This window comes from Felis catus, chromosome A3 (assembly GCF_018350175.1).
Source record: "Felis catus isolate Fca126 chromosome A3, F.catus_Fca126_mat1.0, whole genome shotgun sequence".
Lineage (NCBI taxonomy): Eukaryota > Metazoa > Chordata > Mammalia > Carnivora > Felidae > Felis > Felis catus.
In genome coordinates, this window is record NC_058370.1 from 26,622,652 (window position 1) to 26,869,986 (window position 247,335).

At 48.6% G+C, this 247,335-nt stretch overlaps 6 protein-coding genes, 2 long non-coding RNA genes and 1 other non-coding gene across 16 annotated transcripts; 3 read left to right on the top strand and 6 right to left on the bottom strand.

Moving 5' to 3' along the window:
• Nucleotides 1-7,039: 7,039 nt before the first annotated feature.
• Nucleotides 7,040-59,778, bottom strand: TM9SF4 (transmembrane 9 superfamily member 4). 4 transcript variants are annotated; one of them, XM_003983630.6, is made up of 18 exons: nt 59,615-59,778; nt 38,317-38,430; nt 33,004-33,103; nt 28,031-28,199; nt 27,801-27,930; nt 26,536-26,659; nt 25,108-25,226; nt 24,867-24,978; nt 23,448-23,518; nt 20,794-20,926; nt 19,667-19,748; nt 19,496-19,571; nt 16,609-16,692; nt 14,889-15,064; nt 14,311-14,374; nt 12,901-13,020; nt 11,967-12,056; nt 7,040-8,995 (listed from the first exon to the last, which is right to left on the bottom strand). In XM_003983630.6, the coding sequence occupies exons 1-18, from the start codon at nt 59,627-59,629 to the stop codon at nt 8,846-8,848; spliced, it is 1,929 nt and encodes a 642-aa protein (XP_003983679.2). In that variant the 5' UTR covers nt 59,630-59,778; the 3' UTR covers nt 7,040-8,845. The 4 variants fall into 4 exon arrangements, with proteins under 4 accessions (XP_003983679.2, XP_044909704.1, XP_019682226.2 ...); XM_045053769.1 differs by lacking the exon at nt 59,615-59,778 and adding an exon at nt 58,239-58,261; XM_019826667.2 differs by lacking the exon at nt 59,615-59,778 and adding an exon at nt 38,527-38,588.
• LOC123384332 lies at nt 19,211-20,869 on the top strand. The gene is made up of 3 exons (XR_006595253.1): nt 19,211-19,351; nt 19,915-20,090; nt 20,733-20,869. It is a non-coding gene; the product is annotated as an uncharacterized LOC123384332 (long non-coding RNA).
• A 105-nt stretch (nt 59,779-59,883) lies between the features above and the next one.
• LOC109498036 lies at nt 59,884-81,785 on the top strand. The gene is made up of 3 exons (XR_002154581.3): nt 59,884-60,041; nt 60,274-60,399; nt 80,810-81,785. It is a non-coding gene; the product is annotated as an uncharacterized LOC109498036 (long non-coding RNA).
• On the bottom strand, nt 64,183-105,818 carry HCK (HCK proto-oncogene, Src family tyrosine kinase). Its single transcript, XM_006929858.5, has 13 exons — nt 105,528-105,818; nt 89,726-89,840; nt 86,616-86,658; nt 86,163-86,262; nt 84,816-84,914; nt 81,302-81,405; nt 78,237-78,386; nt 77,549-77,701; nt 75,896-76,075; nt 75,024-75,100; nt 68,858-69,011; nt 67,898-68,029; nt 64,183-64,706 (listed from the first exon to the last, which is right to left on the bottom strand). The coding sequence occupies exons 2-13, from the start codon at nt 89,837-89,839 to the stop codon at nt 64,507-64,509; spliced, it is 1,506 nt and encodes a 501-aa protein (XP_006929920.1). The 5' UTR covers nt 89,840; nt 105,528-105,818; the 3' UTR covers nt 64,183-64,506.
• Nucleotides 105,819-123,962: 18,144 nt separating this feature from the next.
• CCM2L (CCM2 like scaffold protein) lies at nt 123,963-140,988 on the bottom strand. 2 transcript variants are annotated; one of them, XM_045053770.1, is made up of 10 exons: nt 140,894-140,988; nt 137,930-138,097; nt 136,299-136,382; nt 136,017-136,200; nt 134,751-135,220; nt 131,767-131,857; nt 129,443-129,506; nt 126,758-126,887; nt 126,044-126,182; nt 123,963-125,124 (listed from the first exon to the last, which is right to left on the bottom strand). In XM_045053770.1, exons 1-10 carry the CDS (start codon nt 140,921-140,923, stop codon nt 124,814-124,816), a joined length of 1,671 nt encoding a protein of 556 aa, XP_044909705.1. In that variant the 5' UTR covers nt 140,924-140,988; the 3' UTR covers nt 123,963-124,813. The 2 variants fall into 2 exon arrangements, with proteins under 2 accessions (XP_044909705.1, XP_023107120.2); XM_023251352.2 differs by having other exon boundaries at nt 131,767-131,902.
• Nucleotides 140,989-146,706: 5,718 nt separating this feature from the next.
• Nucleotides 146,707-176,615, bottom strand: XKR7 (XK related 7). The gene is made up of 3 exons (XM_023251353.2): nt 176,029-176,615; nt 154,915-155,117; nt 146,707-153,655 (listed from the first exon to the last, which is right to left on the bottom strand). The coding sequence occupies exons 1-3, from the start codon at nt 176,613-176,615 to the stop codon at nt 152,700-152,702; spliced, it is 1,746 nt and encodes a 581-aa protein (XP_023107121.2). The 3' UTR covers nt 146,707-152,699.
• Nucleotides 176,616-190,812: 14,197 nt separating this feature from the next.
• On the top strand, nt 190,813-197,221 carry PDRG1 (p53 and DNA damage regulated 1). Its single transcript, XM_003983632.5, has 5 exons — nt 190,813-191,005; nt 192,618-192,693; nt 193,652-193,726; nt 195,617-195,697; nt 196,296-197,221. The coding sequence occupies exons 1-5, from the start codon at nt 190,919-190,921 to the stop codon at nt 196,376-196,378; spliced, it is 402 nt and encodes a 133-aa protein (XP_003983681.1). The 5' UTR covers nt 190,813-190,918; the 3' UTR covers nt 196,379-197,221.
• A 1,727-nt stretch (nt 197,222-198,948) lies between these two features.
• On the bottom strand, nt 198,949-240,365 carry TTLL9 (tubulin tyrosine ligase like 9). Of its 4 annotated transcripts, none has more exons than XM_019826670.2 (17): nt 240,284-240,350; nt 237,906-238,162; nt 236,861-236,904; nt 229,740-229,832; nt 227,829-227,912; nt 227,533-227,644; nt 226,576-226,761; nt 217,333-217,401; nt 216,661-216,735; nt 215,188-215,278; nt 214,227-214,267; nt 213,285-213,372; nt 208,114-208,172; nt 206,832-207,028; nt 204,987-205,100; nt 203,453-203,577; nt 198,949-199,344 (listed from the first exon to the last, which is right to left on the bottom strand). In XM_019826670.2, the coding sequence occupies exons 2-17, from the start codon at nt 237,933-237,935 to the stop codon at nt 199,268-199,270; spliced, it is 1,485 nt and encodes a 494-aa protein (XP_019682229.2). In that variant the 5' UTR covers nt 237,936-238,162; nt 240,284-240,350; the 3' UTR covers nt 198,949-199,267. The 4 variants fall into 4 exon arrangements, with proteins under 4 accessions (XP_019682229.2, XP_044909706.1, XP_006929921.1 ...); XM_045053771.1 differs by lacking the exons at nt 237,906-238,162; nt 240,284-240,350 and adding exons at nt 228,244-228,295; nt 228,815-228,973 and having other exon boundaries at nt 236,861-236,906; XM_006929859.4 differs by lacking the exon at nt 237,906-238,162 and having other exon boundaries at nt 240,284-240,365.
• On the bottom strand, nt 230,660-230,732 carry TRNAK-CUU. The gene has a single exon. It is a non-coding gene; the product is annotated as a tRNA-Lys (tRNA).
• Nucleotides 240,366-247,335: the final 6,970 nt, after the last annotated feature.

Genomic DNA, 247,335 nt, shown 5'->3' on the forward strand with positions numbered 1-247,335 from the left:
CCTGCTCATGCTCTGTCTCTGTCTCAAAAGTGAATGAAAACATTAAAAAATATTTTTTCAAAGTTACGCAAAATAAGAGATTAATAATAACAACTAAAAATAAAACAGAACAATTATAACAATATATGGTAATAAAAGTTATGTGATTGTAGCCTCTCTCTCTCTCTCAAAATATCTTTTTGTACCATACTCACCTTTCTATGTGAAATGATAAAATGTCTACATATCGATATGAAGTGAGGTGAATAATGTAGGCATTGTGATGTAGTGTTAGGCTACCATTGACCTTCTGATGATATGTTAGAAAGAAGATTATCTGCTTCCAGACCATGGTTGACTGCAGGTAACTGAAACTGGAGAAAGCAAAGCCACAAATGCGGGGGGGGGGGGGGGGGGGGGGGGTAACTACTGTACTTGATTTACCCAAAAGAGGGCAGAAAAAGAGGAAAAAGGAAACAATAGTTAGGGCAAATGGGAAACAACTGGCAAGATTATAGACTTAAACCTAGCCAAATCAACAATCACCTTAAATGTAAATAGTCTAAACACTCCAATTAAAAAGCAAAGATTGGGGCGCCTGGGTGGCGCAGTCGGTTGAGCGTCCGACTTCAGCCAGGTCACGATCTCGCGGTCCGGGAGTTCGAGCCCCACGTCAGGCTCTGGGCTGATGGCTCAGAGCCTGGAGCCTGTTCCCGATTCTGTGTCTCCCTCCCTGCCCCTCCCCCATTCATGCTCTGTCTCTCTCTGTCCCAAAAATAAATAAACGTTGAAAAAAATTAAAAAAAAAAAAAAAAAAAAAGCAAAGATTATAAGGTTGAAAAAAAAGCAAGACCAAACTATATGCTGCCTTTAAAAACAGTTTAAATATAAAATGCAAATGGGTTAAAAGCAAAAGGATAGGCCAACATACACATGAAAAGATGCTCAACATCACTCATCATCAGGGAAATGCAAATCAAAACCACAATGAGGTATCACCTCATACCTGTTGTAATGGCTAAAATAAAAAAACACGAGGAACAACAAGTGTTGGTGAGGATGTGGAGAAACAGGAAACCTCATGCACTGTTGGTGGGAATGCAAACTGGTGCCAGTAGGCAAAATGGAGCTTCTTCAAAAAATTAAAAATAGAAGTACCTATGATCTAGTAATCCCACTTACTGGGTATTTACCCAAAGAATATCAAAATGTCAGTTCAAAGGGACATAGGCACCCTATCTTTACTGCAGGATTATTTACAAGAGCCAAATTACGGAAGCAACCTAAGTGTCCATCGATAGAAGAATGGATAAAGGAGATGCAGTTATATATTATTCAGCCATAAAAAAGAATGAAACCCTGCCATTTGCAACAACATGAATGGATCTACTGACTATTAAGATAAGTGAAATAAGCCAGTTAGAGAAAGACAAATATCATATGATTTCACTCATATGTGGAATTTAAGAAATAAAACAAACGAACAAAGGAAAAAGAGAGATGAACCAAAACCAAAACAAAGGAAAACAAACAAACCAGACTTTTACCTATAGAGAATAAACAGATGGTTATCAGAGGGGAGGTGGGTGAGGGGATGGGTAAAATAGGTGAAGGAGATTAAAAGTACACTTATCTTGGGGCACCTGGGTGGCTCTGTCGGTTAAACGTCCGACTTCAGCTCAGGTCATGATCTCGTGGTCCGTGAGTTCGAGCCCCGCGTCGGGCTCTGGGCTGATGGCTCAGAGCCTGGAGCCTGCTTCCGATTCTGTGTCTCCCTCTCTCTCTGCCCCTCCCCTGTTCATGCTCTGTCTCTGTCTCAAAAATAAATAAAACGTTAGAAAAAAAATTTAAAAAAAAGTACACTTATCTTGATGAGCATGGAGTAATATACAGAATTGTTGAATCACTATATTGTACACCAGAAATGAATATAGCACTGTGTGTTAACTACACTGGAATTAAAAATAAAAGTTAAAAGGGGCGCCTGGGTGGCTCAGTTGGTTAAGCGGCCGACTTCGGCTCAGGTCATGATCTCGCGGTCCGTGAGTTCGAGCCCCGCGTCGGGCTCTGGGCTGACAGCTCAGAGCCTGGAGCCTGTTTCAGATTCTGTGTCTCCCTCTCTCTGACCCTTCCCCGTTCATGCTCTGTCTCTCTCTGTCTCAAAAATAAATAAACGTTAAAAAAAATTAAAAAATAAAATAAAATAAAAGTTAAAAAAAATAAAGTAAAAGGATAGAAAAAGATGTGCTGTGCTAATCAGTCAGAAGAAAGTAGGATTGGCTGGACGCCCGGGTGGCTCAGTTGGTTAAGCACCGACTTCAGCTTAGGTCATGATCTCACAGTTCATGAGTTCAAGCCCCATGCTGGGCTCTGTGCTAACAGCTCAGAGCCTGGAGCCTGCTTCGGATCCTGTGTCTCCCTCTCTCTCTGCCCCTACCCTGCTTGTGCTTTGTCTTTCTCTCTCTCAAAAATAAAATAAACATTAAAAAAAATTTTTTTTTTTAAAGTGGGATTGGCTAAACATCAAAGTAGATTTCAAAGCAAAGACTATTACCAGAAACAAATTCATCCAGAGGACAATATGCACCTAAAAGAGTTTCAAAAAACATACAGCAAAAACAGACCTGCAAGGAAAAATATACACATCTAAATTACAGTAAAAAATTTCAATACCCTTCCCTCAATCACTGATGCAACAAGCAGGCAGAAAGTCAACAAGGGTACCATAGACTTGAACAACACTACCAACCAACTTGTCCTGACATTTATAGGACACTCTGCCCAAGAACAGCAGAATACCCATTCTTTTCAAATGTACACAGACCAAGATAGAGCATATTTTGGGCCATAAACAAATCTCAGTAAATTCAAAAGGATTCAAGTCATACACAGTGTTTGTCCATTATGGTCTCTGCCAATAACAGCATTAAATTCAAAATCGGGGTGCACCTGGGTGGCTGAGTCGGTTAAGCGACCAACTTCAGCTCAGGTCATGATCTCATGGTTCATGGGTTCGAGCCCTGCATCAGGTTCCGTGCTGACAGCTCAGAGCCTGGAGCCCATTTCGGATTCTGTGTCTCCCTCTCTCTCTGCCCCTCCCCCACTCATACTCTGTCTCTCTCTCCTTCAGAAATAAACATTAAAATAAAATAAAATAAAATAAAATAAAATAAAATAAAATAAAATAAAACAAAATAAAATAAAATAAAAATCAGTAATAGAAAGATCCTTGGAAAAAAATCTCCCAATATTTATAGACTAAATAATAACACTTCTCTGTCTCAATAATGAATCAAAACAGAAGCCAAACAGAAATTTAAAAGTTATCTTGAATGGAATGACAATAAAAACACAACATATCAGAATTTCTGGGATGTCACTAAAGTAGTACTTAAGAAGAAATTTAGAGCACTGAACACCCATAATAGAGACACACATACACAAAAAGGGCCTCAAATAAATGACTCAGCTTCTCTCTTAAGAAAGTAGAATATGGGGTGCCTGGGTAGCTCTGTCAGTTGAGTGTCTGACTCATGGCTTAGGTCATGATCTCACAGCCGTGGGATCGAGCTCTGCATCAGGCTCTGTGCTGAGCATGCAGCCTGCTTATGATTCTCTCTCTCTGCCCTTTCCCCACTTGCACATGTGCTCTCTCAAGACAAATAAATAAGCATTAAAAAGAAAAAGTAGAGGGGCATCTGGGTGGCTCAGTTGGTTAAGTGTCTAACTTTGGCTCAGGTCATGATCTCACAGTTTGTGGGTTCGAGCCCCATGTCTGGCTCTGTGCTGACAGCTCAGAGTCTGGAGCCTGCTTCGGATTCTGTGTCTCCCGCTCTCTCTGCCCCTCCCCTGCTTGTGCTCTGTCTCTGTCTCTCAAAAATAAAAAAACATTCAAAATTTTAGAAAGAAGTAAAACTGTCTTTATTCACAGACAACATGAGTATCTGTAGAAATCTGATGGAATCTACAAAAAAGGCTACTAGAACTAGTAAATGAATTTATTGGCAAGGTTGTCAGGCTATAAGATCAATATATAAAACTCAATTTGTATTCAATTGTATAATGAAAAATCAGAAATAAAAAATACCATTTATAATGCCATCAAAAATATGAAATATTTAGGAAAAGTCCAACAAAAAGATGTGAAAGACCCAAACACTGAAGAGTATAAAATATGGCTGAGAGGGGCGCCTGGGTGGCACAGTCGGTTAAGCGTCCGACTTCAGCCAGGTCACGATCTCGCAGTCCGTGAGTTCGAGCCCCGCGTCAGGCTCTGGGCTGATGGCTCGGAGCCTGGAGCCTGTTTCCGATTCTGTGTCTCCCTCTCTCTCTGCCCCTCCCCCGTTCATTCTCTGTCTCTCTCTGTCCCAAAAATAAATAAAAACGTTGAAAAAAAAATTAAAATATGGCTGAGAGAAAATTAAAAACCTAAATAAATGGGAGAGATATATCTTGTTCATGGGTCAGAAGACTCATTATTAAGATGCCAATTATTCCCAAATTGATCCATATTAATCCTGACTGAAATTCCAGCATGTTTTTATAGAAATTGTTAAGATAATTTGAAAATTCATATGGAAATCAAAGGGCCTACAAACCCTGTAAAAGAACAAAATTGGAGGACTAAAAACACCAGATTCTAAGAATTATAAAGCTACAGTAACAAAAAGTATGGTATTGGTATAAAAATAGATCAATAGAACAGAATGGAAATCCCACAAATAAATCTAAAAATATATGGGCAACTGACTTTTGTCAAAGGCACAAAAAGAGAAAAGATGACCTTTTCAACAAATGATAAGAAAAACGAACTTGGATCCATACTTTGCACCATATACAAAAATTACCTAATGGATCATAGACCTAAACACAAAACCGAAAACTATGGAAGTTCTAAAAGAAAAAAGAGGAGGAAAATCATTGTGATCTTGTGTTAGACCAAGATGTCTTAGATATGACACCAAAAGCTAAATCCAGAAAAGAACAATGGATAAACCAGACTTCTTCACAATTAAAATTTTCTGCTCTTCTCTAAAGGACACCGCTAAAAGAATGGAAACACAAGCCAAAGACTGGGAGAAAATCCTTGCAAAGCGTAGATCTGGTGAAGGACTTGTATGCAGAATATATAAAGAACTCCCAAAAGTTAGTAATAATAATAATTTTAAAAACCCAAGCAACTCAATGAAAAAAAAAAAAAGGCAAAAGATTTGGACACTTCACCAAAGAAGATATACGAGTGACATATAAACACATGAGAAGATTCAACATAATTTGTCACTTAGGGATATGTAAATTAAAATCACAGTGTGATATTATGCACCTGTTAGAATGGCTAAAATTAAAAAGATTACTCACAGCAGGTATTAGCAACCGGAACTCTCATATACTGGGATGGGAATGAAAAGCGACACGATCATCTTGGAAGAGCTTCCACGTTTAACTGACACACACCTATCACACGGTCTAGGCACTTCCCTTCTCCACTTATTCACAGCAACTTTCTTGGTAGTAGACCCAAGCTAGAAACAACCCAAACATCCATCAGGAGATAAGCAAATAAATTCTGGTATATCCATACAAAGGAATGATGCCTGGAAATAAAAAAGAATGAACTGCTGACACACGACACCATGGATGAGTCTCAAAAGACTTCTGCTGAATGAGAAAGATGGGAGAAAAAGCATACTGTATTTATATAGAGCCCTAGGAAATGCAAACTCCTCTATAGTGACCGAAAGTAGATTGGTGTTTTCTTGGGGATGGTTAGAGGCTGTTGGGCAGAATTCCAAACGACATAGGAAACTCGGGTCGATGGACAGATTCACGGTCTTGATTGTGGTGTTTCACGGTGTATATACCATGGTTCCAGTTTACAAATGTATCTGTACACACAGATGTATGGTTCTTTTAAAAGGCAGCTATGGTAGTGGTTAGAAGAACATGTTTGGGAGTTTTCAGCTGAAAAATACTCTGGTACACACCTGCCAGGGGACCCCCAGCAGGCTACCTCAACCACGGGATACCTCAGTTACCTCCTCTGTAAAAAGGGGCTAATAACAGAACATGCCTCAGAGGATCATATTCAAGAATGAATAGCTAATATGTGGAAAGTGGAACAGCATCTGGAACACTGCAAGTATTCCATGAGTGGCACCCAGCCCCCTTCTCACCGCAGGAGAGGAAACCAAGGCACGAGTGGAGGGAGTAGGGTATGAGGTAATTGTTGTTTTTGTTTGCTTTGCATCCCTTGCTGTGGTTAATTATTCTTTCTACCCCTTCCAAGGGATTCTGGTGGGGCTAAAACTCAGTGTCCAATACCCTTGGAGCATGCAGCCTATAACAGAACCCTGTCTTCCTGGATAGAGTGATGCTCTAAGTATGTGCAAACAGTAATCCAGGCCCATCAGAAACCTTTTCTGGGATTGATCTAAATTGAATATACTGAGGCAAGGAAGGGGAGGTCTTTTTCCTCTAGGCTTTCCAAACTGGCTAACGTAAGCCTAGAGTGATCTGTGGCATGCCCTTACCGCCTCCCTCATAGGAAAGATTTCTGACAATGGGACAGAATGGGATTGAGGGAAGCAAATGGAGAAAGGGAGAATCCTAAGGCTAGCCTTTGAACCCCTGGACCTATCCATACCTGAAGCCGAACCACTCCTTTCGTTGATGACTTACGAACCAGTCAATTCCCCTTGGGACACAAGACAGTTTGACCTATGTTTCTATTTGAAGGAGTCTTAGAGGACAGAGAGGTGAAGTGAGTTGGCAGTAAAATATTGGAGCTGGGAATCCAAAACCAGGTCTCACTGCTACCCAAGCTCAAACTTGATTGCCACTTCCTACCTGTGGGACCAGGGCAGATGCCTGCGATTCAGGATGGAGGGACCGAGCCAATGGGAAACGCTATGGGCTTGTACCACACAGGGGAACAGGGGCCTGAGCTCCCGAAAGCCTGACATGAGACTGAGCTTTGAGGGAAACCACTCAGCTCAACCCATGTAGGGACGATGTCTCACCTAAGGCTCCTAACCCCTTGAAGAGATTCAAGAGACAGGACAACAGGTCAATGGCATATTTATTTACAATCGGACCAAAAAAAGGCATACAGGCATCTTTTAATTAAAAATAATAATGATGATGATTAAAAAAGTCAGAAAAATTGATGATGTTTGAACCTTTTATGAGGAGTCCATTTCCTAATTCCCCCCACCCCCAAAAAAGAGAATCTCTTAGGGAAAAAATCCGAGATTTGAATGAACAAAAGCCTCCATTATCATTCTCTACTGCTTGGGTTCCCTTTTCTCCAACCTGATTCTTGGTGGACACCGTTTGGCGCTACGGAGTCACTGTAAGCAAGGTTGAGAAGTCCACTGGTTTGACTGGTGGAGCTGGTAGGGGCTGCTGGGAGAACCTGGAGTCGGGGTGCAGGGTGTCATGGGGGTGGGGTGTGTTCTGAGCTTAGCCAGCATCCTGAGCTTTGTCTTGTGGTGGGAGTCCCAAAGGGGCTGATGCAAGGGTGAGCGGCTGTTACTTAAACGCTAACCCCAGGGTGGGTTTGGCCTCTTGCAACTTAAGAACAAATGTTTGGTTTGGGACATGCACAGGGTGCACAGGGGGTTGGGTGCTGACAGAGGAGCCAGGCTCGCAAAGCTAGCTCCCTCTAACTTGGCTCTTTGCCTATTCCTGGGAATCGGGGAAAGAGCGACAGAACTGACCTTCCGTCTTCCTTCCCACAAGCAGGTGTCACCCAAGGGGGCAAGAATCAGACGGGAGATGGAGGTGGAGGTGGAGGGGATGGGTCTGGCTGAAAGAGCTGAGCATGAGCACTGAGGCTGGGGGATGTCAGGGATAGAACGCCTCTCTCCCCAGCCACCTAAAGGAGGGCATCTGAGGTCTCCCGGCCTTGTTCTGTGCTGGTAGGGAGAGTGGAGAGGGCCCGCCACCAGCACACTTCGCAAAGAGCAGCAACCCCCCGGGGAAAGAACTGGGGAGCAATCCTGAGGGATGAGGACCCTTGTCCCAGACAGACACGTGGATGCTTGGCTTGACTCTGTAAATACTTGGCCCTGGATCCAGGGTTTCTTGGCACGCACAGTTCACTGCAAGTCTCTTCTCTGGTCCAGCAAACTCCCGCTGCTCTGAGCAGGGGTGAGTCCTGCTGTCCTGGGGCGCTTGGCCCCAAGTACTTCCCGGGGTTTTTCTTGTAGCAATAAGACTTGGTCACCCTGGAGGCCTGGCTGGAAGCCCTGCTTTGGGCAGCCCTGGGAGGAGGCTGGGGGGAGAGAAGAGTGAGGGAGAGGGCTGGTAGAGGCTGGTCGGCACTGAGGATGCACGTCCGGGCTAGAGCTGGGCTTTGTCGCGGCATCAGAGGTGAGGATGGGCCGTGAGAGGCTCAGAAACCTCACCGAAGCCCCAGAAGGCCAGGCGTTTCCTCTTCCAGTTAGTTGTGGGGTGGCCAACAGCCTGAGGAACTGAGGTGGAGACAGTGACCAAACCCAGTGTCTTGGTGATTTATCCATCCTGGATCCTTACGTTAAAAAAACTAAGGAAAAAACCCCCAACCAAAAATAAACCTGAATAAACAGGTCTGAGAGTTCCTGCTGGAGGGAACTTTCGTAGCACTGAAGAAAAAACAACCCACAAAAACCTCATCCCCCACAGAACTGGAATAAATTGATGAAGAAAAGTCCAAGATTTATCTACAGGCCCTCCCGCCCCCCACGCAGCCCCGGGATCCAGGAACACTGTGCCAGGAGTTACATTCCAAACGAGCAGGAGTTATTTTATTTGCGTGCCTGCAGTTCCCCACGCAGAGTGGCTTCCTGTCCGTGGACAGAGTGGGCCCGGCCATGGTCCACCCCCATCAGTCTATCTTCACAGCAGCGTAGATCTTGCGGACAAACATGTAGGCTGCATAGAAGCCAATGGTGCCCGTGAGAAGCCAGAAGGACAGGACCATGAGGGCCGTGTAGCCAAAGTACAGGAGAGAGGGGATGAACTCGACGATGTCCAGCTGGGGCGAGTGGAGAGAGAAGAGAGGGGTGGACACTTAGTGTCAGCCTGCCATGGCCAACCTGGACACCACCCCCCGCCCCCGCCCTTCTCACTGATCTTGTGGTGAAGCGGAGGCCTGGTAGGGGAAGGGGCTTGCTCCGAGTTGGCAGGGAGGGGCAGGCGGAGCTCACAGCCATGGCGAGCCCTCATCGGCAGCAGGGCCTGGATACCGCCTTGAGTGCTCATGACCACCATGGCAGGTTTTTAACCAGCCACAGATGGGGGACAGAGGGGTCCAACACCACCCATGGTTCCACAGCTAGGAAGCAGGAGGAGGTAGAATTTAAGCCTTGGGCTGGAGGGCTGGGGGTGTCCAAGGCCCAATTCCACTATCCTAGGCCATTTCTTGTGCGGGGGGGGGGGGGGGGGGGGGGGGGGGGGGGCGGGCGGGTAGGGGTAGGAATCTTCCTGGAGAAGGGCCTGAGAGCTCATTGGGAGAGAGAGAGGAGCCAGGGCCAGCATGCCTTAGGAATGGCCACAGCTGTGTCACTTCTTCACCCTCCACAGTCCCCAGAACAGCATGGCAACAATCCTGGATGGCTGGAGCAGCAGCCGGGAGGTGGTGGGAGACAGGATTAAAGAGCAGGAGCCACCATTAAGCCAGCCTACAATCCTCTCCTAAGAATGCTTCTGTCACTTTTGTTAACATCTCACAGGGAATTCATCTTGGAGCACGCTGGACTCTCCTGCAGAGTTTAGGGGCCTGGCAGAGATGCCAGAGACCTGTTTGTGGTGGTGTTTGCTGGGCTGGGCAGAGCTAATCTGGAACCTTGGTATCAAGACCTACTCGGCACACCAGGGCCTGAGTGGGGCCTGTGCTGGGGCTCATGGGCAGACACATGGTCACAAATGCCAGGAGCTCGGAAGAAATCAATATATCCTCTAACTGGGGGGTGAAGGCCATGTTTTCAGGCTTAACCCTCCCCAGGTTCATACTTTCTTGTGTCTGGAGATGGGGTGAGGGAGGTAGGGGACAGGACAGTGGTAGGTAAACCCAGTGGCAAAACCAGGAAAGGTCCAAGGCAAATAGGCAAAGCTGGAAAGGCCCCTAGAATTCAGGCCGGCCAAGGCTGTCATTTTACAGACAGGATCTGGGGCTGGGGTGGAGGTTTTTAGAGCAGAGAAGACAGACTGGGGCACAGGGAAGAAGAAAAGGAGATCATGATATGACCCCGGGGGCAGTCTAGGAGGCCCTGTAGCTAGGTTTCATTTGCCCAACACTGTCTCCCATCTTCCATCTTCCCAGTGTTTTGGGGTACCCACTCCTTTACTCTGTGGCCCTGCTGGGGCTGTCAGTTTTAACACAGAACCTAAGCAGGTCGATCAGAGGACGCCATCCCATGGGACCTGAGGAGCAGTGAGGGATGGCATGTAACCCAGGCCAATGAGCATCTTCCCTGGGACTGGTAACTTGACGGTAGAGGAAAGATGTTTTTAGCTCTAGGGCTGCCACTGGCATCTTTCCACTTTGAGGCAAGATCCTGCATGCAGATTAAAGCCAAGAATACACACAGAGCTGAGGAATGGATGTGGAGCACCATTTGAAATGCTGGATCTAACCATGCCTGAAGCTAGAACTCCAGCTTCTCAAATTTCCCACGCTATACCAGTCAATACATTCTCTTTTTGCTTAAGCCAGTTGGAAATGAGTTTTGGTCACTTTCCGCTCAAAAGTTCTGATGAATACGGGCTATAGAGGAGGGAAATTAGATTTCTTCTGGATGATTCTAGGAATAAGAGGATGGCCTGAAGATGGAAGTTACAGGGTGATGGATTCCAGTGGGAATCAAGGAAGACTTTGATAATGACAGGAGCTAACCAAAGAGACTGAGAATGCCAGGAGGGAATGTCTTCTGTCACTGGAGGTGCTAGAGCAGGGGTCAGCAAGCTTTTTCCTCAAAAGCCAGATAATACATAGTTTAGGTTTCGCAGGCCATGTGGCCTCTGTCACAACTACTCAACACTGCCACTATAGTGTGAAAGCAGCCATAGACAATACGTAAGTGAACGAGCATGGCTGTGTTCCAATAAAACTTTATTTACAGAAACAGGCTCACTGGTGCACGCACTATAGTTTGCTGACCCCTGAACTACATGGTTACTTGCTGGGATCTCTGGAAAAGAGGGGCACAGTCGGCAAACCGGAAGCGGGGGTGGAGTACCACAGGATGATCCACACAGTTCTTTCCAACCTGACGATTTGGCCAAAGGGCATGTAAGCCTCCACCAACTGACCTGTGACTCTGGTTTGGGAGGACACCCTGGTCGCAAGCAGAGAGGACTCTGCCTGTTTTTGGATTTTGGAGACCTGAGGCACAGCGGGTGAGGCCGTCTTCGGTGGTAGCCTTGGAAGGGAGGGGTCCACTACAGTAAGCCCAAACTCCTCTCAGTGGGCCATCCATCTGGCTCATGTGTCATGCACAGACCTACCAAAACCACTGTGGCAAATGGGGATCTGCTTGTGTCCTTCCATGCCACTACTGGGTGAACCTGAGTTCCTAAATTTGGGCGCCAAAGCCTATTTCGGAATTTTCTGCTTTTATCCTCATTAACTCTTCTCATCTACCTTCTTTGTTCTTTCATGTTCTTGCTCTTTCTTTCTTAGTTTGAGCTGAGTACCTCATTATCAGTGAATCCAATTTCCTGTGAATAGTGCTGTAGGGTGAGAGATTTCCTTTAAGTTCTGCTTTGGCTGTATCTCACAGGTTTCGCATGCAATATTGTGCCACTTATCCTGAAGGCTTTTGTCTCCCAAACACACAGAACACAGATGCTCTCTGTCCTAAAAGGCAGCATGTTCTAGAACACAATGACTTTGGTTCTTCCCACTGTTGGTGGGAAAGACTCAGACACTTGGGTGTTCCCCCAGCACCCTCGTCTCCACCAACCTGCCCTGAAAGGGCTGGGGGCTCCCTCACACAGGACAGTACCTTGTTAACAAAATAAAAGATGGCATAGACAAGGACGTAGAACGCAGATCCCCCGGAGACCAGGAAATTCCTCCACCACCAGCGGTAATCCTGAGGAGGAAACAGAGCAGAGTTAGTGTCTCTAGGCACAATCTCTCTTCCCCAAGTTTCATGGTTGCCTGAGGGGCTAAAGACCCTAGATAAGAACAGTAATATTTGGGGTAATGGGAATGTTTTCTATTTTGACTGTGATCATGGTTACACAACCATATGCATTTCTAAAAATTCACTGAACTGTAGACTAAAATCGGTGAACTTTATTCTGCATACGTGATACCTCAATTAAAAAAAAAAATCAACAAGGACCACAGCAAAAGAGCAGTAATAACAACTAACATTTCTTGAGCAAATGCTCGCTGCAGGCCAGACACCATTCTAAGTGTTATACATGAATCAGCTCATCTACTCCTTGTAGTAGCTGAGTCAGGCCCTCTTGCTATCCTGTCACATGATGAGGAACAGAAGACACAGAGAGGTTAACCAACTGCCCAACCAGGGCTTCTAATGGAGGAGCCAGGGATTCAGCTCAGGCTGTTTGTCCCAGAGCCCTTCCCAAGGGGCTCCACCAAGAGCTAGTCTGCAGAGGGAGGGAAGGTCGTCCCATCTGCCTCAGCTACTGGAGAAACCACTACTGGAGTGGACTCTGTACTGACAAATCTAAGTGTCCTTCTGTCAAGTCGCAGTGACTACTCCATGTGACTATGCTGTGAGGTAGGGATTCTTAAATCCAGTCTACAGCTGAATAAATGGGGGTTCAGCTAAGTGAAGTGATGTACTTGCCTAAGACCTCATAGCCGAGGAGGGGGGCCCACATGGGAAACCCAGACAGCTTCATGACCCATCCAGTCCAGACCCAGCTTTACTCACCCCCAACTCTTGGCCCCATTCCCCTCACCTCTGCACAGAGCTGGAAGTACACCATGACGATGCTGATTTGCGAACACGACACCACCAGGATGATGAAGACAAGGAACAGGAAGCCAAAAAGGTAATAGAACTGATTCTCCCAGATTGCCTGTGGACACATCACAGCTGGCCTTCAGCTAGCCTGCCTCCACCCAGCGACCCCTTCCCTTGGCACATACTGCCTGTTCTCGAAAAGCCACCCCTCAGTTCCAACTGGCACACCACCTGCCATCAGGACAGGAATGGAGACACCATCATGATACCATTGGGGCCTGTAGGCCTCGCATGTGGGTCTGACTGGCCCTTCCTCCCTGGAGCACAGGGGGAGCCAGGCTGTTCTCAGGGAGGAGCTGTGGCATGGCTGATCCTGCAATGGGTGGGCCCCAGCCTGAACTTGACAACTTGTGGAAAATAATGAATCCCACCCAAATCAAAATTACACAGCAGCCACCACCTCTTACGGGCAGCCTACTGTGTGCCAGACAAGGTGCTACATGCTTTATGTGCATCTCCAGATATAAGCCTATGAAAGCGTGGCCATTCATGGATGAGGAAGTCAAGGCTCAGAGAGGCTGGCGATTGGCCCAGGGTCACACAAAAAGAGTAAGGTACCCCCTCTGGGGGGCAGCCAACCCATCCTCTGACCCTTTTCCTAGGCAGGGCTAGGTGGGCAAGGGGGTCTCAGCAGGGAGGGGCTGGACCATTCCAGAGCAGCAGATGCTGGGCCAGTATATCAGCAGGGAGGGGCTGGACCACTCCAGGGCAGCGGATGCTGGCCCAGTATAGATTTGGTGCAAGGCACTCTAGGTACAGAGTGCCGAGCTGGCTCAGCCAGGTGCAGATGGCTCTAAAGAGCCCTTCTGCCAACTTCCATCTTGGCAAGCCTGGGCAGGAGTCACATCATCCCAACAGCTACTACTTAACAAGCTCTGCTTGAGTGCCAAGCCCTGTGCCTTTTATAGACATTGTCACATTCTAGCCTCACAACAATCCTGAGAATTAGGAATCACTCCCCCGCTTTCCTGAGAGTTCAGAGTGTAACAGGTAAAAAGATGTATAGGGACCTGGAAATCAAATCAGATGCCATGATGTTAGTCATGGTGGAGACTGGCTGCCATATTACTGACACAGCGTCTATTTACTGAGCACTTCCCACACACCAGACCCCATATACGATGGCCTATCTCATTTATCCTTCCAAGCCATCTGAGGGGCAGGAGTGGACACCCTGAGAGCATAAATGGGCCTGTCTGAAATCTCTCAGGTGGTAAGAGGCAGAGCACATAAGTGGAGGGACAGGGACGAGGCTAGTAGGGGTGAAGGTTGTGTGTGGAGGGGCGGGGGAGCACCCTACCAACCTCCTGGGGCTGACCTAGCCCTGGGGAGAAGCAGTACTCACACTGAAAATGAAGAAGAGCTCGATGAACATGGCGCCGAAGGGCAGGATCCCAGCCATGAGAATGCTACGGTAGAAGGGGAGGGTTAACACCGCTAGGAGAGCCGGGCCACTGGGCATCCAGGCTCCTCCCAGGTAGCATGAGGGATGGTGCTCACACAGGTGTGGTGGTTCTAATTCTCTGGCATACTTTTTGGACCATGACAGCCTCCTGAGAGAGAGGCAAGCTGGGCATCAATCTTCTCATTTTATAGATGGGGAAAGTGAGGTATAGAGAGGTGGCATAACTTGCCTAGATCTAAGTGATGGTCTTCCCCTGTCTCATCTGCACTTTTCCATCCCTCCCTTCCCTATCCTGGGGGTTCTTAGGCCAACACCAAGTCTGGTTACAACTTGGTCTCCTTAATGTGGCGTCGATTTAAGCTTTCACGAAGTCTACGAGAGCCTGTTGGAGCTGCAAAATGCCAGGCACAACATCCCAGGGGAGGGTACCCTGTTCCACGTTCTAAGGAAATGGCTCAGGGCAGTGTCCGCCTTGCCCACTCTAGAATTCCCTGGCCTCACCCCTGCCAGAGACTCACCCAACAAATCGGTTCATGTACCACCGCTGTTCGGGGATCTGCCGGGGAATCTGGTTGGTGCGCACAGGGTTGTCATATGGCTGCTTGCGGAAGCCGAAGTAGTAGCCCAGGTAGACAAGGGGCAGGGAGATCCCGAACCACATGCACAGCAGGGCCACCATGGTAGGGAAGGGTACCTGCGGGCACAGCACTGTGAGGCCCCACAAGGCCCTGAAGCTCAGGCCAGGGGCTATGCAGGGAGGAGGGGGACCTAATGGGTCCCACGGAAGGAAGGCCACCACGACGGAGAAGATCCTGCAGACACATCCCCCACAAGGCTCCTGGCCAGAACCTCCTGGGGCTGATCCAGCCCTGAGGAAACATGGAGGGCAGCTTGAGGACCTTAAAGAAGGAGCCCCGGCATCCCAGAGGGGCTCGTCATCCAGGGAGGAGGCAGGAAGCAAGAACATAATGGGGTGGTGAAGAGGCCAGGATGAAGAATTACATGGTATGTTAACCGAAGACAAAAGGGGAAAAAAAAAAGTGCACAAATTGTGTGTTCCCAATTTTGTTAAAATGAAACACCGTTAATACACTATGAAGCCAAAAAAGCAGGTTATAAAACTGTATGTATAGGACTCCATTTTAATAGAAACATCCCAGTACTTATATGTATATGTGCCTACAGAGGCCTATGCTGAAAAGTTGAGTACTTCCTCAGATGGGATGTAGGGATTATAAGTGATTTTTCATTTTCTTCTTTATCCTGTTCTACACAGTATTATGTTGTTACAAGAGTCATGCAAACTGGAAGAAGTGAATTAATATACACAAAGTGTTGAGAACAGTACTTATCCCAATGTAAGCACAATATAAATGCCTGCTGTTACATTGCAATTTTAAAGTTATATCATTCTATTTTAAATATAGCTGAAAAAACTGCAAAAATATACTACAACTTCTCTGTACTTTCCAAAATTTCTACAATGAGTATTTATAATGAGCAGTTGGTAACTAACTGGGAGGAAAATGTTGAAAGAGAGAAGGAACACAGGTATAAAAGAGGAAGTGAGAGGATGAACATGACTCTGTCTTTCCTGAGGGCGGCTTCCCCAACCGCTGCAGAGAAGCCAGTCCACCGGCACCCCGGACTCCCAGCCTCACCCAAGGACCTCTGATCAATGGGCACCTGCAGGTGGAGGGGAGGCGGCTCTCACCACTGAGGCCAGGATGGCAAATGCCTGCCCTCCCCCTCCACTGCAATCCTGCCACAGGATCAAAACCCACCCCCAGCTGAGTCTGCAATCCTACTCCATGAGTCCCGCGCAAGTTACTACCAATGGCCGGGGCTGGCAGGGTCCCCGCTCTGAGGGCAGGACAACCCGCGGGGGCTGGTGTTGCGGGACAGGGACAGGTGGAGAGCCTTGTTTGGGATACTGACCTAATAAACCCACAGCAGGCAACGTTCCCTTGGCCGAGGCAACGGGAGATTCCCCAGCTGGCCCCTGGACTGTGGAAATCTCCCTTTAGAGAAGTGAGCTCTGGCCAGCTGTCTGCAAGAGCCCACAAGAAGGCCAGGGCTGGAGTATGGGCAGCCGGATGGGCAGGGCTGGGGAAACCCCAGCTCGTCCACAGCCCCTGGGACTGGGAACAGAATGCTGGGGACTCAGAAAAGGGAAGGGAACAGCAGGAAGTGACCTGTGGGAGTGGGACCGAGCATAGCCGGCCCTCCCTTACTTACTGCTCCTGATGAGTGCTTTCCCCAGATGAAGCAATTCAAAACGAAGCAGATGCCAAAAACCACACCAGGGTACAGCGTTGCCGTCTGGAAGCAAGGGAGACCAAGTTGGGGGTTGCAACTAGGGGCTGCCACCCGTTCCAGTGGGGTCCCCAGACTAGAGGCCCTCAACCCTCCTTGTCCCTCAGGACCCAGCTCAAGGACCATTCCTTCCAGAAAACATTCCCTCAACTGCCCTTCCCCTGCCCTCATCCCAGTCTGTGAATATGTATTGTTACCTGGTCAATGTCTGCCTATCCCCGAGACTGGAAGCTCCTCAGGAGCTCCCCCTGCCCACTGAGCTGCTCCCAATCCTTAGAACACAGTAGCTGCTCAATACACATTTGCTGAACAGGAATGGCAGCTCCCTAGTTGCAATGAATGCAACTCCCTAGGAATGAATGAATAAAACTTCTATAAAACACCTATGTCCGGGCCTCACCCAAACAGCCTAGAGTGGTGGATAAGCTTTGAATCTTAGGGGCGGTGGGTGCTGGCCTCACAACACATCCTCTCACCTACTCCTCACCACATGCCTGCCTCGATGGATAATTAGCATTACCCTTTTTAAAGAAGAGGGCACTGAGGCCCAGCAATGTTAAATACACACCCTGACTCCACACAGCTAAGGGTGGATCAGAGGCTCAAACACAAGCAGTATAACCTGAGTCCCAGCTCCTGACCCACTGCGTTGTAGACCATCCACTCAGATCTCTTGGACTGGGGCCCAGGCAAACAGAACCAAAGCCCTGGGCCTACAGGAGCCTTCTTCACTGCTGTGGCCGCCCAAGTACCCAGAAGGGCCACTGACCACATTGCCTGAGGCCCCCTGCAATCCGGCACTCAACCTCCAATGCCAATTTCATCTTAGGCCCATAGCCTCACTTCCCCGCCCTCCACAACGGGTCACTGCCCTTGTGCTGTTATGCAAGCAGAGTTATCAACATCTCAGGGTATCTGCCTCCTGAGTGCTAATGCCGTGCCAAGGGCCTTCCATTCAGTTTCTCTATCCACACAACAACTCTGAGGGGTAGGTGCAACCATCCGCCACCGGAGATGGGGAAAGAGAAAGGACAGAGCCAGGACTGGGAACTAGGAGATTCCAGAACCCCAGACCACCCTGCTGGCTGCTTCCGCCCATCTGAAACCTTCCTCAAGGCCCACTTCAAATGCCATTTCCTCCCTTGTTGCGTGTTCCTGCTTCATACCACTGTGCAGCAGGGCATTCATCTGCCCTCCTGGCCGAAATTTACAGAATGGGCACTGTGCTAGGTACCAGGGGCGAGAACAGGAAGGTTCCAGCGAGGCAGACAGACCCGTAAATGGAGAACTAGCTCCATGGCACTATTTGTAGGCATGAGGCTCTGCCCAGGCTCCTCTGGGGTGTCAAGGAGGACACAGAGGTCAGAATGGAGGAGGAGGCTTCTAGAGGGTGACACTGGAGCTAGACCTTATGGATGAGGTGGGAGGAGAGAGGGGGTGGTTGGCCAGGCACAGGGGAAGACAGGCTGGAGAAGGGCAGATGAGTATCTGCACTGCTGTGGGCCACAGCACATGTTCACCTGTGGGCAGAGGCAGAGCCCCAGGGAAGGGTCATCTCTTGCAGGGACACCAGGAGCGCCTAAGATAGTCAAGGGTCCGGGCGTGAGGTAAAGATGTCCTAAACCTGGGCAAGAGTTCTAGAGCCAGAGCTGGAGCTGGGAGGGAATTCACAGACTGTCTGGCAGGAAAACTCTCAACACTTGTTGCCCGAGAGAAGGTGGGCAGGAGGCAGCAGGAGGCTGGGAAGCAACGCAACAGTCTGGCCTGGGGATTCAGGTGAATGATGGTGCCCTCAGACGCAAGGCCCAGGTGTGGAGCAGAGAGGCTGGGTTTGGTGTGGGACTGGCTAAGGGAGGTCCTGGGGGTGCTGTGGGAGGAAGAGCCGCACCAGGGGAGGTGGGGTGGGGTTCCACGCCTCCATAGGTCCTAAGTTCTTGGCACACCGTGGCCTGAGAAAAATACTCAATGCATCAAGAATTTAGGACCTTTCTTTGATCCTTCTAGAACAGTCCCCTTCACAGCTCTTCTACAGGGAGGGCTTAATTTGTGCCAGGGGTGTCGCAGCTAGAGCTCCCCTGGGGCTTGAGAGAGAGAGAGAGAGAGAGAGAGAGAGAGAGAAGGGTTTCAGAAAGCTGGGACCACAAGCTTCTCTGAGTTTGGCACCAGGGAGTTCCTGGGTCCTGGAGGGCCTCACTTGTCTGGGAGAGGGGGCTCAGGGCTCCCTGAGAGGTAGGGTCAAGTCCCAGGCATCCTCCTGGGTTTCTATGGTCTTTTCTGTTGCCAAGAACTGTCCTCACCACCAGGAAGACAGAGAAGGGCAGGACCTGTTCTCCCCGAAGAGGAAATGGAGACAACAAAGTCCAGAAGATAGGCTGGAAGCACCACGGCCAGGCCTCTTTTACCCCTGGCGGGTACTTGTCTTTGCTCCATGGCGCAGGATGTTCTCTCAGCAGCCCTGGTGGTCAGTTTCTGGCCTTAAACTTTGACACCTAGGCTTGGTGCCCAAATCCTGTTATTCTGAATTTTCTATTTCTTCTCTTGTTTGAGCCATCAGACAGTGTAAGCTAAAAATCACCTCAATTCAATCCTCTCTTACAGATGCAGAAAAAGGCCCTTGGAGGCCTCAAGGTGCCTGTGGTGACAGCCCAGTGTTCCTGACCCTCAGGTGAGTACCCCCCGCCCCAACTCTATCACTCTGCTGCTCTGCCTCTGGTCCTAACCCCCACCACAGACTGCCTACACTGCTGAGGAGCCTAGGAAGAAGCTTCTTGGCTCCACACCAACACTGGCAGGAGGTTAGGACACTTACACAGAAGGCTCCTTTCTTCCACCGATGGCCTTTTAGAGTGCGGTACAGACGGCCAGCAGAAAATCCACCAAACACCCTGCAGGGAAATGGGAGGGATACACACCAATGGGATTTGCTGGCTGAAGGGCAGGCAGCCTATGCCAGCCCCAGAGCCTGCTCAGACACACCTACCCCATGAACATGAAGAGGAAGCAGGCCGTGGTCATGAGAGCTCCCCGGCTGGAGGGCGACAGCATCCCGAGCATGGCCACGACTGTGGAGGGAGTGGGGGAAGAGAGAGAGTCAGGGTGGCTGATGGCCATGGTCCCAGGCCCCAGCCCCCATCCCAGGATAGCACACAGGGCCCGGGGCAGATGAGGCTAAATGAGTCTCCCTTCTCCCTTGGCCTTCCTGACAGCATACTCCCTTCCTCTCTGCAGGGCTTGAAGACCGGTCTCAGCTGCGATGCAGAGGGGCACAGTGGCACTGGACCTTGGCTGGACACATCTTAACTGTGGCTTCCAGCCCACAGAGCACTTGCAACCAGCCAGGCACTGAGCTGACAGACAGCATTATGAACGCCAGCTCACTGAATCTACCCTATCAGCCCTCCAAGGTAGAGGCTGGTTATCCATTTCTCAAATGAGAAAACACGTTCGCAGAGGTTAAGTGACTTATCCAAAGTTACAAAGATTAAAGGCATGAGGCTGAGATACAAATTTAGGCAGATCAGTTGCTGAGAGATTAGATCTTAAAAGTTCTCATCAAAGAAAAAAAATTATGTACCTACGTGGGGTGATGAACATTAACAAAATGTACTGTCGTGATCATTTCACAATCTATACATATATCAAGTTGTTGTGTTGTCTAACTTAAACTTACACAGTGTTATACGTCAAAAAATAGTTAAAATGGAAAAAAAAATTTAGGCAGACTGACTTAAGAACCGTCTATAATTACCATATATTAGGGTTTTTTGGGCTGTTCTCTGAGAAAAGACCTGATTTCGTTCCCAATGCCATTGCTGACTTGTGTTAGTCACTAAGGCCTGACTATAGAGAGAGGCCGATGTCACAGCACTGATGTGCGGCTTCACTGATGGAGTGGGCGTGGTAGGCTATCAATAGTGCTGGAAAACTCTGAGGGGCATCACACCACCAGAGCCTGGTGCTGAGAGGACCCAGCCTTCCCACTGGGATGGCTGACTCTGTCTGGCCCTGTGTTGCTGACATGCCCCCCTTCTCCACTCCTCTCTCAGACTCAGGCCTGTGCTCCTCTGGTGACAGGACCCCACACCCAGCCCCACCAGGCCCACTCACAGATGACTATGAGGATCATACAGAAGAGCTGAATGCCTGAGCCCAGGAGGGAGCTGAGGATCATGGGGTACTGGGGGGGCCTGAAGACATCACCATGAACCAGCTTCCACCCAGACTCTTCCATGGTGTCTTCCTGCAGGAAAGGGTAAGAGAATGAGGCTGCTTCCTGGGCTTCAGAGGAGGCAGCTCCTGCAGGGACCATCCCCAAGGACCCATGCCACCTGACTAGGGCTGAGGGTCCCTCAGGTATCAACCAGCCTCCACTCTGACAGGGGTGTAAGCAAATGAAATAGCGCTTCCCAGAGAACTGTCACATGGAAAAGGAGGGCACAAATATGAGGCTGACAGCTACATAAAAGGCAAACCTCCTCTCCAAATTCCACATGCCTGGGGCATGAAAAAATAATTTAAACATCAACACAATGAAATGTTAACTCTGAGGGGTTTTGGGTGGTGAGATTTAGAAGCAATTTTTTTTTTTAGCTTTTTTTTAATGTTTATTTTTGAGAGAGAGTGTGTGAGCGGGGGGTGGGGGTGGGGGTTTCAGGGAGAGAGAGGGAGACACAGAATCCGAAGCAGGCTTTAGGCTCTGAGCTGTCAACACAGAGCCTGATGCGGGGCTTGAACCCATGAACCGTGAGATCATAACTGGAGCCGAAGTCAGATGCTTAACTGACTGAGCCACCCAGGTGCCCCACCCCCCCACCGCCAGCTTTTTTTACCTGATTATAAAATAAGTATGTGTGGGGCGCCTGAATGGCTCAGTTGGTTAAGTATCCAACTCTTGATTTCGGCTCAGGTCATGATCTCACAGTTCACTGAGTTAAGCCCCACATCGGGCTCTGCACTAATAATGTAGAGAGCCTGCTTGGGATTCTCATTCTCTCTCTCTCTCTCTCTCCCTCTCCCTCTCCCTCCCTCCCTCCCTCCTCAGCTGACACATGCGCATGCTGTCTCTCACTCACTCACAAAATACACTTAAAAAAATTATGTGTTCTTGTGTAATAAAAAAGTGAAAAAATATTTTTTTGGCATATGGCATGATATTCAAATGGACAAAAAGTAGAAAATTTTTTAAAAATCCAGAAAGACTACACAAAAGATATAAAACTCATAAGTAAACAAAGTTTTTAAAAACCCAGAAAGACATAAAACAATGCCATTGTTTTGATACATTTCCTTCAGTCCTTTATATATGTATATGTGCATATGTATATATAATTTTTAAACAATGGAATTGGAATCATACTGTATTTACTGCGTACTTTGTTATTTTCAGTTGATGTTTGATCATGAGCATTTCATCATTTCCAATAAATATTCCTTGCATTACTATTTTAATGTCTGCACAATTTTTCATTGTGTAATTGTACCATAACATAACCAATCCATTATTATGGAATATCAGGCTACATCCAGTTTATTCAAGTTATAAATATAGCTATAATAAATATTTCTAGACCAAGCCTTTGTGTTTTTGTTTTCCTTAGGAAAATTCTAGAAGAATTACTGGGTCAAAGCAAGCAAATCATTTTATAGCTCATGGTATATAGACTGATTAGTTACTTTTCAGAAAACTACCAATTTATACTTGCTTGGGTGGTGTGCAAAGGTGTTTAGCTCAGGTCAACCGTGCCAATGGTAAGTATTATACTAAAAAACACTTGAGCTGATTTGAAGGTCCAAACTTTTTTTTTTTTTTTTTAATGTTTATTTATTCTTGAAAGAGAGCAACCGAGCACAAGTAGGGGGAGGGGAAGAGAGAGACAGGGAGACAAAGAATTTGAAACAGACTCCAGGCTCTGAGCTGTCAGCACAGAGCCCGATGAGAGGCTTGAACTCACAAACTGTGAGATAATGACCCAAGCCGAAGTTGGATGCTTAACCACCTGAGCCACCCAAGTGCCTCACTGTCTTCTCATTATTGTTGGACTCTGTATTGGGGGGGGGGGGGGGGGGGGCAGTTATCCCTGAGGTAAAAATGGTTATTCACAAGTTTACTAGCCATGTATAATCTATACATTTTTTGTTCCTTCTCACATTAGAAATTCTGGGGCTTTTTAATTCCTTTAACTGTATCATCTTTTTTCAAGTTTGTTGCAAATACTGTCTCCCACTTTTCTGTTTTGTGTGTGTATGTATTCTGACATGCAGAACAGTTTTTAGATTTTTTGTTTTAAGTAGGCTCCACAGCAAATGCGAGGCTTGAATTTACAGCCCTGATATTAAGAGTTGCATGCTCTACCAACTGAGCCAGGCAGGTGCCCCCAGTTTTTAGATTTTTAATGTCATATCCATTAAGTTTTCTTTCTGTGATTTCTCCCAATCCTTTTGTGCTTGGAAATCAGAAAGCCTATCCCCATCATTTTGGGATTCAACATTTATTTTCCCTTTCAAACTACTCTATGAAACACACACACACACACACACACACACACACACACACACACACACACACACACACACACAGAGTCTGATAGGCCCAGAGCCCTACTGCTAGTCTGCCACACACACACACACACACACACACACACACACACACACACACACACACACACACACACACACACACACAGAGTCTGATAGGCCCAGAGCCCTACTGCTAGTCTGCCCTCCCTCTCCAAGTCCATCCCTCCCCAGCCAAGACCTCGTACAATGTCATCCTCCTTGTTATAGTTGGCGATGTCCTTCCGGAGGGTCCGAATGATGATCATGCTCAGGATGCCTGAAACAAACGGGTGGGGAGAAGAGTTGTGAGTACTGCCAATACGGTCTCCTGGGCCGCATGCCCTCCTAGGCTTGGTGTTTTGCTGAGTGATGGCAGGGAACTTCCTCCAGTGGGAACTGGCTATGCAGCTGCCTCTCCTGAGCAGAGCTCTACCCCAGCTATCCAGACAAGGGCACACGGAGGATCGCTCCCCTGGTAGGGGCAGGAAAGAGGGCAGGGGACAGGCGTGGGCAGCCAAAGCACAGTGCTTTTTATTCCAGGGAGAACAGCACCCAGCTGCTCTGTGGCTTGGTCTTACTGACTTCTGTAGCCTCACCTCTTACTGTGCCCTGCTTGCCTGCTCCTTTTGTCATCCGTTCACAGCCTCCTCTACTCTCACCTCACGCCTCTACCGGGGCTATTCCTTGCTCCCTTTGCCTGCAACGCTCCACTTTGCCCTGACTCCCACCCCCGCTGCAAGACTCACTCTAGGCATCTTTGCCTTTCAACACACCAAATGGTTTGGAGGTCCCCTCACTTGTACCTCCACAGTAGCTCGTTTGCCTCTCTGGGCAGCACACGACAGTGGTTAAGAGAACGTGTTGTATGACCTCAAGCTAACTTAACATTTTAGGCTTAGCTCATGGAATCTGAAGGAATGAGAGGTTTGTAAAGTGCTTATTAACACAGCAGCTGGCCCTCATTAAGTGTGAAATACAGAGCAGCGGGCATTATCTTTACTTCCCATATGATACTGAAATGACCAGTTTTACTCTACCTCTGCCCACTACCCTCCCCCTGCTCGCCAGCCTCTCACCAAGCCTGTCCTACTGCAGGGCCGTGGCCTTGCTGGACCAGTCCTTCCCCGGGTCTCTGAATGGTGGCTCCTCATTCAGAGAGGGTTTCTCTAAAGCAGCCTTCCACAGCTGGGCGTCTGGTCACCCTGTATCTGCTCCACAGCACTTATCACCCTCAGGTCTCAACCATGTTTTTGCCTTTTTGTCTCTCCTACCACCAGAACAGACTCTGTGGGGGCAGAGACTGGGTTGGACCCGCTCAATGCCACATCCCCGACCTGTGGCACAGTGCCTGCACAGCATGGGCAACAACAAAATCTTGTCGAATGAATCAAGGAAGGTGTGCACGAAGAGATGTATCTGTCTCTCCCTAGGGAGCTCTCCAAGGTAGAGACTGAATCTTCTTCACCTCTGCACACCTGATGCCTAGCACAGAGTCCTGATGTCTGTTTTGACCCACACTTGGCCCCCTGGAACACCCTAGAAGTCCCCCTTAAGTAATGTGATGCCTCAGACCTTCCTCCCTCACCCTCTTGTCCTCTCTACCTTCCATCCCACAGATCTCTCACCTGATAGGAAGAAGACCACCACGACGGAGTTAATGATAGAAAACCAGTGGATTTGCACATCACTCATGGTCAGGTAAGTGTCCCAGCGAGAGGCCCATTTGATGTCACTTTCCTGGAGGGTGGCAGGGGGAGGGGGAAGATAGGGTGGAAAAGAAGCACTTAAGAGTCAGGTCTCTTGTTAGACAATTCCTGCCCAGACCAGAACCCGCCTCCCCTGTCATGAGCTCCAGCCCCTTCTCACCTCCCAGTGTACAGAGTAGGTGAAGTACAGCTGATTCTCCTTGGTGGGGTCAATTTCCTGGGGCGAGGAGCTGGTGCCCTCAGGCAGGGTGCAAGAACTCTTCTCGTCTGCTTTGATGTCTGTGAGAGATAGAGACTCAGTCTGTTCCTGTGGGGGCCAGTGACACTACCCATGGGCTGTTCTGTGGGGGTGGGGGTGGGGCCTCAGAGGCCTGCTGCTGGGACCCAGGGTCTGAGCAGAAGCAAGACAGTTGTAAAACTCTGCATCCCAGAGCCCTGACCTTCCTAAGGGCCATTGGGGATGCAGAGAGGCATGTGCTGGGTGTGCAAGAGGGGGTCTGAGACCCTCATTTAATGTCTTCCTTCACTCAATTCAAACATTCACGTATTCACTCAGTCACCCTCACCAAACAGGAAAAATACCACCGATTCATGCTATCATGTTCTCTCATTCACTGTCTCCAAAGGCCCAACACTTCAGTACTGCAATCACTCAGATGCTTCATTCTTCATCTTCTCATCTGTTCATCCTGTTATCTGTCCACCAATTTAACACATAGTAAGAACCTACTACGTGCCCAGTACTGTGCTGGAAACAAAACGGGGAGAAAAGGAGACAGAGTCTCTAAACTCAAGGAAACAGTTGAGGGGAGAGATGATGTCAAAAAATCCCACGGCAAACGTAAAGCTGTGCTCACGACACTCACCAGAAGGAGGGGCAGCACAGTGCTCTGAAAGCACAGGATGTATGTCTAACATGAGATTTCTGGGTATGACTGAAAACGAGGTTCCATAGCTTAAAAAGAAAAACAAAGAAAAAAAAAAAGCCAGAAACCCACTACCACCTGGACCAAGGCCAGGCCTGCTAAATCCAAGTATGTCCCATGGTGAGCAAAGGCTGACAGATGAGAAGCTGGACCAGGTCCTATCAGGCCTATAGGGGTAGGGTTGGGCTCTCAGATTCCTGCACAGCTGTTGACCTGGGCCAATTCTAGTCTACGCCAGTCACTCACACAGAGGAAGAGAAGCACAGAAACCAGGTGCCCGACCGCTCTGCCTGCCCCTTTGTTCTTCAACTGAGGGTAAGCCGGCTGGTTCTTATGAGAGGCCTAGCCAAGTCCAGTGGCTGTGTGTTCTTGGCCAGGTCACCAATCTCTCTGAGTCTCTGGTTCCTCATCTATGATCACCACATACCTCCAGGAGTTGCCGGGAGGTGGTAAACTGGGAAGGTGCCAGGCCAGGACACAACAGATGGCAGCTCTCCCCTTGCTCGTCACCTTTTCTGATGGGAATGCAGTGACCCTACCTTGGCCGGGCCCATATAACACAGTGGCCTATCAGCCGTCTCAGAAACAAGTGTGAGAAGACCCTGGGTGTGGAAGCCCAGGCCCATCCAGCCCTGCCCCTCTGGTCACACCTCCCCACTCACCCTCCAGCCTGATGCTCTGGGGAATCACCTCGAAGCGGACGACGCGGTACGTGTGCTCCTGGTCCTCTTCCAGGTCCTCCCGGTGGTAGTAAAGGATGAACGAGAGGTGATTGTGCAGGTAGATCTAAAACAGCGATGGAGAAACAAAATACCAGCAGTCAAGAAATAGCCAGAGAATCACCCCAGGTAGCAGGTCCCTCCCCTCGTCCAGCATGCCGAGCTATTTCAACCTGCCAGAAACACTGCTCTCACAGCACTCCCCACTCGGAAACCCTCTAGGGGTGCCTGGGGTTTAGGCCCACCATTCAAAGCCTTCTATCATCTTCTCAGACATCTAGCTCCCCCGCAGTCTCCCCTGACATCTCCCTGCCCCGTGCACAGTCCCCACTCCGCAGCTATGTTCTCACATCTGCTGCAGCTAGGACACCACCCGACTCCACTCAGCTCGAGCCTACCTAGTTTTCAAGGCCCACCTCCTCCATGACAACCTGAACGCACAACAAGCTCTTCTGAACTCCGCTGGCATCAGTCGTCATGGCGCCAGCACCATCAGTGAGCAGCAACTAGGACTTAAGATGCAGGGTCTACATGGTCAGCCCTCTTCCTAATTGGGACCAGAAGCCCTTTGAGGACAGGGATTATGCCTCAAAAGAAATGGTTTTGCCTTTTATTCCCCACGCGGTAGGAGTTCCGTTTAGAAAATTAGAAAGATAGGAGAATCACTATTACAACCATTGCCATTATCAGCATATTTCTCAGAGGCTGTGCTATGAAGCAGACACACAAATTATCTGATTTACACTGCATAACAACCCCAAAGGGCGGGTATGGCCATTACATACATTTCACCGACGAGGAATCGAGGGCACAGTGAGGAAATAGGTAGGCTCAAGGTCACTCAACAACTAGTAGGTGGTGGAAGTGAGATCTAAAACCCAGGAAGCCAGCATGCTCTAGACCACTACAAAGGTCTCTTTCCTACATACTGACGGAATTCTGCGTTTTTTCTTTTGTTTTAGTCTTATAAATGTGGAATCTAACTTTTTAGGGACTGTGCCTTCCGCTTCCTATGTAGCATCTGCCAGAGCCTTGCCCAAAGCACTCAGACTCTGACAGGCCATGCCTAGGGGCACTAAGAGAAAGCTGCCCTGGCCATCCTACCTTTGTGATAAACCTCTAGCTAAATATATCCTTCCCTGGGGCCCCAAGAGCTCGTGCCTTAAAGGGTGACTCCCACAGCCCTTCAGCCCGCCGAGACACCCTACCTTGTTGACATCCGTGAAGCCAAGCCGGTAGCCATGCTCAAACTGCACATCCTTTTCCTTCTTCTTGTCATCGCCTTCGCGGTTGGAGTAGAGCTCCAGCCGGGTGGCCACAGGCAGGTTATCGGCAATGCTGGAAACCGAAGGCCCGCTCAGTCCCTCTGGGCCGCCTCTCCCGTCAGTGCCCTCCCATCCACCAAGGCGAGGCTTGCAGGGAGCAGAGGACAACTTACAGGTGGACATAGTAGTCTTCCGTGATCCGCTCGGCCACAAGCCGGCTCTGTTCCACGGTCAGGGTCACTGGTTTGTTGGACTGGCTACACAGAACTTCACACTTCTTTTCGCTGTTCATTAGCACCTGGAAAGGGGTGTTGACAATCCGGTCCCCTCTCAGCACCTCTCCTGCCGTAAGAGAGACAGACGGATCTCAGAGTTTCAGCCCTGAGGTTGCTGAGGCCAGCAGAGCCACGGAGACACCGGGGTGACTTGCAGGGCCTCTGGCAGTTCTGCACCTGGCACTCAATGCTCTGCCCTGTCTGTAGATAGCTTGCCCATCCTACTCCCACCTGTACGTTCCACCCCCGTTCTGCTCTACCACCCCCAGACTCTCCAGGGCACATCAAATATGCCATGTCATTCCATGCCTCTGGGCCTCATGTCATTTCCTTTGCCCAGAGTGCTACCTCTTGCCCCATGTTCCTGGGAAATTCCTCCTCACTCTTCAAGCTGTTTCTATTTCACCCTCTGGGAAGTGCTTTCTGAGTTCTTCAGGGCTGAGCCCGTCACCCTCTTCCCTGATTTGCCTCTGTATACAGGCAGTCTTGTACAGTGGCGAAGACAGGACTGGCCATTGAACCTTGGCTCTGCCACTCACTATCTTAGCAGTCTTGGTTAAATTACTTAATCTCAACAAGCTTCAATTTCCTTACCTGTAAAATGGGGATTATAATAGTAACCATCTCACAGGGTTACAATGAAAAATAAAGTACTAGGCACAGAGCAGGCAGACAACAAATACTATTTTTATCATCAGCATCACCTTTGCACCTTTCCGTGTCAATGATGCGACTTTGCACAATGTGTTAATATGTTAAATTTCTGCGACCTCTGAGTTCTTTTAAGGGCCGACAATGTGTCCTATTCATTTCTGTGTCTTCAGATCCTAGCTCAGGCAGGGAGAGGAAGCGGACTGAAATCCAGCACCTGAGATTTTTTAGCCAAAACATGTTTTTACTTAACGAACTGGCACACCCTTTGCATGCCTGTTGCTTCAGAGGGGCCTCCGGATGTCATGCTAGCAGGCACTGAGCAGTTAGGGACTGTCAACTAAGACCGATGGCACTTTCATTCTGAACTCTACTAACAGTTCTTCTGGGACATTGTGAAACTGGGGCAAGCTGAAGACCCACCAAAGCCAACAGGCAGGACTAGCTCCTGCACGAACACTTGGTCTAACACGTGCTTCCCAGCATGGACCTGCTTGGATACGGCACTCTCTGCCTAGTCAGTCATTCCTTCAGTTGTTTGTTTGCTCATTCATTTGTTCATTCATTCATTCATTTGTTCATTTGTTCCTAACTAGTATTGGTTACGTGCTGGGCCCTGAAGATGCAATGTTGAACAGACATACTCATGGATCTTACAGTGTAATGGGAAGACAGACTTTGGTTAAGTCATCAGGATAACAAGACTACATCATATAACAAGAGGAACTTGCTCTAGACATGGGGGAGCAGGTCTAGGAAAGTTTCTCTGAGGAAGTGATGTTTGAAGTGAGCTCTAAAAGAAGAGAGGCGTTAACTATGTAACGAGACAGAGGAAGAACATTCTAGACAGAAGGAACAGTACATGCAAAAGCTCCTGAGGGTGGGAGAAGTGTGGTGAGTCTGAGACACCTGTGTGGTTGCAGTGCAGAGGGCACGTGGGAAAGTGACTTAAGGTGAGCTCAAGAGATGGGCCAGAGCTGGACCTGAGGGCCTGGGGGCTGTGCTGGAAGTCCGATCTTTATCCAGGGAGCAAGAAACACCAGTGAAGGGTTGCTAACAGCTGAAGGAAGACAGTATCTGATTCCGATGACAGAAAGATCACTCTGGCTGTTTTGTCAAGGAAACACAGAAGAGGCAAGGGCGATGCCTGTCAGTCATGCACATAAGCGATGACGGTGGCTGGTCAGGGCTATGCTGAGGCTGGAAGCACGTACACAGATTCAGGAGCTACCGAGCAGGCAAAACTAGGGGACCTGATGCTGACTGATAAAAGGGATGAGTGAGGAGTGGTGCACATCAGGTAGACTGAGGTTTCCACAGCCGAGTGCTAGGGGGAAAACAGAAGAAGAGCAAATTTAGACCGAAGGCGTTTTTTCAGTTTGGAGACGTCAGGCGGGTATGTCAAGCAGGAGGTGAGATATCCAAATTTAGGGCTCAAAGGCCAGGTCAGGGCTGTGGATAGAAGCTGTGAGTTGCTGGCCTGTAAACCGTGCGGCAGGGCACGAGCTGCGCCACCTCAGGGAGTACGACACAGCCATGCAAAGTAGCAGCCGTGACGAGTGTGGACGAGGCCACTCAGGAGAGGGACTCCCCTTCTCCCCCTTTTAGAAGCCTAGTAACGGCAGCTGAGTCCATTAAACCCAGGGAGCGACTGGCCAGTGGAGAACAAGGATGCCAATAAGACACGTGCACGGTCCACTGTCGAAATGATTCGGGTCATCCTCTTCATTTCACAGACGGCCATGCTAGAACCAGACAGGGACAGTGACTAACTAGCCCATGATCATTCAAGGGGACTGTGGTAGTGCTAAGCTCTTGGGCCCCTTCCTCTATACCATGCCCTAATGCCCACTTCTTTTTAGTTTACAAGGAGCTCACTTGAGAAAAGGAAGGACATACACAGAGAGAAACCAATCTGCAGACCAAGCCAGCAGGTATCATTTCTTGATATTTAGAAATTAAATTTAAACCAAGAAAGAGGACATGCTGGTTTGGAACGGCTCATTTCTAATACAGAAGTATTCCTTTCAACCTTTAACAGCTGGAGCAGAGAGCCAGCCAGGCTGAATGAGCTACAAGCTATGAACGTGGACCCTCTAAGAGAGCCTGACATTGTACTCCAGTGCATCTGCCACAGACACTCCCTCGCACGCCATGATATGAACCTCCATCAGTGCGATCACCATGAGCACAGCCCTCAGAGAGCCCAAATGAACCTTTCTGGGGAAGGCAGCCAGGACAACAGAAAAAATCGTCTTTAGAGTTAAAAAACAAACAAGAAAAAAACCTGGGCTAATATCTCAGTTTCTCCACCTATTGGCAAGTCTTAAACCCCTGAAGCTGCTGTTCCCTCTACTATGAAATGGGGGTAACCCTATTGGTGAATGACTGGGGCACATGACTTTACCTCCTTTTGTCTCACTTCCCTTAGCTATGTTAAGGGGATAGTAAGGGTAGCTACCTTCATAGGGCTGTTGTGAGAATTAACTAAGTTAAAGCAGAGAAGGGCCTAGAACAATGCCCAGCTCCTAGAAGAGCCCTGTAAATACTAACGGTGGTGATGATGATAATGCTAAGTACAAGGCTTGCCATCCAACAGGTATATAATGAAGGACGTTCTGCTCCATTCAGGTAGGACACTAACATTGACTGAATCCTCCAGTGGATTCTTACACTGGGTCAGAAGTGGGAGAGAGAGGAATGGAAGGCATGATCCCTCCACTCTAAGAGCCCCTAGACCATGAAGGGAGCCACTCCTTGAAGACAGAATGATACAATACAGCAGGATAACTTTTGTACACAGAGGTTTCTATTTCTTTTAAAAAAAATTTTTTTAAAATGTCTATCCATTATTTGACACACACACACACACACACACACACACACACACACACACACACACACAGTGCAAGTGGGGGAGGGGCAGAGAGAGAGAGGGAGACACAGAATCTGAAGCAGGCTCCAGGCTCTAAGCTGTCAGCACAGAGCCCGACACGGGGCTTGAACCCACAGACCATGAGATCATGACCTGAGCTGAAGTTGGAAGCTCAGCTGACCGAGCCACCCAGGTGCCCCAAGAGGTTTCCATTTCTATGAGGCAGGAACATCCCCCAGCTTCATAGAAGATATGGCAGAGGCTCAGAGAGGTTAAGATCACCCAGTGTCACACCGAGGTGCTGAGCCACGGGCTGCCAACGAATCCACACCAGCTCATGGGAAGGGAGGAGCTGCTCTCAAGGGTCCGGGTAGCAAGGGGCCTGGAAGACAAAGCAGGTCACGTTTCTCAGACAGAGACAGGTGGTTGGGCGTGGCATGGTGTGGTGTGGAAAGAGAAAAGAAGCATAAGTGACAGGCAGAAGGGGCAGCCCAGACAGTCAGTGGAAATCAGCCCTGAGGCAACAGTACGAGGCAAGACTGAGGGCTGGGAGGTGCTGCCTGGTTCTGGTTAAGCTGACTAAAACATCTGAGCCATGGGTAGCCCTGACAGAGAAGGCAGCCCTTTCAGAGGCCTGCTCAAGAAAGTTCTCTCCTTTCTCCCTCCTCAGCTAAAAGAGGAAAGTCTCCTAAGTTCCTTGAGGTCAGGGACAGCATCCTTCCAAAACCAAGATGGGCACAGAGTAAGTACTAATAATTGTGTCAGGAACAGAGGCTTCTGAATGAGTGTCTTTTGCTTTAAGTCTAAAATTCTACCAAATGAAGAATTATTTGAATTAGAATAAAATGGCTACTATTTATGGAACACATATGTCAGACACTGCGCTGGGTGCTTCACACATTATTTGAGGCAAGTCTTGCACAACCACTTAGCAAGAACTATGGTGATGTTTCTGCTTCCTTTAGGGCCAGAGGTAGTCACTCATTCTTTTAATTAAAAGCAGAGTAGGTTACAGAAGCCAAGAGAGACAGAAGGGAGTATCTAGAAATCAAGGGAGAGCCAGTCTGAGCAGTAGCCTGCAACTCTGAAGTCCAAACACATGGACTCCAAGCCCAGCTTAGCCATGAACAACATAACCAGAGGCAAGTCACTTAACCTGCAAAATAGGCATAAAAACAGCAACTACCTCCCCGGGGATGTTACGAGGATTGAATGAGCTGATATGTACGTAAACCACGTAGAATGGTGTCCAGCACATGGTAAAGTCAGGGTTCACGGCTATCATCATTACGCAAAGATCTGGCTTCCCATCTGCGACAGGCTGACAGTGAGAGAAAAAACTTACCGAGATTCTCTGCCTTGTAGGTTATTTTGCTGGGCTGGCAGAAGGGCAGCGAGTAGTATTCATAAGGTAGCTGGGTTCGAGAGCTGGTGAGCTTCACAGCCTAGTGGGAGAAGAGAGGCTGTTTGTTGTTCCTCAATCCAGAAACCAAGACAGCTGTTTCAACAGTTCTACCTGTACCCACACATTGTTGGTATAGTCGGCAACATTATCAAATAAGCAAACTAAGTGCAGCAGATGCAACTGTAGCATACTACACACGAGAAAGTCTACAATTCTGGTTTCATGTGTCATCAGCTTTAGACTACATCACAGATTTTGTTTAAAATCATAACCAAATTCAAATACGCTGAGAGTCTGATGTCCTTTGACCCTATAATTTCACTTCCGGGCATCTTTCCTAAGGAATAACTCCAAATGAGGATAAACTTTAGGAACAAAGAGGTCCACTCCTTGCTCATAACCACAGCGTGGTTACAGTGCCTACAGTTCCTCGAGCCCATCAGGCTCTGCGCCCGCTGCTCCTCTTGGTCCGACCCCGTGCCTGTCTGGCTCCTTCTCACATTTAGGTCCCAGCTTAAGGCCCCTCGTCTGGAAGTCTCTCCCCAAATATTTCATCTAAGGGAATTCCTTCATTTGCTGTACTCCAACATGTGTAGTTTCCCAGGTAACAGGTCTGATACAACATAATTATTTTGTTTACCTGTTTTAAAAAATCAGTTTCCCCCACCAGAATTTAAGATTTAAGCTTCATGAGGGCAAGGACCTACAGAGCCAGGCACACAGTAATGCTCATTAAATGTTTGCTGCATGACAGAAGAGAGGAAAAACGGGAAAACAAGTATAAGCCCCCACACTGGTCAGTAAGCCATGATATACTCATCCAATTAAATATCATGCAACCATTAAAAATGAGGTTTAAGAAGACCATGAAGGAGAATGTTTAGGAACTGACACATGCACACAGACTATAGCTCTGAAAACAGTGACAGTCATAGACAACACCAAACCGTAGGTAAACAGAACAAAATGTTGCAAAAAAAAAATTCTAGTCTACGTGTAAATAAAATTATCTTTGCTATTTAGAAACTATCAACCATTCCTCATGCATCATCTATAAAAGGACAAGTAATTTTTAGAATCCAGGTCCACAATCCTTTTTTAAAATTCATGCTTTGATACGGAGGTTCCTTAAAAAATGAAAAAATAGAACTACCCAACGACCAAGCAATTGCACTACTAGATATTTATCCAAAGGATATAGGTGTGCTGTTTCCAAGGGGCACATGCATCCTTATGTTTACCTCAGCACTATCAATAATAGCCAAAGTATGGAAAGAGCCCAAATGTCCACTGACAGATGAATTGATAAAGATGTGGTGTATATATGTGTATATATACATATACACAATGGAATATTTCTTTTTTAAAAAATTTTTTAATGTTTATTTACTTTTGAGAGAGACAGAGAGACAGAGCACAAGTGGGGGAGGGGCAGAGACAGGAGGGACGGAGAGGGAGGGAGACACAGAATCCAAAGCAAACTTCAGGCTCTGAGCTGTTAGCACAGAGCCTGATGGGGCTTGAACCCACACACAAACTATGAGATTGTGACCTGAGCCAAAGTGAGACATTTAACTGACTGTGCCACCCAGGTGCCCCTATATACAATGGAATATTACTCGGCAATCAAAAAGAATGAAATCTTGCCATTTGCAACAACATGGATGGAAGTAGAGTGTATGATGCTAAGCAAAATAAGTCAGTCAGAGAAAGAGAAATATAATTTCACTAATATGTGGAATTTAAGATATAAAACAGATGAACATAAGGAAAGGAAGCAAAAATAATATAGAAACAGAGAGGGAGACAAATCATAAGAGACTCTAAAATACAGGGAACAAACTGAGGGTTGTTGGAGGGGTGTTGGGCTAAATGGGCAAGGGGCATTAAGGAGGACACTTGCTGGGATGAGCTTCGTGTGTTGCAAGTAAGTGATGAATCACTAAATCCTATTTCTGAAATCATTATTATACCATATGTTAACAAACTTGGATTTAAATTTAAAAAAATCTCATGCTTTGAAATTAGGAATTTATTTTAAAAACATTTTAACGTTTATTTTTGACAGAGAGAGAGAGACAGAGCATGAGTGGGGAGGGGCAGACAGAGAAGGAGGCACAGAATCAGAAGCAGGCTCTCTCTGAGCTGTCAGCACAGAGCCCGATGCAGGGCTCAAACCCATGAACCACGAGATCATGACCTGAGCCGCCACCTGACTGAGCCACCCAGGAGCCACAAAAATTTTTATTTTAAAAGGGCAGGGTGGACAATGCCCTCCAGCTGAGTCTGGAGCAGTACCCCATATTTAATGACTATCTGTGTAAAGAAATGCAAAAATGTTCATACTAAGTGGGATAAATAAAGTCAAACACTTCAGGCCAAGTCTTGTCTATAAGGAACTCACAAAAACTGGGTTTCAGAGCTTTTTAGATGTCGGACTAAGAGACAGAGGACATCTATTAAGCGTTTCATGAATTGCTTGAGACAAAATGGCCAAAAAGTTACTGTCTATTAGAACAGCCTGCTATTTTGTGTTTCTTCCATTCTCTCTTTCTGGATAATCAAAAAAGAATCCACATTGCAAAGAAACTGAGCCCCACCTTTATGTTCCCTCCCACCCTCCCTCCCCCAACCCAAAGTGTGCCCTCTTCCATCCCCAGCCTGGCAGGACTGGAAGCCAGAGCCACCCTCTCCTCCCTGTGCCACAAGCTTTGCTCTGGAGGCAGCTTTTGACAAAAGCACTGAGAGGAAGGGCACTGCAGTAGTTAAGAGATGGAGCAGTTAAGAACTAATCCTACTTCTTTGTCTCCATATGACCTTGGGCAAGTTGGCTTACTTCCCTGGGCCTTGGTTTCCTTATCTATAAGATATACGGTAAATCTGTAAAATATACAGTATCTGCCTCAGAGGGTTCCTGGGCTGGGGGGGGGGGGGCAGAGAGGGAGGAATCGTGAGTTAAATCAGGCATAATGCCTGGCATGTACATAACCCTCAATAAATGTTACTTTAATTACTGTTCCTGAAAGTAACAGTCTGACCTCCGAGGAATAGAGATGCTCACAATAATGCAACACACCTAACGTTGCATCTACTCATTAATTACTGCTTAGTTCTAAATGCAGATGCTTTTTAACATATTTATATGCTTTCAGACATACTTATACACCCTGCCAGGCTATGTATTAGGAGCTGGTAACACAGCAGTGATTGAGACAGATAAGATCCCAGCTCTTTTACAACTTGATTCATAGCAGTTTTCGTTTTTTTTAAAAAAAACAAATGTATTATTTATATATTTATTTTCACTGATTAACAACTCCTGGACAATCACAAACTGCTTGTATGTGATGCCCCAAATAAGCACGACACATAGCAGTCTGTCATTTTGCTAATACCTAAAATGTGGTGTCAAACAAAGGGGCCCATACATGGTGGCACATCAGGTAGACGGCCCTTTGTGACCTTCTTGTCTTCTGTTTCTCCTTTTGGACACTGTGACGCTCAGGAAAGGATACAAACTTGATTTTCATGCAATCTTACTGAGTTGCTTCTGCACAGACCAGTGAAGATGTGGTTCACATCACCACGATAACGAGGCAGGAAATGTACGTTTATTTTAGGAGCAGGATTTATTTTTGGAACTAAGTTTTGTTAGCCCTTTTTACAAAATCACTAAGGATGTGAAGGACTACTCAAAACTTTCAACTACTCGTTACTTTGCCAAGGGAGGAACAGTGTAGTAGTCAAGTAACTAGGGATTTACAGAGGCAAGAGGATGCCAAGTGCCCTACACGGTCAACACCGTACAGGAAAAAAAAAGACCCAGAAAAATACCAAAGTATTAAGAGTGGTTATATTTGGGTGAGGACAGAGGAGAGACCCTTTGCCTGGGAGCCCTCACACAAGATTACGCCCCTTCCCCGCCCTCCCTGGTGGCAGTCCATATCCAATGACTGGTTCATTGAGGGATACAAAGAACCAGTCCTCTTGCCTCAACTTGGAACAACTCTGAAGGGTCGGCCATTCCAGTTCCAGAGCTTCCCGCAGGCCTCAGTGAATCCCTCTGCCCAGTCCTGCTTCCCTCACTCCCTCCCGAGCGCTGACCCTGAGAGACTACCCAATAAATCTGTACCATATCTCTACCTCGGAGTTTGTACGGATCCAAAAAGATCCACCACCAACCCCTAGCCCTACTTGGGGCTCTGAGAATGCCACCACCAGTACACTGTTAAAGAGCCACTAATCAAAGTGCCAGCCTGCCCACTGCCCCTGACCAACCATATTTTAAGAGACGCGTTCCCCACCCTGGCTAGTTGACTGACCGACAGGTGGACATCTAGCTTGAAAAGCAAAGATGTCTGGTGGGATGGCTTCTCTTTACACTTGAATTGTTCATGCACCAATTTGCCTTATCTATTTACCATTGATTCCACTATTTATTTGCATCTGATTCATTTTTTAAGGAAATACATTTATTTAAGAAGCTAATACTATTATCACTATTAAAAATGGAAAACCAAGAGCAGCCATAAAATCATGAGTTGAAGTAGTAGCTATATTTCTTAATACACATTAAAAGAAAATTGCTATTAAAATAAATCGTATTTGTCAACTACTTGAAATCACCTCATATACCCCCACTCAGATAGGTAGTACACAGTTTAGAAAAACCGAACTGGGGAATCCAGCTGTGACAAAATCTGCAAGCAAAAACACAGAGCCGTATACGATAGGCTGTGTATGTGCGGACAATGTGGGTTATGCAAGAGAAACTGGTGACTGAGAAGAGAAGGGGAACTGATGAAAGAGGGAGGCAGAGGTGCCACAGAGGAGGCAGCCGGTTGAGAGAGACAGACAGACAGACAGACAGACAGACAGACACACACACACACACACACACACACACACACTCACAACTAGGAACAGGGACACACGTGAGGATGAAAGTGAGAGAGAAACACAGTCCTGGCCAGAGCCAGAACCAAAGAGAAAGCCGGAAAGGGACACAGAGAGAACACACTCCCACAAGCAGAGTTGCAGACAGGGAAAGAGAGAGAGATGAAGAGGCAGAGTGCCCGGAACGGTGGACTCCGGACAGCACTCCCCTTCCAGCCAAGCAGCACGCAGCGGACTCGCTTTTTCCCAGGACGACTGGCACGGGCTTTTGTTCTCTGCAAGCTTGGGCCCATCTCACCAGGGCCCTCCAGCCAGGCTGCCAGCACAGAGGCTCCAACAGTCCAGAAACGCACCTACCTTGATTTCTACAGGGTCGTTCTGGTGGAAGTTGATTGGTGCAACCCCAGGGACGTAGAAGGCATGAGAATCACACGTGAGCGAGAGAAGCAACAGGGACCATGGCAACCAATCCTGCTTGGAAGAAGAGAGGCTGTAGTCAGAATGGGGGAAAGAAGCAAACATCTCCCTGGGGCAGGTCAAGTCATAGCACCTTCACGTCTGCTTTACCTGACCCAGTGTCATCCCTACTCTGTAAGTGCTGCCTTCCACATGCCCCCAAGAGTCCCACACGGCACCGATCTTGCACTTCTGGAAACGAGTCACAAAATGAGTGAAGTAATTAACATGGGGACAAAAGGGAAGACTGTCATACAGGAGCCACACTTCCCCACTTCCGGATCAATGTTCTTTCCACCATGTCATGTTGTATCACTCTTCAGTATAGCTAGCAGGAAGCTAAGCTCCACAATGTTCCACAAATTCCCTTTTTTCTATGTAGCAATGGGCTTACTTTGTCAGGAAGGTCCCATATCACCAATACAGCTTCGTACACGCCTTCTCCAAACTGTATGGGCCTCATCCCCTGCCACTCTCCTCCTCACTCAGTTCCAGCTATGTTGGCTTTCTTGTCTCTTGATAGCAGGCCCTTCTCTACCCCTCAGGGCCATCCCCTTTACTGCTCAGAATGTCCTTTCCACAGACACACGCATGGCTAATCTCATTCCTTATTTCATTCAGGTCTCTCTCAGACGTCACGTCCTCACAGAAGCCTTCACTGACAATCTGATCTAAAATAAGCACCCCCACGGTTCCCATTACCCATTCTCCAGCCCCCTTGCTTCATGTCTCTTCATGGACTTATGTACTTGATATGTACAATATGCATGTGTTTATTAGTGCAGTCTGTCCCCTTCCACTTGAATGTGATCTCCGTGTGTCCCCAGTGCCTGGCACAGAGCAGGCACTCAGTAAATGACCTACATGCAGGATAGTCACCTGGGAAAAGACAAGAGTGACCAATTACTGGCCTCAAGAAATGCACTCCATCGAAACATCTCTTTCCCTTAACAACATGCTTCACCCCCTCAAAGAACTAGAAGAGTTTCCCGATTCTCTCTCTCCATTTGGTCTAGACAAGGGACTCTTGTCCAGACACCTGGATCACAGACTCACTAGTGTTCCTGCATCTGCCCTGTCTCTCTGCCCCCTGTACTGTCACAGCATTTCAGACCCTTGTTTCCTCTCACTGGACACAGCCTTCTGATCACCTTGCCTCCACAGCCCCTCCATCCTTCAAGTTACCAGCACACGCGCGCACGCGCACACACACACGCACACACACACTCAGATGGTTCTTTGGGAACTCAGTTTTATATGGAGTCAGAATTGCTCAGGGGGCTTGCCAAAAATGTGGCCTCATCTGCATTCTTACCAGGAGCACAAGCTGAGAAAAAGTGGCTTTAATAGTTTAAGGTTCTGAGCTTGGTGCACTTTTTGTAGATGCATAGCTTGGTTAAAGCCTTAAAAAGAATATATTCAGAGTGTTCCCCCCCTCCCAATTTGCTGTAAATGTTTGTTAAGTATCTGCCAGCTTGTTCATTATGAAATTACGAAGGAACAGTGTGACCCCAATAAAAACAGTGAAAGATAACTATGACAGCTGTACTGTACTTAGTAATCAATGGGGTCAGGGGTTAACAGCAGGATATTTAAAAGAAATGACCAGACTAGAAGGTAGAAAATTATCAATGGGGTAGGATTCTGTATAGGAAAACAATACTTTCCCCTTGCTGTCCCTTAAAAATTTTTTTAATTTTATTTTTTTAATTTTATTTATTTTGAGAGAGAGTGTGTGTGTAAGAGGAGGAGGGTCAGAGAGGGGGGGAGACAGAGAGAGAATCTCAAGCAGGCTCTGCACTGTTAGCACAGAGCCCGATATGGGGCTTGAACTCAAGAACCGTGAGATCATGACCTGAGCTGAAACCAAGAGCAGGATGCTTAACCAACTGAGCCACCTAGGCACCCCAGAAACTTTCAATTTTAAAGTAAATTTAGATTTATAAAAGAGTTGTAAAAATACTATGAGAGTTCCATGTACTCTTCACCCAGTTTCCTCTAATGTTAACATTTTACATAACCACAAGAAGGCAAGGCTTTTAAAAATAACTAGCTTAAAAATGTTTTGAAAAAGTAGCACATACACAGTAAATAATTCACACAGTACAAATGGATATACCGTGAAAAAGAAATCTTCCTCCCACTTGGCTCCCTATAGACAACTGCTATCGCCAGTTCCTTGAAAATCCCTCTAGAGACATTTTACGCACTCACAAAGGGAAGGGTTTGGTAGTATGAGTTTGTCTTGAGTACAACAACAACAAATAGGATTTATTCTCTTTTTTGTGATGGAAAGCCTACGGACCCAGGCTGGCTACAGCATCTGATTTCCTCTCCATCAGACAATTTCCTCTAATTGACCTGTTGTGAGAAGATTATGGCCCTTCCTCTTTGGAGCCCTGTGCTAGGCCTCATTGGTCAGTCTTTAGGAATGTGAGTGCTTTGAGTCAAAGAAACAAATCAGGTCCTCTTTCCCCTAATTCCTCTTTCTACTTGAATTCCAGTTCACTAAATGCAAGGAGAGAACAAATCCTGCAGTTCTGGCACAAACTGCCACACAAATGTTTAAAAAACAAAAACAAAAAAAACCACCTGTGAATTTTTGAAAAACGAGGCAGAAGACAGACCATCCTCACGCAAAGATACTATCAACATACCACACATCAATGGATCTTAGAGGAAGGATCAACCGATGAAAAATGGCAAAGGCTATTTCCTTAACGTGCTATCATCTTTGAATAATACAAGTTGGCAACCAAAAGCAATTCAGAAGTTCAGTTGAGAATTAAGGGCTGCATCAAAATGACACTGTCAGTTTTAGATATTAAAATGTCACTGTTTTGATATTCTCATATGGCTGGAGGGATAATTAACTAGAACCCTTCTGGATGGGGGGGGGGGGGCAATCTGGCACTCCATCAAAAGCATTCCCCCTCCCCCCCAAGCACATACTCTTTGACCCTGCAATTCTACTTTGAGACATGTTAAGAAAAATATGGCAGGGGCACCTGGGTGGTTCAGTTGGTTAAGTGTCCAACTCTTGATTTTCGGCTCAGGTCATGATCTCATGGTTCGTGGGATAGAGCCCCATGTTTGGCTCTGTACTGACAGCTCAGAGCCAGGAGCCTGCTTTGGATTCTGTGCCTCCCTCTGTCTGCTCCTCCCTACTTGTTTTCTCTCTCTCACTCTCTCTTTCTCAAAATAAAAAGGAAAAATTATTTAACAAAAGAAAAATATGGCAAATATGCCAAAATGTACACAAAAGGATGTTCAATATGGTGTTATTTAAAATTGTGAAATTTTCACTAAAATAGCCAATATTAGTGGAATAGGTTAAATTATAATGTATCCACTTACCTATTTATATACTCACTAAAAAGGAAATATTTCTTGAGTGGGAACATTTAAGCTTTAGATCTAAGTAGAACAAGCAGGGGATAGAACACTGCATAGCAGGATTCTCCCCCTTTTAAAAAAGTTACCTTTGAGAAAATGTGTAGCAGGCAAAACGGGCTCTGGGTGTAATGGACTTTCTTCCTTTTTTATATCTCTATTTCTAACTTTTCTTAGGGGATTATAAAGCATTTATATCAATTAAGAAAAATAATAAAATAAATTACACAGAAAAAAAAAATCACCCTTCTGAACACCTAGGGTAGAGTAATTCTAGGTCGGTATGGAAGGACTTGCACCTGCTGGCCCAAGATACCTTTCCATCAGCACCTTCCACCTTTGTTTCTAAGCCTTCAGGAAAATCCCAAGATTGTCTTGGCCCTTAGTGAGCAAACTTGGTCAGGTGAGGCTGCCTTTAAGCCTCTGCTCAAGCTGTTTTTCACACCTGCTCTCACCTTATTCAAGTCTACCTACACTTGAAGGTCCAGTTGAAATGTTCTCCAAGACCCTCAGATCTCCACAAATATGTCAAAATGTACATAAAAGGATGCTCACCATGGCATTATTTAAAATCGTGAAATTCTGGAATATACACAATTTCCTTTTTAATTACCTAGTTATATACTACTTTAATAAGTATATAACTGGGTAAGTGGATACATTATAATTTAACCTATTCCACTAATACTGGCTATTTAAAATTTTTTTTTAACGTTTATTTATTTTTGAGACAGGGAGAGACAGAGCATGAATGGGGGAGGGTCAGAGAGAGAGGGAGACACAGAATCTGAAACAGGCTACAGGCTCTGAGCCGTCAGCACAGAGCCTGACGCGGGGCTTGAACTCACGGACTGTGAGATCATGACCTGAGCTGAAGTCGGACGCTTAACCGACTGAGCCACCCAGGCGCCCCAATACTGGCTATTTTAGTGAACAACTTCACGATTTCAAATAATGCTGTGAACATCCTTTTATGTACATATTTTGTGGAATTATTCTTTCCCTTTCTTTTCAAGGTACCTTGTAAGTATCTCTATGAGGTCACTAGAGGCAAGAGAATGGAAACTACCCAGTACCCAACTTTCACATCTATACATGTTCAAGGATTAGTGTTTATGTTATTTGGCCAATACTTAAATCTGCGCTTGCCTAAGGCACTACTATAGTACATTTCATGCTGAATTGTGGTCATTTAAGCTTCTGACATCTGTCCACCTGCACTAATTACTTGTCTAGCCATGTTATGGGAGTACTCAAACTAATAATAAGCGTCAACCAACCTCTGATCTATAAAAATATAAAACCATCCACTCACATAAGATTGAATGCTATGGGTTTTGTTTTGTTTTTTAGTAAGCTTTATGCCTAACATCGGTCTCGAACTCACAACCCTGAGAACAAGAGTCGCATGCTCCATGGACTGAGCCAGCCAGGCACCCTGGAATATTATGGTTCTTAATCTCTGCTGTATCCTTAAGAATCTTTTTTTTTTTTTTTTTAATTCTTAAATTTAAGGAGTTCTTGATACTTCCTACCTTTCCGCCTGTCCAAGGATCTAGTTTGAGACTCCTGGAGAATATCTATTACCTCTATACCCTATCTGTACATCTAGGATAGTGGTTCTCAACCCTGATGCACATCAGAATAAGCTGGGAGTAAATGGATTAAATTCCCAATCAAAAGGCACAGGTTGGCTGCATGGATAAAAAAAAAAAATAAGATCCAGCAATATGCTGTCTACAAGAGACTCGCTTCAGATCTAAAGACTCACGAGGGCTGAAAATGAAGGGATAGAAAAACATATTCCACATAACAAAAAGAAAGCAGGGGTAGATATACTTCTATCAGACACTACAGACTTACAGTTTAAAATTGTGTCTAGAAACAGAGAAGGTCACTGTATGAGAAAAGGGTCTATTCAACCAGAAGATATAACAGTTATATCTAAGTTAGAAACATATACACACCCAACATCAGAGCACCTAAATGTATAAAGCAAATACTGACAAATCTGATGGAAGAAACTGACAGCAATACAGTAATAGTAGGGGACTTCAATATCTCGCTTAAAATAATGGCCAGAACACCCGGACAGAAAATCAATAAACAGCTGACTCAAAAAACACTATAGACCAAATGGACTTAACAGACACATATGGAACCTTCCACCCAACAGAAGAAAACACGTTCTTCTCAGCTGTACACAGAACACTCTCCAGGACAGTTCACATGTTAGGTTCACAAAACAAGTCTTAACAAATTTAAGAGAAATCATTCCACATATCTTTTCTGATCATAATGCAATGAAACTAGAAATCATTAACAAAAAAATGGGAAATAAGCAAATATGTGAAAACTAAACAACACACTCTTGAACAACCATGGAGTCAAAGAGGAAATCCGATGAGAATTGAAAAGTACCTCAGCCAAAAGAAAATAAAAAGACAACCTACCAAAACTTATGGAATGCAACAAAACTAGTACTAGGAGGAAGTTTACAGGGGTAAACAACTACATTATACATTTATATATCTCAAAAAGCCTAACTTTACATTTCAAGGAACCAGAAAAAGAACAAATGAAGCCCAAAGTTAGCAGAAGAAAGGAAATAATAAAGATTAGAACCAGAAATAAATAAAAAGGAGGATTTTAAAAATAGTAAAAAACAAAAACAACCAAAAAAAAAAAAAAAAAAACCCACCCACAACAGAACTGTGTTGGCTTTTTGAAAAGCTAAAAATTGACAAATGAAACTAAACAAAATTTAGCAGCACCAATGAGAGAAAAAAAGAGGGAATGCTCAAATACAATCAGAAATGAAAGAGGAGACATTATAAAAGGTGACTCAGAAATAAAAAGGATCATAAGGGACTATTATAAACAATTATACACCAACAAATTGGGTAACTTAGGAGAAATAGGTAAATTCCTAGAAACACATAACCTCCCAAAACTGAATCAAGAAAAAACAGAAAACTAAAACAGACCAATAAAAAAAGGGGGGCAGGAGGTTCAACCAGTAATCAAAGCGCTCCCTTCACAGGTGAATTCTCCCAGACATTCAATAAGTAATACATACTAATCCTTCTTAAACTCTTCAAAAATAAAAGAGGGCAGAATTCTGAACTCATTTTATGGGGACACCATCACCCCGATACCGAAACCAGACAAAGATACCACAAGAAAACCACAGGCCGATAGCCTTGATTAACATAGATGCAAAAATTCTCAGTAAAATACTAGCAAGCTGAATCTAATAGCACATTAAAAGGAGCATACACCAGGGGCACCTGGGTGCCTCAGTCGGCTAAGTGTCCGATCTCAGTCTAAGTGTCTCTCGGCTCAGGTCATGATCTCACAGTTTGTGGGTTTGAGCCCCGCGTCAGGCTCTGTGCTGACAGCTCAGAGGCTGGAACCTGCTTCAGATTCTGTGTCTCCCTCGCTCTCTGCCCCTCCCCCACTCCTGCACGCACGCTCGTGCTCTCTCTCTCAAAAATAAATAAACATTAAAAAAAAAAAAAAAAAAGGAGCATACACCAAAATCAAGTGGGATTTATCCCTGGGATGCAAAGATGGTTCAACTTAAGCAAATCAATGTGATACACCACATTAATCAAATGAAAGCAAAAAAAAAACAAAACCACATGATCATCTCAAGACACAGCAAAAGAATACGACCAAATTCAACATCCATTCACAATTTAAATTCTCAACATAAAAGATATAAAAGGAACTTACCTCAACACAATAAAGGCCATATATGAAAAGCCCACAGTTAACATCAGTATTTCTTGCTAATCAAAAATATATGTGTTCTGAATTTCCCCTCTCAGAAAGCCAGATACCGGACCTTTTTGCCTTACCTAATATGTGATTTGAAGCCAGGGCAGAGGATTACAACCTTCTGTAGTCATCAAGCCAATTAAATCTAAGAAGTTACTACAGTTCTACCTTCTTGTGAAACAGAGATACTGCCCTGGACAACTAAGGGGCTCCCTGAGAGCTTAAGGCTACAGAGAAATGAAAAGCAAATCCTGAAAGGCTTCAATACGCTTCTGTTCCAAAGTCTCGAACCCATAGCACAAGTACATACACTCAAACCAAAACCAAACAAAAAGACACAACAACGACAATACTCACCCTGGTGGAAAACTCAACACGTAAAAGCAACAAGCCACAGAGCCACTGGGCACCTACCAAGTAAGTACAAGGCACTGTGGCACACAGTCCTTTCCACTTTACAAATACTGACTGGTGCCATTCTCACAACGACAACTGCCTGGGGATTTCTGTCACCATCTCACAGACGACTGCCAGTTAACCCGAGACTCAGAGATTAAATAACTTGACCCAGCTGAGAAGGCAGAGGAACAGGGATGCTCTTTTCAGGCAGGTGAGCTGCATTAAGAGATGACGAGCATGTAAGGATGACACTGATCACAACGGCAGCTAACACTGACTGAATGCTGGTTACGTTCTATGAAATACTAAAATACAGAGCCCTCCAAACTGGTACTGGAGAAGGCAAAAAAGACTTAAACAGACAAAATGAAACGGAAGTGTTAGAAGCAAATATAGATATACTTTTAAACAATCTTGACATGGAAAGTTTTCTAAGAATGAAACAAAATCCAGAAGCTAGAAAGAAAAGGGATATATATAGGAAAAAGGAAGGAAAATGTACAATTACATACATTATAGACCAAGAAAAAGACAATTTGGGTAAAAATATTACCATACACCCAACAGAGGATGAATTCCTTCAGTATACCAAGCGCTCTTACAAACCACTGAAGGACAAATAACCGAAAAGAATATGCATGGGCGGTTAAAAAAAAAAATTCAAAAGGCCAAACAGAAATTTAAAAATAATTTTAAAAATGCAAGTCAAAATAACAACATCTGACTTTTTACCTATCGGAGTCACAAAGCTTTAAAAATCTGCATACACTAGATATAGGTAAACTGGTACAGTCTTTAGGGAAGGCAATTTAGTAATATATACTTAAACGGAAGGTAGAACTATTTTTGAAGGACTGCCCACATAAGTTATGAAGTGTAAAAAAATATAATGCACAGCAGTGTGTGTATAGCATAATCTCATTTATCTAAAAAAATTTTTTTAAAGCATGCCAAAGACATCAGAAAACTACAAATCGTCCTCATGAACACAGATGGAAAAAATTCTTAACAAAACATTAGCAAATCATATCCAGCATATATAAAAAGGTCTACATGGGGAACCTGGGTGGCTCAGTTGGTTGAGTGTCCAACTCTTGATTTCAGCTCAGGTCATGATCCCAGGGTTGTGGGATCAAGCCCCATACTGGGCTCCACACTGAGCGTGGAATCTGTTTAAGATTCTCTCCTTTCCTCTGCCCCTCTCCCCTGCTCCTGCATGCTCCCTCCCTCTCTCTCTCTCTCTCTCTCTCTAAAAAAAAAATTATACATCTTAACCAAGTGGGGTTTATCCTAGGAATACAGGAGGGTTGGCTTAATATCAGAAACTCAATGTAATACCCCATATAAATAAAGGACAAAAACCACACAATCTTCACAAAGAAAAAGCACTTGACAAAATCCAACACTCATGATAAAACCTCTCAACAAACTAGGAATAGAAAGGAACTTCCTATTCCTATTCTAAGAGCAGCTATGAAAAACCCACAGCCAACATCATTCTTAATGGTGAAAGACCGAATGATTCCTCCCAAAATGATTGATAAGGCAAGAATGTCCACTTTTGCCACTTCTATTCAACACTGTGCCATAAATGCAGACAGTGTGCACTGAAGCAAATAATTAAAGACACCCATAGTGAAAAGTAAAGGAGCTTTCATTTGTAGATCACATATTATATATCTAGAAAATCCTAAGGAACCCACAAAACAACTATTAGAACTAATAAAGTGAGCAAGGTCAGAGACTACAAGGTAAACATAAAAATTAATTGTATTTCCACATACTAGCAATAACCCCAAAATTAAATTAAGAAAATAGTTCCATCTGTAATACCTTCAAAAAGAATTAAATATTTAGGAATAAATTTTTAAAAAAGACTTGTATACTGAATATTACAAAACATTCTAAGTAATTGGAGAGATGTTCCATATTCATGGATTGGAAGACTCAATATTGTTAGGGTAGCAATGCTTCCCAAACTGATCTATATATTCAATGCAATCCCTATCAAATTCCCAGCAGCCTTTTTTTTTTTTTTTTAATGTTTACTTATTTTTAAGAGACAGAGAGAGAGTATGAGCGGGGGAGGGGCAGAGACAGAAAGACCCAGAATCTGAAGAGGCTCCAGGCTCTGAGCTGTGAGCACAGAGCCCAACATGGGGCTCGAACTCACAAGCCATGAGATCATAACCTGAGCCGAAGTCGGACGTTTAACCGATTGAGCCACCCAGGCGCCCCCCAGCAGCCTTTTTTGTAGAAATTGAAAAGTCGATCCTAAAATTTATATGGAAACACAAAGGGCGCAGAACATCCAAAACAACTTATAAAAGAACAAATTCTAAGCTTATTATAAAGCTATAATAATCAAGACAGTGTGGTAAGGATATACATAAAGACCAAAGGACCAGAACTCAAAGTCCAGAAATAAAGCTATATGTTTAAATTGATTTTCAACAAGGTTGAGAAGGCAATTCAATAGGGAAAGGATAGTCTTTTCAACAAATGGTTCTTGGACAACTGGGCAGCTATCTGCAAAAGGAGCCTCACACCATACACAAAAATTACCTCAAAATGTATCTTAGACCTGAATACAAACTTCTAGAAGAACAGTAAGGAGATAATCTTTGTGACCTTGAGTTAGGCCAAGATGTCTTAGATACAACACCAAAAGCACAATCTATATTTAAAATTTTGATAAAATGGATTTCATAAAAATTTAAAACGTTTACACTTCAAAAGATATCATTAAGGAAATGAAAGATATGGGCCAAGAGGGTACTAAGCTAAGTGAAATAAATCAGACAATGATAAATACCATATGATTTAACTTGTATGTGGAATCTAAAAAACAAAACAAATGAACAAAACAGAACCAGACTCATAAACACAGAGAACAAATCAATGGTTGCCACAGGATATGGGATGAGGGGGATGGGCAAAATAGGCAAAGAAGATTAAGAACTATAAACTTCCAGCTATAAAACAAATAAGTCATGGGGATGTAAAGCACAGCATAGGGAATACAGTCAATAGTACTGTAATAACTTTGTATGGTGACAAACGTAACTACACTTATAGTGGTGAGCATTTCATTATGTATATAAAATATCACCATTCTGTACAATTGAAATGAATACACTGTAGGTCAACTATACTTCAAATTTGAAAAATTTGGAAAAAAAAAAGAAAACGAAAGGTCACAGACAAGAAGAAAAATCTTTCTAAATCACATATCTGATAGAAGACTTGTATCTAGAATATATAAGGAATTCTTATAACTTAATGATAAGACAAACAACCCAATTTAAAAATAGGCAATAGGGGGCGCCTGGGTGGCTCAGTCGGTTAGGCGGCCGACTTCGGCTCAGGTCATGATCTCTCGGTCCGTGAGTTTGAGCCCCGCGTCGGGCTCTGTGCTGACAGCTCAGAGCCTGGAGCCTGTTTCAGATTCTGTGTCTCCCTCTCTCTGACCCTCCCCTGTTCATGCTCTGTCTCTCCCTGTCTCAAAAATAAAAATAAAAACATTAAAAAAAAAATTAAAAAATAAATAAATAAAAATAGGCAACAGATCTGTATATACATTTCACCAAAGATGTATGAAAGGCTAATAAGTACATGAGAAGATGTTCAATATCATTTGTCATTAGGGAAATGCAAACCAAAACCACAATGAGGTAGACCACACATCCCTAAGAATGGCTAACCTCAAAAACAGACAGTAACAAGTGTGGACGAAGATGGGGAGAAACTGGAACTCTCATATACTGATAAGAGTGTAAAATGGTACAGCCATGGGAAAGTTTGGCAGTGTCTTTAAAAAGCTAAACATAAACCTAGTATACTATTCAGCAGCTCCAATCCTAGGCATTTACCCAAGAGAAGAGGAAACAGTAGTCATGCAAAGGCGTACCCGGGTGGCTCAGTCAGTTAAGCCTCCAACTCTTGATTTCGGCTCAAGTCACTATCTCATGACTTGTGAGATGGAGCCCTCTGTCAGGCTCTGCACTGGCAGGGCAAAGCCTGCTTGGGATTCTCTCTCTCTGCCCCTCCCCCACTCATGCTCTTTCTCTTTCAAAATAAGTAAACATTAAAAAAAAAAAAAAGACTTGTACATGAATGTTCTAACAGCTTCAATCACAAAGTCCAAAGCTGACAATCCAAACACCATCAATTAGTGAATGGAGAAATAAAATGTAGTAGTCACTCAATGGAATACCATTCAGTAACAGAAATGAGGGAACTACCAATTCATGTTGCAACATTGATGAACTCCATAAACATTACACTAGGTTAATGAAGCCAAATGCAAGTCTATATGGTATAGGATTCCCTTATGTGAAATGCCCAAGAAAGGCAAACCTAGAGACAGAAATATCAGTGGCGGGCTGGTGTTCAAGCAGGGGTGGTCTCCAAGTGTCATCCCCTTGGCTGGAAGGGAGCCTGCTGGGGTGACAGAAATGTTCCAAAACTTTGTGTCATTGTGATGACGATTGCACAAGTCTATACATTCGCTAAAACTTACTGAATTCTACACTTAACATCAGTCATTTTATGGTGTTAAATGACACCCTTATAAACCTTATAAACCTGAAGAAAAAAAGTAACCAGCTCAAGGGAGGCACAGAGGAAACAAGTCTGGCAATAGAATGGTAGTTGTTGAAGCTGAGGGATGGGATATGGGGGCTCCTTATGCTGTGTCTTCTTCTTTTGTACATGTTGAACACTTGTTATGATAAAAAGTTGTCTTAGAGATTTTTACGTGTACAAAAATGTTCTAGAGGATCTTTTCTTTTTTCATCAAAGACTATGTACCCCTGGCGAATGGACTAGGAGGGTAGCTGCGTGACTTTTTCATTGATAACTTATTTACCCTGTTTTCCAGGTACATGGATCACCCATATTCAAAAGAAATATTTACATTTTAAGAAGGGGAAGGAAATGGGTTGCCTCTGAAAATACTTGGGCAAATTCCTCTGAAGATGTACAGAAAACGGGAGCTAGAAGGCAAGGACGGTGCAGAGGGGATTCTGGCAACAGAGGTAGGAATAACCAGTGCTGGCTTCAGCAGCGCATGTACTAATTAGAACTGGAACGATAACGGCGGTTAGCATGGCCCCTGTGCAAAGATGTGTGCGAAACCAAACAAGATCAGTAATCTTTAACCTTGCGGAGAGTACTGCAGACCCCTCTGAAACTCTTTTAAGTCACTGGGATGAAAGGTACAGCATAGAGAAGGCAGTCAATGATACTGGAACAGTGTGGTATGGTGACAGATGGCGAGCGGAGCATAACGACTAGAGTTAACAATCACAGTGTTGTGTGCCTGAAACGAATACAACACGTGTGTCAACTATACTTCAATTAAAAAAAAAAAAAAAAGAAGGATCTAGAACCTGTTCCCAGAAAACACACTCCAAAACACAATCTGATATATGACTCCAGGAGGATCATGGACCTAGAAGTTCACCGGTCCCAGAGATAAGACCCTTGTACTTGTTACCATTCCAACTTTCTTTGATTTCATTGTCGCTGCAGCCCAGACAACCTGATAGAGGATGTTTGATCTACAGTTCATTTCTGTAAGGAAATTAGGAAGTAGCAAAATACCTGCTTTTTAGGAAATTCCTTTGTACCTTCCTGTAACTTTTAATTATCATCATAGCAACTTCCACGTGTGGTTCAGTATGAAAAGCCAATTAAGTAGTTAGCAAATGTCTGTTCAGAGCCAAGAAAGGAGTGGGAGTCCTAACATGTGAACCAGCCCATTCAACATTATTTTGCTTTACTCGGTTTCCAAGTCACGAGGCAGCAAAGGTAGCATGTCAAGAAACAAGGCGATAGCAATCTAGAAGCCCTTCATGCTGTAATCTAACACGCCATCACTGGCAAAGATATGGGTGACCTGGAAAGTTATAAAGCTCAAGAGACCCAAGAATCAAGGTCTTGCCCTCCCTACCTATTTTATTCTTGGGGGGCTGGGCAGGCAGAAAAATCTCTCCCAAGAGCCCAATGAAGAACTGGTAGGACTAAAAAGTACCCCTTTCCTCCTAAAATTTGCTCCACCCAGTTTGAAAGGTGTGAACAATTAACTTCTTCCAAGGAAAATAAGTTTCTCCCCCCTACGAACTAAAAATTAGTTCATTCACTCATACTTCTCTGTAGCCATAAGTTAACATTTTCTCTTCTGGAGCCCCCTGCCTTGCAGTCTTCTTTCCCATAAATAGCATCACCCCAGTGATCGAGTCTGGCCTGTCTGAACAGCTTTTCTGGTTCTTATTCCACACCTCTCCTGCTGCAAAAGCAGCGCCTTCCTGAACAGTAAGCTAGATTCTTTCATTTCCTTCTCAAAGATACAGTCACCATTTTAAGATCATGTAGTAACTGCTCCCCAGATTAAGAAAAAAAAAATAAAGAAAAAGAAAATAGCTTTGGGGCACAGTTTGCCAACAATTAACTGAAATCAATTACCCAATCAGTTAAAGCTCCCTAAGAATTCAACCACACATGCAAGATGGCTAATGACAGCTTAGGACCACTTACCAAGCAGCCCCCATGGAGCTAAAGAACTAATAGAGGAAAAAGAAAAAGGGAGGAGGGAGAACCAAATTAGCCACAGGAGGCTCTGAAAATGTAGCCTTTATTTCAGAGCTCATAGATACAGAGTTGCTGTTGAGCAGATACATAAAAGACTCAAAGCTGTTCTTTGGGAGTTGGGAAAACCCACAGCCAGCTGTGCAAGAGTCCAAGTGAAAATAATAACTACCCTCACCAAGCAACAGACAACCAGGCCTAAACCTACTGGCCATAAAGTGCAGAAATAAAACACAAGAAATGCACTCACCTTCCCTCTCCCCTTTGGGCATTTATAAAAGAACGCTCAGTTAGTTGAACCAACAGGCTTAAATGGTTCCCCTCTGGAAGACTTCAAACCTTGGAACTGAAAAATTACAGAGAGCTCTTTTTGTGCTAGGCACTCTCATCTCATAGTCTATTTAATCATTACATCAATCCTTTGAGGACAGTATCATTCTCGTTTTAAAAATCAGGAAACTGGGGGCACCTGGGTGGCTCAGTTGGTTAAGCATCCGACTTTGGCTCAGGTCATGATCTCACAGTTCGTGGATTTGAGCCCCACACCGGGCTCAGCGCTGACAGCTCGGAGCCTGGAGCCTGCTTTGGATTCTGTGTTTCCCTCTCTCTCTACACCTACCCCTGCTCGTGCTCTCTCTCTCTCTCTCTCTCAAAAATAAACATTAAAAAAAAAATTTTTTTTTTAAATCAGGAAACTGATTCAGTATGGGATGATATCAAGTTCTGAAGATGGATGGTGGTGAGTGTTGCACAACAATGTGAATGTAATTGATGCCACTGAACTGTATACTTTATTTTTTTTTTCAACGTTTATTTATTTTTGGGACAGAGAGAGACAGAGCATGAACGGGGGAGGGGCAGAGAGAGAGGAAGACACAGAATCGGAAACAGGCTCCAGGCTCTGAGCCATCAGCCCAGAGCCTGACGCGGGGCTCGAACTCCCGGACCGCGAGATCGTGACCTGGCTGAAGTCGGACGCTTAACCGACTGCGCCACCCAGGCGCCCCTTAACTGTATACTTTAAAAAAATTACAATGATAGGATCTCCTGAGCCCCTCATCCCCTCACATCCCCTCATCGGGTTCTCTGCTGTCAGTGCAGAGCCTGCTTCAGATCCTGTCCCCTTTCTCTGCCCCTCCCCTGCTCGTTCTCTCTCAAAAAATAAACATTAAATTTTTTTTTTAAAGTTACAATGATAAATGTATATATATATATATGTATTTTTTTTTAAACACACACACAAAAATTTTAAAAATGGCAACTGAGGTTTAAAAAACAGCTTGCCCAAAGTTATGAAATCAATCACAGTGTCAGATTCTAGCCCAGGTCCTTAGACCAAGGCTTAGTTTCTTCACCTGTAAAATGGACTTTTGTAAGGATTATATGGAATACTGGATGGGCATATGGTTTATCAACTGAAATGTATCATGTGAGTAGATATTTTTCTCTTAAAGTCAGGGCACATAGGTGGTTACTACAAACCTTTGATAGTTTTTGAATCAGAATGTCAGAGTAGGACACACTTTATAAAGAGACCAACTTATTCGGGGCTTGCAAATTTAAACACTTAGTGGGACCATGCACATGACCTAAACGGTGAGGCTGCTCAAGAGTAACACAGGAGGGCACCGAGGATTGGTGAGCTGGGCCCCATATGGAGAACGCCCTTGACAGGGAATCTGGGCCCAAATTCTCAAGAGAAAATGAAAACCTAGAAGCTTTTAAATGTGAAATCTCCCAATTATGAAATGTTTTGGCAACCAACTCAAAAAATTTTAAGCCTGTGCCAGTCAAAACAAAACAAAACAAATTTAAAAAACCCCACCCCAAATCAACTCCACGTGAAGATGTGGCCCATGGACTGCGAAATTTATAGCATCTAATGTACCACGAGTAGAAAGTAAGGCCCGAAGATGTTAAGTGACTTGCCAGGGCACCCACACTTCCTTCTAAACCGGCTTAAGAATTCAGTTCCAACTTATGATTTGATTTTGTTTCTTAAGAACTGTTAGTAGCACTAAGCATATCCTCTGAATACAAAACCTCAGGATTTCAAACCGTGGGAGGCCTGTCAGTTTAATGCTCAGGCATAGGTGAGAAATCATGTTAGGAAGGCAGAGAAGGAAGCAATGAAGAGGACGGAGATGGAACTGAGAAGTCCTGGGTGTCCCCAACAGTGCCCCATTTGGGAAACACTAGTGTCAGCAAATGGTTCAGGGATCAAAGCAGGTTGGGGGGTGGTAGGTGGCTATCATTCGTCCGTGGCCAGATGGCCCTGCTCATCCTGGGTCCTTCCCACCTTCCTGCCAGTGCCCAGAGATCAAAACTCAACCTTCTCCGGCATTCTGTGACCTGTTTCTTTAATGCCAAGATCAAAGGAGAACTTTTGTCCAAGTTGTAAAAAAGAAACCAAGAGGTAACTTAATGTTGTCTCAGTCTCCTCTGTACTTCCTGAGAGGATTAAGGTGCTCCTTTAAAGGGACTCCTCAGAGAAACACATCGGAACCAGGGCCTGGGGTCGGCACCTTAACTCCAAGGACACAGCGGCTCCTGTGGAATCCAATCCATACCAGGTAGGGCAACTGGAGAGATCAAAGAGGCAGCACACCCAGTAGACAGCAGCTGGGAAAGACTACAGACACTATGATCATGGGGGGAAAAAAACACTTAAATTTGAGTATTCTGAAGTACAGAATTTTCAACCTGAAATTTTGAAACCATTAAGTCCAAACTTTAATCTCATATATGACACTTGTGGAAACAAACCAAAAAAACACCAAAGTGACTTGCCTCAGGCCACAAAGTGGATCGCTGTCAGTGCTGGGACTAAGCCCAGACTGCTGACTCGGGCTCCAGGGCTCTGTTCTCAATGAGCAGATACCAAGCCACACGCAAGGCCCGGACAAAACAGCAACTTTCCCACACATGGGACTGCTGGCAGAGTCCAGGCCTCCTGCACTCCAGCCCTCTACCATCCAGATTTAGCCATTAAAAACAGTTCCTGTGCTTCTGACTGGAACTGCTGGGATGGGGGTAGTTGGCTACACTGCCTCCATCTGTCCAAATGAAGCTTGTGGTCATTCGGCCCATTCCCCTGCTTCTGGACTGGATCAAACCCAAATAACTTCAAAACACTGTGACCTGAGCTAGCAATTCCACTCCTAGGTGCACACCCAAAAAACTGAAAATATGTGTTTGCACAAAAAAACCTATATGCACATAAATGTTCACTGCCACGTTCTTCACAACAGCCAAAAGTCCCAGCATCCATCAACAGATGAAAGGATAAACAAATGCGGTCTATCCACACAGTGGAACATTATTCAGCCACAAAAAGGAATGAGGTATTGATACATGCTACAACATGGATGATCTTTGAAAACATTATACTATGTTAAAAAAAAAAAAAAAAAAGCCACATATTCTATGACTCCAGTTATAGGAATTGTCCAGAGTAGGCAAATCTTATACAGATAAAAAGTAGATTAGTGGTTGACAGGGACAGAGGAGAGTGGGAAATAACTACTAAAGCATTTCTTTTTGGGGTGATGAAATGTTCTAGAAGTCAATGGTCGTGAGGATTGCACAAGTTTGTGAATATATGAAAAACCACTAAACTGCCACTTCAAAAGGGTGAATTTAATGGTATATGAATTATATCCAATAAAGAAAGGAAAACGATAAAATCCAGATCGTATGAACCATGATACACGTGAGAGAAGTACAGTTTTATTCTCCAAGTGGAGGTCTCCACACTCCTGAGGTGACTACAAATGTACTCAATGGATTTTCCAAGTGCCACCAAAATATTTCCCAAAACATATTTCACATGCTCAGTAATTCCAGCAAGAATGAGATATGGGCCTGCCTCTCACCCAAGACCCAGGTAGAACAACTCCGTATCCTGTTACTTTATAAAGTCATCTAAATCCAGGGTACGAGTAAAGCAGGAAACTGACAGAACTTCCATTTACATCAGCCATCCACTGCTATGGTGGGAGAAGTCTTGCCCTGCAGCTTTAGGAAACACCCACTGTGCAAACACAGACCCGAGAGGTGGCAGCCCAACCCCTGAGGAAGAAGAGCCATTCACCAAGAAAAGGGAGGGAGGGAAAATTCCATAAAACATCTCTAGCAGCTTGCACCCATAACCCTAACTTTCAAAACAAAAGGACAAACCCAAAACCCAGCCTGTTCCCATGGTCACTGAATCCACTAGCTTGGTTCCTCTTTAGTTGTGTGACTTACCACGGAAACCCATATACCCCCAGAGCACATCCACACACCTCCATCCCCACTGGTTGTGAAACATTAATTATACAAGGGTGTGGGGCCTGTTCTGACTTCCGTGTAATAAATGCTTGACACAGACCAAACTCAAGTCTATCTGTGACCCCACTCTGCCCTGTTACGCACGTCCCTCTGTAATACACTTGCTTCCACTCATTTTCACTATTGCATCAAACATGAAGTTTCTCATGTGTACCCTTTAAACTGGCCTCTGTGAGTCACTGCATACGTTACAACTTCAGCTTAAAATCAGTTACTCTATACACCATGAAAGCACAGGACGGTACTCCCAAGTGATGTGACAAACACCAAATCACTGACCGTGCTTTTCACCGAACTTAGAATAAAATCCCAACTCCTTTTCATGGTTTCCCTGCAGGCTGAAAACAAGCCGGCTCCCCAAATGGAATGTTCTGGAGGGGTGGGAAAGGGAAGCACCCTAAGAGAACAGTCTATTTCAAAATGCAGCCCACAGACTACAAACTGTAGACTACAATCCACTGCAATGATAGGCGTGCTTCTAGAAACACAGCTGCTCTTGCCTCTCCAGTTTCATTTTGCATCATTCTCTCCCACCCCCACCCCTCACCATGCTTCAGCCCCTCCAGCCTTCTGTGTTCCTCAAATATACCAAGCTCTTTCCCACGCTGGTCCTTTATGCTTGCCATTTTCTTTGCCTGGAACATTCTTTGCATTATGCTGGTTCCTTCTTGTCAGTCAGGTCTCAACTCACATCACCTCTGAAAAGACTTCTCTGACCGTTTACTCCAAAGTGGTTGCATCACCCCATCGCCCCTAAACACTATCACTTTACCTTGCTGTCTCCACAGCATTTATCACAATCTGACCTTATGTCATTCATCTACTTGTTCACTCGTTCACTGCCTGTCTCCTCTCCTCGAACTAGAAAAGCTCCACAAGGGTGGGGGATCTTGACCCTCGAATTCACAACTACATCCCTAGTTCCTGCCATAGAGCAGGCACTCATATAATTATTAAGTCAATGTGTGCCAGAAATACGTATTGCTAACTTATTACCTCTTTAAAAACCTCTGAACAGGGCAGGAACTTCCCCAGTGCAATGTGATAAATGCCACTTTATTGAACTTTTCCCCTCCGGCAAAGGAGGGTGTGACTTTTTCTGTTACATTCTTACACCATTCTTGTTTTGAACATAGTCCAGAGAAAGATCAGTTTCAACACACCACTTGTGGTTTAAACTGGAGTCTGAAACCATAGAAATCAAGCAAGGCTATGAAATCTTTTACCTGACCTCTGAGGTTCTAAATAAGGAATCCCTCATTAAACAAAAAGGATGTTACCAATTGGTTAACAGGAGGGAAACTCATTGTCAGCCATTAACATACCATTGTTTGGAGAAAACCAACACCAAAGAATTTACACAAGAATCTTATCTGTCTTTCTTTCTTTCTTTCTTTCTTTCTTTCTTTCTTTCTTTCTTTCTTTCTTTCTTTCTTTTTTTGCTGAAGTTAAATGTCAGCTCCTTTTTTTCTGTCTTCCTTTGCATTTACTCTCAGGATGAAATTATCTGCTGAGGAAGCAACATACAGGAAGACCTAGAAAATCGCTCTGGATGAAGTGACTTCAATTCTGGTTGTGGTCTCTTGACAAGGAGAATGTGAGCTGAGCTTCTGGAAGGAAGGTCAGTCTTTCACAGATCTACTTCCCGGGTTCTGTACTAGGAGCCAATAATGTTCTGACCCACATTCCAGGCACAGCTCTTTTACCTGCACTCTTATCCACACACAGGCTTCATCCTAACAAGCTCCATTCTAATGAACCCTCCACCTAAAGAGCTGTGTGGCCCTGCAGGGGCACCCAAGAGGGAGGCAGCAGACAAGGCTGGTAAGGTGTTTTTCAAAATGCAGTTCACAGATCACCTGCATCATTACCACTGGAGTGCTTCTAAAAGTGCAGATTCCTGGGCATCACCTAGACCTACTGAATTACAACTTTGGGAGTGGGGCTCAGGAAACTACATTTTTAACATGCCTCCCCCACGCACACCCCGAGTCTTATGCACAGTGAAGTTTGAGAACCAATGGGATAAAAGCTCCCCCGAAGAGAGGCAGACAGGTGATTTAGAGAAGACCAGACAAAGGTTTAGGGAAGGGTCTGGAGACAGAAGATGGGGGGAGGGGGGGCGGGGGGCAGTGTAAGGGCATGCTCCGGGGTAGCGACAGTCAAGACCTGTGCGCGGTGGGAACACTTGAAGGTGGAGGTGAGGACAGGGCTCCGGAAAGGATCTGAGACGGGGTTTGGGCTGGGAGGCTGGTCAGAGGTGAGGTCGCATCCGCGAACCGGTCAGGACAGAGGGGAGGCGGAAGGCGGAGAGACCAAAGTCTGGACGTGAGGAGGAGGAGCAAGGGTGGAAATAATAGGGGGCTCTTCAGAGGGGTCGGGGCTGGGAAGTGAAAATTAGAAAAAAAGGGGGTCACAGGAGGTGGAGACCAAAGCAGGACTAGGAACCGGCCGAGACGGTAACCGAGACCTTCCCTCCTACAGAGTGCCTCCCCCAAAACTCTGGGCCCTGACAAGCCTGAGTGTGGGGCCACGGTCGGGGAGAGGGAGTTTGGGAGAGACAAGCCCAGTCAGGGACGTCCCTCAGGACTGAGCTAGGGGTCCCGGAGGTGGCTCGGGCCAGGCATGGGGCGCTGGAAGGTCCTGGGAGCCCCCGGAGGACCCCGCTCCAGCTCTGGCTCCCGGAGTCTCCTTCACTCACCATCGCCGCCGCCATCTTGGATCCACGTGTCGCCGTAATGACGTCAGCGGAAGTGGTGTTTCCCTGGTTACGGAGTTTAACTCCGTGGGGTGCTGCCTGGCTTCAATCTCTCCTGTAGTCGTGTTCAGCAGAGGGGCGAGAAGACTTAACTCCTGATCGGCAGCCTGGTCTGGGCAGGGAGGTCGCTGATGAGGTGACGAAAGGATGGTGTAACTATGGGGGCCATATTAACTCCTGGCAGAGACTGCTCCTCCTCTTCTTCCCCACTGTATTGTGGGTAATGGGGGTGTGCGTAAACGCGCTTGTTCTCTGGACGCCATCTTTACTATTGGCAGGAAGGCCCGTTGCCAGGGTTACCTGAGGCCCTGATTTAATGAGTGGGATGGGTACCAGAGCTCCAATAGCAGTCCAACTACGAGAATAATTTGTAATTAAGTATATGATTATTTGCTTGACTATTTTATATCCTCTCTAATAGATTGTGATTCCTATGAGGGTAGGATCCGCTCTTTTATTAAACCTTGTACTACCTTATTCTCATTGGCAAAATAGGTAGGGATTATAATAATAGGCTTATGATGAGGATCTAATGATATAATGTTATATGGTAGGTATTCAATAAACAATTGTCTTTTTACATTTATTTTATAATCCTTCAGGTAGATGGTAGGTGCCCAATACAATACACTACTTATTAAACAATGAAAAGCAGCGTATTTCATGGAGGAAGACATCTTTGAATATGGACTTCACCATGGCCTGGTTAGCTAAGAGTGTGACTGGAGGTAAGTTACTCAATCTTGCTAAGCCTCAATTTCCAATATCTGGAAAGGGGACTCAAAAGAGTCATGGTGTTAAAATTGGGCAAGATCTGAAAGTTCATTTATTCCATGTATTGCTGTAAAGTGGATACAGTACCAGTGTTACCAGAGACTTTTTCAAAAAGTTGTTTAAACAAAAGAACCATGAGATCATGGACCTGAGCCAAAATCAAGAGTCCAATGCTCAACTGATCAAGCCACCCAAGTACCCCTTTAGAATGGGGCATCTTATCTACGCTTTCCTTTGCCACCTTGCAGGGGAGGAGTGCATGAAGCCTTCCCAAAGCATTGGTGGCACAAAATTTATTTCCATGTTTTTTTCTTTCATTTTTTTATTTAACAGACTTTTTAAAGAATGTTTATTTATTTTGAGAGAGAGAGCGAGCAAGAGAGAGAAAGAGGGAGGGAGGGGGAGAAGCAGAGAAAGAGGGAGAAAGAGAATCCTAAGCAGGCTCTGTGCTGTCAGCATAGAGCCCCCAGTTCGGGGTTTGATCTCACAAACCATGAAAAATCGTGACCTGAGCCGAAATCAATAGTTGGACACTTAACCCACTGAGTCACCCAGGCACCCCAGCAGACTTTATTTTTTAACGTTTATTTACTTATTATTTATTTATTTATTTATTTATTTATTTATTTAGAGAAAACATGAAAGGGAGAGGATCAGAGAGAGAGAGAGAGAGAAAGAGAGAATTCCCAAGCAGGCTCTGTGCTGTCACTGTGGAGCCTGAGATGGGGCTCGAACCCATGAACTGTGAGATCATGATCTGAGCTGAAATCAAGAGTCGGACTCTTAACCGACTGAGCCACCCAGGTGCTCCCAGACTTTATTTTTTAGAGCAGTTGTAGTTTACATAAAAATGAGTAGAAAACACAAAATTCTCATATACTCCCTCACCTGGCCTCCAGTTTCCTCTATTATTAACATGTTGCCTTAGTATGCTACCTGTTACAACTGATGAGCCTATTATTATTTTTATTTTCATTAATTTAATTCTGTAATTTGCATTATAATACACTCTGTGCTATGCATTGAGTTTTGACAGATAATGATATGTATCCACCATTAAAAGTATCATACAGAATGGTTTCACTACCCTAAAAATCCCCTATGTTCCTCTTTATTCATCCCTCCTTCTCTGCCAAACCCCTGGCAACCACTGATCTTTTTATTATCTCTGAAGTTTTGCATTTTCCAGAATGGCACAGTTGGACTTCATGGTGTGTAGCCTTTTCAGGTTGGCTTCTTTCACTTAGCTCTGTGCGTGTAGGGTTCTTCCGTGTCTTGATGGCTCGTTCCTTTGGATCACCGAACAATATTCCAATATATGGATATACCACAGTTTGTTCATCTCTTCACCTGTAGAAAGGCATCCTAGTCATTTCCAAATTTTGACAATTGTAAATACAGCTACTGCAAACATTAGCGTGTAGGTTCCTTTGTGGACAAAAGTTTTCAACATGCTTGAGTAAATGTCAAGGGACGCAATTACTGGATTGTATGGTAAGAACATGTGTAGTTTTGTAAGAGGCGACCAAATGTTTTCCAAAGTGACTGCACCATCTTGCATCCCCACCAGCAATGAATGAGAGTTCTTGCTGCTCCAAGTTCTTGCCAGCCTTTGGTATTGTCAGTGGTTGGATTTGGGCTATTCTAAGTAATGTGTGGTGATATCTCATTGTTTCAATTTGTACTTCTCTAATGACATATGATGTTGAACATCTTCTCGTCTTCTCAGGTGAACATCTTCTCAGGTGGCTTGTTTGCCACCTGCATATCTGTTATTTCTTTTTTAATGTTCATTTATTTTATTTTTAAGAGAGAGCGAGAGCACAAGCCAGGGAGGGGCAGAGAGAGAGAGGGAGACCCAGAATCCAAAACAGGCTGCAGGCTCTGAGCTGTCAGCACGGAGCTGGATGCGGGACTCGAACTCACAAACTGTGAGATCATGACTTGAGCTGAAGTCGGACACTTAACAGACTGAGCATATCTTCTTTTGTGAGGTGTCTGTTCAGGTCTTTGACCATTTCTTAATTGGGTTGTTTGTTTTCTTATTGTTGGCCTTTAAGGATGCTTTGTATATTTTGGATACCGGTCTTTTATCAGATATGTGTTTTGCAAATATTTTCTCCCAGATTGGAGCTTGTCTTTTCATTTTCTTAACAGTGTCTTTCTCAGAGCAGAGTTTTTAAATTTAATGGAGTCCAGTGTATCAATATTTTCTTTCATGGGCTGTGCTTTGGTGTTGTATATGTCCCCATGTTTTAATCTGTCTTTCCTGTGACCAGATGGATAAATCACAGTATAGGGCAGTTAAACTGAAAGAGCAGGAGGGTAGGAATTGACCCCTGGTCTTGTCCATGTAGCAATAGGCTCCCTCCTATGGATCACTGAACAGCAATCCAATGCACCACAAATCATGAGTGCAAATTCCTACTGCAGGAGATGAGCTCCGCTTTCAGATACCCAAAAACATATCCCAAACAAGAAAGCAGGAGAGAAATTCAGTTACCGACTAGGTAAGTTGAAACACTGCTAGATGTGCTTTCCACTGCTTATACCCAGTTCCTCTGTGCTACTCAGGGGTACAGAAGCAATTCAGGATAGGGCTCCAGGGGACCCTGGCAGGTGCTGTGAAGTAAATCTTTCAGGGGATGCAATGATATAGAAAGGTGTCATTGGCCCCCCATCTCGCTGTCCACCTCTTCCCGTTGTTCCCCTTCCAACGAAAGCTAATGTCAGGCACTTTCAACTGAGACAACATGCAGGAAGGGCCCATTGATCCTTGTCCTCTCTACTTCCTTCCCACATCTCCCTCCCCTCTACTGAGAACTTCCCACGCAGGGAACCAGATACCTCTCAGCAACTACGTCTCCAGACTCTGGTATTCCTACGATGGCGGATACCATCTTAACAACCACGATGGCTGCTTGGCCATGGGAAATGCCCCGGCTTCGGACAGCCCTGCAGCCCTAGGGGAGACCCAGACTAACCAGCTCAAGTATCACTGTGGCTTGGCAGGAAAGTCCTGGCTCCAGTCATGAAAAATCATTCCTGTCATCTTGGCAAACTCAGCTCTTTGGAGACACAACCCATCCAGCATCCCAGTGCCCATGTGATTAGCAGAATAAGGCCCCTCCTCCCTGCCCAAGATGTCCCTGTCTTAATCCCTGGATCCTGTGAAGATGTTGCCTTACATGGCAAAAGGGGCTTTGCTTTGCAGATGTGATTAAAGATCTTGAAAGGGAAAAGTCAGTCTGGATTCTCCAGGTGGGCCCAATGTACTAACAGGTATCCCTACATGTGAAAGAGGGAGGCAGGAGCCGGTCAGGGAAGGAGATGTGACGACAAGCAGTTTGGAGTGACGAGTGGAAGAAAAGCACGAGTCAGGGAATGTGTCAGTTTCTAGAAGTCAGAAAAGACGAGGAAATGAATTCTCCCCTAGAGGCTCCAAAAGGCACGTAGCCCTGCCAAACCCATTTCAGACTCTGACCTCTGGAGCTGTGAGATAATGAATTTGTGTTTTAAGCCACCAAGTTTGTGGTCATTTGTTGCAGAAGCCGTAGGAAACTAACATAGCCAGCGACTACTTGGGGGGCAGTTAGAAAAGCTGGAGCATCGGACCCCATTTCTCTTCAGACTGCTGGTCTTTGGAAGGGTCCCTGCCCCTTTCTGTCTTGTCATCTAGCAAAAAGGCAAATAGATATTCAGGAACTGGCAGAACAAGACAAGCTGTCAGGAAAGCCTTTAGCATTTGTATCTTTTATTTAAATATTTATTTCATGATTTTTAAAAGTTTCCCGTCCAAACCACAGCTGTAACCGGAATCCAGCTGTCCCAGGCACTAGAAGAAATATCAACTTGGGGTCTCCTGAGGATGGCAGACTGGAGATTGCTAGAGTCAAAAAGAGATTGTCCAGTTCAGCCCACCCACCTGACAGATGAGGCGCTGTGGCTGGGACGAGGGTGGGTGTCCGGGAGTGGGAAGGACAAGCAGGCACCAGGCAGATGGCGCTGGAACCACCTCTCGGGCATCAGCTGGGTACTCGGCCCTGCCCGGGCTCCACCCATCATGGCTGTTGGTACTGGCTCTCTGTGGCCGTGTAGAAGTCATCCAGTACGCTCTGGATATATTCGAAGGTGGGCCGCTCCTCAGGGCGGTTCTTCCAGCAGCGTGTCATCACGTTGTAGAGTCCCTCGGGGCAGTTCTCAGGTCGAGGCATCCGGTATCCATGCTCCAGTGCGCGGATCACCTCAGGGTTTGACATCCCTGAGAAGGAGGCATGGAGTGAAAAAGGGAGGGACTGGGACAGGGAATCCTGGGGTGGCAGACACTGTTGCGTCCCCAGGAGCTATCACTTCTTACCTCTCCTGGGAGCAGAGCCCCTCCCGCTGGGAAAGCCAGGTATCCCTTCCCCAGCCTCCCCTGCAGGCAGGGCAGGGACATGGCACCCAGTTTTGGCCAATGGGAGCTGAGGGGCATTCTCCCAGGAGACTGCAGGAAAGGTGTTCCTCCCTGATGAGAAAAGAGGCCTTGGAAGATACACCCCTCCGCTTTCCTTCAACACAGACACATGATCCTGCCAGGCTCCTCATCCTGGGGACTAAGAACTCGCCTACTGTTTCCACACTCTTAGTTATTTTGTTACTTCCAGCCTAATGCATCCTAATGGATTCAGGTCCCATAACCGATTGCCTGGTGTACTCTCAAGAAAAAAACAGGCAGCCTGTCTCTATGTCACTCTGTGAGTGGGACCATTTCCTTGTTCAACTGATGTTTATGTGGGGTATCCTTAAAATTTTTGTTTAATGTTTTATTTATTTTTGACAGAGACAGAGCATGAGCGGGGGAGGGGCAGAGAGAGAGGGAGATACAGAATCCGAAGCAGGTTCTAGGCTCTTAGCTGTCAGCACAGAGCCCGATGCGAGGCTCAAACTCATAGACCATGAGATCATGACCTGAGCCAAAGTCGGACGCTCAACCGACTGAGCCACCCAGGCGCCCCAATGTGGGGTATCCCTAAGAACAATCTTCCACATGTCTCTGATCCCCGATTTTATATTACCAGTCTGGAGCACCAAACTCATACATCCAAGTGCTTCTTTGACCATCTTTACTTGGATATTACAAGTCACGTCAAATTTAACAGGGCTAAACCAGAACTCTTGAAGTTCTATCCCTAGACCATCGACCAACATCTACCCAGCTGCTCCACTAAAACCAAGAGGGTCGACCTTGGTTCTCCTCCCTCTCTCTCTCTGTCTCACCTTCCACATCAGCAAGTCACATTTTTCCTTCTTTTGAAATATAGTATCAACCCATCAACTTGCGTCTGTCTCCACCACCTCTCCCTGTCCCCACTGCTGTGGCTGCTACCTTCTTCCCAGCCCCCAACCCACTCTCCATGCTGAACCAAAGCATCACTTAAAGATGGAAATCAGATGATGCTACTTCCCTGCTCCAGACTCTCCAATGGCTCCCGTACACTTAGACTAACATCCACAATCCACACCCTTCACCATGACCGTGGGCCCTACCTGATCTGGTCCCTGCCAACCTCATTGTTCACCATCTGCTCTCATTCCTTGTCTCCAGCTACCAGGCTTCCTTGCTTTTCTTCAGGTACACCTCCGGGCCTAAGAGCTAGCAAAGCAATGCCTTCTCCCTGGAATCTTTTCTCTAGATCCTCACTGAGCTGTCTTTCAAGTCACATGTGACCTGCTCTGACAGGTGCTGGGGAGCCCCATGTCACCCTCTCTCACAGGTGCCCCATGTCACTCCCTCACACACGTCCTGCTTCATATTCTCCTCAGCAGTGATCTCCAGCTGTCCCTTTTGTATGTGTTCTGCCAGCCTAGGATGTGCTCCTTATGAGCAGAGACCTCGTCTCTCACTGTATCCTCAGTGCCCAACACATAGTAGGTATTTGATCAATAGTGATGAATGAACCAAGTATCTACATCTTTTATTTCTAATCTTTTCAAAAATGTCTTTTTAATTTATTTTCGAGAGAGTGCAAATGGGGGAGGGGCAGAGAGAGAGGGCCAGAGGATCTGAAGCGGGCTCTGTGCTGACAGCAGCAAGGCTGATGTGGAGTTTGAACTCACGAACCGTGAGCTCATGACCTGAGCCGAAGTCAGAAGCTCAACCAACTGAGCCACCCAGGTGCCCCCTTTAATATTTTTTTAAAGACATTTAATTTTTTTTTAATTTTAAAATTAAAAATTTTTTTTAAGGATCCCAAGCAGACTGCGCTCTCAGCACAGAGCCCAGTGCGGGGCTCTAACTCACACGCCGCGGACCATGACCTAAACCAAAATCAAGAGTTGGATGCTTAACTGACTGAGTCACCCAGCTGCCCCTATTTCTAATCTTCATAACCACTTCTGCAAGGTTGGTGTCATTGCCTATATTTTTAAAAAGTGAGAACACTGAGGTAGAAGAAGCGAAGTGAATTTCTCAAAGTGTAATCGTGGATGGGGCAAGAACATAAAGTCAGGGACCCTTTATATCTACCTTTCCCCTTCTCCCCAGTGTTCTGGCTACAGATCCATAAGGACACATCCTGACCAAAAAGGAACAGAAAATGAGATTATTTACTGAGTCTTGGGCAATCTACATGTTGGGTATATCTGTACCTACGTGGTCTATTCAGCATTGGGTGCTGCCCATAGACAGTGGGGATACATTCATCCATTCAACAAATAGTTATTGAGTATCGACTATGTGCCAAGCACAGAGGTGAGCAGTGCAGATATATTAATGAGGAATATAGACGTGTTTTCTGGCTTCATAGAGCTCAGTGTCTGGTCGGGAAAATTAAAAAAAAAATTTTTAATATTTATTTTTGAGAGAGAGACAGAGCATGAGCGGGGGAGGGACAGAGGGAGGGATACACAGAATCAAACAGGCTCCAGGCTCTGAGCTGTCAGCACAGAGCCCGACGCCGGTCTTGAACCCTCGAACTGTGAGATCATGATGCTCAAAAATAAAACATTAAAAAAAAAAGTGGATGTGTATTTTTTAAAGTGTATTTATTTTGAGAGAGAGAGAGAGTGAGCATGAGCAGGAGAGGGGCAAAGAGAGAGAATCCCAAGCAGGCTCTGCACTGCAGGGCTCGAACTCAAGAACCGTGGATCATAACCTGAGCCAAAATCAAGAGTCGGTTGCTTAACCAACTGAGCCACTCAGGTGCCCCTGGGTGTGTATTTTGGAGTCAAATGGCCAGGATTTTGTGACTGCTTGCATGTAGCAAGGCGTGAGAGAAAAGGAAGGACCAAGGAAGCCCCCAGATTTTCAGCCTAAGAAATTGGGTGGATGGTGGTACATTGAACTGAGATGGGGCAGGGGAGGGGAGGTTGGGGGCAAGGATCAAGATCTCTGCCTGAATGGACACACTGACAAGTGAAGGGACCAGGCTGGGCCATGGAAGCAGTCGCAGCTGATGCCCCCTTCCCTACCTGGGTAAGGGATCCGGCCATAGGTGACGATCTCCATCAGCAGAATACCAAAGGACCAGACGTCTGATTTGATGGTAAAAGAGCCAAAGTTGATGGCCTCAGGAGCCGTCCACTTGATGGGGAACTTGGCCCCTGTGGGGTTGGACAGAGCAGAGTCAGCGAGAGTCTGGGAGCAGTCAGGGCTGGGTGTGTGCTAGGGAACAGGACAGGGGCACACCCTTCAGTCCCGCCTCCGCGGAGCAAGGGGTATCTATCCTCAGGACAGATATCTAGAGTGGAGAGGAACAGGCAGAGGGGTGTGGGGTGTGGCGGGGGAGCTGACACTCTGGGCCCCCTCGTTGATTCAGCTGATACTCCAGTGAACCACAGCTCCTGAAGAGTAGGGTCCTCAAGGCCTCATATAAATGGAATCATACAATATGCCATCCTGGTGTCTGGCTTCTTTCACTTAACATGATGTTTTGAAAGTGTATCCACGGTTAGCATGTATCAGTACTTCGTTCCTTTTTTGTGGCTGAACAATATTCTGTTGTTGCTTCCACTTTCTGGCTGTTATGAATAATGTTGCTATTCGTACGCGAGTTTGCCTGTTTCTGAATTTTATATAAATGGAGCCATCCTGCAATGACTTTTGCATGTAGCACTGGTTTGGAATTTTCCATTGCTGCATAACATTATATTACATGAATGTACCACAACTTATATGGACATTTGGATTTTTCCCAGTTTTCGTCTATTACCCACAAAGTTGCCCTCCCCTTAAATCCCACATGCACTTGGCTAGAGCAACCTAAAATTGATCAGAGCCACTGGGTGAGACTACAGGCCTGGAGACTCTATCCAGAAGGACTCCATCAAGCTTAATGACAAGAGCTGGTGCCAGGACAGACACATGTCTCAACTCTCAACACTCACAGCCCACCCAAGTGGGCCCCACCGTCCCTGGGCGGCGCTCCCTACCTTCCCGGGCCGTGTATTCATTGTCCTCAATGACACGCGCCAGGCCAAAGTCGGCAATCTTGCACACCAGGGACGCAGAGACCAGGATGTTGGCGGCTCGGAGATCTCGGTGAATGTAGTTCCTCTTCTCGATGAAGGCCATGCCTTCTGCAATCTCCACCCAAAACAGAGACACCTTCATCCTCACAAGTGGCCCAGCCCAAGGTGGGTCCCACCCCAAAACACAAGAGGAGCGTCCAAGTTTGAGAAAACGGGGAAGTGTGTGCACGCAGCTCCCCCTTTCTTATGGAAGGGTCCTGAGCTCAGGTTGGCATTTCTCTACCTTCATGTCCAGGCTGGGGGGAATCTCAGGGCCTGGTTCTCTTTGGGGGTTTTTCTCTAGGGTTCCCAAACTCCCAGAGACTACTTTGAGGAAAAAGCAATGGCATTATTTTCCCAGGAACCTCCCCCGCCCACACACACACCAGGATACTGTGAGGTACTTTCATCCCCAGCCCTCTTTCTGGGGACAACCTAGGCTAATGTCATACTCTGCTGTATAGCTCTTGTACCTTCTTCATTCTCAAGCTTGGGTGGGGAAAATTCATTTACTCATTCAATAAAAATCTACTGAGTGTCTCCCGGGTGCCAGGCCTATTACTTGAGCGGGTGCTGAGGCAGGCAATGCCCCTGCAGGTGGCGGTAAGTGCCATAAAGGATAAAGCAGAGTAGCAGGACATGAAGTGTAGAGGGCTGTTTTGGATTGGGTGGTCAGGGAAGGCTGCTTTGAGGAGGTGAAGTTTTGGCAAAGATCCAAGTGGTGGTACTAAGTGTGTGAAATAAGAGTATTCCTGGCGGCAAGAACATCATATGCAAAGGCCCAGAGGTAGGAATGAGTTTGGGTGTTCATGGAACAGGGGGCTGAGCAGAAGTTGCCACATGGAGTTGAAGTTGAAAGGGAGGCGGCTGAGTGTGAAGAACCTTCTAGGTTTGAAGAGGGTTTGGACTGTCTTCTGAGTGCAATGGGAGGATGGTAGAAAGACTGGAACAGGAGTATGACATGGCCTGATACATATTTTAATGCCATTATGGCTGCTGAATGAATAATAGACTATATGGAAGATTTTTTTTTAAGTTAAAAAAATCTTTTTTAAGTAATCTCTACATGGGGCTTGAACTCATGACACCGAGATCGAGAGTTGCATGCGTTTCCAACTGAGCCACCCAGGTGCCCCTGTATGGAGGATTCTTATTCACAATGAATGGGTCCCTGGAAGCCTCTGACAGAAAGATGTGGGATTTTTTTCCTCAGAGACATTTTTCACTTACAAGGGTTTGTGCGTTTAACTCTCATAAAGAGGTTTATAATGAGCTCCCAGACACCCAGAAAACAGTACTTACAGTTTACAAATTGGGCTTTGAGCTCCTTGGGCCAGGTCTCATTATAATACATTTATATGTTTTATAGAGGGGGGACACTTTCCAGATCATACAACCAGGAAAATTTTGAATGTCTATGGATTTCCAATACCTGTGCCCCACGTTGCCTCTAATTACTGCAGAACTGGAGGATTGTTGTGGAGGATTGCAGCTGGGTGCAATCTGGTGAGATTTGGGGGGTGGGATAGGGGAGCATGGCAAGACAGACCAAACCAAAACACAAGCCTACTCAAGGTCAGAGGCAAGTGGGGGGGCACACTTTTGGGAAGTGGCCAGCAGGGGGCACCCATGGCTACTGGAACTGAGGTGTGAGGCTTCAAGCTTTCCAGCAAAAACTTGAGACTGTGCTTTTGTTGGGAATCGCAGGCTAGGGGTGAGATGAGACAAGGTCTTGCCGGGGCGGGGGGAGGGGGACATTTATCAGGAGTCCTTAGACGACAGAAGAGTTAACAAGGGTTATTATGTTCATGGAAAACATTGTCGTTTATTCATTTATCGGAAGATGATACTTGAGTTGAAATCGCATTTACTCTGTGCTTTGGGGGGAGGCACGATTGCTATCAGCCATATTTCCCAGGCAAGAAAGGTTAATCCTAGAGAAATAAGTAACTGGTCCAAGTGGAGACCAGGATTGGAACCCCAAAAGCCCAGCTCAGCATCTGTGCACTAATCCATTACTCTACCTGGATTTGTGGCCTTAGATTTGAGAGAACAGGCACTCATGCTACCAGTTACCATTTTTAGTGCCCACAGGCAGACATTCACGTTATTGATTTTCACATATGCTCAGTGGGGCAGGTGGGATTCACCCAATTTGGGAGATAGTAGAGGTTAATGCCTCAGTGACTCCGGAGTTGGACCGGCTCAGCCTGAGCCCCACAGCTCTGTGATCTCAAGCAAGCTACTTCACTCCTCTGTGCCTTCCTTTTCTTCTCTGTAAAAGGAGGGCAACAATAGAACCTGCTTCTGAGGGGTCATGTGAGGATTAATCCTCCATGCCTGCATCAAGGGTTTACAACAGTGTCTGGCACGTAAGTATCCACTTTAACAGTGGCTATTCATGCTCCCTGTTGAGGAAAGTGGCATTCAGAGAGGTTAAGCAACTTGCTCAAAGCTACACAGGCAGAACTGGGATCAATACCAAAACTCTGTGTGACTCCTCCGCCCATGTACCTACACGGCGTTGCTTCTCAAGGGTTTGTCACCTGAATGAGTAACGAAGAGGTTCCCTGGGCTCAGGGGTGGTCTAAGAACTAGGAGTTGCTGAGGGGGTGAGATTTCATAAGCACCAAGCAGGCTGCCTTGATGTTGAGCATTAAAACTTGGGCTTACTTCTGAGAGTTATCGGGGAACCTACAGAATTAGGGCTGGAAGGGTCTGTAGGGCTGTTCCAGCTCCGGGCTCTTCAAACCGAATCCTACTGACACCTCAAGGTCGTCTTGTGGGTGACGGGACAAAGCAAAGGGCACCCTCTTCAATCAGAGCCGCTCTGTTTTAAAATATTTGGCTCCTGGGACACCTGGGTGGCTCAGTCGGTTGAGCATCTGACTATGCCTCAGGTCGTGAGTTTGAGCCTCACGTCAGGCTCTGTGCTGACAGCTCAGAGCCTGGAGCCTGCTTCAGATTCTGTGTCTCCCTCTCTCTCTGCCCCACCCCCATTCATGCTCTGTCTCTTTCTCTCTCTCTCTCTCTCAAAAATAAATAAAAACGTTTTTAAAAAATTAAACAAAATATTCAGCTGCCATATAAGATTTCATTTGATCAACAGAATTATGGCTTAAAAAAGGGCTTTTGAACTTGAAAAGTACAGATGTGGTCTAATTCCCTCATTTGACAAATGAAGACACTCAGGTTCATGGTAGATCTGAGGCCCAGACGGCCAGTTGGTGACAGGGCTGGGGCATCTTCTACTGCACAATCTGCCTCTCTAGGACTGGAGGTGAAGACCAGGTCCCCAGGTTGCCTCCTTCCTATCCCCAGACCCTCTGCCCTGGACATACAAGGGCCAGGAACCTCTTTCACTCCCTTGGTTTCTGTTTTCCCATCTGTGAAACAGGGAGAGTGGCTTCTGCCCAGCCTGACTCTCCCCCAGCAAGATTACTTGCCAGTCTGATGGGTATAATTTAGTTACAGGCCAGACTATTGTTTGCCTAGGGACAGGGACCATTACAGTGAAAATAAATATCAGGCCTTGATTTCCATGTGCCTCTGGCATTCCAGGCTCCAAAACTTAAAGCCTTTTTTTGGGGTGCCTGGGTAGCTCAGTCGGTTAAGTGTCTGACTTCGGCTCAGGTCACAGTCTCGATGTTCGTGAGTTTAAGCCCTGCCTCGAGCTCTGTGCTGACAGCTCAGAGCCTGAATCCTGCCTCAGATTCTGTGTCTCCCTCTCTCTCTGCCCCTCCCCAACTCATGCTCTGTCTGTCTGACTCTCTCTCTCAAAAATAAACATTAGAAAAAAATTTAAGGCCTCTTTTTTTTTTATACCTCTGGACATCCCCTCCCCCACCATTGGGATTTTCATACTCAAATGAGGTCTGCCTTAAAGATCTCCAGAAGACACAGCCCTAGGCCCTAGGCGCGTCTCACTTAACACCCTCCAGGCTGCAAACCACACCCCCTTTATCTTTGCCAGTCCCAGGTTCCAACTGACCAGGCTCTTTTGTTTTTCCCCCATGGGCTTTGGCACAGGCTGTTTCTTCTATCTAGAATACCCTTCTCTCTCCATTTCAGCTGCCTAATTTCCACTCACCCTTAAGGATTCAGCCTAGAAGCCTCTTCCTCTGGGAAGACCTCTTGGGTTGCTCCTGGACCATGATAAATGCTCTAGCCATGTACTCCCACAGCATCCCTTTCCTCCCGGCTTCCCACAGAGAGGAGAGGATGACAGAGGACAGAAGTGAAAAGCACTCAGGCCGCGGGTAAGAAGAGCTGCAAAGAGTAAAGGGAAGATGAGAAAGAAATTGGGATTTTAAGAGTGCTTCTGTGGTTTGTGTACATTATTTGTTTTGCTGGATACTGCTTTCTTTTGACGCTGAGCCAGGATCACTTGGGTAATGGCTCTTTCAGAGATTCAGTTGTGTAATGTCTCTAAACTCTGGGAGGAGAGAAATACTCTCCATTTCATTCACTGCCATATCCCCTCAAATCAACACAGTGATTTAGGCAAACTACTTAACCTCACTGGGCCTCAGTTTCCTCTCTACGCCTTAATTTCCTATTCTGTAAAATGGGGTAACAATTACCTCTCTGTGGCCAGACTGCTACACTGGTGGCCCCCGATGGACTGTGTCTCTTGGGACTCATGCCCTTGTGCAGTCCCCTCCCACACTGACTCTGGACTGGGCTGTGGGCCATACTTTGGCCAATGAAACAGTAGCAAGCATGATAGGAGCAGAGGATTCATAAGGCCTTGCACACAGAGCTAGACCTGTTGGAATACTCCCTCTTGGAACCGAGCCACCATGCTGTAAAGAGGCTCTGACCGGACTATCAAGTGACGAAGGTCCACAGGAGAGAGACCCCGGAGGATGAGCCGCCATGTTGGCCATTCTAGCCCCAGGCAAGTTCTCAGCAGAATGCATCCACGTGAGTGACCTCAGTTTCACCATGTGGAACAGAAGAACCACCCAGCCAACCCCAGTCAACCCACAGAATCACAAGAAATAATACATTGCTGTTAATTCAAACTACTAAGCTTTGGAGTCGTCTGTTCCATAAGAACAGATCATAAAAATCCCACTCTCTAAGGTTCATGTGAGGACTGGATGAACCAGTACCTACAAGACACATAAAAAGTATACAGTTGGGGCGCCTGGGTGGCTCAGTCGGTTGAGCGTCTGACTTCGGCTCAGGTCCCGATCTCACAGTTTGTGGTTTCCAGCCCCCATCAGGCTCTGTGCTGACCGCTTGCTCAGAGCCTGGAGCCTGCTTCAGATTCTGTGTCTCCTTTGCTCTCTGCCCCTCCCCCGCTCACGCTTTGTCTCACTCTGTTTCTCAAAAATAAATAAATGTAAAAAAACCCTTTTTTTTTAAGTATACAGTTGACCCTTGAACAACACAGGGGTCAGGGGCACCGACCCCCACACAGTCAGAAATCCACATATAACTTCTGACTCCCCCCAAAACCTAACTACCAATAGCCTACTATTGACAGGAAGCCTTACCGATAACAAAAACAATTGGTTAATACGTGTTTTGTATGTTATGTGTATTATATCCTGTGTTCTTACAATAAAACAAGCCTGAGAAGAGAAATGGTATTAAGGAAATCATAAGAAAGAGAACGTACATTTACGGTACTGTACTCTATAAAAAAGAATCCGCGGGGCGCCTGGGTAGCTCAGTCGGTTAAGCATCCGGCTCTTAGTTTTGGCTCAGGTCATGATCTCGGGGTTGGTGAGCTCAAGCCCCGTGTCAGGCTCTGGGCTGACAGCTCGGAGCCTGGAGGCTGCTTTCGGATTCTGTGTCTCCTTCTCTCTCTACCCCTCCCCCACTCGTGCTCTGTCTCTCTCTATCAAAAATAAATAAATGTAAAGAAAAAGTTAAAAAAAAAAAAAGAACCCACTTATAAGTGGACCTGCCACAGTTCACTCGTGTTGTTGGAGGGTCAGCTGGACTGTTGTTCTGAGCGCTCAGTACATGTTAGCTATGATTGCGTGCTATTATTACAGCACGTGTCCAATGAGAACGTGTTACATAAATCATTGAATTCCTGTCCCCTCCCCCCACTTCCCCATTGGACTCTCACCTGCGCTGAGAAGTCGATGAGCTTTGGCAATGGCTGCTTGCTGCCCTCTACGCTTTTCAGGAAGTCCAGCAGGCTTCCTGTTGGGGTGGGGGGGGAAGCCACAGGACTGCGGTCACTGTTTTGGTGAATGGTTAAAGCTGTTCGTTGTGATAGACTTCAATAACAACATTTACTTGCCACTCCTTGTGTTTGAGACATACAGTTGGAGTGTTTTTAAAGATGACTTTGTGATTCCTAGACCGGGGGGCAATCACTATTTCTTTTGACGGAGAGAGAGCTTTCTGAGCCTGGTGGACCGGGGCCATGGCTTTAGGGCGCCGGCATAACTGTGTATTTAGAAAATGAAAAGTGTTTTCAGGTTTCCAGATTGCACTAAATGAGGTTGCGTGACGTGCTGCTGTTTATCGAAAAATGGGCAGGGATTGAAAATGGTTGTGGAGCGGTGGCCTAAAAAAACTCCCTGAGAAATCACGGGTCGGCCGGGTGCGGGCAGCTCGGAACGAGTGCTTGGCCAACTCTTTTCCAGAGCATGGTCCACACAGGAGGGATGGCTGGTGAGGCAGGGAGCCGCCCCCAGCCTCGAAGGCTTAAGCCTCTTCTAGCATTACCCAGCGGAGCTCTGGCCATACTGCCCTCTCCTGTAGCTCCGTGAGCTCCCCGTCCTCTGGCATCCCCTTACCATGATTTTACCCCATGAACCAGGAGGGCTGGGCCACTCGCTGCCAATGGAGGCCCAAGTACTCAAGTTCAAGAAGAGCTCCTGGCCAGACCAGGGGCATCTTGAGGGCAAGAGCCATGTCAGAGTCACCTCTGAGTCCGTAATCGACTAGTATGAGCCACGGCCTGCATCCCCAGCCCCCAGAGGGCAGCACCTTTGGCCATGAACTCTGTGATGATGTAGATGGGCTCCTTGGTGACCACCGCATACAGTTTCACCAGCTTATCATGCCGCAGAGTCTTCATCAGGTTGGCCTCTGCCAGGAAGGCATCCACGGACATGCTCCCTGGTTTCATCATCTTCACGGCCACCTTGGTGTGCTTGTTGTAGGTGGCTGGAGCAGGAGAGGGAACAGGAAAGGTGGTCAGAACCCACTGCTCTTTCCCCACAGCTCTGGGAGGCCCTGCTGCAGGCCTGCCTCCTCCAGAAAGCCTTCCCTGCTTATCTCAGTCCTCAGAAAGGGAAAGGCTTTGGCCTCAGAAAGACGCAGCTTGAAGGCTAGTTCACCACTTCCTGGCTGTGTGCCTTTGGGTAAGTCACTTGACCTCTCTGAGCTGTGGTTTCCTCATGTGCCAAGTGGAAAGGATCAGTACTGCCTTTGAAGGGCTGTTGTCAGGATTCAAGAATCGCCTCAAAACAACGCTCAGTTATTACTTGCACACGCATGTGCACACACACACACACATCACTTTTGCTTTGACACATAATCATACATACACACTATCTTTGCTTAAAATGTTTTAATCTTAACACTGCTCTCAAAATAAACACCAGCCATATCACGGTCCACAAGGCCCTGCATGATTTGGCCTTGCCCGCTTTGCCCACCTCCTCATCCACCAAACTCCCCCTTCCTTTTTGTGCACCAATCAGCCTGCCTATCAATCAGTCTCTCAAGCACCCAACTCCCCCTCCCACCACAGGGACCCAACCCACCACACCCCTGCTTCATCTTGTTGATCTTGTAAATCTCATAATTACTTGTGTTTCCATTTTTGCCTTGGCTGCCAGGAAGCTCGAATCCAGATCTGAGGTCTTCCTGTGGTGAGAGTCTAAGGCCTTACATAATATTTTTGGTTTTCTAACCTTATCACCCAGATCCATTTTACATTCTTCTCTATACTTTCTCTGCCACATTCTCTTATTCAATACCTGGCACACAACAGGGTCTTAGTAAATGTATTTGAAATACATGAAATTTAAACTTATTTTTTCTGGCTGAATTGTTTGCATCTCTGTAAGTCACCTTCGCTCCCATTTGGAACATGGTGGAGTGCACTGGGCACTGGCCAGGCCTCTACCCCACATCCTGCAGAGAAGGCACTGCTGTTCTCAAGTTATTAGGGGCAGGACAGCCTGCCTTTTGGGTGCCCCACGATGCCTTCGCATGGTGCTGGGCACACGACGAACGCTCAGGGCAGCTTGTTCATCAGTTGACAACATTGAACTTACCTGAAAATCTCCAAACTACATTTCCCCACTTTTTCATCATCCTAGGAGGCCTCTGGTTATCTCCACCCCAGACTGGTGGACTGTTCCAGCTCCACACAAGGAAGCAGATTCCTCATCCAGGACTTCTCCTTCCCAGAAGGAAGACCTGGACCCCAACAAGCCTGGCCTCCAAGGCAAATCAGTGTTTGCATAGCAGGACAATGTGGTTGCTATCAAAGGAATTGCTCCTTTATGGTTATTATTCAAATCTCCCCTTACACCCAGTGGCATCCCCACTTTGCCTCAGTCCGTTCCTGGAAGCAAAGACCTCCTTGTCTTTCTGCCCTCCCTCCACCCTGTGGCCCTGGATCCTTACCCATCCAGACTTCCCCAAACTGCCCGGCTCCAAGTTTCTTCTCTAGCTTGAGTAATTCCCGTGGGATCTCCCAGGCATCTTTCTCCCATGGCTTCTGGGGCTTGGAGGACACGCAGGGCACTATCAGCTTCTGGCAGAGTCCATCACTCCCCTCTGGAACAGAGCCCTTGGTTAGTGGAGGGCAGCCAGCTAGAGGCTTCCTCTTGGAGGCCTCCCTGCCTTGTCCTCTGCCTGTGGCTGCTACCATCGGGGACATTCCCAAGATGCCACCTTGACCCTCCTGCTCAACAAGCCTGAGACTTCAGGAGAATCAAAGCAACTACTTGTCAGGGCGCCTGGGTGGCTCTGTCGGTTCGGCGTCCGACTTCGGCTCAGGTCATCATCTCGTGGTTTATAAGTTGGAGCCGCAGGTCGGGCTCTGTGCTGACAGCTCGGAGCCTGGAGCCTGCTTCGGATTCGGTGTCTTCCTCTCTCTCTCTGCCCCTTCCCCACTCACGCTCTCTCTCTCTCTCTCTGTCTCTGTCTCTCTCTCAAAACTAAACATTAAAAAAAAACCCTCACAGCAACTATTTGTCTGGGGAGGGTCAGGAAGAGCTCAGCAGGCCTTAGAGGCTACAGGGCACCCTTCACTAGGATTCTTGAGAGACGAGTCCACGCTGGTTGGGACGCAGCCCTGGGCAGGACTCACTCTTGTAGTGAGCCACCAGCTCCTGCAGGGTGTTGAAGGTGCTCCGCGGGGAGATGTAGAAGCCCCCGCTGTCCAGGGTCCGGATCTTGTAATGTTTCACCGTGTCCCCGTGCTGGGGGTCGTAGTCTCGCACTGACAAAGAGTAGCTTCCTGCATTGGCCAGAGAGAAATCCTTCAGGAGTGGGGTCTCAGCCTTGCCACCTCGTGTTAGCACTCTGACACCCCCTCCCGACACCCCTGTAAGGCCACTTGCTGACACTGTGTGGGCACCTGGGCAGTGGAGTCGAGTTAAGAGTGGGCTGTGGAGTCAGGCCGTCTGGGTTCTTGTCCAGCCTCCTCCATGTCCAGCGGACAGACTCTGAACAAGTGCTATGTCACCGCCGTGTGCCTCGGCTTCCTCATCTGTGAGATGGGATTGGTCACCATCACTCCCCCTACTTTATCACATTGCCTGAGGATTAAAAGATGTAATGCTGGGGCGCCTGGGTGGCTCAGTCGGTTAAGCGTCCGACTTCAGCTCAGGTCATGATCTCACGGTTCGTGGGTTCAGGCCCTGTGTTGGGCGTTGTGCTTACAGCTCAGAGCCTAGAGCCTGCTTTGGAGTCTGTGTCTCCCTCTCTCTCTGCCCCTCCCCCGCTTGTTCTCTCTCTCTCTCTCTCTCTCTCTCTCATAAATAAATAAATAAATAAATAAATAACAGAAGTAATGCAATGTAGCACTCGAGATGTGAACACTCAGTAAATGTTGGCTCTCACTTATCTATCTATCTATCATCTATATCTATCTATCATCTATCACAAAAGCCAAGACATCACATCGGATTGGTAAATACGTTACTCAGAAACAAACAAAAAATTAGCAACAACAAAATGCAGTCTGGTTATTGAAATGTAAACATGAAATATTGTGGTAGGCTGAACAGCAGCCCCCCAAGATGTCCCTGTCCTAATGGCTGGAACCTATGACTTTCTTAGCTTATGTAGTAAAGGGGCTTGGAGGATGTGGTTCCATTAGGATCTGGAGATGGGACATTATTTTGGATTGTCCAGGTGGGCCCGATGGAAGCACGAGGGTCCTTATAAGAGGAGGTGGGAAGGTTGCAGTCAATGCTATGACATGCGAAGATGGAAACACAAAGTTGGAGAGAAGTGAGAAAGGGGCCATGAGCCAAGGAATGCCAGTGGCCTCTAGAAGCTGACGACAGCAAGGAATCCGATTATTTCCTGAGGTCCCTAGAAGGAACCAGCCCTGCGGACACCGGGACTTGAGGCCAGCGAGACTGATTTCAGACTTCTGAGCTCTAGAACTGTAAGATAATAAATTTATCTTGTTTTGAGCCACAGAGTTCGTGGTAATTTGTGACCGCAAGAATAGAACCTAATGTGCATGACATCGCATAGACCGGAAACACCCAAGTCTTTCAGTCCATGACCATACTTCTGCCATTTGCAAGCTGTGTGTCCTTGGGCACGCTATTAGCCTCTCTGTCTCTCAGTTTGCTCCATCACAATGGAGCTCCATTGCTCCACTGTGTCTCAGGATCTTGCAGGGGTTTAAATTGTTGCATGAATAACAAGTGACCATATATGCCAGCCACTGTCCTAAGAACTTTGTCCAAATAAACTAGGAATAAATATGAATAATAGCCTCTACAATGAATTGTAATTATATGAATATAATGAATTACATAACTTATTATAATGAATGAATAACCCCACATGGTACAGGTTTTATAGCACCATCATTTTACAGGCAAGGAGACTGAGGTCCAGGCAGGTGCACTAACTCACTTGCAGCCACGCAGCTGGTAAGCCGCAGAGCCAGGATTCAAACCCAGGCCGCTGGCTCCCCACCCCACTCATTGCCACTCTGCCCAGCCAAGGTGAGGCTGGCTTGGCTGATGCTAGATGGGGTGGGGCAGAATCCAAGAAACAGCAGGACGGGATTCAGGGCACTCGTGCTGCCACTTTTATTAAATTGGCTAAATGGGTCCCTACGGCCCTACCTCTGGAGAGCTGTGAGAGGGAACCAGGCTCACCCTTCTGCCCTGCAGGTCTGGGTTGTTTCTTTGGCTTCTCAGCCTCTATCTGCAGAATGGACCAGCTCAACCAATCCCCCAGCTGCCCTGGGAGCAGTTGGAGAGGAGAAGCTGGGGGTTGTATACAGCTTTGCCTTTTTGTGCTATTTCTCTTGTCCCTGGGCTTGAAGGGGGCTTGTTGGGTAGGAGAAAATTAAGCGTAAATATTCACTGGTCTGAAACACTGATTGTGAGTGGCGTTATCCTGCCATGTTCAGGCTTGGCCAATTCAGACATCCAGCCATAGACTAGAGGACCACACGGACGCCTTTGTTGGATGTCCCCAAAACCGCTTAGGGTACCGTGGGGTCACACTTTGTACAATTTACTTGACTAATCTGAACCAAGCAGCTTCGAGTCTAAACATATTAGTAAACACACTTCCATGTATGAAATCTGACATCACGAGACTCCTTATTTCTATTCCTTCCTTTCGGAAAGTTAGCCTCAACTGATGCCAGTTTGAGTGATGTGATGTTTTTGGGTACTGTTCTAGCTTCCCGTGCAACGGCCCTGCAGAAAACCAACCTCACCGCCCAGGAACTTCAGGAAGCAGGTCGCCAACATCAAAACCTCCAAAAAGCATCAAAAGAGACAGTTGAAGCAGTCTCAGAGGAGCCTGGCCTGGGGCTCTTCCTGCGGGCTGGTCTACCCCTTCCTTATGGAAGGAGGGGCAATCAGCTTTGTGGACAAGATATACTGCGATGGGTATTTTAAGTAATACAAGCTGGTAAAGATCAAGCTTCACTAGAATATTTTTGCTAAGGGTCCACAAGCACTGGGGCTTACTTCTAGGGACCCAACCAGGAACTACAGAAGCTAAGAAGACCCAAACCAGGCTCGAGCAAAGGGCAGGAGAAAATTTGGCAGTCTGGTGGGCTGGGTGAGTTACTCAGCCAGAGGGAATTGCATCTGCAGAGGGAGCGTGGCGGCCAGTCATGCCTGGGGTACCCCTGCAGGGCGGGCAGGGTGGGGAGGGCTGTGTTACCTTTGGTGGTCTCGCTGTCCCGGATCATGAAGGAGCCCAGCATGTTGCCCGGGGCCAGAAGCTGGCGCTCCGCATCCTTCCGGCTGATGCCCTTGAAGAACCACCTGGTGGAAAGGGGTGGGAGCCTTGTGTGAACCTCGGAGTAGGCCAGTCCTGTCCCACCTCCACGGGGCGCCAGGAGACGGAGTGCCTGGCTTCCTGCAGCGTTCATTTTCCTACAAGATTCTTTTGGGAAAAATCACCATTCCCAAATGGTGATTTGAAACCAAAACAGAGACATTTTTACTAGGAGTGAATCCAGTTTGCTGAGATAGAAACGTATGCAATTTGGGGAGATTTCTTTAAGAAAAATGATACCAAAAGAAAGAGCCCCCCTCCCCAAAAGACTATTAAAAAAAAAAACAAAAAAAGAAAAAGAAAACTGTTTTTAAAGAAAAAGAATACAGCATTACAAATACAAAATGCCCATGGGCCATTCCAATGCCACCCAGTGTTAGGGATATGGTGATGGATAGAAAGACGGGAATGGTAAGGTAACAGCAGTCTTAACCAACTGTGGTCAAAATCTGGCTTTTGCAAATTTCACAAGGCCACATGACCATCCTCTCAGGGTCTCAGAGGTCCATGTGAGTGGAGGCCCGAGGTTCGTAAACTTCACAGTGTATCTTCTTCTGTGTGTAAAGTTGAATACAAAGTCAGCAAGAGGGGCGCCTGGGTGGCTCAGTTGGTTAAACAGCCAACACTTGATTTCAGCTCAGGGCATGGTCGTGTAGTTCGTGAGTTCGAGCCCCACATCAGGCTCTGTGCTGATGGCATGGAACCTGCTTGGTATTCTTTCTCTCTCTCTCTGTCCCTCCCCAGCTCATGTGTGCTCTCTCTCTCTCTCAAAAATAAATAAACATTAAAAAATAAATTCAGCATGAATTTTCAAGCTAAAATGTGAGATTTCAAATAATTTTATACTTGGACCCATATTCTTGGATCTTTTCATTTTTCCCCTGGGGATGTTTGGGATATTGAGTGGGAAAGTCCAAGCAGCAGCTGTCAAATCCTACCGTCAGCAGGGTGAGGAGTGGTTTGTGTGCTCTTAAGGAAAGAGTCCCAGACCCAGGGTCAGCTGGCCTTAGACCTGCCACCAACCTGCTGTGTGACTTTGAGCAAGTCGCTTTCCCTCTCTGGGCCTCTGTTTCCTCTGCACCAACGGGGGGAGAAAGACAGCTAACATTCATCAAGTTCTTGTCATCCACCTAACAACTGCATGGAACTGTGGCCCTTATCATCCCCATTTTATGGATGAGGAAACTGAGGAACAGAGAGAGCAAGCTACTTGCCTGGCGTCACCCAGCTGGGAAGTGGTGGAGTCAGGATTCAAATCCGGGCAGGCTAACTCTTAATCACCATGAGACACTGCCCACCCGCCTTCTTTGCTTTCATTTTGTGGAGTCCTGCCGTGGTAAAATTTTCAAGCAAGGAACAGGGTACACGGTAAGAGCTGTCTCCCTGGCAACCCCCTCCCCCTCCCCCCCCCGCCGGGGAAGTTATCCCAGGGGATGGTGCACGAGGAAGAAATGACATATACACACGGAGAGTCATTATAGCACAAGACTGGAAGCAGTTTTGATGACCACTGACAGGGGGCGGTAGGGCGTCTACACAATGGACACTGCAGCTGTGAAAGGATCTGAGCAAAAGGTGCAGAACAGCAGGCGTGGTACCTTCCACTTGTGTAAAACAATGGGAGCTGTATGTATTTTTCTTACAGCGTAGGAAGCATTTGGGAAGACTCATAAGAAAACTGCTTGCTTCTGGGGAGGGGAAGTGGCTGGTGGGGGGACAAGGGGGCAAGGGAGACTTTTCACTCTCTTCTATGTCCTTCCCCTCCATTTGCATTTTGAAACATTTACAGCATTGTTTATTTCAAGGAGGGAGAGGAAGTCAGATCCCCTCCCCCTCTGCTTTCCAATGCCGGGAAGGCCCTCCCCAAAGGCACCCTCTGTTAGCAGTTTCTTGATGCAGGTACAAGAACCTGTGAGTGCAGTCTGCAAGACTGCTGTGTCTATTGAGGTCAGTGGTTCTCAAGGTGAGAACCTGGACACAAGCAGCAGCCTCACCTGAGAACTTGCTGGAAATACCAGGTTCTGAATCAGAAACCAGCATTCTGAACCAGAAACCAGCATTTTAACCAGCCCTCCGCGTGATGCTGATGCACTCAAGTTTGAGAACCACCATTTAGGCTATCGCCCTTGTTTGCAAATGATAACCCATCATACATGCTGTCTGCACCCTGCCTTTCCCACTTGGCAAGCGTGTTGACCTTGAGGAGTACCACCAGCCATGCCTCCTCCAAGGCTGCTGGGAGGTGTGGTGCAGGGATTCAGTGAGTGTTCAGGTCTTGGAGTCCGGGAGCAGAGCCCTGGATGTGCCAAGAGAAAGCCTAGAAGGAGGAAGAAGGAAGCAAGACCCACCTGCAGCAGGCAGGAGGTGTGCTGGGGGGTAGTCCAGGACAGAAGAGTCCGTGGTAGGAGAGGGGCCTTCCTCACGGCCACAAGAAGGGAGACTTCACAAGGCAAAGAGGTTTCATATGCACTAACAAGAGCATGACTTTAAGATGGGGAAAAAAAAGCCCAAACATTGTCATTTTTAACTGGTCAGTATTTCAAACCGTCAACCAGAGGGAGGAGGCAGAGGAGAGAAAACCGTAGGGACTGCCGCGTCTTAACTTTTTGAATGGCTCGTCCTGAACTGGACCCTTTCGTCGCCCTGTAGCATGGCCATCTTTGTACTCGCCGGTCCCACCCACCACGCTGTAAACGTCTCCAGGGAAAAACCCTGTCTGAGTCCCCTAGTGTCCCTGGAACGGGGCTGCTGGGTGCATAAATGACGTATAACCGTCTATGTTTTCAGAGTCAAGACAGACGAAAAGAAGAGCCTGCAGCCAAGCACGCTGGGTCACAGGGAACTCTTTGAGGGCAGGGCTGTGTCTTCCTGCAGTCCCCGGCCCGGCACAGGGTTGGTGACGTGCAGGTGCGTATTTATCGAATGAACCAAATGAAGGGTGACTGAACAAGCGTGGGCTGGCTCGTCTCTCAGAAGACCCTCTTTGGCACAGGCCGTGTACTTCAATCAACACGTATCGGGTACCTACTGCATACCAGCCTGTGCCCAGGATGCAGTCACAGACAGGCAAGGCCCCTGCTCCCATTCTGGAGGGGGAAGCAGGCAGTGAACGTGTGAGCAACCACAGAAACAGGATTGTTTTTGCTAGCGAGGAGTGTTCAGAAGGGAATAAAACAGGTCTCCGTGAGAGACAGAAGCCCAGAGGGATCCACGTTAGACAGGATGGTCAAGGAAGTCCTCTTTCGGACATGAAGGGTGAGAAGGAGCCAGGCAAGCCAAGATCCCTAGGAAGAGTGTGTCAGAGAGGGGAGATAGCCAGTGCAAAAGCCCTGAGGCAGGAACAAACCTGATAGAGCCCACACTGCCTTCTGCAGGGCAGGAAAAATGGAATACTTACTCCTCTGTCTCCAGGGAATCAACGCGGGCGACATAGTTGCTTGGAATGTAGCCTTCTTTCCCGGTGGCCAGGGATCGAGCCCTCCACCACTCCCCAGACCTGAAGGACACGAGGGAGCAAAGGAGTCAGGGAGCAGAGGGAATCCCCCCGGTCCTCTTGGGCCCCCCAGCCTTGGCCTAGAATACACCCCCAACCCCAGGAAGCTGATAGGGTAAGGGGCAAGGCCGCTACTGTACCAGTCCCCAGCACGCACTCCATGATTAGGGTAGGGATCTTTACAACAGTCCCCACTGTGCGTCTGAGGGTCTGGAATCAAGCCCTATCCCTGCATTCCCAGCCCACAGCCCTAGGTCTCTGGCCTCACTCTTTTCCCCGGGACCTGCAGGGGTCCCTACTCATGGTATGGGGCCCTGTGCCCATGGTGGACTCATTGTGGGCCGAGAACCAGAGTGGTGTGACCAAGGACAAGCACTCCCATTCTTGAGCTCCATCTCACAGTGACACTACAATCCCTCCCTGCCCCCCCCCCCATATGGTGAAGAGTATTGGGGATTGGAGGTAGCAAACTCTGAGATCTGGGGATTCCTGAATGCAAACGTACCTCAGCAGGTCTGGTCCATAGATAAACCTGTACCTTAATTACAGGAGCCCAAGGAAAGCCTCCTTGAGAAAGCCTTTCGCCCGTTCACTGTCACCTGGATGTGCACCACTAGTAAGTACACAAGGCCCTATTTGGTGGCTTTCGTCCAGATTAATAGCAAACCCTTTCTCCTCTATTATGATGAGGTTCTTATCAGCCATTTACTCCCTACTTTAAGATAGCCTGTTGGGGTGCCTTGGTGGCTCAGTCGGTTAAGCGTCCAGCTCGGGCTCAAGTCACGACCCTATGGTTCGTGAGTTTCAGTCCCGCGTCGATCTCTGCGCAGAGCCTGCTTGGGATTCTTTGACTCCCTCTCTCTCCGCCCCTCCCCCGCCCGCCCACACTGTCTCTCAAAAATAAATAAATAAATGTATTTTTAAAATTGTTATTAGTTTATTTACTTTGAGAGACACAGAGACAGTGCAAGTCGGGGAGGAGAGAGAGAGAGAGAGAGAGAGAGAAAATCCCAAGCAGGCTCCTTGCTGTCAGTGCAGAGCCAGACGTGGGGTTCAAACTCATGAAACTGCAAGACCATGACGTGAGCCAAAACCAAGAGTCGGACGCTTAACCAACTGAGCCACCCAGGTGCCCCTACATAGACATTTTTTTTTTTTTTTTAAAGATAGTCTATCAGGCTCTTTATTGAAGCACAGAGGAGAGCACATTGAGTGTTGGAGGTAGCTACGTCTTAGGAGTGGGAAACTCACTCTTCCAGGATCACCATTTTATCTCCCTTCTGGAAACTGAGGTCTTCATGGTGAATGGCCTTATAATCATACAGGGCAATCACAGTGATGTCGTCAGGACCTGCAGGGAGAGAGACACGGGATGGTGAGGCTTTATCTGAGCACCGCCACAGTCCTGGGTGTTTCCCATCCCAACAACCAGCACCCAGCCCCGGAGCCACTGAGGGATCTGTCTCATGGTATGAGCCTCTTGCCATGTGGGGCGGGACTCTGGAGTTTAAAGCTAATGGTGTTTTGTCTGTGTTACCAGACAGTGTAATAGAAACAAAATAGCCTGTACAAAGTACTTTGCGAGCAACTGAAAGGATTTGCAAGCGTGGTTTTGACTGTTTGGGATTTGGGCCTTAAGCTCTGACTGAGAACCTAACCTAATCCTTTACACAAGACTCCGCCACTCGTCTGCCCAATACTTACCCTCCGTCGGCCCTGGTGGGTTGTCGTTGTTGTTGTCAGGCCGCTGCGGGGAAGAAATGGGGGAAGGGGATGAATCCAATAGTGTGTGGGGAGCCATAGGAGGTCTGTGTCCAAAAGGATACCCGAGAGCATCTCATCTCAGCCCTGTGTGTCATGGGAGGAGGACCTGAGAGGGCTGGGAACCGATGTGAGGTCACATAGCACATTAGAGGCACCACAAAGATCCAGGTCGCTTGGGTTGTGGCCTTGGCCTTGGGTATACTGGGGGACACTGGCCTGTTCCCCCCACCTTGACATATGGTGAGGGGTTGGTCCAGATCAGTGTTTTCTATGATACATTTGAAGAAACTGTAGGTCTTCCAGTATGTCCCATGCGTAAAGGCTCCATTATAATTATGAAAGAAACTGTTCCTCCAGAGGGAACTGGCATCCACTGTGGTGCTCTGAGCAGCCCTTAGCCGTGGCGGTGGAGGAGGGGGGGGGGGGGGGGGGGGGGGGGGGGGGGGGAGGGGGGGGAGGGACTTCATTCCTGGAGCAAATAGACCTTAAAGATACATTGTTGAGTGAACAAAGCTAGTTCTTCAGAAGGCTAAACATGATACATATATAAAGAACACATACACACACATCCTAAATATGTTCTGTGCACATGTTACTATATGTGTGTGAGTGTAAATTCATAGAAAAAGGTTTGCAAGGGTCCACACCAAACTGACAACAGTTGATGCCTCTGGGGAGGGGGGCCATTGATGAGAAGAAACTGTAGCTTTAACTGGGGCTGGATGATTTTTCTTTTCAAGGGGAATGTATTTGTGTGTTGCACACATAAGTGAACTTACAGAAAAAGGTGTGGGAAACGATGACAAGTATGTCTTTTGGGGGGGAGATTCAAAACGCGCATTAAGATTCATGAAAGCTCTGAGGACTTCCACAAGAAAGGACCCTGTGTCTTTAAAAAATTTTTTTTAATCTTCATTTATTTTTGAGAGAGAGACAGAGTGTGAGCAGGGGAGGAGCTGAGGGGAGGGAGACACAGAATCAGAAGCAGGCTCCAGGCCCCGAGCTGTCAGCACAGACCCCGACACGGGCCTGAACCCACAAACCGTGAGACTGTGACCCGAGCCGAAGTCGGACACCCAATCGACTGAGCCACCCAGGTGCCCCAGAAAGGACCCTGTTTTGCCCAGTGTTTTATAAACTGATTTGGCCTAGGAACCCTCTGTCTGAAGAACACTTACTACCTCATCACTGAACTAATGCTCTGCAAGAGAACAACGAAAGGCTGATAATAGCATCCCTTAAACCTGATGCTCAGGAGACAACCAAAAACTAGTGGGAGAAAGCCCTCGGCCTCCCACGGGTGCCAGGCTAGAGGGACTCAGAGAATCTGGAACCCTAGCCACAGAAAGGGACCAGGGCCACACAGGTTAGGAAGGAACAGATCTAGGAGTGACTTAGGGTTTAGGATGTCAGTTCAGGACATTACTGGTGAGAAGCTCATGCAATCGCAGGCTGTATTAATAGAGGTCAAGTGTCAGAGGGAGGGAGGCGACTGACTATTCCATCATCTGCCCATTCCCAGAATTAGTCCTATTCTAGACATCACGCTGGGGAAGGGCAAGCAGAATGGAGAGAGGCCAGGAAGCAGTCCACCCCCACCTCTAGAGACCGCAAGCAGAAGCTGTGCTTCCCTAGATGGTCTCAGATAAGGGCATGGACTCCAGGACTCCAGAGGAGACAGAACCCCAGCCCTGGGGTTAGAGCGACCCGGCCCTGTTGCTGCCCAGCTGTATGATCCCCGGGGAGGCATTTCACCTCTTCGATCCTCACTTACAGTGGCTTTCAAGTGGCATAAGTCCTGGCTCACAGCTTTCGGTGGGGACTAACGATGTAGAAACACTTCACCCCAGTTGCCCGGAACACGGTAGGTGTTCCAAGAATGGTAATGGTTGTTACCACTGCTCCTGCTGCTATAACCACCGTCACCACCCTTGCCAGTGGCGTTACTGTTGGCACCACCCGTGTCTAGCATTGCCGCTCTCCTATTTTACCATCACAACTACGTGGCTAGTGGTGCTGCTGTTTGTGGGAGGGTCCCCTCCCTAAGGAGAAGGACAAAACAAAACAAAGCAACTTCAAGGTGACCTGGCTGTGCGCCTCTGTGACAACACCCCTCATGACCCTGTGACCCGTGACCACTTAATCAGACTACACGTTTGTGCGCGTTATCATCCGTGGGAGACAAAGACATCGAAAATGCACTAAAAAGACGATGCCACGTGACGTTCGGTGCTCGGTGCTTCGGGGACGAACCCCAACTGAGCGGGGCCGGCACGAATGAAGTTGCTTCCTGGAAAAAAAGCCGCAGCGAGAGATTCCCGCTACACTGGCTGCCATGATCACCACTCTTCCTGCCCTTACCGCCACGCCTCACGAGCGGTTGGAACTCGCGCTGCCTGGGTTTGAATCCCGCCTCTACCCTTTACTAACCACGTGGCCTCCGGCACGTTATGAAGCTCTGCGTCTCATCTGGAAAATGGACATGATAAAAATCGTGACCTAGGGTGACCGTGAGGCTTCAGGGTGTTGACAACCGTATAGCCCTTGGGCCGGGGCTCGGTTCCTCGTAAGCTCTGTTTAAGCAGAAGGCAAGCAAGCAGATGCCTCTACGAGTGTGACCGCTTCTCTCATTTACTGCTTTTGCGCTGGCCGTTCTACTCCCACCCCTCTTGCTGTTACCACAATTGTTACCATGATCACTGCCTCTACTTTAACTGTTGGCTACTGGTCAGGTCACTCACAACTCTCAGCACCGCTCATGCTACCGCCCAGGCTCGGGGCCTCTCTCGTGCCCTCTAGGACCTGGTCCCTGGAGCCCAGGCTGAGAGGCCAGGGCCTGGGCAGTGGGACCGGGAGAGCCGTCACTGCCCTGGGTACTCGGAGCAGATGTAGCCCAGAGAGCTGGGGCTACATCTGCCGGTGAAGGGTAAGCTCCATGTCACCCCAACACACCCTGCTCACCCTCGGAAACACAGGAGGATGTGAGGGCGAGTTGGGGCAGCACGGGGCAGCCCACAGGCTACTGAACTCCTCTTTCTTCCCCCACTCACCCGTTTGCCCGCAGACGTGGGATCCGGCACATATACGGGGCTGTGCAGGGCACTGGGCTCGGTTTTTGAGACCTTGCCTCTATCCTGGAGGAACTTGGACTTCATGCATCCCATCCTGCGGCAGAGAGAAGGGAAGTGAGCCCAGCTTGCCCCGAGCCCCGCACAGGGGAGTCTTGGATGCTGAGTTCCAGGCCCCCTGCCTTCAGACTGGCTCCCTCTCCCCTACCCTGTCTCCAACCCCCCCCTTACCAGCCCCACTCACCCCACCCTTGCCACACGAGCTCACTCTGCCCTTGCCACTTCTGGGTTTCCCCACGTCCATGTCGGCCACATACCCACACAGGGCTGACTAGCTGTCACAGTCCTGCTAACGAGGACCCCTGCCACGGGGAACTTATCCAGACAATGAATCATGATGATCATCAAAATTCAACATGCAGAGGCTTGGAGCAGTGTGGGTGGTAGGCACCACAGGTCTGGGATCAGAAAGCCTTGAGCTGACACGTGGCCCCTCCACCCCACCGACACCACACTTGTCATTCGCCCTGCTCCCCAGTCTCAGTTCCTCATCGGCAAAGTGGGGATAATAATACTGTAGCCTACTCTCAGGGTGTTGGAAGGGTGAGAAAACATGTAGGCGGGGAAATACTCAGCCCAGCGTGGGGCTCAGAGCAAACAGTAAAATGAAATCACACTATTATCATGTAATAAATTATCATTTTATATGAAATGACCAAGGTGAGGTCACATCGTATGGCTCAAACAATCTAGCTAAATGATCATAGTCAAGGCACCATATCCCTTAGTATCATTTTACAATTGCCTTGCACTAGTTTCCTTCCTCCTCTCCCCCCTTTCTCTTTCTTTCTTCCTTCTTTTCTTCCTCTTGTGGGTTTATTTGGTCATTCCCTCCTGCATTTACTCAGCAAAGATTTATTGAGTATTTTTCGAAGCCACGAATAAGACAAGCAAGGTCATGCCCTTAAAAGAGCTCACCCTGGAGATGAATGGGAGACACCGACAAAAAACAGGCAAACAAATACATAACAAGATAAATTTCGTGAACCGTGTGAGGACAATTCAAAAGGATGTGACAGAACACAACAGTGCAGGGCTTCTGTAGACAGGATGATTGGGGAAGGCTTCTCTGAGGAGGTGACGTCAGACCTGGGACCCGAACGGCACAAAGCAGCCAAGTCGGGTAACACTCTAAGGAAACGGTGCTCCGGGCAGAGGGAAACGTCAAGCGCAAAGGCCCCGAGGCTGGAATGTGCTTGGAGAGAATAAGGCACTGAAAGGAGGCCAGTGTGGCTGGAGATCACAGGCATAGAAGAGGAGTGTGGTATGGCACAAGGTTGCCATATCTTTTACAGCCAATCAGCAATCTGGATTTAATTCCAAAGATGAGAAACCATGTAAAGTTTTAAGGAGAATGATGGGATTCATTTGCACTTCAAATAATGGCTGCCGGGTGGCGTATGGACTGTAGGAGGCAGGGCAGGGAACCCTGTCCACTGCAGGAGTCCGGGCATGAGAGGATGGTGGCCTGACCTGGGGTGGTGACCTCTGTAAGCAATGGACAGATTCAGGGCGACATTTGGGAGGTAAGGATGACAGACTTTGCTGATGGGTTCATGAAATTTAAAGATACTTAAAGAAAACCTGTTTGCCTGATCAGAGTCAAAACTTAATTGCAGAAAGTGGCAGAAATGTTTTACTTCTTCTCTCAAAATGCCCACATGTATTTGCTGAGAAGACACGCCACAGGCATCCACATAAGAGAGTAATTGTTTTCCTCATCTCTGCACAATTACGCATTTCTTCCAAAGCAATTAGACCTCAGTTATACTTATCTGGCTAAATAAACACATGTTTGTGGTTTAAGGAAAAAAGTCCGTATTCGTAGGCTCAGTGGAGTTACTTAAAAAAAAAAAAAAAAAAAAAAAAAAAAAAAGATTTTTAATCACAAGGATGTTTTTGTCTGTCCTGGTGGGAACTGGCAACAATTTACCACTTCAAGACTTAAGCGGTTTCTGCTTCACTTGCCTGTCTATTGTGAATAAAGTAAGGAATTGGTTCAGACTCCCGGAGTGCTGGATCATTAATTTGAAAAATTATCACAATTAATCACTGCTTTATAATGTACTTGTATGCATTTAAAACACCTCTCTTTGATTTGTGATACGTATGCATTACAGTTCTGGAAATAAGACGCATAGTGTGTGGTTCTGTATGGGATACAATTATATTACACTGCATATATTTTGATTACATAAGAAAGTTCTGGGAAGAACACTGCTGTGTTGCAGAACAGCTCCTTCTGCTTCTCTGAGTACCTACTGAATTTCATTTATATCGTCAATTTACATATTCAAGATAGCCACAGGGGACGGAGGGATGGGTCTCTGAGGTCACGTTGGTGCATGATCCAAGGTCACCTCTGAGACAGGATGGTGGGGCTCTCCCTCACAGGGTGGTGGTGAGTACTGAATGAGTTGATAAATGTAAAGGTTCTTGGCACACAGTAAGCACTACAGAAAATGTTGACCATAACCAATTCCGTTTACTAGCAAACATGGACATGCTCTGGGGGATAAAGCAAAACCACATGGCAATTCCTCTGACCCACAAGCTTAGAGATAACAGCAACACTTAAGTTAACCTTCTAGGGGCGCCTGGGTGGCTCAGTCGGTTGAGCGTCCAACTTCGGCTCAGGTCATGATCTCACAGTTTGTGAGTTTGAGCCCCGCGTCAGGCTCTGTGCTGATGGCTCAGTCTGGAGCCTGCTTTGCATTCTGTGTCTCCCTCTCTCTCTGCCCCTCCCCCTCTCACGCCCTGTCTCTCTCAAAAGTAAATAAACATTAAAAAAAGAAAAAAAAAAAAGAAGTTAAACTGGAGTTCCCATTAGTTCAACTTTTGCACAATAAAATATTATTTTTAAAAACTGATATGCTGGCAAGAGTCAAATTTGCATAAAATGTGACAGTCCCCCTAAATCAGGAGAACTATTCTACTCCCTGGTGTGGAATGGCCTCAGACATGTTCTTTTTGTGACCACCAGACCTAGAAATGTCATGTGAGCCATGTATGTAATTTAAAATGTTCTACAGCCATATTTTTCCAAGTAAAAAGAAACAAGTGAATTAATTTTAAGATACATTTATTTTCTCCAATATGTAAAAAATGATTGATTTGTAACCCATATAAAAATGCTTAATGAGGGGCGCCTGGATGGCTCAGTCGGTAGAGCATGCAACTCTTGATCTCAGGTTTGTGAGTTCGAACCCCACGTTGGGCCTAGGCTTAAAAATAAAAAGTTAAAAAAAAGTTAAAAATGATCAGTGAGATACTTTATACTTGTTTTTCCCTCTAAGTCTTCCAATCCCAGTGTGTATATTACATGTTTAGCACACCTCCGTTAAGATTTGCCAATGTTTCAGGTGCTCAATAGCCAAGTGGCTGGGCTCAAAGCTAATGTATCAAACAGCACAAACATAGAACATTTCCATTATCACAGCACAGCAGAGGCTGGTCCTACATAGATCTGCACCCCTCAGTGCTTGGCTTAGCACCTCCCTACATCTCTTGGTTTCTGCTCAAGTTATGGTCTCATGGTTTAGGAGTTCGAGTCACACATTGGTCTCCGTGCTGACAGTGTGGTGCCGGCTTGGGAATTCTCTCTCTTTGCCCCTCCCCTGCTCATGCTCTCTCTCTCTAAGACAGATGAATAAACTTAAAAACAAAAAGATATATAGGGGCACCTGGCTCAATTGGCTAAGCCTCCAACTTTGGCTCAGGTCATGATCTCATGGTTCATGGGTTCGAGCCCCGCGTTGGGCTCTGTGCTGACAGCCTGGAGCCTGGGGCCTTCAGCCTGCTTTGGATTGTGTGTCTCCCTCTCTCTCTGCCCCTCTCCCACTCATGCTCTGTGTCTCTCTCCCTCCCTCCCTCTCTCTCTCTCTCCCAAAAATAAATGAACGTTTAAGAAACTAAAAACAAAAACAAAAAAAGGAATTGTAACAGAATGCCTGGCTACTGTGTGTGGTCACGGTGGGGACCAGCAGCAGCACAGAGGAGCTGTTAGAAATACAGACTTTCAAGCCCCATCGCCCAAATCAGAACGTGCACTCCAACAAGGCCCAGATGAATTGTGTGATCATTCTAGCTGAGAAGCAGTGAACATCTCGGCATCCATCCCTCTTCTGATAACAGCACCTGGCTTTTCCTCGAGAAGCCAGCCTTCTCCCACTCAGCGCAAGGTGTTTCAGGAGGCTAACCCCACTCTTGCCTTCAGGGAGTGACAACTTGATACAGGTCTGGCCGATCAGAGAATTCTGTGTCCCCCTGGCAGCCAACGGTGGTCGATTCAGTTATAGGTATGTAAGTGACCCTGACTGAGGCGATCAAAGTTAGCCCTGGGATTTTGCTGGGAAAATTAGGAAAAAGGCACTCTGTTTCTATAAAGATTGCTGATGCAGATGTAGGTGCAGGTGTCGAGGCAGATATAGATGTAGACGTAGGAAACTAAAGTGAGGGACTGTCTTAGTGTGAGGCCGTCACAGAGGACAGCAGAGCCGAGCAATGAAGACAGAGTGATTCCTGAAGACATGTATGAACACCTGAAGCCAGCTGTGCCTGAAGCTTGCCAACCTCAGGATTTTTCCAGTTCGTGAGCAAATAAATTCTCAATTGCCTAAGACAGTTTGAACTGGATTTTTTTTTTTTAATTTTTTTTTCCAACGTTTTTATTTATTTTTGGGACAGAGAGAGACAGAGCATGAACGGGGGAGGGGCAGAGAGAGAGGGAGACACAGAATCGGAAACAGGCTCCAGGCTCTGAGCCATCAGCCCAGAGCCTGACGCGGGGCTCGAACTCACGGGCCGTGAGATTGTGACCTGGCTGAAGTCGGACGCTTAACCGACTGCGCCACCCAGGCGCCCCTGAACTGGATTTTTACCGTTGGTACCCCAACAGTCCTCACTGCTTCTTACATATCCCTGTGCCATGATCTGGACCGAATGAACCAGAGTCTCTGGGGATGAGGGCCCGGAATCTGCATTGCTAACAATTCTTCAGGAGATTCTTATCCACACTAAGATGTGAGATCCACCAATGTAGTAGAGTGAGGGCTGAACCTGGGGTGAGAATGCTCAGGTTTGGATCCCGGTTTTGCCCCTGATCCTATGTGACCTCAGGTAAGTCACTTCCCCTGAACTTCATTTCCTGCCCTGTAAAATAGGAGGCTCTTGCTTCTCAGGTTTGGCCTGACATCCTGTGTGACGGGGATGTGAAAGGCTTTTGAAAACCTCTGTACACATGATTCTTGTCTAATTGTGGTTCAAAACCAGGCTCTGAGAGCAGAAGTGGCCTGCCTGGCCCCAGACCAGTTGAGAACTGCTGACCCCTGACAAAGGCACGTCCTCAGGTCACTGCCCAAATCCTGGAAACTGAAACTCGCTCCTTCCCCATTCAGCTTCTGTTGGCCCTACATGGGAGGGATATGAGAAAGGTCGGCATGCTTGCCCTGGGACCTTCCCACGGTCACTCCATGTAGGCCATGGAGACTTAGAGACTCCTCCTGCGTGCTCAGAGTGAAGCCCAAGAAGAGAGGCCAGTGTACTGCCTGGGCATCCTGTGGAGTGGGAGGGAGACTGTTTTCAAGGAGTTTTTAGGGTCAAGCAGAGGCCTGTCAGGGCTGGGGCCGAGGAGCCCTGGATTCTGGTTTCGCCTCTACCACAAGCTCACCGTGTGAGCTCAGGCAAGTCCCAAACTCTCTGGGCCTCAGTTTCTCCAAATATGAAGCGAGGTGTTGGATAAGTTGTCTGAAGGGGACAGCTATGGTTCTTTCCTACATAGTCTCTGCTCCCCCTTTTTCTGAGAACAGATCCCCAGTCTTCCTTTTGTCACCACCTTTCCCGCATTCTCATTTCGTGCATCGGGGTAGGGCTGACTTCAGCCTCTGGCTGAAGTCTGACCAAGTCTGGCCAATCGGAATTGCAGTAACGGAAGCAGAGCTGGATGTGTGACCCAGTCCTGGACAAGGAGAGTCATCCATTGGCCTTTGGCTGGAAGAGAGTTGCAAAGCAGAGCCCAGAAATGGAGGAATACAGATTCCCAAGCCCTTGAATCCAGCCCTTCCTAAAGTGGAAGTGTCTGCGGACTTTCTAACAATATCCCTCTTCCGCTTGAGCCAGTTTAAGTTGGATTTCTGCGCCCCCCCTCCTTAAACCTCAAAGAGTGCCGCCTCATGCAGAGGAAATTCTTACAAGGGATTGCAATTCATACTTCAGTGTAAATGGCTTAGGGCAAAGACTTCGTAGACAGCAGGTATTGATGGATGAGAAGAGGGTACTAGACCCATTAGGATAGGTGAGGGTGTATGCAATATGGACCCCAAGCAGCTGATGGCACTGACACCATGCCTAGGAAGTGCCTGGCATGTATTAGGACCTCCATATATATTTGTGGACTAAATATATTGTGTTCAACCTTCTACAGGCCTGACCATACTTGGCTGAAGTCAGCAGTACCAGAATCAAGAGCCCATTTTGCAGACAGGGAAATGGAGATCCATGGCCCAGAGATTCCCCAGGGGGTCACTGGCAGGTAGAATGAGAACACAGCTCTCTTGCCTCTCATCCTCGGGAGGGGGGGAGGGGGGGAGTAGGCAGCCCCAGAAGCTGCAGTGGGGAACTGCAGGGTGAGGGCGAGGAACCCCAACAGGAAGTTCAGGAAGGCAGACCTCAAGGGGCCCAGGGCTCAAGACTGTTCACTAGAGGAACTTTCCCTTCTCGGAACAGCTCAGCCATGGAGGTGGGGAAAAAGTCCTCCCCCATCAGGGACAATTTCCTAAAGAGTTTGCAGGGGTGCAGAGCCCTGCAGAGCCCTCTCCTCTGGTTCCCTGACGATCTTCTCAATGAACCACCCAAAGTGACTGTTATCCCTAATGGACGTGCGGGGATCACCCCAACTCCTCATCTCTCCCCTTTCCTGACCCCCAGCTTCTTTCTGATCAAAGAGCTCAAAACTTGGACTTTTCAAAAGGAAGGAGGCGGAGAGACCTCTGTTACACAGGCAGAACAGCAGCCCCGGAGAGGGCAAGTGTTGTGCCCACGTTTACACAACAGCGAGTGACAGAGCAACACGCTGAAGAGGAACTCAAGGCCTCTGGTCATCTGCCCGACTTGCCCAGAGGCCTGGCCCTGAGGCGCATTTGTCCCACCTGTTTGCTCCAAACATGTACTAGATTCCTAGCATGGTCATTGCTACCTCTGGATCACCTGTTAAAGTCCGGAATGCCAGGGCAATTGTGACCCTCCTTGGAATACTTTTATCTCTAAGGTAAGCAGGGGGCAGGCAAGTTTGGAAAATATGGGATGGGATGGGATTTGAAGTCACAAAGAGCTAACTCTGAATACCAATCCTGCCTCTTAGAGACAAGCAAACCTTTTCATTTATTCATTTATCTATCTATCTATCATCTATCTATTTTTAAATGTTTATTTATTTATTTTTGAGAGAGAGAGAGAGAGAGAGAGAATGAGTGGGGGAGAGGCAGAGAGAGAGAGAGAGAGAGAATCCCAAGCAGGTTCTGCATTGTCAGCATGGAGCCCATCACGAGGATTGATCCCATGAGTTGTGAGATCATGACCTGAGCCAAAAATCAAGAGTCGAACGCTTAACCAATTGAGCCACCCAGGCACCCCAGTTTATTTCTTTTTTAAAGTTTATTTATTTATTTTGAGGGGGGGAGCAGAGAGAGGGAGAGAGAGAATCTCAAGCATGCTCTGCACTGTCAGTGCAGAGCCTCATGTGGGGCTTGAACCCATAAACTGTGAGATCATGGTTTAGGCCAAAATCAAGAGTTAAGACACTTAACAGACTGAGCCACCCAGGTGCCCCAAGCAAGGTTTTTAAACTGTAAATCAGGTCATATCCCTCCTCTGCTCAACAACTCCTGGGCTCCCATCTCACTTGGAATAAAAGCCAAGTCCCCTCTATGGCTGCCAAGGCTCCATGATCTGGGCTCTTCCCAACCTTGAGGTCCTGTCATCCTCCCTTGATGTTTCCTTTCCAGCCACACTAGCCTCTTGCTGTCCCTCAATTCACCAACCACGCTTCCACCTTGGGGCCATCACACACGCTACTTTCCGGAATGTCCTTCCCCCAGAAAGCCTCTTTCATGCCACCCAAGTCTCTTTGCAGACCTCTCTGTCTCAGAGAGGCCTTCCCTCACCACCCTGGCTAAGAATGGGAACACCCCCCCCCCCAACTCCCATCACTTTCTAGCCCTTCCCAGCCGAATTCTTCGTGGCGTTGACCACCAGCTGATGTGGCGGCCATGAAGATGAGCCTCCCAGATCTCTGACTGCAGACAGTGGCATTGACCAATGGCCCCAGCTGCTGTGCTTTGAAGTGCATCATCACTGTTGCCATGGGCTGTTCCCGGCCAATGACGGAGTGTGGCAGGGATACTGAGGCAGGCCGTGCCAGGGGGGCCTGTGACAGGGGGCTTTGGCTAAGGGGTCCAGGCAGCCTTGCCAAGCCTTCCTTGGAACTGCACTGTAGTCTAAGATATTTCCGCCTCTCCTTCCCTTCTTCTTGCTTTCCTTTCCTCCCTCCTTCCCTTTCTTCTTCATTTGGAGTCAAACATGCCTTGCTGTGTGCTGGCTGGCTTTCCTAGCGTTTTCTTGCAGGGCGCCTGGGTGGCTCAGTCGGTTGAGCATCCGACTTCAGCTCAGGTCATGATCTCCAAGTTCATGGGTTTGAGTCCCATGTCAGGCTCTGTGCTGACAGCTGAGAGCCTGGAGCCTGCTTCGGATTCGGTCTCCCTCTCTCTCTGTCCCTCCCCAACTCACACTCTCTCTCTCTCTCTCTCAAAAATAAATAAACATTTAAAAATTTTTTCTTGCATATTTAATCTCTGAAGTGAGAGTCTGCTTCTCACCTAATGCACTAATATATTACCTAGGGATTTGTTTATAATCTGTCTCCCATAGGATGTAAGACACATGAGAACAATGATTCTTTTGTGCCTTACTGTATCGCAGTAGGTGCTCAATAAATTCTTGAACAAGTGAATTAAGTCTCCTTCAGCTTCCTGGGAGCCCCAGCTTTCCCCATCAAAACAAGTTACATATGCAGGTTTAAACTGGAAAGGGATATCCGTGTTTGTTCCTCTCTGCTTGGAGAAGAGCAACATCCCTCCCTGACTATGACTGACTGGAGTCTGCCCCCTTCACCCAGGACATGGTGGCCAGTTTGCCCCCAGGGGTGGGGAGAGCTTTTCACCCTAGCTTCTCATCATGCTCCAAGGTCAACTGCCCCCAAATCTTCCCCCCGACCCCAGAGGGAAACCTTGAAGCTGCCATAATGCCTGCTCTGACCATGTTACAGTTGCTTTTTTATACTTGACAGAATCTCAGTTTCTTTTCTGTTTTGGAGGGTATTTTGTTTTTTAAATTACCTTTCATCGCCTGGTAAACAGTACCTCGTCCTTATACATAACATTGCAGATAAATCTAAGATGCCATTGGATTACTCCCTTTGCAGGCTCTCCGTGGCCACTCCTTTCCCCTCAGGTAGCCTCTGCCTCTGTGTTTACACCTATGCGTATTGACGCACGTGAACCTGTCCATGCACATCCCATCACCTTGCCTGTTACCGTTTCAGAACACTCCTGCAGGCAGCACCTGTGTTTCTTCCCCTGAGAGATTTCTCTGTGGCCATCGGTGTCTGCTCAGCCCATGAGCTTGGCAAGTGGGAGTGTTAGAGAGACATTCCCCCCCCCCCCCCGCCCCGGGAGCAGTCTTCAACCAGTGACTGATAGCAGCAGGTGCATAAATACCCCAGCTCCCTCACCTCTTGAACACGTTCACCAGCTCTCAGAGCTCGAGGGATCCCTGCCCTCCAGGTGTCCACACTAGTGACTGGTGCGATAACACACTTTTATTGGCTGCCTTCTCTTCCCTCTCACTTCCCCACTCTCCTACCAGGGCTTTCTGGGACCCTCTCCCAAAGAGACTAAATAATAAATGCATATGAGACTTTTTCTAGGGTCTGTTTCTAAGGAAACTCAAACTGAGACCTATGTCCATGGAAACTACGGAGTATCGTTTTTTTGCGTGTTGACCTCAAAGGATTTGTATTACGTGAATTGACCTCAAAAGGTTTGTACTACGTGAATTTGTGTACCGTGGAGTATTGTTTTTTTGTGTGTTGACCTCAAAGGATTTGTGCTTCGTGAATTTGTGAGGTTGTATCCTCCTTATCCCCATTTCTCAGATGAGGAAACTGAGACTCAGAGAGTGAGCGGCTTGGCTGAATGCACCACAACTTATCTGAGGCACCGTCGGCACCCAAACTCAGGTCTCCCACGCCCGATCTCCGGTTCATTTCTCTGGCAGAGATGAGGGAAAGTCTGCTATTCGCTTGGCTGCACCTACGTCTCCCAGGCCAGAGGATTTCAGGGTGATGGTGAGAGCTTGGGCTGTCTTAGGGCAGTATTAGGAATGCAGGCCCTACTCGGTGCCATCCGGCGGGTGCAGTGACACGAAGAGGGTGCAGCCTGTGTGGCCACAGGCACCAGCCAGGAACAAGGGCACACTTTCCATTTAAGGAAACTGGACAAACGGAGCGGGGGCGGGGGTTGTTTAGAAAGGTGGAGGCTAAGAGACATGGTAGCACTAATGTTCTGTGTAACTTTCAGAAAGCTACTTACCCTCTCCGGACCTGACATTCCTTTTCGGTGAAAAGGAAGGCCTTGTCATGATAGGGAGGCAGGACTTGAAAACTAAAACGGCTACAGGGGCCCACAGGGACACCCACGGGAGGAAAGTGATCCAAGAAAGGGTGGTGTAAGCCGACAGCTCAGGGTTAGTCTACAGGGCGGCCCCCACACCGCTTCACCGATGCTGCCGTGAGTGAATAGCAGACGGGCATGGGAGACGGAATTTCTAGCCTCGCTATGGCCAACTCTGCCAGTTTTTCACAAGACAGAAACCCAGATTTGTGTGAGTTCTCTTGACTTTAAAACTTGGCGACTAATTAGGCGCGCTTGGGTGTCTCAGTCCATTAAGCAGCAGACTTCGGCTCAGGTTATGATCTCAAGGTTCATGAGTTCAAGCCCCGCCTCGGGCTCTGTGCTGACAGCTCAGAGCCTGGAGCCTGCTTCGGATTCTGTGTCTCCCTCTCTCTCCGCCCCTCCCCTACACTTCTCTCTCTCTTTCTAATAAATAAACATTTAAAAAAAAGTTGGCAGCTAATTATAAAGAATCAGTATGTGGGGCCAACTAAAATACACCTATATGCTGAAATATCTCAGGCAAGAGAGGGGAGAGGTTGTTCAACATTCCTACAATGTTTCTGAGGCCCTACCATGTGCCAGGCACTTAGTATGTGTTAGCAGCAGAGTGGTTTAGGAGCCTTTACTTTCTAAAAGCGTTTAAAGTGTGCAAGGCCTGGAAGATCCCTTGAATGCAGGTAATTTTCTCCTCACCCTCAGGGGTAAGGGCCCCCAGCGAGCAGCCTGGTTGGGGTGAGATTAAGATTCCCACACCCCCTAGGGTGGCTATAATAACCGTGATGTTTTTTGGTTTTTTTTTTTATTTTTTTTAATGTTTATTTATTTTTGAGACAGAGAGAGACAGAGCATGAATGGGGGAGGGGCAGAGAGAGAGGGAGACACAGAATCGGAAGCAGGCTCCAGGCTCTGAGCCATCAGCCCAGAGCCCGACGCGGGGCTCGAATCACGGACCGAGAGATCCTGACCTGAGCTGAAGTCGGACGCTCAACCGACTGAGCCACCCAGGCGCCCCAACCGTAATGTTTTAAAAAGGAAAATAGCAAGTGTTGGCAAGGATGTGGGGAAATTGGAACCCTTCTACATGGCTGACGGGAGTGGAAAGCGGTGGAAAACAATCTGGCAATTCCTCAAAATGTTAAACATGGAATTACCACAGGACACAGCCATTCCACTCCTAGGTATATACCCAAGAAATCGAAAACAGGAGCTCAAACAAATACACTCGGTGAATATTCACGACAGTCAAAAGGCTGAGACAACCCAAATTTCCATCTACAGATGAACGGATAAGCAAATCGCGGCATATACATACAATGAAATATTATTCAGCTATAAAGAGAACCGAAATACGAATACATGCCACAAGTTGGGTGAACCTTGAAAACATTATTATCTTAGGTGGAAGATGCCAGAATAAATTAATCCAAAAATACAAAAAGCAGGCTGGTGGTGGCCAAGGGCCGGGGGTGGGGGGTGGGGCAGAAAGAAGAATGGGCATGACTGCTTTAATGGGTACAGGGCTTCCTTTTGGGGAGATGACGATACTTGGGGACTATACAGAGGTGGCAGTTGCACAGCACGGTGAATGGACTAAATGCCACTCAAATGTTAGCTTTCAAATGGTTAATTTTGTAATGCTATGTGAATTTCGACTCAAAAGTCAAAAATTACAAACTACAGGGTGCCTGGGTGGCTCAGTGGGTTACGTGTCCAATTTCAGCTCAGGTCATGATTTTACGGTTGGTGGGCTTGAGCCCCGCATCAGGGCTTTCTGCTGTCAACATGGAGCCCTCGTCAGATCTTCTGTCTGTCTCTCTCTCTGCCCCTCACCCACTTGCTCACTCTCTCTTGAAAAGAAATGAACAGTTAAAAAAAATGGCAGAGGCGCCTGGGTGGCTCTGTCGGTTAAGCATCCCACTTCAGCTCAGGTCATGATCTCATGGTCCGTGGGTTTGTGGGTTTGAGCCCCGTGTCGGGCTCTGTGCGGACCCCTTGCTTGGAGCCTGGAGCCTGCTTCGGATTCTGTGTCTCCCTCTCTCCCCACCCCTCCCCTGCTCATGCTCTGTCTCTCTGTCTCTCAAAAATAAATAAACATTTTTTAAAAATGGCAAACTACCTAACAGTGCTCTCCTAGGATGGTTAAACAAATTATAGTGCATCCAAACAGTAGAATGATATGTGGCCATTAAAAATCCAAGGATATTTTGGAGGGCCTGGCCGAAGAAGCATGTGGCTCTTGACCTCGGGGTCATGAGTTCAAGCCCCATGTTGGGTGTAGAGATGACTTAAACAAATAAATAAATAAGTAAACTGAGAAAAATAAAGTGACAATTTAAAAAATCCAAGGCTGTCTTAATGACATAGGAAAATGTTTACAATGTAGTGCGAAGCAAATCACTAGGATGAAAATTGTATACGCAGCAGTTTACTGATTATGTTAAATAAAAAGGGCACAGAAAAGAAGACTATGCAAAAACAAACTATTTGTTATCCAAAAACTTTTTTTTTTTTTTAAGGCGCTGTGATGGGGCGCCTGGGTGGCTCAGTCGGTTAGGCGGCCGACTTTGGCTCAGGTCATGATCTCGCGGTCCATGAGTTCGAGCCCTGCGTCGGGCTCTGTGCTGACAGCTCAGAGCCTGGAGCCTGCTTCAGATTCTGTGTCTCTCTGACCCTCCCCTGTTCATGCTCTGTCTCTCCCTGTCTCAAAAGTAAATAAAAAACGTTAAAAAATAAAAAAATTAAAAAAAATAAAGGAGCCGTGATTCCATGGTTTGAGTTTCTACCAAGTGTCGGGCAGATGAAGAGCTTTGCCCTCCTGCTGGAGAACAGGAGACATGGAACAGCGAGCGGCCCTGGGAGGTCAGCAGACCCAGACTCTGCTGTTGTCCCTGACCCAGACTCCTCAGGTGACCCTTCCCGGTTTTAGTCCACCTCATACACAAGAGGACTTGTGGCCCCTCTCTCCATATTCCCCAAGAAACACCTGCACCCCACACCTCCAAAGCCATCCATCCAGGATGGTCCCAGCAGAATGGTTTGTTGTAGTAAACACCTGTTCCACACCTGAATGTTTAGCAGCAGGGGAACGGGTACTAAGGTAGGGAGTTCAGTCACCTGCTGGGACACTCCACTTAGAAGGAATGAACTAGGGGGCGCCTGGGTGGCTCAATCGGTTGAGTGTCCACTTCGGTTCAGGTCACGATCTCACGGTCTGTGAGTTCGAGCCCCGCGTCGGGCTCTGTGCTGACAGTTCAGAGCCTGGAGCCTGCTTCCGATTCTGTGTCTCCCTCTCTCTCTGCCCCTCCCCTGCTCGTGCTGTCTCCCTCTGTCTCAAAAATAAATAAAAACATTAAAAAAAAAAAAAGAAGGAATGAACTAGGCCTCCCTCTGTTTCTCATCCTGGCTAGACCCTGACACCTTAATGATGAGAAGGCAGGGACAAAGGATATTGTAGAGGAATCACAGCTGGATAGCATTTTTGGAGATCTTCAGTACACAGAAAACAATTCTATGTATAATTTGTGCATCCATCTCTATGCAATACATTCATGAAAGCACAGACCGGGAAGGATTATATTTCATGGCAATGGGTGCCTCTGGGAAGGGAGAAAACAGGACTGAGAGGGATACAAGGCGGAAAGGCTTCCGTTTTATCATTACTTTTCATAATTTCATTTTTTGAAAATCAGAAGCAAAAACATGACAAAATGCTAACATTTGTTAATTCTGGGTGGTGGGGTTCCTGGGATATTTGGTATAGGGTCTTCTTCACTTTTCTTTATTTTAACCTTCCCTCCTCCCCTCCTAAGGAAAACAAAACAAAACAAAAAAAGGATAGTGAAGAGAAAGCCATGGGTAAAGGAAGCAGTATCTATTGAGGCCTTTCTGGCTCCTGGACCACCAGCAGCATTACTCCAGAATGTAAATTCTCAGACTCCCAGGCCAGACCTACTGAATCAGAAACCCTGGGATCAGGACCCAGAAACCTGTGTCTTAACAAACTTTCCAGGTGGTTCCAGGGTACCGCTGAAGTTTGCAAGGCACTGGGCTAGACCATAATGTAGCTAGGACAACAGTTAACGTGTATTAAGCATGCATACCTGTCAGGTGGTGTCCTAAGAGTTTAACTTAATCTAACCTTCAAAACAACCCTGATGAGGGAGCCATTATCATTATTATCCCTAGCCGACAGGTGTAAAAACGGAGGCACAGGAAGGCAAAATCCCTTGCTCAAGGTCAACAGGCAGCTTGCTCCCGGAAACCCCCTTCCCCTTACACCACACTAAACATGACTTCACATACTCCAGCTCCCTGTGGCCTTGGGAAAACAATAGCCCCACCTAACAGATGAGGAAACTGGAATTGGAAGAAAGAGAGCGACTTTCCCAAGGTGTCACAAGGAGGAAAGCGACCGGCAGCCACCCTGCGGTCTGTCCAGGAGGTTTTGAGGTTCGACCTAGACCTGCTGGGGATCAGGGCCCAGCGCGGGAGGAGGAGGGAGCACAGCCGGCCCAGCTGCAGCTCCGCCCGGGTGTGGTTCGCACGTCACGCCTACGGCCAGCTGGCCCCTTCCCCACGAAGGTCGCCAACCCGGCTGCCAACCTGCCGTGACTCGTCACCCACCCCCACCAGGAACCGTAAGGGCCTTCCCCTCCCGGTCTCCGCGAAGCCCCATCCCTTCCTTCTCGTTTTTCTTGTCTTTTGCAGAAGGGGAACCTGGACGGCCCCGAAAAGTGGAGGCTGGAACAAAGTCACTCGGTGGCCAGAGCTCCCCTCCCCTCGAGCTTTTCCAGGTTCGCAGGGCAATCCCGCCCCTCATCTGCCCCACTCCCCGCTCCGTGGGCCCCTCATCCCACCGCCCGTCCGCCGCTTCCCCGACGGCACCTTCCCGCTGCGCACCCCAGCCCGCCCTGTGCAGCCCCAGCGCCCCACCCCCCTCCCTCGGCAACAGCCGAAGACCCTCAGGCTGCCCCGCTTCCCCCGTCCGCCGCACTCACCTAGGCTCCCGCTCCTCGTCCTGCGGGCAGCCCGGATCCTCGCAGCTCGAGCCCCCCCCCAGCTCAGCAGCCCCCGGCGTCCCGGGGCGCCCGTTCCCTAAGGGAGACGGGCTGGCTTTCGAGAGGCAAGGATGACGCCCTGAGGGGCCTCGGCGGGCGCCGCGGGGCTTCTCCGGCTCCCCTGGCGCAGAACGGCCCGCGTCCTCTCCCGCTCGCCTCTAGGCCCCGGCGGTGCGCCCGGGCAGGGACCAGCAACGCCGTGGCACCCACAGGCCATCTGGGCTCCTTAGCCGCGCCCTGAGCGATGCTAGCCCCGCCCCCAAGTATCCTAGCCCCGCCCCTGAAGACTCCAACCCCGCCGCAGGGACTCTAATCCCAGGCCCCACCTCCCAGCATCCTAATCCCGTCGCCCATCCGAGGTTTCTAAACCTGCCCCTAAGGATCCTAAACCGCTGCCTAAAGGATAATAAGCCCGCCCGTAAGAACTTTAACCAGTCCCACAAAGATCCTAACCCCACCCCCTCCTCCAACACCTCCCCCAATGCATTGTAATACCCCCCCTCCCCAAACCTAACGCGGTCCCCAAGGGATTTAACCCCACTCCAGGAATCCTAACCTGTCTTCAAGAACCGCAACACCCTCTCTTCCTCCCAAAGTCCCAATTCTGCCCCAAAGGATTTTGAATTTCACGTTTGAATAATTTGTAATCTCGCCCACCAGAGGTTTCTAATCCTGTCCCCAAAGATTCTAATCCAGCTAACTAAAGGATCCCAACCCTTCTCTTCAAACGATTCTGACCCAGCCCTCAGATTTATAACCCTAACCCCAGGGATTCTAATCCCGCTCCTGGGTAACCCCAATCTTGTTCACAAAGGATTTTAATCCACCCCGCCCCAGGATTCCAATCCGATCCATCCAAAGATTCCAATCCGACCCTCCAAAGATTTTAATCTCTCATCAAAGGATTCCAACTGGGTCCAGAAGAATCCTAACCCCTCTCCCCCTCGCTCTCACAGGATTCTAATCCCCTTCTTCCCGCCCCAAGCATTCGGATCGGTTTTCCCTACCATTCCGATCCACTCTGTCCAGCCCAGACCCCTCCCCCAGGCCGTGCCCCAAGCCTTCCTGGTACTTCTGTGGTCCGCGGTTTCCGCTCCGCGGGCCCTGCGCTATTCAAACCTCATGCAAATTTTCACACCCGCAGGCACCGCCCTGGCTCATTCTTGGCCGGCTTCCGGCAGCTCAGAGGACTTCGAAAATTAGGGGGGCGGGTTGCCGGGCTTGGAGGGCAGCTGGAGGCCCCACACGATTGTGCTCAGGACCCCGGCAAGGGCAGAGCACACCTGTTCCTGGAAAAAGAGAGATATTGTCACACTAAATTCTGCCACGCACACTTCCGAGATGTGTAAGAATCCTGGTGCGTTTCTGTGTTCCCACCACTACCATCTCTTCATTCACTCATTCATTCATTCATTCATTCATTCATTCAGCAATGCTGTGCTGGGCCACACAGGGCTTCTCAAATTCAGTACTTCTGACATTTGGGCTGCATAATTCTTTTGGGGTGGGTTGGTGCTGCATGATTCTTTGCTGTGGGAAGCTGTCCTGGGAATGGTAGGATGATAAACAGCATTCCTGGGCTGCACTCACTAGATTAACCTCCTTCCCCAGTTGTGACAACCAAAAATGTCTCCAAACATGACCAAATGTGTGTAGGGGGTGGGGTGGGGTGGGGGGAATGGGGCGGTAGAACCGTGAGTTGAAAGATAATGACCCTGCTCTTACGTGTTTGGTATATGTGCTTAAATACATATGTGTGAGTTTTAAAAATACATTTAATTCTGTGTTTAATGTACTTGAATGAGACTCAGTTTTGTGCCCCCCCCCACAACATCACTGTTACTAATATTTAGTAGCCCACGTTGTCTACATCCTCCAGTTTATTTACCCATTCCCCTAGTCATGGACACCTACATTGTACCCAACTACCATGCCTCCTATGGACTTGTAAGAATTTTGTAAAGACTTTCTTTGCCAAGAATGATGGATGCTTGCAGAAGGGCTGCTGCCAACATTCTTCCAACATTTCCCCACATCTTGACAGACTCTTGGTATCATCCATTAGTCTTAATTTGAGTTTCCCAGAAGCAGACCTTAGACACAGATTCGAGTGAAAGTAGGTTATCTGGGAGATGCAGAAAACACTGGTAGGGAGTAGGTGGATGAGACAGGAGAGGGAAGAAAGCCAACTAAGAGAGCATTGTTGGGGTGCCTGGGTGGCTTAGTCGATTAAGCGTCTGACTCTTCTTTTTCTTAAAATTTTTAATGTTTATTTTTTTGGGGGGGAGGAGCAGAAAGGGGGGCAGAGACAGGATACGAAGTGGGCTCTGCACTGACAGCAGTGAGCCCGATGCAGGGCTCAAACTCAGGAACCATGAGTTCATGGCCTGAGCTGAAGTCAGACGCTCAACTGACTAAGCCCCCCAGGCACCCTAAGCATCTGACTCTTGATTTCGGCTTGAGTCGTGATGTCATGGTTCATGAGATTGAGCTCCACATGGGGCTCTATGCTGACAGCGCAGCCTGCTTGGGATTCTCTCCCTCTCTCTCTGCCCCTCCCCTGCTCCTGCTCATGCTCTCTCTCAAGATAAAGTTGGAGTTTTTTGTTTGTTTGTTTTTCTTTTGAAAGAGAGCATTGTTAAGCAAGTTACAACTGTGGGCTCTTGGAGCTCACTCCTGCTGGAGCAGGAACTCTGGAGACGGTGTACTATTTTCACTTCAGAGTTATCCTGCCTAGGTGATGAGGGAGTCTGGCCATTTCTATACCAACTCCTGGCAGACATTGGTTGAGGGCTGCTCCCAAGAGGTATTAATCCTCCAGCACTTCTGGCCTGCCCCATGTGTGCTCCAGCCACCACAGGGAGCCTCCAGGAAGAAAGATACGTGTTCTGGGGACTTGAGAGTGTCATCATTAGCATCAGCTACACCTTCCACAAATTTGTTATTCTGATGGTAAAGGACCACGGATAGCTGAAACATTCTCCTCTTAATAGCCAATTCTGCCTCCCCGCCCCCCCCTTTTTTTTTTTTGCTATTGAAGTACTTCTGCAATAAAAATCCTTGTATGTGTTTCCAAAGCTCCTATAAACTTTACTGTGGCATAGTTTTATAAATAAAATGCACCATTAAAACATTCAACTTGATGAGTTTGGGCAAAGGTATACATCTGTGTAATCACCACCCTAATCAAGATCGAGAACATTTTGGGGTGCCTGGGTGGCTCAGTTCGTTGGGTATCCGACTCTTGATCTCAGCTCAGGTCTTGATCTCGGGGTTGTGAGTTCAGCCCCACTCTGGGCTTCACGCTGGATGTAAAGCCTACTTAAAAAAAAAAAAAAAAAATACAGAACATTTCTATCACTCCAGAGAGTCCCTTATGCCTATTGGAATCCATGTCTCCCACCCATTGCCTTAGGGAACCACTGTTTGGCTCTTTGTCATTCTAGATTAGCTTTGTCTTTTCTAGAATTTTCTATAAACACAACCATACAGTATGATTCTTTTATATCTGTCTTCTTTTTTATTTTTTTTTTAACATTTATTAATTTTTGAGAGAGAGAGACTGAGCGTGAGCAGGGGAGGGGCAGGGAGAGAGGGAGACACAGAATCTAAAATAAGGTCCAAACTGAGCTGTCAGCACAGAGCCCAACATGGCGTCAAACCCATGAACTGTGAGATCATAACCTGAGCCAAAGTCAGACAGTTAACCAACTGAGCCACCCAGGCATCCCTTGTCTGTCTTCTTTTACTTAGGGATTGCTTTTGAGATTTCCCATGTTGTTACATGTTGCAGTATTTTGTTCCTTTTCACTGCTGAGTAGTATTCCATAGTATAAATGTATCACTATTTGTTTATCCATTTACTTGTGATGGGCATTTGGGCTGTTTTCAGATTCTGGTTACATGAATAAAGCTGCACGAACATTCAGGTACAAGACTTTGCACATGTTTTCATTTCTCTTGAGTAAATACTTAGGACTGGAATTGCTGGGTCATATAGTACGTGTAAGTTTTAACCTGATGATACACTGCTAAATCAGTTTTCAAAGCATGCATATCATTTTGCATTCAAACCAGCAACGTATGATTTCCAGTTTTTCCACATCCTTGCCAATTTGGTATTGTCACTCTTTTTTAATTAAAAAAAGTATTTCTTATCTAACTCATATTAGCATTAAAAAAACATTTGTACAATCACAAATTTTATCCGGAAACACATCCTTACCAGTACTCGGGATGACAAACATTTTGCCTATTCATTCATTGCCATGGGGAATGTAGCAGACCCCAAGAAGTGATGTTAAATGCTGCATCTTTGGAGTCAGTCTATAGTTCAAACCCTGTCACTACCATGTACCAACTGAGTGATCTTGAACGAATCAAATCACCCCTCTGAGCCTCAGTTTCCTCACCTGTCGAGTGGAAATAACAATAGTATTTATCTCAGTGAGTCGTTGTGAAAATCAATCAACATCTTACACGCAGGGGTGATAAGAATTCCAAGAAAAATAAATCAGGGAAAGAGGGGGGGGATGTGACTTGAGACAGAGTGGTCGGAAAGACCTCAGGAGGAGAGAACATGCAGAGACTCACTGGGTTGGGAGAGCGAGTCATGTGACAATCTAGGGGAAGTGTGTTCCAAGCAGAAGGAACAATAATAGCAAAGGTCCAGAGGTGCATCCACACTTGGTGTGTTTAAGAAATAAAGGAGGCCCACGTAGCTGGATCAGAGTGGGTATAGGGAAGAGTGTGATGGAGATGACGTTGGAAAGGTAATGAAGCCAGATTGTGAGGCCGTGAAGTCTCGGTGTTGATATGAAACTTTAATTGACACAAGATGAGAGGCACTGGAGGGTTTTGAGCAGAGGAGTAAGCCACACTGGCTTGTATTTTAATAGGATCTTGGGGCGCCTGGGTGGCGCAGTCGGTTAAGCGTCCGACTTCAGCCAGGTCACGATCTCGCGGTCCGTGAGTTCGAGCCCCGCGTCAGGCTCTGGGCTGATGGCTCAGAGCCTGGAGCCTGTTTCCGATTCTGTGTCTCCCTCTCTCTCTCTGCCCCTCCCCCGTTCATGCTCTGTCTCTCTCTGTCCCCCAAAAAATAAATAAACGTTGAAAAAAAAATTAAAAAAAAATTAATAGGATCTTTCTGTCTGCTGGGTGAAGAATGGATTGGAGGGGCACGAGGAAAGCAGGGAACCCAGTGAGCAGGCTGAGGCAGTCATCCAAGGATAATATGACAGTGAGCTTGGGACAAGCTGGTGGCAACTGACAATCATAAAAACTCAGAGAGAGAAAAGATCAGAATACCTGAGACTTCATGGGTATGTACAAGGAAAGTTATTACAGTGCCACTTCTACTGGAAATAACCTAGAAAAGGAATAGTCCTAGGGAAGGACTGGAAAGAACCTAGATATCCATCATTTGGGGACTGGGAAAATAAATGATAAGACAATAATGAAGTACCAAGCTGTTGTCGAAAAGAATAGGGATGTATAAAAGCTAATTGTATTTCGGGGCGCCTGGGTGTCTGAGTCAGTTAAGCGTCTGATCTCAGGTTAGGATCTTGTGGTTCATGAGTTTGAGCCCTGTATCGGGCTCCCTGCTGTCCACGTGAAGCCCGCTTCAGATCCTCTGTTTCCCTCTCTCTCTGCCTCTCTCTCTCTCTCTCTCTCAAAAATAAATTAATTAAAAAACTAACTCTATTTCTATAGAGTAGCAATGATCAATCTGAAAATAAGATTAAGAAAACAATTTCATTTACAATATCACCAAAAAGAATAAAATGCTTGGGAATAATTTTAACAAAAGCAGTGCAAGGTACTTCAAAACCTAAAAAAAAAAAAAAAAAAAAAAAATACCCTCGAAAGAAACTGAAGAAGACCTCAACAAAGGCATCTCATGGGGTGGGAAAGATATCTCATGGAAAAGACATTCTTTCATAGCTTGGAAGATTTCATATTGTTCAGGTGAGGATAGTCTTCAAATTGATCAACATAATTCTCATCTATTAAAAAAATAGACACGCTCATCCTGGAATTTGTATGGAAATGCAAGGAATCCAGAACAGCCAACCAATCTTGAAAAAGTAAACCAAAGTTGGAGGACTCACAATTTCTAATTTCAAAACTTACTACAAAGTTACAATAATCAAGACAGTGTGGTAGAAATACCTATCAGTGGAACAGAACCGAGAGTCCGGAAGTAAACCCTTACATTATGGCCAACTGGTTTTCAACACAGGTGCCAAGACAATTCAATGGGGAAAAGACGAGTCTTTTCAATAAATTGTGCTGGAACAGCTAGATATCCCCGTGCAAAATAATGAAGTTGGATCCCTATCTCACACCATCCACAAAAATAAGTCAAAATGGATCACAGACCTAAAGATATAAGCTAAAACTATAAAATTCTTAGCAGTAAACCTTCATGACCTTGAGTTAAGCAAAGCCTTCTTCATGTGACACAAATAACAACAACAAAAATAAACTGGACTTCATCAAAACTAAAAACGTGTGTAGCAAATGAGATAATAAGAAAATGAAAAGACACCCCACAGAATGGGAGCAAATACTTGCACATCACAGATCCGGTAAAGGACTGGTATTCCAAACACATAAGTAACACAACTCAACAATAAAAAGACAACATAATTGAAAAGTGGGCAAAAGATTTGAATAGACATTTCTCCAGTCTACGGCCATACCACCCTGAACGCGCCCGATCTCGTCTGATCTCGGAAGCTAAGCAGGGTCGGGCCTGGTTAGTACTTGGATGGGAGACATTTCTCCAAAGAAGTTATACAAATAGCTAATAAGCACATGAAAAGATGCCTCTTATCATTAGTCGTTAGGGTAATACAAATTAAAGCCACAATGAGATGTCACTTTACATCCATTAGAATGGCTATAATCAAGAAGACAATCACAAGTGTTGATGAGAGTAAGAAGATATTATAACCCAAATATATTTTTGATGTGAATGTAAAATGGTACAGTGCCTTTGGGAAACAGTGTGGAGGTTCCTCAAAGGGTTAAACACAGAGTTACCGTATGACCCAGATATCTCATGCCTAGGTATCTACCCAAGAGAACTGAAAATATATGTCTACACAAAAAACTTGTAAATGAGAATTTCATAGCAGCATTATCCATCATAGTAAAAGGTGGAAACAACTTCGATGTCCCTCAACGGATACATAAAATGGGGTATGTCCATACAATGGAATATTAGTTGGCAATTGGCAATAAAGAGGTATGCAGTACTGATATATGCTGCAACACAAAAGAACTTTGAAAATGTTATGTTAAATGAAAGAAGCCAGTCACAAAAGACCACATATTGCATGATTCCATTTATATGAAATGTCCAGGATAGTCAAATCTACAGAAACAGAAAGAAGACTAGTGGTTGCCTAGGGCTGGGGGTTAGACTAAAATAAGGAGTGACTGCTAATGGGTATGTTTTTTTGAGGGGGAGTTGGCTAATGAAAATGTCCTCGAATTGATTGCAGTCATGGTTGCACAACTCAGAATATACCAAAAAACCACTGAATTGTACATTTAAAATGGATGAATGTATGCTATGTGAGTCATAATTCAATAAAAACATTTACTTTTTTTAAAGAATGAAGAAACTCCTTAGGTACTACTAGCGGATAAGTGGATAAGTGGATTGGGCAGGGAGCAAAGTGCACAACAGCTCTTGTATTTTACCATTTGTGTCGAACAAGAGAGCAAACATACATGGGAATTGACCAGCACATGTCGGGCTGAGTCGGGAAGGGCGCACCTAAACACAGTCCCCATGGTTTCTTCCAGGGAGGGAAATTGTGTAGCCGGGTGACAGAACAGGGAAGGAGACCTACAGGTCCTGGTAGACCCTCTGTACTCTTTAATTCTGCATCACTTGACTATAGTAACTACTCAAAAATTAAGTCAATTTAAAAATCAGAGACTTCACGGACAAAATACAATTGAGGCTGGGTAGGATTTCCAGAGGATGAAAAAAGTCAAGAAAAGTTTGGTATGTACTTGACAGTGGGGTCGAGGATGGAGGAAAGATGGAAGCAAAGGCTGGACTGACTGCCTTTAACCAGCCGTGACTTTGTTTTCTCATCTGCAAAGTGGAATGATAAGAGTACTTACTTCACCAGGTCATTAAAACTTGCCTTAAAAGCTCTCATTACTATGCCCTCACTTGTATCATCTCATTTAATCTCTTTGAGATAGGAATGATTATAAGGGGGTGGCTCAGAGAGGTATAGACACCTGTCCAAGGTCACACAGCCAGCAAATGGGAGAGCTTGGGATTCCCAAGTCTGGGACCCTCAGGTGTACCTCCAAAGCCGGTGCTTGTAATCTGTACACAAACTCAGTAAGTGTGCCCTGGAAACTGAGGAATAGAGAGACAAATTGGGACCAGAGGACACACCCCAGAGTTCAGTCCTGGAGGGAGGGCAGGAGCTAGGGAACAACATGGGCTTCACTTTACAGTGAGTCATTTGACTCTTCCAAAAATATATTTTCCTATTCCTAGGGGTCATTTGCATTTCATATTTCGAATTCTTTGGGACCACTGTTGATTGTTCCATATTCAAAACAGGATGGGGGTGGGGGGTGGGGAAGAGAGCCACAATCATTATTTCAGGACTCGGATATTTCCCCTTTAATTTGCAAAGTAGCCAATGCTCATTTCACAGCAATACCCTCCCAGGCAGGTCAGTGCTGCACAGTCCCCAGCAGGTCCTTGACACCCCTTCTTAAGAGTTCCTCCACTCTCCATCGTCTCCTCTCACCCTGCCTTATTTTTCTCCAGAGAACTTGTCACCACCAGGCACTGTAATACTTATTTATAATAAGTTAATCTGTTTTATCGTCTGTCTCTTCTGCTTATTTGCAAGTTCCATGCAGGAACTATTCGTGTGCCCATTTTACAGATGAAGAAACTGAAGCTCGAGGTTTGCAAACAGCCAGTGAACGATAGCACTGAGATCCAAACCCTTCGTACTTTGATAAATTTTATTAATGTTTATTAAGGACTTATTGTGTACATCTCTGCCAGGGGCTGGAAGCACAAAAAGATGGACAAGATAGTCTTGGCCTTCAAGCAACATCCAGTCCGATTAGGGAGAGAAAAACTTAAACCAATAACTTAGATGCAGAGCGGAAAATGCTGTGGGAGAGAGTGAGGCCCATGATATTGTTAAGACCAAAAGTTGGAGGGACACTGGTCCAGCCTGGGCTGCATCAAGGAGGACTTCTTGAAGGAGGTGATAGGTTGACCTTTCAAGGTTGCTAACAGAAGATCATGGCAATGGGTATTTCAGACAGAAGAGACAGCCTGGCGAAGGCTGGAGGGAGGAACAGCCTGGCCTGAATGATGAACCGTATTGTTGGTGCCTGAAGCCCTCGGGCGTAGACAGGTGGAAAATTAGGCTGGAAATGGCAGCAGACGCTGATAAGGAGCTGGGGCTTTCTCCTGTGGTGACCACGGACACCATGAGTGCCTTGGATCCCTACAGCAGGTACCATCCTAACGTCAGCTGACCTGTGCCCAGGGGTGTGGCGCGGGAATGGGGGTGCTGAGGGGGAGCCCTTGAAGTTGTTTTTCTGCCCCCAGCTGCGTGGCCTCCTCCAGCTGACGGGTTCCCCCCCCCCCAGGGGGATTGGGGGACAGCTCGGTTTCACAACCCCCTGCCTTCCCCCAGGGTCCCCGGAGGGCAAGAAAAGAGGAAGCGCTTATCTGACTTCCTCCTGGGCCCCTGCGCGTGCGCAAACCCAGGCAGGTCCCCTAGGCCTGCCGCCTCCCAGCATTCCCCGACATAAAAGGCCTGCCCAGGGGCGCCTGGGTGGCTCAGTCGGTTGGCTTGGGTGTTCGACTACGGCTCAGGTCATGATCTCGCAGTCCGTGAGTTCGAGCCCCACGTCGGGCTCTGTGCTGACAGCTCAGAGCCTGGAGCCTGCTTCTGATTCTGTGTCTCCCTCTCTCTCTGCCCCTTTCCTGCTTGCTCTCTGTCTCTCTGTCTCTCTCTCTCTCAAAGATAATAAACAATTAAAAAAAAAAAAAAAAGACCTGCCCTTGCCCCCTCAGCCTTGGCTGGGCTCCCGGAGGGTGCGGCCACGCCCCAGAAACCAAGAGAATGGGTTCGTGTCCCAGCAATTCGGATTTACCGTCTGCTCTTGAGCAATACCTCGTGCCCGAGCTTCGCGTCTTGAACACGGCACGTCCTCTACTCAGCAATTTAAAACTGAGGCCATTGCATGAATTGAGGTGGGGAGATCCCCAAGACACATTGGCAGGATAGGATGAAAACACACTCATCAAAAAAAAAAAAAAAAAAAAAAAAAAAAAAAAAGAACACGGTTTTGTATTTACCCATATATGTATGGAGATGCTAAGAGAAAGGTCTGGAAACTACACAGCCGGCCACAACAGACGTTGTCGCTGAGAAGAAAGGAAAGTTGGAATCAGGGGGAAAGAGAGGATGACTTTTTCTCAGTTTTTTTTTTTTTTTTCCATTTTTAAACCAGACTGTATTTGTTTTTATTTTGTGTAATTGAAACACTAATAATTAATGAGAGGACTGACATATATGGTTATTGAAGGTCTTTTCCCCAAACATTTTGTTAATGAAAATTGCCAGGCATGTAGCAAAATTGAAAGCCTTTTACAACAAAACCCCTACAGGACTTACCACTTTACATTCCGCCATTAATATCCTCCTGGCTTCTTCACATGTCTGTCCATCTAGCCATCTGTCCACTCTCCCCCCCTTTTTTAAAAAAAATTTTAAATGTTTATTTATTTTTGAGAGAGACAGAGACAGAGACAGAATGTGAGTGGGTTAGGGGCAGAGAGAGAGGAGGCAGACACAGATTCTGAAGCAGGCTCCAGGCTCTGAGCTGTCAGCACAGAGCCTGATGCGGGGCTCGAACCCACAGACTGTGAGATCATGACCTGAGCTGAAGTCGGACGGTCAACTGACTGAGACACCCAGGCGCCCCATGTCCACTCCCCTTTTTAAAATGTATTTCAGGGGCGCCTGGGTGGCGCAGTCGGTTAAGCGTCCGACTTCAGCCAGGTCACGATCTTGTGGTCCGTGAATTCAAGCCCTGCGTCAGGCTCTGGGCTGATGGCTCAGAGCTTGGAGCCTGTTTCCGATTCTGTGTCTCCCTCTCTCTCTGCCCCTCCCCCGTTCATGCTCTGTCTCTCTCTGTCCCAAAAATAAATAAACGTTGAAAAAAAAAATTAAAAAAAAATAAAATGTATTTCAGGGGCGCCTGGGTGGCTCAGTTGGTTAAGCGTCTGACTTCGGCTCAGGTCATGATCTTGCGGTTCGTGAGTTCAAGCCCCGCGTCAGGCTCTGTGCTGACAGCTCAGAGCCTGGAGCCTGTTTCCGATTCTGTGTCTTCCTCTCTCTCTCTGACCCTCCCCCGTTCATGTTCTGTCTCTCTCTGTCTCAAAAATAAATAAATGTTAAAAAAAATTTTTTTTAAATAAAATGTATTTCAAAGTAAATTACTTCAGGTCACATTTTCATTTTTTTTAATTAAAAAAAATTTTTTTTTTATTTTTAACTTTACATCCAAGTTAGCATACAAGGCAACAATGATTTCAGGAGTAGATTCCTTAGTGCCCCTTACCGGTTTAGCCCATCCCCCCTCCCACAACCCCTCCAGCAGCCCTCTGTTCTCTGTATTTAAGGGTCTCTTATGTTTTGTCCCCCTCCCTGTTTTTATATTCTTTTTGCTTCCCTTACCTTATGTTCATCTATTTTGTATCTTAAATTCCTCATATGAGTGAAGTCATATGATTTGTCTTTCTCTGACTACTTTCACTTTTCGGCTCACATTTTATTGACTGGAATTCAACGTTTGTTTACAGTATTTTTCGTGTAAAATTTACATACAACAAAGTGCATAAGATTAAGTGTTCATTTGCTGAGTTTTTATAAATGCACGTACACCAATGTAACTTCAACCTGATAAGATAGATATACATTTCTATCACTCTAGAAAGTTCCCTTTTGTCCTAGAGGGTATTTTAATTGCCAACATTTTGTGTCAGTGTTCAGCACAGGGCCAGGTATATAGTAAGTGCTCAATAAATGTTAGCAGAAGGACCCCTGGCTGGCTCAGTGGGTGGAGCGTGCAACTCTTGACCTCGGGGATGTGAGTTCGAGCCCCACGTTGGGTGCAGAGATTACTTAAAGATAAAATCTTTAAAAAAGTAAATGTTAGCTGAAGGAATGAACGTGCACATGGCCTGCTCCCCTGAAGTCATGCCTTTTTCTCTTGCAATCCCCCTGCCCCGGAGCTGAAACTCAGTAAAGGCTTAATAAAGATTTATTGATTGCATTGGGTGTATATTGCTGTGTACATTTAGCAGCTTAAAACATTAGAAACAGTAATTATCACACACAATTTGGGGGGGGGGGGTCAGGAATTTGGAGGCAGCTTAGCTCAGTGGTTTGGCCTAGGGTTTTTCACCAGCCTGCCATCAAGGTCAGGCCTGGAATCATCCAAAGGATTGACTGGGGCTGAGGATCCATTTCCAAGATGCCTCACTCACACGACTCGTGGCAGGAGGTGGCAGTTCCTCACCAAGTGAACCTCTCCATAAGGCTTGCCTGAGTACTCATGACACGGTGGCTGGCTTCCCCCAGAGCGAGGGATCCCGGAGAGCAGGGTGAAGCATCACATTAGTTCTCCGGGTCATCCCTGTTCAATGTGGGAATGGTCTGCACGAGAGCAGAGATACTAGGAGGCTAGACTAACCGGGGTCTCCTTGGAGAAGGTAGTCATTGTGAATGTGTATTCAAATTTTCTGAGCACTTGCCTTGTGCTGGGTGCTACGCTGGGCTCCAGGGAGTGCAGGAATGAGTCAGAACCAGCTATCCCTCTTCCCCTCACAAGATGTGTGTGTGTGTGTGTGTGTGTGTGTGTGTGTGTGTGTGTGTGTTGGGGTGGAGGATGGAGATCAGATAGACATGGAAACAGATGGTGTTACAGAGTATGATAAATATCACAATAGTGTTTTTTTTTTTAAAGCTTTTCTATAATTCACATTCATGGTACAACATTTAAGACACATCATGAAACAAAGTTTCCTTCTCTCCTTGTTATATAGCTACACACTCTTCCAGCTCAGAGGCAGCAACTAGAACTGTTTTGTATATTCTTCCAGAACTATTCCATGCATATACACAAAGACATTTCCCACCCTCTTTACGCAAAAAGACAGCACTATTCAAAGTGCATTGCTCTATACTCTGCCTTTTCCCCCTCACTTACTTTATCTTAGAGATAATTTCATATCAGTTCATAGACAGCTTCTTCATTTTTATGAATGGCTGTATGGCATTCTATTGTCTGCGTGAGCCACAGTTTATTTAACCAGTCTCCTATCCCTGAACATTTCTTTCTTTCTTTTTTTTAAGTTTATTTATTTATTTTTGAGAGAGAGAGAGAGCAGAGGAAGGGCAGAGAGAGAGAGGGAGAGAGAGAATTCCAAGCAGGCACTGCACTGTCAGTGCAGAACCCCACGTGGGGCTCACGTTTGCCTCACAAACCATGAGATCATGACCTGAGCTGAAACCAAGAGTCGGACGCTTAACTGACTGAGCCACCCAGGCAACCCCTGTTTATTTCTAATCTCAATGACTTTCCTTGCACATCCATCTTCTCCACTTGTGTGAGTATACTTGTAGGAGAAATTCTTGGCAGTGGAATTGTTGCATCAAGGGGTCTGTGCATTTAAAATATTGTTAAATAGGGTTTATACCAATGTACCCTTCCAGCTGCCATATGTGACTGTTTCCTTGCACCTGCAACCACATGTACGTTACCAAACTCTCCAAGCTTAGCCAACCCAGCACTTTAAAAATGTTTTCTCAATGTAGTATTAATTTGTGTTTCTCTTATTATGGGTGAGTTTGACACTTACCACATATCAGAGTTATTTGTATTTTCATTAAAATTTTTTTAATGCTTATTTATTTTTGAGATAGAGGGAGAGAGAAAGAGAGTGAGCACCAGTGGGGGAGGGGGGAGCAGAGAGAGAGAGAGAGAGAGAGAGAGAGAGAGAGAGACAGAATCCAAAGCAGGCTCCAGGCTCTGAGCTGTCAGCACACAGCCTGACGTGGGGCTCGAACTCACTAACTGTGAGATCATGACCTGAGCCGAAGTTGGATGTTTAACCAACTGAGCCACCCAGTAACCCCTGTATTTTCTTTTCTGTGAACTGTACAAGTTGCTACTGGGCTATGGGTGTTTATTATCTATTTGAATATCCTCTGCACATCAGAGGCCCTATCCCTTTGTCTACATGATAAGCTTCAAAACCCAGGTTTTGAAGTTTTGGGGTTTTTTTTTGGAACAAGTTGCTTTGAGTCAGATAAACGAGAAGTTTCTGCAGGTTGTGTCATTTTCTGTGCATCACTGCAGAGCTTGCCCGGGGTCCAAGGGAGCAGCTGTGTCATGTAGGGCTCGAAAAGGTGATGCTGGGACCTGGGGGTGGGGAATAGGAGGTGAGTGGGCAAGGAGGCAGTTGTTAGCTCTTGCACTGGATGGAAAGGGCTGTCACAGGAGACAGGGAACTCACCATCACAGGAAGCGGGCAGGACGGGCTGGCCTGGCTCTAAGACCCTTTGCCCTTCATCTGAAATGTCTGACATAGACAAGTCAGAAATGGAAGGCACACCAATAGGACTGCCAATTTCTGATCGTTTAAGCCTAAACAGGTGGATACTGCACCTGCGGGCTCCAAGTAACATTATTTAATAGGAACATAAACTTTCTAGAATGTAAGCCCCACGAGGCCAGGGTTCAAGTGCTAAATACCGGATGAGTGAATCCAATCAAAGGATGTGAAAGGCAGCTGTTTCTGAACAGGGAGGGAGCCCTCTCAACCCTGCCCCTCCCTGAACACGCCTTCTCCTTTTCTTTCTCCTCGCCCTGAGTCAGGTCTCTGCCTTTCTCCTCAGGTCCTGCCCAGCTCCCAGGCCCAGACTCTCCTTGGACCTCCAGTCAACCCTCCTCTCCAAGCAGCTAGACTCACTGCAGTAAGATGCAAGCCCTTTAGGTCACTCTCCATTGCCTGCACTTCAAAAGCCTTCTCAGTCTGCCCACTCCTCTGATTACCTCTCCTTTAAGTCCTGCTCCCCACCCCCGACACCCCATGTTCCTCCAGCAATAAAAATGGTCGTACTTATTGAGCACTTGCGGTATGTATGTTTACGTGGATTATCCTGAAGTCTTCAGCAATCTACAAGATCTCTGAGGGTGATGCTATTATTAGCCTCATTTTGTAGGTGAGGGAACCAAAGACCCAGAGACATGTAGGAGCTCATCCAAGGTCCTCCAACTAGCACATGATAGAATTGGGATTCAAAAGTCACTTGGTCTGACCCCCGGGGCCACCAGTGCCTAACCACTGCAGTAGAGCTAACTGGTTACCAGTCCTTGGAGTGTGCCATGTTCCTTCGTTCTCCCTGCCCTTTGCTCATGATGGCCCTGCCAGGGAGGGGGGGTGGGGCTCTCCTGTCTACCTTATTCCACCTGCCAAAAATCTTGCTCCTCCTTCAAAGTCTTGCTCGTAAGTCACCCCCTCTGCAAAGCCTTTCCTGTCTTCCCTAGGAAGAGATAGTTTCTCACTCTTTGATTTGACAGTTGAGAACTTTATGCTGTAGTGATTTGGGGACTCCCATCAAGCTGAGAGCCCCCCCCCCCCCAGTGGGCAGGGATTGTTCTATATCTCCCTCTTGTCTAGCACAATGCCTGCTACAGAGTGTATGCTCTCTAAACATCTGGCGATCAAATGACAGCGGCCAGAGGACTCTTTCCCAGCACACAGTCAAGGAGCGCCACTAGGAGTCTTCTGTTGGAAGCTGGGAGGGAGAGAAGTTAAGTTGCAGGGCCCCAAATAAAAGGAGCCACACTGTAAGGGGCAGCTGGAGATGATTTCACTAACTTTACCACTTGTCCATGGGTCAAAACTGTGCCCAGGAGACCGAGCTGGTACAGAAATTCCATCCTTACCCCACCCCTAGAGGTCTTTGGGAAGCAGCTATCTCATGCCCAGGGGTATTTCCCCTCTTACAGTGCCAGGAATGAAACCATATTGGGAAGTGATCCTGGCAGGGTCTCTGAATGCTACAGGAGGAAGTGTGGCCAGAGTCCGCAGGCTCAGAGCCTAGACTGCCCCAGTCAGGGCCCTTTGGACCTCAGAAACCAAGACATTACATGGCTTTGGTAAGAGGGTAGTTCCGGGGTGGGTGGGGACTTCCTTGGGGTGTGAGGGAAATTGCTCCATCCCTGGAGCTATGAGGCAAGAAAGTTCCAGTGACTCTCGGCAGCCCTGTCACTGTGCTTCTCCCTCTACGTCTGCCTCACTCAGGAACTTATTAAAGTTCCCTATAGTCTCAGGATAAATGCCTCAGCCTGTGGTCACTACATCCCAAAAGCTGCCGGACAGGATAGCAAAGTGGCTAGGAGCATGCGCGCTGGGGTTGGCCAGATATGGGACCGAATCCCAGCTTACTGTGTGACCTTGGGTCATTCACTTCACCTCCTTACGTTCCAGTTCCCTCATCCATAAAATGAAGGTAAATAAATTTGAAAACATCAAAATTATGGATTTGTTCAGTGGAACAAATTTGTTCAAAGGAAGTCACCATAGGCCAGTGGTTCGCAAAGTGTGCTCCCTGGACCATCAGCATCACCTGAGTACTTGTTAGAAATGCAGAACCTTAGGTCCCACCCCTACTCTACGGAGTCAGAGACTCTGGGGTGGGGCTCAGTGATCTGTGTTTTAGCAAGCCGAACAGGAGATTCTGGTGCACGGTAGAGTTTGAAAGCCACTGCCACAGACAAACCCAGCGGATGAGCAGTGGATTAGGTGAACATCAATATCCAGCAAGAGATTAATATCTAAAATTTACAGGCTACTCCTGCAAATCGACAAGAAAAAGACAGGAAACCCAATTCATAATGGGCACGAGACAGGAACAGGCAATTCACTGAAGGGGAAGCCCAAATGTCTGGCAAGCACAGAAGATTCTGAGTCTCATATCATCAGAGAAATTCAAACACTGAGATGACCTTACACCCAAACTATAGGCAAAATTGAAAATGTGGGGAGACAAGCATCTTTCACACGCTACTAGTAGAATTTAGTGACATGTAAAAAATATGTGCCCTGTGATTTAGGATTCCATCTTGGGTATAGGGTCCAAAGAAGTTTTCACACAGGCTTATAGGGTCATGTACACAGATGTTCATCACAGTGTTGTTTGTGGTGAGAGGGAATTGGAAGCCACCTGGGCATCCATCACAGGGGGACAGGAGTGAATAAATTACACCATGGATGCTCAGCTTGGAATGCTTTGCAGCAAAATGATACAATAGGCTAGATTTTCCCACAGAAACATGGGTGGAACTTAGAAATAATCACATGATGGAGTGAAAAAAGAAAGCATCAGATTGAGATCTTTGCACAATACCATTCATGTGGTGTAAATACACACACGATGCATTGTGTATTTTACGTCCAGGACGTAGATCAACACATAGGGTGGGTGCCCATGGTGGGGAGGGGAAGGAAGGTGGGGAATGGGTGGATGGAGGGGGGAATAAAGCAAAAGAAAACATCATTTGCCACAAACTGAGTATAAATCCTGGAACCCTGGACCTGAAGCCCTAATAATAATATTACTTTAAAATTGGTGATAATTAGGGGCACCTGGGTGGCTTAGTCTGTTAAGCAGCCAAATTTGGCTCAGGTCATGATCTCACGGTCTGTGAGTTCGAGCCCCGTATTGGGCTCTGTGCTGACAGCTCAAAGCCTGGAGCCTGCTTCTGATTCTCTCTCTCTCTCTCTCTGCCCCTCCCCTGCTTATGTTCTGTCTCTCTCTGTCTCTCAAAAATAAATAAATATTAAAAAAATTTTTTTAATTGGTGATAATTGTACCTACCTCACGGTAAGGACCATGTGTCTGGCCATGGAAGGCTCTAAAGCTTTATAAATAAGTTTCGGCACTTCTGCGTGAGTCTCTGGCCCCCTCTCAGGGGTCACTCCTTCTAGCTTCCAAGCCTTTACTCGGGCTGTGTTGAAGCTGTCCTCATGCTGACTTCTCTAACCTCTCCAACCTGGCTGTCAGGTTTCTTGAACCACCCCGGACCCTTGTGATGATAGCCTGTGGAGTCTCAGGTACTTTTCATTCGGGGCTTGAGCACAGAGCCAGGGTGTAATAGGGCCACGAAGGGCAAGTCCTAGTTCCTCTTCACAAACTTCCCCAAAGATCTTCTTACATCTGACCCCCACCTCAGTTTCCATCGTACTGCGCCCAGCCAAGACAGGTACACCAAGTCCGAAAGTGTTAGAAGTGGAAGGGAACATTTATTGAGTGCCTACTATGGGCTAGACCCAGCACTAAGGCCTTGTGCTTTTGTTAATCCCCACAACCAACCCTGTGAGGTGGATGGGGCCGACCTCATGGGACAGATTAGGGAATGGAAGTCACCAAGAGGTGAGAACACTAACCAGACAGGAGACCTAGGTCTGTCTGGCTCCCAATCCAAGATCGGAACAAGCAACTTGTTCAGAGTCTTAGGGCCAAGACTGGGACCCCCATCACCTACCTCTGACCCAACTGTCAGTGGAGATATGCCACTCTGGTGATCCAATTCCTGCCATCAGGGGAGGGGCGACCCTGCCATTTAGAGTCTTAAAAAGGCCCTCTACGCTATTGTATGTGTACTTTGAGGTAATATCTCAGAAGAAATAGGAGGTTTCCTCAAGTTCCTTCACCTTTTTTTGAACCTCAGTTTCTCAAACTGTAAAATGGGAAGAACAAGAGGTCTCTGGGCTCTGGGAAGTCTTTTCTCAGTCTGTCAGCAGGTGGAGCCCACTCCTCATCTGTCCTTTGGCCTCCAGAAAGCGCAGGAGTGGCGGGAGAGAGGGGCTGTCCCTGGCACCTGGGGCTAGTGACACAGTAGAATGTTGCCCACCCAGGTCTGGCAGAGGGGCTGGCTGAGCCTCCGGCAACTGCCTGCGATTTTGGGGTCCCGCCCCCTGCAGGACATTCTCGGTATTGCAGGGACTGGAGCGCCAAGGGCGAGGTCCGACACCCCGGGAGGGGGGCCCTGGGGCTGGGGTCCCACAGGCAGGAGCGAGTGAGACACAGGTGGGATTGAGGATGCTTCCCCGCCTTCCGCATGGGTGGCGGCTACAGGTAGTTGTCCTCAACCGTGTCGCCCCCACCCGGGGAGTCCCTGGCCTCCTCGTCGGTGCTCTCATCGTCCGGTGCCAGCGCCTCGATGTCATGCGTGATGTCGGCCAGCAGCCGGTGGAAGGCCTGCGCTTCGGGCCGCTGGGCCGCCCCGTCGTAGCTGCGCACGGCAGACGCCGACGTGGAGCTCATGCTGCGCTTGATGCGGCCGAAGCTGTCGGTGAGGATGCCCCCCTCGCGGATGCCCACGCCCTCCAGGAAGCCCTCGAAGTAGCCAATGTCCTGGTCCGGGATGAAGGGCCGCATCCCTGCGGGGCCAGGGGCAGAGGGACGCCTCAGGGTTCAGCCCTTCCCCTCCCATCGTGGAATCACCTTCTCCGGAGAACCGAGTTCAAATCCCCAGCCCGCCCGCTCTCTGGCTGTGTGGTCCTGCACAAGTTCCTTGACTCTGAGCCAGAGAACAATGACCTAATGCTCAGCACATAGTAAATGCTCACTACACATTAGCTTATCGTTGTTGTCATTATTGCAACTGCTACTTTCCCATTTATTAGTTGTGTGACCCTCATTAAACAGCTGCTCTGGGCCTTACTTTCCTCCCTGTAGAACTAAGATGATTGCACCTCTTCTCCCAGGGGCGGGGATGTGAGGAGGGGCCAGCACACTGCGTGCTTCATACAAGTCAGCTTGTTTTGCTTCCATCGCCACTCACAAGCTATGTGACTTTAGCACTTTACTTTGCTTCTCTGGGCCTCATTTTGCTCATCTGCCAAATGGGGGCAAATGAGAGTTTCTACCTTCCCAAACTGAAGCATTCAGTGAGATGATGCTTGACAAAGATATTACCTGTTAGCTTATTAATATTATTCCTGTTATTATGATCAACCCTCCTTACCAGCTGTGTGATCTTGGACAAGTGCCTCAGCCTCTCTGAGCGTCAGCTGCCCCATGGGGTAAATGGGGAGAATATTCCCCCCACCACCCCAGCTTTGCTATGAAGGTGAATGGATATACCAGTGCTCTCTACTGATGGGCTGTGACTGCAAGCAAGTCCCTCCCTGCCCTGCGCCTGTCTCCTTAAATGTGCCATGGATTTCATGATCTTGGCTTTATCGGAGGCTGAGGACTAGGAGAAAACGCTTCTAGCCTGATGCCTAATCGGGAGTGTCGTGGACCAGTTGGGAGTAGGTCCTTGCCTGATCTCGGGGGGTGTGGCAGGGGGCTCACCAAGGAGGAGGAACTTGCGCCGGTCCCCGTAGAGCTTCAGCAAGCCTGAGCAGTAGTCCTGGATGGGCAGCCCCAGCCGGTACTCCCGCAGCAGCATTGCAAACTTCTGGATCTCGGGGGGCCCTAATTTACTCCGCAGCTGTGGGGACAACATCCAAGGTCAGTCCCAGGGAGCAATCCCCACCCAGCCTTTGCCTAAAAGACCCAAACCCTCTGTAAGGGTGTATTTGGCCAACATCTCCCCCAAAACCTTTCCCGTGGCCTACTGGGGGGGGGGGGCATGCAGACACTGGGCTGAATCTAAGCACGAGATGTGCCTGAGTTCAAATCCTGGCCCCTTGGTTGATCAGCTCTGTGATCTTGGGTAGGGGGCAACCTCCTTGACCCTTGCTTTTCTTATATATAGTAAAGATAATGATGGCACCTCCCTCTTTGGCTGTTGAAAGGATTAAAATAAACGCATAAAATGTGCTTAGAACAGTGCCTGCTCTACAGACGACACACAATGAATGCTAGCTGACATTAGTGAAGGCTTTCATAAGCTGCCCAGTTTACTTTCCTAACCTCATATCCCCCCCCACCACCCCGCCCCCGATCTTCCAAGGTCTACTTCAGTTACGTCCAGGATTATTCAGGATTCCTGAAATACTCTCTGTGTTTTGTCCAGCCTCCAGACCTTTGCTTGTGCTGTTCACATTGCCTGCCCCTGCTCACCGTGACCATGTAATCCTGCAACTGCTCAAGGCCCAGGCTGCTGTGGTCGCTGCCGCTGCAGTGGGAGCCGTGGAAAGAGGGTGTGGACGTGCCACTGTAACACGCTTCAAATGTATCCTGGGAGCCATTGCTGCAGAGACAGGCAGAATGGGGCTCTCACTCACTTTCCTCTAGCTCCTCTCCCTACAGCAGGTGGGGGTGGGAGGGCACAGCTACTGATGCTCTGGGCTTCATCCTAGATCCCATTTTGGCCTCCAAAGCCCCACTTATCTGGCCCTTGGCTGTCTCTGAAGCCTCATCTCACCCTTGCTCTGTGTGCTCAGGCCTCTCTGCCATCTTCTCTAATACTTCAAGTACCTCTTTACCTCTGGGCCTTTGCACATGCCATTCCCTCTGCCTGGAATGCCTCTCTACCCTATCTTTTGTTCAACTAACGCTTACTCATCATTGGAGCTTAAATGTCACCTTCTCGGGAAAGTTTTCGCTGACCCTCCCCTCCCCATGACTGGGTTGATCCTCTGTCAAAGGTGGTCACAAACTCATAAGTCTACCCATGACACGCAAGGCCTTCCCAGATCCCCCCCACTGACATCCACGGTGGCCTCCTGGCTGCTCCTCAAAAGCACCAAGCTTTGTCCTCCTGCTTCAGAGCCCTTGCACTTTCTGCCCCTCTGCCCGGAGTGCTCTTCCCCTCTCCCCCTCTGGGCCTCGGTTCAAGTTTCATGAGCTCTGAGAGGCCCTCCTGACCCCCAAAGAGGTAGGCTCCCCATGGGTCTCTCTCAGTGCTCTGAAGTGCTCGTTCTCTTTAGTTATCGTTAATGCTTATTTCTGTTAAATAATGACTTCATCGTCTCCTGTGCTAGACGCTGCAAGTGTGCTTGCACGATAAACCATGCAGGAGCAGGGACCTTGGTTTCTTATTTGTTGAGGACCTACTGCGTGCCAGTCACGGGTCTCATCCTTGTATGGTTCCCCACCATAACCCTAGCACACAGCACAGTGCCTGGTACATGAAAGGTACTCAATAATTCTTGCTTAATAAAAAAATCAACCTGCCCAAGATCTCATGGTTCATGAGTTTGAGCCCTGTGTCGGGCTCTGTGCTGACAGCTCAGAGCCTGATTCAGATTCTGTGTCTCCCTCTCTCTCTGCCCCTCCCCCGCACATGCTCTGTCTCTCTCTCAAAAATAAATGAAACATTTTATTTAAAAAAAAAAAGAGTAAAAAAAAAAATTAACCTGCCTTCTGGTTTATAAATTGTTCCAGAACCATCTTCTATGATTAGCTACAGAAAAGCAGTGTAGCATCGTGGTTAGGGGGTGCGGACCTAGAGCTAGGCTGCTTGGGTTCAAATCTCAGGCCTACAGCTTGACCTTGGGCAAGCCTGCTTAGCCTCTCTATTCCTCAGTTTCTCCATGTGTAAAATGGGATGACAAACATTGACGTCATCAGAATTAGAGGAGTCTATTCGTACAGCACTCAGAGCCATAGACTAGAAGCAATAAATAAACAGCAGCCACTGTAATGTTGCTATGTAGATTTTTCTTGGCTGGCTCTGTTGGCAGAGCATGTGACTCTTGATCTTGGGGTCATGAGTTCAAGCCCCACATTGGGAGTAGAGTTTACTTTAAAAAAAAAATGAAGTGCTTTATAGAACAGCACTAGGCACACAGCAAGCACAAATGTTAGTCATTATCATGACTCTAGCAGATCCAGATCTGGCAGCAGATATCAGGTTAAGGACTAGCCCAAGGGCACACAGTATAAGGAAGCCACAAATATTGACACAGAAGAAGGAAAAAAAAATAAAAGTAGGGCATATATTAGTGGCAGAGCCTGATACCTGTCAAGCCAGAGGCCTTAGTAAGAGAACTAACTTTGACCAACTTGTTCCAGTTTGCCTGGGACTTTCCTGGTTTTAGTATAGAAAATCCCAAGTCCTGGGAAACCCCTCAGTGCTAGCGTGGTTAGTCATACCAAACAGAACCCTGGACAATATGGCCAACTGAGTTTTGTTTTGTTTGTTTTGTTTTACCTCCTACATTTTCCAGCCTTGAGGCGGCTAGCTGTGACCATGTGACCAAGTCCTGGCCACTAAGACATATGCAGAAGTCATCAGGCCGGGATCCCAGCAAAGCTCTTTACAGACATCCCTGGCATTGCCATTGTGATAACTGGAGCTCTGACCATCATCTTGGTCCATGAGGTAACTCTGAGTACGGAACCAGGTGCCGAGGACCTGGACCCTCGATGACCATAAGGGCCATAAACTCCTGATCTGTTTTACATAAGAGGTGAGGGGGGGGAAGCTCGATCTTATTTAAAACTCAAATCCTTTTTAGGGTTTTCTATTACATGGAATTAAACCAAAATTAGTTTTTGGCATTAGCTGTGATTTGGGAGTAGGCAGGCCACTGTGTCTGGATGACTGGCAGAGAACTACAGGCCTACGTGGAAACCACTCAGGGTTCCGGGTGTCCCCCAGGCCTCTTAGGGTCTGGGTCTGGATCCTATGAGCTCACTAGAGCCCAGAGAGGTCAGTTCGCCTACCCTCCTCAGGGTTCAAGGTGTCAGCACAAATCGAGGTGGGGTCCTTTTCACCCACCCTCTCTTGCCCACAGGGAGCTCAAGAATGCCTAGAAGAGAGACCCTATTTGTGCAAGGTGGGGGTGTGGCGGTACCCACAAGGAGCTGCAGCAGCTGAAGTCGGCGTCATAGGCGTACGTCCCGTCTGTGCGGCAGCTCTCACCTGGGGTCAGCAGACAGAGGGGCTGTTAGAGGCAGCAGAGAAAGGACCAACGTCCCCAGCTCCCCGAGCCCCCAACCCCAGTCCCACCCTGTGGTTGGGATGGTGGTTGGAGCACGGATGGCCTTGTAAGCAACTGTAAGGGTATTAGCTTTTACTCTGAGTCAAATTGGGCAGCTGCTGGAAGATTTTGACCATGAAACCTGCCCCCATCACCAACTCACAGCCAACCTTGGGCAACTCACCTCCTCTCTCCCTGCCCTCAACTTCCCCAAGGCTGGGACAATACCACCTGCCTGCCTGCCTTGCGGGGAGGGGGGGGGAGGAGTGGTCTTGAGAACAGCAGGTGAGGGAACAGGTGAGGGGATGTTTTGAAAACTGTACATGTCTGAGGCGAGAACAAAAAAGAACTTTGAGGGAAAGGAACTCAAGGTCTCCAGAGAATAGCAGCACTGTTCACAGAGAACTTGCTCTGTACCTAGTCCTGTTACTTCTCTGACTCCACTAGCCTTACCCTTCTGATCTTGGCTCACCTCAGTGTCACTTCCTCAGGACACCGCCCTGACTTCCCAGGTGAGGCTGGTTCCTCAGTCTATGTCTGCAGAGTACAGCACGTGGTTACATTTTGTGTACCTATTTACTGTCGGCCTACCTAGCAATGCAAGGCTGTGAGGGCAGGGCCACACCTGGTTTTGCTCACCAGTATGTCCTGGCGATAGCAGGTGCTCAATAAATACTTGTTGAATTTGTTGGGGGTGCCTGGCTGGCTCAGTCAGTAGAGCATGCGACTCTTGACCTCGGGGTTATGAGTTCGAGCCCCCAAGTATAGAGATTACTTAAAAAAAATTTTTTTAACGTTTATTTATTTTTGAGACAGAGAGAGACAGAGCATGAACGGGGGAGGGTCAGAGAGAGGGAGACACAGAATCTGAAACAGGCTCCAGGCTCTGAGCCGTCAGCACCGAGCCCGACGCGGGACTCGAACTCACGGACCGCGAGATCATGACCTGAGCCGAAGTCGGCCGCTTAACCGACTGAGCCACCCAGGCGCCCCTAGAGATTACTTTTAAAAAATTAAATCTTTAAAGAAAAAACAATGAATTTGTTGGAATGTTTGTTGACTCATTTATTTACCCATCATTTGCTCATTTGTTTATCTCATCCTGTGAGAGTTGATGAACTATCCCAACTTCCTAATAACCTCAGTTCCTACGGATGGGGGTGCCTGCAGAAGTAATGAGTTGTCGCTCTGTTCCTGGAGCTTTGCAGACAGGGACCACGTTGAGGGGGCTGCGGCTGAGGAAATTCACTTAGCAGCCTTGAAGGCAGCATGGGAGCAAGGCTGTTGCAGATAGGAGCTTTAGAAATCAGACACACCAGGGTGCCTGGGTGGCTCAGTTGGTTAAGTGTCCGACTTCACCTCAGGTCATGATCTCGCAGTTTGTGGGTTCAAGCCCCGTGTCAGGCCCTGTGCTGACAGCTCAGACCCTGCGGCCTGTGTCTCCCTCTCTCTTTGCTCCTCCCTTGCTTGCACACGTTCTCTTTCTCGCTCAAAAAATAAGCAAACATTAAAATTTTTTTAAAAACTAAAAAGAAATCAGACACACCTGGGTTTGAATCCTGACTCTGCCACTTACCAGCTGGGTGACCTTAAGCAATGCATTGACTACTCTGAGCCTTAATGTCCTCATCTGTAAAATTAGAATCATAAGGTCTCAAAGAAGTCTTTTATCTAGGAGCACCTATGATGTCCCTGGACCTCTGCTTGGCCCATGGGATACAGTGGCAAATAGGACCGACAAGGCTGCTATGAGTCACAGTGGTACTGTGCTTGGCACACAGTTGGTGCTCAATAAATGCCTCTCCTAGTCTCATTCTCATTCTAGCCTTTGATTGCATTCAAGGGTGGGCCTGGAAATCTTGGTTTTGACCTAGAATCCTAGCAGGGCTAGACAGCTCAGTAAACAGACAATGCATGTGCTTGCATTTCTGCAAAGAAGGGACATCAGAAACAGAAGGGAGAGAGAAAAGTTCAGCTCTGAGGGGCTCATTCCAAATCTGGCAACCAGAACATTGTGCAGAAGCTAAGTTTGAGGTCACCGTGAAAACTGACATTTCATTTTAACTACATAAGGGGGGAGTACACTGTAATTGCGGTAGAGATCAGGGCCTCTACAGGCTTTCATAGGCCCTGAGTCCTGGAGTCCTCGCCGGCCTTTTGGGATGTTTCACAGGAGGGGTGGCCAGGAGTTCCAGTACTCACTGCGACTGCACAGCCACGGCCGCTCAGGCGTTGACGTGTAGTGGTAGCCGGCCCGGTCCACGCACTCGATACTCTGGTCCCCGTAGATGATCTGGAAGACCTGACAGATGAGGGCACAGGATTCCTCGGCAGCATCCTGGCCCAGGGAGGAGGACAGAGCACTCAGGGCCTCTCCAGTGCCCAGGACACCCCTGCTTCCTCAAGCAGTGTGAAGAGGTTCACAGGGCCACACGCGCATCTATGGGCACCTTTAAATCGACTTGCAGAGCATTTCCTATCAAAATTACATGGCCACCCTCTGGGTCTTAGACTCCTATATAGAGTCCAGCAGCAACGCTAAGTCTTCTGCTCTGAAAAACGCACCTCAAACTTCTGGGGGATTCATAGGACCTCCTGAAGCCTATCTAAAATAAGCCCTAGTTTAAATTTGTCAGTAGGAAGTTGGGGGTCAGAGAGGTAAAGTGATTAGTCAGCACTAGAACCCAGGTCTCCTGTTACGTACTAGGAAGAGGAAGAATCACATGTGTGAAAATTTTAGACTCAACATAGTTACTGCTACTGGATGCCATATTTAGATATGAGCTTCCTGGCATCCAGGGCAAAAATGGAAGTAGGATGAATACACAAACCTTGGTCTCCTGATAGAAGGCAGGAATTTCAATTCTTGGGTGAAACTTTTTTTGAGACTGCAAATTGAAGGGAATTTGCCTAATTTAATTCTTTATGTCTAAGCAAGAAACACAGAAAGACAATAACTGATGAGAATAACTCCATCTTCATGATACTATTTCATATTTTTGCCGCTAAAAAGGCCCAGAGTATACATTAAAATGTAAGCCACAATAGGCAGGATTGATCCTTATAATAGAAATAGGCAGGGAAGAGAGTATTCTTATTTTATAGTTAAAGGCACCGAGGCTTAGAATGGTTAGGTAACTTGCCCAGGCTAATATAGCAAGTTCACAGCGTTGGTTACTACTGGCACTCAGATTTTTTGACTCTAACTCCTGTACCCTCCTTGGGACCACAAGGCCTTGGATAGGAGGCCAGGGAATCAGATACTCCTGGAATGCAACTCTTGGTTTATTTACTCATTTTGCAAATTCTCATTTAGTCCTGTTTCAGGCACTGGGCCAGGCTCTGGGGTCTCAGATGAGGTCTGTATCCTAAAGCCCTCACCATCCAGTGCGATAAACAGGGCACACTGTTCCCTCTGCTTGGAATTCATTTTCCTGGCTTTTCGCCTTGCTTTTTGCTCCCCTTCACCTTTCAGTTTAAAAGGAGCAAACTCTCTCTATGCAAACTGGATCTCCTCCTTCATTACCACTGCAATCTGCTTGTCTTCTTTTCGGTCTGCATCATAAGGTATAATACTATAATATACATTATTTCACCCATTCGTCCAATACTTATTGGGTGCCAGGTGATAGCAATATCACGGTGAACCATCCAGAATGCACAGGTCTCTTGTACTCTCTAAGGAGACCAGTCCAGCTGGAGTAGAGTGTATAAAGGGGGACACAGAAAGAGATGAGGGCAGAGAAGAAATGGACTTCAGCCACCACTACAACGTGGGTGGTCTTACAAGCAGTTGTAAGGACAATAACTTTTCGTTGGAGGGAAGTGGGGAGCCACAGGAAGATTTTGAGCAGTGATAAGATGTGACTTATGTGTTAACAGGACTGCTCTGACTGTGGGGGGTACAGATTGTAAGCGAGAGGCAAATCTGTGATCTGGATGACAGAAGATGGGCCATGGACCTGGGCAGGGTCAGTGGAGGGTGGGGAAACGTATATAGGTTTGGGATGTATTTTAAAAATAGGGCCAATAAGGTTGACAGAATGGATACGGGCTGTGTGAGAACGAGAGCAGCCACAGATCACTGCAAGGTTTTGGTCTGAACAATGGAAGGACAGAGCTGCCATTAATCAAAACAAGGAGACCAAGGGAGGAGCAGGTTTGGGGGAGAAGATTGGGTGCTTAGCTTTGGATGTGTTAAGTTCGTGATGGCCATCAGCCCACTGAATGGAGAGGCTGATTGGAGAAACATGCCTGGAGATTTGGTGAAAGAAAATTTGGGGAGTTCTCGGTGTTTTAAATCCATGAGACTGTTTTGTTCACTAAGATATATACAAGGGAGCTGGGGCTGGGGCAGGGGGGAGGGTTGGGGGCCATGGGTCAGAGGAAAAGTTTAGACAGCCAAGGCTTGAAGGTGTCTGCTAGATTGTGAGCTCCTTAAGGGAAACCACCAAATATGTCTTGTTCATCTTTGTATCCATAGCACCTAGCCCAATGCCTACGACAAAGTCGCTGCTCAGTAAAGATGGTCAAATGAATAAAAGCAAGGATGAATATGAAGCAAGGGGGGAGGGGAGGGAAGGCAAGAATGGAAGGCTTCTGCCTTGGGTGACTGCCATAGTTAACAAGAATATAGGCTCTGAACTTCCTGGATCCCAGTGTTGAAACCACCACCTGCTTCCTGTGTGATGTTGCACAAATTACTTAGCCTCTGGGTCTCAGTTTCCTTCTCTACAGAATGGGGATGGTTGTAATATTTGCCTCTAGGGGTTAGTCAAAGAATGAAATGTGTTCATGCTGGTTCCTTGTCTGGCATGGGTTGGCATTCCATTCATGCTGGTGATTAGTGTCCTCATGATTGTTACTGTGGTAGTGCTGATATTGACGACGTGGGAGAAGGAGCAAGGCTGGAGGAGGGGGTCTGTTTTGGCTATTCTGGGTTTTCATCTCACTGGGACAGCAAGGGGCAACAGTCCTGGAGGTGTCCAGGCTGGAGATTAGAAGCCCTTTGGCGTCGTGGGCACACAGGTAGTACCTGAAGTCCTAGGCAGGGCCGCAGGAGGGGAAAGGACAGAGGTCAGGGTAGACCCCAGGAACAGGGCGGGGTGGGACGGAGACCTGCGCCCTCCATCGCCGGACGTGCCCGGGGAGCACGCCGCTGGGGTTCCGGGTGCCCTCGGGCTCACCCTGTTGGCCACAGCCAGGATGACAAGGTTGCAGTAGGCGTCGGGGCTGGGGTCCTGCGGGTCGAGTGGGTTGGAGCCCGGGTGGCGCCGCTCCCAGCTGCCGCCGCCGCCGCCGCCCGCCTGCCTCCGCTCCCAGCTGCCGCCCGGCTTGCCCGCGCCGCCGCCGCCGCCGTGCCGCCGCTCCCAGCTGCCGCTGAACGTCTGCCGCCGCTCCCAGCTGCCCGACGCCCGCGCCCCGGCGCGCTGGCGCTCCAGGCTGCCGCCGCCGCCGCCGCCGCCGCCCCCGGCCCGGGCCTCTGCGCCCGCGCCCCCGCCCCACGCCATCCGCCAGTCCAGGCTGCAGATGGTGTGGCGCCGCTCCGTGGTGCCCACCCGCCGCTTCTCTGGCGCCGCGCCCGGCGGGCCTGGGTCGCGCCCCGCGCCGCCGGGGCTGGCGTCGACGCCGGCTGGCACCGGGTCCACGCCCAGACCTAGGAGTGGCGGGATGGCGGTCAGGAGACCCGGGCTAAGAGCCCCCCACGAGGCCAGCTGGGGACGAGCGGCGCGTGGCCCCACTTCTGCCTTCTAAGTCTGGAGGCCAAACCCGCCCCGCTCCGTGCCCTTACTTTCGGGCCCACCCCCCCCCCCCCCCGGCCTCGGCTCCACCCTGGTCTTGTCCCGCAGGCCTTTTCCACCCGCCACACCTCGCTTGGCGTCTGGTCTGAGGGCGGTGGCCAGGCAGTCTCCTCCCTCTGTAGGCCCTACCTCGGCCCCAGTCTCTAGTTTCAGAGACCTCTTCTTTGATTCCGGTTTCCCCTCAACCCCGCCTCTGGCCCCAGGCCACGCCCCTAGCCTGGCGGGGTTTGACCTGTCCCGCCAAAGCCCCAGCCGCGAGCTCCGCCTCTCTGGCGTATGGCCACGCCCCTGGATCAGACCCGGCTGCTAGCCCGAGCTCCCTCCGAGCGCAGCGATCTCGCTCTGTTTCACCAAGCGCTTTAACTTCAGGTCTCAGAATTTGGGCTCCTCCAACCTTCCCAGGCCCCGGCACCTGGCCTCAGGCTGGTGGCGATCCACCCTTCAACCTCAACCTTGGGCCGCGACTTCTTGCTTATAGCCATGGCCTGCCCTTCGTCTCAGGGTAGCGTGCTCAGGCCTTTTCCATCACACACCATCCATCCTCAACACCCCCACCTGCCCGCCCCCGCCTTTCCCAAGACTAGACGCTGGGTCTTTTCTCACCCTGTTCACCTCCCAGCCCTGCCCCTGGCCAGGCCCCGCCAGCTGTACCGGTCTTAAGCACCAGCAGGTGCAGCGCGTCGTCCTGCAGGTAGGAGGCGGCGGCGATCTCGTGCGTGGGGATACGCAGGATTAGCTCTTCGTTGTCGCGCCAGGTGAGCAGCAGGCAGCGGGCCGACAGGCTCAGGATGCTGTCCTGCTCCGCGGTGGTCTTCAGCGGCAGCTCCTTCAACTGCTGCGGGGTGGGTCGGATCTCCTGGGTCCCGGAGGAACTCGGGTGGGAGAGGGCGAAGGGGACAAGACCCTGTCCTCCCCCCCTCTCCAGGGCCTCACCCTGGCGGTGTCCAGCAGCTGCAGGAGCTCGTCCCGGCTGGAGGGGTTCAGTGAGGAGGTGACCCAGGTGAGGTGGCCCAGGAACTGGATACAAAATGAGGGAGTGGGTGGGAGAAGGGCAGAGAGAAGTCACTTTGAAGCCTTGGAGGACCCAGACCTCCTCACTGAGGCAATGTAGATAGACTGAGGTATACATATCTGAATTAATAATAACCTGATAATAACTCTTAAGGTGGTCACAGAAGCCAGACCCAAAAAATGATGTCCCAAATCAATCAATAATTCTCCATCCATTGTTAGTTATAACTTAATGTTATCACAAACTTTAAGTTACTCAATGTAAGAATTAAGTTTTTCCATTAAAATAATGGAGTAATAGTTTTGTTCTTCTAGGTGAATTCCACCAATCAAACTTTTTTCTTCTTCTTTTATTCTCTATGAAATTTCAGCGCCCAGTTCTTATGTGCACCTGTTAGCTTTACCCTCCATATATCGTTGCCAGGTAAAATACAAGATGCCAGTTAAATTTGAATTTCACATAAACAGTGAATACTTCAAAAAAATTTTAAAGTATTTTTAGCCCCATGCAATATTTGGGACATATTAATACGACACAAGTAGTTATTGCTTATCTGAAACTCACATTTAAATGGGCAGCCTGTCAAACCTGACACTCCTACCCCCATAGCAATCTTCCCTGGGCAATGAGGATTCTCCACTGCTCCTTCATGGTGCTCTTGAAATAGAAGAAAGGCCTTGAGTGATCTAAGTCCTCTGTGGCTTGCTGAGCTGGGTTCCTTTACCCTGGAGACTGAGTACCGACAACGTTATTGCAGTAAAATCTCACAGGAAGGTATGGCTTTTGCCATCTGCTCTCCCTTGTGGGTAGGTTTTGAGGCTCGTGCTGGGATGACAACACTGAAGCTGAGCGGATGGACATCATTTGCTGAAGGGCTGCAGCATAAGGCAGGAGCTAGGCTAACTTGAACCCAGGTCTCTTTCCTTTGAGCCTCCCCTGCGTGAGACTGGGCTGGTCAGGGCTTGGTGTGGGGGAGAGGTGCAGTCTCTCCTGACGGGATCCAGAACATGCTACCCCAAAATATGGCACCTCGGCTTACAGAATATCCTAAGCTCGAAGAAGTTGAAGAAAATGGTAGAAGCAGGAAGGTCCCTCTGACCTGCCCCCACCCCTACCTTTCTTCCCTGAAAGCAGAAGATGAATCTCCCACATGAAAGGTACCCTCCCTATACCGGAAGGGAGCCAGACATCCTTCTCACGAAGGAATTTAGGGCTGAGAAGGCTGTATAAACAAACCTTGTTCTTTCTTCACCTTTTACTACCCCTAGCCCCCACCCCTCTGCCTTGTCAGTTCTTCACAAATTAACTGATTGTAAAAAAGATACAAAAGCTTCGTGCTCTGGTCACTTCTTTGGGCCTTCACTCTCTCGCGAAGGCTCTCATGGACATGTAAACATTTAATAAAATGTGTACGCTTTTCTCCTGTTAATCTGTTTGTCAGCTCAATTTTCAGACCCTGCCAGGGACCCTTCAGAGAGTTGAGGAAAACCTTCCCCCTCCTTTACCCCTTGCCCCAAGATTCTGCCCACCCTTCTCCTCATCCCACACGTACCTTGACCTCTTTCTCCAGATAGTCACACAGCAGAATCTGGGGGTCGATGAGGTAGTCAGGGGGATAAAGGGGCATCGAGTGCAGGGGCCGGCGACTCACGCTGGTCCGAAAGGCTGCCCGGCGCGCGGCCTTGGGGAACACCAGCCTCCGGATGGGGGAGACAAAGCCCTGGGGGGGGGGGTGTGTGTGCAGGAGAAATAACAGTAATAACAGCAACTGACTTTACCAAGCACGTCCACATTCAACATTTTAACTATTTCCCTATTACCTGATTTAATTCTCATAGACTCTGCAGAAGGGGTACCTCTGTGATCCCCATTTTATGGATGGAGAAACTAAGCCTCAGAGGGAGAACTAGCCGAGAAGATCACCAGCTATTAGCAGTAGAACCAATAGTCTGGCTCTAAAATCTCCATTCTAAACACCCTGATGAGGGCGGAGACCCTGCTAAGGCCCAGGCCCAGGCCCAGGCGTAAGGAGTGGGTCCAGGCTGGGACAAGTAAGAAAAATATTGAGATTCAGTGTGGCTGAGGGGTGCCTGGGTGGCTTAGTCGGTTAAGCGTCTCACTCTTGATTTCAGCTCAGATCATGATCTCACAGTTCCTGGGACTGAGCCCCACTGACAGCACAGAGTCTGCTTGGGATTCTCTGTTTCTGGCCCTCCCCCACTCATTCTCTCTCTTTCTCCCTCTCTCTCAATAAATAAACTTTAAAAAAAAAGATTCAATGTGGCCACGTGGTGAATGCACAGATATTTGTTAAGCTATTCTCTGTGCTTTCCTAAAAATTAGAAATAGTTAATAAGTAAGGGCACCTGGGTGGCTCAGTTGGTTAAGCGTCATGACTTGGGTCATGATCTTGTGGTTCCTGAGTTCGAGCCCTGCATTGGGCTCCCTGCTGTCAGTGCGAATCTCACTTTGGATCTTCTGTCTCCCTTTCTCTCTCTGCTCCTTCCCCACTCATTCTCTCTCTCTCTCTCTCTCTCTCTCTCTCTCTCTCTCTCTCTCTCTGTCAAAATAAGTAAAAATAAACTTAAAAAAAAATAGGTAATAAGTATGTTTAAGTAGAATCCAGCAGGCACTTGCATAAAAATGGCCTACAGCAAGGTTAAAGAAGCCAATTCCAGGACTCCAGCCCAGCCCAACAGAATCTAAATCTCACAGGAAAGCACTACTCTAGAGCAGTTCTTAGTGTATGGTTCCTGCATCAGCAGCGGCACCAAGGAACTTAAGAGATACGCATATTCTCGCTTTCCATCCCAGACCTATTGGATCAGAGCTTAGGGGTAAGACCCAATAATTTATGTGGGTTTTTTAAAAATTTTTTTAATGTTTATTTATTTTTGAGACAGAGAAAGAGGGACAGTGTGAGCAGGGGAGGGGCAGAGAGAGAGGGAGACACAGAGTCTGAAGCAGGCTCCAGGCTCTGAGCTGTCAGCACAGAGCCCGACGTGGGGCTTGAACACAAATCATGAGATCATGACCTGAGCTGAAGTTGGCTGCTCAGCCAACTGAGCCACCCAGGCACGCCCCCCCCCCCCAAATAATTTATGTTTTAATCAACACTCCAGGTGATTCTGATGCGTGCCCAGCCCAGATTTTAAAACCAGTATCATGGAGCCTGCATGAGATATATGGAGGTTCTGCTAAATGAGAGCACACGGTCTGGGAAAGGGCGTTCCAGGCAGAGGGCACGACATGTGCGAACGTCTGGGGGCTGGCAGGGCTGGCTGAGCATGATGAGCCTGGAGAAGGGTGGGAAGAAGATTCAAGCCCACAGAGGGCTTGAATGTCAGCTGTGGAGCCGGGACTTTATTCTGTGTGTGTGAATATGTGTGTGTGAGTGGAGTGTAAAGGTAAAAGTTTGGTCTGTGGCCCTCAGTGGTCCAGCCCTGCCCACCTCTCCAGCCTTATCTTACTGTCCCCTCACTCCTGCCCTCCAGCTACAACAGTCCTTCCCACTGAGAGCTTTTGTACATGCTGTTCCTCCCCCTGAAACACTTCCCTACCCTCTCTCCTTCTGCCCATTAGATCTCAGCTCAAGCTGACCAGGCTAGGGCTGGGTCCCCTAATATTCTGTACCCCAGCACCACATATGGCGTCTCTCATGCAACTTTGTATTAATTGCTTTTCTTCAAAGTTGCCTTCCCCCAAAACGCTGTGAGCTCCAGGGAGGGAGCAGAGACCTTGTCTGACTTTGCTCACTGCTCCATCATCACCAGCACCAGGCACAGTGTGGGGCACAAAATAAGTTCTCAGTGCACATCTGCAGAAGGAATGAGCCAAGAGAGAACAAGCACCTAGGTCTTGGCTCCCTTCCGAGCCCTCACAATTCACATAGCCTGACCTAGGATTCTTGGGGGAAGAGGGATGGGTGGGGGTGGGCGCTGGAATCTGAGGGACTCCCTGAATGGCAAAGACAACCAGGTGACGTGTCCAGGGAACCAGACTAAAAAACTTCTGACAGTAAGGAGGAGTGAGGATCTGGGGGGGGGGGGGCAGGGTGCAGATGAGGCTGGAACCCAGCAGGGGAGCAGGTAGGTGTCTCAATCTGGATAGACAGCCTCATAGCACAGAGCTGCCCTGGCTGAGGTCCTTCTGTCTGGGAGGTAGGGAGAAGAGGAATGGGTCTATTGGGTGTCTGTCTGTCCCTCAGTCTGAGGAAACCCCAGGAAAACTGTGGCAGCAGTTTGAGAGTATCTCCCAAAGTCATCTGTCTGGCTGCGTTTCCCTGGAAGGTGCCTGAGTGTCCCTTCCAGGGATGGCAGAGGCCATTGAGAGCCGGGAGACAGCTTAGGGAGTTTGAGCCCAAATGTCTGGTTGCCCAAGGGTGGGAAGGATGGTCTTTCCAAATGAGAAGGAAGAATCTATGCCACTCGCTGCCCATCACCCCCACCCGGGTTCCCCACTTTACTCCCTCCAGGGACATTTCTCTACCTGGCATCCCTCCCAACCTCCCACCTACCTTTTTTCCTTTCTTGACTTCATATTCCATGGTGAAGCGTCCCCTCCACTCCTGCCACCCTCCTGGCCAACCCCCTCCACCCTCTCCCCCCACACAGTTCCTTTGTTCTTTTTCCTGCCTGGTCGGAAACTCCACCAGCCCTGGAGTTCCTGCCCCTCCCGTCTGATAGCGAGTGGGGGGTGGGGGGATGGAGGCTGGTGCAGGATGCAGCCTTGGGCCCCTCCAGCTGAAGGGTGGAAGGAAACCCAGCCAGAGCAACTGTCCTGGGGAGAACGCCTCCAGCCTGAAGCCAGAAGGCTTGCTGTTGAGGGGCGCTTGGGAACTGAGCCAGGCTAGGGATGGGTCCCCTGATTTGGAGTCAGAAAATCCCAAATCCCAATCCTACTTCTGCCACTGACCTTGTGGTGTGACCTTGGCAAAGCAAGTCAGTTCCCTTCACAGCCTCAGTAGCCCCCTCCTCTCTATAAATTAGGAATAAAATTGCCTCCCTCTCTGTGGTGAGGAACATATGCAAAAGTGGGTAGGAAAATGCCTCCCAAACTATAGGATACTTAATTAAAAATTAATTAATTAAAAATTAATCATTACTCTTAAGGAGGCAGTATTCATGGGCTTTGAGGACAGGCTGCGGGAGTTTGAATCCTGATTTCGCCAATTCCTAGGGTGATGACCTTGGACAAGTCCCTTATCCACTCGTTTCCCCATCTGTAAAATGGGCATCATGCCGGCCTGACCTCATGGTGACCTTGTAAGGATTAAATGCACTTAGAAGAGCTCCTGACACATACGAAGTGCTTCATGAATATTAACTACCTCTCTATCTATGTGTCTGTGTGTCCCGGGCTCTTTTTCTGTCTCTTGGGAGAATCTTAGTGAGGCAAGTTTCCTTTTGTGGTTCTGTGCTGAGCACTTTACATATTTCATCTCTCTTATGCCTTACAGCGTTGGGGTATCGTTATACCTATTTATACAGATTTATACGTCAGCCTCAACTGCAGAGGCTGACCCGAAAAAGTCATAGCGTTTGTAAGAGGAGGACCTGGGATTTCTGGAAAGTCTGGATCTGAATCCTAGTTCCTTACCTCTAGGGCCAGTGTGCTCAGCCTGTCCCACCCAGGACAGTTGGGGAGGTTCTGACTGACCCATCCACACCTCCATGACACCTGGGTTCTAGAGGTCCCAGTTTGCTGTATGATCTAGGGCACACTGCGTATTGTAACCTCTCTGGGTCTCACTTCCTCATCTTTCCAATGGGAGCAATGATCCCAAATACCCTGCCCTGCAGTCAGAGGTGTGGCAGGAAAGGCATCTGACTATGCATGAGACAGAGCAGCTGGAAATTGTGAAGGGCAGGGGCTAATGCATTGGACTGTTTTGAAGCTCGAGTATGCCAGATCAGTGCCCACAGGAGTGAGAGAGAGCTCCCCACTGCCTCTGGGTGTGAGGTCCACGGAGCCTCCAACCACTAGCCTTCTGCCTTCCCTCCCTTTCGGGGGAGGAGAAATAGTCCAGGCTGCTTAGTGCTAGCTCACACAGCCCCTCCCTCCTGCTCCCCTATATCCGGCTGTCAAGTCCCAGCATCAGGAAGTGAGATGTCCAGCAGCCCGCCAGGCCCAACAGGAAGAGGCTGGGATGTGCAACCCCATCCCTAACAGCTCCTGACACCCAGGACACCCAAACACCCATTTTACCCCTTGAGCAACTCCCGAATTCCTCAATTTCAAGTATCACCGAACTGCTGGGAATACCAAATAGGACGAGAAGTGTTCTGAATGCTGCTAGAAATAGCAAACTATCTTTGCATTCCCCGCATGCCCACACCAGGGTCACAAACAGTAAATTCATGTGCTCAGTAAATGTCAGCGGAAATAGGTGGAGACAGGTGGACTTAGGTTCAAATGGGTATGACCTGGAACAGGTCATCTTTCAGAGCCCCAGAGTCTCAAGCATCAGCAGCAAGATAATGATGATGCTTGCCTCATAAGGCTGCTACAGGGATTAAACGGGAACAGAAGCATACAATGGTAACATTGATTATTAAAATTTGCTTGTGGGGGCGCCTGGGTAGCTCAGTCGGTTAAGCATCCGACTTCGGCCCAGGTCATGATCCTGCACTTCGTGGGTTCGAGCCCTGCATCAGGCTCTGTGCTGACAGGTCGGAGCCCGGAGCCTGCTTCAGATTCTGTGTCTCCCTCTCGCTCTGCCCTTCCCCTGCTTGTGCTCTGTCTCTGTCTCCCCAAAGTAAATAAACATTAAAAAAATTAAAAAAAATAAAAGTAGCTTGTGAATCAAAACAGATGAGTGAAACAAAGTCCGTGTTCTCAGACTTAACAGTTGTGGCAAATAGGGTTCATCTCTTTGGGGCCACCTCCGGTTGATTGGCAGGGGCTGCCTAGAGCTCTGTGTAGAAGATTATGAAAACCAGATCTACTCTCAGAACCAAAAGGGGATTGATTATCAATGCCTGCCATGGGACAGGAGGAGGGGATGTGACAGCAGGTATATGGTGCATATGCTGACCCTGATCTGGCTGGAGAGACACATAAGCAAAAACTCTGATACAAGCCAAGCATTTGGGGAAGGCAGAATCAGGGGCCATTCACCAAACTCCAATGCATTCAAGCTGAGCCTTGAAGGACATACAGAAGATAGGTCACTCTAGGCAGGGGAAACAGCTTGAGCAAACACACAGTGCCTGGGTTGTGATGCTTTTGGCTCCAAAGAACAGTCTGCCCAATCAAAGATGGCTTTGACAGTAAGGAAACTGTATTACCTCTCAAGACGAGAAGCCCAAAGGCAATTGATTTCAGGGCTGGTTAATTGAACACCCCAAAATGACATCAAGTTCCATACATTTCCTACTGTGCTGCTGTTATGGGCTGAATTATGTCCCCCCCACCCCTGCCAAAATTATACGTTGAAGCCCTAATACCCAGTACCTCAGAGTGTGGCTATTTGGGGAAATAAGGCTTTTAAAGTGGTGATTAAGTTAAAATGAGGCTGTAAAGTGGGCTCTAATCTCATTTGACTGGTGCCCTCCTGAGAAGAGGAACTTCAGACACACAGAGAGACACGAGGGGTGCACACACAGAGGAAAGACCACAGGAGGACAGAGCGAGAAGGCAGCCGACCAAAAGCCAATGAGAGAGGCCTGAGAAGAAACCAGCCCTGCCAGCACCTTGATCTCAGGCTTCCGGCCCCCAGACCTGGGAGAAAATACAGTTCTGTTGTTGGAGCCCCTCAGTCTGCGATATTTTGTTACGGAGGCCCAGCAGACTGATACCGTTGGCCAGATGGGTGCAGTGGCTTTTGGAATAATACAGACACAATGCCATCCATCACTGTCCTGCTTGTGATGCTATCAACTCCCCCCCCCCCTTTTATTCAATTTTTTATTTCAATTCTACTTAGTTAACATATATGGTAAAGCTGGTTTCAGGTGTAGAATTTAGTGATTCATCGCTTACATAGAACACCCAGTGCTCATCACAAGTGCCCCCCTTAATTCCCATCACCCATTTAGCCCACCCCACACACACCTCCCTCCATCAACCCCCAGTTTGTTTTCTGTAGTTAAGAGTCTCTTATGGTTTGCTTCCCTCTCCCTCTCTTCCCCTCTCCCTTCCGCTATGTTCATCCATTTTGATTCTTAAATTCCACATATTAGGGAAATCATATGACTGGCTTATTCCACTTAGCATAATACACTCTAGCTCTATCCACATCATTGCAAATGGCAAGAAAGATTTCATTCTTTTTGATGGCTGAGTAATATTCCACTGTGTGTGTGTGTGTGTGTGTGTGTGTGTGTGTGTGTGTGTGTGTGTGTGTACATGCCACATCTTCTTTATCTATTCATCAGTCAATGGACATTTGGGCTCTTTCCATAATTTGGCTATTGCTGATAGTGTTGCTGTAAACATTGGGGTGTATGTGCCCCTTCACATCAGTATTTTTGGGTCCTTTGAGTAAATACCTAGTGGTGCAATTGCTGGGCCATAGGGTAGTTCTATTTTTAACTTTTTGAGGGAACTCCATTCTGTTTTCCAGAGTGGCTGCACCGGTCTGTGAGGCCATCAACCCCTGATAAGGCTGAAGGGTTTCCCCTTCTTTGATTGTGAAGGAACACCTGTCCCACAGATTCTTCAAAAGACTTCCCTGAGGAGTCTAGGAGCCAGATGTATGTTATGAGCCAGGACATATTTTGGCTGTGACAAAGACACAAATAACAGTGGCTTAAACATAATAGAAGTTTCTCTCTTCTATCACCTAAGCAGTCCGGGCAGGCATGGCAGCTCCAGATGTCTGGGACCTAGGGGCTTCCTATCTTGTTACTCCCCATACTAGGATTTTTTTCCTCACCTTCAACACGGCTCTGGTCCAGCCAATAGGAAAGGGAAACCTAGCCAGAGGAGAGCACAACCCCTCCGTTTAAAGGGAGAACCTGTAAGTAATACGAAATTCTACTGCTCACATCCCATTGGCTAGAACTTGTTTCCTTAGCCACACCTAACTGCAAAGGAGACTGGGAAATGTAGTCTCCCAGGTGGCCCCCAGCCCAACTAAAAAAGTTCCTTTATAGACAAAAGGGAGCATGGCTACCGGGGGACACATAGAAGTCTCTGCCTCACAGAATTGAGTCATATGCCCTTGCCCCCACCAATCTTCAGTCAGGGGAATCATTTTGGAGCAATGGTTCTCAAACTTGAGTATCAGAATCACCTGAAAGACATAAAAACAAGCTGCTCCCAACCAACCCCACAGTAGCTGATTAGGTAGGTCTGGGTGGGGCCTGAGAATCAGCATTTCTAACAAATATCCGGGTAATGGCGGTCTAGGGACCACCTTTTGAGAACCCCTGTCTTGGGCCAATCCTGACTTGCTTCCTGGGGCCAGGTAGAGGCTGCGTTCCTGGAGCATTTGGGATGGGGGTCCCCAGGAAGTGAGGCTCCACCTGCGTGAAAGAAAGGTGAGAAAGGCTGTTGGGTGGGAGCCAGGAGAGGCTCACAAAAACAGGAAGATGAATGGTTTGGAGAGGCTCTGTTGGAGATAAGGATCAAGGAGTATTCGGGGCCCAGTAGTGAAAAGTCAGCATTTTGCAAAGGGTTCACTCTTTATCCTGAAGGCCCTGGGGAGCCATGGAGGTTCTAAAGCAAAGAACTATTGTGATGAGATTTGTAAGAGGATGAGAATACTTTAAAGCAGTGGGCCCTAAAGAGAGGTTCTCAAACCCCTTGCATCAGAATCTCCTGGAGAACCTGTAAAATGCAGACTTCCAGGCAAGCTCTATCCATTGGGGAGATGGAAATCTGCATTTAAAATTACCCTCCCCCCCCCCCCCCCACTCTACCCAGGTGATTCTGATGCACTTTGAAGTTAGGAAACCACTACACAGAGAGGAGGCAGGGAGATCTTTTAGGGGCAATACTCACTAGAACGGAAGCTCTATGAGGGCTGAGACCATGCTTGTTTTTTCTCTTTCTTGTTCACGGTGCCTAGAAGAGTGCCTGGCACATGATAGGTGCCCAACAAATATTCGGTTTAGTGGTGTTAGGAACTTCAGTCTGGGTCCTGATGTTGTCTTGGATTCGTTCTGGGACCCCAGGCAAGTCTGTCCCCAGCCGCATCTCTTTCTTCCCCTTATCTGTTGGGAGAGAATCCCTCAGAGTACCCTGGGTTCCTCTCCTAGCCAACTGCCTTCATCTCTTAGGGGAACCAGAGGGATTGTGGCAGAAGATATCCTTCCTTCCTTCTCCCTCCTTCCTTTTTGCCTCCCTCTGGCCCAGAACAACCAAAACAATAGGACACAAGCAGCACGTACTGAAATGACTTTTAATATCTCATGTTGCAGCAAAATTAAAAATATACAAAACGTTTGTGGTGTACAAAAGAGTCTCAGTACAGAAGCCCCAGCTTGGGGTCTCCTCCCCCTCCTGGGGGAAGCGCAGAGGGGTGAGTGGGGGTGGGGGACTGAGGATGGCACAGATGTAGTAAATACCAGGAGGTGGGACCGGGAAGGAATAGGAAACAGGGGTGGGCCAGAGCGGGACCGATTAGGGAGCAAAGAGAGGACCTGGAGGGGAGAATCACCAGAATTGTGCTGAGGGAGGGAAATCAGCCCCTCAGCCATGGCTAGTGGTTCCTGGAGTTGGAGACAGAGTGGAAAGGGAAGCATCAGTGCTGGGAGTGTTCTGGTGGGACCCCCAAAGGACGTGGCCTGTGGTCCCACTCTGCCACCAACGGCCCAGTGACCTTGGGCTGGTTGCCTCCATAGGCCTTTCCCCTTCCATAAAACAGGAGGCTGGATACATAGATTCCCAACTTGGGGTCCCAAACCCTAAGGAACCCTGGAGGCAGGAATGGGGGCCCATGAGTGCTCTTCAGAATTGTGTATTAAACACTCCAATATAATACAGACATTCTCCAACCCTCAAGCCCTAAAAGCTAACCTGAGGCCTTGGTAGCCTTTATCTGCAATCAGATGCTCAGCTTGAGTTACTTTAATGTGGAAAGATGAATCATTCTTTAAGAAGTGAGACTTGTTTGGGAGAAAAATCTTCCAAACTATAGGATCCCCAGGGGTGAAAATAATAAGAGGGGGCCCTGGGAATTGTTCGGGTCCTTTCTAGCTATTTTATGAGTTTGGAAAACCAAGGGGGTTGGGGGCTGTGTTGTATGAGCGCACCCTCGCTCCCCCTGCCAAGTTTGGTGGGCTAGCCCAATGGAGACAGGTCTGGTTTGGGTTCTGGGATATTTGGGTGAGAGAGGGGTAGAGGAATACCCTTCTCCCCACCCGACCCTTGCCCTTCGCCCCACCTTTTGTCTCAGGCTATCCTCCACTCTGGGATTATTGCAGGTGCCCAGGGGCCCCCCACCCCTTCAGCCTGGCCTGAGGGCGCCCTTACAATGACTGTGCATAGAAAAAAGGCCAGGATTGCTGGGGAGAGGGCGGATCCTGCCTCGCTGAAGGGTGGATAAGGCCAGGCATTGGAGGACCTCTTCCCACTTGCCCGGGGGTGGGGGGAGGAGGTCTGCATCCAGGAACCAGGCCATCCCGGGAAGGGGCCTTCCTTTCCCACTTCCATAGTTTCCTGCTCTTCCTCCCCTGGCCTCCACCTGCAACAACCAAGGACCCAGAAATGTCCTAGCCTGTCCTCAACCAGAAGGACATGTTATAATCCCTTTGCCCCCCAGGCCCCAAGTCTTAGAAGGCCCTCTGGTTGGGGAGGGGAGACTTAGCCCCCTTGCCCACTGCTGCCCATATATGGCTTGGCACTCAGTCCCTTCCAAGGAGACCTCACAACGCATATCATTATAGGAATTGGTAGCTCCTCCCCTGAAGTCCCTACCTCCAGCTTTACCTGGGACAGAGATAGGTGCCAAAGGGTGACAGGGGCCAGCACAAGATGGCGGCAGTTGGGTCTTGGCTTTCGGTCCTCATCCTCTCCCTGGACTCTCCCTTCACACAATGCAAGTTCCTCCTAAGCGGGGGCCCCAACACTGGAGAATACCCCAGCCTCCAGCTTTTCCCCTTCAGGTATGGAGAGGCCTGTAACCCTTATCAGATGATGGTTCCCCAGGCAGGGACCCTGTGAACACCCAGGTCTCCCTCCCCTTTCCACTTTTCAGATGAGGGGGGAAGGGGAGACACTTCTCAGGTGGCCAGTTGGTGGGGGGGAGGGTTTAGAAAAGTCTCAGAGGGAGCCAGGGCTTCTGTCCTTGACTTCCCCAGAAGGGTTTCCAGACTCCACACGGCTTCCTCGAACCTTCTCAGCATTTTGAACTAGAGATTTCAAACAGGCAGACCATGGGCCAAGTCTGAGATTAGTTTGGCCAGCACAGGGTTTTTCAAACATTTGAGTTCTAGGGCCTATAGGCAGGGCATGTACCCCCTGTGTTTTCCAGAGTCCCCACCACTCCCTATTGTACGGCACTTGCCCTTCTCTCCTTTTCTTCATTACCTGAAGACATTTGAATTTGCAACCCATACACCCTTGTCCAGGAAAACCTCCCCACTGCCCGAGGTTTCTGTGAACGCCAAGCCCAGGTGCACTCCAAGGGAAGGACCTGTGGGACTTTAGCCCTTTGGAGGGCATTGGGCTGCCAGGTAAGATCTTCCCTAGATACTTGCAGTGCCCTTGGCCCTCACCAGGCTTTTCTCTCCCTGGCCTTTTCTCTCCCTTTCCCCAACTCTTCTAGTGACATGCCTCTGTGGGATTCAGTGCGGCAGGGAGCTGGCAGGGGTAAGGCAGATTTGGGGGGGGGGGACACAGGATGGGACAGATGAGAGGAGGGGACCAAGAAAGCCTTCCTTTGGGGAACCCCCGCTGGGGAGGGGTGGAGGTCTGTGCTGTCTAACCAGGGTGACAGTTACAAGGCACGTGGTACATCAGTGCACGGAGGTGTGACAAGGGGTGTGTTGTGCCTGGAGAGGTTTGGGGAGCAGTCAACAAGCTGGGAGATCAGTTCAAGAAAACTAGGAGACAGAAGTCTATCCTGGAAATGGCGATGTGGTCTCCTGGGGGTAGAGATATCGAGGGCGAATTTGGTACTCAGTGTCCTGTTCTCTCCTTGGCAAAATTAAGATGGCCCCAACTACCTCTCGGCTCCAGGAAAAGCCTAACTCTGCCACTGACTTTCTGTGTGATCTTGGGAAGGTCCCTGGCCCTCTCTGGGCCTCCATTTCTCTTCTATAATAGATGTGGAGGGCAGGTAGCTTAGGGGACCCCAAGGTTCTGGGGGGCTGTGGTTCTGAAATAGTCTCTCACTGCAAGGACCCTGTAGGGATTCTGGGAAGGACTAAGCAGCCAGGCTAGGGTGCAGGACAGAGATTGGGGAGCAGGAGGCAGGGACCCAGGGGGTCCAATTCTGGCAAGGAAGAGAGGGACTGGCTGAGGTAGATTGTGTCACAGGAAAAAAAACAAACCAAAAAAAACCACCAAAACAACAACACATGGGATGATGCCCCTTCATCACTCTGACCCCTCTATCCCAGTGAAATGAGGACTCATGGGGACCAGATGAAGTAGAGACAGGCCAGTGGAGAGCACGACCTCAGGACAGGAAGTGATGGGGTCCGGAGCTCCTGGATATATGGGGGGTGGGGGGGTGGTCCTTAAGAGACTAAGCTCTTTCCTGAGGGTGAGAAGCAGGAGAAGGCGGCTCCGAGGGCCCTTTGACTGTGGCATTTCCAGTGCTGGGTTGTCCTTGCAGGCAGAGGCTCTGAAGGCAGGTTTCGTGGGAGAGAGATGTAGGGGTGGGGAGGGAGTAAGGTCCAAAAACGTGGCCCTGGTTTCCCTGAGAGCCTCACGCTGCCTCTTAGCGCTGCCAGCTCATTCCTATTCCCTGGTTCTCTGGTGGCTTCTGGATCTGTAAGAATTTCCAGCTCCCGGGAGGGCATTTTTAACTTTTCCTTCTAGGGTGCTGGATCATGGGGCAGCCAGACGGACCACTGTAGTACACTGGGGAGTAAAATAACTTGCCAAGGCTGACCCTCATGTCACTTCCCTGAGCCTCTTTACTCCTTTGTAAGATAGGTTGATAACAGCTGCCTTGCAGAGCTGTTGCAAACAGGGGCGAGTTTAAGTGAAACAAACAGTCAGTCCTGGGGAAGCGGTGGGCCAGACCTGTGTCTGCCTCCCCAACGGGTGAACCCACCAGAGGGCGTCTGGGTCAGCCTTGGACCCTGCCCCCCTCCCCATCCCCTTCAGGCCTGGTTCCTGAAGCTTCTTAGGGATCATGGAAGTACTTCCTTCAAGTAGGAAAAGCATTCTTTGTGTGTTGGCGGGAGGGACGCACTCACCATCTGGGCCTGTGTGGATGTCTATGCAGTCACCTGTGTGCCAGGGGGTGAGGGGACTTTGCGTCACAGGTGTGGTGTGTGCTTGTGTATATGTGTATGTGGGCAGTCCTGCCCTCTCTGCCTTTGGGGTCACCCTGCACGTTGAATGTGGTCCTTTCCTTATATCCTCAGCAAATTCACCCTCACTAATCACTATCTGAAGGGACAGCAGGAGTCTGGGACCTGTGGGGCTAAGCTGCCACTCTGGGCCTCAGTTTCCCATTTATAAGCCGAGAGAGGCTGAACCAGAGAGGGCAAAGTGCCTCTCTAATTTGCATAGTCTAGGATTCTCATGCACCTCCTCACTCCCAGCCCAGGTCTGCATCTGTCCTTAATATCGCCTGCTGTGCCCTTGCATTGAACACACCTTAGCTGGCATGGGGGGTGGGGGGGTGGGGACATGGTAGTGGGGGTTCCAAGCTCTGCTTAGAGGCTCCGTCCCCTCAGCCCACAGAACTGCCTACTTCTCTGCTCCCACACTCCCCCACCCCATCCAGGACTGGCTGCCCCAGCTAGAGAGGAGGGGCCACGGGCAAGTGGTCCCATGGGCACCCAGGATACGCAGGAATGGACTGCAGGTCCTAGGGAGTTGTCAGATCTGAGGCAAAACAAGTCAGCTGGAAAACTGACATCCCAAGGAGCTACATCTGCAGGGCGGCTGAGAGCCAAGATTTATGTCATGTCCCCAGAGCTAATTTTTTTCCAGCTGGAAACCAGTTGGCAGTTGAAATGTCTCAAGGGTTGTGAGGACAATTTCCTCTGGGGAAGACGGCTGTGGACCAAGGTGGATGGGGCATAGAACTCCTATAAATCCCAGAGATCTAGAACTGGAGTACCCATTCCTAGAATATTCCACTCACATGGGATTCTAGAGCCCCCTCCCCCACCACCTTGGCAGGAGCCAGAATCCCCCAGAGCAGAGTAGCAGGGCTCCAGTGCCCTCACCCTCATCACAGAATCCAGATCAGAATGACTCCTTAGGACATTTTATCAGCTAAGTGCTTGAAAACTTAATCCAGAATTAAGAATGTCTCTCTAGACAATTCCCCTGCTAAGTGTGCTAGGACCTCACCAGACAGAGTATCTGTTGTATTCAAGACTTTTATCTAGAAGAAATGTTCTAGATACTCATCTAGAACAAACAATGGCTCCTTGAAACGTTTCACCTGAGGTTTCTGGAACCTCATCCATAACAGAGCCCATAACAAAGGGTGTCTCCTGATGACTTCACCTTGGAAACATTCTCTATGCTGTGCATTGAGGGTTCCCCTCCCCCCAACCTGCTATCCCTTCATGCTTCTGCTGGCTTGGACCCCCTCAGTTGTCTCGGGGTTCTTCTTCCTGTCAGCCCCCACCCCAGCTCCCTCCTTTAAGCCCCCTTTTGTCCAGGCTCCGGACCTCAGACCCCACAGGAGCTACACCAGCCTTGTCCACCAGACGTTCAACCTTCCCTCACATCTTCCACGGCCTCCTCCGTCCTGCTCAGAGATCTCCTCTCTCCAGAGAAGTAGCCCACCCCCAACACCCCCTGAGGAGCACAGGGCCTAGGTCACGGACCCCAGACGGTGCCCTTTCTCTGGCAGGTCCACCAGGAGCGACATGTGGGTGACTCCAGGCAGGGGAGAGGCTGTGGTGCCCCTGGCACCCGACGTGGCACGGAGGCCTCCTTGGAAGCGGGGCAGCTAATGAGGAGTGTAGCACCAGTTGATTCCCTGGGCCCCGGTTCAGGGGAGTTTAGGAGATGGGCCACAGGGCTGCAAACAGGCCTAGGGCTGGGGCCTCCACAAGGCTGCCCCCTCCCCAGAAAGAACCCATGGTTCTTTCTCCATAAAGGTCAGGGCCACTCTACACTTGGACCAACAGATCCACACCCCTGTAGCTGGGTGGCCCTGAAATTCCAGGCTCAACACTGTGGTCGATGTGGGGTCGGCCAAGCCTGTCCCTCTTCGTGGGGGAGACTGTGGCTTACACCGAGGTCTCATACTCCAGCAACTCCTGGGAGGTCCCCACGCTCCGGTACTGCAACCGGGGAGTGGCAGGAGACGAATACTCCAGCGCCAGAATAGTCTTCCGGAGCCGGCGGTCAATAAAATGAGCATCCCATGCAGGGTACTTCTTACGGGGCAGGTCGATCCGAATGACAGGCCCCTCTGTCCGCAAGGTACGGGGCACGGGTGTGGGAGGCAAGCCAGGCCGCACCTGGAAGACAGGAGGCGTGGGGGTCCCTGCACGCTCGCCCCCCGCGGAGGCCCCATCCCGCTCAGTGCCTGTAGTCCTCGGCAGGGACCTTGGGGGGCTTGTGACAGCGTCGGCCGGTGGGCCACAGGGTCCTGGGGCCTCAGGGCAGATGCAGCCAGGCATCTGGGGACCCAGCATGGGCCCGTTGGGGTGCAGGAGGCAGTAGTAGACACACATGAAGAATATGCCCAGCGCGAAGCTGGAGGCCACCACGCAGACCAGGATGAGCGAGTGGAAGTCGGTGGAGAAGTTGCGGCTGGAGTACCAGAAGCCAGTGAGCGCAGCGTTCTCAAGCAGGACGATGCAGTAGTAGAGGGTCATGCGGCGGCGGCTGCGGCCCTCCTTGACATTGAACCAGCAGAAGATGTAGATGATGCCCACCACCATGTTGTAGATGATCTCCTCCCACTTGGACATGCAGAAGTCCGTCTCGCCCTGGATGACCCAGAAGGTCATGACGCACCAGTGGGCTACGATAAAGATGCCGAAGTAGAGCTTGTAGACGCTGGCAAACAGAGCGAAGGCCAGACTGCGAGCGGCGATGGTGAACAGGTGCCACAGCACCTGGGCCACAGCGCCCTTGTAGGACAGTGGCCGCTTGTCGTCCCGTGAGTCCCGCAGCACCTTCTGGTAGGAGGCCAGCGTCCAGGCCAGGGACACGAGCGAGGCGGAGGTGGACAGGGCTGCAGAGACAGGGTGAGGGCAGGGCGGGCTGGGTTAGGGGTGGGTCCGGGTTGGGGTGTGGGGAGAGGGGGGAGGGTTCTGGGTCAGGAGCTGGGTTCTGAGGAGCTGTGAGGGGAAGGGTCTATAAATCAGGAGGGCTGTGGGGAGGGTCCGGGTGGGTGGCCTTCAAGAGCAGTGATGGGGGCAGGTAGAGCAGATGGAGCTGGGTACCTCTGGAGGTGTGGGAGCATAAAGGGGGAGGGAAGGTGGGTGACTTTGGTCTCCATAAAGGTCAGGGCCAGGTCTCTAGAATAGGGATATCAGGATTCAGGAGTCTTGGTGGAAGGGTGGGAAATTAGGGTCCAGGATTCTGGGAGTGAAAAGGGAAGTGAAGAGTTGGGGGGGGGGTCACGATTAGGGCATGAAGGAGCCAGGAGGGGACTATTAGTAGCTATAGGCCACCAGGGTGAAGCTGGGGTATGTCGAGGGGTGTCCAAGCTAAGCACAGCTGAGGGCACGGGAAGAAATCTGCAGTGGGAAGTTTTGATTGGGGCACAGCATCCTAGGCAAGGGGTTCCCAGGGGCCTGAGGGTGGTGATAGAATCTTTTAGGTCATTGAAAGTGGGATGGACAGTGTGCGGGTGGGAGGAGCACGGGGGTGCTGCCCGGATGTGGTTTTTGTCTGACAACGAAGGTTGGCCTGGTCTGTGAGAGTTAGGGAAGGGGCAAGGTTGGTGGTGAGCACCTGGGGACCAGGTAAGCCCGGGAGGGGTCCCCAGGGAGCGAAGGCCAGTGAGGGGGTAAGTAAACAGACTCTCTGGAGACTGAGAGTGACTGAGCAGGTCTGTAAGTCAGGGGGGTCCCCCAGAGATGCAATCTGGGATCAGGACACGTCCGGGAATGAAGAGCGGGGAACTCCAGAAAGGGCCCGAGGTGTGGTGATGGGGTCAAGGGCCTCTCTGGACTTAGCAGAAATGGGGTCTGCTCTGCCCTGGCAAGGAGGAAGGGGAGGAGGGCGAGAGCGGGCAGCACCCAGGGGTGCCAAGGGGAGGCGAGGAGGTGGAGCCAGGCCTCTCCCAACACGGAGGGTAAGCGGGCCGGTGGAAGGGACATGGGGGTTCTCCAGAGGCCTGGTGGGTGGTGAGAGTAGCAGGGGCGGGGCCTCCAAATCCCCGAGGGTGGGCAGGAGTGGGGGTGCTAGGAAGGAGGGGGGCAAGCAGACTACGGAGGATAAGCGAGCCCCGGGCGGGGGCGGGGGCGGGGGCGGGGCGGGGCTCACCGGGCAGCAGGTCCGGCTCGCCGCCGCGGTGCACCAGGAGGCTGAGCTGCAGCACCAGCTGCGGCGCGCTGCGCAGAAAGGTCTCCAGCAGGCGCAGCATGCTCACGTCGGCGCTCTCGAACAGCATCCGCCAGTAGAAGTGGCGCCGCAGCCGCTCCCCGCGCCAGCGGCTCTGCAGCCCCAGGTACATGGCGCGCAGGTACCTGCGGGAGGGACGCCGTGCTCAGGCCAACACCCGCCCCCCCCCCCTCACCGCCCCGCGCGCACTCGTCCGGGTCTCGGCTCCCAACTCGCCCCCCGCCCCCGCCCTCCCCGGGCCGCGAGGCCAGCGCCCGGCGCAAGCGCGCGGTGTACCCTCTGTAAAGTAGCGCCCAGCCCAACCTGTTTCCTCGGCCGTGGCCTGGACATATCGCAAGGATCGCCTCCCCAGGCTGTCGTCGGGGGACCCCGAATGCGCGCTCATTAGCTTAAAGCGCTTGGCACAAAGTAAGCCCTTGATTCAGCCTTCTCACCTTCATTTCTGCTCCCGGGGCCCGCTTTCTTTGCAGGATTCCTGACACTTCACAGTGCACTGAGGTTCTAGTAGCCTCGTGATTGCCCTCATTTTACGCATGAGGAAACTTGAGGCCCGGAGAGGTATGCCACTTGTCCAAGGTCACACAGCTAGGAAGCAGTGGAACCGGGATTCAAACCCAAGCAGCCTGGTTCTCTCAGGAACACTCTCTGGTGCCAACCCCCAGCTTCCGGGCCTGTTGCCCAACCCCACCTCTAAGTGGCCTGTTTTTCCCCACAGGGCACAGGGAAGCTGCTCATAGATCCCCTGGCACAAGACTTTGCTGCTTCCTTCTTGAGCTATTTCTCCCAACAAACGTCATGGCTCCAACTGCCCTGTGCAGGTCACAGACCCCAACTCTCCATGTTCTCCCTCACTGCTGGGCTTTTGCACCTGCTGTTCCCTCTGCCTGGAACACCCGTCCGGGTCCTCCAACCCCACTCCAGCCCCAAACCTGGCAACTCCTGCTTTTCTTCCAAGGCGCAGCCCTTAAACATGACCTTTTCCAGGAAGCTTCTGCTAACCACTTTCTACCAGGGGTAGGGACCTCTCCCGGGCTTCTGTGTAACCCACAGTGGGTTGTAACTGCCAGGTTATGCCCCCATCTCCCCCAGGCTGAGAACTCTATGAGGATCACTAGGTCAGCTTGCTAACTGCTGTACCCTCAGTTCTTAGCACACAGTAGGTGCTCAATCTGTGTTGGCTCAAAGAATGAATGCATGCATAATTGCAAGGTTTTGTTTGTTTTTGTGTTGGAAGTTTGTTTAATTAAACGGAACTCTGGTAACCCAGTAGGGGGTATGGGCAGGATCCTGAAGTCCTGGGTGCAGGTTCTGACTTTGCTTCTCATTTACTGTGTGATCTTGAGCCAGACCCTCTCTGAGCCCTAGTGAATCCCTCCCAAAGTGGCTGTGAGAATGAAATGGATGAGAATATACTCTGCACCTATGAAGTGCACTGCCCGTGTAGGATGAGAAGGGAGGGGCCTGCCATCCAGATCTCTGGATGTGCTTTTCCTTCTCTGCCCTTGTTCTTTGCCTAGAAGCTCTGCCCTGGGTTGTTGCAGCCATAGACCCTGGCCCCCAAGCCCCTCAATTCTCTGATTCATGGGGCAGGCACACCCTTTGCTGAAATCAGAGAGTGCTCTTCTAGAAGTTATCTCTCCAGAAATCAGGGGAGAAAATCCCAACACAGATTCAGTGATCCTATCACTTGAATCTGAAATTGAGGAACCAGATATTTGGGGGTCTCCTCCCAGATGTGAAATGCTGGCATTTTTAACATGTTGTTTGGGAACCTGGGGACCAACTGTATTCAACTGTGTGTTGCCAGCCCACGAGGAGAATCACGGTACCCCCTGGAATTTGGTATCAGCTGATACCCAGAGTTTCCCAAAATGAGTATCCCAGTTATAGGAATGGTGTGGCCCTCCCTGGACCTCAGTTTCCCTATCTACCAACAAGAAGGATGGGCTTGATGACTCTGGAGATCCTTTTAGAACTAATGTTCTGGGACTCAAACCTCCTTCCCCAAAATGTGGCCAGGAACATCCCATTCAAGGCTCTCCTCCCCATCCCTGGGTCTTCCCAGCACCAATCAATGGTGTAGACACACCTTCAACATGACACAGTGTAGGACCAGCAGCTGGGAAGGGGAAGAGGGCTGGTCCCTCAGAAGCGGACTGAGCAAATGCAAAGGCCCTCAGTCTAACTCCCCCATCCAGTGCTAGAACTCCTTCGGCAATTCCCAGCCCCATGTGTTTACACCTTCTGCTTACATGCTCCCCAGGATGGGGAGTCCCTACCTCTTAAGGCAGGGCCCTTGCCTTCTGAGCACCTTCAGGACTGGATTGTGTTTCTTCTGATGAGCAGAAATTTGTTTCCCTATGCCTTCCATCCTCTGGGCCCCTGCCTTCCCCACCACTTAAGGATCCCTTCAGCCAGAATCATTCCTTCACTTACCAAGTATATTTTGATCGCTTGTTATGTGCCAGGCCCTGTGCCCAAGGGACACAGATAAGATAAGGTCTGAAATAGATGCTCTAAGATGCTTGGGAGCCCAGAGAGGAGATGGGTAACTTTAGCTTGGGCGGAGAGGAGATCAGGGAAGACTTCCCAAAGAAGAAACATTTCATCTCAGTTTTAAAGCATGGGTAGGATTTGAAGGCACACAGGAGGCAGAAAGGCATTCCGGGCAGAAGAAACGGCCGAGGCAAAAGCATAGAGGCATGAGAGGGCATGGCCTTTTAGGGGAACGGCCAGTGGTTTGCTGGGGCCGGAAGGGAACTCAAATTGTGAAGGGCATCAAATTCCAGACTGAAAGGTTCATATTTTATTTTAAATCTGAATTCTATCCTACAGTCAGGGTGATGTGATCGGTTTGCTGGCTTAGAAAGCTCGCTCTGGAGGCTGGCTTGGAGGAAAGCCAGAAGAGGCTGGGGTTTGGTCCAGGCCTGAGATGACAGGCTGAGCAAAGGCAGGGCACAGAGGAGGGGCAGAGAGCAGAGGAGAGATGGCTAGGTGTGGGGGATGGCGGCTATGGGAGAGACCAAGATGGCCTCCAGAGCTTCTGGGGAGCCCAGAGCACAGACCACCTTCCCCAGCCTCCATCTTCTCCCAGACCTATTCCCTTCCCTATTCCTGTGGCTCTGGCTTTGAACAGAGAGGAGAGACCAGCTGGTCCAACATGAAGGGGCCTGGGGAGTTGGGGGAGGGCGACACCCTGGAAGTTTCTCTCAGGCTGGAGGACCATCTGTTTCCTGGCCCGGGTCAGCATGAGGGAGGCCCTCGCCCAGCCAGCATCCCTCACCACCTGACAGGCTGCCTCCCACCTCCCCGCCCCCTCCTGCCCCCTCCCCTGCCAGCTCCCAAGGCCCCTCGTCCCAGATAACCGCAGACAAAGGGCTCACCCAGCCCAGGGCTACTGTGGGCCGAGCAAGGAAGGGAGAGGGGAAGGAAGGAGGCCTCTGATTCCCAAAAACGTGGTGTTGGGCAGGGAGTGTGGAAAGACCCTGCTGCATTCTGGGGATGAGCGGACGTGGGTACAACCTCACTCTGCCCCTTTTGACAACAGGACCCCAAAGCGTGGCTGTTCCTTTCAGCCATCACTAAACACTCGCTGCCAAGGGCCTGTGAGGTTTTCATGAGCCTAGGAAAACGTTGGAGGCCTGGAAAAAAAAAAATTGGCTCTAAAACACAGGGAAAAACTGCAGAATCAAAATTAATAAATGTTTAATTAAATGTCTGCAAAACAGAACATGATATCAGCCAGTTGCCTGCAATTTGGCTCTTATCTGGTTATATATAATTTACATTTGGTGTTTGATGTAGCTGCATTTTAATATGCTTGATAGATGTGGGGCCCACCAAGGTTTTAAAACAACCCTGCCCAGGACATGCCACCTAATTTCCCTGCGCCTCAGTTTTACCTTCTTTAAGAAGGGGCCAGCACTCACCATCCTGCCTGTGTCACAGCCCCTGGGGTGGGGATCAGGAAGGCAAGGTGGCAAAATGCTGGGCTTGTGCGTTTGCCTCCCAGCCCTGATCTGGATGCTGTGTGGCCTTGGGCAGTCTCTTTGCCTCTCTGAGCCTCATTTCCGTCTTGGTTGTGAACATTGAATGAGGTGATGGGTTTGAAAATAATTTCTACACTAAGAGGGGTGGGTGTGCACAGAGAGAGGGAGCACATGTTAGGTGGGGGCCTCCAGCTCCTCCCGATCACCGAGCAGCCTCTCCTGAAACCTCTTCTGGGAAGCCCACCCTGCTCCACCCTATTTCAAGGGAAGTTGGAAGAAGTTGATTTTCACCACAAACGGGACCAACACCACCCACAGAAAAGGACACCCCATCTCAGGGAAAGGAATCCAACCTGGGGGTGGGGTCTGGGGGTGCATCTGGTCTCAACAAAAGGCATCCCCGGTCCATCCATCCTTTCCACTGCCACCACCCTGGTCCAGGCCACCGTCATCTTTTGCCTTCTCGCTGGGTTCCCTGACTTCTCCTGCCCCCTGTAGTCCACTCTCCACGTGGCAACTGTTGGAATACTTTAAAAACCAGTCAGATCACATCATTCCCCGTCTCAAAACCTCCCAAGGGCCTCCCATCACACTTAGGATAAAGTCCAGTGAAAACTTGGCTCGTGGGCCCTAAACCATCTGGCCCGGCCTCTTTCTCTCCTCGTCTCAAGCCAGCATTCCAGATGCCCTGGAGGTTCCTCAAACCGGGCCGAATTTGTTCCTGACTCAGAACCTTTGCACTTACTACTTGCTCTGACTGGAACATCCGTCTCCAGACCCTTCCGTGGCTGGGTCCTGGGTCCTCACCGGCTCCCGTGTCACTTTGTCAGAGAGGCCTCCCAGGTCAGCCACCCACTGTGGGCCCTCTGCCCTCCCCACCCCAGTCTCATCACTCGCATTGCCCTGTCTGATCTTAATATAGCCTATCAAACAATCTTGTTTATTACTTGACACATTTACGTTCTGTTTTACCACTGGGCTCTATGACAGTAGGGACTCTGTCTTGGGCACCACTGTCTCCTCAGCATTAGTACCTGTAGTAGGTGCTCAATAAATATTTGTTGAATGAATAAAGGTGAGAGAGTGTTCGCGTGCATCTTTCTGCTGACCTCAGAGGCCCTGGGGCTCCTTCGCCTGAGTTTTCTTATTGCCAGAACACCTTGTGGGCAACTCCTGTCCTCACCGACTCATTCCTGTCCTTCCTCCTCCAGGAAGGCTTCCCTGATATTTCTTAGCGTGGTTGGGCCCCACACAACACTGACTTAAACTGCCGAGACCGGTGTGAACCGAAACCTAACAGGTTTACCGTCACCCATTTTACAGCGTGGAAACGGGTGCTCAGAGGTCTCTTTTGGATTAATTTGCTGGCTGCCCATTTTGTGCTCAGAGAAGAAGAAGCCTGTCTGGGAGGAATTGGCAGAGCAGGTAAGTGTGTATCGTTGAGAGTGGGGCTGGGTGGGGGGAACCCACCCCACCCTAGAGAAGAGAGAAGCCAGCAGGTAGGCAATGAAATCGCTTGCTCAGATATGCAAAAAGCTCTCTCTTCTAGACCCCATTGCCTCTGAGAGCAGGCAGCAGGATCCAGAAGTGGATGGAGCTCATTCCCTGCTTCCTGGGTCTGGTTGCCACTGTGACCCAGGAACCTCCCAGTGTCCCCCAGACCTGGGAGCTTCTCCTCAATGGGCAGAAGGGAGGAGGAAGGATGAAGGGATCTCATGTCCCTGAGAAGCCAGGAGGCTCCCGGGCCCAGTGTCTGGGTCACTCTGTCTCTCTCCTGTTTTTCGTTCTTGTATCACCCGGAGTCTCTCGTGGTGGCCAGGATTTCTGGCCTGGGCCTCAGTCTCCATGCAGATGGCCAGCTTGGACCCATCCTTTTGTCTGCCCTCAGATCAGGTCCGGGGCCTTGTCTCTGTCTGTGACTCAGATCAGCCTGTTGTCGTGTCTGTCCCTTGACTGCGGGGTTAGCCTATTTATTTATCTTTTCTTCAGTTACTGTCAGTCAGTCAGTCAATCTGTTAGTGAGTCTCACCCTGGGACCCGGGGTCAACCCACATGTCTGTCCCTTAGACTACGGGTCACGCTGCCTCTCACATACTATGTTCCTCTGTTAGTCAGACTGACCTTAGGGTCCTGGGTCAGCCTATCTGTCTGCTCTTAGAGGCTGGGAACATCCGTCTGTGTGTCCATTAGAAGTCAGGATGGCTTGTCTGTCCCTTTGGATACTGCACCTGCCTTTCTGTCTGTCTGTCTGTTTCTAGGATCCTGGGTCTGCCTGTTGTTCTGTCTGTCTGTCTTTCAGTCTCTCGGCTGCCTGGTCCATCTGGTGGTCTGTTGCTCAGCTCGTGGCTCGGCATGACTGCCAGTGTTCCTGCCGTCCTCCCCTGCCTGCTCTTCCTCTCCCGACTCTGGGTCTCTTTCTGTCTGTCTGCGTCTCTCACGTCCTCAGCTCCTCCATCTGTCGGTCTCGGCGTTTCTGAGTGTGTGTTCTCGCCCCTTTCCACTCCCCCTCACGGCTCCGGGCCAAAAACACAGCAGCTTCCAGCGGCTCCCCCACTCGGGCTCCATCCAGGAACCACCCCCCCACATGGCTGGCTCTCTGGTCTCCCACACGGGCCAGGCCTGCAGATTCTGGAAGGTGAGCCGGTGGAGCTGATGGGAAGGAGCAGGAACCCCACCCGAGCGGAGCCCGTGACTGTTCTGTAGGTGTGTAGGGGGACAGCGTGCAGGTGTTAATAATAACGATAATAGCTCACATTTATTGAGCGCCAACTGCACGCAAAGCCTTGTTATACAGCCTGTCCGTTCCTCACGGCAGATCTTTGAGGTGGGTGCTATTATTATGCACGTCTTGCAGATGAAGAAACGGAGACCCAGAAAGGGAGTGGGGCTTGTATAAGTCACACGGCAGGTTAGTGCCAGACCTAGGAGTCCGACTTGGCTCTCCACGGGCCCCTGCCTCGGAGGTGATTCGGTTCCCTGGAGGCTGTGCAGTATGGCTGCCAGGGAAGACCCGTGTTGGACAGGGATGGACCTAAAAGCTTTGACTGAATGACAAGTGTTCAGAGCAAACAGGGGGAGGTAGGACACCGGTAATTGGAGTCAGAGGACTCAGGCTCAGTCCTTCACTGGACTTTCTGGGAAAGTCTAACCCCTCTGGGGACCTCAGTCTCCACTGAAAAATGGGCCCTAGTAACCAGATTCTTGCCTACCACAGCGGGTAGTCATCAGGCTCACAGCCCACCCATCCAGTTCTGGTAACAGGGCCCAACAGCAGTGTCTTGAACCCAAGCACTTCCTTCCACCAGGGGGCACCATTCTAGTGCAGGCCCCTGAACGCCAAGCGGTAGCTGAGGTCTCTTTCTTTTTCTTTCTCTTTCTTTCTTTCTTTCTTTCTTTCTTTCTTTCTTTCTTTCTTTCTTTCTTTCTTTCTTTCTTTCTTTCTTTCTTTCTTTCTTTCTTTCTTTCTTTTTTTCCCTTCCTTCCTTCCTTCCTTCCTTCCTTCCTTCCTTCCTTCCTTCCTTCTCTGCCCTCTGAGCTTATTTTTAACACAGCTGCCTGAGAGGTCCTGTGAAATTCTGATCAGGTCGTGCCACACCCTACTATCTTAGAATAAAATCCTCACCATGACCTTCAAGGCCTCGTGTGATCCAGGTTTGTCCACCTTGGAGAGCTCATCTGCCTCCACCTTCCCCTCTCATGCCTCTCCAGCTGCTTCCTGAATACCCCAAGCCCATTCCAGCCTCAGGACCTCTGCCTGGACAGGGGCTTCATTCTCAGTCTTTCCATAGCTCAGTGTCACCTCCCCAGATCCCCGTCACCCCACTTCCAGAGCATTTCTACCCACCCCTTGGCCACTTTCTGTCCTGTCACTGTTTTCTTTTTTTAAAGTTTATTTATTTATTTTGAGAGAGAGAGAGAGAGAGAGAGAGAGAGAGAGAGAGAGAGAGAGAACACTAGTGGGGGAGGGGCAGAGAAAGAGGGAGAGGGACAATCCCAAGTGGGCTTTGCTCTGACATCACGGGGCTCGGTCTCGTGAACCCTGAGATCATGACCAGGAGTCAGACGCTTATCCACTGAGCCATCCAGGCACCCCTGATTTCTTTTCTTAATGACACATATCACAATTTGAAATGGTCAAATTTCTTGCTTACATATTTGCTGCCTGTCTCTCTCTGATGGTGGGGACCATGGTTGTCCTGTTTTTGGCTACGTCCCTATTGCCTGGCAGAGAGTTAATGTTCAATATATGTTTGTTTCTTGAAAGAGTGAATGTGTAAATGTACCTTATATATTATGTACTTTATATATATAATTATATATAATATATAATGTAATAATTATATACTATATTCATATAACATATACAAATATGTAATATAATAATTATAATTAATTATATATATTATATATTCATATGTTATAACATATACGAATATATAATATAATAATTATAACTAATTATATTAACTATAATATTATATTATATTATATAACTATATTACTATATAACTATATTACTATATTACTATATAATTATATATTATATTATATAACTATAATATTATATTATAACTAATTATATATATTCATATAACATACGAATATATAATATAATAATTATAACTAATTATAACTAATTATTATATTATATATATACATATAATAATTATAACTAATTATAACTAATTATTATATTATATATTCGTATGTTATATGAATATATTATATGATTGCATTATATATTATATATAATTAAATATAATTATTGTATTATATTATTATATTTATATTAATTATGAAATTGTTATATAATTTTTTAAAGTAGGCTCCATGCCCAATGTGGGGCTCGAACTCATGACCCTGATACCAAGAACCACACACTTTACCAATTGAGCCGGCCAGGCCCCCTGTGAATGTACTTTATAAAATCTACTTAATAAGCTCCCCAAGTAAAGGCGGTCAAGTGCAGAGAGAAAGAACCCAAGCTTGGGAGTCAGGGAGACCCAGGTTCAGATTCTGGATGTATCATTTACGGTCTGTATAGCCTTGGACAAGTTGCTTCGCTCTCTGAACCCCTCAGCTCAATGCCCATTTTATAGAGTAGCTATGAAATCAGAAAGTGGTGATAAGCATAAAATTCCCAGCCCACTTCTGGGCACACTTGACCTATGGGAGGTTTTAGGAGTTGCCTGACTCGGACGCCTCAGCAGGAAGAGGAAGCCTTGTGGTTTCCAGTTTCGTGTCTGGGACCTATTCCTGAGACCTATTCCTAGGCTGGCAGGACCTATTCCCAGGAGGCAGAGGGTCAGAGAAGTCCCTTTGGGGAAAATGCATAAGGCAGGGTCTTCTTTGGGGGTCTTAGAAACAACCCCCGCTCATCGAGAGGCCTTCTGAATGTACTTTGCTAAAATCCTCATTGCAGACCCGTGAGATTTCATGGGCATGATTCCCATTTTCCAGATGCGGAAATGGAGTCCCAGAAAAGAGGTTTGTTTGGCATTTACTCACCCTGCATTTGCGAATACCTACGCAGCGCCAGAAACTGTGCTAAAGTGTTGGTGGACACGATCGTGAGCAAGACAGACCCAGCCCATGTCAGATATTGCCTCGTAGGAGACCTGGACGTTATTTAAATCATCATGTAAACTTGTAACGACAAACATTCCATGGGTACCAGACATGCTCCAAACAGGATTCTGTGCTCTAGGACAGGGAGATCGGGCCTGGCCCTGTAAGGTGTGGCAGTCAGAGATGGCTTCAGAGGGGGGTGGCTGCTGAGCCATCATCTGAAGCAGGCACAGGAATTAACCAGGTGAAGGAGGGAGCAAAGGAAATTTCTGGCAGAGGAACAACATGGGCAAAGATCCTGAGTTGCAAGGAAGCAGTGAGTGATCCGAGGGGCTGGAGCTCAGAGAAGGAAGCGAGAAAGTGTGAGATGAGGTGAGCCGTGGGGAAGCATTTGGTCTTTATCTTAAGAGTGATGGAGCCATGGATAGGTTTAAAACAAGGGAGCAAGGGTAGGGCTAGCCAGCACTTCTGCATTTTAGAGGGAACACTCTGTGGGGAGCAGAAGGGAGAGAGGCAAGGGTAGAAGGTGGGAGACGAGTTACAGGTAAGAGTTGAGTGTGGCCCCCACAGAAGGGCACTTGCGAAAGTGACTGGCCCAAGGTCAATAGCCAGAAGCATCTGAGTTGCATCTCATCTCAAAATCAGGGCACAGATCAGGCTGAGTCAGGCCCTGCAGACCCAGCTACAGTCTCTGGGTTCTCTGGGAAACAGTGGGGCCCCCTTAAACAGCCACCTTACCTGCGGTGGGGCTCAGGAAGCTCTGGAACGGCCCTGAGGCTCCCTCCCCATCTGCCTACCCCTCAATGCTGAGCGCTCCTGTAAGGATGCAAAATGGGACCTTCCTGGGGTTGGCAGCCAAATGAGTCATAAATGTCAGAAAAGAATGTGATTTTACACGTTTGGCTCCCGTTCGTGTGGTGCTGAGAGCTGGGCTGTTTCCCTCCTCCTTAGCAGCCCTCTACAGAGTCACAGCACCTCTCTCTCTCTCTCTCTCTTTTTTTTTTTTTTTTTTTTGCTGGGCTAAGGCCAAACACTTCCCTGCCACTAATTTTAGGCTCTGGCTGAAAAGCTGAGACCCTCTCCCCTCCCACCCACTGCTATCGGCTCATCTTTTCACTCAGCAGGAAGTAGGCAGCCCCTCTCCAGCAAAGCATTTGGGATGAGGTTTCCCACCTGGTTTGTCCTTTACTGTGTGCGTGCAGCCAGATCTCCTCCGCTGTCTGAGCCTTACTTTCCCCATCTGTGAAATGCGTGCAGAACAGAGACTAAAACTCAGGACCCTATACTCTAGCCCAGGGCACTTTGCCCACCCCCTCCCCTCCATTTCTCTCTTTTCCTGATATCTTTGGGCAGAGTCATCCCTATTTGGGAAGGCATGAGCCACTGGGGCACAGGGGTTAGGGTGCAGTCTCCTGGTGGCATCTGAAGGTACTTGGAGGCCCAGGCAGGGAGGAAGCACCATTTCTTTCTGTCCCTGGCCTGGGGGACCCTAACTTATAGAGAGACCAAGCTGATATTATGGGGGACTCTGGGGAAGGATAGATGGCTACCTTGCCTAGAGAGCAGAACAGCTCTAGCTGACTGCTACCCTGGGAGACTGTGAGCCCAGTATGGATGGAATTGCAATTTTTCAAGAATAGATGGAAATTAGGATATTCATGCAAAAAAAAAATATTCCAACTTGGAGGTGTTGGCAACTAATTTTTTAAAATACCATATGAATTTTTAAATTTTTTTTCAATGTTTTTTATTTATTTTTGGGACAGAGAGAGACAGAGCATGAACGGGGGAGGGTCAGAGAGAGAGGGAGACACAAAATCGGAAACAGGCTCCAGGCTCCGAGCCATCAGCCCAGAGCCTGATGCGGGGCTCGAACTCAGGGACCGCGAGATCGTGACCTGGCTGAAGTCGGACGCTTAACCGACTGCGCCACCCAGGCGCCCCTAAAATACCATATGAATTTTTAAGAAATTATTATTCCTTTTTAAAGGTGTGATAACAGCATTAGGTATTTTAGTTATACTTTTAAAAAGTCTGTCTTTTTAGAGATGTCCTGAAATACTTGTGGATGTGGTGATATGATGTCTGAGATTTGCCTCAAAATAACACGGAGGGGAAGGAGACAGGGTGGGGTCTAGACCTATGTTCTCCAACATCTGAGTGTCCAACCCTAGCCGCATATGGTTATTGAAATTTAAATTAATTAAAGTTAAATAAAATTTAAAATTCCGCTTCTCAGTCACACCCAGCACACTTCAAATGCTCAATAGTCAATGCGTGGCTAGTGGCTACTGTATTGAACAGTGCCGATGTAGAGTATTTCCATCACAGCAGAAAGTTCTATTGGATGCTGCTGGCCTAGATAAAGCAAGGTTGGCCATGAGTGAAGTGTTGAAGCAGGGTGGTGGCACGTGGGGGGGTCATTATCCTGTTCCCTCTACTTTTGTATATTTAAAAAAATTTTTTTTCCATAATCAACAGTTTCATCGAGCAGTAGGGAGAAAATACTGTGTGGGCCAAACAAACACATCCTCAGGCTGGATTTGCCCATGGGCCACCGATTTGCAACCCGTGATCTGGCAGTTAAGCCTCACGAAGCCCCCACGTTCGATCTGTACAGTTTTAAAACCATAAGGGGCTTTACAGAGCATCTAATTTACCCTCCAAACAGAGCAGGAGGCCCGGCCGCAGCTTCCCTGCCAAAGTCAGTCACTCTTGTCTGCACTTGTGTGGTGACGGGGAATTCACACCCTCAGGAACAGCCCACTCAGTTCCTGGACAGCTTGATTGTCAGGGTGTTCTTGCTCCTGTTCAGACAGATTCTACCTCCCTTGGACCTTGGGTTGTTATCTGTCCTCACACTATCTCTGGCGCCACAGGAAAAGTCTCTTTCCTTGAAAGATTGTCTGTGGATGAGGGTTAGCACGCATTAGGACTCCCAATGCCCCTCCTTTACCCCCTGTCTTGTGACTAAGCAAGTGGGATGGCTGCTACTTGGGCCAATAATAATAGTGATCGCAGTAAATATTTCCTGAGCATATAGAATGTGAAAGCTCTGCGCATTTATATTATCTCAGGACATCTTTACAAGAACCTTAAGAGGTGGGTGCTGTTAGGGGCGCCTGGGTGGCTCAGTCAGTTAAGCGTCCCATTTCGGCTCAGGTCATGATGTCGCAGTTCATGAGTTCGAGCCCCGTGTTGGGCTCTGTGCTGGCAGCTCAGAGCCTGGAGCCTGCTTCAGATTCCGCGTCTCCCTCTCTCTGCCCCTCTCCTGCTCACACTCTGTGTGTCTCTCTCTCAAAAATAAATAAACATTACAAAAAAATTAAAGAAGTGGATGTTATCACCATCCCCACCTCACAGATGAGACTAGAGTTCTGGCTGGTGAAGCAACTCGCCCGGGGTCACACTAGTAGGAAGTCATGGAGCCCTGAGCCCGCCAGCACTCCAAGCTCTCAGCTACTCTGCCCTCTCGTCCGAGTCCCGGGGAATTCAGCCAGTGTTCTTGAGCCCCTAACTGGACTTACAGATGGGGGTAACTGAACTCTAGGGAGTGAAGTGCCTTGCTCAAGGTTCTTGTTCAAAGAATCCATTTAGTTCGCACAAACATTTATTCAGGACCTACTGGATCCATCTCCGAAGTCAGCCATGCCAGCATTCCTGTATCCTTCTGGGAACCTAGCCCCAGGGCTGTTCCTACCACATCTTATACAAATAGAAATGCATTGCCCTTAGCCTGCATTTGTCCACTGACAGTGTGGAAGCCTGCAGATATAGGCCTAGCAGACCCCAACTGTGCCCACAACCATACTGGGGTCCCACACTGCCTTAGTGCCCCCCACATCGGCCACAGATACAAAGCCTACTTCGACAGACTCATGTTCTAGTAACTGCTAGGGACCTTGCCAAAGCTGGCCAGGTGCAAGGTCCCCCACAGCAACTGAGGGTCTGCTCTGGGCCAGTCCCCATGGGGGACGGAGGAAAGAAAGAGCAAGGCCTCACCTCCTCAGAGGCTTGTAATCTGGCAGGAAAACCAGCTAGGTGGGCAGGCGATCACAACAGAATATAATCAGGACTGTGAGGCTGCAGAGGAATGAGTAATTGTGCCTGGAGGGAAAGTCTGAGAGGAAGAACCCGGAATGTTAACAGTAGGTACTTTATATTCAAATAAAAACTTAAAAATATCTTTCTGATTTTTTTCCCCTCTTCCCAAAGCAAACCTTGATTGGTTGTGTTGTAGGAATACACTTAACTAGCAGACTTGGGAGCCTGACTGCATCACTTTAAACCGTGGCTTTGCTCTTTACTAACTGGGACGCTGTTACCTCTTTGTGCCTCAATTTCCACATCTGTAATATGGGCCAGTAATGCCAACACTAATTGAGCACTTAATGGTAGGCCAAGTCCTGGGCAAAGCATGTTCCATATATTAGCAATAAGCCTTCACAATGGCTACTTGTCTAGCCATGGGACATTATTATCCTATTTCACAGATGAGGAAACTGAGGGAGGTTAAATGTCTTGCCCAAGGCCCATTAGCTCACACATGGCAGAACCAGAGTTTGAGCTCCACAGTCCTTACGCTTTATCACCACTCTCCCTACTTGACGGAATTGTAGTGAAGTGGAATGATCTGATTGAAGTTTCTATAAGGTAACTATAATTTTCAGGGGCGCCTGGGTGGCTGAGTCAGTTAAGGGTCTGACTTCGGCTCAGGTCATGATCTCGAGGCTCATGAGTTCGAGCCCTGCATCGGTCTCTGTGCTGACAACTCGGAGCCTGGAGCCTGCTTCTGATTCTCTCTCTGTGTGTGTCTCTCTGCCTCTCCCCCGCTATCTCTCTCAAAAATAAACAAACATTTCAAAATTTTAAATAAAAGTATAAAAACAGGTGAATGTGTACATGTATTTCTTGGTTAATTAAAACCAAAGAAAATCTTTACGCAATACAAGAAATAGCCACTTAGTAAGCGGAAATCTTTCGTAACCCCACCTCTCTGCCCCCCAAGATAATGAGGGGAGGGGAGTCTTCCTTATACCTTTTCTATGCTGCCTGAGGTTTAAACAAGAGTATATAGTTCCTTTATAGACATACAAAACAACGAAACAATTTCCACGTTAGATTTAAAAACAACAACTTGCCTGAGTGAGAGAGTGGGGGGTGGGGTCTGAAGGGTTGAGGGCAGAACGGGTTTGTTCAGGGGAAGCTTCTCAGAAAGGGCACCATTGGAGCCCACCTTTAAGGATGCGCAGAATTTCACTGGGAGGAGAACGGGACAGAGTGTTGCCAGAAGGACTATAGGCAGCTGCTCAGGGACATGAAGAAAAAAAGTGTGTGGCTTGCTTTTGGGGGGGGGGGCGGCGGAGGGTGAGGAGGGAAAAGGGCAAGAGGTCAAGGGCCCTAATGCCCCACTAAAGCATCTAGACTGGAGTGGTGGCAAGGTCAGATTTGAGCATTCAACTATCCTTCCGGCTGCAGGTGGAGGCAGCGGGAGGGGGATGGGTGGGATGGAGGGAACTGGAGGCTGATAGGATTTCCCAGGGGAGGAATTTCAAGACCCTAACAAAGGCTGGGTGGTGAATGGAAAGGCCAGAGTAGATCCCAACCCATCTTCCTTCTCCTCCCTAGGGACCTTCGCCCCAGCTGCAGGGGTTCAAAGCCATTTCCTGGCAGCCCTCCATCCTCCCCACAGGGCTTCTCCTGTGTGGTCTTTATAGATCAAACAGGGGACGCTGGGCCCAACTGCCGCCGCTGTGTCTGTTAGGAGCAGCTCTAATGGCCTGTTGCAGGCGGATGGGCTGGGAGAAGGGGGTGGGGGGTGGAGCGCCTCCTGGAGAGGGGTCTCCCAGGAGGTAGGTGGCGAGGCTGGGCTGGAACAACCCTGCAGAGTCAGAGCAGGGAGGAATCTTGTGGACAGTCATTGAGTTCAGGGGGGTTGTAAACCCGTTTCAGCAGGGGTCCTGTCAAAACAAATCCTAGGTAGGTAACCAAAATAATCAGAAAAGAGAACCTCAGAGATTTCAGTTGAAATGATAGTGAGAAGGGAGTGAAACGGTTTGGAAACCATTATGGAATCCGCTCTCTGGCCGGCTTTATAGATAATAATACAAATAGGAATGGCTAAGAAGAATTGCACACTTCCTGTTTCTGGTACTGTGCTAAACACCACATATACATTATTTTACTCCCTCAAGCCACCTATGATAGGTACTGTTATTAGAATACCCATTTTGCAGATGAGAAAATCAAGGCATAGATCAGTTATGCTGTTTGCCCCAAATCACAGAAAGTGGCCAACATGGGATATGGCTGATTCCACAGTCAAATTCTTAACCATTAACATTCTGGCCCCAGTGGGGAAATTGACAAAAGAGGGAAAGATACCTTGTCCACTCGGCCTGAAACAGACCCCCCCCCCCCCAACTAGCCTGGCCCAGCCTTCATCTCCCCTCACCTGGATCATGGAGCAGGATCCTCACCAGTCTCCAGGCTTACCCTGGCCACCCTCCAGTCTATTTCCAGTAGCCAGAGTACACATTGTGAAACTTAAGTCAAGACCCTATTCCTCTTCTGCTCAAATCCTCTGGGGCTCCCACTTCATGCAGGATGAAAGACCAAGTCCTCCTGTGGCCTTCGAAGCCCTGTGTGATCTCGCCCCTGCCGATCTGTCCACCATCATCTCCTACGGTCCCACGACTCTCTGCTTCAGCCACACAGGACTTCTCCTGGCTCTTCTTTTTCCCTTTGCCCTGGACATCCTTCCCAAGGCCTCCACACAGCTCACCCTCACCTCATTCTGCCCTCTGCCCACAAGTCACCTCCTTGCAGGGGCCTTCCCTGATCATCTTATCTCAAAGAGCCAAACGCTCCTCCCTGGAAATTTGTAGCCCCCTGCACTGTTTCACTTTTTCCATAGCACTTACTATTTGACTCATTATATTTTATATTCTGTTTAAAATGTATTACCATATTTTATTTTGCTTGCTTATCGGTTTCTCCTGTTAGACTGTTGAGCTCTATGAGAACAGGGACTTTGTCTTATTCACCACTCTATTCCTAGCATGTATATAGCAGGTGCTCTGCAATATTGTGGAATGAATAACTATAGATTGAGTGCACAGGTACCTTTGAGGCCCTCTTGCCCTCCTGCCCCTCCCTGGTTAAGTGTGAAGTGAACAAATCTCCGTCCACAGGAAACAAAGCCCAGGCTGATGGCACTAATCACCTCCAATGGTTCTGAATACTTAACAATGGGGCCAGCCGTCTGCTAAATCCTTGGTATGTGTTGTCATATTAAACCTAGAAAGAACCCAAGAGGTGGTCCTTAGATTATGAAGGATGAAACTCAGGCACAGAGAGATTATATAGCTTGTCACAATCACATATAGCAGGTAGACGGGTCAGGATTTGAAGTGAGGACATTTGAATCCAAAGTCAGTACTCTTAACCATTAAGCCAAGAATATAACTTCCCAGAGAGAAGACCCAGAGACTGACTTTCGCACCCAGAAGGTTACTCATTCATTTCAGAACTTCTCTTGAGTGCGGGGTTTGTGAGGAGGCAGAGGGAGCAGTGCTGGGGCCTAGACATAGAAAGAGTATTAGAGGGAAGGCCTTCCCTCTAGAGGCCTGCCTGCTCCCCTCCTTTCCCTCCCCACTTTGGGGTCCCCAGATCCTGGCAGCCTCAGAGGAATCTATGCCAGATCATCTCTCACTAATTGGCTTAGCAAATTATGCTTATCTGGGCAAAGCTTGGGCCCAGTGAGTTCAAGATTAGGGAAAGCAGGATTCATTGTCTACCGCTCTGCTGCCCACAGGGTCAGGGAAGACAGGGTTAGGACTTTAATTGGCTTAACAACCCTGAGTGGCTTAACAGCTCAGAGGGTTGGCATTGAGGAGGCCGGGAGGGATGAAAACACAGGTTGCTGTCCAGCTCACAGCCAGCTTCATGTCCCACCAAAGGATCTGGATTTGATTTTCTAAGGGATCAATCAGTCTTTATGTGGGCCATTGCTCTGGGATCCTCCAATGCAGCCACTGTGTGGTGCCAGAGATAAGACTTAGTTAGGCTTGGGAGTTGTTGGACACAGCTGGGTTGACACCCCAGCTCCCCCTACTTCCTCAGTGGGTGACCTTGGATGTGTTATTTGACTTCATCTGAGCCCTACTTTCTTGTCTGATTGGGTATATCAATTGCCACCAGTGGGGAGCTTTCAGGGTAGAACGAGATCCTGTGCCTGGAGCACCTCATATGGAGTCTATTGGGTCATGGTGCGTGTGCAGTGTCCATGAATTCCTTCCCCTCATCTTCCTCCTCAGAGCCCCATCTTGGGTTTAAAATAATAGTAACACCCATTTTCACAGGGTTGTTTGGAAACAGAATCCAGCCTTATCAATTGAAGCCACGCACCGATACAGGTCTGTGTTACCTGGCTCCTTAAAGTATTCAGACTTTTGATTCAGCATTGTATAAGCTTGAGGAGTTGAAAGATATTTTTATAATTCAAATTATTTTATTCAGAATTGAGGGTGTGAGATCAGAAGGTGGACTGGCCAGCCTCCCAGCTTTGATCCTGTAGGGCTCTTCCTCATTACACCAAGTTCTACCACTCAGAACATCTGCACCAAGGCCTGCTGAACAGTGAGCATGTTCATTGTGGGAACATTTCACGTGGTAAGCAAACATATGCCAACGTTGCTTAATTTCTAGGAATGCCAGCCCCAGTGGCTTCTCTCTATCTTGTCTGGGTTTTCCTCCATTTAGCCAGACACTTAGCCATTTTAGAATCCAGAGCTTTTGGGACAGGGGCCCAGAGGCTTTAGCTCTGGTAACTAGTCCCAGAGTCAAGATTCCAGAAAGGGAAGGCTCTTAAGGTCATCAGATCTAATGTTCTCATTCCACATACAGGGAAATTGAGGCCCAGAGGTGGGAAGAGTCTCACCCAAGGTCACCTAGCAAGCTAGTTACAAACCCTGATGAAGACGTGGGTTTCCTAATCTCCTCACCCCAAGTCCAGCACTCTCCCCACGATACACGCTGTCTCCCCATCCTCACCCGCATAGTTCAACTCCCTCCCCCTCCTTTCACATTCTTATCTCAGTGCAGCAGAAGCCCTGACTTTCTGTCTCCTGGAATCTTGGAATCTCAGACTCATAATTCTTTGAGCTTGGGGGACACGTTCGTGGCGGAACTGCAGGATGGATAAATTGAACTTAGGCTTTGAAGGCAGAGAGTCCTGAGTCCCAGCTCTACTACAGCTTAGCTGTGTGACCTTGGGCAAGGATGCCCCCTTTCTGAGCCTCCACTCCCTCAGCTGGTAAGTCGGAATAATACCACCACATCCCAGGATTATTAGGAGGGATATAAGAGATGAAACGGATAAAAAGGCAACCAATGGGCTTGGCACAAAGTGAGTGCTTAATAAAATAATTGTTACAGAGCTGTAAATTAGGGCTCTCATGCCTCTAATGCCTAAGTGAAATGGTCCAGATGTGACCAAAGGGAATGGAGCTGGACAACCAGGAGACATATACCCTGTATACATGGCTATAGGCCTGATACTACTGGATTCCTTTTTTTTTTCCCCAAGAAAAGCTAGAACTCTTGGTTTTTGAAATACTATATAAGCCAAACAAAACACGTTTGTATGCCATATTCAAACCTGGGGACATTAGTTTGTCATCCCTGGAGAATCATCTCATCCCAAGCCCCTCACTTTACATATGAGGGAGAGTGGAAATAGTTAGCCCTTTTATCTGAGAAGCCATGGAGCTCAATGGACCCTCAGCCATCTCTAGGTACTCTCCCTGAGACCCCCACCCCTACCCCATGGTCATTTTTTGCCCTGTTTGAGGGAATCTCAGTTTACGTTCAAGAAAGAAGTATTTGTTTCTTGTAAGTAGATGCTAAACAAGGGGAGGAGGGGGTTTGAGGTAGCCAGCGAGTTGAGGGGCAGCTGGCCCATTTTAGGCTAAAGGGAAAGGGGGATGAAGCTTTGGCTACCAAGAATAGGAAGTTGCCATTTCAGAATCTAAAAATATCTATCACCATCTGTCCACTCGGGCACAGAATGATAAATGCAGATTAGTTCCTGGATGTAGACATGAATATTTTTATGTGTCAAGCTAATAATAATAACACCACCTTGTGTGGCTAGAGCTCCACCTCCCTTTTCCCCCAGGGCAAGCTAAATGAAAAATACACACCATCTCAGCAAGGCGTGGATGGGGAAACCAAGGCAGAGAGAGACTCAGCAACACAACAAGGGTGACACAGCAAGTGAGCAGCTGGGACAAACCCTGGGAGTCCTGTTTCCAACCCTCAGCCCAGCACTGAATCTTCTGAGTTAGGCAGAACGTGTTAACAAGTAGCAGAATAAATATAACAACAGCAGTAATCACCCCTTACGTCTCTACAGTGACTTTGACTTTTTCCTTGATTTCCCTACATCTGTGATCATGACAATCTATTACATCCCTAAAATCTGTTACAGTCTGCAAGGCCTTCACACAGACTTTCTCTCACCCTACCATCCCAACAGGTAATAAAATGGGATGGTAGACCAATGAGATGAGATAAGTAGGAATTCTCCCTCATTTCACAGGTGAGGAAACAGAGGCCTGGAGGGAGGTTTATCTAAGACCATAAAGTGGGCAAGTTTACTCTGTCAGTGCACAGTAGAGCCTACGCTACCAGAGCAATTCTGACTCAAGGGGAACCCCAGGTTCAGAATTCCCCCTGTCTCCAATTAGCTCAGCTCAGCAGACAGCCTGGAAGTGGGCTGCTTGTACAAAGCCTCAGTTTTGTTTTACTGTCCTGGGATTAAAGGTCAGCTAGTGGCCATTTAATCTCAGATTCAAGATCTTAAATCCCCTTGGCCCTGTCGGGATAGGGGAGACAACTGGGGAAGTCCTAGAAAACAGAAGACAGCTTCTCAGCAGGGTCCAGCACACCCTTAACCAGAAGTCCAAAAAGTTTGGGCGGGATATTCATTTAGCTGCCTCAGACTGTTTCTCCTGGGAGGTTGGGAATGGACTGCAATTCCAAACTGAGAATCTTTGAGAGCAAGGAAGGACTTCTGAGATCTTTCCTAACCTGAGGCTTGGCACTCAGGCAGAGAGGAGTGGGTCAAGGCTGGAGGGAGCCCTGGGGCCCTGTTCCAAGCTTCCCTCTCATAACCCTTCAGCCCCTGGCCCTCCTTATTCACACCCCTGAGGATCACTTTTTCTCTCTTCTTGCCCCATCCCCTCCTCCCTCAATGGCCAGATCAGAGAGGATGGTACTGAGGTTGGTCAGTGTTTGAGGGTAGAGGGCAAGAGAGGCTGGCAGAGAAGAAATCAGAACTGCAATAGGGTGGGGCGGGGCGGAGGTCAGGACGCAAGGGGGACCTGAAGAGGTCAGAGCAGGGCTGGGGCGGCAGGGAGCCCCCTTGCCACCCCCACTCCTTGGGCTCAGCTCCCTCCACCTGCGCTTCTCCTACCTCCAGACCTGGCCGAGCTGCAGGAGGTGGACGAGGGTCTGCAGCAGCCAGACGCAGAGGCGGCAGCAGCGGCGGCGGTAGGCGCTGGCCGAGGAGGGCGCGGGCCCGGGACCCAGCTGGGGGCTGCCTTCTTTGGTCCGGAAGGCGGCGGCGCTGTCCTTGGTGCTGATGGAGGGCCCGCCGGTGCCGCTGTCCTTGGTGCTGACGGCGGGTCCCGGGGCTCCCGCGGGCTCCGAGTAGTCGTAGACGAACCAGCGGAAGCTGAGCAGCTGCACCACCAGCGAGGGCAGGAGCACGAATAGCAACGTGAGGCCAAAGTAGGTGCGCTGACCCTGCAGGTAGTAGGAGGCCGCCAGCCACAGGTCCGTGGCGCCGTCGGAGAAGAACACGAGCAACGCGCACAGCACCCAGCAGCAGTCTCGCAGCTCGTAGCGCGGCCCCGAGCCCCCCGCCCCGGTCACTCCAGGGCCCCCGGCCACCGCCGCCGCCGCCTCCCCGCGCCCGCCTGCACCACCCCGGGCTCCTCCAGCCGCCCCCTCCGGCCCCGGGCCGGCCGCGGCCGCCGCTCCATCCGACTTCGCGGCCATGTTGGTAGAGCAGGAGGCGGGGAGCGACTTCCGGGCGGCGGAGGGGGTGGGGTGCGGAGTGGGGAGGACCCTGTGCGGGAGGCTCCCGCCTTCTCGTCTTCCTCCTCTCCTCTTCTTCCTCCTCCCCTCTACTTCAATTATTCATTTCCCTCGGCGCCGCCCCCGTCCCTCCCCCACCCCGCCAGGGCTGTGGCCGGATGGGGGCAGTTCCCCTAGGAATGGAGAGGGGGAAGGGAGTGGAGAGCATCCCAGGTCATCCTCTCCTTCCTTCCTCAGAGGCGTGGGGCCCCAGCCACAGGCTTTCTGCCTCTCTCCCACCCCACTGCACTTCCTTATTTCCTCTTTTCTTCACCGCCTCCCTCTCCATCCTCTCCTCTTCCATTTATCCTCTGTTTACCTTGGTGCCTTAGGTCTGAGGAGAGTAGGGGACCAGTGATTTGGAAGCAAGGGAGTGCCTAGGCAGGAACGTCAGTAACTCTTTAGCAATCACTGGATGCTAACAAGCCACTTCCTAGTTTCCAGAGTGTTCACATATTGTTCCATTCCCATCTTTGATCTTGAAGGGTCCCTTTTCTTATTGTCTTTGAATCTGAGAAAATTGCAGCTCTGAGAGTTGTTTTCTTTTCCCCACTCTCCCCTTTCCCTCCCTCAGGGAATGCCTTCACCTGGCTACAGCCCTAGCAGAGTAGGGGCAGGGAAGGGGGCAACATCAGAGGGAAGGGAATGGGAGGAAACACCAGGTGGAGGGAAGAGACAGTGCAAAGGCTTGCAGGCCTGAGATTGGAGGGCATATTGTCAAGAAAGTCTGGACCGCAGATCCAGGGAGGTGCAAAGCTTGGAAAGATGGGGCTGGAGAATTCTGAGGAATGAGATCCTAAAAGTCCAGAAGATATACTTTATCCAAGATGCAATGGGAAACCACCGCAAAATTTGAGCAGGAGACAAATGCAATCAAGTCAAGATTTGGAAAGAAGCCCTTGCAGCCAGAGAAGCGAAGTAACTTGGGGGTGGAGAAGCCAAAGAGAGAATATAACAGTAATCTAGGAGAGGAGGTAGGGTTGCTCATACATCCCGGATACCCCCACACACACCCCCAACCCCTTTGCTCAAATTGGATATATCAGGATATACAAACACTCATGTAGCAGTTTCTCTTTGCCTGAGACACCAGAATCACCGTACAATTACTAACTCATTTTATCTTCACAATTTGTGAGGTAGTTTATGTTTTGTCTTCCCATTTTACAGATGAAGAAATTGAGTCACAGAGAAGTTAATTCATTTCTTCAGAGTCACACAGTTACTAAGTGCTAGAGACAAAGTCAAGCCATCATCTGGCTCCAGAGTAGGCTTTGCTATCTCCCAAGGGGGGGAGGGAGGGTTGAGGACCACCCTGCCTCGGAGTAGCTGGGAAGGGAAGATGAAGGGCAAACAGCTGCCCTGGGTCAGCAAGGAGCAGCCATCTGCAGTCCTGCAACCCAGCAGCCCTCTTGTGTCCAGGGACTGTTTTGGTCCCAGCAATGCTCAGGAGGTTGGAGTGCCAGCTGTGGCCCAAAGCTGAAAACAGAAAAGGAAGAGTTAAGGATTAAAGGAGTTTTCCAGGCTGGATTCAAAGCTGGTAGTCTCTATCCACAGGCATGTGTAGACTAGTGGGAGTTTTTGTGGGTTGGGCTGGAGGGGAGTCTGAATCCCAATGTGATTTAGGCAGGAACAGTATCTTTTCCTTTTTTCTCTGTTTACAGCCCTAGGCAGGGAGACTCATGGAGTGCACGGAGCCCTGGGCAGAGCGAAGCTCTGACCTTGGACCCCGTAACGGCCCTGGGCCAGTTCTGTGTGTGTCTGGATCTCTACCTTCTCATGGGTACCTGGATGGGGCTTGACAGTTAGGTTCTGACCTCTGGGCCCCACCACAACGGAGGCAGCTCTGTACCTCCCATGCCTTTCTACATCCTCATATAAACCTGTTCAAACAGGCAGTAGAAGATATACTTTTATGTCTGAGGCCCTAGAGCCAGGGAACCTGGGTTTGAAACCTACTCACCCCTTCCTGACTCTACGACCTTGGGCAAGTCACTCAATTTCTCTTAGCTTCAGGGGGGAAAAAAAGCAAAATGGGGAAGGGCAACCAGTGTTTTCCTCCTGGAACTGTGGTGAGGAGAATTAATGCTAATTATTAGCTTAGGGTGATGCCTTCCACAGGAAGCCCTCCCGGATCTCCCACCCAGTTGTGCCATGCTCCTTATCCCTCAGAGAAATCTCCCTGATGCTCCCCTGTTATGAACTTCCATGACGTGTTAGTCCAATTTATCCTTTTATGTTTGCCTGTTTGGAATTTCCTGACAGCTCCATGAGAGTTGAGACAATTCATCTATTTTTTTCACCGACAAACTACTGAGTGCCCAGTGCTGTCCCTGGCACCCAATAGGTATTTGATAAACATCATTGAAGGAATGAGTGAGTGATCAACTCTATGAAGTAAGTTCTGTTGTCCTCTGTAATTTATAAACCAGATAACTGATTCACACAAGGGCGGTGACCTACAGAATTATCAATCCATTCTGTGTATCAGGAGTTGCGCTAAGAAGTTATGGTTATGACTATATGTTGCCCTCAAACTGCGCCCCCTTTTTTTTTGCGTGAGGAAACTGGGACCCTTGAAGGTGCTGTCACTTGCCCAAAGCCATTAGTTAGGGAGTAGCAGAGTTGGCATTCAAGAACACTAGTTCAGGCCACTGGAGAGGTGACAGAAGAAGGATCTGATGGGATGTCTGAAGTGTGAGCCAGGTGGGGGTGACCCACCTACCAATGGCACTTAGAGGGGACCCTGACCCGAATGGTTTGGACTGGCGTGTTCTGAGTGGTCTGAAATCAAAGATCAGGGATTCATACTAGGACTAATAAGGGAGTAAGGGAATGGTGTTTTAGTGGAAGGGGTGTGTCAGTGTGTGTGGTGGGGGGCAGGTGTGGCACAGAACAGCTTGAGCAAAGGCCCTGCAGGGAGACTGAGTCAGGCTCATACCAGGGCTGAGGAGAGGCTGGATGTGGCTAGTGCAGAAGGAGAAGGTGGACCACAGCTGTTCAGAACTGGACAGGCCCTGAGATCTGATCCAGCTCCCCAAGCCCCTCTTTCATTTTACAGATGGGGACACTGAGACCCAGAGAGAAGTCCCACATCTAGCAAGGGGCAGAAGCAAATCTGGGAGCCTTTCCTTAGGTCCCTAGGTCATGGTCTCTGGGCTTTGGTGGGAATCTGAAGAATCACTCTTGGGGAACCGTCCTTATCACATTTTTCTGACTAGCTCAAAACTCAGTCCGTGCCTACCGCACCCTCTGATTGGAGCAGCTTCTAGTAATATTCCTGTTTTTCTCGTGTAAACTATGCACAAGATAATTGGCACCGCATTGTTTATAGCAGCAAATATTGCAAATGACCCAAATGCCCATCAGTCGGGGACTGGTTAAATAAATCATGGACTTTCTGACAACAGAATGACATGTGGCCGTAAGGGAGGCAATGAAACTTTCCATCTCCTAATACAGGGAGGTCTCCATGGGGACATGCAAGGGACAGAACGGGGGTGGAGCTGAGTGAAAATGAGGAGAATAATCTATTTGTTGTACATGCATAAAGAAACTTTGGAAGTCTATATAAGAACATGAGATTACTAAAGAAGGCAGAAGGGGAACAGGATGGGAGAGGGAGACTTCATTATGGGCCCATTTATAATTTTTTTGCAATCACGTGAGTGTATTTACCTATTAATAAAATAAAATAATAATGAGGACAGCTGCTACTCAGCGATTGCTGAATGTTGTCTTATGGGAATAGGCGGTCAGCACGGTCAGATTTTCTAATTAGTCAAGAGAAACCAGAAATCTGGATTTTATTGTAAAATCTCTTGATTTTTAAATGTTGGCTCCATTTTTGCTCAAACAGTTTTCAGGCCAAGTAAATAGGTCAGTGGGTCAGACACGGCCTGAGGGCCACCAGTTTCAGCCTCTGATGGCTTCCTGCTCCCAAAGCTGGAGTTCTCAGCACCCCAGGGCCCCACCCCCATGTGGGCAGCAGAGGACAGAGAAGCGCTGTCATGCCCCTTGTCCTGCCCCTCTCCTGGCACCCTCATGCCCTTGCCCCTTGGGGATGTGACATTTGGGGCTTTTAACTCAAGATCTGGAAGGCAGAGAGGGGTTATGAACTCTCAGATAATTCCCTCCCCTGGGGCCCTGCAGGCTTCGAGGCCCAGCTGCTTCCTGCTGCCCACCCATCTGTCAATGGGAGGTGGGGACCGGAGTGAGGCTGGCAGTGATGGGGGTGGGCAGGAGTCCCCGTGCTGAGCCTCAGAGCACTGGGCTCTGTCCAGACTCAGAATCCAAAAGGAAAAATCTAGAGATTGTGAGAAAAGGAAAACATGGGCTTGGCTGCACCTACTTGGTGTATGCTGAACTAATTCACCAAATTATGAAACGCCAGAACTAGAAGGGCCCTAAGGGACCATGTCATCCAACCCCTTCAGTGCACAGATGGGGAGACCCATCTCTGCTCCCTATCCACTGCCCCAGGCCATGGCTTTGTCACCTCTCTCCTGGACAACTGGATCACACCAGCCTCCTCCCTGGGCTCCCCGCAGCCCCTCTTTTGCTCCTAATGTTCAATCTCCACCCTTAGCCAGAGGGGCCTTTTTGAAAAAGAAATCTGATCAGGTTCCATGTCTGCTCAAAACCCTCTGAATATTTCCTTCCTCACTTTGAGCCAATGTCCTCAACCCTGACTATAATCTCTCTCCTGTTCTCCTCTCTGACCTCACCTCCTTCTGTCTTTCCCTCCCTTGTTCTGTTCCAGCCACTGATTCTGCTATTCTCTTCCCATGCCAACCTAATCCGTCCTGCCTGGCTTTACTCCTGCAACTCCCCCAGGAATTCACAGGCCTCCATCTTTCTCTTCTTTAAAAGGTTGCCTGGGGCGCCTGGGTGGCGCAGTCGGTTAAGCGTCCGACTTCAGCCAGGTCACGATCTCACGGTCCGTTAGTTCGAGCCCTGCGTCAGGCTCTGGGCTGACGGCTCAGAGCCTGGAGCCTGTTTCCGATTCTGTGTCTCCCTCTCTCTCTGCCCCTCCCCCGTTCATGCTCTGTCTCTCTCTGTCCCAAAAATAAATAAACGTTGAAAAAAAAAAAAAAAAGGTTGCCTCTTCGGAGGGGTTTTCCTAGTCATTTTCCCCTGACACTCCATCCCCTTACCTGCCTTATTTTTCATCCGAAGCTTGTATCACTACATGATGTTATAATATGTGCTTGTTTCTGGTCTAGGATATAAGATCTGTGGAGGCAGCAGTCATGCCTACATTGCTCACCACTGTGTCTTCTGCACTTAGTGGAACTTGGCACACAGATGTGTAGTGATCCCGAGCCAGCTGACATGAAAGGGCACAGGTCTCTAATTCAGGCGACAGCCAGTCCTGAGTCTGCCAGTTACCTGCTTAGGTGACCTTGAGCAAGTTACCTCACCTCTCTTCTCTGGGCCTCAGTTTCCTCACCTGTAAACCGAGGAAGTCACTTTGGATTCAACAATCCTGGAATGTTTTCCCTGTTTTGCTGTCACTTTCTTCCCTATAGAATCTGAAAGTCCTTTAAACAAACATAATTGTGTGTGTGTGTGTGTGTGTGTGTGTGTGTGTGTGTGTGTGTTATCGGTGCATATTTCAGGGCCCTTGTTCCTTTTCATGGCGTCACAGCACCCCATTGCGTGGATGTACCACAATCTACTTCTCCAAGCCCCTAAATAACAGGCAGTTAGGTTGTCCCCAGCCTGTTGTAATAATCCATTAATGAATAATTTTGTGGACGCATTATTTTGGATATCTGTAGAATCAATCCACTTGCTGACGGAATGGTCTGTGTGTTTATAATTTAGATAGAGGCTTCTACAGAGAATACGGCAGTTTATCCTTCACATACTGGCATTGAGTAAAAGTGCTGTCAGGGGGCTTTGAAAATGGACTGCAATACATCCTCAAGACTCCTTGCATATGAGGAAATCACTCCGCCTTGCTAAGCCTGTTTCCTCTTCAGTAAAATGAGTATCCTACTTCGTGATGTGTGGTAGTAAGGATCAAACGAGATTTTTCCTGGCACACAGTAGGGCCTCTATAAAGATAAGCCATTCCTCCTCTGTTTAATGTTATTATCTGCCCCCGGACTGTGAGCTCTATGGGAACGAGGATCTTGTCTGCCTTGTTCCCTGGCAGAGGCACCTCCAGGCGAATGGAAGGTGTCCAATAATTACTTACGGAGTGAATTAATCCACTTTTCAATGTCACCTTGCCCACCAGGCCCTCCATTATGACCTAGCTCCTGCTTACCCAGTTCAACTTCATTCCTTATCTCTCTCTCCCCTTCTCCTTGGGCTCCAGCCACACTGGCCTCTGCCAGGTTCCTTCCTGCCACAACGCCATTGGAACAGTTTGTCTACCTCACCTTCACCCGTAGTCTTTCCTTTTGCTTGGTTTATTTTTACCCAGCCTTAGATCTTGGGTCAAATGTCACTTTTTATAGAAAGCTTTTTTTACTTCCACTCCCTGATTTAGGTTAAGGCACCCCTCTGTATTATCTTATTGGACTCTGAGCTTTTCATATGAGCCTTATTGCAGTTAGAAACGGTATATGCATGAATGTTAATCTTATCCTTGTGACTGAAAGCTCGCCAGACTCAGGACTAGACCTGTCCTATTTTACCAGTGGGTCCCCAGGGCCTGGCACAGGGTAGGCACTCAATAACCATTGCCTTGAGTGACTGAGTGAGTGACAAGACCTATTTTACAGATGAGTTGAGCCTCTCATCTCCACCCAAGACAGGGGAAGTCTTGACTCCATGTTCCACCCTATTTCCAGTGGAATGAGCATCTCCTGAAAGATTCTGGTTGGTGAAGAAGGAGAGGAGAGGGGAGAGAAACAGAGACAGACAGACGGACAGGACCCTTAATTTCCTCCAACATATGATTAGGTCATGGACACACTCAATCATTCAGTAGACCTCTCCTGGGGGTCCCAGGCACTGATGGGAAGTCCATGGAGCCCCTAGCCCCAGTGGGCTCCATGGCTAGTGAGAAAGCCAAAACAGTGGCAAAAAACAAGCAGCCCCAAACAGGAAAGTGGTTGATGTCAGAAGAAAAGAAGGACCAAATTCCCTCTGGCAGACCTGGGGGAGAGCAACCTTTCTGGTGAATCAGGCGTGTGGGAGGAGGGTGTCTTCTAGGAGGAGAGACCTTCGGGGAAGAGTAAGCCCTCAACAAGTGGTGAAGGAAAGCAAAGGATATTCCAGGCAAAGGGCAGGGCCTGAGCAAAGGCAGAGAGGTGAGAAGGAGGGTGTTCAAGTGGGGGCGGGGGGGAGGACTAGCCTTCAAGAAATGTGGGGGAAGATGAAGCCAAGAAGAAGTGGAGCTCACAGACAAATACCAGGAGACAGGTCCCTGAAGGATCATTGTAGCGCTTCTTCTTTTTTTTTTTTTTTTAAATCTTTTTAAATGTTTATTTATTTTTGAGAGAGAGAGAGACAGGGCACGAGCGGGGGGAGGGGCAGAGAGAGAGGGAGCCACAGAATCCGAAGCAGGCTCCAGGCTCTGAGCTGGCAGCACAGAGCCCGACGCGGGGACCGAACCCACAAGCGGTGAGATCATGACCTGAGATGAAGTCGGACGCTTAACCGACTGAGCCACGCAAGCGCCCCTCATGTCTGCGCTTCGTAACGGCCCCACGCTGGAAATCAGCCCATGTCCACCAATGGCAGCAGAATGGTTTCGTTGTGGTGTGATCCCACCAATGGAGCACCCTGCAGCATTGAAAGTAAGCGATCTACAACCACACACATAATAGAGATATAAGTCTCATGAACAAAGTGTTGAGCAAAAGAAGTCAGACGCGAAAGAGCACACACTGTGACCTCCCATTTGTTTAAATTTCAAAAACAGACAAAATCAATGTCTGGTGTTAGAAGTCAGGGTGGTGGTTACTCTTAGGGTAGTTAGCGGTGGGGAGGCCTTGGAGGGGATCTCCCAGTTCTGTTGCTTGATCTGGTTATATAGGTGTGTTCAGTTTTGGAAAGTTCTTGAACTGTTGTCCACTTATGATTTGTGCCCATCTCTGTGTGTGTGTGATGACCTCATTAAGATTTTTTTTTTAATTTTTTTTCAATGTTTTTATTTATTTTTGGGACAGAGAGAGACAGAGCATGAACGGGGGAGGGGCAGAGAGAGAGGGAGACACAGAATCGGAAACAGGCTCCAGGCTCCGAGCCATCAGCCCAGAGCCCGTCGCGGGGCTCGAACTCACAGACCGCGAGATCGTGACCTGGCTGAAGTCGGACGCTTAACCGACTGCGCCACCCAGGCGCCCCAAGATTTTTTAAAAATACATAAACACACAAAACAACTACTTGCACTTTGTAAGAACCTCAAATATTTGAGGTGCCTGGCTGGCTCAATCAGAAGCTTGCAGCTTTTTTTTTTTTTTTCTTTTTTAAAAAGTTTATTTATTTATTTTTGAGAGCGAGAGAGCAGGAGAGAGGCAGAGAGAGAAGGAGAGAGTGAGAATCCCAAGCAGATTCTGCACCGTCAGCGCAGAGCCCAATGCAGGGCTCGAACCATGAGATCACGACCTGAGCCAGAATCAAGAGCCGGATGCTTAACCAGCAAAGCCAGGTGCCCAGAAGAGTGTGCAACCCTTGATCTTAAGGTCATGAGTTCGAGCCCCACATTGGGTGCAGAGGATACAAATAAATAAATAAACTTAAACAAACAAAATAAGTCTCAAATATTTACGGACACATATCAAACACAGTAGAGAGCACCTCTGTACTTTAGTGCCTAAAAAAAAAAAATGCCAAATTTCATTTAGAAAGCTAGAGAAACAAATGGTGCTCATACACTCTAGGAAATATTACAGCTGTCAGAAAATACGACATTGATCTAAATATACGAATCAAAAATGTCCGAGAGTAAACGGGCTACAGAGTGAAACACTCACGATCAGTGCTCTCTACCCACCTTCCTTCCCTGCCACACACACAGTGGTCTTCGATATTTTCTCTGGGTTCCTGACTATGTCTTTAAACGGATATCACAATTCTGAAAAGACACTCAAACTGGGACTCTAAAGGGAGCTGAGATGGGGGAAGGGGTGCCAAAAAGGAACTTCAGTCCTCTCAGTAATGTTTTCATTGTCTATAAGAAGAATCTATTCCTGGGGCGCCTGGGTGGCTCAGTCGGTTAAGCGTCCGACTTCAGCTCAGGTCACGATCTCGCGGTCCGCGAGTTTGAGCCCTGCGTTGGGCTCTGGGCTGATGGCTCAGAGCCTGGAGCCTGCTTCCGATTCTGTGTCTCCCTCTCTCTCTGCCCCTCCCCCGTTCATACTGTGTCTCTCTCTGTCTCAAAAATAAATAAGTGTTAAAAAAAATTTAAAGAAGAATCTATTCCTGGGATTTAAAATGAATAGATTGAGTATTAAAGATAGTCGTCACGGCCAGCTCAGGGAGGCCTGGAATGTTCTGGGCTTGCATTCTCTTTGAGGTCACTTAAGATTTTTCAAGTCAAGCCATGGGACCATCTGTTGCCTGATGAAATCGAGGCGAGGGGAGTAGGAAGACGGGTCCCCACCTGGTGTCCCCATCTGGCTTCATGACCTCAGGAAGGTCTCATCCCCTTTCTGGGCCTCAATATCTTCATCTGCCCTATGGGAATCAGGTTTCTGTGTTACTGGGGGATGTGGGAGGATGAAGTGAGGGCACGGAGGAGGAGGATCATATGAATATAAGAATTATTCTCTGGGTCAGGAGAGGAGAAGGAGTGGAGGCCTCTCCACCTCCTGCCAAGCCCACAAGGGCGCAAAGGAAGCGGAGGGAGGAGCTGGGGACCACCCGGGAGAGCAAACAGTCCATCTGGGGGACAGGCATGTTGTCAGCAGCTGGGAGGCCCGGCCCGGACTACTCACGGGCCAGAGCCCATGGGGCAACCACCCAGGCTGCCTGGAGAATTGGGATATGGAGCAGACTTCTTGCTGCTCCCAGTCCCAGGGTAGCCACAGCCCTGTTGCCTCTCCAAGCCCTCATCACCACCCTCCCATTCCTAACGCCCACTCCCTGGACTATAACCCTCCTCCCTTTTAGCCCATCCTATCCCCACCGCCAGAGAGGGCTTTCACAAAATACACCCAATCATGTCCCATACTTACTCAGAACCTTCCAGCAGCTTCTCGCTGATCCGTGAGCAAAACCCGATCCCCTTACCTTAGCCGACAAGCCCTGGCGGGATCTGCCACTCCCACCCCCCACCTCCAGTAGAGGGGTTACGAGCCTGGCCGCAGAGAGAATCTGCCTCGGTTAGAGTCCTGGCTCTTTTCCTCATTCGTTCGTTCATTCATTCATTCATTCATTCATTCAAAAATGTCTATTCACCACCTACTGGGGGCCAGGTACTGTTCTGGGCATTTGGGACACGTCATTAACAAATGAGACAAAGATTCCTCCTCTTGTGAAACTTCCTTTCTAGCAGAGGGAGATGAACAACAAATATAAGGAAGTTAATTATATAACACCCTGGAAAGGGACAAATGCTAGGAAAAAAAGGAGAAAAAAGTAGAGCAGAGGAAGTTCATCAGTGGATAAGGAGGGGCAGGGTCTGCATTTTTAAATACAGTGGAGTGGTTGGGGTAGGTCTTGCTGAGAAGGTGAAATTTAAGCAAAGACTTGAGCAAGTGAGAGGAGGAGACACGCAGATAGTAGGGCAGAGGGAAACAGTGGGGAGAGAGGTGGGAAATGCCTCAGAGAGGCAGGGCAGCGCAGGCAGGGTCTTGTGGGTCTTGGTGAGGAGGCTTTTACTGACTGAGATAGGAGTATTGGAGAGTTTTGACCATAGGGAGTGGGGAGGGCAGGGCAGGGAAGGAGGGGAAGCCGAGCAGGCCCGGCAGATGTCACGTGGATGGCAACTTCAGCCTGATCCCACAGGGGGACTGTGGAGTGCAAATTATACCTCGGAGTTACCCATCCGTACCCCCACGATCATCCCAGGTGAGGAAGGTGGGCTTTCATATCTCTACAATGATGGGTCATAGCTTAAGGGGAAGGTAAGTCACCCCAGGAGGCTCCAGCAGCCTGAGGGCAGTCCCCCCTAAGGGGAGAAGTGGGTGCTGCTCACTGGGCACATACCCAAAGGGGGTGCATAATAAAAGGGGACCCCAGGGGAACGGGTGTAGCTTTGCTCTTGTTGGCTCCAGCCTCCAAACACCGAAGTCCCAGCAGCCACGTCCCTTTTGCCTGGGCTAAAGATTGGGGGCATGCCCAATGTGACCAGGCAGGGTTTCTCTGGTTAGGGATCACCTGCCCACTCCTGAACCTCCACCCCAGGCTGCAGAGGGATCTATCCTCTGCAATATCCTCAGCTTGGGGCAGTCCAGGCTCCTGGGATCGGAACTGGGTCACCTTTGGGTTAGCTCTGCTCATCCTTGAACACTTTGGATTTGACAAAGTTCTGCTTCGTGTTGAGTCTACTCATTCATTCCGTAAACATTGGCTGAGCACCCACTGTGTGCCAGGCACCATTCTCAGTTCGGGATTCACAGCGGTGAGCAAGACAGATACAGTCTCCACCCTGGAGCTTATGGCTGGGGAGGGAGATGACCGGAGAAAAAGGTAGTATTTGAGTGCAGAGATGGGAGAAGCCCAGGAAGCTGTGTGCTCCTAGAGGAGACTCCTGACCCTTGGGAGGAGGTGACACCAGGCTGATAAGTAGGGGGTATGTGGCAGTGACAAAGGTGCAGGAGAAAATTAATGCAGGCTAATGGAGGAGGGAGCGCAAAGGCCATGATATCCCTCACCATTGCCTGCCCACCCCCCGCTATTTCCCAGTGCAGTGACCATCCTCTCCTACTTGGATGATTGTGGCAGCCTCCTCTTGGGTGTCCCACAGAGGGGCAGAGAAGCTGGCGTACTCAGTCACCAACTCCTCTCTTCTTGGTTAAGGGTCACGTCTCTGGGCCGTAACTCACCGGCATTCCCCCCACTCCACTCCGTGGGCAGAGAGAAGCAGGAAGCCACAGACATGTGCGGCAGTGACTGCAGGTGACCTCCAGGAAGGGCTTTGCCCATCTGGGCCGGGCACCCACAGCCCCTTCTGTAGACCTCTTTGTTCCATGCCTCCTTCACCTTTCTGACCCCACCTCCTACTTCCTTCCCCTTGCTCATCCTGTTCTACCTACACTGGCCTCGCTATTCTTCCAGTTTACTAAATAAAGCCTCACCTCAGGGTCTTTGCATTTGCTAGTCCCTCTGCCTGGAACACTTTTCCCCCAGATATTCACATGGCTCACCCCTCACCTATTCCACATTTCTGCTCCAATGCAACTGCCTCAGAGAAGCCCCCTGGCCACATTATTTCATATAGGCCCTCTATAATTTTTTTCCCCACCATCCCGCTCTGTTGTTCTCCGTGGCGTTTATCACCACCTGATATATGATACATTTACTTGTTCGTGTGTTTATTGCTTGTCTCTCCTGCCAGACTGGAAGCTTTCTGAGGGCAAAGACCATGTCCGTTTTTTGCCCGCGGTGGAATCCTTATAACGGGATCAGGGCAGTCAATAAATATTTGTGAAATAGATGGTTTTGGATATAAATGAAACATATGACTTCTCTCCCCAGGGGTGCTCTCTAAGGGCCAGTCACAGTCAGTTTGGGAGCCCACTTTAACCCTTCCCCATCCAGGCTCATCTGGCAGGGGTCAAGGGTTAGCCTGGTCCAGCCCTCTTTGGGCCCCAAGGTGGAGGAGACCCAGTCCTGGGGTCTAGGCCCCAGGGATGCCTGGTAAGTCCTGTTTCTCCTTTGGCAAATGTTCCTCTTTCCTTTATAGGGCCTGTGCCTACGTTTCTGAACCAGAAGGTGTTTACACAAAACATCTTGGGTTTGGCGACAAATTCACCCTCAGTGAGGAATCCTTAATGAATCTTCTTTCCCCACGCAGGGCAGCTGAAGGGAAAATTAGCCGTGCCTCTGGCACTTGAAGGAAGCCAAAGGCCAGGCAAAGAGGAGGTGGGGCTTCTGGGGCCACAATCTGGGGTGGGGGGAGTTTTTTCCCCCAGGATCCAAAGACAGTTGTGGTATGGAGACCAGAATGCTTCTAGACACACATTTGTTCCTGATTTTCTGTGTGACAGGGCATTGTGCTTCTCCTGGCCTCACTTTGCAGCTATGAAATGGGCGGTAATAACCTATCTGCACAAAAAATTGTGAAATTCAAGTGAGGCAAGGGGCATTAAGGGGTTTGGTTACCGGGGGCCAAAGGAGAGAATAAAAAGCTGGAATCAGGGAGGCAGGAGGTCAGAATCCTAGGTCGGCTGTTGGCTGTGTAAGGTCCTCACTCCTCTCTGGGCCTCAGTTTTTCTCAGCTGTACAGTGAGGGGTTCAGGCATGAAGATCTCTAGGGAACCTTCTAGTTCTGAGTGGCAGCCATGTTCCACCTGCCTGCCTTTTCTTGGACATCCTTCCAAAGCCTATGGCCCACGCCGATTTGCTTTCTAACACTTACAGAACTTCTTTTCTGAGCTGGCACTTCATTGTTCACTGCACATGGTTTTCCAGCCCCTTCCCTGGGTCTAGGTCAACCACTCTGAACATTGGGCCTGAGACAGGGGCTCGATGAATACTGGTGAAAGCTGAATTTTTAAAATGATGCCTACCTCCTTCTGATCCGGCAGAGACACAATGAGGGAGAATTTTATTCACTCCCATTTTTATAAATTGGAAACTGAAGGTGTCAGAGATTAAATATAAGCCACTCTGACACATGGACCTTCTTCCTTCTTAGTGTTCCTGAAACAGGGGAAGAATGATTTTATTACTCCCAAACACCATAGTATGTAATTATATGTTTTGTCATGAATTGTCGGTGTTTCCCACTAGGATGACGTTGCATGAGGACAGAGACTGTGTTTTGTTCACTGCTGCGCCCTCAGCACCTAAAACTGCCTGGCGCCTAGTAGGTGCTCAACAAATAGAGAAAGACAAGCAGGTGGGTTCAAAGGCAGCGCGGCACGCTAGGCGCTCTGGGCCTGCAGGGGGCGTTCCAGTCCCGCCCCCAAAGCTAGGCCCGCCTCTCTCTCGAGTGTTGGAGCCTGCGCGACACAGTTCTTTTAATTGCGCATGCCCGCCGGAAGGCCTGCCCGGGCGGCGCGTGCGCGTGCGCATGCGCAGCCGAAGCGGAGCCCGAACGGAATTTGAGCTGTGTCGCAGCCGAGCCGAGTGGAGTGGAGTCTTAGGTGGTGGGCATGCTGTCACCCGAGGCGGAACGGGTGCTTCGGTACCTGGTGGAGGTGGAAGAGCTCGCGGAGGAGGTGCTGGCGGACAAGCGACAGGTAGGAGGCCGGTCCGAGGCGCTGGGGCTGGGGTTCGGCGTTTGGGGCCTGGCGGCGAGCGCCGTAAGGCCGCGCGCTGGGCGCGGAATCCGGTTCCAGCGGGGGCTTGCAGTGGGCTGACCTGGGCTGGTGGGCTCACGGCTGTGACAGACGTGGGGCGGCGGTAAGGTAAGGTGGACCAGACGCCTGTGACGGCGCCTCGCTTCACGCATTTATTAGCATGTGTTAAGTGGGCGCCTGCTCTGTGCCAGAGATTCCCTGTGCCCATCCTTTCTCCGTCCCTCGCCGTGCCCTCGGGATCCCGAGCCGTTACCTCTTTCATAGGTTTACCTGAACATCTCTTTCAAAGGGCAGTTCCTGCTGCCTCGCCCCACTGACTGTGGGTGCTCTGCCTTGGCCAAGGCTCTCAGGGGACAAAAGAGAAAAGAGTGGTCTTGTGATTGGGCAGGTGGGGACGCTGGAGAAGTGGGGCCTTGGTCGTGGAGGGCCTTGTAGACCTGACCTGGAAGTCTGGGTCTTGGGTCTTGTGCTAATTTAAGCGTTGAGGGTTTGAAGGGAGTTGATGGGGGGAGGGAGGATGATGTAATTGGATTTAGGCTTTAAAAGAGTTCTCTGGCTGGTGTGTGGAGCACAAAATATAGGGGGGCATGAGGGGTGGTCTGTGAGGAGCCACTGCCAAGGTTCAGGCAAGAGATGGGTTTGGCTCTAGCTGGTGGTGATGGAGACAAGCGAATGGGTCAGAGGTATATTTTGGGGCTTTAGTAGGCCTTGATGTGGTTACATATGGGGGTGAGGGAGTGGGAGGAGTGAAGAGTGATTCATGACTCGTCTCCAGTTAGAATAATTGGATGACTGGTCGAGTGTTTACTGAGAAGGGGAAGACTTGGATGAATAAGTGCCCATTAAATGAAACACTGCATCAGGGTGTGCTGGATGATAATAATAAAGAAGCGATTAAAATTTGCCGAGTACTTACTGTGTGTCAAGGACTACGCGAACTCATTTAGTTCCTGGCTCAATAACCTATGAGCTAAGTGCTATTCATATCTCCATTTCTCCGAAGGTGAAATTACACAGCTCGTGGCGGGCAACAGGATTCAAACCTGGGTATCGTGGCTCCAGAGCCAGCGCTCTCCAGAAGGATACCGTAGCGTCTCCTCACTTCCTTAGTAGCTTTTGTGTTGTTAGCACTGTTTCAGTGCCCCCACCCCTGCTATTGCAATGCAGGATTGTTGGCTTTCTCCTGATACTAGGTCAGCATCAACCGAAGGGACTTGTCCAGGGAGCGGTTTCTACTGCCATGGTGATTCTGAAATGCTCTGCAGCTGGAGAACTAGCACTCCAGTGAATAATAAGTTATCCATTTAGTCAGCGAACTTTTCCCCAACACCTTCTCTGTGGGGACAGCACCTGCACGGAGCATTGTCTTTAAGGACCTGGAAACTGAATAGGAGAAGTACATTTGCACATCAGTGTGTTTTGGACATGACATTGGAAGAAACCCAGGGACAATGCCTTGTGTCTGTTGAGTTTTAAAAGCCTCTGGTCTGTTGGAAGGTAATGGTTTGGGGCAAGAGGGAGCTGAGTTCCCTCCTACCCCTGTGCTTTGCAGATTGTGGATCTGGACACCAAAAGGAATCAGAACCGGGAGGGCCTGCGGGCCCTGCAGAAGGATCTCAGCCTCTCCGGTAAGTCAGGATTTCATCACTGAGGCTCTGGAGGCCTGTTCTATCTTCCTTCTAAGGCTTTCAACTTATCTGTAACAAAGACAAGTCAGGAAGCCCCACGTGTGTGACACAGCCTGTGGAGATGAGGGAGAAGGTGTTGCAGGTCTGACACGGACTGTGGCTCAGGGTTTCAGCGGCTCATCTCCACGATGGGGGTTAGTTGCTGGCTCACTGATGGCACTAGGAAGGTGCTGGGTGGGGGTTATGGACACAGTGCAGTTCCTGCCCTTGTGCTCTTACAGATAAAACAGCATAAATACATAATTGGAAGTTGTGAGAAAGCTGAGGAAGGAATTGGACATGACGTGGGTGTTGGAGGAGGGGTTGAGGGCTTTTCAGATGAGGACAGGTGGGTAAGACAGAGTAAGCGGGGGGGGGGGGGGGGATGTGATGTGGCTGGAAAGATGGGCAGAGGCCAGGCCCAGGGTTTAAAGTGCACCGGAAAGCCTAAAACCTGCTCATTGCTTCTCATCTCACCAGAGTAAAAGGCGGAGTCCTGTAAGACCGCCTGGAACTCTCCAACATCCTCTCCTCTCCTGTTCCCCCTTGCTCTGCCTTGCTCACTCTTTCCCCAGATGTCTGCAGGGCTCACACCCACTTTCTTCAAGTCTCTGCCCAGATGTCACATGATCATTGAGGTCTTCTCGGACCACCTGATACCAATGACAAGTTCGTCCCCTACTCTGACATTCCCCATCGTCTTACCCTGCTTTATTTTTCTGTGGAGTACTTAGACTTATCAGGGTCTGACAGGTCCTATCTGTGCTTATTTATTCTTTCTCCTCCACCGTAACATAAGCTCTGTGAGGGCAGAAACTTTTGTCTCGTTCTACTGTGTTGTCAGCATCTCAGACAATGCCTGTCAAGAGTGTAGGTGCTCCAAAATATTTGTTGAAAGAGTGACCATTTGCCCTTTCAGAAGATGTGATGGTTTGCTTCGGGAACATGTTCATCAGGATGCCTCACCCTCAGACGAAGGAGATGATTGAGAAAGGTAAGGCCTTCTGGGGATGAGTCAGGGACACGTCTCCCCCACCAGCCCCAATCGTAACCCAGAACTGAGTGAGAGTCAGGCTTTGGGCCATTTGAGGAGAGGCAGCTGTGTTACAGGGTTCAGGTAGGTGTGGGTTTGAGTCCCTGCTCTGCCACTCTGAGCTACTTCTCATCTCTAAAGGGGGGGGGACGCATCTCCGTAGCACACTTGTGAAGGTGGGATAAAACAGTATATGTACTTAGCCTAGTGCTTGTTTACCAGTGAGAAACAGTTTGTGCCACAAATACAGAAGACCCAACAAACCGAGGCTTCAGGAAACCTGGTTCTGTTTTTCTCCTCAGTAGTTGTCTAGAGGCAGGCAGTCCAGGACTGGCACTGCTGCTCACAGCAAGGTCACCCTCACGTGTTCTCGTGGTGGCGGTGTGGTCATTGCAGGCCTCGTGTCCTCATGCCAGGCTGTATGGCCTTGCTTTCTGTTTCAAAGTAAGGCTGTCCTCCTTAGAGACTTCGGACATCTCGTTGGCCAGAACTAAGTCATGTGGCCACCCGTCGCTTCAAGGGAGGCTGGCAGAGTGGGCTCTTTATTTTTCAGGTCCCCTGTAGTAGAGACTGCATTGAAAATGGAGGTTTGGGGAGAGTGAGCCTCCGGGCTCTGCTGCAGCCTGGGCACTCAGCACGTACTCAGATCTTCATAGCCACGACCCTCGAGGCTCTTTGTAGGAGCATAATGGCAAAAAGTCAAGCTGCAAATGGGTCCTTGCTTGGGAAAAGGAAAGATTGTGCGTAGTTTTTTCTCTCCCGACCCTTGGAAAATGTATAGACCAAGAGAGGACCGGCAAGGTCGCCCGTCCCTGAAGGCAGAGTCTCCCTAGCGCTGTTGAAATAAAATTTTAGCAAAGGAGACTAGAACAGCTTAAAGAAGTTTCTGACTGCGCTTTTGAAAAATGTACACTAATACTATGGTTATAAAATTAAGAGTCGTCATTGCACTTGGGCGGTGGCCACAGTTCACTCAGGCTAAGCTTTCAGAGGGGGTTGCTTGCCTGGGTTCAGGATCTGGTCCTCAGCTGTCTTGGTCCACAGATATGGTCTTGTCACCATACCTCGAGGGGTTCTGGGACATGATTGTCGCTGGTTCTCCGGGTCCTCCCAAGCTAACCAAGCCCCTGAGGGCCTAGCGTTGCTCGTTTACCAGGAGCACTAGAACCGCTGCCCAGGCCTTCTCCCCACTGGAAAGAATGAAAATCTGTGGGGAAGACAAACCAGCAGGTGGTCGTTTGGGTGACATCAGGCAGTGGTGTCACCAAACATTGTGGCGTCTACTTCTCATAATGCAGTGTGCCCTAAGGTATGAACAGTCTTGGCAAGATAACCTTTTCTGTTCACCAGGGTTAATTAGGTTAAGCCCGAGCATCGGGCTTGTCCATTGATCGTTTAGGTCACATGTTACCACAGTCCTGTTACCTAAAAACCCCTCATATTGATGGAGTTAGGTTTGTAAAACTCCTTAGCCATGCTTTTCCTAACCATCTTCTTCACTCTGGTTTGATGTTTGAATTTTCTGTGATTTCATTGTGGGAGGGTGACCTAAAGTCCCATATTGCCTTCCCCACCCACTGAGCAGCCGAAGGTACTTTGCATATGAAAATAGGTCAGTGAACGGAGAGGCGAGTGCTCAGTCCTTTCCTGGGCTTACTCGACCATCTTGGGGCAGATCGCATCCCTTCTCTAGGCTTCACTTCCTTCCTCAGTTGGTCTCTCAAGTCCCCTTCTTCCCGAATGCCAGGAGCCCTTGATCTCAAGGAGTGGGGGGAGAAGTGGATGGCTTCTCCCTTTGGGTGGGTCTGTCTGTGGTGTAACCTCATCCTCTGCCCACCTCGTTTTTTTCAGATCAGGACCATCTGGATAAAGAAATAGAGAAACTCCGCAAACAACTTAAAGTGAAGGTCAACCGCCTCTTTGAGGCCCAAGGTATTGGCCTGGCGGGAAATGGAAACTAGGAAGAGAGAGGACTGTCAGCATGGACTTTGCAGAGCAGGGTGGAAGCCTCTCCCAGGCAGGCAAAGGCCTGGGCAGCAAGCGAGCGGTGCTGAAGCTGTGGGCAGGGACGGTGGTTGTAGCTGCCCAGAGATGGAATGAACAAGGAAGGTCGTGGGGTCTTATTCCTGTCATGAGTCCTGTTCCAGGCACAAGGAACAGCCTGGGCTATCTCACAGGAAATCCTAGGCATGGTGTAAGAAGCAGGATAGCTCTGACTCAGGGCACTCAGAGGGCCTCAGTCAGGTGGTTAAGGCCAGAGCTAAATTTCTGGGTAAACCTAACCCCTCCAGATTGGTCACGGGCCTGGCAGAAATCTGGAGGTTTCTGGGCAGCAGAGTCAGGTTCTTGGTGACTCCTGTGCCTTATCCAATGCATTGCAGAATTTGAGGCCCTTCCCTGTCAGACCTCAAGGCCAAGTGTTTGGCAACATGAATGCAGCATAAGCCCCTTTCCTGGGCCTGACTCCAGGGCCAGCAGGAGTTGGACAACAGGAGGCCCGACTAGCTGATGGATTGTTTTCTCCCTTTAGGCAAACCAGAGCTGAAGGGTTTTAACCTGAATCCCCTCAACCAGGATGAGCTTAAAGCTCTCAAGATCATTTTAAAAGGATGAAATTCAAGAATGAGATGGGGGACCTAGGACAGCATCCCCCCTGAGGTCATGGAGGACCCAGGACTCCAGCTTTGAAACCTGCAAGGACACGATCCACCCTGCTAGAAGATGGGCGTCTTTACACTTTAAGATGTAAAGAAGATCTGCCCCATGAAAAGCCTTTGTCTGGGGGGATTGGCTCTCCGTGATGGCAGGAGGGAGCCCTCAGCCTGCCAGTGTCTGCTGGGGCTGACTGCTGGGGCTGGATGGACACAAGGCCCATTGACAGGCCCTGGCAGCCACCAGTGCTGAGTGGGGGCAGTGCCTGTGGGGGTGTGAGAATGGCCACAACAGGCACTTTTAACAAGGGCCCCTGTTCAGATGGGCCCCGGACGTCGGGGAGCATCATTCCTGCATTCCTCTCCAGAAGAGAGGCATTCTCAAGCCGCATGTAGTGGAATTGGAATAAAGCAGGAGGCTCACAGGTGGTTTCTGAATGAAAGGCCGAATCAGTGTTTCGTAGTTCACCACAGCCATCTGTGGGCCAGACGCACCACTCCCCCAGCACCGCCTCCACTTTGACCCTTTTTTCCTGCTTGCCCCCAGAATGGAGCCCAGAGTGGGTGCTGCTTATCAAACTCTTGCACCTGTCTTTTAGTCAGGAAGGCCTTGCAGAGTCCCGCACCAGGGACGGGTGGGGGAGCTGCCTCTTCACGAGGCCCTCTGCCACCTCTGAAGGCGGGGCCTGGGTCAGCGCCACTCAGGGTTCCGGCCTGCCTTCGCTGGTCTCAGATCCTAACGTGCTGTGAGGCAGCACGCTGTCTTTCATGTCACTGAGAGCTTAATAAATGTTTCCTAAACGAATGAATAGTAGCTTCTGTTCTTTACCTCATTTGGTCCTTAATCGAGGCCACGCTGCCTTTAGGATGCCACCAGCCTTGAAATGCTAGCAGGACTAGACCGCCAGTACCAACACTGGTAACACGGAGCGGGCACGCCTCACCCGGTCCCCTCACTGCACTTGGCTCCAGCCGATGATCACGTGGGAACACAGGCTGGTATGTCCAGATGTTACTTTTTTTTCAAGAGGAGCTAGAAATCTGGATTTTTAAATTGAATCTCCTGCCTTTTAAACATCACTGATACAGAAGAGTTTTAAAGACAGGTTTTGGCCAACAAAATACCCTACATAAGCCAAATTTGGTCCCATACTTACAATTTTGCATCTTCCTGAGTTTTAAAAGTAGAATTACATTGTTTTCCCCATCATGGTCCTAAAGTGGGGAGGTAGAATTGGAAGCTAGACGTCCATCCATAGTAGACTAGTTAAAGGAGTCAACAGCTCCAGACAGGGGAATACGCTACACCTACAGTCAGGGATAAGGAAGCTTGCTGTGCACTGATTGGGAGCCAGTTCCAGGGTAGAGTAAGTGAGAAAAACAAGACGACAGAGCAGGGTCTCATAAGCCGATAATTTGTGTGCAAACACTGTATGGTTTCCTCCCCAAGACAGAAACTGCCGGGTTGGAGCACAAGGGTGAAAGAGAAGGACACCTCACCTTTGTAGTACATATTACATACAAACGTAAAAAAGGGACCGGAGCATTCGCCCCGGTAGCTGCTGTCTGATACGTGTGCCTGGTTGCGTGACTTCAGTCTGAACGTTGTCCCTGCCTGTGTGGCAGGGTGGATGCTTGGCCAAAGGAGCCGGTCAGGTTGGCTGTCCTGGAAATGAGGAACCTGTGTCCAGGGCTGTCTGGCCTTGCCTCAGTCACATGGGTGGAAGGAGGTTCCCACGCTCTGAGGCAGGAGGCCCAGAGTGGCCTAGCTTCTGGCCTTCCCAAGGCGGTTCGTTCACTTCTTGGGTCTGCCGGTATTTTTCCTTCCAGAAATCCCTTCCCCTTCCCCTTCTGCTATTTGCAGCCAAAAGAACTGTCCTGCAGTGGGGAGAGTTGCAGTGGGAGCTGCCTGGGCTCTCCTAGGCGGTCCCCCATGGAGCAATTTGCCCACAGCCCACTCTGCTGCAGTCTCTCTTAAACCAACAGGAGGCTTAGGAATGGTGGAATGTGTAGAGAATGCAGAACTTTCATTTGCGCCCAACTCCCCAAGCCGTATCCCGTTGCTGGCCAGGCCAAGGCCTTCTGGCTTAAAAAGCTCAGCTCCCAACCTCGGGAAGGTGCGTAGAGGCCCCACATCACCTAGCTGCCTCCTAAGTGCACCTTTGCAGAGACCCTCGCTAAGCAGCTTGGCCTTTCCGATCCTTACCTTGTCCGCTTGAAAAACAAGGATGCTCTGGCCTGTTGATGTTAAGATGGTCAGGGGAGCTCCATGAATTCCTGACACGCCAAGTCAGGGTGTTGCATGGAGGGAAAGGTGTATTTAGGGCTCAGCCTTTCCCCAGAGCCCCAGTAATCCAGTAAGTGCTTGCTTTGCAAGCACACCTTAAGACCAGTTCCCTAGCCCCTGACCCCTTGCTCCTGAAGGCTCGTTTTAAGCACTGACCTTCAAGACATCAAAGGCTCAAAGCCAGGAGGGCCTGGCTCCGGTCAGCATCATGCCCTGAGCCAGGCCCAGTGCCCAGTGACTCCGAGTGAGGTCTGTTCTCATTTATTAAACAGGATCTCTCTGGGGTAGCAGAAACTGCTACCCTTGCGGTTGTCCTTGTCAGGCCCGATGGCCAGGCCAATCCCTCAAGGTTAATACGCATCCAGTCCCAGGGATTGGCCGTCTCCTGGTGCAGAGGTGCCCAGGTGGGGGCATCCAGGGGACCTGGAACAAGCAGTAAGCAGCAACGCTGCTGCCAGGCCAGAGGGAGGGAGGTGAGTGCTTGGAGGCACCGCTGTGCTGGAAAGAGGGGGAAGAGGACTGTGCTGGCACCTCCCAGGGTCACTTTCCTCCCCACCGCGGGGACTAACTGGAGGCTTTCTTCTGGCTTTGAAGGGAGCGGAACAGTTGCCTCAGCTGTTTTTTCCGATCGTTGACACAGCCTGGAAGGGAAATGGAGTGTTAGCCGGGATGGCCTGTCCTTGGTAGAGGAGACATGGGGGGCGTGGAGGGGCCTGTGCTCCCACTTCCTGGAAGAGGGAGGGCCCGCAGGAGCCGTGCAACCCCGGATGGCCTGTGTTTTTCCCTGTCTTTTTCGTCCCGACTCCACTCCTGAACTGCACGCCCTCAAGCAGATCATTCTCCCCTGTTGAGCATAGTTTTCTCATCAATCAACCAGGATACCTGCTCTGTGGACTGAATGTAAGGATCACCAGAAAAAGGTAACATTCAACTCCGGTGCTGAATGTGGATGAACTTGCTGAGCCTTCACAGGAATGACGTGTAGAAGAAAACTGAGTTTCAGACAGGTTAAGAAATTTGCTTCGAATCATACCGCAAGTAGCAGAACTGAGACTCGAACCCAGATCTAGCTCCAGAGGCCAAGCTCTTTTTTTTTTTTTTTTTTTAATTTTGAGAGAGAGTGTGAGCAGGGGAGGGGCAGAGAGAGAGGCGGAGAGAGAGAGAGAGAGAGAGAGAGAGAGAGAGAGAGAATCCCAAGCAGGCCCTGCACTGTCAGCACAGACAGGCCACGCTCTTAACCACTACCCCACACTACCTTTCCTCTTGGCTTCACTTGGTGAAAACATTGCAAGCTAGCATAGTGCCTGGTACCTAACAGGTTAAACGTTAGCTTCCTTCCCTTCCTTACCCAACCCCATATGGCAGGCACAAGTGGTTAAGAGAGGAATGTTCCCCGCAAGTGGCCCCTACTCCTGGAAGGGTGTCCCAGGCAATCCATGCTGAGAGGCCGACAGGAGCTTCTGAGACACCTCCTCTCAGCACCTTCACGGCGTTACCCGCTTCTCGTTTGTTCTCACGGCTGGTCTGTGAGGCAGCACCATGGTCCTTTAGCTGTGCCAGGCACACTGATGGCGCTCACAGATGCTGGCTGAATGACTGCATCGCTGTGGCCACAACTGCTGACCTGGAGGCATCTGCCCTCTCAGCACCCCAGAGCCTCCTGGGTACTCAACTGATCAAGGCTTCACTGAGCTGAGGCCCACTATATGCGTCCCCAGGGTTTTCCAAAGTGAGTTCCATGGAACCACCTGGTTCCTTCATAACTCCCAAATCTTTGTGTCCAATGCAAGCCTCTTGTTGGAGTTCTAGACTCATCTCTGAATTGCCTGCTGATCTTTTCACCCGGAGACCCTTCAGTCCTTCATTTCATCCAGGCTCTTCCCACCTTGACCAGCGTCTCTTGTGCTCGCACCCAGACGCTCGACTGGAGACTTGGGGATTATTCTAGAGACTTCTAAAGCAGGGGCTCTCAACTAGGCTGTGCTTTAGTCAGCTGGGACCTTTTAAAACTCCTAAGGGCCAGATCAACTGTATCTTTACCTTCAGCAGACATTAGTACTTTTGAAAGCTCCAGCATAGTTCCTATAGCGGCCAAGATGGAGAGCCACTGTTCTGCATCTTTGCGACTCAGACAGGGTCCAGGGATAAGCAGCATTAATATCTGAGGCAGATGGTTGCCAAAGATGGCTGCAACAACTCCTTCCATTCCTATATGCACGCCTTCCTGCAAGGTGACTGCTGCTCCTTGACCCAGTGGAGGGCTCCATTTCCTTGCCCTGTGAATCTGGGCTACAGCAGCTTTGACTAATGGATGGTGACGGAATGACACTACACCGTGGGACTTCTGAGCCTAGGCCTCAGGGGGCTTTGCTAGGTCTCCCACCTTCTTGGAACGTGAGACTACCATGGGAAGAAGCCAGGGCTGGGCTGCTGGAGGATGAGTGGCCACCTGGAAAGAGAGGCCCCGCTGACAGCCAGCATCACAACCACCACCCGTGCGAATGAGGCTATTCTAGGCCTTGTGTCTCAGTGAATCGGCCAGGTGCCTGCAGCCTTATGAACGACCCCAGGCGAGACCTGAAGAATCAGCAAATGGGACAGAAGTTGTTTTAAGCCTCTAGGTTTGGGGAGAGTTTGTTACATAGCAACAACTAGGAGAGCATCACCTGGGAGCTTGTTAGAAAGGCAGAATGTTAGGCCCGCATCCCAGACCTACTGAATCGTAATCTGCATTTTAACAAGATTTCCAGATGATTATATATACGCACATCAAAGCTTGAAAGCTCTGTAGAGTCATCTTGCAACAACACAAGGTGGCACTGCTGTAGAAAAGCCTTTCATAAATCCCCTCTCCTCTCCTTTCTCAAGCAAATTAATCGACACTCCAGGCTTCCTTGCAGCTGGGGTGGCCATGTGACCCAGTTCTTGCCAGTAAGATGTCAGCCCTGGGAGGGTTTCCCTTTTGGAATAAAGAGTCAAATCTTGAAGGAAAAGCCTTGGCCCTTGGGCCTTCCTGCTTCTTCCTGCCTGGGACGAAGACACAGTGTCTGGAGTAGGAGCAGCCATATTGCAACCATGAGGCAACAAGCATGAGCACCAACGCCACCCACTAAGTGTAGCCAAGTGGAGAGAAGAAAGCGCTGGGTCTCTGGGGGCATTTTGCATCCATTGTGTCAGCCCTGTCACCTACCCCAAGACATCCTGTGGCTCAAAACAGATCATTCCCTTTCTGTGTAACTATTATTTGGCTTTTCAGTTGCTTGCAGCCAAACTCAATCCTAAATCCTATCAAACCCTAAAAAAAGATTTAAAACTTCTTTTCATTAAAAAAAAAAAGCCACTTAAATAAAATTTTAAAAGCAAATAACAAATTCAGGAAAATATTTATAAATACATTTGACAGAGGGGTAATGTCATCAATGTATTGATATCCAAGGCCTTTATAAATTTAGAGAACAAGCCACTGAAAACTGCATAAAGACTATGGACAGCTTACAAAAGAAGAAATACGAATTGAAAAACTCTGCAACATAACCAGTAATCAACAGAATGCACATAAAAACAAATCTACTTTTTTACCTATCTAGTTGACAAAGGTTTTCTGTGGTGTTGTGTGTGTGTGTGTGTGTGTGTGTGCGTGTGCGAGTGCGTGTTTTATTCAGAGCAGGCAAATCTGTGTACTCTTTCTAAAAAGCAATTTGGCTGTAATAAGTCCATCGCTTTGACCCAGTACTTCTACTTCTAGGAATCTGTCCTAAAGAAATAGCCAGAATTTCAGCTGAGCTTGATGTGAGAAGATGTTCATCACAGCATGGCATTACTTATAAAAGAAAAAAATTGGAATCGTACCAAATGTTCAATTATGAGAAGTTGATTTAGTAAGGCTGACCTATATGCAAGCTGGAATATTTTACAGCTGTAGAGTAATTTTGTTTTTAATTGTGCTAAGGGATAGAATTTTCTAGCAGCCAAGCATTCAGGTTTTAGAGTAAGAGGGATTGGAGTTCAACTCCTCATCACTTATAACTGGGACCTTCAGCAAGTTGTGTAACACCGGGAGACCATTTCTCCATCTATAAAACGATACAAGCTGCCTAAAAGTGAAATGATGTACGTAAAGCTTGGACCTGGCCAAAAAGTGTTTCCAAAAGAGAGGCTCTTATTAGTATTGTTGAATGACATGGAATATACTATGTGGAAAAGTGGGACTCAAAACTCCAGCCCAATGCCAATGTTGTAAAGAAAAAAGTATAAATATAGGCATTTTTGAAAAACTGGAAGGAAATACAACAGATTGTTGAAGCTGGTTATGTCTGGATGGTTTTTTATTCCCTTTTAGTTTTCAAATACTCCACAATGAGTGAATAATTTTTATAATCAAGAAAATTTTTCACTTTTTAAAAACCAAGTTTAAAGTCAAGCCCTGAAGTCCTTAATTTCTTTTACCACATTGTACATTTTTGGAGTTCTTTTCCACCTAAGCCTTTTGCAATCCACCTCCTCATAGATGAATAATATCTCTTGCCATGTGCCAGGTGGCGTTCTAGGCATATGTTGAGATAAAAACTCTTTTGTCTCCATTTTACAGATGAGGAACAGAGAGGTTAAGTCCCTTGCCCAAGGTCACACAGCTGGTAAATTGTAGATCAAATTAAAACGGTCTAACCGCTATGCCAAGCTGCCTCCTAGACTACCTGGCTCCTCTCATGACACATCCCCCGTGCCCACTCCCCACCTGGCCCCACTTACCAAGGTGTGTGTTGGTCACAAAATTCCCCATCCCCGACAGGTCAGGAGCCCCCTCTTCTCGGCTGACAGGGCCATCATTCCACATGAGGTCAAAGCCTCCCACTCGCTTCTCCCTTCCTGTGAGCCTAGATGGGCAGAAGATACAAGGGGCTGATGAAGGTGCACCTGATGAAGCCCTAAGACCCGGACCAGGCTCCTGATCCCTCCCGGCACCCTGCACGTGCCCACGCTGTCAGCATTTCTTCTTTTGTTCACCCATTTCCCAGGTTTCAGAGGGGTCGTCTCCCATATTGTCCCCAGGCTCCCACCCTTGCCCTCGGTAACATGAACCTACTTATACTTAAAGTCTGCTGTCCTTCCCAGACTATAAACTCCAGGAAGGCAGGGACTAGGTCTGTTGTGTCCTTTACTGTGTCCCCGGTGTGGGGCACAGGTCTTGGCACATAGTAGGAGCTCAAATGTTTGTTGAATGAGTGAATGATGGTAGATACAGAGGACACTTGAGGTTCTACCTGCTTAGCACCCATTTCAGCTTCTTTCAGCCTCAGGGTACCTTGGGTTTTTTTGAGAACCACTCCTCCCTCTCTCACTCACATGGCTCAGCTCAGGGCTGATCCTGCTCCCCTGGGAGATGGGCACAACATGTAGGCCCAGGCAATCAGAGTCACAATGATTGGTTCAGAGATAGGCATTGACATAATCCCCACCAATAAGAATGAGAGTTAGCCCTCAAACTTTTGCTGGAATAATTGGGAAAAAGCTAATACACAGGAAAGAGGTGGGTCAGGGAGAAGGAGAAAGGGAAAGAAAGGGAATCAACCAATACTGACTGGGCACCTGGATTCAGCCATTCCTGAAGTCAGACCCTGGGTTTTCCCATCATATGCACATCATTATAACAGTAGATAGTCTCAGGGCGCCTGAGTGGCTCAGTCGGTTAAGCGTCTGACTTTGGCATAAATCATGATCTCATGGTTTGTGGGTTTGAGCCCCGCGTCGGGCTCTGTGCTGACAGCTCAGAGCCTGGAGCCTGCTTCAGATTCTGTGTCTCCCTCTCTCTCTGCCCCTCCCCTGCTCATGCTCTGTCTCTCTCTGTCTCAAAAATAAATAAAAACATTAAAAAAAAATAACAGTAGATAGTCTCTTATTGAGCACTTATTATGAGCAAGGCACTTTATAATAAATTATCTTAGTAGATTAATTTAACAATCCTGGGGGTTAACATGAGGTTTCCCATTTTACAGACCAGAAAACAGGCTTAGACAGGTGAAGTCCAGGGTCTCATGGAAATCCTGCTGGACTGAATCTCAGAAGGCTATATAGTTGGCCCTGCTGTGCCTCAAAAGGGCTGAGTCCTTGGACCAGGATCCAACCCTGTGTGGACATCTCAGTTTGTCCATCTGTACAATGGTGAGCAGGCCCGAACCATCTCTAAGGGCCACTCAAGTCCCAGGGTTCTGAGTTCTCTGTCTTCCTTGATGGGAGCCCCAACTGTCACATACAGGGGTGCCTGAGCGAGGCTGCCTTCCCTCACCTGGCCTCCATGTCCACGACATGCAGGGTATCTTCCAGAAGGCAGGTCTTGAGCTCATAGTCCTCCTGGCTGCTGGCTGTCAGCGATGGGGATGCGTTGACCTCCAGGAGCCACCTGGGGAAGGAGGGGGATGGAGAGCCTTAGGGTTGCCTGGTCCCTGGGGACCCTGGAATTTCATGGAGAGGCTAGATGGGGTGCCTGGGCCCAACCCTCAATTCAACCAAGGTTGCTGTCTCCATTTTTCCACTAGAAGAAAGGTTTCAGTGGCTAAAACTTTTTGAAAACAATTGTCACAAACTTGAAATCCCCACTGGGGCCAGGTGGTACCCAAACGAGGCAAGCTGGAGGGGGTGGAATGATCTTGGTGCCCTCGTATTGCTCTTCCTTCTCCCACTAGAGCTGTGAATACAAGACAAAGTCCCGTTTCCTAGTGAACTTTTGCGTGTGTGGACAATGGCCGCTGAGGGCGGCAGGAGCTGGGAGGGGTGGAGAGCGGTGAACCGGGAAGAACATTCCACTCTAAAGCGGTGGCCTCTCCAGGAGACTGTCACCCTGTGGGAGTGTGAGCCCAGGGTTCTGAGTTTTCCAGAAAAGGCGAACATCCAGACTGTTGTGTAAACATCTCCCAGTTTTTCGAGATGCTCAAATGAATTTACAAGGAACATAATTTGAACTCCAAAATTGAAGCGTCTGTGGCCAAAAGCAGCCCAAGGGCCTAGAGCTTGCAAACTCTTGTTTTGTGCAAATCCGGTCATTTACAGACAAGAACCTGGGGCACAGAGAGGGAAGGACCCATCCGGCAGGTGAGTGGCAGACTCGGGCCCCCCTCCCACCCCCAAGCTTGTTTCCCCATCAGTGTCCACTTTAATACCCGCAGCCACGTCTTTGTAGCAGGGGGCAAAGGAGAGACCCGCTGGCACCCGGACCCTGTTTCCTTGAACTTGGGTCTGACATAGGTATCAGTCTAGGGCTCCAACTGCTGGCTTGGAAAGCCCTCAGCACCTATCCAGTGACCCTGGGGAAGGAGCTTGGGAGCCACAGTGCAGGCAGGGAGTAGCTCAGCCCAGGAATTATGACCCTGGGCCTGGCTCTGCCTTTGACTTAATGTGTAACCCCAAACGCCCAGAACAAACCCACTGGGCTTCTGTGTCCTGTTGTATCACATGAGGGCCATCACGATGGTCCCTGCCACCTCAGGCTTGTCTTCCTCATCAGCTCAACCTCCTCTGTGGGGACTGTGGGGGCGCACCAAATTCCTTTTTTTTTTTTTTAATGTTTGTTTATTTTTGAGAGAGAGACAGAGCGTGAGCAGGGAGGGGCAGAGAGAGAGAGGGAGACACAGAATCCAAAGCAGGCTCCAGGCTGTCAGCAAGAGCCCGACACGGGGCTGGAACTCACAAACCGTGAAATCATGACCTGAGCCAAAGTTGGACGCTCAACTGACTGAGCCACCCAGGCGCCCCATGAATGCACCACATTCTTAACAGGAAGTGACATGGTAACAATATTCCCTTACACGGCACTTTGCATCCTGAGAGCAGCAGGGTTTACAGAGAAGTTTCTTGCCTGGTATTCGGGAAGGATTGCTGACTCAGCAGATGTTCAGGAAAGGTCTTTGCGTGCCAGGCACGGGGTTCGGTGCTTAACAGACAATTCCTCATGTATCCCTCATAATAATTCTATAAGCACAATGTCCATTTCACAGATGGGCAAACTGAGTCACAAAACTAGGAAGTGCGTCCAACTAGGAAGCGGCAGAGACCACACCCGGGCCGTCTGGGTGCAGAGTGTGTGAAACGTACCCCCCCCCCCCCCGTTCCCCGGGCTGCTGGCCCACCCACTTACGGTTTGAGGTCCTGGTCTATGAGGATGTCATAGCCGTACAGCTCAAAGCAGTGCTTGTCGCTGATGATCACCTTCTGCACGCTCTGCAGGCTCCTGATGAAGATGTTGTCCATGTCGCTGAAGAGCGTCTCCACCGCCTCCGGCCCATGCTTGGACGCCAGGTACTGGCGGAAGCGCTGGATCATCCACTTGCAGCCCTGGGGCCCCAAGCACCCAGGGAGGGGGGGTAGAGGGAGCCTCTGTTAACTGGGACCTGGCCGGCCGGGACCCTCCAACAGTCACCATCAGCACGGGCCTTGGGTTTCGACAAGAGGCTCCCACCAGGGTCCTGTGATTAGGAGGACTCTGAGTTTGTCCCTCTTGCAGGGCAAAGCTACTGCATGCTCAGGGGAAGGGGTGGATGTGCCCTCCCAGAGCCTGTGCTTCTTTCTAGAGCACAGCCTGGGTCCCCAGGCTCCCAGAAGTCGCTGCCCCAACACCCTGCACAGGTTTCTTCCCTGGGCCTGCCTTCCTGGGGACAGACTGCACTGACCATGGGTGTACCCTGAGGCCCAAAGATGACCAACTGGTTACTGTTTTCGGGGGGCTAGGGGTACATATATGCAGGAGGCCCCCACTGTGTAGGATGGAGCTGGGGGAGGGAAAAGACGGGAGCAGGTGTGAGCTGGGAGCCAGCTCTCCCTGTGCCCCTCTGTTCTGGCTCTTAACTCTGAGAAGTCTGAGAATTCTAAATTCAAACTTGGCCTTGTAGGTTATTAGATAGATAAATGGATGGATGGATGGATGATAGATAGATAGATAGATAGATAGATGAAAGAAAGAAAAAGAGAGAGAAGAAAGAAAGAAAAAGAGAGAAAAAAGAAAGAGAAAGAAAGGAAAAGAAAGAAAGAAAAGGAAGGAAGGAAGGAAGGAAGGAAGGAAGGAAGGAAGGAAGGAAGGGAAATAAAAGAAAGAAAGAAGAAAGAAAGAAAGAAAGAAAGAAAGAAAGAAAGAAAGAAAGAAAGAAAGAAAATACTTTCAAGGTAGGAGGATAGAACACATTTTGTTACAGGGTGTGTGTCTTTGATTCGTAACTTTTAAATATTCAGACACACAATGTGTGGGCCTCCTTCTGTACTCTTGTCCTGGGTCCTGCAAGTGGGAAGGGTGGTCCTGACCTCACTGATGAACTGGAACTATGAGCCCAAGACTGGCCTGTCCTGGGCTCCGTGGCACACCATCTCCTCACCCCAACCCAGTCCCAAAAGGCTGGCTCTGGAGGCCCGAAGCACAGCTTCCTCACCTTCTTTGGATGGTAGTCAGGAGAGGTCTTTTGCACAGCGACATTGGTGAGGTGAACATCTGGGAGACGTAGGTGGTCAAGGACAAGTGTGAACAAGAAGGGTGAGCCCTGTTCCATGGAACCCCCAGAGATCAGACTAAGACTTGTGCTTGGACATTGATGAGGAAGGCGCCACAATGGCCCAGACGTCGCATATGTGGGCCTTGAGTTCAGATGGGCCTGGGTTCAAATCCCACCTGCGCCTTTTACTGGCTGTGCGCCCCTGAGCAAGTCACTTAACCCCTGAGCCCTATTAAGTGGGGGGACTTAGGTGGGGGAAACGGGCAAAGAGTAAGCAAACAATCAAAACCAATCTGGACAGAAGTGGGGTTGATTAGTTATGAAATCTTTCAGCGGGATTTTTTTTAGCTTAAAAACGATAATAGAAATCACAGAGGAAGTCAGTGGATGAACAGAGCCAACCATGTAAAAATAAAAATAATCAGATATCAGGGCAAGAATGAAAAGCAAGCATGACTAGATAAAAGATTTGTAGCAAATGTGATAGACTAATGTTTTTATCACATGAAAATCCCACATAAATTGTTAACAATAAAAATTTATGACCCTAATAGATACATAGATATAGGGGTATGAAAACATCAGGGAAAACATAACTGCTAAAAGACCATCTGGGAAAATGCCTGACGTTTCTAGTAATAGAAGATACATAATTTTAAAGAGATGTAAATGGAAGGGAGGGGTGGCACCGAGTGGCTCAGTTGGTTAAGCATCTGACTTCACGAGATCAGGTCAGGATCTCATGGTTTATGAGTTCGAGCCCCACGTCAGGCTCTGTGCTGACAGCTTGGAGCCTGGAGCTGCTTCAGATTCTGTGTCTCCCTCTCTCTCTGCCCCTCCCCTGCTCGCGCTGTTTCTCTCTCAAAACTAAATAAACATTAAAAAACAATTAAAAAGCAACAAATAAAGGGATGTAAATGAGGAAGAAGTACAAATTGGAAGAAACGCAAATTCTAAGGCAAAACCCTGCTTCCCCATTAAGTCAGTTACATATTTTTTAACCTTTTTATTTGGAAAAACTCAAAACTCACAGAATCATTGCAAGTGTAATGAATGCCCATATAGGCTTCATCTACGGGTGCTAATTGTTTTAGAAATGTCTTTAAAAAAATTTTTTTTAATGCTCATTTACTTTTGAGAGAGACAGAGCACGAGCGGGGGAGGGGAGAGAGAGAGGGAGACACAGAATCTGAAGCAGGCTCCAGGTTCCGAGCCATCAGCACAGAGCCCAATGTGGGGCTCGAACTCACGAACCGCGAGATCATGACCTGAGCCGAAGTTGGGTGCTCAACCGACTGAGCCACCCAGGCGCCCCAGAAAAGTCTTTTTTAAATGATTGTCTTCAGGGGCGCCTGGGTGGCTCAGTCGGCTGAGCATCTGACTTGATTTCAGTTCAGGTCATGATTTCACGGTTCGTGGGATCATGCCCAGTGTCGTGCTCTGCACGGACAGCTCGGAGCCTGCTTGGGTTTTTCTCTCTCCCTCTCTCTCTCTGCCCTTCCCCTGCTGATGCGCGCTGTAAATAAATAAACTTTTTTTTTTTTTTTAAGTTCCAAACTGTTTGAAAAAATAAAATCAAATGATTGTCTTCAGCAGGGAGAGCTGGGATAAAATGGGCCCTGTCAATGGAAGGGTAATAAAAATACAAAAGAACCTTCTGTAAAACAATCTGGCCCATATACCCTTGACCCAGTATTTACACCTCTGCAATGTCGTCTGAAGGAAAAATTAAATATGGTAAAAGATTTATGAAAAATACGTTTCTTTCCAGCATTGTGTGTCATAATTGGGGGAAGCAGAATACTTTCTAAATGCCTGCAGGGTGGAAGATTAATAAACCAATAAGTCTACTCGGTGGGATACTTTATAACTAATAAAAAATGTCTACAAGGAAAATACTGATACGTGTAGTGAAAAAAAGTTATGTTTATACAGTTGAGATCACTCCTTTATAAAATGCAACAACAACAAACTGTACAAACAAACCCGGGAGAAAATACGTCAGGGTAAGTAATTGTCTCTAGAAAATAACACAGAAGGTTTCTTTTCTTTTCTGTTTTTCCTTTTTGTACATTTTCTGAATTTTCTGATTTGCCTTTAAACGGCTTTACTACTTATATTGTGAAAACTATACTCTTTAAGTGCTTTATTATTTTTATTATTAAAGTAATACATAATGGTTGTAAAAACAATTCATAATATAGGAAAACGTGTAAAGGTGAAAATAAACGTTCCTGGCCTGATTCTAATCCCCCTTGGTGTTCAGAGTTTATAAATTAGTGAACATCCTCTCTGACTTTCTTCTGAATAGAAACATATTTCCTTAAGAGCAAAACTAGGATTATAAACACACCAGATCCATATCTGTATGTTGTTTTTCATTTTAATAGTCTGTCTTAGATACCTTTCCATGATATTTTAATTGGCCTCATTATAACAGCTGTACAATAGCATGTAGATGTTTTATCGTTCATTTTGCCATCCTTCAAGGGTGTTTTCACTTGTTTCTATTTATTGTTACAGTGCTGAGGTCATTATTTTTATATTTTGTGTGTGCACATACATGCATATATATATGAATAACTGTATGTGAACTATATATAAAAATATAAATCTCTAACTCTTAAATATGGAGAACAGAGGGTTACTGGAGGGGTTGTGGGACGGGGGTGGGCTAAATGGGTAAGGGGCATTAAGGAATCTACTCCTGAAATCATTGTTGCACCATATGCTAACTGACTTGGATGTAAATTAAAAAAATAAAAGGAAAAAAACATTTAAAAAATGTAAATCTGTATATTTAAGGTCAGGTTAAAATATGTCTTATTACTTTATGATCCAAAGTTGCTTTATTATTTTAAAAGTTGGTGTGTAATATACGAAACACATACAGCAAAATATTAATATCTGCTAAATCTGGGTGGTGGATGCCTGGATTTCTCTTATAGTCTTTTTTCTGCATTTTTGATTATATTTTAAATATTTCAACGTTTGAAAATTAAAAACAATTGAAAGAAGTTGTGGAACATCATGTGTATTGACTCACTGTGAAAACAGCAAAGGCTTGTACACTAGAAACTAGTCCCGGGAAAGGCCGGGGTCTGTTTAACAAGGCGCCATGACCCGAGATATAAAAGCACTTTTAAGTAGGGAACGGGGGACCACTAACGTGTGCTGAACGCTCACTTTGTGCCGGGCACTGTCCTAAGGGTTTTACACGTGTCATTTAATTTTAACAAAATACATGGCGGCCAAAAAATAAAACTACAATGAATGATGACTTGCATATGTTAAATGCTTGCTAGAATCACATAAACAAACATACTAAAAATGCTAGAGTTGGGGCGCCTGGGTGGCTCGGTCAGTTAAGCGTCCAACTTCGGCTCAGGTCATGATCTCACGGTTCATGAGTTCGAGCCCCATGTCGGGCTCTGTGCTGCCAGCTCCGAGCCTGGAGCCTGCTTCAGATTCTGCGTCTCCCCCTCTCTCTGCCCCTCCCCTGCTCATGCTCTGTCTCTCAATAGTAAATAAACGTTAAAAAAATTTTTCTTAATAAAAAATTTAAAAAATGCTGGACTTGGAAAAATAGGGGGGGAAATTGTTAGAAATACTCTGCAGGGCCAACTCCCATTCTAACACGCAGGCGATGCATGTGCATGAGCTCGGGACAGACACGTAATCGAGAGACCAAATTAAGAAAGGGGGTGGAACTGGCTGGAAGCATTAGCTGTGTTGTCCAAGCAGCAGCAGCAGCAACAGCACCTTCCGTAGCCTTCTCCCCCACAGGCAGGTAATCCAGTCCTGCTGATTTATCATCTCTCCATTTCTGGATTGCTGGCCTCTTTGCTTCTGATGCTCATGTCTAAAAATCTTATGTTTATTTATTTTTGAGAGACAGAGCATGAGTCGGGAGGGGCAGAGAGAGAGGAGGACACAGAATCCGAAGCAGGCTGCAGGCTCTGAGCTGTCAGCACAGAGCTCGAAGCGGGGCTCGAACCCATGAACCATGAGACCATAACCTGAGCCGAAGTTGGACGCTTAACCAACTGAGCCACCCAGGCGCCCCACATCTAAAAATCTTAGAAACATTATTTTTGTTTGATGTCAGTATTCTAACCAGATAATACACTCACGTGGTTCAAAAGTCAAAAGGCATCAAAATGTGCCTGAGGAACTGTCTCCTCCCCACCCCTGTCCCCACCCGCCCAGTTCTCATCCCAAAGGCAACTTCCGTTCCCAATTTCTTATACTTCCTTCTAGAGATGTCTGCGCATGGATATAAACATATACAGAGATATAATTTGTAATGTGAATGGAAGCATACTTTTCAGAGTTCTATACTTTGTTCTTTTCCAATTAACAGTACGTCACAGGGATTATTTCAGATCTGTACATAAAGCACGGCCCCATTCCTTTTTAACAGCTGCATAGTATTCCATCATGTAAATGAGCAGTTTGTTTTATTTCCTTTTTTTCTCTCTCTCTCTCACAAACAAGGCTGAGCAGTGCATTGCCTTTAAACCTCTCTTTTCCTATGTTGTGAGTGTACACGTCGGGTAAATTCTCAGAAGGGAATTTGCTGGGTCAGAGGGTATGTGCTTTTGTCTTTTGATAGACGTTTGCCAGATTGCCTCTGGAGTGGCTGTACCCACTTACACGCCACCAGCGACACACGTATTCCCCCAGCCTCGCCAGCATAGTGTGTGATCATATTTTTGGTCTCTGCCAGTTTGATGGGTGAAGAGGGCATTGTGTTTGAGTGAATGTGTGAGCCAATGTCTAGGCACACGGAAGGATGCAAACATTCTCCAAAGGAGCTCGAGCTCTCCCATCCTGTGAATGTGAGTCAGTGTGGAGCGAGCAGAGAAGTTTGGGGTGAGCTGCTCTGAGCAGAGTGGGGCTGCTCCCCTGGGATCACCGGGGGCTCCCCCACCCCCACAAGACTGCCAGCTCCCGGAGGGAGGGACCAGGCCCGTCTTGTCCACCGCTGTATCTCCTGTGCCGAGACCGGGGCTTGGCACTCGGTGGAATGAAGAAGCTCTCCCTGACCAGCTGGGGGGATGGGGAGGGGCAGGGCGCAAGGGGGCTGGGCAGACGGGATCCGAGGATACACTGGTCATCGATGCTGCTCAGTGTGAAGCGGGTGTTGGAGAATCGGGCGAAGCCGTCCCGGTACAGCCAGGCCCGCAGCGGGATGTACTGTGTCGAGGAGGGAAAGGAGGGAGAGGAAGGGGAGGGGGGTGAATACGAGCAATCTGCCCCTCCTAGCTTTTGCACCCGCTGTTTCTTCCACCTGGAGGGCCCTCCCTTCCTTCCTTCTCACATCACCCCTCAAGAATCCGTCCAAACAGCCTCCTCTGATTCCACCCCCTCCCTCCCTGGCGTCAGGGGCAGGGAGAAGACGCAGAAGGGAACCGAATGAACGAGACTCTTCTCTGCTCCGCTACCACGCGCGACACCCTTCCGGGTGTGTCCACGTTCCCCGCCAGACGCTCAGCTCCAGGAGCCCAGGGGCTGAGCCCGCCTCCCACGCCCCTATGTCCTCAGGCCCCACATTGAGGAGCACCTCACGAAGGTTTGAACGGTTGCTGAACGAATGGGTGGGGAGAGGCGGTATGGCGGCTCCTTGTCTGAGAGTAGACTCTGGCACCAGGCCGCCTGGATTGGGAGCCCAGGTCTGTCCGTCACCTGTGCGTGACCTCGGGTAAGCCACTCAACCCCCTCTGATTCTCCCTGGTCGTTAGGAGGACCAAACGTAGTAAAACCTGCTGAATACCGGGGTTTGGTACTTAGGAGGTGCTCGGTAAAGGTCAGCTGCGGTTACCACGAATGGCTGAGTGAATAAAGGACAGGCGGACGGCAAATCCAGACTCGGGTCTCTGAGATGGCAGAAATGGGATCTGTTTACGGGCCCCCGCCTTACCCTCAGACGCCCCCTGGGCTCTCCCAGGCAGGCTCGCATAGGCACCCCCCAGAATGGCTTCTGCCCCCTGTGTCCTGGCCCAGCCCTTCCTTACCTGCTGCTGGAGGAGGGCCCCATCTTAGCTACTCACCGACATCACCAGCACGTAGACGCGCAGGTCAAACTTGCGGCCTGTCAGGCAAGGAAAGAATTCATGCAACAAATACTGACCGTGTGCCAGGCAGCATGGCAGGTTTGGGGGTTAGAGCAGTGGACAGGCAGAGGTGAGTGCCAATAAAAAGCACAAGAGGTACAAGGAGAAGGTAACGAGGAGGGGAGGTGGTTAATGTGGGGGAAAGGCTGGAGACAGGGGATCAAGGAAGGCTTCGTGGAGAAGTGGTGGCCTAGAGGAAGAGAGGGGCCCCCCAGCCTGGAGGGGGCGGGCCTTGGGGCAGGAGGGACTGCCTGAGCAAAGGGCTCGGTCCAAGGGCAGAGTGGAAGGAGACGAGGTCAGTGAGGTCTGCAGGGGCCAGCTCACGTGCAATATTTGGATTCTGTTTTAGCAACCATGGGAAGCCACTGAGGGGATCTTGTCCCCCTGGGTACTGTGCTGGAGCGGAGCATAGGGGACCAGAGTAGCAGCGGGCATCAGTGAGGATGGGAGGGGACAGTGGCCAGAACCAGGATGGAGGGGGTCAGATGGATTCAAGAGCTGCGTGGGAGCTTGATGGAGGTCGGACATGGGAGGGGAAGAGAGAAACACACCCACAACGGTCTCCGGCCTCTGGCTTGGCAACCAGGGGCTGGAGCGGCTGTATCCCGACGGGGAGGCTGGGGAATGAGCCATATGGCAGCGGGAGGGCGAGGGTTGGATCTTAGGCATGTTGGGAGTGAGCTGCCGGGAGGTGCCCAAGGGTCGGTGGGACATCAGGATCCGGGCTGCCCGGGTGAGGTCCTGGCTGGAGACAGAAAGCTGGGAGGTCACTGGCATCTGGGGGTGTTGAAAGCCACGAGAGAGGATGGGGTCACTGGGGGAGGGGAGGGAGGATGTTGCCCGAAGCGGTGAGAGGAGCCAAGTGGCCCTCTGTCCTGGGCAGAGACCGCCATCTCACCTCCTATCAGGTAGGGGTTTTCGATATAGCGCTGAGCTACGTAGTTCTCCACGGGGATTTCATCCTTCTGGTCTTCAGAACTTCTTGCGTCCTGGTTGTAACAATAACTATTATTAACATCTACGGAGCATTTCCTGTGCAGGAGGCATCGTGCTAGACACTGTCCTCGTTTGATCTTTAAATCAACCCTATCAGGGAAGGACGAACGTTATCCCCCATTTTACAGACGAGCAAACTGAAGCACAGAGAGGGGAAGCGACTTGCCCAAGGTCACACAGCTGCTCCGTGGCACAGCTGGGACGTGGACCCACACGCAGGCTGGGCCCAGAGCTTCCGCGTTTAACCTCTAGACCTGTGCTGTCTATTTACATTTAAACTGCTTAAAAATAAGTGAATTTAAATGCTGTCACGTGGATGAACCTTGAAGCCATTACGCTAAGTGAAATAAGCCAGATACAAAAGGACAAACACTGTAGGAGTCCACTTAGATGAGGTCCCTGGAGGAGTCAGATCCACAAAGACAGAAAGTGGAAGAGTGGCTGCCAGGGGCTGGGTTGGGGGGGCTGCTGGGAAACAGGGAGTTCGTGTTTCCTGGGGACAGAGTTCTGGAAGTGGACGAGAGTTCTGGAGGTGGATGGTGGTAGTGGTTGCACAATTATGTGAATACACTTAGTGCCCCTAAATTATACACGTAAAGTCGTTAAGATGGTAAATGTCGTGTACATAAAAGAACGAAAAGAAATTAAAAAAAATTTTTTTTTATTTTTGGGACAGAGAGAGACAGAGCATGAACGGGGGAGGGGCAGAGAGAGAGGGAGACACAGAATCGGAAATAGGCTCCAGGCTCCGAGCCATCAGCCCAGAGCCCGACGCGGGGCTCGAACTCACGGACCGCGAGATCGTGACCTGGCTGAAGTCGGTCGCTTAACCGACTGCGCCACCCAGGCGCCCCAAGAACGAAAAGAAATTTAAAATCCAGTCCTTGAGGGACACCGGCTTCATTGCAGGTGCTCAGCGTCAGCACGTAGCTAGTGCTCACGGTACTGGAGAGCACAGGCATACACCGTTCCGCCTCTGTAGAAAATTCCATCGGTCCGTGCTGCCTGGAGGGCCACGCAGGTGCCCGGGGACTTTCCTCTCCCTTCTCTGCCTGCGAATCCTTTCCTGGCCAGCCCAGCAAGGCTCTGGCTCACACCTGCACAGCACCCCATGGTCTGCAAAGCCCCTTCTCAGCCGCTGTCCCCTTCACGGTAACCATGTGACAAAACTGAGGCCCAAAGGCGAGTGGCGCATACTTGGTGAGGTCACACAAGGGGAGCCACTGGAACTCAGGGTCCCTGGCCCCCAGGGCAGAATTTTGTACACCTGCTATCATCCCCCGGCCCCCTCCCCCTCCACCGCCAAGCTGCTTCAAGACAGAGGCAACCAGGCCTTCCCTTCCTGGGCCCCGGGCCACCTGGCACCTGTACTCACATGGCCTCCGGGTGGATTGACAGCGCTCCGGGCTGGCTGGGCCTCTGAGCTGGTGAGCTTCTTCCCAGCGGTGCCCTGATGGGAAGGAATCGGACACACAGAGGAGGGAGGCAATTCACTTACTGAGCACCTGCTCATGCAGCAGGTGCTGGTTGTGTAGCAGCATTATCATCTCTAAAGTTCAGAGGGGGTTAGCAATTTTCCCAAGATCACACAGCTGCTGAGTGGCAGGGGCAGGATTGGAAGTGGGATTTCTACTACGCCGCATCCTGGGATAAGGATGGGTCATGGGGAGGGAGGGAGCTACCTCAGGCTCGGCCTGGGACTTGGAGGAAGAGTCAGCCAAGCTCTCCCCAATCAGGTGAGCAGGAGGCCCAGGTACAGAGGCAGCGTTCTCAGGTTTTAGGCATAGTAACTCGTCCTCAGCAGGCACTGTTACTACTCTCCCCCATTTACTTGGGCACAGAGAGGAGAAGCATCTTGCCCAGGGTCACACAGCTTTTAAAGGGCAAAATCAAGACTTGAGCCCAGGCAATCTGGCTTCAGAGACTCCGTTCCCAGGGGCAGAGCTTCGCTGCCAGCCCTTCAAGCTTTGGAGGAGGGAAGGAGGGGCCCCTCATGGCAGCAAGGGCAGAGGGAGATTTCCGGAGCAAGGGGGAGGGGTAAGCTTACCTTCCTCCAGTCCATGATGTCCTTCAGCCTCCGGAAGAGGAAAATGCCTTTTCCCTGCGACCGGGCTACCTGGGGTGGGGGTGAGTGCAGAAAGGTCTGCTCTCAGCGATATGTAGTTCCTTGTTGGCCCCTGTGCCTGGGGCACCTCCCCACCATTTCTCTGTCTCTATCTCTCCCATGGGCTTCCAGCTCTCTCCAGAGGAATGGCCCAGCCCAGCCCCATGGGGCCAGCCACTGAGAAGGCACTAAGCCTGGCTGGCGGGTGGGAGGGAGGCAAGGCAGGGAGGAAAGAGAGAAGCCGACTTCGCTCACAAAGGCATACAATGGCATGAATAATACAAAACAACAGACAATTAAAAAACCATTTCTAACAGTCTTGGGAACACATCATCCAATTCTTTTTTTGGAAATCAATTTGCCTCCCTAATTAGGTTTTGCTTCAGCTAATACTGATCAGTCTGCCTTTACTGAATCCCAGCATGGATAATTCATGGCTTCACAGAGTCTAGGGGCTGGAAAGATCTTTAATATCATGCAGAGCAGTCAGCACCAAAGGCATTACTCCCCGCTGAGAAATCCCTCTGTGATGGTCACCTGCCAGGGAGCTCGCCACCCTCCCCCTGCCTCCCGATGCAGTTCATTTGCTGCAGGATCGCTCTATGAAGCAGTCATCCCAAAGGTATCCATTAGGTGACTACTGTGTGCTGGGCATTATGCTATAGCCGTGACCCAGACCTCATGGAGCTTTCACAGCCTACCCTGTGTCGAGCTAAAAATTTGGCAGCCTGGCTCTGGCCTGTAGGGCTTCCTAAAACAAATCTGATCCCTGGGCCCCAGAGCAGCCCTTTGGGTAATCTGCAGCCACTGAGCAGATCCCCTCGAGGCGTCTTTTCTCTGGCATTAAGGCACCCAGGTAATGCAAACTCTCATTTCCCTCTGTTCTTCTCGGAGCAGGGCCAAGTTGGTTAATGTGATGTTCTCTGTACAATGCAGGGGCAGGCAGGGCTGTCGGGCATGGATGGGTAGGCTGTCCACTGCACAAGGGCTCCCCGTCATGGGGCCAGTGGGAGCTGAAACTCAGCCCCCGCTCTGCCTGCTGTGCTGTGTGCCTGTTTCGGGGTTGTGCACGCCCAGAAGATGGGGTGCCCGCAAGACCTGGGAGTACTGGTAGCGTTTCAGGGGAAGCCACATGCGCACAGCTATTTGGGAGAGCAATAGTGTGCATAAAGGGCTTCCCACAGTTCCCAGCTACCCACAAGACTTACATTCACCTCACAAAAGATGACCCAACGTAAACAGTGAAAAAGTCACTCAACTTCATTAGCTTCAAGGAAATGCAAATAAACACCCCAAGAGGATGCCACCCTATACTCCCTGAGAGTGGGTAAAACTAAAGACCGACAACGGCAAGTGTTGGGGAGGCTGTGGAGAAACCGGAACTCACAACTGCTGGTGGGCGTGCACCAAAGCTGGACATAGGCATCTGCTCTGACCCAGAAACTCCTCTCCGGGGCACCTGCTCGGCAGAAACCCGGGCACCCGTGGACATGTACAGGACGTGTAGCACACGATTCACAATAGCTCCAACCTTGAAACTCCCAAATGGACAAGTACGCACTCAACGGAATCCTGTCGACAATGATGATGAACAATGCACCGACCCGCGTCAGTGTGGATGAGTCGCCTGAACACGATGTTGAGGGAGAGAAAGCGGACGCAGTGGAGCCATACTACGTGATTCCAATTACACAAAGTACGAAAGCAGACAAATGATGAATCCATGCTGTTAGGGACCCGAGGGGTAGTGAGTGGGAGAGGGTCGGAGGGGAGCTGCCGAGGGGCTGGCAATGCCCTGATTGCAGTCTGGGTGCTCGTTACTCAAGTGTGCTCGCCTCGTGAAATTGACCAAGCTGTGCCTCTGTGACTGGGGCATATTCTCTTTACTAAACTTCAATTGAGAAGTTTTTTTTAAAGACTCCTGCCTTTGGGTCTAGGACCCCCCACCCCCACCTTTCCTGTAGCCATTCCCCTTCCTTCTTTCTGGCCGGCAGAGCCCAGCTCTCACACGGAGGCTGGAAAGACCAGATACCTGTGTGGTCAGCCTCCCATGCAGCTCACGGGAACCATGCGACTAGTTTTGGTCAATGAGGCCCAAAGAGACATCGGCTTGGGGCCTTGGGGCTTCTGAGAACGATTTTTTTTTCCTTGTTAACAACATCGGGGCGGGCGCCTGGGTGGCTCAGTTGGTTAAGTGTCTGACTCTTGATTTCAGCTCAGGTCATGATCTCATGGTTCACGAGATCGAGCCCTGCATCAGGCTCTGCTGATAGAGCGGAGCCTGCTTGGGATTCTCTCTCTCCCTCTCTGCCCCTCCTTCCCTCTCGAAGTAAATAAACAAGCATTTAAAAAAATACATTGGAGGGGCGCCTGGGTGGCGCAGTCGGTTAAGCGTCCGACTTCAGCCAGGTCACGATCTCGCGGTCCGTGAGTTCGAGCCCCGTGTCAGGCTCTGGGCTGATGGCTCAGAGCCTGGAGCCTGTTTCCGATTCTGTGTCTCCCTCTCTCTCTGCCCCTCCCCCGTTCATGCTCTGTCTCTCTCTGTCCCAAAAATAAATAAACGTTGAAAAAAAAAATTAAAAAAAAATACATTGGGGTTGAGGAAGAGGAGAAAGAGAGGGAGGGAGCAAGAGAGAGAGAGATGTTTGCCTCCTTTCCTTTCTTTGAATGCTACACTCTGGGGAGGTGAGGACTATAACCGTCACCAATGAGGTGACGAGTCTGATGGAGGAAAGCCAATACATGCAGAGTGATGACAGAGAAGAAAGATAAGGAATGTGGTCTTTTCACAGCACCACTGAGCACATCCCCCAAACCTGGAACTTCCTACCTCTGGCTTTCTTGTTATATGAGGTGATAAAATGCCTTTATTGTTTGAAGCATTGCTAGTATGTTGGCAAACACGCCTGTTCCGGGAGATGCCCTCCTAAGGGAATAATCCTCAGGGTGAAAAGTAAACTTCCTGCTTGGTGATCTATCAGGGTTGTTGAGGCTGGAAACCACCACCTGCTCCCTAGCTCCAGCAGACTGTAGTTTCCAAAAACAATCACAAAAATATTTCCACTCCCATATGTTTTCCCAGAACCTTGCTACCTCCACCCTCCATCAAGAGGTAAATTCAATGTCCCGCCCCAAATCTGGGCCAGCATTTGGGACTGTCTCTACTAATTGCATATGGCAGAAGTGACATTGTGTGGATTCCGGTGCTGGGTCCTCCAAGGCAACACAGCTTCCACACAGCTTTCTCTTTGGGGATGGTTGCCCTTGGAACCTAGCCACCATGCCGTGAGGAGGCTCAGGTCACATGGAGAGGTCCATACGGAGGGCAACTGAGTCTTCCAGCCCTCCACCCTGGCTGAGCTCCCGGCCAACAGCCAGCACTGACTTGCCAGCCCAGTGAGGGAGCCAGCTCGGAAGAGAATCCTGCAGCCCTCACGGGAGCTGTCCCAGTAGATGCTCAAACAGCAACGACCCTTCCCTGTCAAATGCTGCCCAAACTAGCATGAGCTAATAAATAAGACAGGATTTTCGTTTCAAGCCACTGAGTTTTGGGGTGCGGGAATAGGACCAGCACACTGACTTTAGGGGAATGGTTTCTAACAGTGGTAGCCAATACTTCTCAGATGTTTTCTGGGTGCCAGGCACAAAGACTTATGCCCATGAGCTCCTTAAAGCTTTACAAAGAATCTTCTATGGAGGCATTAACATTATCCCCCTTTTGCAGCCAAGGAAACCAAGGAACAAGGCCAAGCACTCTGTTCAAGGTTACCCAGCCTGTAGGTGACAAACCCAGGTAGTTATTTATTTATTTATTTTTTTACATTTATTTATTTTTGAGAGACAGAGAGAGACGGAGTACAAGTAGGGGAGGGGCAGAGAGAAAAGGAGACACAGAATCCGAAGCAGGATCCAGGCTCTGAGCTGTCAGCACAGAGCCCGACGCAGGGCTCGAACTCACAAGCCGTGAGATCATGACCTGAGCCAAAGTCAGACGCTTAACTGACTGAGCCACCCAGGCGCCCCCCAATCCCCACGGTCAACATGGTCCTACTGTTGGGACTATCAATCTTACTTGATAATCTGGGAGTAAAATATTATTTTTATAAAAAGATATGTTTTCAATTGGAAAATAATATGAATGGATTGTTGGGGCGCCTGGGTGGCTCAGTCGGTTAAGCCTCCAACTTCAGCTCAGGTCATGATCTCAACGGTTTGTGAGTCTGAGCCCTGCGTCGGGCTCTGTGCTGACCGCTTGCTCAGAGCCTGGAGCCTGCTTCGGATTCTGTGTCTCTTTCTCTCTCTGCCCCTCCCCCACTTGTGCTCTGTCTCTCAAAAATAAATACATGTAAAAAAACATATATATATGAACGGATTGTTAGAATGAACCATATTTAGATTTTGCACCACCTGTGGCCACTCATGGCCCTCGGTGCCCTGCCCCTGGGGATCATTTCTCATGAGGCATTCGTTGTGTGGCATTCATTGGGTGTTACAGATGTAGTTGGTGGTCCACTCAGCAGCGCCAAGTATGGAAAAAAATTCCCTTTTTTCTCTGCCAACAGAACCCCATTTGGGTATTTGTTTTTTAATGTAAGCTCTACACCCATCGTGGGCATTGTATTCACGACCCTGAGATCAAGAATTACCTGTTCCACCAACTGAGCCAGCCAGGCGCTCCCAACAGAACCTCATTTGGATCACCTCTTCCTGGTGGCCCTGCCCTCTGCGGGGTCTGATGCCCACGGTGGTCCCATGCCCCCACCATGTGACCGGTTCAAGCAGGGCCAGCAGGATGCCAGGGGAAGTCTACTGCAGTGACCTCTGGGGAGTTTGTGTCTTCTTCAAAAGGGACACACAAGACCAGGGTGTTCCTTCAATCCTGTGGCAATAGTGGAGGCGTGAGGAGGTGAAGCTAGAGCTTGGCAGCTACATTGTGACCAAGAGTAGCGGCCAGCCCGCTGGGGTGGGAACCGATGATGATGTCGAGCTGCCCTATGATGTTGAATCATCCCTGGAAGCGACCTCTCGTCATTAAAGGAAATGTCCTGGGGTCTGTAAACTTGAATGAGAAGAAAGTTTTTCATCCTAACCAGATTTTCCCACTGCTTCCCATTATGAATGCAGACAACAAATCCTAGTAGTACTAGCCAAGCCTGTGACTTTACTCTCAGAGGAAATCTCGGTTATTTTTAGATCACATTAGAGTTGCTGCAGGTGTCTCAAAATATTGTTTTTGCTTGTGATGATTTTGAAAGTTTGGCAACAATGGGGCCTGCTGTTAGACTCTCTTTCACTGTTAATGAAAAGCACATATATTGTTACTGTTACTGCATACAGATCATTTAATAGTTTGTGTGGCCATTGTGAGAACATGCTAGCAGGTCTCCAACCGCGGAAGGTGCTGGACTGACCGCCAGCTTCTACTACCGCAATCCACGCTGCACTTGTGGGGCCCCGCCTGCAGGGGACGCTCCTGCCACGGACGGAGGACAGAGGGGGCCTTGAAGGCTGGCCCACTCCCTGGAGAGTGGGGCCTCCTCTGGCATGAGGCCTCCCCCAGGCCTTGCTGCCCGGCCTCTAGGTGCTTCTCTTCCTTCCCTCTCTCCCTCGCTGGGGTCTGACTGCCGTCCAGGCTCCCCCCACTCCCTCCCCCAATTCCTCACGGGCAGAACTCCCGGCATGTTCGTTTGTTTCTCAGAGGACCCAGACTAACCGGTTGATAACTGTTTTTCAATAGAGTTGCTTCTTTTTATAACCAAATTATTTTATCCTTTTAAAAACACTATTTTGTGACCGTGTGAAACACTATTTTTACCAGCCCTCTCGTTTGGGCTCCCTGTAGTCGTGATTTCTGTTATTTGCTGCCCAAGGCATCCTGCCGACCTCCTGCCCACCCAGAGGGCCTGGGCTGGTAGGAAGGGAGAATGTTTCGATGGCAAAGAAGTTGGGATCGATGCAATTTTTACATCAGTTGGACTTTTTAAATGGCAAAGCCAAGGGCTTGTTCTTATACTCTGAGATGGGCTGGGGCTCAGGCTCGGTGGGAAGAGGGGTTCCCGAGGATGGCAGGGAGGGGATGATGCTGCTTACTCCCTTCTGAGTCCAACTCGCCCCGCCCACCCCACCCCGCATCGCCCCTGCTCTGCTGCCGGGAGTGGAGGAGGAAGCTGAAGAGTCAGCAGGCCCTAGGGCACCGTGCAGAGGAGATGCCAGAGGGAAAAGGCAGGCCAGTGGCTACCCTGACCCGCCGGCCATGGCAGCTATGTGAAAACTCTTGTGTGTGGGTGCACGAGGACAAGCTGGCTCACAGAGACAGGCCTTGTGGGAGGAGTAGAGGGATTCGGGATTTTTTCTATTTTCTGAATTTGGAGTAATGTCCTTTTTTTTTTTTTAACATTTTCCCCACCCCAAAGGATCCAAACAACAGGATCCCAGAACTAATACTCCGTCCCAGCGGTTCATGGTTCTGTGGCTCCAGAGAACCCTGGTTGCTCTACCTGGGAAATTGTTAGAAATGCAAATTCTTTGGCCCCACATCAGGCCTACTGAATCAGACCCTGGGGGATGGGAGGGGGGCTTTAATAAGCTCTCCAGAAAATTCTGATGCACTCTCAGTTTTGAAAATGATTCCGCTAGGGTCTCACTCCTCAAAGTGTGGTCCGTGGACCAGCAGCAAGGGCCTGACCTGGGAGCTGGTTAGCAAGGCAGACTCTCAGACCGACCCAGACCTGCCGAATCAGTCTCTGCCTTTAACCAGGTTGCCTGATGATTGTGGGCACATTTGGGTTTGGGAAGCACAACCTCGTGCTTTCCAGGTGTCGCCTGGAGTCTTGGAAGTAACCATAAAAGCGGTCAATGACTGGACACCTAAGTGCCAAACCCTTTATATAATGTGTATAACAGCATTGGATTCTCTCGCAAGCCCGGCAGGTAGGTGCACTCATTCATTCCATTTTATGGATGAGGACGATGAGGACGCAGACTTAGAGGGGTTGAGGAACCTGCCCAGGGCTTATGCGTGGCGGGTACAGAGTTAGAGCTCAGAGCACCCACTCCCGGCTCCCCACACCCCAGACAGGGCGCCACAGCTATTCAGGAGCAAGGACACACGCACACAGCCAAGATGCCTCCTCTTAATTACAGCTGTCTTGTGTCTGCCTCTAACAAAGGCTGTGGGCTGGGAAAGGAATCAACTTAATATGCAATTGCTCATCCCAATTAGCACAAATTACCATTTGTCTGAGAGGCTAATGCTGGGAGCTGGGACCGCCCTGTGGCTTGTAGTCTTCCTGTGCCTAACGAACCCCTTCTTCTCCGGCTGCAGAGGAGGGGACAGGTGCAGGAGGTCCCGGGGGTCAACGCTGGCTGGGACCCAGTCGGGAGGATCCGTCGTTTCTGTCTGGCACGTCGATTCCCCCTCCAAGCAGCTGTGCTCTTGGTTGAATGTGCATATCAGCCAACACCAGGTCTAGTCCCCAGCTGCACGAGGAAGGGCTGCCCTCCACGTCCTCCCCCCAGCTCCCTTCCTGGGGCCTGGCACGGTCCCAAGCCCAGAAAATATTAGGGGGCTTTGATGATACCATTCAAGGCTATGGTGGCTTTGTGGTGAGAAACCAGCCCTGGCACGAGGAACAATCGAGGGGCTCATAGGTGCTCTGCCGCGCCTGCCCTCCACTCAGTTTCTTGATCCCCGAAGGGCTGGCTACCTCCGAATGCAAGGCTTTCATGCATGCAGTCCCTCTTCCCAGAATGCTCTTCCCTACCTCTGCCCTTCGCCAGGCTGACTCCTCGGCATCCTTCAGGCCACAGTCAATATTTCTTGACTTTCAGTCAAAGTCAACAATTCTTTTAATAACACTAATAACAATGGCAGCTATCATTTATGGAGTGCTTAAGGTATGCTCTACCTGTGTTAATCACATCACAACATTATGTGACAGGTAACACAGTCTCACTTTGCAGATGGGAAAACTGGGGCACAGACAAGTTAAGTAACCTGTCTGAGCTCACACAGCAAGTAAGTGGTACAGGCAGTATTTAAACTAAGGGATTTGACCTTGGAGCCCAATCTCCCTTCAGAAAAGCCCTCTGGGCAGCAGGGAACCTCCTACTGTTTCCTCTCTAGTGTCACTTAGAACAACTGTACTCACACAGGTATCTTCTGTATCGTCTGCACTCAAGGAAGGTAGAGACCCACTTCCAATTTGCTGAGGGCTGTGTCCCTAGCACCTACTTCTATGCCTGGCACGTAGCCAGCGCTCGGTAAACATTGTGGAAAGCTTGAATAAATGGGTCGCAGTCTCCTCATCTTTAAACCAAGGTAATATTGGGGCGCCTGGGTGGCTCAGTCGGGTTAAGCGTCTGACTCTTGACTTCAGCTCAGGTCATGATCTCATGGTTTGTGAGATCAAGCCCCACGACAATCCTGCTTGGGAGTCTCTCCCTCTCTCTCTCTCTACCTCTCCCTCCACCCCCTGCTCTCACGCAAGCGCACACACACTCTCTCTCTCAAAATAAATAAATACATATTTAAAAATGAAGTGAAATAAAATAAAATAAGGTAATATCTCATCCCAAAGACCATCTGGAGAATCAGGTAATGCAGGCAAAGCGCTTGGCATGGCCTGACTGCCACCATTTTCTCTCATGTCAGGAAGAGAGGTGGGGACCTGAGCTCCAGCAAGGCTCTGGATTCACTGCCCTGGTGTCCTGAGGATACTTTTCCATCTAGTAAACATGTATTGAGCACCTACTGTGTACTAGCAGTCATAGCTGCTGGGTTCAAACACTGCAAAGAGGAGACAAAGCTCTTCGGCAGAGGGACACCTGGGTGGCTCAGTCGGTTAAACGTCTGACTTCGGCTCAGGTCATGATCTCGCAGTTTGTGAGTTCGAGCCCCGCATCGGGCTCTGTGCTGACAGCTCAGAGCCTGGAGCCTGCTTCAGATTCTGTGTCTCCCTCTCTCTGCCCCTCCCCAACTCACACTCTGTCTCTCTGTTAAAAATAAATAAACTTAAAAAAAAAAAAAAAGCTCTTCTGCAGAGGCAGATGGTGCATCTAAGGCTGAAATCCCAGGCAGGGGTTTTGTCTTGGGATGCGCCATGAAGGATCCCTGCTGGTGCCTGGGCAGCCCTCCCTCCCCCTGCCCCTTCCCCCTGGTCCCCGGACTGGGCACCAGGCACTCACAGGCTTCATGATCCAGGTGATCCCCGGGTTTTTGCGGAACTCTTCCACGAACAGGTGGTACTCGCATGGCATCTCAAAGGTTTTGGGGAAGAAGTCGCACTTGGCTGCCTCCAGCTTCCCTGCCTCGCGCTCCAGCTGCTTCCGGAACCGCTTCAGGTTCTTCACCATGTAGTTCTTGCGCGTCAGCTGGGCAGCGGGATGGGTGGACAGGCTGTTAGTGCTCGTGACCCCTGCCCTGCTCCACCTCCCAGCCCCAGCCATCGCCACTGCCTCCCACAGCCTCCATTCTCGGCCCACGAAGTAGCAATAACAGTAAGAGTAACTTTGAGTGCCTGCTATTCTATAACCATCCCCACTTTACAGGCAAGAAAACTGAGGCTCAGAAAGGCTAAGTCAATTGCCCAGAGCTACCCAGCTAACGGAAGGCACAGCCAGGACTTGACCCAGGCCTGTCTGACTCCGAAGTTCATGTTGCTAACTTCTAAGCTGCATTAACCTTTTCAAATCTCAGCACCTTTGGCTCCTCCAGTGTGATTTGTGATCTGATTCCTCCCGGACCTCCCTCCCAGCTCTAGACTCCCAACTGCTCAATCTGTCTCTTCCCTGAAATCACCATATGGCTCAAGCATCCTGCTCCGGCGGCCCTCGCCCCCCAAGCCAGGCTGCCCCTCACATCTGTAGTGTTGACATGCCCACCAGCCTGTGACCTGAGTCCCCACCCCAAGATAGCCTGCTGCTGCTCGGGTATTAGATCCTTACCCTCTCACATCCTTTAGCCCATCGTGTATCTTGTGCACATGTTCCCCACCTGGCATGTACCCCAAACTCCCTTACGCTTTTCCATACTGCTCCTTGCACTCCCGTGCCAGCCCCTGCTCGTTGCGACATCCAGTGACAAGAAGTGGCCGACTCAGTGCCCCCCCCCTTCCCCCGCCACCACCAGCCCACCCAGCTCACCTCGTAGTGGTTTCGGAAGTGACTGATCCGCACATGTTCGTCCATGTAGGTGTGGTCAAAGTTCTCCCGGAGCCAGCTGACGTCACACCAGTAGAAATCCCAGTCCCCTTCACTGGGGGTGGGTGGGACAAAGGTCAGGAGGTAAGGACCTCAGCACTGCTGAGGGCCTGGGGCCCACGGAGGTGCAGTTGAGGGACAAGCAAGGTTCATAAGGAGCCTCAAGGGGGTGCCGTGGGCCAGCCCTGCCCACAGCGTGCTTCGCTAGGCCAGAGTGAGAACGGGAGAAATATTCCTACACAAATCCAGGCTGCCGGCTTCCTTTGGGTTCCCTTTGAACAACCGGGGTATCGGCCACACGGGGTCCTGACGCCTCCTGGCACCTGTCAGCGGGAGTGAGGAACAGCCACCAAGTTGGGACGTACCCTCTCCAGATCACAGCCCCTACCTACCACTGCCTACGGCCCATGGCAACCAGCCAGCCTCACCTGATCAGGTTACCTGCCTGGGCTCTAGAAGCATCTGGGTTGCCACCCCCGGCCCACATCACCAAGCAGTGCCTCCCGATAACATCTGTAAGCCCTTCCCTGTCCACAAAGCCCTCCCCTCACTGAGTCCTCAGAACAGCCTCAAGAGATGACTACAATCATCCCTGGAACCCTCAGTCGAGGAGAACCTCGCTCGCCCAGGGCACAGCAGCATCGGCATTCTTACCCAGGCTAATCTACCGAATCCGACGCCAGAGCTGGGGTGCAGAGAGGAGGTGCTTGAAAAGGATGTGACAGGAAAGAAAATAATGCCACCACCGTTGCTTCCAACGTTGTTTTTTTGTTTGTTTGTTTGTTTAAGTTACAAAATTACAACAATAACTGAAGACTAGACTCCAGCACCAGGCAGTGGGAATCATGGATTCATCCATTGGCTCGTTTGTTTCCTCATTCACCGAGAGGGTAGAGATGCACCTGGGACTCTGCACACAGACCGACTAGGTGCAGTCCAAGCCCCGACAAGCCAAGTGACCTCCAACATGGCACTCTTTACTCTTCCATGCCCAGGTGTCCCGTTTTCCAGCAGATGGGTATGATAATAGCACCTCCCAGAAGAAGGTTTGCTGGACGATTCAGAGGTCAGGCGTGTAAACTGCTATAGTAAAGAGTGTCTAACGGGCTCAGCTATTGTTATGCAACAACATTGGTTGAGCACCAGGTCAGGGCAGCTGGTGGCCCTCCCCCCTCCTATCCATTCCCCCCCTTTTGTCTACAGTAATAGAATTCCCAACATTTACCTGGGGAAATGTAATCCACATTTTCCAAAATAAAAGCTACATTTTCCAGATTCTCTTGCAGCTAGGCTAAGTCTGGCCAACGTGAGGGACTTCTGGGCTGTGTCCTTCAAGGGCAGGGCGTGTACTTTGTTGTCTCTTTCCTACCTACTGCTGCTCGCCCTGTGGATGCAAGACTGGAGCTTCACCTTAGACCGTGAGAAGGGCTTCACTCAAGGGATGGCAGGATGGAAAGACGGAAACAGGTGGCTCCAAATTTCTATGCGATCTCTGAAATTCCTAACCTGGACTTTGGTGGGAGAGATAAATAAACTTCTGGTCCGTCAGAGCCTCTTTTGCTTTGGGTCTGTGTTATATGCAGCCCAACCTTAGCCCTCACTAACATTAGCACCTGCTATGTGCCAGACATTGTTCATCTCAGCATCCCTAGGGCCCACCATAGAAGAGATGTAGGCTTAGGGGTCAAGTAACTCGTTCAAAGTCACAGGACTAGTAAGTGGCCAGGGACGAGCAGCCCTTGACCTCGACCTGCCATCCCTAGAGGATTCAAGCCAGCTAGTCTGTGACGGCTGCACTCCTTGATTCTCCAGAGAGCTCTAGGACCCTGGCTACAGAAGAGTCCAACTGAACTGGGAGCAACTCCCACTCTGACACACATGTGCTGTGTGACCTTCAACAATTGGCTTGATCCCTCTGAACATAATCATATCTTGCTGGATGGTTCTAAGACTTAGACAAGGCAGAGACGGCGTCTGTAATGTGCCTGATACACTCGGAGTGCTAAATAAATTTTGGTCCCTGTCACAGCCAAATTGGGACAAGTCCCAGTAGCCACCCACAGGAACTGGGAGAAAACAGAGGGAGACAAGGCCTGGTGAGTCAAAGGGAAAGAGGGCCGAGATTGGCAGGGGGTGGGGATGCGTCTTACTCCTTTACTTCTACCCAGCCCGGCCTGTGGCGAAGGACATCCATGAGAGTATTCACGAGAGTGGTCTTGAATCGGATTGAAGCTCTCTGCTCTCTGCAAGACAGGGTGACAGATCGCTCGCTCAGGGTCACGCAGAAACCTGTGCGTGGATGTTTACAGCAGCTTTATCCAGAATAGCCCGAAGCTGGCAACAACCCAGATGTCCTTCAATGGGTGAATGGTTAAATAGCGGTCCATCCATACCATGGAATACTGACTTAGCAATAAAAAGGAGTGAAATATGTGTACATTCAACCTGCATGCATCTCTGGGGAATTATGCCGAGTGAAAAAAGGCCGATCCTAAAACGTTCTTATATACTGTACAATTCCATTTATATAGCTTTTCTTTTGAGACAAAGAGCATGCACGCACATGCAAGTGGGGGAGGGGGGTGGCAGAGAGAGAGAGAGAGGGAGAGAGGGAGAGAGAGAATCCCAAGCAGGCTCCTCATTGTCAGCGCAGAGCCTGACGCGAGGCTCCAGCCCACAAACTGTGAGATCATGACCTGAGCCAAAATCAAGAGTTCTCCGCTTAACTGACTGAGCCACCCAGGTGTCCCTATATAACTTTTTGAAATGACAAAGTTATTAACATGAAGAACAGATTAGCAGTTGCTTGGGGTTAAGGACAGGGGGGAGGTAGGATTGTGGAAGAAGGCAGAGGGAGAAGGAGGAAGTGGATGTGGTCATAAAATGGTCATATTAGGGATCGGTGGTGATGGGAACTTTCCTTATCTTGACTGTATGGATGTCCGTATCCTGGTTGTGATACCACATTATAGTTGTATTCTCTGTTACCATTGGAGAAAACCAAATACAGGGCACATGGTAACTCACTATATTATTTCTTATACTTTTTTTTTTTTTTAAGTAGGCTCCTCACCCAACGTGAGGCTTGAACTCACAACCCTGAGATCAAGAGTCACATGCTTTACCAACTGAGCCAGCCAGGCGCCCCTCACTACATTATTTCTTATAACTGCATGTAAATCTACAATTATCTCAAAGTAACTATTTAATTAAAAAAATTAACACAGGGGCGCCTGGGTGGCTCAGTCGGTGAAGCAGCCGATTTCGGCTCAGGTCACGATCTCGCAGTCCATGAGTTCGAGCCCCGCATCGGGCTCTGTGCTGACAGCTCAGAGCCTGGAGCCTGTTTCAGATTCTGTGTCTCCCTCTCTCTCTGACCCTCCCCCGTTCATGCTCTGTCTCTCTCTGTCTCAAAAATAAATAAACGTTAAAAAAAAATTTTTTTTTTAAATTAACACATCATTAGAAGTCTGGATAATGGCTACCTTTGTGGGGGAATGACAGAAAGAGAGCATGAGTGGGGTTTCTGGAGTGTTGGTGATGTTCTGATTCCTGATATGTGGGTGTATTAAGTTGACGAAAATTCACTGAGCTATAAACTTACGACACATGCACCTTTCTGTATATACAACAGAACTCTGTAACAAAATACACCACGACTAAAGCTTAAAGGACTGGTTACAGATTAAGACAAAATATTTGTAATGCTTACAATCTGTAAGACATTTGGACCAAGTGCATAATGAGCTTCGACAAATCATTTTTAAAAAGACAAAAATCCCTAAAGGGTTGAACAGGCAATTCATAGCAGGGGAAACGTACCAGTAAGCACGAGAAAAGATTCTCAACCTTCCCGACAATCAAGTAAACGCAAATTACAACATCGCAGGTTATAGTGGAAGAGGATGCGAAAGACTCTCAGTCCTATTGAAGCAGGGAGGGGAAAAATGTGCAAACTAAACAGCACACCTGACTATGGGGCTAGTGGGGAGCAACGGACAAAAGAAAACCTGAACTGATTCCAGAGAGAAAAAAGTCCTGAGGGGGGAGCAGAGAGCTACAGCAGGTGTCCAGGTCTGGGGCGGGGTGGGGGGGGGCGTCTGAGTTCGGGCAAGGGGAGGAATGAGCCAGCCACGGAGAAGCAGTCACCAGGAGAAAGCAGCTGTGCTTGGACAAGAGGGAGGGCGGCCAAACAAATCAAAATCTGGAAGAGTCCCATTCCGAAACCAAAGCAGACCGAACCGAACCAAAACAACCTTGCGGCAAATTTGCTTAAGAAAGAAGCGGTAGAGAACGTAGTAAAGCAGAGAGAAAACCCATGCTCCTGCACAATGATGTGGTGTGGGCATTCTGGCAGCCCTGCCAGATCGAATCCAAAAATGAACCAAAGAACAACCCACAAACAAACAAACACACAAACACGGAACTGTAGTTCAACCCCCTTCCGGGGCAAAGGCTCAAAATGGCAGTAGAGGAGGTTGGCCTTGGAGCCAACTCACTGTAAAGCTTTGGCCCAACCCATGTTCCACTCAGCTTTAGGAGGAATCAAATGATCAGCCCCTAACCCTAAGTAGTGGTCAGAAGAAAGGGCTTACGGTCTCTGTGGAGTGGAGAACAAAGGCAAAAGAAAAAAAAAAGTTAAATTTCTTTACGACTTCCCGCACATTGACAAGTCCTTGAGACAGAGTGACCTTCCTCCAGAAACTCGACTGCCTCCATGTTAATACTTTGCTAGAGATAAAAGGCAACCTTAGCTTGACATTAGCCTGACCTCTAGGATCCTGTAAAGAAAATCCCTTATCTCTACCTCTCCCCCTGCCCCCCGTAACCAAGATATATGTTAGCAATCGTCCTCCAAACACATGGCCCACTGACATCCATCTGAAGGGTCTCATGACTAAGGTTTTACTAGACCGTTGTAAATGACTGTATCCTAACAACAGCTAGCCCCTCGAGGTCTTGGAAACCTTGCTTCCAAATTCCTTAGAGACTTACGTTATCCCAAACCCAATATAATCAGCCACTCCTCACAACCCCAGTGCATCTGTTTTTTTTTTTTTTAATTTTTAATGTTTATTTATATTAGAGAGAGAGAGAGAGAGAGAGAGAGAGAGAGACAGTATAAGTGGGGGAGGGGCAGAAAGAAAGGGAGACACAGACTCCAAAGCAAGCTCCAGGCTCTGAGCTGTCAGCACAGAGCCCGACACGAGGCTTGAACCCACAAACGCTGAGATCATGGCCTGAGCCAAAGTCAGATGCTTAATTGACTGAGCCACCCCAGGCGCTCACTGTGCAGCTCTTCCTGCCCATAGATCCTGTCTGCATGCCTTAATAAACCACCTTTTTGCACCAAAGATGTCTCAAGAATTCCTTCTTGACTGTTAGCTCCTAAACCCTAACATTTTTGCATCATCTGGAAAATCAATCAATTGATCTCTCTTTCTACTCACATATCCATTTTGGTACATCTGAATCTCCATCAGGGATAATTTTCCTTGACCCTGAAGCACTTTCTTTAGTGTTTAAATACATGGCAAAGAGTCACAGCACCTGGGTGGCCTGGCCAGTCGGTTGAGCATCTGACTTCGGCTCAGGTCATGATCTCATGGTTCGAGGGTTCGAGCCCTGCATCAAGCTCTGTGCTGACAGCTCGGAGCCTAGAACCTGCTTCGGATTCTGTGTCTCTCTCTCTCTCTGCCCCTCCCCCACTCATGCTCTGTGTGTGTCTCTCTCTCAAAAATAAACATTAACAATTTTTTTTTTTAATACACGACAAAAATAACAGCACAAAGGACCAGAGGGGAGTAAACAGAGCAAACTGTTCTAAGGTTCTTCCATTGTGCACGAAGTGGTATAATACTGATTCACAGTAGACAGTGATGAGTTAAGGATGCGTATTGAAATTCCCTAAAACAGCAGTTCTTGGTGGGTGGTCCAAGTTTCCAACTACATATATTTGTGAGGCTGGATTTCCTTCCTCTTCTTCAACCAAAACAACATATCACAACAGATTGAATCCAGAAGGTTCAGGAAGCCAAATGTTGTCTATTAAGCCAGACATTTAAGAAATACACAAAGATGTGCAAACATTTACTACTCATCACAATAAATTTGGAGGAGGAGGGAGAATACGGTGATAGTTCGTAAAAATGCATCATTTACACTACCAGGTAATGAGTCCATTGTTGCTTTCCAAATGAATTAATAAAATTTTTTAAATGTATCATTTGAAATTTCTAATTTTCGAAGTGTTTATGATAAAAGTTGACAAGAGTCCATAATAATTTTGAAGTAGAAAACTTGAGCTCAAATTTTAAGAACCCTTGCTATAAAGTAGTAAAGTAAGGAGTATTTTTTTTTTAATTTTTTTCAACATTTATTTATTTTTGGGACAGAGAGAGACAGAGCGTGAACAGGGGAGGGGCAGAGAGAGAGGGAGACACAGAATCGGAAACAGGCTCCAGGCTCTGAGCCATCAGCCCAGAGCCTGACGTGGGGCTCGAACTCACGGACCGCGAGATCGTGACCTGGCTGAAGTCGGACGCTTAACTGACTGCGCCAGCCAGGCGCCCCAAGGAGTATTTAAAAAAATTTTTTTTCAACGTTTATTTATTTTTGGGACAGAGAGAGACAGAGCATGAACGGGGGAGGGGCAGAGAGAGAGGGAGACACAGAATCGGAAACAGGCTCCAGGCTCTGAGCCGTCAGCCCAGAGCCCGACGCAGGGCTTGAACTCACGGACTGCGAGATCGTGACCTGGCTGAAGTCGGGCGCTTAACCGACTGCGCCACCCAGGCGCCCCAAGGAGTATTTAAACATTAATCCAAAACAATGAAGAGACCCAATTTCAATACCCATCAGATCGGGGGAAATGTTTAAAATCAGACAAATACCAAGTGTTCACAAGAATGTCTCTACATTTGTCATAAAATGACAATTATCCTATAATGCTGATGGAACTGTAAATCGGATAAATCTTTAGAGAGCAATCTGGCAGATTAAAACTGTCAGTTACTATTCAGGCACATTAGACTGGCAAAAACGTAGACGTCCAAGTTCGGCAACAATGTGCTAAAACGGAAACTCTTCCTGTACTGGTAGAAGGAACTCTGGAGAACCACATGGCAGTATTTAGTGAAACTGAACGTGCACATACTCTATGGCCAGCAATTCCATCCTAGCTCTATACCCTAGATAGATACCCTAGGCATTATATGTACACGGATGTTCATTTGTAATTATTACTGTTTTTTACGGAAATAACCTGCAGCACACGGTTGGTGGCCCACCCTTGTCCCTTGGACATTCTCCATTCCTGTGCACACAGTCAGCTCAACCAGTGCTTAAAGCAGGTCCGAAATGCCCTTCCCACACCGGCATACAACTAATGACGACTGGAGTTGATGGGTAAGTCCTCCAGTTCCTCAACACTCAGTGGGGACGAGTCTGCAGTGTTCTGTACTATCTCCTAGGAATCCCCAGTGGGACTGAGCCCCACCGGCCCACCACAATAACCTGTCTGTAATGCCCCGTTTATTGGTTTCCCTTGGATGCCTCGCATCCCCCCTGCCCTGCCAATGCTTACTGAAATCACCTTCCAACCTTCCAAATAAACTACTTGCTCACACACCTTGTGTCAGGGTGTGCTTTCTAATTCTAATTCAATTCTAAGGCCCAGCCAGAAGGCCTCTCAACAGGAAGCAGATAAATAACTCGTGGCTTACAATGGAACACAGATAGTAGTCAAAATGCATTGAGAGCTACGTGCACCAATGTGGATAAATACTGAAAATAGAATTTTGTGTGACAAAAGCAGGGTGCAGAATAATAATACGATAACGTCACTTATGTAACTTATATTCCTAACCATTCATGCAGCTAGGGGTGTCCAGGCGACACAATTCTGGTAAGATAAAAACATAAGATGGCTAAAGAGGGTGGGTTCCTGGAAAGCACTGGTTCTTTTGATGAAAATAAAGAAAGATGGGGCGCCTAGGTGGCTCAGTCGGTTAAGCAACCAAACCTTGGTTTTAGCTCAGGTCATGATCTCAGTTTCATGAGTCCAAGCCCCACATCGGGCTCTGTGCTGATAGCACAGAGCCTGCTTTGGATTCTCTCTCTCTCTCTCTCTCTCTCTCTCTCTCTGCCCCTCCCCTGCTCACCCTGTTTCGGTCTCTCTCAAAAGCAAATAAACCTTAAAAAGAAAGAAAGAAAGAAAGAAAGAAAGAAAGAAAGAAAGAAAGAAAGAAGAAAGAAAGAGAAAGAAAGAGAGAGATGTGGCTTGAGACTTCCCTCACCACTCCTTCCCACCTTGATTGTGACATGAAGGCTGGAGCTGTAGCAGCCACTTAGTGTCCAGAGGGAAAAGGTCAAGGCAATCACAGAGATGCTAGCTCTGAGAGCGTTGAACCACTCTGCACCTGCCCTCTTGACTCTTCATTATATGAGGAAAGCAAATATAATTGTTTAAAGCTACTATTAGTTGGGTTTCCTGTTACTTGTAGCTAAACACATTTCTAATTGGTGTCTGACCCAATAAAATAGACCCTGTTAGCTGAAGTGCCCTTTTTTGGCTGGGGTGGGAGTGGGTGTGTAAGTTTAGGGTCAGGACCCAGACTAGAGCTGAGCTGCTCTGTGGAAGAGAGTAAGAAATTTGAAATTCGTGGCGAAGTTCTCTCAGTACGTAGAGAAAGAAGGCAAAGTCGACGGGCGCTGCACGAGAGGTGGGGTCAGAGACCACACACACCCTCCTCAGTGGTGACATGGCCAGATGTGACTTTAGAAAAAAATAGAAATACCTAATGAAACAGAAGTATCGAAAATATGTGCCACGGCATGTGTGGTGTAACTTCTAACTTCTCACAAAAAACCTCCAGCGAAGTCCATACCGCTCCCTCCTGCTTTGGGCATCGTGGGCCCTGGAGCCCAACAAGCTCTGCCACTAACTGATCCTACAGGCTTCAGCAAGTTACCTACTTAGCCTCTCTGGGCTTCAGTTTCCCCATCTATAAAATGGACACAATAGCAGTATCTACTTCAAAGGACTGTGGTAAAGATTCAAAGAGATGCTACAGGTAAAACAACTAGCCTGGCACATGGTAAGTGCTCAGTGATTGTTTGTTATTATCATTGTCATTACTGAAGCAAAGAAGCGGGGCTGGAGAGATGGGAAAAGGGAAGGAAGGAAGGAAAGAAGGGAGGGAGGGAGGAGGGAGGGAGGAGAGAGGAGGAATTTAGTTCTGCGTTTATTAGATTGCATGGGACCACTCACCGCTCTTTTCCCTTTGATAATCCATGGCCCTTGTAATTTTGATTCTGCAATGAGAAAAGGAAAGTGATGTAACTGATCCTGCATATCCACTCTGCCTTCCCAGCTCAACTGACCGCAGATCTTAAAATGCTGAAACCATCAGATGTAATATCGCCCGATGCTGAGACAAGAAGGACCTGCCTGGCCAAGTTCACATTGGTCAATATGTGCCCAGCAACTTGGTCCTTGGGATAAATCCTCAGGTATTCAAGGGCCCACCTCATAGGATTATTCCGCAAGCATGACCAGTAGAGTGAACACCTAGTTTTCAGCGCTCCAAAGGTCCAACCCCAGTTTTGAGGGCTGAGTTTTTTTTTTTTAATTTTTTTTTCAACGTTTTTATTTATTTTTGGGACAGAGAGAGACAGAGCATGAACAGGGGAGGGGCAGAGAGAGAGGGAGACACAGAATCGGAAACAGGCTACAGGCTCCGAGCCATCAGCCCAGAGCCTGACGCGGGGCTCGAACTCACGGACCGTGAGATCGTGACCTGGCTGAAGTCGGGCGCTTAACCGACTGCGCCACCCAGGCGCCCCTTGAGGGCTGAGTTTTAAGGGCTGAGCTCAGCAGGCTCTGTGAGAAGGAGCTGAAACATGTTTGATTAGATCCATGATCCAGGAGTGGACTGAGTCAAAGGCTCAGAGCAAAGTTAGTCTCTTGCATCCAAAATGGGCCTTTCAAATCCTCAAAGCAGAGTGGGTATTATTTTGCTTCTACCACGTCTAAAACAGTTTGGCCTTCAGTCCTGGCAAGACTGATCCCTAACGGCAGGTATGAGAAAGAAATCAAAATTGGTCTTGAGCAGGATGACTTCTGTAGCTTAGACAGACTTGTCATCTGCATTTGTTTTCTATTACTGTATAACAAATTACCACAAACTTAGTGGCTTAAAACAGCATAAATTTATGTCTTGCAGTTTCCGCTGGCCAGGAGTAGCTTAGCTGGATCCTCTGCCCAGGTCTCACAGGGCTACAGCCAAGGTGATGGCCTGCGTTATGTTTCTCACCCAGGGCTTGGGGTCCTTTTCCAAGATCATCCAGATTGTTGTCAGAATTCAGTTGCTTGGGGCTGCAGGACTGAGGTCTCTGTTTACTTGCTAGCTGTCGACTGGGGTCTGCTCTCAGCAACTAGAGGCCACGCAATTCCTTTCAACATAACCCCCTAGGCAGTTCACAACATGGATGTTTGCTTTCTTCCAGGCCAGCAGGAGCTCATCTCTCTGACTTCCAACCCTTTCCTCTCCAAGTCAGCCACGATAGAGTCCTATGCCATGCACAGTATACAATCACAGTCGTAACTATCCCATCAAATTCATAGACTCCACCCACACTCAAAGGGAGGGAATTACACAAGGTGTGTCCATAAGGGGTGGGAATCTTGGGGGCCATCTAGAATTCTGCCTACCACACCATCCTATCCCTCAGAGGGATAGGGACAGTGGAAAGGGATAGAGAGTACTGCTTTATGAAACAGACAGAAACTAGCCCCCCCCCAAAAGCAAGTGAACTCTTATCTCAGTCATATACACAAGCCCCTCCAAGTACCCCAGGACTAGTCAGGTGTCCCACTCTTTTTTTAATTATTGTATCTTTTATACTCTTTCATGTTTTCAGTTCTATTTTCCATAAGTTTATCCAGTTGCTCAGAGTATTTGGTTGAAAAACTTTTCCTTTCCTCACTGAATTACATTGACTCTTCTGTCAACATTCAGTTGACTGTGTATATGTGGGTCTGTCTCTAGACTACATCTTATTTGCTTATTTATCTACCCTTATGTCACCACCACACTGTCTTAATTACCATAGCTTTCTAGCAAATCTTGAAATCAAGTAGCATAGGTCCTCTAACTTTGCCTTTTTTCAAGATTGTCTTTGCAATTTGGGGTCATTTGCACTTCAATATAAATTTTAGAACCAGCTTGCTAATTTCTACAAAAAAAAGCATGTTGGGATTTTACTGGGATTGTATTGAATCTCTAGATCATATTGAGAAGTGACATCATTATGTATTGAGTCTCCCAATCCCTGAATATGATCTATCTCTCCATTCATTTAGCTCTTCTTTAATTTCTGTCCACAATATTTTCTAGTTTTCAGTACAGAAGTCTTGGACTTTTTTAAATGTTTATTTATTTTGAGAGAGAGAGAAAGCACAAGCGAGGGAGGGCCAGAGAGAGAGAGGGAAAGGGAGAATCCTAAGCAGGCTCTGAGCTGTCAGTGCAGAGCCTGACTCAGGGCTCACAAACTGTGAAATCATGACCAGAGCTGAAACCAAGAGTTAGACACTTAACTAATTGAGCCACCTAGGCACCTCCATTGGACATTTTAAATTAAATTATTTCATAGGTCTTTGATTTTGTGATGCTATTTTAATTTTAATTTTTATTTAATTTTATTTTTTTTTTAGGTAGGCTTCACGCACAGCATGGAGCCCAGCTGCGGGCTTGAACTCATGACCCTGAGATCAAGACCTGAGTTGAAATCAAGAATAGAATGCTTAACTGTCTGAGCCACCCAGGTGCCCATGTGATGCTTTTTTAAATAGTACTTTTTACAATTTCATTTTCCAGTTATTTGATGATAGAATATTGTGGTAGGCAGAATAATGATCCCCCAAAAGATGCCCATGTCCTAATATCCCAGAACCTGTAAATATGTTACATTGCAAAGGAAAACTAAAGTTGCAGACATAATCAACTGACTTTAAAAATAGATTATCCTGGATTATCTGAGTGAGCTCAATGTAATCACTTGTTTTTTGTTGTGAGATGGAATTAAAAGAACTGGGGTGCCATGCATGAGAGAACACGGGATAAGAAGTAGGCTGGTGGGGAAGAGGGTGGATTCTAGAGTAATTCATTTCCCTTCTTTGGGCCGCATTTTCCCCATTTTAAATTGGGGGGGGGGGGCGCTGGCCTGTGCACTCCTAGAGGACAGGGACTTATGTGATTCACCTCTGTGTCCTCCTCACTGGTCAGCAGTGGGCTCGGTTTAGAGAAGCCAATGATTAGCGTTTGGGGATGAATGCATTACGAATGGATGGATAGGTAGGCAAACAGGAGGCGGGATGAATAGATCTCTAAGAGCTTTTCTAGGTTCTGAGGTTGCCCCCAGGGTCCCTGAAATCGCTGAGTACAGTTTAGAATCCCAGATTTTCGTAGCTTTCCCGCCAGCAAGCCCCGGCTGCGGACTCGCGCAGCATCTCGGGCGGCGGCGCGAGGCCAGCCAGGGCTTGAAGTCTTTTCTCTGAATTCATTTTCCTCCCCCTTGTCCGGAATCACTCCGCGGGGACACCACCCCCCCCCCCCCGAGTCTGAATCCCTCCGCGGCCTCCCTCCCTCTCTCTCGGGACGTTGAAAGCATTTGGACCCCGTGGCACTCCTACCTTCGGGCGCGACATAATACGATTCCACAGGACCAGACCCAAACTGCCACCTCGCCGCGCGCGAGCCCCTGCGTCCCGTTGCCAAGGCGACAGAGGGTGCCTGGATCCGCCGTGCTGATTGGATGAGCCGAGGCGCCTCCTCTCCGCGCGATTGGTGCGCCTGACCCGGGGCGCGGGAAGCTCGCGCGCCCCGGAGGTCCAGATCCCCCTATTCCCCAGAGCTTTCCCTCCCAGCCCGTAGCCTCCGCGACCCGGGGGCGCACCCGGCCGGAGACTGGCTGCCTTTCGCAGGCACTTACTGCGCCTCCTCCAGCTACGTTTCGCTTGACCTAAGAGCAGCTAGCCTGAAAAGTGGCCAGTCTTTGGTAAATGCAACGGCACTGTTTCTTTACTCGGTGCCTCACTAAGTCAGTCACCTTGTCAGTTGGTCAGTTGGCAACGTGGCCAGGCACTCCTGCTTTTGCTCAGCCACTCTCTCTAATTCTTAGGCACCAACTCGATGCCAGGAGTCACCTCAACGCCTGCTGACGAGTCTGCTAGTGCCTATCCGTAACAATTCATTCTTGGCACTGCAGCTAAAGAGCATTAAAAAAAAAATTTTGTTTTTAATGTTTATTTTTGAGACTGAGCCAGAGACAGAGTGCACGTCGGGGAGGGTCAGGCAGAGGGTGACACAGAATCTGAAGCGGGTTCCAGGCTCTGAGCCATCAGCACAGAGCCCAACAGGGGGCCCGAACTCAGGAACTGTGAGTTCATGACCCCAGCCAAAGTCGGCCGGCCGCTTTACCCACTGAGCCACTCAGGCGCCCCTATAGAGCATTCTAGAACAGGAATCCCATCGTGTCTCTACACTACATATAGCCTGAAGTAGCAATTTGTTTGCCATTGAACCTTGTATTGACTCCCTGCCTTTTCCTGCCTCACTTCTCCACTGTCTTGGGATCTATATACCAACCATAACTGATTAGAAACTGTTAAAAAAAAATGTGTTGTTTGTTTTATAGCAACAAAATATAAGTTATGTAGGAATATATCTAATAAAATATATGCAAGATGTTTCATTAAACAACAAGTTATTAAGCCTCTAGTCTTTCTTTTAATTTTAAGCCTCCAGTCTTATGGCATGCCTCATTCTTGACTTTGAGGATACAACAATGAACAAAACCAACAAGCAACTGCCCTTGTGGAGTGTATGTTCTCACAGGGAAAATTACAAAACATTGAAGGACACTAAAGAAGACCTGAATAGGGGCGCCTGGGTGGCGCAGTCGGTTAAGCGTCCGACTTCAGCCAGGTCACGATCTCGCGGTCCGGGAGTTCGAGCCCCGCGTCGGGCTCTGGGCTGATGGCTCAGAGCCTGGAGCCTGTTTCCGATTCTGTGTCTCCCTCTCTCTCTGCCCCTCCCTCGTTCATGCTCTGTCTCTCTCTGTCCCAAAAGTAAATAAACGTTGAAAAAAAAATTAAAAAAAATAAGGCCTGAATAAATGGAGGAATATACCCTGTTCATGGACTGGAAAACTCAATATCAAAAAGATGTGTATTTTCCCAAATTCAGTCAGGATTTTTGCGAAACTGTCTCAACCCAAGAGAGGCAAATATCAATGGAATAATAAGGGGATCCTAGAAACAGACACAGGTGCCCGTGTGCATGTGTGTGTGTGCATGTGTGTGTTTTAACTTGATGTGCAATAGAGGTGGCATCATAAGTCAGTGGGGAAAGGATGGGGAGCTCAGTATATAGCGTTCAGAAACTGGCTTTCTGTAGGAGTCAAAAATAGATGCTTAATTCAAGCAGGTTAAAGAATAAATACGGCAAACAAATACTTCAGGCTATTAGAAAATATACATATATATAATATTTTATGATGTCGTGGTGGAGAAAGATTTCTTAATAAAGCACAACTCAGCAGAGAAAATTAATCTGTGACCCTCTCAAAATCTAAACTGCCATACAACAAAAAAACATTGTAAGTTCAATTAAAAGACAAGCTACAGGGGTGCCTGGGTGGCTCAGTCGGTTAAGCGTCCGACTTTGGCTCAGGTCATGATCTCACGGTTTCATGAGTTCAAGCCCCGTGTTGGGCTCTGCGCTGACAGTGCAGAGCCTGCTTGGGATTTGCTCTCTCTCCCTCTCTTTCTGCCCCTCCCCCACTAGCTCTCTCTCTCTCTCTCTCTCTCTCTCTCTCAAAAATAAATAAATAAAGGTAAAAAAAATAAAAAAAGGTAAAAAAAGGTAAATAAATAAAGGTAAAAAAAAAAAAGACAAGCTACAGATGAGGAGGAAATATCTGCAACACATATAACAAAGGACCAGTACTCAAAGAACTACAAACTATTAAGAAAAAGACTACTCTTACCTCACAAAAGAAAACTGGACAAAGTACATGAATAGAAAACTTTCAGCAGAAGAAACTCAAGTAGCCAATAAGCAAATTGAGATATGTAAATCAAAACAATTATAAAATATTATTTTAAACACATCATCTAGATAAAAATAAGAACATTTAAAAAATATTTTTTTAACGTTTATTTATTTTTGAGAGAGAGAGACAGAGCATGAGCGGGGAGAGGCAGAGAGAGAGGGAGACACAGAATTGGAAGTGGGCAGGCTTCAGGCTCCGAACTGTCAGCACAGAGCCCGATGTGGGGCTCGAACTCATGAACTGTGAGATCATGACCTGAGCTGAAGTTGGACACCTAACTGACTGAGCCACCCAGGCACCCCTAATGTCAAGTATCTTTAAGGATGTGTGGAAATCAAACCTTTATATGCTGTTGGTACAGTCACACTTTGGAAGGCCATTTGCAATATCTCATAAAGTTGAAAATGCACACAACTCACAACCTGATTCCACTACTGGACATTTTTCTAGAAGCTCTCTGAATACAGCTGCACAACCTGGGGACTATCACTTTGAGGCAAGACGTCATCCTTCCCTAAAGAAATTCTCATTCTTGTTCATAGGTTATATGTACAAGGATGTTCATTGCAACATTCTTTTTTTTTTTTAACGTTTATTTATTTTTGAGACAGAGAGAGACACAGCATGAACGGGGGAGGGGCAGAGAGAGAGGGAGACAGAATCGGAAGCAGGCTCCAGGCTCTGAGCCATCAGCCCAGAGCCCGACGCGGGGCTTGAACTCGCGGACCACGAGATTGTGACCTGAGCTGAAGTCAGACGCTTACCCGACTGAGCCACCCAGGCGCCCCTCTTTTTTTTTTTAAGAGAGAGAGAGAGCACAAGCGGGGAGAGGGCCAGAGGGAGAGAAAAGAGAGAGAGAGAGAGAGAGAGAGAGAGAGAGAGAGAATATCCCAAGTAGGTTCCACACTCAGTGCAGAGGCCAATGTGGGGCTCGATCCCACAACCCTGGGGTCATGACCTGAGCCAAAATCAAGGTTGGGTGCTCGGGGAGCCTGGGTGGCTCAGTTGGGTAAGCATCTGACTTTGGCTGAGGTCATGCTCTCACGCTGGTAAGTTCAAGCGCCGCACTGGGCACTGTGCTGACAGCTCAGAGCCTGGAGTCTCCTTCAGACTCTGTGTCTCCCTCTCTCTCTCTCTCTTCCCCTCCCCACTCTCAAAAATAAATAAACATTAAAAAATTAAAAAAAGAGTTGGATGTTCAACCAACTCAGGCACCCCAAAACATTCTTTATACTCATAAGAAATATTAGAAACAATCTAAATGTCCACTCCTAGCGAGATGGATTAATAAAATGGAATATATTCTAATAAAAATACTATAATGCTAAAAATTAATGTTCCAGATCTATATCAACATAAAAGTAACCCCAAACTTACTGTTGAGTGAATAAAAGAGACTTGCAGGATGACAAATATTTTTAAAGGTTGAAATTTGTATTAATTATAAACATACAAAAGTGTATTCTACATACTTACGGATATATTGGCATTCAAAGTTTAAAAATACGACTAGAAAGATGCACACCAAACTCACAATAGTGGTTTCCTCTAGGGAGAGTGAAGGAAGAAGGGAGAGGAGAGGAAACTCCAACTGCTTTAAGTTTATTTGGAACATTTTGTTTTATTTAAGCAACACAGTTGAAGCCAATTAGCCAAAGTAGTCTTATCCGGATTTATTTTTTGGTTTTTGCCATAATAATAAAAGAATATCAATACTACCATAGAGGAAGAATTTTAGGATGCTTTGGGAATGCATAACTGTGGGGTCTAACCATCTTTAATTGGAGTCAGCAGACTGGCGGGACGAAATGGGAGCTAGTCTGGTAAAGGGGATGGGAAGAGCATTCCAGACAGAGGGAACGGCATGTGCAAAATTGGAAATCAGAGAGAGTGAAGCGTGTTTGTGGAAGTGAATGCCGATCAGTGACCAGGAAAGAGTTAGGGAAGAGGGGAGAGATGAGGCTGCCAACGCTGTATGTTTTGCTGTTTCCTTTTTTTTTGTTTTTTTTTTTTTTTTGTTTGTTTGTTTTTTTGACAAATGTGGAAACAGAGCCCTAGTGAGGAGAACAGAACCCGGGCTTCCTAACTCCCTGTCAGTTGCTTCAGGCAAATCATAATGACAATGGTAACAATGAAGATGTATTATATGCCTGTCTCTCTACGAGGTACTTGAAATATGTCCTCCTCATCTCACTAGAGACCTATGAGGTTTTTCCTTCCTGTGTTACAGCTGATGATACCGAGACTCACAGAAGTTAAGAAATTTGCTCCAAGTCACAGAGGCAGAAGCCAGATCCCACAAGGCCTTGTGTGCTATGCTAAAGAGATAGAGCTTTTTCCAAAGGGCATTGGCCAGTGTATGATGTTCCTATTGTAGCTGTAATTAGCACAAACTCAGTGACCTAAGGCAACACAAACACGTGAGTTTACCGGGTTTTTTAAAAAATGTTTATTACTTTTGAGAGAGAGAGAGAGTGCACAAGCAGGGGAAGGACACACAGAGAGACAAAGGGAGACACAGAATCTGAAGCAGACTCCAGGCTCCGAGCTCTCAGCGCTGAGCCTGACACGGGGATCCAACTCATGAACCCGTGAGGTCGTGACCTGTGCTGAAGTGGAGCCACCCAGGCGCCCTGAGCTTACAGTTTTTGAGGTCAGAAGTCTGAGGTGGATTTCATTAGGCTGAGATTAAGGCGTCGGCAGGGCCGGGTTCCTAGGAGGCTCTAGGAGAAAATCTGTTTCCTTGCTTTTTCCACCTGCATTCCTTGGCTCATGGCCCCCTTCCATCTTGAAAGCCACCAATCCTACCACTCTGACCTCTGTTTCTTTTCTTTTCTTTTTTTTTTTTTTATAATCTGAAATTTATTGTCCAACTGGTGTCTATACCAAACCCCGTGCTCATCTCAACAGATGCCTTCCTCAGTGCCCATCACCCACTGTCCCCTCCCTCCCATCCCCCCATCAACCCTCAGTTTAGTCTCAGTTTTTAAGAGTCTGTCATGGTTTGCCTCTTTCCCTCTCTGTAACTTTTCCCCCCCTTCCCCTCCCCCATGGTCTTCTGTTAAGTTTCTCAGGATCCACATAAGAGTGGAAACATATGGTATCTGTTTTTCTCTCTATGACTTATTCCACTTAGCATAACCCTCTCCAGTTCCATCCACGTTGCTACAAAAGGCCATATTTCATTCTTTCTCATTGCCAAGACCTCTGTTTCTATCGTCATATCCCCCCAGATTCTATTCTCCTGCCTCCCTCTCTCACTTATAAGAACCTGGGTAATTACATTGGGCCCACCCAAATAATCCAGGACAATCTTTCCATCTGATGGCCAGCTCATGAGCAACTTTAATTCCATCCACAGCCTTAATTCCCCCTTCCCATATAACATAACATATTCACAATTCCCAGGAATCAGAGCATGGACGTCTTTGGGGAGATCATTATTTTGCCTACCACAATGAACCACACTGAAGTGTTGTGTGGTTTTTTTTATTTAATTTTTTAAAGTTTATTTATTTGGAGAGAGAACTGAGATGTGCTGTACGTGTAAGATAGACACTGGATTATGAAGACTTAATACACTAAAAAGGATGTAAAATGTTTCAACAATTTGAAAATATTGGCTACGGGTTGAAGTGATAATATTTTTGATATATCGGGTTAAATAAAAACTTATTTACAACCTGTTTCTTTCTACCTTTTTAATGTGGGTGCTAGAAAATTTAAGATTACGCGTGTGGCCCACGTTACATTTCTGTTGGGTGGTGCTGGTCTACACTTGTAGCCAATGAAGGTAGGAACCGTCTCTGCTTTAGCCACCTCTGTGTCCCTAATATCTAGCATGTAGTAGGTATTCAGTAAGCATTTGTTGAATAATTTCGTTTTTATGAGAACCCCGTGCACAGGGAGAGATGAGACAGGCAGACCCATGTATAGTGTGAATTCAAGGGAGAAAGAAATGCCAGGGAGTTTTAGTTCTCTCCAGTCACTGCATTTCAAACCGAGTTAACTCTCGGTCCTGCTCTGTACCAACATTCCCCCCCCACCCCAGACACCTACTATGTAGATGGGGGGTGGGGGGGGGGAGGGTGGCCGGAGGAGCCAAGCTGGCTCAGCTACTTCTATTTCAGACCCCCAGGAGGTGCCTGGTCTCAACTATTTTTACATTCTTCATCTTTGGTCCTAGCAGCCAGAAAGGCTCACTTCAACACCCTGAGACACAGATAGGGTAGCTGGAACCCCAGAGGAAGTTGTCCAGGGTCAGCCAGCAGGGCAGAGCTGAAGAGGGCCTGGAACGTTATCAGGTCCAGGACTCTTGCCTCTAACTATATCTTCCTGGAGTCTCCTTTACTCCAAGGGACCCAGGTGTCTGTAACCCCCTGCCCCTCACCTCCCTCTCCTCACATTTTAGCTCTGATTTCTTGAAGCCTCTAAAGGTGGTTATGCCTGGTCTCAGCAGATGCTGACCCAAAGCAGAAGGGAGGAAAGGATGAGAGGGAGGGAGACTGGATGGATGGATGGATGGATGGATGAATGGACGGACCGGGGGAGGGATGAATGGGTGGACTGGAGGATGGGAGGGCAGATGGCTGCATGAATTGGAGACGAGGATGGCTGGCTGGTAGGAGG

Coding starts and splice junctions, on each gene's coding strand:
- TM9SF4 (XM_003983630.6), bottom strand. Junction 33,104..38,316: donor ACGACCCTGTAGAAATCAAG/GTAGGTGCGTTT, acceptor TTCTCCCACTAG/GCTGTGAAGCTCACCAGCTC. Junction 20,927..23,447: donor ATAACAAGGAGGATGACATT/GTACGAGGTCTT, acceptor CCTTTCCTGCAG/GAAGACACCATGGAAGAGTC.
- HCK (XM_006929858.5), bottom strand. CDS start 89,839: ATGGGATGCATGAAGTCCAAGTTCCTCCAGGATAGAGGCAAGGTCTCA. Junction 84,915..86,162: donor AAAATGGTGATCCTGGAAGA/GTGAGTTTCCCA, acceptor CGTGTCCTTCAG/GTCTGGGGAGTGGTGGAGGG. Junction 68,030..68,857: donor TGAATACACGGCCCGGGAAG/GTAGGGAGCGCC, acceptor CCAACCCCACAG/GGGCCAAGTTCCCCATCAAG.
- CCM2L (XM_023251352.2), bottom strand. CDS start 140,923: ATGGAATATGAAGTCAAGAAAGGAAAAAAG. Junction 136,201..136,298: donor AGCTGCTGGACACCGCCAGG/GTGAGGCCCTGG, acceptor CCCACCCCGCAG/CAGTTGAAGGAGCTGCCGCT. Junction 125,125..126,043: donor GCGCAAGTTCCTCCTCCTTG/GTGAGCCCCCTG, acceptor CTGGCCCCGCAG/GGATGCGGCCCTTCATCCCG.
- XKR7 (XM_023251353.2), bottom strand. CDS start 176,615: ATGGCCGCGAAGTCGGATGGAGCGGCGGCCGCGGCCGGCCCGGGGCCG. Junction 155,118..176,028: donor CAGCTCGGCCAGGTCTGGAG/GTAGGAGAAGCG, acceptor TCCCTCCCGCAG/GTACCTGCGCGCCATGTACC. Junction 153,656..154,914: donor CGAGCCGGACCTGCTGCCCG/GTGAGCCCCGCC, acceptor CTGTCTCTGCAG/CCCTGTCCACCTCCGCCTCG.
- PDRG1 (XM_003983632.5), top strand. CDS start 190,919: ATGCTGTCACCCGAGGCGGAACGGGTGCTTCGGTACCTGGTGGAGGTG. Junction 191,006..192,617: donor TGCTGGCGGACAAGCGACAG/GTAGGAGGCCGG, acceptor TGTGCTTTGCAG/ATTGTGGATCTGGACACCAA. Junction 192,694..193,651: donor GAAGGATCTCAGCCTCTCCG/GTAAGTCAGGAT, acceptor TTGCCCTTTCAG/AAGATGTGATGGTTTGCTTC.
- TTLL9 (XM_019826670.2), bottom strand. CDS start 237,935: ATGATCTTGGAAAAGGACCCCAAGCCCTGG. Junction 216,736..217,332: donor ACATCATGGACTGGAGGAAG/GTAAGCTTACCC, acceptor CCTTCCCATCAG/GGCACCGCTGGGAAGAAGCT. Junction 213,373..214,226: donor TCTACGTGCTGGTGATGTCG/GTGAGTAGCTAA, acceptor TCCTCGACACAG/TACATCCCGCTGCGGGCCTG.